General features: G+C 40.9%; 6 protein-coding genes and 2 long non-coding RNA genes across 13 annotated transcripts; 3 read left to right on the top strand and 5 right to left on the bottom strand.

Moving 5' to 3' along the window:
* The first annotated feature begins 33,187 nt into the window (after positions 1-33,187).
* On the top strand, positions 33,188-97,796 carry samd11 (sterile alpha motif domain containing 11). 3 transcript variants are annotated; one of them, XM_028039520.1, is made up of 13 exons: positions 34,548-35,001; positions 35,857-35,948; positions 50,938-51,113; positions 60,994-61,103; positions 71,080-71,172; positions 74,974-75,138; positions 82,280-82,433; positions 89,237-89,352; positions 90,560-90,638; positions 90,766-91,547; positions 93,782-93,915; positions 95,189-95,299; positions 95,536-97,796. In XM_028039520.1, exons 1-13 carry the CDS (start codon positions 34,548-34,550, stop codon positions 95,806-95,808), a joined length of 2,739 nt encoding a protein of 912 aa, XP_027895321.1. In that variant the 3' UTR covers positions 95,809-97,796. The 3 variants fall into 3 exon arrangements, with proteins under 3 accessions (XP_027895394.1, XP_027895321.1, XP_027895469.1); XM_028039668.1 differs by lacking the exon at positions 34,548-35,001 and adding an exon at positions 35,045-35,248; XM_028039593.1 differs by lacking the exon at positions 95,189-95,299 and having other exon boundaries at positions 33,188-35,001.
* An 833-nt stretch (positions 97,797-98,629) lies between these two features.
* noc2l (NOC2-like nucleolar associated transcriptional repressor) lies at positions 98,630-122,329 on the bottom strand. The gene is made up of 18 exons (XM_028039785.1): positions 122,310-122,329; positions 121,850-121,969; positions 120,900-121,089; positions 120,584-120,818; positions 119,738-119,828; positions 119,562-119,640; positions 119,355-119,465; positions 119,163-119,276; positions 118,842-119,030; positions 117,826-117,965; positions 116,086-116,197; positions 113,502-113,615; positions 111,512-111,613; positions 111,080-111,223; positions 104,989-105,102; positions 104,647-104,782; positions 103,072-103,155; positions 98,630-98,949 (listed from the first exon to the last, which is right to left on the bottom strand). The coding sequence occupies exons 1-18, from the start codon at positions 122,327-122,329 to the stop codon at positions 98,825-98,827; spliced, it is 2,220 nt and encodes a 739-aa protein (XP_027895586.1). The 3' UTR covers positions 98,630-98,824.
* Positions 122,330-123,010: 681 nt separating this feature from the next.
* On the top strand, positions 123,011-140,960 carry klhl17 (kelch-like family member 17). 2 transcript variants are annotated; one of them, XM_028039915.1, is made up of 12 exons: positions 123,011-123,353; positions 126,889-127,153; positions 128,679-128,800; positions 128,904-129,125; positions 133,177-133,293; positions 133,368-133,581; positions 133,689-133,833; positions 134,284-134,451; positions 135,129-135,217; positions 135,362-135,435; positions 135,575-135,756; positions 138,696-140,960. In XM_028039915.1, the coding sequence occupies exons 1-12, from the start codon at positions 123,279-123,281 to the stop codon at positions 138,922-138,924; spliced, it is 1,902 nt and encodes a 633-aa protein (XP_027895716.1). In that variant the 5' UTR covers positions 123,011-123,278; the 3' UTR covers positions 138,925-140,960. The 2 variants fall into 2 exon arrangements, with proteins under 2 accessions (XP_027895716.1, XP_027895801.1); XM_028040000.1 differs by lacking the exon at positions 123,011-123,353 and adding an exon at positions 123,728-124,119.
* LOC114158559 (uncharacterized) lies at positions 127,639-128,671 on the bottom strand. The gene is made up of 2 exons (XR_003598432.1): positions 128,539-128,671; positions 127,639-128,450 (listed from the first exon to the last, which is right to left on the bottom strand). It is a non-coding gene; the product is annotated as an uncharacterized LOC114158559 (long non-coding RNA).
* LOC114158516 (uncharacterized) lies at positions 134,315-146,866 on the bottom strand. Its single transcript, XR_003598421.1, has 3 exons — positions 146,344-146,866; positions 144,919-144,997; positions 134,315-134,443 (listed from the first exon to the last, which is right to left on the bottom strand). It is a non-coding gene; the product is annotated as an uncharacterized LOC114158516 (long non-coding RNA).
* A 3,127-nt stretch (positions 146,867-149,993) lies between these two features.
* plekhn1 (pleckstrin homology domain containing, family N member 1) lies at positions 149,994-165,647 on the top strand. 2 transcript variants are annotated; one of them, XM_028014576.1, is made up of 16 exons: positions 149,994-150,215; positions 152,032-152,122; positions 152,286-152,447; positions 153,154-153,234; positions 154,691-154,781; positions 156,306-156,439; positions 157,414-157,560; positions 159,162-159,242; positions 159,344-159,419; positions 159,640-159,785; positions 160,010-160,165; positions 161,376-161,618; positions 161,978-162,133; positions 162,391-162,627; positions 162,839-162,899; positions 164,862-165,647. In XM_028014576.1, exons 1-16 carry the CDS (start codon positions 150,142-150,144, stop codon positions 165,044-165,046), a joined length of 2,121 nt encoding a protein of 706 aa, XP_027870377.1. In that variant the 5' UTR covers positions 149,994-150,141; the 3' UTR covers positions 165,047-165,647. The 2 variants fall into 2 exon arrangements, with proteins under 2 accessions (XP_027870377.1, XP_027870367.1); XM_028014566.1 differs by having other exon boundaries at positions 162,388-162,627.
* Positions 165,648-166,758: 1,111 nt separating this feature from the next.
* On the bottom strand, positions 166,759-175,717 carry perm1a (PPARGC1 and ESRR induced regulator, muscle 1a). Its single transcript, XM_028014551.1, has 4 exons — positions 175,590-175,717; positions 170,542-174,083; positions 168,555-168,671; positions 166,759-168,287 (listed from the first exon to the last, which is right to left on the bottom strand). Exons 2-4 carry the CDS (start codon positions 174,059-174,061, stop codon positions 168,172-168,174), a joined length of 3,753 nt encoding a protein of 1,250 aa, XP_027870352.1. The 5' UTR covers positions 174,062-174,083; positions 175,590-175,717; the 3' UTR covers positions 166,759-168,171.
* A 60,669-nt stretch (positions 175,718-236,386) lies between these two features.
* her9 (hairy-related 9) lies at positions 236,387-238,330 on the bottom strand. 2 transcript variants are annotated; one of them, XM_028023657.1, is made up of 4 exons: positions 237,954-238,330; positions 237,748-237,843; positions 237,581-237,668; positions 236,387-237,454 (listed from the first exon to the last, which is right to left on the bottom strand). In XM_028023657.1, exons 1-4 carry the CDS (start codon positions 238,059-238,061, stop codon positions 236,880-236,882), a joined length of 867 nt encoding a protein of 288 aa, XP_027879458.1. In that variant the 5' UTR covers positions 238,062-238,330; the 3' UTR covers positions 236,387-236,879. The 2 variants fall into 2 exon arrangements, with proteins under 2 accessions (XP_027879458.1, XP_027879468.1); XM_028023667.1 differs by having other exon boundaries at positions 236,387-237,451; positions 237,954-238,329.
* Between the last annotated feature and the right edge of the window lie 18,900 nt (positions 238,331-257,230).

Genomic DNA, 257,230 nt, shown 5'->3' with positions numbered 1-257,230 from the left:
GCAAGCGGACTGGTTTCACAGATAGCTAGATAATCTCAACCCACATTGCCAAAATGTTTTTTTTTAAAAAAAGAAAAAGTAAAGTTACTTGTTCATATCTGGGCTTTTTAAAAACTGATTCAGAAATCTGTTGGACTGGAGTTAATTGGTTTGGTTGAATCCTTGAAACATTCATATTTTAACTTATTCAGAGAGAAAAAATATCCATAAATTCTGGGTGTTACTACTTATTTTTGCTGGCTAGTGTTAAGGATACCTGGGTGACATTTTGGGGGTGCAACAATAGATCTATCTATATCAATATTTCAATTAAACGATTAACAATCCAATTATATCAATGCAAAATGTAATTACCAATCCATATGGCCAAGCTTAAGATTTGTATTTATTTTAAATTTTTTATTTCAAAGCCTGATGTCTGTAAAAGCTTAGAAAGAAAATTTCAAGTCATATTTTGTTAGAGTTGTTTTTGTGAGTTGATCCAGACATAAATAATTGTCTTATCTAGCCATATGACATCCCATCATATTGGTCATATATTTGTGAACTGAATCAAAATTGTATTGTGACATACTTTGTGAAACTGGCAAACAAACAAGCAAATGGATGTATCATAGGATAAAGCAGGGGATTTACAGCCATAGTGGCATTAACGCAATATATTTTTAATTAACATTTTTAACCTCTTAACTGTCACCCTCAAAACTCTTACATATAAGTGAACATGTTCACGAGGACACAGGCTCCTTCATGAGAGTTAAGGGTTCAAACCTGTTTACGGTATTGAATGTTCTCAGCTCCAGGTTGAGTGGTTTTGGAGGATATTCTATTTATTTAGCAAGGACGATGAAGACAACCATAGCAACAGAGAAGCGTCTACATCTGATGTGTTTATAAATAAAGTAATTTAAATCACAACTCCAGTCCCTGGTTTTTCTTTCATACATACAAATATATTCACACAAAATATATGTATTTACATATATATTCATCCACTCCAACACACACATATCCAAAGCTACCTTTTAGTCACTCACACACCATCACTTCTCAGTAATACACTAAAAATAATGAATCGTATCTTCAATATCTGGTGTCCTGCAAGTTTTACATGTTTTCCTGGTCCAACTTGTCTGAATCTTCAGTCAAGTTTTCCAGAGTCCTGCTAATGATATGATTATTAGACTCAGGTGTGCTGAAGCAGAGACACATCTTAAAGTTGCAGGACACCTGGATTTGAGGACCCCTGTTGTACACAGTTATCCTGAGGGGGTTCCTAAAAAACTACACTAACAAAAGAATTGTTGCCTTCAGTCACCTAATATCAGAAAATAATATTGATCTTTAGAGTTATTCTATTGTTAAGGTGGAGTGTGTTCTCCTACCTCAGGTTACATCATACATCTCACTGTTTTGCTGCATCTCACCCAGTTAAAAATTAAGGCCCAGTTGAAAGTTCCAGGTGTTTTTGTTGCGGTTGTTTAGTTTTGCATGTTTGGCCTTGTGCATTATTTTTTTGTGTATGGGTGCATCCCATATGTTGCAGTTCATGCAGGACATGAACAAGTGCGTGCTTGTGTGTTGCTCGCGATGCTTACTTCCTGAGGCTAATCACCACCTTCTTCCCGGCGTCTTGTTTTTGCCCATCTCTCTGCGCCTGTGTGGAAGTTGTGTGGGCACCCTCTGGATTGCCTCACTGCCGAAGCATGCCGGACCCTGTTATCCAGCTATCCATCTGTGTTATTGATTTTTATTTTTTTCCCCCCCTCTTTGTAGAGTTTCATCTTTCCTTCACTTTTCCGTGGAGCGATGGAGAGAGTGAGGAGGGGCCGGCGAGGGGGCAGAGCAGAGATCTGAGAGCTTGTAGAAGAGACGGTGGGGGGTGGATGGAGGAACAGAGCAGCGGTGGGGCTTGTGAGTGAAGGGGGTGTGAGAGGTTGGGAGGGGGGCATTCTCAGTCCGGACTATGGATGAGCAGAAAGAGAGCCACACTTGAAGTGCTGCTTTTCTCTCTCGCTCTCTTTTCGTTTCTGTCCATTCTCATGGGAGCATCCTCCCTCCCTCCGCCCCCACCACACCCCCCCACCTACCCTCCTTCCTCCTCCATACTGCTCCAAAGCGCCTCTGGTACACACGCTCCACTTGCCTTTCCTCCTCCTCTTCCTCCCCCCTCCTGTCTCTCGCTCTGTCCGCCTGCCTGCCGTCTCTGCATCCCGGGGGGCCCGGCCAGTGCTGGCGGCGCAGCCGTGATTTGCAGGAGATTTGTCTAAGTGAGAAGCAATTAGTGAGCCTAAGCACCACTAATGTATGCATACTGGGGCCGCCGTCGCCTCTCCTGCTCTACAGTCCCGGGACCAGGTCGATCTCAGGCATCGTCCGCTTTCCCTGTCCAGGTTTCATCCACATCTGTCTCCTCTCTCCCAATGCCCTCGTGTGTCCCAGTCCTCTTTCGTCTATAGCCATTCCACTCACCTGACCAAGAGTTCTGAGGTTTGCATTAACATTTACTCCTTTCTTTTATTCCAAGTTCTGAAAAGTATTCACAAGCAAAGTTGTGATTCTTGTAAACTTGAGTGAGGCTCATTAAAGTGACTTCTGTCCCTCATATCCTCCCACCTGAGTTTCCGCAGCAGATCTGAAGGAGGCTTAAGTAAACCTGTAAATTTAGGTTTGTTAATGAGAGTGAGGAGGCAGTATGATTTATGTGCAGCAATTCCTCCACACACACCAGCGAACAGCCTCAAATGAACACCCGAACACATACGTACAGTGAAGTGGAACAGTTGTGGGTGGCAGGATTCCCTTGTTGTTTGCAAGCGAGCATGCATGAGGGATGTTCTGCTCAGCGCGGCTCCCCAACTACTTGAAGATGAACTTTGCCCTTTTCTACGCATTCACTCTCCCTCACCCAGACAAAAACAAGATTAAGTCTGCTCATCCTTGCGCTGCGCCGACTGCCTTCCAAGTGGGAGCCTACGCCGGCCGTGGGTGGTTTTGAAGCAGAGTGCTCGTTAATTAAAGATAGGCTAATTACTGGTGCTTCGCAGCCTGGCTTTTGCAGTGCTGATAAGAGGATAATCCTGGGGAGAGAGAGAGAAAAAAGCAGCGATCGAAGTGGTCCCGGGTAGACCAGGCCTCCTGCTTGACTGGGCCGGAAGAAAATACAGCACCCCCCCATCCTCGCTGCGCTCCTTTAAAGAGCGGGGCCTGCAATCAGGTTATAGAATATGCAGGCAAGCTGCGCTTCAGTTGGAGGAAACCTACATAAAAGGCTCAGAGATACCAGGCATCACTTGTTAGAGTCATGGTTTCTGTTTTTGTTCATTTTTATCCACTGCTTTGGCTGAAATTGGCTTTAAAAAGCTGATGTGCTATAGCACGACACTTCACTCTACTGACATTGCTTAGTAGCTTGCCTGTGTTTGAAAGTTTCATTAGTCATAGATGTTCATATCTCTGTCATGTGTGGTACACACACACGTGTAATTTCCTGGTGCTACGGTCTACAAAGAGTGTGAAGGCTGTAAATGTAAACCTCAGATTTCCATCACATAATGAAGTTCTTTTTATGACATGAGCGATGACATTTTTATGACATGAGCAAAGCTTTCCTGTCCATATGGAGATTTATCTATTGCTGCACACTGCTGGTCAGCTGGTTGAAAGAGTACTAACATGCTATTCCCTCAATCTACAAAAAAAAAAGCAAATGTATCTGTTTCAAAGAATCTTTGATCATGAAAAATAGGCGGTGGAAACTAAAAGATCTTCATGAATCAGTCTTGTTAAATTCCCTTCCACACTGTCCCACATATTTTTCTCAACCCTCTTCATGTAGATTTTTAAAAGCACTTTTCAATGTGGACATTTTTAAAAACCTCTTTTTGTAGCACATGGTTGTTGTTTTGATATCCAGAAATTATTAAAAACGACGAGTAGAAAGCAAACGTTGCACTCTGACACTATGTGTTGGAACCCACAGAAACACTGGATCAGTTTTTAATTAGCTAATTTTTTGCACATCTGTCTCACATTGTCCTGATTCTGTTTCCATTAAACTTCATATGTAACCTAAAGAAGTCAATGACTACGAAGGATGAATAGTGTAACAGAAAACCCAATTATAAGATGGTTTTAATTGCTGGCTCTGTATAGTTGCTACAGAGGTTTTGATTGGATAAAATAAACGGGTGGCTGTTTTGAGACTGCACTCTGTCAAGCTGTTAACCAGCAGATATCAACTCTTGTAATACTCTCTATAAAGCACAAACAATTTTTACCCCTAAGCACTTAAAAACTACAAAACTGAGGAGGTCTTTATTCAATATTTTTGCTTAAATCTAAGTATCAAAATCAACTCATTGGTATTTTGACTGAAGCAATATGCTAAATGCATTAGCAGTGGTGGTTTCTAATAAACATGCCACCCTGAGCATTAGGCATTAGTAGGAGGCTGTCTTTTGTTATCACACCGTTTCTCCCTGAATGAGCTTTTGTCTTATTTGCATGATTGATTGGGGTGGGGTCATTGCGGGGTACCGGTTCTTGCCCAGGGCGACATTCATGCCAGAACTACCACTGAGCATCAGTTAGGGTAATTCTTGATGTTGTAGATAAAAGCTGTTTGCTGTTTTAGATCATACCAGACTTTTTTAAAAAATTTTTGTCAACATTTCTACTCAACATTTTCGTCCATAGGCATCTCATACCGCCCCACGTCTGGGAGCAAAGGGAAAGTCTTAAGATTGCCTGTTTCTTGTCAAAAAGTACAATCTCTCTCTGCTCTATAGCCTTCGTATGAACAAGCACAGCCACAAACAAAAACAGACACGTTAATAATCACATTTACATTCCACCTCACACCCAAATGACTGGAAGGTTTCATGACCTAACTATCATTCATGCGTCTCTAACCCATATTTTGTCTCTGGGAGTTAGCCATTAGCACTTGCTGGGCTGTTCCCATATGCTGGGCCCTCTACAGATCTATAATTCAGAGGTGGCAGATGTCTCTATGCATAATTCATGAGTGCCGTTCCATGCCGGGCTAGGAAGCAAGCGAGCTAGCAGTAGAACCATCACAAGGTCCTCTCCTATAGAAGATCTGCTGCATGTTGACCTGTGGGTCTTGCTTCCCTGCAGCTGCTTCTAACAAGCGGGCTACAGCGAGCTGTTCAGATATGGATAAAGTATTCTTTGTTTAGACGAATAAACCTAAAAGCAAACTTATATTCACTGCTACACACACCTAAGTAGCACTACATGTTTGCTTGTTTGGGTTAAAAACTCCCTGTAATATGGTGTATTAATTTGAGGTTTGAAGCTGAGGTTTATGTCTTCAAGGGACTGTATTGGTAATCACACCTACACACCTGCAGAGACATTAGCAGTCTGTGCCGATACAAAGAGTGGGAGATAAAAACACACACCGGCACCCAAGATCACAAGCTGCCGCCAGCGCCAAGCCTGGCCGGCGCTGAACCGGCAACCCGATATGTCCTCCGGAGCCTGCGGAGGGGGAGGGAGGGTGTGGGAGAGAAGCTTCCACAAAGTCTGGTCGGGCCGTAACCTGAGATCCGGGCAGACAGCCGCGGTGCCTCGCAGTCAGGCACGGAAGAGAAGGCGTGTGTGTGCGTGTGTGTGTGTGTGTTTAATATGGGATTGGTGACATGCTGCCACATGTTGCTACCACACTTGGGACTACACATAACGATTAAAAACGCTCTCCAAGATCACCATCTTGAGTCTGTCCTCAACTCGTCCTGAAATCAGTTTTAATACCTTGCTTTGGTAAATTAAGTGGCACTTTCTCACTCTGAAATTAATAATTATGAGACGGAGTAACCTATGTCATTTAGTTACTGCGCTCTTCTCTCCTTAGGGCTTTATCTCTTCCCTCTTCATCATCATAAGCTTCCAGTGCGACCGTCATCCAAAACATCCGAGCAGAAAGCTGCTGTCAGCTGCCATATTGCTCTCTGCTCCTGCCAGAATGCTGCCCTTTGCAGATGTAATTTGCACTGTGTGTGGTTTGGAGCAAATTTTTTTTTTTTGGAGGAGAAGATGGCTTAGGGGTGACGTGCTTTTCTTTGGACTGGCGGAGGGACAGGAGCCTTTCGTGCGGCTGCAGTGGGCGAGGAGGTTAACTGAGCCACACCAGAGCCAAGATGCTGCCTGGGATATTGACAGGTTGGAACCTGAGGGCTCCTGCAGGATAGGAACACACTGCCAGAGGCTTGGTTACCACCACCGCCTGCCTGCCTCGGAGGGAGGGAGGGGTGCGAGCAGGAGAGAAGGATGAAGGGAGGGTGATTTGGAAACAGTGAGGAAAGGCTAGAATCTGGGATTTCTCAGACCAAAAAATGTTATATGAAGGGCATGGCTGTCAAAATCTGTTTCAGGGTTGAAAAAGGAACTTCTTACATTAATAAATAAGCAAATAAAAGTAGCATGTAAATGTACCCACCTTAAATGTGTGATAACAGGCATGCAGCTTGTTGTCTAAGACAATAATATAAATATAATGAACACATGACAGATGACTCTAATGCAGACTGCTCTGATTGTCAAAAACACATTGCTTAACATTTTATAAGAAGTAAAGAATGAATGAAGACTGACCCTGCTGTTTTTTTATTTTATTTACAGCTGACTTGAAATGTAAAGCAGAGGAGCAGAAGCCACAGCATACAGCAACTAAGAATAATTTCTGCACTTTTAAAAATATTATCAAACAAGGTTCAATTCCTTAAATTATTGCAGTGATGGAAACTATAAAAACAAGCTCTATAAATCTAAAACATACCATTTAAAGTTTAACAATTAGGCCAACATGTCAAATTAATTAATTTAATTAATAAATACTTTGGTTTGTAATGTGGGTTGGAACAGACCTTATTTATGTGAATGTTGAATTTAACTTTTGAATTTAAACACACTAAATCTTTAAGGTGAGACAAATGGAAGTCATTCTTCCACTGAAAAAAGAGAAAAAATCAGTCTGCTCAGTTAATTTTAGAGAATAACATTTTAGCTGTTTTAAAACATTCAGATGTAAAGATGCATGCCATCTTTACCTCAACACCTGCTCGCAGCCTATGTGGTTTTCTAAAAAGTAACAGCATCATCGACATATACTGACATATGTTAAGGTAGATAATCATTCATACTGAAGAAAACTGGACCCAGCACAGATCTGTGTGGAACACCAGCTGATTAATGTGGGGAATTGAATTTACAATTTCAGCTTGGGCAGAAGACAAAAGGAGAGATTTGGAAAATTGACAAACGATAAAAGAGTTAAAACCAGATCAATGGGATTAAATAGGTCAAGGAACACAGTCTAGATGACCCCAACTTTAACCTTTTAACCCTCAACCTGTTCCTAAGAAGTAACATATGCCTGTTCCTGCACTGGATGCAGAAATTGAATATGCTTTGAAATGACTGATGTTTTTCTAATTCTTTTGACATTATTTGCAAGACACTAATTAATTTGTTAGAAGTTAAACCTTCAACATCTTTTGATATGAAGGACACAACAAAATATTTTGGTGAATTAAGTTAATCCTTAGCACAGTTCAGTGTTATTAATGTATGTTAAAGCACAAATAAACATCTTTGGCCCTAGAAAGTTCAAGTAACGCAACAATTTCAGCCTCTTAAGCTTCATAGAAACAAAACTCTGCAACTTGTATCACTCATTTAAATGAGGTTTCACATATTATACCAATCAAAGCTACATGAATGTTTAATTACAGTGGGAAACATTACTACAAATCTTGTGAAACAAAACAGAAAAAACAAAATTTTTGCTAAAGCATAATTTCTGATTAGTCACCAAAACTGTATTGGAAAAAACAATGAAAACTGTGTGCGAAGCATTTTTCTGTAGTTCCAGCATCTTTGCAGAGCTGCTTTCACTCAGAAATGAGCTGAGTGTATGGTCTGCGCGGTTCAGGGTCATTCGCCATGGAAACGGTGGGGCAGGTCAGAAGGTGGTTGGATTAGCTGAGGAGGGCGCTGGCGGCTGTTTGTTGATTCTCTGATAGGGGTGACCTACCCCTAACCTCCACACAGATCAATACGGCCTCCTTAAACTTTCATTTGGCCTCGTTTTGCTCGCATTCACCTCCAATTGGATTCAATTAAAGGGCTACGTTTTCTTTTGAAGAAAACATGTTCAAATGTTATTTGGATGTAGTTGTTCCCTCTTGATTTACGGTGTCTCTTCTTAATGTCTTTGGTAAATAAAGAAAGAAATGAGTTTGACTGTTGTTTTTTTTTAAAGAGGGTAAAAGTGAGGTCAGCAAAATTCCAGTCTAGCTAAGATTTCAGAGAAATTGTTTACAGAGAATTTGTGCAGGTGCAGGGAGTCCCTCCAACGCAGGAAAGCCTTTGAGAAGCTCCTTCCTGTCTCTTTACCTCCCCCTCAATGCACTTTTGTTTCTTCCTCTCTCCCCCTCGTTCTCACTTTCACTACTCGTAATCCCCGATGTCGCATACAAGGTTACTATGTTCATATTGCAGGAAAGCATTTCTGAGTGGGCGCTTGTTTCTTTTTTTTTCTTTGCATCTCTGATATCTGTCTCTCCATTCTGGGGTCACCCTTTTCCACTCCCCCACACAAGGAATCACCTCACCAAGAGGCGTTTTGACTAAATCCGTGGTTGCATTGAAACATCCGACTTCCAAAGAATGGGTGACAAAAGAGGCCGCACCAAGAGTTCCCAAATACAACACTTTCAAAGTCTTAAAGATTTTCTGTCTCTGGAAGTTTTCACTTTTTGTTGCATTACCTTTAAACCAAAGCTAAAGCAGGGAAGTTCTAATCAGGTTAAGGTTATATGACATCATCAAAGTCTGAACACAAATTCTGACTTTTATTCCAAAATGATATTCAAACCCATCTAAAAATCTCAGTAAATTACATCTTATATAATGACAAAATGTGGGAAGTTTAGGGGTGTGATTGCTTGAGTGTGTCAGAATCTCTTTACTGTCTTATCACAGTAACTAACAGGCGGCTGCCTCATGTGGCTCGGGTAACAGATGTGAACAGCGCCGCATTATGTGCAGCTGTTACCTTTCATGGCAATGCAATTGCCTCCTATTACACTTAAAAGCCAATGAGAATCAGTCAATCTGCTGATTATCACTGCTTTTGTTGATGCGTGATGGCATCAGAGCAACACAGATCATTTAATGAAACTCTCACTTTCACTTTTACAAACTGAATTTCAGTGAAATGCCTTTCATCTGCACCTGACTGCGTTACAGGGCGAGGTACAGCCACAGCCCTGTTGTGTTTGTTTGAATACAAACAGTGGATGATTAACTGCGTATTCGGGTGTGTTAGGAGTTAAAGTATATCTTCTCGACGGAGCAGAGCTGTCATGGCCTTGGGAGGGCTGTGTCGCACCCGTGGCTGCGTGGAGCAGCAGCACAGGAAACGCGTCAAAGCGCAGAGAGCTAACTGGAACCAGATGTCTGAGGCTACCGGCCGGGGGATTCTCATTGTGGAACAAGAGCGTCAGCGGGGGAAGTTCACTTCCCCTGACTGTCTCTCTGTCTTGGCTTTGCATCTGTTTTTTTCTTCGTTGTTTTTTTCTCTCTCTTAGGCTTGGTTTCGTATATTTTGCTAGCAAACTACAATACTGTACAGCCAGAAAAGGGAAACCCTTGATACATACACAGACAAATTATAACCCCCTTACCCTAACCCTAATCCAAAGATTATTCATAACCTATGTTACATTTCCAATTAAAATCATGTTTTTCCAACCCAGAAGTTTGTTTTATATTTGATGAGAAACTCCAAGACTTTGAGTTTAGACAGGTTTAAGTCAGGACTTGGACTGGGCCACTCTAAAATGTTACTTCAAACCATAAGAAACGTGCTGAAAAACAAAAAATTACACCTAAATCTACCAGAAGTCTGAATATTTTTGAGCATAACTATACAATTATGTTCCTTGAACTTTTTCAACTACAAACTTTAGAGTGCATCATACTGGAATTTTATGATATAAGCCAGTAAAACATAGTGGATATCTGTGAGGTGTAAACAAAATGATGCAGTATTTTACAGTTTTTCACATATAAAATGTGGAAGTTGTGGATCACACTAGTATTCAACCCTCCTGTATCAATAATTTGTAGAAACACCTTTTGTTAGACCCCAGGAGGTGAAATGTGCTTTAAAAACCTGCTTGATTGATTGATAGAGATTAAAACTTTCAACCATTACTCTCCTAAGGTTTTCCTCCAAGGCTGCCTTTCCTTTAGCATTATTCTTCTCCATATTAACTCTGACCAGCTTCCCTTTCCCAGCATAATGCTGCCTCCAACATGCAGCACCATAGAGATGGTGTGTTCAGGGTGTAGTGTTTGTCATATATAGCTTTTTTCTTGAGTGCTAAAAACAACGGATAATTGGAGGTGAAAGGTGTCTGAAATCAGCTTTCCACTGGTAATCCCTTTTTTTCTTTCACTCTTTCATTAAACCTGCTGTTTTAGGTGGATGGAAACATCTTTACAGTCAGTTTTACATTCTCTTCCTATATAATATTTGCAGCTTAACAGTGAAATGTTCAAAGCTTGGTTTATTTTATAACCCAAGTCATCCTTAAATTCTTTCTCCCCGACCTGTCTGCTGTGTTCCTTGGTCTTCATGAAGCTGTTTGTTCTTTAATGTTCTCCAACAAACATCTGAGGCCTTCACGGAACAGCTAGATTTATACTGAGATTAAATTAAAAACAGTGTGACTGTTTAAGACTTAGGGGAAAGCAATTAGTTGAACTGGATTTTATTTCGGGATATCACATCTAAATAGGCTGTATATGCACACCACACTTTATTTAAAGATTCTTTTCTTGTTTGTTGAAATACATTTGAATACCGTAGAATCCTTTTCTTCCCACTTTACAATTATGTTCTGCTTTGTGTTGCTCCATCACAAAAAATCCCTGAAGTGGCAGAATTTGAAAAGGTTCAAGGGGTATAAAATGCTTTTTTAAGGCTTTGTAACAATTTTTTTTCTCCCAGATTGTGTTGGAGTTGTTGTTTTTGTGTTAATTGAACACACCAAGTACTGAAGCAGCTCTGCTTGGTTTCCTGTCTTCGTATACTGGCGTCTCTCCTCATACTGGGCGATGGAGTTGGCCTCCTTTTTCTGCCTGGAAGCATTGCATGCCCTCTTCCACCCCATCCTCGATTTTTCTCTCACATACTGTACAAATGTGCATTTAGTGTGTGTACACACAAACACACACACACCAAGTTGTTTCCGCATGCACGGCACATAAATATATATGATCACGCGTGCACTGCTGAGGCTGCACAGTCCAGCTGAGCCTCCAGTCTGCCCAGACTCGCAGAAGCTCTGCTTTGGCCGTAGCCCAGTCTTGTTGCCACTGGTGGATTGCTCAACGCAGTCCACACACTGACTGTCCTGCGGTGACAAGTGTCCCGGGATATCATTTTTCAATGATAAATATCAAGGTGCTGCACTCTGAAACCAGACAATCTCATAAACACAAACACTTGTGCGTCTGGATGCAAGTTTATGACTATCAGTATATAAATACTCCGTCAGCGTTTGGCCAGAGCTGTTTTCTTGGCCGCTTGGAGGTGAATTGTCAGAGCCCGCAGGTCCTGCATAGCCCTGGGTAAGAGCTGCTTTCAGCAGGCCGTTAGTCTTATCATCATATGTACACACATGCGCGCGCACGCATACTAGTGATGTCCCCTCTGACCCTGTCCGTTTCCTGCCCCTGGCTGATCTATTGGCTGATGCCTGCCCTGTGACTGTAGAGTGAGGGAGAGAAAAAGAGGAGGGGAAATAATAAAGAATGTGTGTGTGTGTGTGTTTGTGTGTGTGTGTGCGCAATGGCCTGTCCCAGCGAATCGATATCCGTCTCATATCCGAGAGCTGTGCCTGACCCCTGGCCGACCTTGCTCGGCGTTGGCAGTTAAGAGTTTGTTTTTCGTTGGGGTCTGAAAACGTGAGAGGAACAATGAGTTTTGCCCCATGACTAAAAAAGGACTGGGGTTACTGAGGAGCATGAACAGTCCTCACTTAAAAGTGACAGTCTGAGGAGGCGGCTGAAAATAACATGAAAAAATGTGTAGTTGGTGGGGATTTTGAATCATATTCACGTTTAGTTTTATATTAAACTGAATAATGACATTTTTAGCAAAGAGAACGTTATTTAAAAACAGCATTCCACAGTTCCTCGCAATCTGGAAAAGTTTAGCATTTTATTTAGGAATTTTCCAGATCTGGATAAATAATAGGGGACAAAATGTTATCTTAATTTTATAGTCTACTTATCCATCCATTCCATTACAACTGGTTACAAAGAAATTAAGAACTGTGGAAATTTTTGTTCCCAAAAATGTGGAATTTTCACATGGATGTGTGGGAACTCTGCCAGATGAGACGGGGTTAAAGCTTGCAGTAACGGCATGCTTTCCCTTGTTTTCCTGGTTTCAAAGTAAAACGTTTAGTTTTATTTGAGACCTTCCATGACTGACCAAATCGTGCTTATTGTTGAGACACTGAAAGCCCCTCGGTTTATGTGCACGTGTGCCTGCGCCTGCATTTCTGAATCCAACTTGCCTTGACGTCAGTTTGCTAGTTAGACTCAGCCTTGCGTGTTGCTGTGTGCTGATAGAGGCTCCAGCTCCCAGGCTCAGCAAGGCTACTGGTGCTGGCTGCCGCCGGCATTAATTGAACCCTGCCGCGAAGGTAAGGGAGCGGAGGAGGAGGAGAAGAGGGAAGAGGAGGAGGAGGAGGAGGCTGTCAGCAGGAGAAAGAAAAGGGGGAAAAAAATAACGCAGTGAGGGCGAAGTGCCCCTGGGGGGTTGGGTCCCTGCCTGCCTGCCTTTCGTTCTCCAGCTCCTTCCCCCCTCCCCGCCTAAATAGCCGCGCCGGCGCTTCAGGGCTTCCTGTGCCTTATCTGCTGATAATTGGGCACTGGAGCTCCACAGCTCACTTATGAAATATAGATTTCTGACGGAGGGGAAGGATGGCGGGGGGAGCAGAGTGTGTGCAGGCAGAGAAAAGCCCCTGGTCGTATCAGCTCTGCAGTGTTGCTCTGGCTCATTTAGCAAACACAACCCCGATAGTTATAGCGAAGGCCGCTGTGCTGAGCAGTGCACACTGTCTCACCCAATTGAAAGGCAATGCTCCTATTGTTTGTTGTACCTACAGGGTTCAAAGAACAATAAGATGTGGAGGTGATTGATGCGTAGTTTTTGTCAGAGGATGTAAAATCTTCAGCAGCTCAGACTGTTGCTGATAATCACCCCTTACAGTAGGCCATGCATTTATCAACACTCCCCAGATCCTGCTAATATTGTTTTCATTCTTGCTTTTAATTATCCAGTACAAAAGTCAAAAATAAATAACCCCTATTTGTTTAATCTAAGTATGATCTGATGATTGTGTGTTATGAAATACTGTATTTCTCTGTGCTTTTGTATGTTATTCTTCTGGAGCAAATTTGGGATGCTGTCTGCAGGCTCTTGGGGCCACAATATTGGATCCAAACAGAGAGAAAATCCCTAGGAGACCAGAGCATCGAATGCTCAGCTAGTTCACACACATTTTCTTGTCCAAAGTTACTGTTTCCTTTGCTTTCAGTCAAATAGGTTATCTTCACAAGTGATCTTGTTATAGAGAAAATATATAAACAAAATTGTGTACCAGCGTCTATATATTTTATATATATACACACAAATAGCTACCCTGAATTGTGGCAAAGCTTTTTGATCATTAAAAAATGTGTAGTTTTGCTGTTAGACATTAGCCAAACATTTATGTGGGTTTAGGTATATAATAGTCTGTATGAATAATTTTGATTCTTAGGATCTATGCATAATTAAAACTTATGAATGACTGAAGTGTTGTCTCCAGCAGTAAAATGAGATTAAACTACATCAGCTCAAACAATGGACAAAGTTTCCATTTAACTAAAAAAAGTATAACAGTAAAACCTTATAATTAGACTGAAAAACAATGAAATATCTGCAAGTCTAAGTGAAAAATCAGATGTTTGATTACCCACATTGGTAACACTATTTTTGACGGGGTGTGCATAAGACTGACATGACACTGTCATAAACATGAAGGAGTCTTTATGAATGACTGATAGTGTCATTTGGTAAATAATAACACTTTTAATGCAAAGTTGCTCTAAACGTTGCCTTGAAAGTCCATTAAAAGTGCCAACTGTGTATTAAAGTGTCATTATTTACCGAATGACTCTTTATGACAAGAGTCATTCATAAAGACTCCTTCATGTTTATGACAGTGTTATGTCAGTCCTTTGCACATTCCTTCAAATAAAGTGTTACCCAAATGGTTACACCACTGGTATGGTTTCTAAATGTCAAGAATATTGTCAAACTTTATTTGCAGAGTATGTAGTGATCCTTTTCTCTGCCAAGCTCCTTGTTTTGTTTCTCTTGGAAGTGGTTCTGTTGGTCAGTAGAAAACTCAACTCCTTGTGCTGTGGGTCAGACAAATTCATTTCAATCACAATTAGCATGGAGGCCTGGCGACTGATTTATAGCCTTGTTTTCCTTTCTTCGCTTCCCTCCCGCATTAATCTCCTTCTTGTCAGACTGGTTAAGCCTCCGTTCATCCACCTGCTATGTCAGTTGCCTCACCGTAGTGTCTCCTTCGTTCTCTTCTTGGTCTCCTGCTTTTCTTAGCTCTGATTGTGGAGAACTGGTTGGGTCCTTAGCAATGTTCTTGACATCTGTCAGTGTAGAAAGGACAAGTAATCTATAAGGCTTTGGGATTCTTCACAAATGGAGATTTAGTGGAACATTGAACATTGTTTCTCTTACCAAAATTACTACAAGTGTGAATCAATGACTCATCCAGGAGGTTACAAAAGGAACCAAAACAACACATAAAGCACTGCAGGCTTCACATGTCTCAGTTAAAGCTGCATTAGGTGACTTTTACAAAAAATGTTTTATACATATTTGTTAAAATTGTCTCTTTTGTAACTATAATATGAGATGGACAAGCTGTGAAAAGATTTAGCTCCTCAACCTCCTCCCTGTGGTCCTACTACTATCTACAGAAATGCTCCTGGTCAAAAACAACCAACCAGAGCAAGGAGGAGTGTTTTAGCACCGTCAGTCATGCTTGTGTATATGCTGCTAAAATTATCTGTCTCAAAACTGTCACCATATTTTTGTAGACGTTACCTCCTTCACCTTTAAGGCCAGTGTTAATGATTCAACATTAAGAAAGACAGACTGGACAAAAATATCACCCATGGAAAGGCATGGAAAGGCCTGTCTCACATTTGCGAAGAAGTACCTTGACGTTTTATAAAATATGCTGTAAATTGATGAGACAAAAGTGAAGCTCTCTGTGAGGTGTGTTTCCCGTTACGCCTGGCGTTAACAGAAAAATTTACATTGGACTGACAGTCAAATATGGTTGTGTTAGTGTGATGATCTGATACTACTTTGCTGCTTCAGGACTTGGACGATTTGTTCTAATTTATGGATCCATAAATTCTGCAGTCTGCCAAAAATACTGAAGGAGAATATCGGACATCTATTCTTGACTTTTAAGGGGGCAAATACTTTGCCACAGCCCTGTACATGCAGGAAATGCATGAAAAAAATCCCATCTAATCACCTGATAATATGTTAACAGCAGGATGAACATGTGTTTCACATTTTTGAACCTGCTTGACATGTGCTACAGGCCAAAATACAGGCCAGGTGTTGAAGCGCTCTGCCTTGACAGGGGAATTGGTATAAGTGATAAAACATGCTTATCCTTCACTTGAAATCTGGTTAGCATCAGTCTGGGATTAGCCTGTTTTGGATAGTCTGGAAATAGTCTCTTCAGTCCCATTGTGCGTCTGAGTCATCCAGAGCCAGATATTTCCACTGGGATAATGTCCCAGTTCCATGTGGCAATGTTCACCTTTGTTTACGCTGTGCCAGCCACAGCTCCATGGATGTGGCAACGGCTTGCTTCGTTCCACTGTTGTTCACCCTTTCACGTCGTACCTTTAAGGTCTGCTGGATGTTTGTGTGGAGCGCGTTGGGGGTGGTGGTAAAGTAAGGGTGTTACTTTAGTCTAGCCAGCGATGGTACCTCTTGAGTCGAGCCTTTGACTCATCGTGCCAATTTAAACAGAAGACGGAGTGCTATTTTGGACAGACAAAACATCTGTCCTCACAACTTACTGATTGGAGTTCCTAAGGTGGCTGAGTGGTTTACATTTAGAAGTATCTGGATAAAATAAAAGATCTGCAACTGTAGCATTAATTTCTAAAAACTGAAATGAAAGTTCAGGTAGTGACAAACAAATGCACAAGGTCTTATTTTCTTACACTTGAACCCTCAGCAAGTCCCCTCTGTAAGCTGAGTAAGTGACGTGGTAATAAATGGAAATAGAGTGACAATTAATCACTGCCACATTCTGAACTGGAGTCAGAATAGTTATGTAGATTTGTCTTATGGAGCTAAAATGATACTGCATCACTGATTTTGCAACTTGACACAGTTTTTAGCCTTTTTGTACCTGGTGTGTAGGGCTGGATGATATTCATTTCATATTGGTGAGTTGCAATAATTATTGATTATTTTTGTTTTAAATATCTAAAATACTGCTAAATTGGTGGTGTGACCTTTCCTTGATTATCTGGCCATCTTTCTTCTTCCTACATTCCCAAGAATGCTATGCGGTTCAGTGACGTAATCAATATCAATACATACTGATTACGTGTCTACCACAGTATATATTGTTATTGATTTAAATACAATAATTAAATATATTTCAATTTTAAATATGTAAATATAATATACAATGCTTTTCTAAATACTTTTCTAAATTAAATTTACATCTAAAGATGTAAAATTGTATTTCTTAGCGCTATGCTGACTGCTAACTTTGATCATAACCACATAAACTGTGTTTTGTGTTGGTGTTTGGCTTTTTTTTTTCTTTTCTAATTTTGCTTCCCATGTAATGAACAAATAATGACACAGTGGAAGAAATCTTGTTTTCCTCAGCTTTGACAGGGACAATGGTCATAGTTGATGGGGGAAATTAGATTACTCTAAATGCAAACCTACAAATAAAACCTGTTAAAAATTGAGAGTGATGATTCGCCTTCCAGTTGGACAGCGACCCTAAACACGCAGCTTCCTACCAAAACATTTTCATGTTAACTCTAGTCCTGAAGAGCCTGTGACCTGCATGGCTTAGACATGTATCTTCTGCAACACAGGTGATTCACATGGCTTAATTACACCCTCAGCATATCATCAGTTTCTGCAGATGGGTGCTAATGAACCTTTACTTTTAAAACAATTCAAACATGTAACCATAGACACAAAAGTACAACAAAGTTTTTACTGAGTCCTCACCACCAGACAGAGCGTGGTTATACCTGCCGGTATCTGAAACGTTCATTGTACTTGTTTGCGAGACAATGTACCTCAATGAGCTGACCACATCTTTGAAGGCTTCTGTTTAGTTCTGTTGCTCTGTTGTGGAAAATGAACTGCAGACACAGTTGAGCATCACCAAATGGTGATTACGGTTTAGATCTCTGAAACTAAGTTCCTTTGTCTCTTTCTTTGACCACATCGCCAGTTTTTCAGTATAAACATTAACCACCACTGTCTTTATACGTACAATAAAATGAGAAAATGCTCATTTTGCAATGGCAGAAACAAAATGTCCGTAGCCAGCTGGGGGCGGCGCATCAGTAAGTGGCATCCTCTTTCTGTTTAAAGTCAGCTTACACCAATAACTACCCAGTTGCATCAGTTTAAATTTGTCCCGTTATGCCCAACTCGTACTGTACAATTGAACACTTCTAGTGTTAAACCCACCTGGTGCGATGTCCCAGATGTCCACAGCTGTCTGCATCTGGTATGACTTTGTTGTGGGAAGTGATGCTTCTTACCTGACCTCTCTAAGACCTCAACAGCATCTTTTCTGTCAACACCTGGATGCTTGGGCTCATCTTCCACTCAGGAAGTGATGTTTCCTCGTCCACAAAGCAGAGCAGAGGGAATCTGTTGGACGAGCAGCTAAAACTCACAATACTTTAGCAACTCTGGAAGGTGATGGATAAGTTTAGGGCAGATTGTGAGAAACAAATATTGCCTCGCTTTGCTTTAAAGTATTTATGAGGATCTTCCACCAGGAGTGAACCTTTCTTGTACTGGCTTGAGAGCGCTCCTGCATAAAATAAATTTCACTCACTGGAGATTTAAGGTATTCATGGTTGGAACATTAAGTTTAGTGAGTTGACTTTTTTTTTTTTTATCAAAACAAGGAGATGTATGCTTGGACGGAAGAGTTATCTGATCCTGGCAGCATCACTTTAGTTATGTTTACATGTTTTATTCAGAGCCTATCTTCCCTAGCAACACCAGTCTAATCAAACAGCTTATATTTATCTGCAGTTTTTAGCAGCTGTATCGCAGCGCATGAATCCTTTCCTTCTCTGCCGCTCGCCCCCACACGTTCTCATTGACAAACGGATGAACATGAAGGCAGGCTTCACACATACAGAATAAGCTACCCGGAGAGGGAGTGCTGTATTGGGTTTTCTTTAGGAAGCGCAGCTCCTCCAAAGCTGTGGTCAGATGAAAGGCGAAGAGTTGTATCGATCGGCCCAGAGCGGGGGGGGGGGTTGGTGAAGCCTTATGTGTGTGTGTGTGTGTGTGTGTGGACTCTGATGCAGGGGGTTTGCAGCAGAGCCTGTGACTGTGCGTCTGTCTGATGCAGGGCTGCTAGCCAGGCGAAGAGCAAAAGGCCAGAGGGGTATGGGGGCTGCGAGGGGGAGGGCGGCGGGTTGTCGCAGTGGCCCCGTGGTTCCACCGTAACCCCCTGGCCTCTCGGTGGAGAATGTACAGCACACACACACACACTCACGCACACACACGCCTGCACACATTTCCAGCGCTAGTCTGTTGCTGTTGATGAGAACTGTCAGAGAATGAAACAACATGGCTGCAAGCAAGAGACATGGGGTTGACAAACACACAGAAACATCCAGTTATCTTGTCTCACACTTTGGACTGAGAGTTATTTAAACTTTTTTATCACTTCTTTCTTTAAGTAATTTGTTAGGATGTGTTACTAAGAGAAAATAGGAGGATATAATTCCATTTTAGATATTTAGAACAATTTTAATCAACTAAAAATCTGATTTAAAAACATCTGTGTATGTAGATGTATACTGTTTAATCTGTTTTAGTTTAAATTAGTTTTCCATTTGATTTCTGATATCTCAACAGCAAAGGTGTGCTCATTAATAGAACAAATCCCTTTCCTATTAACATGTTGCATTTTTATTATAGTTTTGCAATGTAAATGTAGTAGACATCTTAAAAGCTAATTTCTTTTAGTAATCCAATACAAATGTGAACATTTCTAAATAATCATTACTCAGATTTGTATATTTCAAGAGCTTATAGCTGATAGTTTTGATAATTATAGCTTATATGTCAGAAAATTTGAACATTACAGCAAAAAGAAAGAACCTTAAATACAGAATCGTGCCAACAATCATGACAAAGATTGTTGTTTTAGCAGACAATAGTGAGACACTCTGCAAGGAGGTTAAAGGACAAAAAGTAATTCCCAAAGAAGCTATCTATTTACTGCGTCTAGCATCCATTCATATTTATGGAAAGTTGAGTGGAAGGAGACAGTTTTGTTGAAAAAATGGCATAGACAGAGATAAAAGAAGCTTTGAGAGGACGATGAAGCAAACCCTATTAAAGACATACAGGGAAATTCACTGTTGGTCCACTGTGTTTTTATCAAACACAACATCAGAGCAACTGTCTGCCAGAACATTTAGAACACTTCATATTTCCTACTGCTGAAAAACTCTATGGAGACTCTGTTTATATTTTCCAGCAGGACATAATCCAAAAAAACGATTCAGTGGTGTTATTGCTCTTAGCAAACTATCCTGACCTGAACCCCATAGAAAATCTACGATCTGTTGTGAAGAGGAAGACTACAAACACCAGACGCAGCATTACAGATGACCTGCTGGCTGTCATCACACCTCAACAGAACCAAAGGCTGATCGCATCCGTGCCATGCTGCACAGATGCAGTAATTCATGCAAAAGCAGCCCAAACCAAGTATTGATCACATACAATGAAGTACATAGACATACTTTACAGTAGGCTAATAATCCCTTTCTGTTGGTCCTGTGAACAGGAGTAAACACCTGATATGTCTGTGTATTTCGAATCTTTTCATCAGTTATTATTTTCTAATTATTTAAGCCTGACCTTCTGATAATGCAGCAGTATTAAAGGGAAACAAAGAAAGTATTACACACTGATGCATCTGTTAAGCTAAAATTTGTTGGTTGAGCTTCTAGTGACTTCTGCTGCTGCCTTGAGTTGACCTCGGAGGTCAGAAGGTTTTGGATCTCACGTCCAGGATGAGAGCGCTTTGTTCACTGGAAAACCAGTTTGTGAACTGGGATTTTCCTTGTTTGTTGTGATGCTAATTACTGGTGGCAATACAAGCCAATGACAAAGTGTTCTTCTATAATTTATGCTTTCAAGCAGTAAAGGTTGCACTATTCTATGTGTGCATCTTGTTAGAGGCTAATCAAATGATCAAAAGCACTTATAAATAGTTTATATCTACAAACTTCACTGACGTGTATTTATGTGTCAGCTGTAATAAATACTGAAAAATTTTGACTTCTGTGTCATGGATCCAGACAGGAACTCACATTGTCTGACTTCTTAGCACAATTAGGATGTAGCAGCGCAAGAATTTTGCCACATTGTTTGGCCCTCATTCATTTTGCTGATTTAACCTGCCAACAAAAGAGTTCATCTTCTGCATTTTTGCATTCAGAAACAGCAACCGACGAGCCAGCTGCGGCATGTTTGAGTCCTCCCCTCGCTGCCTTATCAGATTCATTTGAGCCAATACAAGACCATATGTGGACTTGGGCTAGGTGTTGTCGACCCCGTGTGTGCTTTGTGCCCCGAGGGAGAGATCGGCCCGGGCGGCTTGCTAATTGAAATGTGTTGGCGACTCATTGACGTCTCGGCTCCAGTTTCAGGGCTATTTCGAACCGCAGTGCTGATTGCTGGTTTCACATCACACAGGGAGAGGGGAAAAAAAATCAATAGTAGCTGGAACAACTCGGGTTTATTCTTTGCAAGAAGACATTAATGCTTTTGGGAGAGTGTAATATTTATCATCTGTCATTTTGTCTCCGCGGATCAGCCAGAAGTGAAGATTACTTCCAAACTTTAATGACTGATTAGAAAGAGGTTCATAAAATGTTTTAAGTCAGGAAATCTGGTGTTGAGCACACTCACAACATTGAGTTGTTTCTTAACTTTCAGCTAAAACTTCTTGTTTCTTTTTTATATGGATTAAAAGTTTGTTTTTGACCCATCTGGTTTATGTGAAGTGACATAATAAAGCATTTAGCGTAATACAGATTTTCCGTGAAGGCCTTATTTGAAAATGGATGAAGTATAACAACTGCAAAGGTAGAAAAAAAGGTGACTGCCTGCCAAGCAGCCAAGAGGCCAATGGTAACAATGGAGGAGCTGCACCTGTCCGCAGCTCAGGTGGGAGAAAGTGTTGACGGGGCGACTATTGTTTGTGAACAAAATTGAGGCTTGAGTGGCTGGCCAGAAAAAAAGACATAGTTGAAAAGGTGCTTTGGTCAGATGAGGCCAAAATGTAGCTTCTTGGATTACACTTGTGGAGGAAAATTAATCACATCTTCCCCACATTTACACATTAATGGCACCGTAATGCTGTGGGATCCTTTAGCAGAGACAAGCACACCCTTAAAACCAACATCACCATCAAATATCTGTACACTTTATTTTCCTCAGCCTCGTTTAGCTTATTACTTCATTCTATTTTTGTCGTTCTGTATATTGAAAGTGCCCTATAATAAAAACTGACTGATTGAAGCTGGACAAAGTTGATAGGAAGATACATGAGACTAAATACAGGGAAATCCTGGAAGAAGATCTGATAGAAGCAGCGGAAGACTTGAGACTGTGGTGGAGGTTTCTGTTCCATCAGAACAATAAAACTGAATGGCCCAGTCAAAGTCCAGACATAAATATAATTGTGGTAAGATTTGAACATTGATGTTCCCAGATGCTCTCCATCCAATCTGAATACATTTCTTTGTTGTACAAAGAGGAATGGGCAGAAAATAGAAGTCTTTACACTGCAAAAATACAAAATCTTTCCAAGTGTTTTTTGTGTAGTTTCTAGTGCAAATATCTCAGTTCACTTGATGTAAGAAAAACAAACTTACTAGTAAATTTACATACATTCAGATAAAAACTAGACATTTTTCCCATGTTATAAGTGAAATAATCTGCCAATGGAACTAGCACTTTCTCATCAACATTAAGGAGTTATTTACTTAAACAAGCTCCTATATCTTGCTGAAAAGTTACTTCTTATTTCAAGTGTACTAAAATATTTGTGCTAGAAACTACACAGAAATTCTTGGTAAGATTTTGTGTTTTTGGAGTGTAGATGTCCACCACACTTTTCAGATTTTTGTTTTGAAACCAGAGCAATGCACTTATTTCTCCCCACTTCCGAATTTCTTTCGGTTCATGTTTGGATGAACACCATTTGTCTGTCTGTAGCCTTTGTAGAATCTGCACAGTCAAAGCTTTGAGACAATAATCCTAATTTGATTTTGCTCCCACCTGATATTCTACTTTTTTTTGCATTTGTTGTTATAGTTGTTGCTCATATTTTGGCGTTTTACCTTCTAGAGGCCTAATTATTTATTAAACTGTGGACCTAAATGGGCCTGCACATATCAATGAGTTCTGTGCATATAGCTTTGTTTGGAATCAGCAAGCCGGATCTCTTGGAGGCTAATGTAACCCGCTATCTGGGCTTTGGCTGCTGGCGCTGCTACCCTTCAAACACAGAGAGAGCCCTTTGAAAAATGGATTGCGGAAGAGATAAGAAATAATTTATGTTCCTATCACTGCCTCGCACAAATATGGTGGGGAATACTGTGCCAATAACTCCCACAAACTCAGAGAGGCACGCTATCTTTTACTGCACAAATTATTAACGGCGCTTGGGAGGAAGGGGAGACGCTGTGCATTTTTTTTTTCTCTCGATAGACTTGGCTCATTGCTTGTTGAAGCCTGAAGTTCGCCACGGAGCTTTACAACCAAAGATAAGGACTCCTGAACTGCACCGGGGGTTTAAATACAAAATGGAGTAAACAATGATGTTCAATTTTTAATCGAGTTATTTTAAACTGAGCTGTAATAAGTGAAAGTTTCATTTAGACAAGATGGGAAACTGTAAAAAATGTTTATTCTCAGTGTGTGCGTGCACAGGGAATAAAAGGAGGAGGGGAGGGAGTCCAAAGGGGAGTGTTGAGGGCGGATACTCGGGGTCGGGTGTCCGCTCGCCTCTGTCGGCTGGCGTTGACAGCTACAGACGCTGGTCTAAAATGAGAATCCTCCTGGGCCGCCTGCCTGCCCATCCAGCAAGAAAATAAATCCCATGTGGAAGAGCCGCTGTGTGGGATCAGAGACAGCCGCCTGACCCCCCAGATCCACTGGGGGAGGCCAAGGGCGCCGACACGACAGCATAACCCCCCCTCCCTCTCTCTCAGTCCTCCTCCTCCTCCCCTCTGGTTTAATGTTACGCTGCCTGCTTGCCAACTCTAAAATTCAGGAGATAGAGCACTGCTGGTCCCACTGTTTCACTTTTAAAAGGATTTTGAAGAAAATTTACCTGGAGTTCTTGGGTAAATTTCTAGAACAGAAGATAGTTTTACCTGTGCGTACAGGTTCAGATATGGTCAAAACAAATGTTTTAAAACCTCAGTCTCAGACTGTATTAAAAGATGGGCTGTTGTGGTTTCTTCATCCAAAAACACTGTCTGGTGAGCAATTAGTAAAACACACTTTGGATGAGTTTTATAGTGCGTTTTAGTATTACCACCAGATGGACGGTTGTGAAATGCCAAAATTCAAGCTTTTCCAAAAAGACTCTTGCCTAATTTTGAACAGTTTTATCCTTAAATTCCCCCCCTTTTCCACTTGTGATGTATCTCCATGTGCGCAGAAAAATATTAATCTCAAGGCCCAGAGTCTGCATCCCCTGAAACGTTTTCTGAAATTAAATTCCACAAATTCCGACTTCGGAGAGTCGAACTCCCTTCAGGACCCCAGAGAAGTTTCATGTCTCGATAAATAAAAATGAGAGTTGGCAGAAGTAGCCTCATTTTAACGATCCAGGCATATTAAAGGCTACTACACGAAAAGCTGATCTGAAGAAGCAGCTCTACGAAAAATAAAGCAGTTTAATTAAGCTGTGAATTTGAGCGTCATTAATCGGTTTTCTGTTCTCAATTCAATAATGTCGTATGCTTCTCAAATCTGTTATTACGTTTACATTTTATTTTGAACATCTTCACCATCTGACATGGGTGCAAGGTCACACTTTCTATGTTGTCACTCGATAATCCTCAGGTTTTCCATGATATTTTCACTTAGGAGGCCCAGCAGAGCCTGCAGGTGGTATATTCTGTCTTCACACATTAAGCATACAGGCAGGGTGCTGAACCTGTGGATCATCCTTGTATTTGAGGTCAACACAGACAAAATCAATACAGGGAGAAAGACAACATCTGTATTTTTGATTGATTTAGTGTGAATGGCTGCATCTTTTCCATCAGATGAATATAAAAATGTTGAAGAAATTCCCCTGACATGAATTAATCTGGACGGCAATGAGAATGAGTGTTAATTTTTTCATTATGGATAAAAAGTATTTTTACCAAGCATGAAGTAGTTTTGCTGCTCTGTTTAGAATATTTTTGAAACAGACTTTTCTTGCTTTGGTCCAACTAAGAGCCCAGGACTCATAAGTTAGTTTATTTTTTTTAACTAAATTTAAAGACAAAATTTGGCCTGGTTTATTTTTTCAGGCGTTCTCAGAACAACCTTTTTCTTTGCAGCTGGTTTGGGTTGGATGGACTCAACCACTCGGCTTCACCTAACCCATTTTCTAGCTGAAGTGTTCGTCTTTTAAATGCCCGAGCCACCTCAACTGGCTCCTCTCGATGTGAAGGAGCAGCGGCTCTACTCTGAGTCCCTCCCGGATGACTGAGCTTCTCACCCTATCTCTAAGGGAGAGCCCAGCCACCCTACGGAGAAAACCCATTTCGGCCGCTTGTATCCGCGATCTCGTTCTTTCGGTCATGACCCAAAGCTCATGACCATAGATGAGGGTGGGAACGTAGATCGACCGGTAAATCGAGAGCTTCGCTTTTTGGCTCAGCTCTCTCTTCACCACGACGGACCGGTACAGCGCCCGCTTGACGGCAGACGCTGCGCCAATCCGCCTGTCGATCTCCCACTCCCTTCTTCCCCCATTCGTGAACAAGATCCCGAGATACTTGAACTCCTCCACTTGGGGCAGGACACCCCCCCTGACCCGGAGAAGGCACTCCACCCTTTTCTGGCTCAAGACTACGGCCTCGGATTTGGAGGCACTGATCCCCATCCCGGCCGCTTCACACTCGGCTGCGAACCGCTCCAGCGAGAGCTGCAGATCACGACCCGATGAAGCCAAAAGGACCACATCATCTGCAGCTCAACTAGAATAAAACAATTAATTGTAAAATTTTTTGCTTGTATCAAATTGGTTGTTTGGTGGTTGGACTGAACAACAGAGATCGATGGTAGGCACCAAGGACAGAGGTGCTTTATTGGCTTTAGATGTTGTCAAGGATGAACATCAGAGAGTTATTTCACTTAACCTAAGTCAGATTAGGGGGAAAATAATATAATTCAAAGATGGTTGTACGGTTTTTCTAGCAGCTTTCTCAACAAACCTCAATACAGGATGTGGATTGTTTCAAATGGCAAGACTAACAGAAAACAATAATCATTTTATGTTGTTTTATTGTAACTAAAGTGTCATGGGAAAGCATTTGCCCTCAGATTTGTTCAGCCTTTATTGTCAGACTAGAATAACCTCAATATAGACAAAAAGCAATTTACAGTTACAAGTGATTATTTAATTTTGGGGGGGAAATTATCCAAACGAACCCAGACTTGATAATAAATATAGTTGCCCCCTTTGTAAAATCATGAAATAATTGTGATAAACCATAAAGTGGTATTGGATTTCAAGTTTGTACTTTCACCACCAGATGTATACATATTCAGTACAGTCAAGAAATATCTTGACTAGAACCTGTTTGACAACATGAAGTAGGACAGAAGATCTTAGAAAGCAACACAGTGTGACCTGATGTAAAGAAATTTAATAACATATAAGAAGCAGCATCACTGGATTTCAGATCCATACTGAGAGTCAAATGAGGGGGTGGCTGGGTGATGGTCTGGGTCTCCTTTCCTTCTTCAAGACCTGGAGGACTTGCTATAATTAATGGAAACATTTGTTTTCCTCTAATTGAAAATCCTGAAGGTGAATGTCCAGCCATCAGTACAGAAACTTTCGCTCAAAGACATTTGGACTATGCTGCACAACAATAAGGAGACAAGAAATAAACTAAAAAATACAGGTTTTGGAGAGGCCTGGTCAAAATCTGGAATTGGAGCCAAGATACTGTCATAAAAACATAAAATAACTGGTTGTATCAACCTTGGTGATAACATCTGCCTTTAAGCATTTGTGAAGACTGGGAATGTGCTCTTTATGTCACTTTCAGGGGTGTAGCAGTACCTAATGCTCACAACACGATAGGAGGCTCCATACTGAGTTCATAAGAACAGGAAGATCTTAATGTTGCGCTCAAGAAAACTTTAAAGATCAGATTTATGCTATGAAAAGGCCTTTATTCTGCATTTTTACTGATTTTGCCACAAATTCAACAAACCGGCGTCTCTTTCTGATTTCTTGAATCTCTCCAGACCTTCAGTTTTCAGTACAACATTTCCCACTGCCCATATGGTGCAGTGGGTTGGTGATGTAGCTCAATGTACCTCTTGATATCCAGCCATTGGTTGTTCTAGTGATGTTGTTCGCCTCTTACAGCTTCTGAGCAACTTGCAGACATATTGTTTGTCTCTTATCTTTCACTAAATAACCTTTAATAGCTTCTACTGGACACCCAAAATGCTGCCAAACACATTATATGACTATCATTTATCACAACTTCACCATTCAAAGCCATGGTTACTATAACTGACTATTGCTCACAAGATAGCCTCAACCAGAAAAATCCCAATAATGTTAATGTGTTATCGTGGGAACTTGTATGACAAAATATTGCTAACCCCCCTGCTCACTTTTGAAGGACTTTTAGGGTACGACTCTTCACAGAAATGTTTCAATTTACTAACCCTGAGTGTTGCAATAACGTTGTCACAGATCCACATTAACATGTAAATCTTTTCCTCTATAATAAATGACATAATTTTAAAACCTTTTTTGTATTCACTTTGTTACTTTTGTGAAAGATTAAGATTTGACAGAATGTGGTTTTAAAAAAAAAACAGCAGAAATTTGTATCTTAAGATTGAGTTTTATTATACTGTTAAATTATAAAAATCCGGTTGAATCCGACTTATGCAGCAGCCAGCTAGTTTGTGAGCCCGGTGTGTTTTTGATTCAAAGTTTTCAGTTTTTTGTTAAACTAATAAAAAAGTTTAACATTTTCCGCGCTTAGAGAAGTCCAGATAACTGTTTTTCCTTTAACCTCTCGTGTCGGTCATTTATTTTTCTGTGGGAAAGTTGGACTAGGCGTATTGTCTAACCTTTCAACAGAAATTCATCCCCTCCTTTAATAGTTAATTACTCTCGCCGTGTCTCCGGCGGCGTCTGGCTGTGGATGACGGGGGAAGAGACGGAGACGCTTCCGTCTGTCTTTCTTTCCTCTTTTCCAGCAGGGGCAGGCCTATATATTCTGCTCCTCATGTCTGAAAGGCTGGCTCCAAGCGCTAGGGGTGGGCTCTCGCTCTCTGATGGTTTTCCAGTGAGTATTTGTCAGGTCAGACTGTGCACCGCCCGGCGGTCTCCGCTCCTCTCCCCGGGTTATTTATTACCTCTCTCCCCCGCCGGCAGCGCTGCGGCTCCGGGGCCGCTGCCAACAACGGCGCAGAGGCGAGGGCCCCTGCAGGGGGGTTCCTGCTGGACGATGCCGAGAAGGAAAGGACAAAGCTGCACTGTGAGAGGGAAGGCAGTAGCCTGCACGTTGTTTTTTTTTCTAACATAGAGAGCTGTCCAGCTGGATATTTCCTGTGAAGCTTTTGTCAGGATTTGAAGTAAAAAAAAAAAAAAAAAAAGTGGTACAGGGATATTGGATTTAGCTATGAGTTATTTATTAATGGCTTTTTAAATTACAATTAGAACCACAAATTTAACTTTTTAAAATATCACTAAAGACATTTAACCTAAACTTTTAGGTTTACAGATAAACCTAAAGATGAAGTTTATCATAACATAGAAATTTGATCTACATAGATCTAAGTTAAATGTGTTTAGACATGAAGAACCATTAGCTATAAAGTCAAATGATCTTTTCTGTTGTAGTTGACCAGTTGTCCCTACAAACCACTTAGACTTCAACTCATGTTAAAGCACATGTGGACTTCTTTGCTTTTAACACATGACAATTTAATATTTTTCAAAACAAATATTCACCCCTTTTGATGTTTTAAATTTTTTGCAAATCACTCAACAGAGTTTGGCCTTTTGGACCCCAAAAAACTCTTATCTTCAAAAAATATTGACAATTGCATAAAAATACTTAACATGAAATAAGCGAATGCATAAATATTCACTCCCTTTATAGTGACTAACTTAATTTAGCAGGGGTCCAGCCAGTTGGTGCAATTGGTATAAGTCAGGGGATGGATACAAACAAATCCCTAAAGCCCTGAACATCCACTGGAGTTGACTTAAATCCATCACCATAAAATGAAAGTTATATGTCCGTATGTAAATCTGCACAGATCAGGTCATCCTCACAAACTGAGTGATCGTGCAAGAAGGAGACTGGTGAGATAGGACACCAGGTTACCATGACTACGCTGAAGGCGATACAAGCTTCAACTGTCGAGGCATACAACTGTTGTCCAGGTTCATCACCAGTTAAAGCTTTATGCAGTGAGGAAGACACAGTTGAAGAAAACTCAGATCAAATCTCTACTGCAGTTTGCCAAAAGGCCTGTGGGAGAGACTCCATGGTCAAGTGGAAGAAAGTTATTTGGTCTGATGAGAACCACAATTGAGCTGTTTGGCCACCAGACAAGACATTATGTTCTCAAGTTTTCAGGCCTAAAAATATGAATATTTGGTATCATCTGTATGAGACACGAACTTTGTCACATAAAACCCAGTAAGACGAGTTGGAGTTTATAGTTGTGAAGTGACATAATGGAGAAACGTGATGAAAGCTTTAGTGAGGCGCTGTACCGCAAAGTTATTCACCTAAATTCTCACGGAAAGACAGTCAGATCTTAAATGTAACACTTGAATCTCAACAGACCAGAGCTGTAGTTAAAGAAGGTTGGTAATAAAAGGTAGAATGATTAATTTCAAAGATAAAGAAGATTCTAAACCAATAATTTTTGTGAAATTATCAACACTGATAATGAGGCTGAGTTGTTGACAAATATATGTTGTCACACAAACAAAATGGAGGCAGTATGAGAACGGCGTACCTCTTTACTGTAATACGGTTGTATGCTAACTTTGGGTTTTCCTCATTCACCGTTAAACAGAAGATATCTACTATGTAGAGAAGTCAGTAACAAGTATGAAAGGTTAGAGAAGGTTTCCCCAGTATGAAAAGCTTTTTTTTTTCTTAAAGCCACACTGTGTGCTGATGGAAAAAATGTACTCATGTAACATGAACCCAATTTAATGCGATGTGAAAGCTTGAGTGTTGTCACTGTATAGGTTTGGGGAACCCCTCTGTGATTAGCCCCAGTTAGTGAGTCACTGATCAGGGATGGTAGTGGGCGTCGGCATGGGTGTCCCCTTTATGACTAGTTTCATCAGGGCTCTCCCGGCGTTGCAGCTCCAACGCCAACGCGTCGATCGGCGAGGTTTCCATTGAGACATTTCGATGTGGCGAGGGCTGGTTTGATGAACACAGAACCAGAGAGCTTTTCATCTGAAACGTAGCGTTCCACTTCCTTGAAACGGCTTTGTAAACATTCGCCCTAAATGTCAGCAGTTCAAGATTGATGTCAGCAGCGCTGCTCGGTGCACTCAACATGTGGCAGCTGACATTATTGTTAAGCTAAAAAATGTCATCTTTCAATGTCATTTTTCTCTCTGAGCTGTTTGGCTGTTTTATTTTTTTTTTTGAAGATGAGTGATGGCAGCTCATCTTTATTTTTACTTTTCTTCTGCTCAGTGTGTAAAATCTTCTCCGCTCTTTGCCTAATCCACAAAACCACTAATTCCATTACATTCCCCTCAGACATCACAGCCCCTTCAGTCCAAGTGGAAACATGTCCGTTTACAGTCCGCCGTCATAGTGGGGTAGCTGCTGGCGCGTGTTTCTGCTGGGTGTTTGCCTGCCTGCCGTTGGCTGCAGGCCTCACACCAGCTCCGGCCAGGCTCTGGACCCTGGCCGCCTCCTGCACCGCTTCCACCTGCGGTGTGTGGCGTGCCTCCTTCCTGTGTGTGTCAGAGGCAGTTTGGGCTGATTTATAAGCTCCTGACACACTGCGCTTTGGACCCCTCCTCTGCTGCTGGAATGGCTATTCCATGTGTCTGTGTGAGATCCACCTGGGTGGTTCTCCGCTGGATGGGGGTCAGATGTGGTTTTGCTTAGCAGCTCCAGGAGCTCAGGGGAACCTGCCCCGCAGACAGCGTGGAAGGGGGGAAAAAAAACGCTTTTAGAAAAATCTGGTTCCAGGCTTATTCTTCAGTTAAAGCCACAGGTGTTCACAGTTTACTTATATCTCTGCATGTAAACCTGGTTAAGTAAAATGAAAAGGGTAAATCTAGTGTACACTAGAAGGTATGTGGAATTTAAAACTCTTAAGCCGTAAAAATCTTTTCTGCAAGTGCTTTATAAGGCACTCTTAAAACGTAGGCCTACATGACCTATAGAGACACACGTCTACAGGCTTGATGTTTTTCTGCAGATCCTCTCTGAGTCAGTGCTGGTAGTGCATATTTGTGAGCTGTGAAAGTGAAAGGAAAGACAGTTTTCTAAAGATTTTACCAATAAAGCCATAAAGCCATGTGTTATTTGGGGTGTATTTACCAGCTTTGAACATCTGGAGACACATTTGTGCTCTTTCTGCTTTGCAAATTGACTCAAGCTTAAACAACACCTATGAGCATTAGTTTTCATTTTCAGATTCTTAATTGGAAAGGACTTTGACTGGGCCAAACTAGCTTGTACTTTGGTCTGTAGCTCTATGTTTAAGGTTGAAGTGCTGGAAGATGAATCTCTGCCCCAATCTAAAGTCATTTAAATGTGTCTTTCTATTATCTCCATCCAGCTTCTTTGTCCCTACAAAGAAAAGAAGACCCACAGCATGATGCGGCCGCCACCATGTTTTCACAAATGGTCCATTTCGGGTAATCTGTGGTGTTATTTGTGTATAGGTCAAAAAGTTCAACTTTGATCTCATCCTACCAGAGAGCCTTCTCCCCAAAGCTTTTAAATGTTAACTGTTTTCAGAACTATGTTTCCTTTTGCTTATCCTTTAGTTACGTACTGATTTGTGTTGGTTTTTCCACATAAAATCCCAATAAAATACATTGATTGTGTCTCTAACATCATAAAATTGGACTAGATTATCAATACTATACTGTATTTTGGGGATCCAGTACACAACAATCCACAGCCTGTTTTTTTTTTTAAGTAACTCATTATGCTGTATTTCATAGTGGAAGAATTTAAAAACAACTTCTTACTGAGTGAAATAACAGTGAGATCTCACAACATTTTCACATTTTGTGATGTTTACCCTGATGCCTAACAAGTTTAAGAGGTGTTTAGGTTTGACGTCTTTGACTGCAACAGTTGGGTGGTGCTGTGTGGTAACAGGAGACGAGGTGGAGTTATCGTAGGTGAAGTATAACAAATAGATGGTTGCATTCAGACAGGAGGCTGTACCCCACCCAGAGCGTTTGAGCTGCCAGTGTGGGCCTTTGTGGATACCTCAGGTGGCCTGTGGCATCTACTCAGGAGACCACTGCTCTGTTTCACCAGAACCAGTCAGAAATTTACATAAACTCATCATTGGCATGAATTTCAGGTTCTTTGACACTTTGGGATTTCTTTTAAGCTTTTTCATACATGCTGGGATGAATGTACAAAACTCAGCGATTTTTAAAACCAGAAAAATTGGTTGCCCAAATTTGAATTGATTGCGCTGGTCTAATTAAGCCATGGTTAAAATTATACTCAAAGGTTTAAATACATACACTCAGTGTTTTTTCATAATATTGAATGTCTCTAACCAAATTGCACCTTGACGCTACCTATGATTTGTCCAAGTTTGAGCTATCTGGACAAAGTCTTTTTTGTGCCAAATATATTAATGCTTGTCTCATCAAATCATAAAACCTTTCTCCAAAAGGCATCTGGTTTATCCTTGTGGGGAATTACACATTCCAGACTAACTTGAAGGCATCCAATTTGAAGAAAGGACTGTTTTTTGATTGACACCTTCTAAACTCATGTTCATTTTAAAGTAACTTTCCTTTGAACTATAAGATTGTAGCTTTCTGTTCAGGACTCTCCATCATCCATTGTGGAATCCAGTAACAACGACAGGGTGAAATCAACTTTGCTTGCTGATCAGTGCCTGTAAATGCTGTCCATTTGATTGTACCACTTCCATTTTGTTTTTTTGGTTTGAACCATTCGTTGTGGTCCTTGTTGGTCCGGTGATGGCGCTGCAGCTTTTTAAGCTTCTCATGACTTTGTTTTTGAGAAGCCATCAACAGAGTCCCTCTTGTGACACAACTATTGTCTCTACCTATGACTAATAGTCTTCTGATGTTGGGTTTTCAGCCTGACTCAACACGGTTCAAACCCCAGCAAAGTAGGTACAAAAAAGGGGAACCAGGTGATCAAAAACCTTTATAAGTGAGTTGAGCCATGTCAAGCTGCGCTTAGTAGGAGCTAGTGAAAAGAGCCGTTGGTAGATCCTAAACATATTTCCTTTCCCTTGAGGAGGAGAGTTTGGGTAAGATGATTGATACCTGAACATAGTTGGGTGTGCAATCTTTCCAGACACATGAAAACTGGTTTTGAAATGACGAAAGAAGGCTAAGCCAAAGCCCTGACTTGGACGATATTGAAAATCTGTGGACTGTGCCAGAAAAAGATGGCTAAAATTCACTGAAACTACAAAAAGCTTGTGGTTTCTTCAATTGTCTAATCATCCAAACATTACACGTTATGTATATTTTTCAGCTTTTATATATAATGACGTCCTATGTAGATAATCATACTTTTGCGCTCAGTTATGGCGTCTGCTGAATTATTAAGTGTCAAAGTCAATAAAAATCCCAATTTGAGCAGATGTCACTTACAGCTGCAACTTAAACGAAACGCTTTTTGACCAATTTTACAGAATATGTCTACAATCCCTGTTCATTGATGCTGAATAGTGGTTGTAGATGGAAACGAAACCGTTAGCTTCCTTCTTTTTAATCTGTTGAGTTCGTGGTAGGTTATACTTCCTCGTGCTCCCGGTTCGTGGTTCCTGGATGCTTCTTTCTTTCTTTTTTTTTTTTTTGTCGCTGAAGCGCCGTCCCTCGCAGGCCTCCCTCCCGCCCCCCTCTCCTTCCTTCCTGCGCCGCGCTCTCGCCAAGCCTCCGCTGTTTAAATGGGCCAAGTTGAGAAGCGGCGGAGAGTGCAAATCTTGTTTGGTCTGGGTCTGTGAACTTCAGCGTGACTTAAGCAACACCCAGCAGTCTGAATCTCAACAACTCTTTCTAAACTTTCAGAGGCATTAATGACGCGAAAATTCTCCGTTTGAGTTTGGTTTCTGATTAATAACGTGTGGCAATGTGGTTTATTTAATTTTTATTTATTTTTTAATTTTTATTTTTTAGATCAGCTGTGTAACTGAGTACTTGTCATGTATAATTCCCTATTCCCCTCGGAAGTAATTTGGTCTGGCTTTATTTAAATTTCGCCTCATTATAATCATAATAAAAAAATCTTTTAATTTTACCCAAATGTGATAGGACGAGTCACTCTGAGCAGTGGTGATCTAACCTAATGTAAGTGGCTCAGGGCTTCCCAGCATGACAGGTATTAACAGAGCGAGCGAGATTAAATGTGGGAGGTAGGAGAGCTGCGACGCTGCCGCTGCGAGCTGGAAACTACTGAATGGGAATCTATCCGGCAACTTCAGCAGACCGCTCTCTCACGGCGACACGGGGGCTCCTCTGCGTAAAACCGAGCGGCGCGTCTTCCAGTCTGGCTCAGCCCCGCTTGCACGCCAGGAGGACGCTCAAGTTGGATCGGGCGCGCAGTTTCTCACTCCTTCCCGGCGCTCGGCTCCCACTAACATGCCTGCCATCAAGAAGGAGCGGCTGGATGGAGACGACATGGCTCTGACCGCCTTCAACCAGTCCGAATACCTGGCCCCTTTAAATGCCACCGCCATCCCCGTGGTGACCCCGCACCCGCCGCCCTACGAGCACATTTTTGCCCATCACCGCGCGTACTTGGGGCTCCACGACTCGGCGCTGCATCACCAGCACCTCCACCACCACACGGACGACTTGATGCTGGAGAGGTTCTCCTCCATCCCGGACTTTCAGCCCTTCTTCGACAACGGGGAGCCGTGCATCGAGGTGGAGTGCGGCGAGAACAAGGCTTTGCTTTATATCAACAAACTGTGTCAGGGCAGTAAGGGACCCTCGATAAAATACAGGGGCGAGTGGCTCACCCCCAACGAGTTCCAGTTTGTTAGTGGACGGGAGACTGCCAAAGACTGGAAGCGGAGCATTAGACACAAAGGTAAGAGCAGCACTAACTTTCATTCATATTGTGGGGAGGAAAACATTTTTATCATCACTTTAAAGCTTCAGGGAGTCCACTTTGCGTGGAGCGAGCTGGGTTTTGGAGTGAAAGGGTTACAGCCGTCAGTACGTAAGGAGACAGATGGGGCGCATGGGTAGCCTCCACACTCCCTCCGAGGCTATGACACAGACTTTGGGCTGCGATCGCTCACCAGACCGGGGCATCTGGATGGGATGAGGTGGAAGTAAGACATAGATGCAAATTAAGAGACTATGCATTTTTTTATTTATTTAATGAATGTTTTTGGCGGGATGGATCGTGGAGTCCTGCATGGGAGTTGATGCTTTTACGCAGTATATGCTGGATTAAAGTAACTTTAGACACATTTACACGTGTTTCAAGCAGTTTTATAGCTGCTGTTGTGGATGAATTTAGCTGGAGTTTGGTACTTTAGCTCTTAAATAATCTGACCAGCTGTTATTCTGTTCTGTTATTATTATCTTGGCTTTTATTATTATATTTGCGTCCAGTTTTTGCACTCTTTCTTACACACGTAGAGGCAGGACGCATTAAGATGTGAGTGTGTGTGTGTGGTGGGGAGGGATGGCGCCCCCAGGTCCAAACTGCTAGCCTAATAGTTAGTTATATCAGTTCTTATGGACAGATGACAGTAGTCTCTTTAGCAGCCCACACTGGGCAGTGAGTACAATTAACGTGGAACTTACTTGAATATATGTTCAGTTCACCTACAGGAGATGTGAAAAGGCTGAACTGTCAATGTCATATGAGACAGAGGAGAAATATTGACTCCTTCCTAAATATCCACTGAAGTGCATCTCTCTTGGTTTTCAGGAAAAAGTCTCAAGACTCTCATGTCCAAAGGAATCTTACAGGTGCACCCTCCGATTTGTGACTGTCCTGGCTGCCGGATTTCATCTCCAGTGGTAAGAATGCTGCAGTGTTGTCTCAAATCTTTCCTTGTCCTCATGTTTAAAATAATAAGTAGAAGCATCTTCATAGTTGCTGCTTTTATTGAACTCAAATGCTACTTTTGTGTTTAGAGTAAAAACGGTTAAGGGATTGTTGAGTGAGGGTCATACAGCCTCCTGGGAAGGAAAATCAATACAAAACAGAACATTTATTGATACAACGCAGTTATTTAGGGTCAAAATACTTGTTTGTTTTAATTATTGTTTTACTTCACTGGAAGTAAAAAGAAATGTTTGTGTGTGGGATTGGTCCAGCTTCGTTAGATGGAGAACTCTACCAATTGGATTCTTTGTAATTGAATCTGAATGTGAATTTACGCTTTAGAGTGAATTAGATTCAATAAAGTTGCACATATGGATCTGTTTGCCTGTGAAGTCCATAGAAGAGGTCAAGATTTAGCAATATCTAAACAAATGGTTTTTCATTTCATATTGATTCACATCAATTCTTTTACTGCTAAAAATCAGAGATCCTCTCAATCTGTTTCGCACACTACTGACTAATGTTACGATTTAATATTGTTACAACTTTTTAAAAGACGTCTAGCTTGTTTAAAAGTTGGACCAGTCTTGGTAATATTTTTCAGAGTGATTTGTGTGTGAACATGTGGAAGCTGCATCTCCTCACCCCTCATGGTGAGGACCCCACAGGCTCACACACCAACTTTGATGGTAATTTTTCTCAGTGTAAACATCAGAACCACTCTCGGCTCTTCTGTATTGAAAAGCTCTTTAGTTGAAGGCACTGAGCTGCCAATTACGCTCCCTAGACGTTAGACATATTGTTGGTCAGACTCATTTCAGCCTGACTGAATCCGCTTCCTCCTCACCTGTCCGCCGTTGAACTCTTGTTTGCCTAGGCTCTTTCCTCGGGGGCTCGAACCAGGGCGCCGAGCCAAACCTTGAGGCCTTGCAGGTGTGTCACGATTATGGCATCACCGCGCTCAGTTTTTTTTTTTTTTTTTTCTCCCTTCTGTGTGTCTGTGTGTCAGCTTTGAGCAAGCACGCCGTCAAATCTGTTCACACAGGTGCAGCCGGCTGTGTGCGTGTGTGTGTGTGTGTGTTTTTATCACCACGGAGCGCATCTGTCGTCGCTCCCAAGCACTAATCTTGAGGGAAGGGTGTAAGAGGCTTAGCGAGCTACTGAGCATGGCTACCGCTGATTATTGTGTGCGAGGCACGCAAGGCGAAGGCGGTTGATAAGCCGGAGGTGTTTGAGTGATATAGGTAAAACTGGTGACATTTCTTTCAGCCAACAACGGAGACCTGCACCTTAACGGAAAGGCTTCAGCCAGAACAAATTGCGCAAGTTCGGCGGGGGTCTTATTATTTTGAGGTTCTGAGTGTGCTCGCTAATGTTTAGGCTCATTACAGATTTGAGAGTGATTGGTTTTTTTGGCCTGCCGTGGCTTGTGCAGTTCCACTTCAGTTGCAGTTGTGACGGAGAAAACTTTGTTACTTACGTAAGCAGAGATATGAGAGCCTTATGGTTGTTGTTGTTGTAGTCTTTTTCTACTGCTCTCTCTCTCCTTGTGTGGTGGTGAAGCCTAAAGCCTAACCCACCAAGTTAATATTACCCTGACACACGCACGCCCGCACCCGCACCCACACCCACACACACCCCCCCACACACTGACGCACATGTTGGCAGGTCCATGCGAGGCAGTGAGGGTTAGGCGGAGGAGGTAAGGCAGCGGGACTTGTATGGCCTGTACTGGCGTCTCTCCTCTCTCCCCACTGACTGACTCCCCTCAGGGCATGGCTGCAGCAGCAGCACTCCCTCGCTGATGAGCTCTCTCGCACACACACCCCAGCACACACACACACGGGCCTGCCTACTGACACAAATTACCTCATGCCGACATTTATTTTGAAAGTTTGACGGCTGAACTTTGAGTGATCTTGTTTCCCTTATAGGCATGAGGCAAGCGATCATAAAGTGCAGCAGCTGTTGGGAAGAGGTTTCACCTGCCTGCCCACAAGCTGCTCATCACGACACAAACTTGCCGAAGAGTTCAGAAATGCGGGGAACTCTGAATATTTGGATTCGACAAGGAAATCAGGCTAGAATAAATCAAAAAGTGTTTATTTATTTCAGTTATTTAGGTAAACAGTGGCGCTCCTTTATGTTATAACGTCATACAAAGAGAGTGATTCATTTCAGACATTTATTTGTGTTAATTTGGCTGATTATGGCTTACAGCTAATAAAACCTCAGACTAATAAAAGTTTAGTACACAAACAGTTAAAAGTATGTTCATGTACTGTACTCTGTATGGACTCACAGCTCCTTCTGCATGAATTACTGTATCAACACGGCGTGGCATGGAGGCGATCAGCCTGCGGCTCTGCTGAGGTGTAATGGAAGTCCAGGTTGCTATAATGGTGGCCTTCAGCTTGTGTTCGTTGCTTAGTGTGGTGTTCCTCCTTTTTCTGTTGACAATAGAGATTCTCTGTAGGGTTCTGGAAAGTTCGCTGGCAGGACAATCACTCTGCTACCTTGGTCATAGTAGCAGGTGTTAATACTTTTGGCTGTGTGGGCTGGAAATTCTGCTGGAAAATGAAATCAACATCTTTGTGACGTTTTTCAGCATAGTTGCACAATTTAACCTAAATTTATTGTTATTACTGTATGCAACTGCTTGTTGCGCAGTACAGGAGTGCGACAAAGTTACTGGATTGCAACAGCTATTGGTTAACTATTTAAGTATAAAACCTTCAGACTCTCTATGCCTCCCATATATTAGCTGACAGTTCTTGTTTATTGCAGCAGAAAAAGTTTTAAGAGGCGATCAGGTGGACAGTCTACTCCTCTGGCGTTTGTTTTTGCTGTAAATTGAAATTCAACCACTTTTTAAATATTTGTTGCTTAATGTGTTATTATGTGAATCACATTTCCTGGTATGCCTCTGCTCTGACTTTGGATTTGATAAAACATGGTGGATCAACATCAGAAGATGACATGGCACCCAAACCTCACTGACTGCAAAAACTTCACTCTGGATCTGAAGCACCTGAGATTCTGTTTTTCTCTTGCTCTAATCTCTGGAAGCTTTAAATCCATTAATATGACAAATTTACTTAGTAAAGAGGACTTTGTTTCTGACCATAAGCTTTACAAAAGGGATGCAACACGTCTTGAAGCTCTGACTCCAGCAGCATCTCCCTTCTTGTGGTTATCCTCAAAACACTTTAATGAATTTTCTTCTGTGCTTTTCCCTTCCACTCAACTTTCTGTTAGTATTCTGCTTGCTTGTACCATGTGGAAAAGCTGTATTTGTAGCATTTATCTTTTGTGCCTTATGCTCCACATGGAGACTTGTTTGTGAGGATGTTTTCCATTTTTATTGAACTTATGTTCTAATGTTCTGTGAACATGAATTTTAGGGTTTCTGTAGCTAGAAGCGGCAAAATCCCCATAAATAAACCTGTGAAATGTTATCACTTTCTGTGTGATGAATCTAAATGTTTCATTCATGGAATTTAATTATTGACATAAATTAACTTTTGATAGCATAATAATTCCAACGTATTACGGTGCAAATGTAGGTGACTCATCTTTACCTTTGGTTGACCTTTGAACATATTATTCTGTCAAGCTGTTGGTTTGTCTGAGTTTTTGTCTGTTGGTAGTTCTGGTTTGCCTTGTAGGTGTTTCTTTGTGTGTGATTGTGAGTCCAGTGCTGGCCGCCTTGTCGGGCTTGCGTGTGCATCAGTGTGTCCGTGCGTGTGTCTCGTCCCGGGGGAGCTGGGCTTCCTCTGCTCTGTTATTTCAGCGGAACTGGCGGAGGCCGGGAGGAAATTGCACTCCCCTCCTCCGGCTCGTAAAGACCTCCTTCAATCAAGGGCTCCTCTTGGCAAAGTGGAATTAAACTCACTGCAAACACACAATCATAACACGTCAGACACGTTTTTTTTTTCTTTCTTGCTCCTGAACTTTCAGTCTATCGCAACATATTTTTCGTCATGAGCGTTTGCTATAATCAGTGAAATTACAGATGATTGCTGATGTTTTAGAGTTTTGCAAAAAAAAAAAATAAATAAAAAATTATATCCGCTGATTATTTTTTCACATTTGGTCATGTTACAATCTCGGACTTCATGCTTCCTTTTATTGGTATTTGGGAGTTGGATGAATCTACAGAGAATCTGTTCACAGGACAGGTTTTCGGTGTGCATTCCACTAATTTGGGCTTTTAAGAAGAGTAGGAGGAAAGTAATTGATGAAAGGAAACCATGAAGATGCAACAAAGACTTAGAAGAAGGTGTTCAGATAAGACAAAAACGTAACCTTCTGGACCATATATGTTTAAAAGGCTGTGTGTGGTAGAAATCACCCTGAACAAGTGGTGAAACATGGTGGTGGCAGCATCATACTGTGGGGAGCTAGTGGGTGGTTGCTAATTTCAGAAAACCTGTTAAGAGGCAGAAGTTTCCCTTCCAGTATGGCAATGACCCTAAACCTACAGTCAAGTTTATAATAGAAAGGCTAAAGGAAATGGTCTAATTAAAGTCCATACTTTGTGAATTTACAATCTAAGGCAAGACTTGACGCAGATAGATCTGATATGAAAAAGTTTGAAAACTCTTTGCAAGGCACCCTGCGTGATGGAGTTAGCTATGGAGAGAGTCCATCTGTTTTGTGAATCTTTTGTTTTGTTTTTGTTGTTGATCCAGCGGTGCCATGGTAACAGCAGCACATTAGTATTTACTCACTGTTGAACCATAGTGTTACCAACTATAAATATATACGTTCGTGTGTGTCTCGATTGGACAAATCAGTCCTCTGCTTCACACAGTTTAGGTGCAACGTGTTTGAGACTTCCTGCGTATAAATTATTAACACACAATTGTAAAAAAAAAAAAAAAAGGGTTAGCCGTTAGCGTCATTATGCGTCCTTCTCCATGCTAGAAGATGCTGTCTCTATTTGCATGCTCTGTGTGACACCGTGCGAGTGCACTGATGTGATTGATGCAAGTGTGAGCGTTTGGGTGTGCACTCTGCTAAAATATGGCTCAAATATGCTAGAGCATCTGTCTATTAGCCTAATGTGGTTTATCGCGATGACGCCCATGGCGGTGTCTGTTGAAAAGCCGCCTCCCCAACATCTGTGTGTGGTGTGTGGAGAAATATGTGCTAGCCTCTTTCGGCATGTGATTTCCACTGATAGTTTTGGCTGCTTTCTGCCACCGCAGATGTACACCAGCAGGCCTGTTATGTCAATCTTCCACATTTCGCACATTAATCAGTACATTCAGAAACTCACTTAAGTATGGGAGGATAACAGGCTGCGACTAGATTGAGAATTTTCCATAATTTCAGTTACTTCATTTGGTGAAGTTTTGGTCTTCTTCCATAAAGCCGTAGCTAAGGTTATCTGCTGGTTCTCTGAAGATCAGACAGCGTATCTGTGTAATTATCTTGCCTTTATGAGCTAATTTCTAAATTGCTGAACTTTAATGAAGACCTTTCTACTTGACGAGATCAACTTGAACACTTTTCATCCTTTATCAAGCGGCGCCTCTCTTGGCTCGCCCTTCCCTGGTTAGCTAAGGGGGAAAGGAATGGTACAGTGGTTACCTGTCTGAAGCCTTCCTCTGGCAAACTCAGTGAGGCACACACACACACACACACACACACACCCACAAACACACCGATAGAATAAGGGAGGAAAGAAACAAGAGGGAAGGGGGAGAGCAAGAGGCGCGCTTGCACGCCTGACTGCACCGGCACTGACCTCCCAGCGCCGAGCCGCCAGCCTCGCATCCACCTCGCCGCCCCTCGCCCTCCCCTCCCTCGAACCAACCCCCCTCCTCCCCCCCCTCCCCCCCGCCTTGTGCCGCTCCACTGGGCTGCAACTGCCCGCTCGGCTCAGCGCGTGGGGGCTGAGTGTGCAGGAGAGCACGCATGTTTGTGTGTCTGCATGTGCATGTGCGCGCCCATCGTTGTGTGTGCGAGGCGTGGGTCTTGGTCGCATGCCTGCTTGCCCTACAGTGCTTTCTCACTTTTTTTTCCCCTTCTCACACATGGCCTTCACCAACCAAGTGTTGCCCATAGTCTGTTTGTTCATCACACACGCTGTTATCCATTTTTACCTAATGAAGCGTTGGTACGTAATCACATGGTTGACTAATTGTTGCGTTTATGAAGTAGCACCTTTTCTTTTTTTGCAGTATGAGAGACCAAAATGCATCACACACTTAGAATATCTATACTTTAAGCTTGAATTTCATACCACCACCTGTGTGTGTCTGCCTTTCATTTATGTGAGGTTTAAACATACACTGCCTTAGATAAAAAGCTGGCTAACATCACCTTTGTTGCGTTTCAGATTGGAGGGATCACATTACGTTACATTGTTCAAAAAGTCGATAGATATTTAGTTTTATTTCTTTGGAACAAACTGCAACAGGCTGATAGACAGACATTAAACCCATAAGTCAATGCTGAAGTGTCTCTGTAGGAAACAGCAGATGGTTGATGGATCATATTACAATAATAAAAGAAGTTTGAACTGATCAACAGTAGATATAAAATGCTGATTAGTGTAAGTTAAAAAGATGCGCTTTTGGGAAATTACGTAAAAGGGAAATGCCAATATAAAAACAATATTATTTCAAGTAAGCTTCCTTTGCTTTCGGTAAGTTTAAGTTTGAAAGTCTTTCACAAGCAACGCAGAGAGACACAGAACCAATAATAGTGCTTGCGCACACTCACACGTCAGGGTAATTAAGAGTGCACAATTAACCTAATACCCGGAAAGAACCCATGCATGCACTGGAAGAACATGCAAACTGTGATCAAAAAAACCCTGGCTGGGATTTACATCACAAGACCTTTTTTTACAAGGTAACATAGCTAACAACTGCACCCCGACCAGTTTCAGATCCAATTGATTGACATTTAAATCTATTAAAAACACAAAGAACGTGATTTGTTTCTCAGGTACAGAAGCAAACAGGACTTACTGGCCACCAGTAGCTCAGAACCATGAAGCTTCTGTTTGCATTTTTTCACCAGTTGTTTGTCAAGTATGTGTTATTCACATATGATTTGACTATAACCAAAGAGGCGGATTTAAAGCTTTTCTGTGGCCTGTATGTATAGTGTGCTGTTCTCTTTGTCTTCCATTGTCTCTGGCTGGTCACCAGAAGAGTTACCCAGTTCAGCTTAGTTCCTTGATGCTTCTCTTATTACTGTTATTCTGATTTTTCCTTTTTATTTTCTAATATTACTTATTTTCTCTGACATTATGCTCACCTTGAATAAAATAGATGTCTTGATTGAGTTACTGGGAAAATCTGTTTACTGTGAACCTTGTTAATACTCAAATCAAACCATTACTTCATCTGATTATTCACAGTAGCAAGGTTACAGCAGGTCATGTTTGCCTGCCGACTGCTCTCATGTTGTCCAAACGCTCACAAATATGAATCAAAATCCCGTTTTTCATACGTTAGCTCGTGAAAATGTCTTGTCCATACGTTTTATTTAGTGATAAAGACGTGGGGGGAATTTGGCCAAAGAAGAGTTGGAGTTTTAGATATTGGAGGATTTTTACTCACGGCAAAGTAATAGTTTGTTTTGGCCCTGTTTCAAAGCTCTTAGGTTATCGCTGTAATGACCGCCTCAACTCCCTCTCCCACCATCCTCACGCTCCCTCCCTTCCTCCCTCCCTCCATCTCCATCCCTCATTCACCCCCTCCCTTCCCCCCGACCCCCAGTGCTCGCGCCAAGTCGGCCCGCCATCCTGCCTCCACACACACACACACACACACACACACACACACACACACACACACACACACACACACACACACACACAGGCTGCGAGGTAACGGCAGACAGGCGCGTGACTCATTAGGCATTCGTCCCCCAGGGAGATTGCTGGGGGGGCGCGTGTGAGGCTGGGAGAGAGCGGCGCAGCTGCAGGAATGTCACGGGCAGCTACTGCTGAGTGCGTGTGTGTGTGTGTGTGTGTGTGCTTGCTCACGCTAGCTGGAGCCAGCGGCAGGCTACTGCACCTTTCAGGAAATAACGCAAGGGGAAAGAGAGGGAGAAAAAAAAAAGTAGCACACTCATTAGTTCACTTTTCCACCAAGAGCTCATTTAAAAGTCTGAAGAAAATTTTGAGAGAAAGCTTATGATGTCTCTCGTTGAACAGAAAAACGCCCTCGCTGGCCTGGCTTCTGTTGACGTCTTTCTCTATCTGAAAAGCATTTTTGTTGGAGTTAAAACGTACTCCTGCTGCAAAACCACGCGTTAGTAACATCGCCACGACAGAAATGTTGTGCATTTCTGCTTAGAGAATAATATTCCTGTAGGTATAGAATAACGAAGAACTTAAAAATTAAACCTTTTACCTTATTTTAATGTTCTGTGACCTTTTGTTCCACATCTTGACTAAACTCTACAATGAGTGATTTAAAAAAAAACACACACACACAACGTACTGCTTTGTAACAACCATCTTTCCTAGTTGTTACTTCAAAGTAGAGCCAAAAATGATTTCAAAACATTAATACACAAAATAATCCCCACCTGTTGTTGCAATATTTGGCATCTGAAATAAAGTTTATGTGCATCTGCATCAGCTAACTTCGTTATGTCTTAAAAAATAAGTTGATTTCATATTCCTACACAAACATTACCACTTCTGTCTTAAGTTTTCTATCTGTGCTGCAAGAGTAATAATTTTTATTGCTGAGTCTTTGTCCGTTAGTACTATTATACTCCTCCCACCCCCACAAAACTGAATCCGTACATTTACAAACATTTAAGCTGTGGTTGAACCTGCTTAGTTAGTAAAACTGATCATTGATATCAGGATGCTTAGTTATTAGAAATGCACTGATCGGATTTTGTGACCGGTTTCAGTCTCTGTTTTTGCTTTTTAAGCTCTTACTTGCACATATCTTCTTTTTTTAACAGATTACCATTTCCTATTGAGAACTAAAATATTGACCTGTATAAGAATAAGTGTCTATTAAAAATCCTTCCTGCTGCAAGCGGTCTACTCATTTAAGAGTCTGTTTCAGATTGACTGTGAGAGTTGCTGCCATAGCAGCGTTATTGTCTTCAGTAGCAACACCTACTGTGTGGGAGGAGAACTGCAGCAGCAGTGTGGCACATTATACCTCTATGTAGGTTGAATACAGTGATTTTTTTTCCATTTATAAATACATATTTTTAACACTGCACTGTGGCCAATTGTTTCAGTACTTGAGAGAATGTTGTTGTGGAATCCTACTATTCGCCGGGGCCATCTTACAGAAACAGATTTTCTTTGGTCAGTAATAATTCTCATTCAGAATAATAGAATAGTGTCTTCCATCCTCATCAATTTTATCGTATCCAGTTGCTTTCTGTTGAACCAAAATGTACTGAGTCATGGTTCAGGAGTGAATTGCAGCCCGTCTGTTGTTCGTTGCTCATGTTTGTTTCTGGGTGGGAATGCCACAGACCATTGAGCACCTTAAGAGAGAGCTGACAACAAAACAGGATTTGATACAATAAATTATTATTATTATGCACCTCGGCCTGTCACAATAAACAATAAATCAATTAACTGCATGAGAAATTGAAAGAAACTCAATCCTTTTTATTTGCTTGATTTATCATTTTCTCTTTTCTCTTTCTTTTTACCAAAACTGAATGGTAAAAGTCTTCAGTTTGGTACTTTGGTTTCAACTCTCCCTTTGTTTGAATGATAATTTTGTTTACAGAGACTTCATAAATGATTTTATTTGTTGTTTCTGTTGTTTTCTTTCTTTCTTTTTCGATATTTCAAATGTCTTCCAGTTCCAGTGTTTAAATGTTAATTAGAATTTAAAGTTTGATTCTTCAGAATGTGATCTTGGATTATTATCCCTTTATTACCACTACATTACTTGAAAATGGTCTCAAAACAACAATATTATCGTTTATCGCAATAAATTCTTGGACAATTCATCGTCCAGCAAAATTTGTTATCATGACCGGCCTATTTGTCTATTTGTGTGCTTTTAATTTGTCGGCTCACATCGCCCACATTTTCTGCAGGCATGCGTCATGAGGGAGAGATCGAAGCATTTAAACAACATAATCTTAATACTTTCTTTTTGCTAGTAAAACACAGTATCATCTTCAAATCTGCTAATTTAAATGTCAAAAGATCACATGTTCACATCACATTACAGAACTTATAAGAAAAATGAAATTTGTTTTCCTGTCATAATGATTTAACTTAGGGACTGACTCACTTGTAAGCAGCATATCGCTATAGCTAGCATGCTATCGCCTATTTGTGTTCAAGGTTTTCAGTGTGCAACGAAAGGCTCACATTTCAGAGTTAAAACATCAGACGCATGGATTCTTGTAAAAATCCTTTTGAATCTGTAAATTGTAAAGTAAGATGATTCATTCTGAAGTCATAAATTGTAAAGTAAGTAAGATGATTAATTCATATAGGAGATGACGCATTCAGACCATTCTTAAATGTAGAATGGTCTACATTTCAGGGTCATGTTAAAAATGCTTTTATTCATGTTTCTGGGATGCCATCGTGCTGCACTATGACATGTTTATTTAGGCCAATCTGAGAGTCCAGCACTTACATATTTAACCCTTTATGATCTAAATTTAAAATCTCCGCCTTGATATTTTTTGCTTATTTTAATTGTCTTTTTGTAACAACTGGAACTTTCAATTTCTAGCAAGTTATTTTTGCACTTTACCGTCTATTAGAAGTGCGCCCTTCAGATTAATTTCACTCCCTGCTACGGCAGGGGTGAAACTACCCTAATAACCCGATATTTGCTGGAAAGCGCCAGAAACAGTTGGAATTATTCAGATGACGCAAAGTGTGGCAGAATTACAGTACTGCATATTTTGCTGGATGTCCGACTATCTGTTTAGGACTTACAGGGTTAAGGAGCCGTGGTGGAGACAGTGAAAATTTACTTAAATGGTTAGATCTGGTGTGTTTGTGGTCACTTCATACACAGATTAGTACAGAATACTTATGAATTCTGAGCTAAAAATCAGATTGGCTGATTAATATAGAGTGGATATCTTCATATCTTCAGAGTAGGTTGTAAATTGTAACAAGCCCATGTGGCTAATTGTTTAAAATGCTTTAGTTGGTTTAAATATTGTTTTATAATTGTCCCGTATTGCATATTGTTTTCATTCTGCCCCGATGAGGCTGTTTGGATCCATGTTATCAGTGTGTCTACATGCATGTACCTCTGTATGGATGTTTTCTCTCTTTTTCTTTTTGGCATCTAAATGTGAAGCCCAGATATATTTCTTGGCTGCTTGACTGTGAGACTGAAAGCGTGGGAGGCGATATTCATAGAGGTGCTTTTAGTGGGACTTTTATGAGAGACTTTTTTCCATGGCTGAAAGGAGGTTGACCACACACACAGCAAGGTTGCTCGGGCTCAGCAAGCACCCCCGTGTGTTTGTGCGTGCACATGCTCGGCGCTCTTCCTTCAAGCACGCCTGCGTGGGCCGCCAGGGGTGTGTTCTGCTTCATGTTTTGTTTCGGAGAGCCCTCCTCCGTGCTACGGAAGTGTTGCCGGAAGCAGTGGGAGCTCACCCCCGGTTCTGCGTCAGTGCCACTAAAGAAAGGATTGGGGCTTTCCGGGAGGAGGGAGGAAGGGATGGGGGCTGTCAGCCTGGGTATGTCACGGCCATGTGGGTGGTTGTCTCTGCACGCACACACACACACACGCGCGCGCACACACACACACACACACACACTCAGGCGCAGTCACGACTACGCTTAGAATAGCTATTTTTGTATGCACTGCATCTCATGCTTGCTCCAAGTAAAGCCCCTCTGCTTTGGAGGGGAATTTGAAGGAACCTGAACAGCTGTGAGAAAGCGTTTACCCACTTTTACATCTGCGGATGTGGAGTTTAAAGTTCACATGTGTACTTGAGTGCTTTTTCCTGACAATGTGAAGAAATTTGGTCATGACCAGAGGTGCTCATTTGCTCGGAAGTGATGTTCTGTCCCTGTTTAACTCTTCTGTTGTCCTGTTTGGGCTCCCGGACTAAATTTCTATGCCCTGCCACTGCTAGGAAGGACCTGTGGTGTCAGAAAGTAAAACCAGTATCCTTAGACTCTGGAGTCTAACTTGTATAAACCCACCAGCAGTAATATACTGCAGTAAAATAAAAGAAAGGCAAAAAAAAATAAAAAAATCTCTTTCCTGGCAAGGCAGAAGAAGGAAAGCAATGTGCAGAACCCTGTGGCCTGCACATCCTAAGGGATGTTTTCATCTTTCTCTGCTCCCCCAACTTGTTTTAATGTCTGCCATTTGAGATACTCCAGAGGGGCTGCACCTGTTTGCCTTTTGGCTAGGAGCCCCCCCATATCCCTCCTCTTGCCCCCGCCTGCCACTCAAGCTACCGCTCCTCCTGGGATGGATGGATGGAGCGAGGAAGGAGTGGAGGAGTGTGGGGTTGCGTGTGGTGGAAGGGATAGCTGGAGGGCTTGAAGGCGTCCGGGAGCGAGAGCAGAGATGTAGGCACAGAGAGTGAAAGAGAATATAGTTTCCAATCCAAGTCCAGTCTCCCACACTGGACAAGGCGCTCCTACTTCGGAGTGCTCTCTCTTTAATGTTCGACCCTCCACATTCTCCTTTATTTCTGTACTTTTTCTCATCTGCTCTCTCCTCCTGTACAAACCCACATCTGCTCGCCTTCTCTCCTGTGTTAGCTTGTCCTTTCAGCCTATTGTTCCTTTGCTCTTCTCCAATTTCTGACTCATTCTTCTTTACTCCCAGCATCTCCCACTCCTCTCAGCTAAGTTTTTCTCTTTGCTCCCCTTCCTGTCCCTGTTCGCCTTTTCCTCCCCGATGGCACCGCGGTAATCTGCAGTGACCTCTTTAGGTCACATTAAAGGTCACCCAGCTTTACTCTCGTGCTCCCCTAGGGCCACACTCGACTAAATCTCTTTTCTCTAATTCTGGCAGCTATAATCAAAATGCTCTGTGTACAAAACCCTGACTATTTGATTTAAAGTGTAAAACTCTGCTGCCTTAATGTGAGCTGATTCAGAGAATGCACATGTTCTTTTGTTTTAAATAATGTCACTTACATACATCAGTGTTCACTTACAAATTCAGACAAGAGGAGAAGGAAGAAAATACTGACATATTACAATACAGGTAAATAAATACAAATAGTCTAATTTACCTATTTTTATTTATAGCTTTCTCAAATAATATTGTTCAATTCGAAGATTTCGTAGGATTTATTAAACCGAATGACACTGTACTTTTGTGATTCTGTGTAATACACAGATTTTTTTTGTGTGTGGGCAAAATGAAACTGTCTGCAATGGGACATTTTGTACTGACCATTTATCAACTGGTACGCGCCTGAAGTACGTTTCGTACCCACTTTGGCAACCGATAATTTAACGTAATTTTAAATGATCTACTCATGGTGGACTTTTAACACATGGTGTTCTGTTTGGAAATTAAGTTTGGTTGGTCCAGTAAATAAAAACCGAAGAGTTCTTTTGGTTTGATATGAGATTGTAATCTGTCATAGAAGAGCCGACTGACTCAAATGAAGATCTGAACCAAAAAAACAATAAAAATACGGTGCAATGTAAAATCCCAACAAACGAAGTTAGCATTAGATTAAATTATACTCAAAATATGAGGATTTTCAGTATTATATAGCTCCATGAAGCACCATAAATATGTAACTCCAAGAGAGAAATGAACTGATTACATTTAAAAACATCATACCACATTGCTGTACTAATTTAAAACAGCATAAATACAGACGGCTATCCGCGTTTAATATGTGCAGAACATATAAAACCAAAAAAATCTTTCTCAAATATTAATTTATACATTTCTTTTTTTTTTTCTCCGAAGAGTTTTTGCGGCGCTAGTGGCTCGTATTTTTTCGGGTGAGGAGAGGGGGGAAGACATGCAGTAAAGGTCGTCGGGACCGGGAGTCGAACCCGCGACGTCCGTGTCGAGGACTAAGGCCTCCAAACGTGGGGCGTGTTAACCCCCTGCGCCACCACAGCACACCCAATTTATATTATATATATTTCTTATAAGTTTCTTAGGTTTCATATATTGTAAAATGATCACTGTTTTTCAAATAATTGTCGTGAAATTTGTCAGTATTTTATTTTTTGTGGACAAAATGGAGCCATCTGCCATTGGCCATGGGAGCTTTTGTACCAACTGCGTGTCAATTGATAATGGCCTAAAGAACGTTTTGTACCCTCCATGACAGCCTGATCCAATCATCATCCGCTATTAGGAAATTAGGTTTGTTGAGCCAATAAATGAGATCTGCCAACAGGAGGATGCAGAGAGTTATTTTGGTTTGATCAGAAGACGTAAGCTGTCATTTTTTTTTAAATAAAAGTTGCCCTAACTGGGAATGGGGAAACGGGATGAAAAATAAAACCTTATATAACAGTTCGCAATTAGATTAAATTATACTTAAGATTGGAGCGTTCTTTCCTGTTATTAGTGTCCAGAACTTTGTAAACAAAAAGTAGCTCTAAGAGAAATAAGCTGATATGTAATGGGTAAAACTCATAAGTATCAGCTGGAGGAAGAAGAGTTGAAATGACAACATATTGATCCAGAGCCTCTAAGTTGACAAATATATTTACTGCTCATTTAATTACTGTTGAGCAGAATAACTATGTATGACTATTAATAAACATTTTAGATTTTTTTTCATTTTATATCGTATATAAAGTGAAGCTGATGAAAGAAGCTGTCCGCATTTTAAGAAAACCATTAATTATCATCACAATAAAATATTGGTGACCTAATTTTTGCTTGTGTATTTTAAAACAACACTCATTTGTAGTTTCTGTTTAATAAATATACATGAAACATGTTTCCTAAGTGTTTCTGAGTTGTCTGGATTTACTTGCTAAACTTTCTCCTGGTGTGTGATTTGCAGAACCGCGGGCGCTTGGCAGAGAAACGCACCATCCCTCTTCCACCCAACCGGGTGCCCAAGAAGGAACTGGCTTCAATTTTCAGCAGTGACGACAGCGAAGGCAGCGAGCGGGCCAGCGGGGATCATGCCCACATCAAGCAGGAGGAGGATTTGCATTACAGTATCATGAGAAAAAGGTAAGGCACCTCTAAGTTGTAACGACAATACCGTCTGTGAACAGGTTCTTCTTCTTGACATGAAAAAAAGCAGCTGTGCTTCTGAAAAGTCTTCAGTTTCTGGAGCTTTGGTTCTGTCCATCTTTGTTTGTTTATTTTATAAAATGAATATGAAGTAAATTCCATTCGTCACTTTCTAAAATGGTTTTGTTCTTTTTCCTGTGAGCAGAAATATTGTGTCTCATAGAGGAATGGCCCTGTTAGGATGTTTTTGTCCCCTACACTGATCTGAGTAATTTAGCAAATATTCAGTCTCTCTGTCTGATAAAACACACTATCAGTATTACATGATTTGTATTTGAAATATGTGGCTTTTAACACATTGAACACTGATGTTGTCAGCATAGCTGTTAGTTTTTCCTAAAAAATGAAAACTGTTTTGTTCTTATCATAGTATCTACAGGAAGCCCAGGATAGGTTGTACCAACATATCCAAAAACTACAAAGATTATTTTTTACAATGCCACATCTGGAACCTGCATAACTTAATCTTTTTTTTCTGTATCCGAATAGGTACAGCTACAATTTTCAATAAACTTCGTTATTATCCAAAGGGGTTTGTTAGACTGGATAACTTCAGTTAGCGTTTCTACTCTCTGTTTTGATATGAGTCAGCGATAATTTGTTGATAACATGTTTCAGTGCAGTTTCAGTTGGGGGTGTTGAGATAAAACTTTCACAAAGACAGCTCTGCTTCATAAACTCAACACTTTGCTTTGTACATCATAAAATGCATTGCTAGTGCCATGAGCTGCAGCAGCCAATACTATCACTCGGTGTCATTGAAAGGGGCAAAACAGTCTTGGATTGTTCAGGAAAACCCAAATTTGTTTTTATCAAACCTTGCCATTCGGTTTTGCAAGGTGTGCACACAAAGCTAGGCTGAGATTTTTAAAAACTACTCACAACGTGGTGGCTTGGCTTGCTAGACTGAGAGGGACTAATCTTTCAAACAATCCTTGATCAGCACCATTTGCTGAACACTTGGGTACAATTGGCACATCTTTCAGACAGAGAGGGAGCCATGCCTCAACAACACATGCTAAATTTGGGCTTGGACCAGCTAATGAAAGCTTGAAGCTGTTTATATGTTAATGCTGCTGCTTTTTTATATCTTGTATATTTCTTGGCTGAGTTTCTGTCTGCTTCATCTTAAGCTGCGTGTTGATGGGGAGCAACTTGATTGGAGGATGTTGATTAGAACGAAGCTCTTAGTATGGCTTACCTTTATGTTTGGTGTTGTACTATGATCTGTTTTACATGGCTTAATGACGGGTAATTTTAGTTTGATTTTGTAATTAATTCGTACCTGTGATAGAGTTCATCTCTACCCCCTGAAACTCTGCGCCACTCAGCAGAGGAAGTACAAAGACCTGAAATGATGTTCAAACTCACACAATCTTCCAAAACTCATGAGGTTGTAGATTTCTTTTTAATTTGTCTCGATTTCCGGTTTCATCATTACCATGTGGATTTTCTGCTCACATTGCATCCATGTAAGAGTTTTTTTGGTATGAGATGTATTTGGCCGATATGAAGCTGAATCCATTCATTGATGAACTCAGAAAATCCCCATCTGCATCACAAACAGCTCGTCTGCAACCTCGTTAAACGGGGGATGTTTTTTTTTGTCTTGAGGCTTGCGTGTGACGCAGCGGACAGCACAGCTACTGTGAAGCTTTAAATGGATCCACTAACCTCGTTTAAGAGGGCCTCCCCTCCCCCTGACACTTGTGCCGCTGGCGTGTTAAGATGATAATGAATTTAAAGAACACTTATGACTAATATATCAGGTTTTTACCCTTTTGAAAGGCGGCGGACACGCTGGAGCCGTAGCTCCGGTCTGTCGTTGGCATCTGTCTGGGCCAGGCTTTATCCCTCCGACGTGGGTCTGGACAAACAGGATAATGGGATGTCCAATCATGAAAATGTGATTTCCATTGACCGCAGCTTCGTAAGTGAGTCGTAGAAGGGTCTTAACAAATTGGATTTGGTCAATGGATGTGAAAAATACAGGGCCTCTGTGTACATGTGTCAGTGTATCTGTGCTGTCTCTCCCTCACATCATCGGGGCTGACGGGAGGTCTGTCACACCCACTCAGCTGTATCAACTTGTCTACTATTACTGTACTCTAATACATACATCAAATATGTCATGGCAATTTTCTGTTCCTGACTGAGAAACGGATCTTTTGTGCTGCTCCAGCGCTCTCCCTCTGCTCTTGTTTTTAATAAAGTTAGAGTGAGCGCTAACTTGCAGTTTTGACTTTTCTGGTTAATTAGCATAATGAGGCTTTTAGATCAGTCAGAAATGTGTTTTGAAAAAAGTTCTGTCATTCTGTTCTCCTTTCACAGATTATTTACAGGTTTAATCGATTTCCTATTTTTTATTTTTTAGATTTGGTTCACTTGTTCTTGAATAAATTTGTTTCATTTTCTTCAGCGATCTAAACCACCAGATAATTAAATCAAGAAATTTGGCAAGGTTATAAATTTTGTCAAATTGCAACCAGAAACTCTGGGAGTATTTTATTGGGATTTCATGTGAGAGACCAATATTTTCCGTCACAATAATGTCTCTCTATCATAGATCAGGGAATCTACCAACTACTTGTTGTGCTATTTACCAATCTGACTTTTATGGAAGGGTGGCAAGAAGAAAGCCATATGAAGTTTTGTTTCCAACTTGCCACAGTATGTGCCAGAAGAGACCAAAAACTAAGACAGAGATCCATGGTGGTAGCAGCATCATGCTTTTTTTTCTTCTTGTCAGAAACAGGAAATATGGTCAGAGTCTATTTGGAGATGATAAAAAACACTTTGAGGTTAAAAAACACTTCAGACTGGGATAGAGATTCACTTTCCACCAGAAAATAACCATAAGCATAGAACAGGAGCCTCAGTAAATGGTTTAGATCAAAGCATGCTCATTAATTGTGTGGTCCAGTCAAAGTCCAGATTTCCAACCAAAAATCTGACAAGATTCAAAAATTGATGTTCAGAGATGCTCTATGACTTGCAGCTCTTGTAGCTGTTTTATGTGAAACCAGGTCCATCAACCCTTTAGAGCTCAGTATAAATATATGGCATTCTTTTCAGATTTTTATTGAAAATAAAAAATTTAGACTGTGTGAGATTGTCCTTCAAGATTACATTCGCAATAAACTCAGTTGAGGTTGTAATGAGACGGGTTTGAAACGGGTCAGGTTGTATGAATACTTTTTCAAGGGTTTACAGACAGGACCTCCGCAAGGTAGAAGGAGGGAGGTGTCACTTCTGAGAACATCGTAGCTGAGGAGAACTTTCTTTGGTTTGGTTTCGGTGCTGAAGGCGGTTTTTGCATTTTTTCTTCATGGTATCACAAATTAATATCAACTATAAGATCTGGATCAGAAGGTTCTGGAGTGGAATGGCTGTAGTCAAACAATGCTTTGACCTTTTGGTTCACAGCATTAAAGTACGTTACAGTTTTTAGAGACACTTCACTTCTTCTTCCTCTTATCAAAATTACTATGGCAACTGTCACAATGAAACACGGTTGTGGGTTGAATATGATGGTTGTAGAGTGGACGGTCTGAAGTTCTTGGTCTCTTACTCTAGAGCCGAGGACAGCCATTTTTACAGTTTGTTTCAGTCTGGGTGATTATCTGGCAGCTGCTGATGATGCCTTCCTTCCAGGATCTAAAAACTAGATAAAAACCCTCCCAAACATCCTGGTATTTCTGATTGGTAGACATGAACATGTTGTTGTTTCAGTCTCCATCACAAACATTACATAAATTTTACATGGGAAGAGTTACCTTAATGATAATGCATAGGTTTGGAAGGTTTTATTGGTGTCACATGGCGACTAAATTCTTGCCTCATTCCTGTCGGAGAATATGACTATCTCAGCTTCTCTGCACAAAATCAGATCTTTTCCTGGAGAAGCATCGACTCCTACTCCTCTAAAAGAAAAGAAAATTAAGAGAAATAAACGGATAGCGTACTTTCTGTGCGTGACGGGTTTGACATTTTGTCCTCCGGATTTATCGAACAGCCGTGTCATTACCTTATGCCAGTCAGGGGTCACGAACAGCGTGATATTACTGGAAATGGCTCTTCCCCCGAAGCGCTAATTAGAGAGCTCGGAGGTTTTATAGCTTTTTAGCTGAGCTTTCCACTTTGAAACTTGTTGGCCTTGTTTGCATGCGTTTGCCATGGAAACACAGTCAATAGATCTTAGCTGCTTATCGGGTGTCGGCTAACAGCAAAACATTCATTATTTCGGCATGGAACTGTATAATTTTAGACATATTTGCTGAAAAATAATGTTTGCATTGTCACTGGAGCCTGAAACTGGGAGTTTATCTTCTTTAGCTGTGAAGTAAACAGAGGTTATCATTCAAAATGTCCTCTTCACATTATACTAAATCAGGTAAAGCTGGAGTTTTGTGGAAGCATGAAGGATCAAATGTTGCTTGAAACATGAATATCTCTCAATATTATTAAAAACATATTAAAAAGGCAGCTTGTAAAATGTATATCATTCCAGAAATCAGAGTGTGAGGAACTTCGGTGCAGCATTGCGATATATTCCGTTTCAATGTATTTTTATTTTTTTTTCTGCTCTTGGCTGCTTTATCGACCTCATGTCAGCCTGTACAGCAGAGGAACAACTGGGAGAAGTGTAGCTAGGCTACTCTTACTTATTTATGTATCTATTTCTGTATTTATTTATTACCGTGCCTGCTCACAGTTGAATCCCGCTTGATTCGATGGCGAGGAGCGTGACTTGTGTGAACAAATTAACCAACGGGAACCAGCCGAACTATCAAAAATAAATCAACAAATGAATGTAACTACCGAAAAGAAACAGAATGCGTCCCGCTTTAGACACTTTGTTGTGTTTCAGCTGAGAAGTTAGCCTCTCTGTGCTCTGCTTGGTGAATATTGCATCTCGACTGGCTGTATTCGAGTGTTGCTGCTGGGCCACCTGCACCGGTTGGAGCAGCCTGCACACTCCGGCTGTTGTCTCCGGCAAACCTGTAAGCACCAGATGTTATGCAGCACTCACAACCCCGCTCCTCTGTCTCCTTCGCTTCCCTTTCTCCTCGCACACCCTCACATCCCTGCTGTCTGACTGTCAGCGCCTTCCCGGCGTTGGTGTGAGACATGGCGTCAGGGTGCCGGGCTGCCAGCTTCTGCCAGCTCACACTGTGACCTCCAGCTCTGCTGCCTCAGCTTCATGTGCCAATGCCACAGTGGGGCACTACTGTGCATTTATACTGAGCTGACTCCCAATGTGAGTGGAAGAGGCTTTTTATGTTGCTTGGGCTGGTTTAAATTGCAGCATGTACTTTAGGGAAGTACACGCTGAGGAAAGCACATCCATTTATAAGGAAAGAAGGATTTGCTTTAACGTTGCCCTGTTTTCTCCCCAATTCTCTTTTGCAACGGCGTTCGCTCACTTTAAATGTCTTTAATGTCCATAAACCGACCAGTCTCACTTGTTATGAAAACGGAATGAATTTCAATTGTAACATCAAAGAGCTTTGTGAAAGTTAGATATGTTTTCTACAAAAGTCAAGTTGATTATTGACCAAAAAATGATCAAGTGTGAAAACAAAGATAAAGCAGACAAGAGAAGCAGGACGTAACATCAGCCAAAAATGTTGACGTGATCTGAAAGCAGGGAAATGACTGAGGAGTTGGTGAAGCAGAAAAATGGAGCCAAAGTTCTCATTACTTGTCGCTTAGAAAAATGATCCGAGCTCATCAAATATTCCAAGGGAGAGCTTTCGACGTGGATGTAGTACCAGTTTTGTTTTGATAAATTTGCTAAATTTGTCATCAATCCAAAATGAAACAGTATTTTTCCTCGCAGCATTTTCAAAGATATAATGATCATAAAGTGTATTGATGCTGGAATCAGCAATGTTGTCCCTATTGGACTTCCCAGAGGCAAAGATAAAGAGTTCATTTTTAAGAGTGTCCTTTCCATGTCCTCTAAAATGTCTGTCCAGATGTACTGACATTTTTTTCAGTTTCTACTGAGTTTGAAGACATTAAACTCCAAGAAAGTAGTTGTTGATTCATTTGATGCATATTAATGAGAAAGATTTGCAAACAATGCAGAAATTTATCAAAAGGTTTTTTGGGTTTTTTTTTGCGACATTTGTGTTGCATTATGTTCATTACATTGAAAGCTTAAAGAATATTAGCTTTTTTATTGCTCTTATGTGTAAATGTAGCACTTAATACATATTTTGACCATGAAGTTGGTGTTCAGACTTGTGATTTGACCTTTTATTAACTGGAGCTTGGTGTGGCATAGTGTTAGCACTGCTGTCCAAGGCCTGAGGTTTAGGTGGCCTTTGCCTGTTCTCCAAGTGCATGGTTGTTTTCTCTCTGGGTACTCCAGCTTCCTTCCGTAGTTCAAAACCAGGCAAGTTCAGCACCAAAGGGCTTTTAATTGCCCTTAGGGGTGAGTTTGTCTCTGTGTTGCCCTGTGTTATACTAGCAAACTATTCAAGATGAGCTCCACCCCCCGTGGAGTATCTATATAAGTCAAACTGTTATATACCAGCACAGATTTCAAAGGTTTTAGGATGACAGATCAAATCATCCTGGATTTTGCTATGATCAGTGATGTTGAACACCAGTTAAATCCAGAACAGATTTTTGAGTTCATCCCTCTGTCTCTGGGGTCAGCGGGTCTGCTCTGTGTGCGCCGATGAAGGGTCTGTATTGACCAGTTTAGGGATGAGGGGAGGATGAGATGATTGTCTACAGCATGCGCCCAGGTGATAAGGAGGCGGCTCATGTCCTACTTAGCCACCGGGTCCAATAGCCTCCACATAACCCCGTCTATCCTCTCCGCGGCCCCCGTCCTTCCCAGTTTACCGTGGCCTCAGAAGCTCCTTAGGGAGCGCTGACTCAGGTGGCTGGGTTTTAAACCGCATCCCCAGCCCCCTCTCCATCTTCCATGAGTTGAGTATGACCTTGTCACCACCCACAGGAATGGTGGAGGGAGAGCAGAGGTGGGTGGGGATAGGGCTAAGCCCTCATTAGCCCAAGCTGAGGCGGGACAGCTCAAGAGAAGTGCACTAATTACCTAACTAACAATGTCCTTGGCGTTCATGGCTTAGAGGAGCCACTTCGCCATGGGATAATAACCCCGTCACCTCTCTGAGAAGTTCAGGATGGCATTATCATGATCACTTTAAATGATGGACAGAGGGTGGTGTTATAAAGCAGCTAACTGACTGATTGACTTGGCTGCAGTTTCTTAGGCTGGTGCATCGTAGTGTTTGTGGAGGTTGTATTTTGTTGCTGGACTCCCTGGATAATACGTTATTGTACAACTTTTGACAAACCTTCTTTGTTTCTCGTTTTCTTTTGGAAGAAAATCACGGGGCTCTCAGACACAGACAGCTACCAATTTTAGCAAGCTACACCCTAAAAATGAAGTCTGTAATTAGTCGAAAAAGTCTGAAGTCAAAGTCCAATCAAGCGTCTTCCTGCCTAGCAACCAAAGGGGGCTGTTTTGTCTGGGGCTGTTTTCTGAGTCACTGGCTCTCTGTGACTGAGAGGTGACTGGTGAGGCCAGCGTGACGCCCTCAGTACTACCCTTCAGCTTTACTGTTAGTGTGTGGAAAACAGCCTGGCGACCAAAAGCCTGACATTACAGCGGGAGCCTGTAATCATGGGACTGTAAAAAAAACCAAATCCAGCAGCCGCAAACAGTGTGGCCTCGTCACGGTGGTGGCAGCTAAGAACCATTCACCGCTTCTTCCCCGTTAAACTGTTCTTACCAAAACCTACTTCAAAGAGGATTTCGATAGGGAGACCATTCAAGGATTTAAATGAGATTTTTGTTTTGAATCAATGGATGCTGCTGATATGTGAAGTTTAAATCCAGCACAACGTTTATTAACTGAAAAAACAAAATGTAACAATGCAGTCTAATATTTAGGAGCACATTGCTTTGCAAAAGCATTGATGCCCATTGAAATGTTCCTAAGTTGATTTTCTTTAAACCACGAATGTCAAGGTTTTGTCTGGATCTTTAGAGACAGATCAACACAGTAGTGCAGTTGTTAACTGGAAGGAAAATAATGTGTTGTTTTCAAATATTTTGTGTCCCCCAAAATCAGTACTTTGTAGCACCACCTTTCACAACAATTATGGCTTCAGGCACATCTCTGCCAGCTTTGTACATCTTAAGACTGTTTCTTTTCACCATTCCTCTTGACAGAAAAGCTCAACTTCAGGAACATTGCATGGAGATCACTTGAGAACGTTAGAGTTGCACAATATTTATTGAATCACGGTCATGATAAGTGTGCAAAACATTACCAATATATTGTAATTGACGTCTCAGATGGGATATTTGGTAGGATTGTTCAAATGTTATGTGTAAATAACATACTTTGCCCTTTGGATGGGCTCTAACTGCCACTAATGCTAACATTTGATTGTAGCACCATCTTTAGTAGCTGAGATGCTAAAACTCACAGATAAAGCTAGACAGTTTTCAGGAAACTGGGGATAATTGATATTTTCAATGCGGGTATGATTAATAGTATCAAAATGTAAACTCTTAGTTGAAATCATGGACCTCTGGTAAACATCAAGTTTCAAGTTTAGCCTCGTATTGCCAATTAAATTGCATTTATTATGGGATGAAAAAATTACACGCAGATGGTGACTTTTAAAAACATTTTGTTTTATTTTGGGTGTCAGAGTAAAAGAGGGTGAACACAAAAGGATAATGCATATTTAAAAATCTTGTGAAAACTTTACAAATCATTTCCTTTGACATCAATAAATTAGATTTAGAATTATGCAATATCGTGATGTTGGACTGTCACATAAAACCACATGGAACAAGTTGAAGTTTGTTGTTGCATCATAAAAAATGTGAAAAGGTTTGAAGGGTATGAACAGTTGTTAATGGCACTGACCATATCAGTAAATTATATTTAAACCTTAAACCAGGATTTATTCAGCTTCCATAGAGATTGTTTGCCACAACACTAACAACTCATATTCCGGCGCTGCCATACGCCCCTCAAGCGCTAAGCACCTATTTCCTATGATTATTCCATTTTAATGCAATCAGGATGGTAATCAGACTGCAAATGAAACACCTCCATGTCACAGTTGTGTGAGAAGGAGTTTAGAAAAACGGCAAATAGAAAATTTGGAAGGACAAAGCTCAATCAAATGGAGGTCTGACCTGCAAACTGTTCTACTAATCCTACTTCTGGTGTTGAAGGACACAACATGGTGCTTTTGGACTCCTTTGCTTATGAGGAACCTCATGTTAAGGTTGAAGTAAAACCTTAAGCTAAGATTGTGTTGTTTTTTGTGCTAAACATTACTTACTACTAAATATAACAGTAAAGGCTATGGGTTTGACACTGTCATTTGATGGAATATATAAATATTAAGACAACTTTTCACAGTATGTAGTTACCATATTTCTGAGAAGCGGCCATCAGTAACTACGGTTTAAAAAGAGCCCTGTTAAGGTTTTAAGCTGCTAAACTACTTATGAGTTGTGAATATGTTCATTAATACATCTTAGTGCGTAAGATGAGCAGGGATGAGAGCTGAAAGTGCTGGATACGGTAGTCTGTCAGAGTGTATTACAGACCTCAGAGCTAAGAGGCGGCCGACAGGACGGCCACCTGTAGCAGCTGAGTCTGTGTTTAGTTGAGCGCCGCTCTATCTGAGTCGAGGATTTCTCTGGTTAAATCTGGTCGAATGAACGTGTTTTTTTTTTTTGTTTGTTTTTCTAAGTTTGTAGCTTCTTTCTCAGTGCGCTGTCCCTTCCTGTGTGTGTTTGTTCCAGTCGGGACGGTGACCTCTCTACAATTATCTCCAACCTGCACCACACCAGACAGCACGGTATGCCCGAGGAGCAGTCAGCCTCTGACCACAGCACCAGTACTCGACACACAGGTAGGAAACCCACAATCTTCCTTCTCTCCTGTTTCTTTCCTCTTCTATAGTCACCTCTCTCCCTTTGCATTTAGCTTGATGATACATGCCACCTTTTATAACTCCTGTTGCACATGTACATGCTTCATTTTCTGTAATTAACGCTGATTTGTTCAGCTGAGGGAACTGACGATAATCTTATTACTCCTTCCTAAAGGTCGCTCTTAAGTTGATCGCCTAATGTTCTTCCCAGATTCTCTGCCGCACCCCAGGATTTCATGTTAAACCCCCTGTTTTAAATTACTTCAGAATAAATAGCTTTGTTTGATTTTAATCTGGTTTCATGTGAGCCCAGCTACCATGGTGTGCATGTATTAGGCTAATAGCCTTTCTTGCAGCTTACTCATAGGACACAGACTGCATTTAATTACAGCTATTTGTCAGGTGAACCGCTTGAGGTTATTCATTTGTCACTGTGTCTCGAACGGAGCTCACCACCGTGTCAGGTGTCACTGTCGCATTTTGACTAGTATTACAAAACTCAATGGTAAGGATTGTGTTTTGTATTTAGGGCTGAAACGATTAACCTGATCAATCGTGATGAATCGATTATTAAATCATTCCTCAACTAATTTAGTAATCGATTGATCGCTGACAGACTCAAAAAGAGGCAATCTGCTGAAAAAAAAAACATACTTGGAGCAGTTAAGAGAAAATTGTGTGTTTAATTTAAAAACATCTTTGTCTGTAGATGTGTTTTAGCCAAAACTCTTCAAGTGGTATAGATTTAGCTTCAGCTGGTTCAAATTTACTAATAATTTTTTTTCTTTTTAAAAAAAAAAGACATTTATCTGCATCTTTTAATGTATGTCTAATGTCATATAAAATTATTAAGTGGTTTAACAAAAAATCTGTAGAATGTGCCATGTTTTTTATCTGATTAATTGTCAGAATGATTAATGGAATAACCAATTACTAAAATAATTTTTACTAGTTGTATGTTTTAGTGTTTGAGCTCCAGTAAATATTGCTTCAAAGTTACATCTGTAAACATTTAATAAAACATATGCCCGATGTTTTTACAACACTATATATTTAAATATCAGAGAACAGAAATGTTATCCCAGCCAATCTGTCCCTGGGTGAAAAAGTAATAATTCCCGTTGGTAAACCATGAATTAATTCTGAAAACAATAGTTATTTTTTTAGAAAAACAGGATTCATTTCAGCGGTCACAACCTGGCCTGCTCCGTGTCCGACCCGTAGAGTCAATAAACCACTTAAATAGAACGAGTCTGACAACATAAAGTAGGGAAATGCATAAAAAAATACCAAAAAACATGTCATTATCTATTCCAACAAAGTTTAGATCAATCAATCAATTCTGGTGCCATTATGGAGCCAATACATTTCCTTTAAGTCTATCCGTAGTTCGACCCTCTCCATGGTGACCCCACTAGCTACAGGCTCAGTAAGTGGCGTAATCACCCCGACCTGACACCTCTCCCTGTGCGCTCTCCTCCTCTGTCTGCTGGATTAATTGACCATACGGTGCCTGTGATATCAGGTGGAGCTGTTAGAGGGAGGAGGCTATCAGACTGTGGCACAACCAGCTTATGCAGAGTCTTAGACCCCCGTTTGGGACAGATTTCTCCCCTCCTCCCAAAAATCTGTCTTAATCAGCTAATGGAGATTTTTAAACCCTGAAACAGATTTTTTGTTCTTTCTATTGAAGGAGGAAAAAAGTAGGTTGAGGTAAACCTGGGGTGATGATGGGGGGACGGTGTTAGCGCAGCACGCCCTATGACAAGACCCTAAAATCTGCCTGTTTGAGCATTAAAGGGAGATTTAACAGGCAGGCTAAGCAGCTCGATTTGTGTCTGTAAACAAGTCCAATCCGATCAGCCACTGGCTCTAATTCTGTCTGCCAGTAAAATTAGACGCAAATTTTTCTAAAACACGACCAACACGTAGCCATAAAGACATGCCTACGCACCGTCAACACAAGCTGCAGCCAAACACAGATGGCTGAGACGTGTATGAAGTACAAGCGAAAGATGAGACATTAAAACCAGCTTCCTGCTATCAAATTGTGTGCACCCAGTCCATCCCAGTGTTTGACATTCTCTACCTGAAGTGTTAGCAAGCGAACTGTGAAGGACAGGTCAAAAGTCCGCAGCAGTGAGAGAGGATACCGATGGAAGAAACGTTTGGAAATCAAGAGAAAAAGAAAGCTGATGAGTGAGGCGGTGGTTCATGAGGAGGGAGAGCTCTAACGATGGTGGAGAAAGGTTCAGTGTGTGTGTGTGTGTCAGAGGTCAGGAGCAAAGGGAAGCAGGCTTGCCGGGTTGTCTCTGAGCCGGAGTGGGTCATTAATTAAATCTGAGGGACAGACAGGAGGGCTGCCTCCCTCCTTCTCTTCCACGCTCCATCGTCCGCTCTCTCCCTCCACAGCCACTGGCTATTCAGACAGAAGTGGGAAAGAGGTGGAGGAGCGGAGGGAGGGAGGGGAGGCGGTGGAGGGAACAGGGCGCCGACGTTGAGAGTCTGGCTGCCTGTGGAGACTGTAAACTGTGGCTCTGCGGTCAGACCAGAGACTCAAACAGGCAGATAAGGTGTTTTCGGGCCGCCATTCGCTCTCTCTCCCTCGCTTGCACGCTCAGGCTCCCAGATGCAGTTACACCCTGTCGGCGTGTGCGTGTAGGGGTGTGCGTGTGTGTGTGTGTGTGTGTGGGGATGGGGATTGCAGCAGTTTGGGGCACATTTTTATGTGTGTGTTAGTGCATGCGTACCTTTCCCTGCACGGTTTTTAGGTGTTAGCTCGCGTGTGAATCTGCAGCTTGTCGTGTTCATCACAGACTTACTTAATTGTAAGTGGGGATTGCTTTTAAAGTTCTCCCAGTAAGTTATTGTTTGTACAGCATAGAAAGGAACTTTTTCATCAAAGCAGACATGCTAGGATCAGCGGTGATGTTTAACTTGCTCTTACTAAGACACACAGGAAACGGGTTTATAAAGATTAAACTGCTTAACAGAGGTGTTAGTGCACTTCTATATCAAAAAGCTCTTTACTGCAAAAAGGTAAAAACAGTTCTTAAAAACAGTTCTTACAGATAATTTATTTAAAGATGATATAAATACAAAGTTGTGAAATTAACTCTTCATTTAGAAGAGCTAAATAATTTCTGCCACATTCTTGGTTCAAGGTACTTTAAAAACTTCATGTCACTATAATGGCGAGTGAGTTTTATGAGTTTTATGTACGTATGTATGCAGCTTCCATGAACAAAAGGGACAGAAAAATGCTATTATGATTAAACTAAGAATGAAATCGATAAACTATTATCAGATATTCAGTTGTTTTTGTCGTTTAGCATGTTTTCAAGGCAAACACGTCTAAGTAATAATTCTTTATTTAATCAGGTAAACCCCGTTGAGATCTAGATCTCATTTTCAAGAGGGACCTGAAGTGATGCAAGTTTTTAAAAGTAGGCAGGTATATTTGTATAGGATGTTTTAACTGTTCCGATATAAACACATAAATTCACTTGAAAGCAATATATTGGTAATGCTTTCATAAAATATCTATTCCCTTATGCCTGAAAGCTTCTGTTTAATCAAAGAAAAACACCTGAGCTTAACGCAAAGCAAATAGAAATGTGTTTCAGTTGTTGGTACAAAATAAACCAGGGCATCCAAATGTAGCCGCCATATTGGTTTCATTAGTGCTATGTTGCATGTTTGATGTTCACCATGTGCAGATGAAGTTGAATGTGTGGCAATTAAAGACGCACCAATCAGATTTTTTTCTCACTTGCGCCCCGTTTAGTTTTTCTTAACAAACCCAGCCGCAAAACGCAATTTTGATCATGCAATTTTTTTCACTAAGGGTTGTAAAACGTAAAGAGAGAAATACCAGAGTGCCTCAAGTTATTTGACAGCGCTACTAGCTTTAAATACAGCAAAACATGCAAGAATCACAAAGACATCTCCGCTCATACATAAAATCTTTATTGCATTTTTACTACACTCTTAAAAAGAGCTGGAAAGTACATTCTGCTGATTGATGGACATGTTGAATTGAGTAACAAGTTTATTATCATACAGATCATACAGGAAGACTGACATTATTACCCAACAGACTGTAAAATAATTTAAGTGCATGCAAATAAGACTGTTTACATTGAGAACACCAGCTTAAAGACATACTAAAAATAATAAACAAAAACAAATAGGGCACAAACAGATTTATGGCAGCATAGCAACAGAAACCTATTAATGTGGTCTTAATGTGGTCTTCTCAAAAGTCATGAGTGATTTTAGTGACAAACAGCGCATGTGCTTCATTTTCAACCTAAGAAGAACTTAAAATTAAAAACTAATCTGAAAGCTTTAAAATGCATATTGATTTAGGATTGTGGGGAGATAAAGCACATTATTTGATCATGTGAATATTCAGAATCTCATGCTCTGCCAAATTAAATTAAAAACATGATTGAATCATGTTGTTTATTGTGACATTTAATATTGTTGTTCTGGTTGCTGAAAACCCCGGCTGCTCTTTTCCTGTCGTTTTTTCTATAGTTATGTTGTCTTCTCTGCTAATAAGCCCACAGCAGAACAGAGAGAAGCATTTGTATTCATTAACTCTAAAATCCAATAAAACACCTTAGACTGAAAGGACTTGTCTTCAGGGCAACGTCAAAGAACATGAAACAGCAGTCTCATATTCCCAAAGCTCTGGTCACACAGATCAGACGGACTTATATAATCTTCTTTATTTAAAAACAAAGTCGCTTATGCAAGAAATATGAAACAGTCTTTTGTTTGATTTGTTGTGAGTTACTCTAAATGTTCGTTACTTTCATTAGAGATGAAGCACAAAAATATTTTTTTGCTTCTGTGGCATTGTAAATCAGAGATTTTAAATAAATAAATAGATGTTGGGATATACTAGACAGCATAAAACATTAGAGAATCAGCCTGTTGACATTGTAAAGCTACTGTAGGTCTGCTAGCATGTCGGCCTTCTCAGGTTTCAGCAGGACATGCATCAGACTGCAAACTTTCCAGATCCAATCTGATGGTTTGGTACGCAGAGGGAAGCAGGTGACTGATTTCTGACTGATTTCTGAAATCAGAAGTCAGACTGATTCTAACAGAAATCAGTCCAAGCATAATGTGTTTTTCTGGTTTTAAATTGTGTATTCTTCACGTTTTGCTCATGTAAGAGGTTAGTTACATCATCACAAAGAGCTTTATGTTGCTTTATCAGGCTGTGAAGTGAAATTATAGTCAGAATTCAGTCACTTACTGGTCCTGATGCTGACTAAGCAAATGTTTGTCTATCCATCCATCTATCACTCACTCATTCACTCACTCACTCACTCTCTCTCTCTCGCTCCCTCTCGAAATTTGAGCCTGAAAAAAAGTGCCTTTTGCCATTTGATTTGCACATGTTGGTGGTAGTGCATCCTCCTCTCAGCATGATCAGAGGCGCCTCCATCGGCTAACCCCATCCCTCCCTGCCCAGCTCTCCCACCGCTCCCTCTCCCAGCTGCATCGGCCCGTAAGCCAATCAATGGCAGGGCTTTCAGGGCCGGCGGAGGCCCCGGCGCACGGAGGGGGATCAATAAGTTATTAGCACCATTCTGTCAGCTGTAATGTGGAGATTGATCGGGGGGCTGTGGCTGCGGCCCACCCTACGTCCCCACCTGTCACACCCCCGCCCCGCTGCTCCCCGGCTCCTCGCGGTCCACTCTTCTGCTCTCCCTCCTCCCCGGCCTGATAAAGATGACAGATTAACAGAGTAAGAGAGGAATTAAGGAGTCTGGCTGTCTGCACTGTCAACAAGCTCTATGGGATGGAGAGAAGGAAGGAGGGCGACTGACGTTTGAAGGAGAGGAGGAAACGGGGAAAAAAAGGAGGGGGATTTGCTCCTTTAGCCCTTAGATTTGCCCTGTCACATGAAAGTTAAAACGCCTTTTCCTCCTTTCCTGATCAAACTGTTCTTCACCAAGTGAATATAGAGGAACTCAAATACCCCACTGAAACAAAAGTTAAAGCATGCCTTGAAAAGTTACCATTTAGACTGTTATTACTAGTAAGATAATGGTCTTGGGCTAAATAATTTGCGGATTTCAATGGTGAAAATTACAGGTTTGAAGCTGAAACAGAGCTCCTCACTCTACAACCAGTAATTTCTCTGTAAAATTTAGGAAACGGGAAAAAGGCAGAGAGTTGGAAACTTAACTCTAAGCAGTGTCGTTGGGGGTAAAATGGTTTGTATAGTTGCTTGCAAAGCTCTCGGTTTGGCATTAAAAGGGAGCACCGGTGCTCTAAGAAGCCCCATTTAATTGGCTTTAAAAGCTTTCCGCCCTCAAATCTCTGGCCCTCGGGCGCTTCTCAGGAGACGCACCGTCTTGAGTGAGGTCGGCTCAAGAGACGCCTCGACTTTTGTGTGTTTGATCATGAGAGGCTCTGGGTGTGGATGTGAGTGTGTCTGTTTGGAAGAAGAGGTTTAACTAATGGAGACTCTCTGATACGATACATGGAGACCATCAGCGAATTTATATTTTTTTATTTATTTTTTTTCTCTGTTCGTGAATGGACCAGTGAACACAAAAGTGGTATATTGTTTGAAAATGTAAAAAAAAAGAAACTTGAGAGATCATAAAAGTAGATTACAGAGAAATAAAAGGGTTGTCACATGCATTAAGTGAGTGTATATATGGTTTTGTACATTAGAGCTCTTTAATATTTTTACCTGCATCTCTTTTGGATGTTATAAGGACTGAATCTCCTTAAGACCTGAGAAGAAACATCAAACAGTGGGTCATTAATGAACCACCTTTTTTCTCCTTTTCTTTCTGAATAATTTCCTTCGCCTTCCACAGTAACAAAATCCAAAGATTCCCAGCTTAGTCTTTTCCCCTTTTTTGTGTGTCTTTTTGCACTCATGATGTTTGAACGATCACTCTTTGTTGAGTGTTCAATGGGTGATGTCTCACCAAGTCAGCATTTTTATTAGTATTTTATTCTGAAAGAAAACAGAAAAGTACAATAAGACCACAAATACATTATGTTGTGTAGCTGTGAAGCAGCAGAAAATTACAAGTTGATATAAGCTCAGCAAAAGATGTCAAGGATTGTCATTTGAAAATGTGTTTTTCTGCAATGTGACTAGATAGAGCTGCGCTGCTGTTCTTGTGTTACTGATTTTAACATAATTTAACTAATATTTTATATCTTTATTGTGTATTTGACTTCTGTTTCAAAAGGGACTGTGACACGTAAATATTTATCTTTATTAAGTTTATTAAGTCCGTTCACTTTTTTGGCATGTCCAAATTTTCTGTGACGTTTCCAGCAGAACATAGAAATGCAATGAATATCTAACGTAGACGGCAGTGCAAAGTTGTTTGCGTAAGTGCTATGAAAATATATCGCACACTGCCTTATCAGTGTTAATTTCATGCTGCGCTAGACTGACACTCTGTCTGCAATGATGAAGATTTACTCATCTTCAAATCGGTGACATACCAGGGAATTTTCATCTATTTTCTTACAATGTTCATCTAATTTTGCTCCAGGGTATCCAGTCTGTGCATAAAGTGTTGAACTTTCCCTTTGGTCAAGTGACCACTGCACTTGACTACTGTCCTTACACAGTAGTGTTTTGTTAATGTTGCACCTTTTTTTATTCCAATATGCTTGTATGTTACAAAGCAGTGTTGCAACACAAACTTGATAAATGCAATAGGACTTGACGCATCACAAAATGGACTCTATTTTTTCACGCTTAAACCAACATTAAAAACATTTTGCATGCACCAACAGGATGAGAGACAGTTTATAGCAGCTTAAGTTCCCAATCAATATCATCCAGACAAACACATACGGCAATCAAAGACTTGGATATACCTCATTAAGCAGCTTTGATTTTTTTTTTTTTTTTAAAGTGAGATGTTACATACTTGCATATAAATAACTCTAATGATAAAATATAAAATGTGCTTTGGTAATTTCCTACATAGGTACAAAAAGTGTGAGAGAAAACTGCATGAAGACATTTCAGTGTTCAAAGCTCATACAAAAGTAGCGGCAGTCCAGAAATTACAGTATGTCTTTAGTGTTTATAATATGGATGGGAGTTTAGCTACATTGTTTATGAGGAAGTTTGATGCTTGTTATTTCTTTACATGTTTGTTTTCTGCACTGATGCATTTTGAAGAACATTAAATGAAAAACCAGTAAAGGAGCTTTAGATATTATGTGTATAACATTAAACATTAACCATCTTCTAAATCTGTGTGTAGGGTTAAAAAATATCAAAATGGTCCACCATTTTCACTAAAGGGAAAATATGTGTTGTTTACAACGTTTCTTAGGCCAGTTCAGAGAATTTGAAAACCGCAGGCACAATAAATCTTTCACGCCCCAGTTAGACTTTTTGATTTAAACCCAGGTGGATAAACTCAATCTTCATCAAGATATAAATTAACTTACTTTAAGATGGTTATATTTCAAAAGTCGCCACTGAGAGCAAAGTGGCACCAAACTAAAATTCCTTGATGCAAATTCAGCAAATAGAGTTGTTTGTGATTCTAATTCTGAATATTTAAATGCATAAGCACCACTTATTATGAATTAACTTGAAAATAAATGCTTCAACCTGTATTTAAAACAACAAATTTCAAGATGGCTACTAGACACGGCTAACGAAGTTCTTCTTACTCAAAGACAGACGACTCTGTCAGCCAACGTGGTCCGTAAATATCAAACTGAGCCGGCTTCGGCTTTGCGACAAAAATATGTTGTTTGTAATTTTTTTTTTCGTTTTTGTAACTCCGTTTTTTATTTTTATATTTGCATGCTGTTTGCACATGCTGTGCAAATGATGAAAAATTGCTTTGTAGAGAAGGAGCGAGCGAGAGGAATCATTCTCCTCGAGGGTGGAAAAACCACCCCCCACCTCCTCCGCCCCTCCATCCCTAAAAATATGCATCGAGAGGTGAGAAAGAGGAGAAGCAGTTGCTGTCGTGGCTTGGCTGCGTTTGTGCAGGAAGAAACAGAATAGTTGGGAGGGAAAAAAAGAAGAAGAAAAAAAAAACGAGAGGTGCACCAGAAATATAGAAGACCGAGGGAGCAGTGACAAACGGCTCTTTCCTTCCTGCCGGCGCTGAGCGCAGTGTGCTCTGCATCCCCTCCCTCCGCTGATTAGGCCCATATTGATTTGAGGCGTGTTTGCGGGGGGGAGATGAGGAGGATGGGGCGGGAAGGAAGAGAGGAAGATGAGAGAGGAGGAGACGGCGGTGGGGAGGCTCTGTAATTGTACACTAGATGCTCCTCTTTGGTGGCAGGGGGGGACAACAGAGAGGAAGAAGCGAGTGTTTAATGGGAGGAGAGACGAAGAGCTCCTGATGGGAGCAGGGCTCCGACACGTCCGGATGGGAGAAGAGGGAGACTGACGCAGACGGAGAAATGAGCATTCATCACGGGAGAGTAAGGGAGGCAGTGTAAAAATACATGATTTGGCCATAATGTCACCTGTCAAAAACTTCAGAGGGAGAAAAGAGAGACGATGCAGCACACTTTAGTTAGGCCAGAGACTTTTGCTCCAACATCTGGAGAGAGACGAGGAGGAGAGGGTAGCTCTGATAGCAGTTCAGTTTATAGATTTTGGGGGAAATCGCAGGAAAACGGAGCCCTTGCACCCGCCTCAAACAGAGCAGCACACATGTGAATTAGCTGGAGAGATCTGTCATCCCGAGCGGTGCAGGCTTCCTCCTCATCACTGACAGAACAGGCACTTCTCCAGCTGCCCGTGGCTTTGCTTCACCTCCTTCATTTCTCTTTCTTTCCAACCATCACTTTCTCCTTTGCATTTCCACAGCAGCAGCCATGTATGCAGGTACACAGCAGAGCACAGTCTCAGCATCGAGACCGCGCTTTTGTCTTTTTGTTTCTGACTTCTCCTCCTGTCTTTCATTCGCAGACGACCTCCTGGGCAAAAGGAGAAGCTTCTCTCCCAACAGCAGCAGCGATTGTCCCTCTGATAGCAAGAAGTCACGCAGTGTCTCTCCAAAAGGTAAGATTCATATGTCATAACAACAAAGGTAAATGGACCCCTTTTGGTGTAACATACAAGTTTAATGTCAGAACAAAATAGCAAAATGAAGGAAAAACAAAATTGAAAAGTGTCAAATATAAATAAATCTAGAAGAACTATCAAGACAAGAGTCATAAGTTACACAGAGGAAGTTTATTGTTTGATTTTTCTTCCTATTAAAAAAGGAAGGCCACTTTATATGAAAAGCAACATGTAAAACGTGATCAGTATTTCATCAACTCCACTAATCATAGATTTTGTAAAACTCTGACCCCTGACAATATAAGATCAGTGTAATTTTCATTAAAAAACTATTAATTACAGCTAAATACTTACTTTGTCTATTACTTATTTTTAAATGAAAGTAATAATATTATAGGATAGTAAATTTTCTTTCCTCAAAAACAGTTTAAAGTCAATAAGTTATTCATCTCCACGTCTAAATGTGGAACAGAAACATTTCTTACTGTATATTTTATTTACTCCTCTACAAGATAAATTAAAGTTTCCTTACTTTATACTTTTGTTAAGCATTATAACAAATGTGAAGACTTTTATTTCTTACATTTTGAAATAAAGAGCAGAGGTTTCCAACCAAATATTTTAGAGAAAAAGCTCTAATGTATGTTTTTATTGTTTATTCAGTGTAACTATTTAAGATACTTAAGAAGACTTTTGTCAATTACACTAGAAACAGAGGTGATGTCACACTGTGTGAGAGAGCAGTTACCACTCTGCAGTTAAACAGGATTTTACTATTATTTCAAAACAATATTATGATGGTTGACACTTTAATTTCTTTAGCACCTTATATCAGTCCACAGTAACAAATTACCAAACACTCCTCCCTGCTATAAATGGCTAAAACCACAGCTTTGCTCCAACAGATGAATCCTTCCTGCAATCTGCTGAAAGTAGTTCACTTTCTAACAGCTTTGTTCTCTTTTTGTTCTTCTTCTGGCCTCCACCTTATTGATACTGAGAACAACTAATTGAGTCTTTGTCTGATTCCAGCCACCCTCTTATTTCTTGGTCCTCTGTTTTTTTCCTTCTTAATCTTCTCCAAGTCAGTGAACGTTGATGTGAGGTTGCACTTGCAGTTTAATTTTCAGCATTTTGAATATTCTTAAAAAGATTTTTTTGCCTCTGAAGATTTCAATAAGTAACTTTTTTTTGGAGTGTTGAACCCCTGAAACTAATGTAACTTTTTAAAATACCACTCAGCCTGGAACTTCCCACCGAAGACAATCGAGCTGCTTTATGGTGCCATGTTTTGGTGCTGGTTTAAAATAGCTCAGCAGTAACAACCGTCTCACCTGGGTTAAACTACAGCCCGTCTGTAGGTCTGCAGTCCCACCGCTGCACTCTATTATTCATATTCCCTCCTGGTGTAGTGTGAAACTAGCCGCCCGGCGTGGGGCCATGGCAGCCGCTGAGCGCCGTCCCTGTTCACTTGAGGAAGAACTCTCAGTTGATGCATTATACAGCAGCTCGCCACACAGTCAGTCCTATCAGACAAGCACCCCACAAAACCCTCTCTGATGGTTTTTGTGCAAGATGAAATCTGCTGAAGGCACATGTAGGAGGACTTTGAGGTCCTATTGGGTCCTCCTTCTGACCTCTGCCCACTGGGTGACCTGTGACCGGCTGCAGTCCTGCCTGGAGCCTCTTCCACTTCCTCTGTAGGAAGAGGCTCTCATTCCTGGCCATTATAGTCTTACTCGGACACAAGGCAGCTTCTAAAAGATGCATAGGGTTAGTTATTGGCTGAGAGGCAGCCTGTTTGCATAGTGCTGTGTGTGTGGATTCAGTCCTAGCTTCCTGTTTTTAAGGCAAATAGGGCAGAATTTTATTTAGCATCTCAGAGTGTGTAAAATATCCTATATGTTCTCATTACATACAACATGGGGATAAAGTAGTACCTTTGCATGGTCAAGCTGCTGCGTCAAAGCCTTTAAAATACGATGCTGATGTTGTGTTTTAACCTTTAGCCCTGTTCACGCCCAAAGCCTGACGCTACACCTGTTTATGAGCTGGATTTGCCAGCTGCATGTACTGGCCCTGAAGTCTGGCGACAGACGCTATCTTTTGATGACTAATGCAGGTGAAGAAATAGACTAGAAGAGAGGGAAGGAAAGAGAGAGAGCAGCGTGTGGATGGAGCCACGCCGCTGTGTAAATGATGTCTGTTTTCCTTTCAGCTGCAAAGCCGGCACCCACCGCTGTGTTTAGAGAGAAGGAAAACTTTAGACAGGCTCAGACTAGTTTCACACACACACACATGCACGCAAACACATACACTTTAGGACCTTGGGTGGATTAGCGGGAGCTTGGCGGCGGAGACAGAGATGCTTGCGTGTTTTGCTTCCTCCCCTCAGCACCTCCACCTCCGCTCCTCAGCGCCACTCCTGCTCGCCTGCCCGGGGCCAGACTCAGGTTTCAATAAGGAGGAGGGTGGTAAAAATAACCCCAGCTTTCCCTCCGCTTCTCCCTCCTCCGCCTCATCTTCTGTCTCCTTCTTCTAACTCCTGAACCACCTCCCCTTGAGTCCCCCACCACCTTCGCCTTAGATCATGTTACTATTGACAGAAAGGGGGGAGGAGGGAGGTCAGAGAGTGAGAGATTAACCATGAGGGCTGACAGCTCTGTGGATATCATAGACAAAATCATTTACACTGCACCACTTTGATGCATTCACATACATTTTATTCTTATGTGTTTTATTTGTGCTTTCCTTATTTTGAATTGAAATCCTGGCATTGTGGATATGGAAAGTGCAGAGCTTACTGCAGAGAAACCGAGAGTTCACCATGGGGTCAGTCTCCGCTTATGACTCTGTGTATATAACTTAATATGAGGAGGTTTCCGGTCTGTCTTAGTGAACAATATATGGAGAAATTTCTTTCTTGTATCTGAAGAATGGTTCAATCTTAAAATAAATTCTAAAAGTACAAAGTTTCAGGCCTGTAAACATTTTTTTATGTATATAGTTTTGCTGTGTCTACTTTCAGACATTTAAGAACAGAACAAGTTTGACTTTGTCATTGAAATGCGTCTTTCTTTACAGCCAAAAATGGTGATACAATAGACACAGTCCAAGTTACAGGTGTCATGGTACTGCTAGGTTAGATAAAAATCCACAAATTATCCACTGTACGTTAAAAATGATGGAAAAAGTTCTGCAGCCTAGTTTTTAGCAACTTGTAGGGACTACATGCCCCTCCCTACATGTTGCTGTGCAATGCTGGTCACTTTAACCTTACAAGAAATAAGCAGAATGTTAACAAAACTATCAAGAAAATCTGCAAAGAATTGAGATGCACCAATCAAAGTTTTGAGATTTCTCTGTATCGTTCTAGTTTGGAATTATAAAATGAAAATTATGCTAGGATATGAGGACTTATCTCAATAAATTAAAAGGACAATACTACTTTAGTGAAAGCCTAAACCTGAAACATTGTAGGTTGCTAAGAAATGAAAGTTTTCCACTGAAGGGCATTTTCTTCCTTTCTTAAGATGAGTTCAGTGTGTTTTGAATTGTGCTCAGATGTTTTAATCACAATAAAAAAAGTTTATTTATCACCGGTTCATATTTAAAGCCATTTACTTGGATATAATTTCCATTTTATGACTCTCAGAATTATTATTTTTGGTTAAATAAATTTTAAAAAATGTACCGTACTAAGAACTAAACTCATTACAGTGTCTTGTCCTGGTTCTTTAATCCCACATGTACTTTCTGATGAAACTCAGTCGGTGAATACTCGCTCCTGTTTTTCAGAAAACTCCCAGAGTCCCATGGTGGAGGCAGGCGGCAGCCACGGCCACATGAGCACCGTGGAGCATTACAGGCGCATGATGTCAGCGCTCAGTGAGCAGGGATCCTTCGAGGAGCAGCAGCAACGCCTCTACCAGCTGGCGAGCAGCATGGGCCTTCCCGGCCACGGTCAGTCTTCGGGCCCAGGTTTTTGTGGTTGTCATCGTCCTCGCCATCACGTCCAACACCGCAGATACCGACATTTCCCAGAAACAGTATAGACTCACTTTTAGTCCTGCTTTCTTTACTTTGAAGTGAAACTCAAAACTTAATTGAGGTTCTACAGCAATTTCCAGTTCAGCTGCGACCAACCCGCTGAGGTGCAGTGCAGCTCTTTCACCTCTCTCTGCAGCGTTGCGTTCAGAGTCCTGCGGTACGCTCTGTTACTCTGCTGCCACGGTAAAACCCAGGCCCTCGGAGATGGCTGACATTTCTATTTGCGGTGCTTGCCCACCCAGCGTCAAAGTGTCACTCTGGGTGATTTCTGACCACCCTGGCTCTCTGCTGTTAACAACACCCACAAGCCCTCACATGCATCAGTGCCACGGCTGGTTCAGGGACTCTCATTGGCTGCCATCTGACTCCTCTTAAATCTCCCAACAACCAGAAAACCGCCAGCATTTCACAGATTTACTTGTGTCTACAGACAGAAAATATATTGGTTTAAGCCTGAAAATGGTGAAGTTGTTGGAGGAAAATAAACAGTTTTTTTTTTTACTTGTTTGGATTTTCACCTTCCCGTCATTACACGTCAACATTTTCCTTGAAATCCTCTAAACACCCAGCCGTCAGATTTAACAAGTTTTATAAAATGTTATCGCTCTGCATAAATTCAGTTGCTTTTTTCCCAAATTGTTGTCAATCTACTTTAATTTTTATTTAATTAGTACTGATTCTTAATTGCTGGCTGCAGATCTAGAGGGGAAGGCCTGTAAATGCTTTAATTGCCTTTTCCCTGTGTCGTAGAGGATTTACTGGGAAAATGCGTCACATTATGAGGGTTTTATGGCTTGGTCTAATCGCTGGCTTCCTTTCCCAGAAGCCTTGACAGTTTTCATCCAGGCCCTCTGGGGCTTCCCTGCGTTAGCTTCCATAGTGTACTGTAGAAGTACAGATAGTTTTTAAACATTATCTTTTGTCCTGCAAGCATTAATTTCTCTTTTAAAAAATAGGTTTTTCTTGAACTGTTGAAATTTTGTCACAATAAAACTACAGACTTCAGTCTGTTGGGGTTTTATGCGATCTACCACCACAAAGAAGTGCATAATTGTGAAGATAAATTAAAATAGTTTACAAGTAGAAATGCAAAATTTGTGGCTTTCATTCGTGTTGAGTCTTTACTTTAATACCCCCATATAAAACCCGTTGCAATCAGTTCAGAAGTCACTTGATTAGTAAATAAAGTTGACCTGAGTGTAATTTAATCTCGGTATAAATGCAACCGTTCCATAAAAACCTCAGAGGTTTGTTGGCGAACATTAGAAAAACGTAGCTCTACAACAGATCGACTCCAGAGGCTGAATACAAATGCCGTGAGTTTTTTTGTTTTTTCAGATTCTTATTTGTAAAAAAAAAAAGTTTCAAAACCATCAGTCATTTTCCTCCCACTTCACAGTCATGAAGTGGGAGGAAAGTGTTGCGTTTGCTGCTTAAAATTCCAATACAACACAATGACGTTTGTGGTTTTGACGTGACAAGAAGGGGAAAAGTTACAAAGTATCAATGCTTTCGATAGGAACTGTACGACTGCGAGTTTGAGGATACGTTCTCGGTAAAAACGTCTGCACAGTGAAACGCAGTCTGCGTCCTCACATCCTGTCACACCCTGGAGGAGCCCTAGGCGGCACACTGGGCGACTTCCTCAAGATACCTGAAGACGGTTTATTAGTTTATTTACGAGACACGTTATTAGACTTCCTCTTCTCTAATTAACAGGTGGAGCTTGATAAGGAACCGACACTGTTAGACAGACGATGGGACAGCCGGAGAGATGGATGTTTTGTCTCTCAAGAGGTTGACATGAATCGTCCCGCCGAGCCCTCCTTGACATTGACCTGGTCTCAAATAAGACCCCAGCGACCCCTTCCTCCCAACTCCCCCTGGGCCCCTCGTGTCTCCTATACATCTCCCTCTCCAGCACCCCTTCCCCTCCGCCTCTTCCACCTCCTCTTCCTTACTGCCAACTCTCCCTTTAGCCTTGGTCCCCGCAGAGCATCCTTTCATGTGTTTGAAGTGTAGGGCACAGAAAATGAAAGTGTGTGTGCGCGCGAAAGAGGCGGGGGTGAAGAGGATCTCTGTGTGTGCATGTGTCTGGTTGTGTATGTGTGTAGGTGCAAGGTGTTGTTTGAGAAGCTCTCTTTGGACCTGATGGGCAAAAGAAGAGAAGGAGGGAGGATTGGGGGGGTAGCCGGGTTGTAGAAATGGCCAGGAGGGCTTTCCCTCCCTCTTCACATGATGAAAGGAGGTTAAGGGAGAGGGAAAGTAAAATGAGAGGTGGGGGTAGAGATCCAGATGAAAGTGAGAGGAGGGGTTGGATGTTTTGTCTCCTGCTGTTCGGCCCGACTCAAAACGCGAAGCATCTTTAGCATTGTCCAAAAAATGTAGAGAAAACTCAAGCAGGCGATTGGTCAAAGGACAAAGACATGCGGCGTTGCGGATTCACCACGTCTTTACAGCAGCCCAGGCTTAGACGCCTGGCAGAATGCCCTCCTATGGAAAAGATACTTGAATTTTCTGGTGCATGCAGAGTTTTAGCGGATGGATTTTGGCTTTTGTCGACCTGCCAATCCACAAAATTCATCACCGATCCAGCCAAGCTGCATCGGCGAGGCATTAGTCTTTATTCTCGCGCTGAGGAAAACCCGGCTTAACTACGGGGATTTACAACTTCAGGGATGATTATGGCGAGAAAAATGGGATGGTACAAAAACTGGGACTGCTTTCTGAAGTAACTTAATGGAACGAAAGGGGCCAGTTAGTGTTTGTGTTTTGTCAATTAGGACTTTAATTTGTAATGAGAGGGACACTCGTGTGATCCAGCAGCTGCAACACGAGACCAGAGTTTTAGTAGGAAAATGAAGCATCTGAGTACCTTCTCTGTGGACACAAACACAGACAGACTCGCAGAAGGGCAGCGCCTTGGGTGACCCTGCTACTCTCTGCTCACATAAAAGAGAAATAAAGGGAGAGAGGGAGGGAAAAAATATGGACCTGTTGCTTTGGTGAGGTTTTACAAGGATACACAGGATAAATATAGATGTTAATAACAGCAGAATCCAAAGAAATAAAGACAGTCACCACTTCACAGTTAACAGTTTTTACATGTTTTAATTGTGTTGCTTAGTATTTTAGTGTTTTTGCCTCGTTTCTAGTGCAAATATTGTGGTATGCTTGAAATAAGGAAAAACTAACTTTTCTACAAGATATAAGAGTTTGTTTTAAGTCAATAATAAATGGACCTTGGTTAAAAGTGCTATTCCCTTCGGCAGATCTTTTCACTGGTACCATGGAAAAAAAGTTTTGTTTTCCATATTTTTGTATTTGTTTTGAGAAGAGAATCTTTTGCAGTGTAGATGTAAGTGATCACTTCTATCACCTTTTCCTGTTGAATTTAAATCATGCCTTTTGCATTAGCAGTGGCGGATCTTGCATAATAGGTTCCCTGAATAATTGCCGTCCATGTTTCTGCCTCCACACACCAAACACACTCCCACCCTGCCAACAAAGTCCAATCCAATGCTGTTCACTGTGTAACTTATTAGAAACATAAGAACATAACCAAAAATACTGATCTCACTATAACTGATTAGGAGTTATAATGAGTTATAAGTGGGGATTGATAAGTTGTATGCTGCTTTTCAAAGTTGGAACTGAAGTTTCATGAATCTCGAACTGTGTTTTTTAAATATTCTGTGTTCACTGATGAAGAGTTATCTAGTTGATGTCTGACCAGTTTAGACATGCAAAATATTGAAATAGAGGTAAACAAGAGCTAAGTTCTTAAAGAAACATTTAAATACTGATTTAATTTAGCACCAGAAAATAGCTATTAATAAGATTCACATTCTCTCTGATTAGACTTTAAATTAGGACTTACAAATAAGGAATAGTAATTACAGTAGACTGCCGATATTTGCACATACAAAGTCTGTGAACACATGTGATCCCGTCTAATAACACTTATAGTAGCCTAACTTAATTGTTCAACCACATACTTTACATTAATATGTATTAATAAGCACGGTGCAGTAGTGTGGTCTTAGCTCTACCGCAGTTATATTCTTCCTTTTCCTGTTTTTGGGGTCCAAAAAATAACTTCCAAGGAGAATGAATGACACTCCTGGATTGGCTGCTTTGCAAGTGTCAGCCATTAGGATGTCAAGTAGCATTGCGGCGAAGCATTTCAGCTTCCCAAGCTGTTTTTTCCTTTTTAATATTTTAGATATACCTTCTGAAAATAATCTGTGAATAATTTGGAGTCACGTTCCACAAAATAATCTGCAAGTTGGTGAATCTGTGAATAGGCGGCGGTCCACTGTAATGGTGTAATTATTTCTTTGTTTTACTTTGTACACATTTTCCAGACTTTGAACCTGAACAAGTCAGCATATTGTACTGGCTGTGCCTAAAGTGAGAGAGGTGGATGAGCAGAAAAGCTAAATAACTTTCATTCCTTTGAAGACCATCTACAGCAATAGAAAGCAAGTCTGAGATGCAGCATCTGAGTTGATGCATCATCCTGATTAGCTGCTGTAAAAAAAAAAAGAACAGTTCTCAGCAGATGGCTCCATGTTGCTGCTAAAATAACAATTAGGTCTGGCAAACAGCTAGGCTTGGTATTTTACATAGCGTATGAAAGGAGTCTAAAGATCCAAACCAAATTAAAATTAGCACAGGGCTTTCTTTTTTACATAGAGAAACAATGTATAGCACACAACCATATAGAAGTGGGGTTATCAAAACCAGGCCTCGAGGGCCGGTGTACTGCAACTTTTAGAGGAGGCAATTCAGCCATTTGACTCACTCAGGTGTGTTGAATAACAGATAAAACTTGGCCAACACTGGCCTTCTAGGTCTGGATTTGAGGACTCCTTGGACTCTATTTCATCAAAACTTACATTAATTGCACATGTTACCAATTCACATTTAAATCGTGGATGCTTCAATTATTTTTATGTACTACTGAATTTAAAGGAAAATAACACAGAAATCTGTTTTTGCTAAATACTGTATTTGCTAAAACGCATATTTTCAGTTTTACTCATATTTTCCTTTCATCCGTGAGTTTGGGGTTTCGAGCAGCAGCATCCAACACCTAAAGTTAGGTGACGGGATATGGTCGGGATGCCTTGGGGTCTGCAGCATTGATTCCTTTTAAAATCAGTTGCTTGGGAGGATGTAGTAAAGGTCCCATAATAAAAATTGCTAAAGCATCCCTTGAACAGAGCCAGCCATGCAAAGTAATTGGTGAGACGGGATTGTGACCACAGAGAACTCAGAGGTCACCTGTTCCTCTCTGTCACAAGCGCACAACAGCCCGACTGTGTGTTTTTGTGTGTGCGCTCTGGGGCTTCACTTCCCTCTCATCCTTCTCTTATCTTTCACAACCCACCTCTACCCCACCACTTCCCCACAGACACACACACGCACGCACACACACCCACACACTCTTGTCTGCCGCCAGCCGAGTCCCCTGTGGCCCGGCGCAGCAAACAGATCGATACACCGGAGCTAGGCCGCATTAATATCTGTCGCTTCACCCCCCTCCCACCACCGCCCCGGCGCCCACTCAGCTGCTTCAGTACACACACGCACACACAAAACACACAGTCGGGCACGCACTAGCAGGCACCTAAATCACGCAGACACACAAAAACACACATCACACCCGTACCGGCGGCGGAAATGGCCCCTAGCTCCCAAGGGATCCGTCTAATTAAAAAAGGGTGGTGGAGGGTCGGAGGGGTGTGCGTGCGTGGGTGTGTATGTGTGTGTGTTGGGGGGGAGGGAGGTGGATAGATTGAGGCAGGGAGTGAGAGGGAGGAGAGAAAGAGCCGGATGGATTTTTCTCTCATTAGAAGCCATGTCTCCTGGTGTGGCCTGGCCTGGCTGATAATGATGAGTCCTCTTCTCCTGCGAGGGAGAGAGGGAGAGAGAGAGAGCGAGGCCGAGGGAGCGAAGAGGTGGAATGAGGCGAGCGTTTGAGGGCAGGAGGTGGAGGTGGAGGGATGGAGGAAGGGGGGCATGATGATGGCGGCGGCGCCGGCAGGGGTGGGGAGGAATAAAAACATTGTGTGCTTTTTTTTTGTGTGTTATTTGTTCAAAACAGAATCTGGTCTCCGGTTTTCATAGTGTTGATCTGCTGATGCCAATTTTGAACATATTCTGATTTCACTTTAAGGACTATAATATGAGAAGATATAAAGCAGCATGTTAAATATTTTTAGAATCTTACTATTTTGAGGTTCATCAGTTATTTACCATAGGATCAGAAGCGAAGTCACACTGTGTGTGTTTGTAGGAAAGCAGTGGCTGTTAAATAGCATTTAGATCCATGTTTTGCTATTTTAAAACAGAGATGAAATGATTAGCTTCTTTTATTAGCGCCTAGCAGGGTTACTGCTGTTAACATTACTAAAACAGTCATTTCTGTGTGTTACCTGCTAGCGTCTCCACCATGTTTCATCGCTAATACTGATGACTCAAAAGCATAAAACAGAGAAACTTTGCTGAACTCCATTTAGCCTTCCTGTTACCTGATGAAAGTCTTGCTCTCTCTCAATCTCTTGTAATGAATCCAAGACATGTCTTAGCATGTTGTAGAAACCTTTACTTTAATGTAACACACTAATAGTTTAAAAAAAGAACATTACTTGTGGTTTATTTTTTTAATTGGCTAGCTTTGAGTTGTCTTTACTCAGTAAGAACTTTCACACCAAAAGCTGTTGTATGGTGTGTTTACTGACTGGAAAAAAATATGGTATTTTTGAGCCCAGTCACCAGTAAGGGATAATCAGTTCAGTAACCAGATGATTTTCTTTTTTCTCATCTATTCTTAGTATCATTTAAAAATATTTATGTTGAATTAGTAGTTTTTACAGGTAAAAAAGGCTTTCATTCATTGCCCTTTAGTCTCCCAGTAAACCAATATTCAGGCACAGCCAGTTAGTAGATGAGGAATTGGTCAGGTTTTAGCAGCCTAAAACTATAAATCCATCCCGATCGTTATCATGTCGACTCACTGATTTCTGTGCTTCTCCTGTTTCTGCAGACATTCTGCGGGCTCGTCAGGAGGCGCTGGCTGCGGCAGTCAGGAATCCGGCAGCCTTAGAGGCCCACCTGCCCTCAGCGGGTAGCTCTTCATCATCCAGCCAGAGACGTAAGCAGGGCCTGCCGCAGCACCGCGACGCGCATTACACCGACAGGTAAAAAACCCGCTACGTCACGAACAGCTGTAGCCCTTCCCTGCTTATAATACAAGAAATTATAAAAGAATAAATAAATAAATAAGCACCGCCTCATCCTCAGGTGGACAGTGCGGAAGAGCTGAAAGGGTTAAACACCTGTCAGTTTTCATCAACGCACTATTTGCAGTTTTTTCTTTTTATTCTGTCTTGCTTTTCGAGAAAGATTTAATCTTATGTTGGGCTTTTTCATTGCACACACACATATATATATATATATATATATATATATATATATATATATATATATATATATATATATATATATATATTCAGTAACATCTCAGCTATACCGCTGTGAAGTTGCACGCCTGCTCTTCCTCCCTCTTCCTCTCCCTCCCCCCCAGCGTTGGCCCCTACGCCTCCCAAACAAAGCCAGGGGCAGCGGGAGTGGGCGGGTAATTGCTTGTCGATTATTTATGTGGCACGGGAGAGGCGGGGGATCGATAATGGGCCGGCGGTGCGGCAGCAGGGGGTGTGTGTATCTTTATGTGTGCTTGCGTGTGTGTGTGAGAGAGCGAGGCAGAGAGAAAGATTGGTGAGGGGTAGGAGGGGGAAATGAGCAGGAAGCAGATCGGCCAGGCGCTGTGTGGTGCAGCTCTGGGAGACGGTGGGGGTGTATATATTTTTGTGTGCTAGAGTGAGGAGGGGGTAGCTTAGTGCTTGCGCATGTTTGTTTGTTCCATTTTTTGAGCCGGCGGTCTGATGCGCGCTCATCTATGCGTACTAAATCTGGGTTTGTTTGTGTGAATATGTCTACTAATTTGCGTGCGTGTGCGTGAGTGTGAGGCCAGTGGTGCAGTGTGAACGTAGTCGGTGAGCCGCGCCTGTTCTCTGACAGAACACTGAGTAATTAGCCACACAGGACTGGGGAGAGTTACCCAGGCCTCACCGTCCGTCCATCCATTACTGTCCAAACCCATCCTCACATCTCGCTGTGAGCTCTCTTTAACCCCATCCCTCTTAATACGTGCTTTGCAGTAAATTAAAAAAAGATTGATGAATGAGGAACATGCTGATGATCACTTCAGCTGGGTGTTCGGCATGTATGTAATCATCTGCTTACTGGCCGTGTGATGGCAGGACAAGGCGAGGCTAAACTGTCTTGACTCTTGACATTAGTTAGCCTCTTGGTTTATGCTTCAGCTTCTATTTGCTTGTGTTGGTATAGAAGTTATTCTTATAAAATCAAACTCTAGGTGTTGTAAAATCAGGTTGTGAAAACGTTTTAAATGAAGAAAAAGCAAGCTTCCACGCAAACACACCCCTGATGACATCACAAAAGGCAATTGAATATTTGAATTTTTGGGGGTGTTTTTCCATTTTATTTGCACTTTTTAAATCAAATTTGTCCTTCAAAGGTGTTCTATTTTATACAGGTACAACAAATATTTGTGCCGCGCTGGTGCTCGATTGTTGTGCCTTTTGTGATGTCATCGGCTTAATCGCACAAAAACCGAATTAGCAGTTGTTTTTTTTTTGATTTTGTAAAATCCCACAGTAGGAATCCATACTTTGTTACCAAGTTGTACTTTTATTGTACGTTTGCATTTATAAGTGAAAGGAAAAAAAAATCACCACAGGTTAGTTTCTTTACAGAAAGTAACTAATCTGATGGGAAATCTCAGATCTACTCCTCTTTGTTTTCTTATGTGCAGAAAACTTTTAGCTGCTAAACTTTCCTATTCGACTCTTACTAAAGGAAAGTGACTTCCACAGAACATTCTGTGCCAAGTATGTCAATTTATTCGCGTCCCACTTTGACAACCCAGGGGTTTAAAAGTAACTTTCTCTAATCAGTTCATAGTCTGTTGTAATATGACTCCACTAAAATGATTTAAGAGAAGAAGGGTACTCATTGCTGTTGTTGTGTTCCAAATGTCGAACAGAATCAACATAGAGAGAAACATTACAAAGTCTTCGAAAAATAACATATAACAGAATTATATGTGAGATTAAGTGTTTACCCCTATAATAAACTGTCTTTTATTCTAAAGTACAGTATTATGTTTTACTTTGTAAAGTAAAGAATAATAAACTACTAATAAACAGTAGTACAGTTTATTATAGTGTTTAATTCATGAAAATACTGCTAAGAATACAACCGATACAAATGGTTTAAGGTGGATCCTTCATCGAGCATCACTTTCTTTTGCTGCAAAAAGCCACCAGTTGATGTTTGCATTAGTCAAGTCAAGTTGAAGTAACAACCAAATGACTGAATTGGACCAATGCATTCCCATTGGGCCTGTTTTAGATTTGTTATGGAGAATATAATCCTTCGTTTTGCGAACACTTAGAGATTAGCATTGAAAATTACTTACTACAGGTGCATATAGTAATGGCATACATATTGCACGGCCAAAGGAAGTTCTCTATTATGCCGTTTTATTCTGGTGCTTGGAGGTGCTGCTTTTGAAAAATGTAAAGATTTTTTTTTTCCTATAGAAGAGTATTGAAATTCAACAACAATATGTGAAGATATTTTAATCTCTATTAAACAAGGGATAAATCTCCCTGAATACGCTAAGCAGGCTCCTCCGGTGGGTAAATACTCCAAAATACTTTGAGTCGGTGAAAAGTTTTGGACCGTGGCTTTTTCCTCCCCTTGAAGAGAATCCAAACGACACAGCATAACATTTTCTCTGAGCTGTAGTGAGCATTCACTGTTGCCATTGTAATGATAGTTTAGGGAAGCCCCCTCATATTTTTACATGACAATGCCCCTCTGTGGGGTCTATAAAGAAATGTTCTGAAGACCAGGTCCAAAATGTAGAGAAAAGCGTCTTCAGCCTGATTAACATTAGTGCCAGTATATTGGATGCATTAGGCAGCAGAACACTGGTGTAAAATCTGCACCTCCTTAAGAACCGGTGGAAAACGTGAGGGTTGCACGAGTTAAACGTGAAGAGAAACTTGTGAATGAATCTAATTGCTCAGTTAAAGTAAAACAAAAAACGGCAGCAAAATGAAAGCGAGCGAGCGAGAGATGGAAGCTTCCTCCTTTCTAACTCTCTCCGCAGCTCACCTTTCCATCGACCCCTCATCATTGATTATCTGGGGCCCATTAGGGCCCATTGTTAAAAACAAATAATTAGGGCTGCTCGATAGGCTTAGAGCCTGGCGCTCCATTTGTCTGGCCTTAAATGGCACTAGGCTCACCAAACATGCGCAAAGCAAATAGGGGAGGGATGGAGGGAAGCAAAGAGAGTAGAAAACACGGGAGCTAAGAACGGAGGTGAAGCAAAAGGAGACGGCGAGGTGACGGAGAGAGATGAACTAAAATAGAGAGTAAGGAAATCGAGAGAGTGCGAGATAAGGGGAGGAAGAGGGGCGGAGGGAGGGTGCAGGGAGAGACGGAGATAGAGGGAGGGAGAGAGAGCAAGCGTGGAGGGAGCCTCATCCATTTTAATGAGCTTCCTGTGTAAATGTGTTCCTGCGGAGAGGGAGCCGAAGGCGGCCGCGCGGCGCTCCTAATCCCCCCACGCTTCAGTCATTAAGGGCAGCCCTTCACACACACACACACACACGCACACACACACACACACACACACACACCCCTACACACACAGGGCCTGCGCTGTTGCAGGACGGGACCACTGTCGCCGTTCTGACAGGTCGCCACACACCAGTGAATCCCCCATGAGCCTGCGGCCCCTCTGCAGGGAGAGGTCCCACGCGATGATGAGTCCACCTTCCAGTTTGCATCTGTGCTTCTTTTTAGCCTTTTTGCAAAGAGTGGGGGTTTGGGGGGAAGAAAAAAAAAAAAGGTGAATGTTTTTTCTTCATCTTTTTATAGCATGTCAGTGGTTTGCCAACAAAATGCACAGAGAGTGCTAAAAGAAAACCACAGACTCAGAGAAATAAGTGCACACAAACATGTGTGCATCATGCATCCAATACACACACATTCGCCTAATGTCTGCCACTCCTTCCTCAAAATTGCCTCCTATAAAAGGAGGAAGAGAGGGAGAGACGGAGGAGAGGAGGGGAGTGTTGGGCGCACTCGTTCTCTCTGCTCCCTCTTTTTCCTCCCCGTGATTAGGCCTAATTATGGTGGCGCAGACGCCTGGCAGCCCCAGTCATGCAGCTTTAATTGACCGTTATTCATCTGCGGGCTAACGCTAGGCAAGGCGGCGCAAGGAGAGGAAAGAGAGAGGGAATATCAGAAAGAAAAGGAAGGAGGGAGCAAGGAGGTGGAGGGGGGGTTGTGATGAGAGTCTGGCATGCGGGAGCCACGGTGGGGGTGGATGGGAGTTTTGCGGACGCCGTGGCGTAGTCTGGTGGAAGTGCGCGTCGCGGGGCTAATTGCTGGCCCTGAGGGATTAGGCCAGGTGATTACACACTGGGCGGTGTAATTACATAAGCGGCGGCTAACGGGGTCCTGGCTAGCAGCTCTGGGGTCACGCACCACAGCCCTCACCCAAGATTAATTGGAGCTGCCACTGGAGTGCGAGGCACCGCCGGAGAGAACGGTTATACGATTAGTATTAACATTTCGGCGGCAATCGATGAATACACACACACACACACACACACACACGGCTAACCTTCTCCCCCCTCAATCTCATCTGCCGTCTCCTGTTCAGCATGTGTCCTTGCCATTTAGAGCGGAGGGAGACTGGCGGGCGCTGGCTAATTTCAACACGGTCTCAAAACAATATCTGCGGTTTCATGCATCCCAGCGTTTGGTTTTGACTTTGTAGTTCGGCTCAGCTCGTTTTCCGTGTATGCTTTTGTCGAACCGGCATTCACACACAGCCGAGCGTTGATTGTTGAGGTGGTGGCGGAAAGAGATTATACCGAGCTGAGAAATTGAGCCCCAAGGAAGGTCATGGAGACGGCTTCGCTATTCACCCTAAGGTCAAAGCTTCATCCACTTGACATCTGCCTTGAGTGATGCGGCTCACTCCTGCCACAGCTTCCTATGGTAGCTTGAATAAAAAGTCATGCTTCTTAACATAACACCAAACGTAAATGTGTATAGTGTTTGGATTTTATGTAATGGACAAAAAGTAGTGTTTAATTGCAAAATTAAAGGTAAATGTTGTACAAATAAACATCTGTTTTGCATGTTATGTTTAGCACCTGAGTCAGAACCTTTCTCTGCAGTTACAGCTCCTTTTCTTTTTAGGGTATTTGCACACCCACTACCCAATTCTGGCCCATTCTTTTTTGAAAAGTAACGTCAAGCTCAGTCGGATGCAGTTGAGTTTATTTTAAGGAATTAGGGTAGAGAAGGCTAGGTATGAAGTCACGCACCTTTGAGTTTTTGTTTTGTAAAAGAGTGTTAAAGAACTGGTACTATGCATTTTCTAGGCACTTAGTGCTATTTTGTAGTGCAATCAAGAAACTATGTTACTTTTAGTTGTTTTAAAATGTTGTATATATCAAACACGACATAAAACACATTTGGCTTCCCAATTTAACATCTTGAAATTGGCCCCCGTCTCTTTAAGAAGCTTGACATCACAACAGTGTTTGCTCTGTTTACAGCCTTTCTGAGGAGCTTTGGATTGAGACGTAGTTTCTATAACAAGCTCAGCAGATGCGAAGTTCCACCAGGTGTTTAATTGCTGCTGCCGCTAGTCTGGAGGAGCTGAGTGAGGAAGCTCAGCTGGAGATTGCAGCTCTGAGGAGGAGCTTTGTGGAAATAGGAGGTGCTCTGTGATTAGCAAGTGTTTATGCACTTCTGATGGTTGCTACGAGAGATTAAAGGATTTCTCAAACATGCAGGAAATAATCAAAGCAACACTCCAGGTATATTTTTAATGAGGAAACAAAATGATAACATGATGTAAAGCTCCAAAAGTCGATTTTACATAATACTATACGATGCCACTCTGCTCTGTAAAGGTCTTTCACGTAAAATACAAATTAAAATATATGAAGGTTTCTGGTTGTAACGAGCCGAAATGTGCAAAAGTTCAAGGGGTGTGGTTACATTGGCAAACATTGTCTGTGCTTCTTTAGCTGAAACGAAAAAAGTGAAAAAGGAAGGAAGAAAAAGTGAAATAAGCAGAATAAACAGACAGAATGAAGGGCTCGAGCAGGAAGACACTTAAAGGTGAAAGAATGGGGGATGGAGAAAAAAAAATCTGTGAACAAGACTACACGGAAGTGTAGAGATGGGAGTAAAGACCAGAAAAAAAAAAGATGGTTAAGACAGAAAGAGAGGGAGAAAGGTGAGAGGCACCTTTCCCCCTCGAGGAGAACAAAAGACGACCGCAATAATGGAGAGGCCTTTTCAGAATGAGAGGTTGCAGGATGCTCCATCTTTTCAATGCAGTGGAGAGAGCGGCGGGGAGGGAGGCTGAGTGAGGGCCGTTTAAAAAAAGGGAAGAGGAGGGATGAGTGTTAATTAGAAGGTCCTTCAGCCCCGTGGCCCTGGTCAAGACGCAGGGGCCGCCCCAGCTGTTGGAGCATGACACACTGGCATTGTGCATTCAGCCCTCATTATGTGTGTGTGTGTGTGTGCATGGAGAGGCTGCAGGGGGAAGGAAAGAGTTGCCGTCCAGGGCAGAGCAATGGCCTACGGCGAATGCTGCGGCGTGACAAGACTGATGAGGCGACACTGGGGCCTCTGGAGCGCCTCTGATAAAAATACTCTGCATACATTGCTTTGGAGGCGAACGCACACTTTTCCCTTCTCTGAAGCTCAGAGCAGGGAGAACCCTTTCTGTTTGGGAAGGTGTGCTTCGGCTAAACCCGCAGAGCAAAATCTATTTGTAAACTAATGTCTTGGCTTTCGTTTGTGTCCACAGAGAGCTGTCCCATCCTCCGCCCCTCCTGTCCCCTCCAACTGCTCCTCACGTCACCTTAGGGCCTCACCTGCGGCCCCCCTTCCTGGGCATGCCCTCCGCCCTCTGCCAGACTCCTGGTGAGTGATGAACAGCATACTCTATCTATATGACTTCAGCTGATTTAAATCAAATGTTTTTTTTTTTGTTTTTTTTTTACAATTTCCAAAATGACTTAAAACAGGTGGTCTGTGGGTTTCAGTCCCTTGATGTTTTTGTGTGGTTGAGATTTTCTCTAGCAGATGAAAATGGACCTAAAATGATAAATATTAGGTATGCGTCTTTTTAATTAACAAAGCATTTTTGTTTTAATTTCCTAGTAAATGGTGAAAATCGAAAGCAGACTTGTGCAATTTGGTAAAATCAGGTGCTTTTGAAGAAAGAGTGACCCACGTACTGTTTTTTGTTTTGCAGATAGACCAAAACAAATTTCTGAAAAGTAAATCGAAAAAAATCAAACCTCAAGAGGTTGCTTGCCTTTTGCTTAAGGAGGATGTTTTATATAAAATTCGCTTTTTGCACTTTATTCTTCCATTTCTGCTTCTGAAAACAGTCCATGTACTTAAAAAAATACCCATTTGTTTTCTGGCAATAAGTTAATGTTTTTTGGTATCTGGAAAACACACCGTTTCTTAAAGCTCACAATTATTAAGTTACCACTGGCAGGCAATGCAGTTACCTAGCAAAATCGACTAATCCCAGCCCGTCACCCAGCAACCCAAGCAAAACCTGAGCAAGACGAATATTTTGTTGCTGATTTATCATTCACAAACAGCTGCTGCATGTTTCATGGGTGCTGTTGGAGGCTCCACTCTTCTGCTTCTGGGTTTGACTCAGGGGTCAACAGTTTCACGCAAAGTGCGAGTGTAAACATTGAGTTGAGGGGCGTGGCCAGCTGCAGCTTTTGAGGATTTAAAGCAACAAGAGCTCCTGCAAAAAGCTCTTGTTTTTGTGCAAAAAATATAGCGGACATGTTTTGTGTCTGCCCTCAATGAGCTATCATAACATGTTCAAGGAAGCGCAATACGTCACCTTCAATGAGGGAAGGCAAAATTGAGGTTTCAGATCTACAATGATGTACAACACGTTTTTTAATGACAAAAAAAAAAAATCAAAAAGTTAAAATATTTAATGATGAGAACATTGATGTTTTTCATTTCACCTATTAGTGGTCATAATGTTATGCCTGATCTGTGTAAAAATAAGGGCAGATAATCCCATGCCCTTTCAGCACAGAGCTGTGAAATGATGTAAATTTGTGTCTCTGACGTTGTGCGTCTCTTCCAGGTTATGGGTTCCTGCAGCCGGCCCAAGCTGAGATCCTGGCTCGACAACAGGAGCTTTTAAGGAAGCAGAATCTGGCCAGGTTTGTTGCATTTTGTAAGATATATGTCGAATGTTTAATTGCTGCTGGATTTATTGCATAAAAACAAGAGGTGTGAGAGAAAAAAAAAATTCTGTTTGTTAAAGTCTCCGTGTGTTTTTCTTGTCAGACTCGAGATGTCAGCAGAGCTGCTGAGACATAAGGAGTTAGAGAACCTCCACCAGCACCAGCAGCAGCGACTGCTCGGGTCAGACCCTCTGGGAGCCCTTCCTCCCGGCCTGCCCCCCGACCACCCGGCCCTGCGCAGTCTCCACGACATCCCTGAGGGACACCCCCTACGCGAGGAGCTGCTCCGCCGTTCCAATGCGATGCTGGTGCTTCGCCACGGGGCTGCCACTCCCCTCCTCACTCTCAACCAGCAGCAGCAGCAACCGGGAGCGTCGTCCACGCCCAAGGACACGCAGGCGCAGAGCTCCATTGTCGGGCCGGGTGCCGAATCCAGAAAGGTCAATCGCAGGGAAGCTCAGAAGGAGCTCCGCGCCGGGGATCACAGAGGAGGAAGAGACGACGGGGGAAGGGAAGGAGACATGGAGGTGCATGACGAGGAGATGAAAGACTCAGACAGCGAGACGGAGATGAGTGAAGAGAGGCGAGAGGGGCTGGTTTCCAAGCCCGGCAGTAAACCCAGGGACAGAGATAGGAGCAGGGGCAAGGAGGCTGGCAGCAAGATGGGGTGTGAGAGCGCCAAGGAGACCGGAGGGCGCTCAGGGAGGCTGAGCGCCTCCAGCTCAGCAGATACCGAGTCACCTAGTCGCAACCTTTTCACCCCTGGACTTGGCAAGGCCGATCTCAAATATCACCTGCCACCGGGTTTCATACCGCCATTGCCTGCTCTTCACGCCCAGTCGCTGCCCTTTGGATTCCCCTACGCCAGCCCTTACTTTCCTGCGGGTGAGAGTCTCCAACAAACACACACACCCACACACACTCGAAGCTTAGAGGTGACATGTGAAACCCATTAGCATCACTCTATGTGTGGATGTCTCCAGTGTGGCGACCTCTACTTGTTAGGGGCCCTGCCTTTGACCCCAGAGTGACCCATGCACACACCCCCAGCAGCACAGCCACAAGAGCAAAGCAGGGGGAGGAGGAGCAGTTTGTTGTCTGTACACACACGGGCCGGACCACTTCTGGACCAACAGCAGCCGTTACACCATTTATTAGACCGTTCCCTGAAAATAAGAAATTCAGGATGAGCAGCTGAAGTAAGGCTGCTCATTGTGAGACTCACTGTATTTCAGCCTTTTGTTAAAATATACCATACCCAGAATATTTTACAAACGTATTTAAAAAAAAAAAGGTTTAACATGATCTCATTGCTTTAATTAAAAAAAACAAAAAGTGCTGCAAAAACTGTTTTATTTCACATTTTATCACCACAGCTGGGAAGGTGATAAAAGCTCCTGCTTTTAAAGCGCTGCAGTTCAAATTTTATAAGATGGATACATATTTTTTGTCTTTTCACATATTTGTTAAAACTGGCACTATGTTGTGATAGCACAGTGTGAGACAGATGATCTTAAATTTTTTTAGCTCCTCTGCCTCTTCCTTGTGGTCCAATCAGAGCCAGGAGGAAGGGCTTTGCAATGTCAATCATGTCCGTGTATGCAGTGCTCACACCCTCCATCTTGCTCTTTGCTAGGCTACAGTTAGTTCCCCACAGAGGAGCCAAATGGCCAAAGATGATGGCAGATGAACAGTTTTCCTGTAGCATTAGGTTGCTCCCTTTTTTTGCACAGGAAACCAGCAGTCTTGAGCAGCACATACACAAACATGATTAACAGGCGTAAAACCTTCCTCCTGACTTTGATTGGTTGCTTCTGACAGAGCGGTGCATTTCCGTAGGTGGCTGTAGGGCCACAGGGAAAAAGCAGAGGAGCTCACATTTTTTTAACAGATTATCTATATACTGGGATATAAATATTGTGACAGTTTTAAAAAATATATAAAATAAATAAAAAAGTAAAGTTTCCTACTGCGGCTTTAATGTTTAACCTGCTGATTTCAGTTTCAGATTATTTTCTTTATTGTAGGGACTGCGACACATTAGAGAAAAAACATGCTCTACAGGTTCTTTGACAGAGTTGGTAGCTTGGAACCCAACAGAAAATGAAAGTAATATTTATGTCAGAAACAAGTTGTAGATGACTGCAAATGAACATTTTAATAAATGCGTCCATATTAGGTCCTAAATTATATTTAGTTAGGTCTTGCATATTGATTAGTCAGTGCTTTTTCCCTGGGATTTTTAAATTTATTTTATTAATGACTTGTCAGCATTCACTGATTAAGTTTGTTTTTAGCATTAGCTGGAAAAGGTAATAGCAATTTAGGAAGGGCTTTGGTGGCAACGACTTTTAGTATTTAGCCAACTTCAGCCTCTTGATTATTTGTTATGCGGGTTTAGATAGCATTGTTTTTATTTTATATATAAATATAAGCAAAAAAAAAATCTACTTAGAAGTTTCTTTCTTATTTTTACAAATTTCATAGAATTTGTGGTTCTGCAGAGTTCATTTTGCTCTTCATTGAGTAAACTGTACAAGCTAATATTAGCTGGTTACTTATTTAATACTGATGTTTGGTACTCCTTTAGTTTCCACGCTATGCCTGTCTGTATTAACGTGAATTGAAATATTTCCGGAAACAAAAGTGGGGAAAAGTGCAGCAGCCTTTCTTCAGTCAGCTGGCCAGCAGTGCAAAGCAACATATGGTGTTTCTCTATGTAGCTGGCTACTTTAGCACTTTCTCTAACATTCAACTGTAGGAGCGGTTTTTAAAAGGTTTGGTGCCTTAGCAACAGTAACCAGGATGTCGAACTGCTGTTTATGCTTCTGCTTTTCCCTCACTGCTCTGCTGATTGGCATTTCCCCCTCATTACTCAAACAAGACCATCACTAAAGACACTCAGACACATCGATCCTTTCGATTCACACGTATCGATTGATCTGCTCCCTCCACATCGACCCCATCTGTTTATCTCATTATTAGGCTTTCTTCCTTAAACCCACCCGCAGCTTAAGAATGACCGCTTTTTTTGACATATGATGAAGCTGTGTGGCCTCTGCATATATTGACATCATTTTTACACCGTTGATTTTTTTTCCCCCCTCTCGTATCTCCAGGCTCTTTGGGGGGTCTTTTCATGGACGGGGAGGACTCAGCCACGTCAAACCCTGTGGAGGACGTCAGCAAGTGGAGCGTGGAGGATGTGTGCGGCTTCATAAGCAGCCTGGCTGGATGTGCTGAATACGCACAGGTGAGAGCAGAGAGGAGGAGACGGAGGCCAGGGGCAGGCTAAAACCACAGCATAGTAGTAATAACAGCAGATACTCTGAAGTGTATTTTAAGATGAACGTCCTTATGTTGAGGTGGTGACAGTAAAACAGTTTTCAGGTTTACTGAGAATGTGTGCAGACGCATGAATGCTCAAGCTTTCTTTTAGCAAAACCTGTGTGTGAATGAGAGAGATCAAGTGTGCATGTGAATCAAATGTATGTGTAAGCATCACCAGTCCAGCATTTGGGAACAAACATTTTAAATCTTAATGTTTGTAGAACCTGGTAGCACTTTAAGATGTGCTCAGTGGTGGAAAGAGAAGATCAGATCTTTGAGTTTCAAACCATCATTGATTTTCCAGATCCAACTTTCCAGAAATTCCACAAAAGGAAAGTAAAACAATAATAAAAAAAGATGTAACAATACAAAGGAGGAAGGAAAACTTGAGTTCCTCCCAGATGGCCGAGCTCCTCACCCCATCTCTAAGAGAGCCCAGACACCCTGTGGAGGAAACCCATTTCGGTTGCTTGTAGCCGCAATCTTGTTCTTTCAGTTGCTACCCAGAGGTTGTGATTATAGATGAGGGTAGGAACGTAAATCGAGAGCTTTGCCTTTTGACTCTGCTCTCTCTTCATCACAAAAACGGGTACAACGCCTGCATCGCTGCACCAATCCGCCTATCGATCGCCTGCTCCACTTTTTCCTCATTCCTTAACACCCAGAGACACTTAAAGCCCAACACTTGGGTTAGTTGTCCAACCCTGACCAGAAGACACTAGTCATTGGCTTAAAACCATGGTCCCCGTTGTTGGAGGTGCTAATCCAACTCCAACTGGAAAGATGATTTCTCATACTTATCTACTAGAAAACAGTAGAAAACAGTGAGATCAACCACCAGACTGGTAGATCTGAGCGATACCACATATTTTGGTATCTATCCAATACCTCATTTTGATTGTCTGACAAATATCAATAAACTAGTGACTAGGAGGCAATGAAGGTTTTTGCTGATTAAAAAAAAGTTATCCAAGCTGCCAAATTTGACACATCAGTTTTTACATAAGGAGGGATTTACCATCGAGAAATAACTCTCTATACATCAGTTCTCCCATTCTGCATCACCGGATCAGCCATTCTGTATAAACACTGACGGGTGTGCAAGGTTTCTGCAGTAGAGAGGGTGTTTTGTAGTGGGTGTGTGTGTGTGTGTGTGTTTGTCGGGGCTGTGGCTGAAGCGGCTGTGTCTCTGCCAGGTGTTTCGGGAGCACGCCATTGATGGGGAGACACTGCCGCTGCTCACTGAGGAGCACCTGCTCAACACTCTGGGACTAAAGCTGGGGCCTGCGCTCAAGATTCGCTCTCAGGTACACACGCACCACACACCTGCGAGTGTGTGTTTCGGTGTGTTGGCGTGGAGCTGAGTGTGTGCGTGCAAATGTGTCCTTAGGATAGCTGCTAGCATAGCGTAGCTGACCCCCCTTGAACTCGCCTGCCCCTCAAACTGCAGCCTCTCTTCTTGTCTCTCAAATAAAGTGAAAGTCAGCGGCGTGAAGCTAATCGAGCTGTTCTGACACTCGTGTTGGTCTGTTCAACTCCACAGGTGGCGCGTCGTGTCGGCAGGCTCTTCTATATGACAGGATTTCCTCTGGCGTTCCCGTTTCCACCTTCTGCCGTGCTGCGCCCCCCGGATCGGGACCCCCCACCCGTGGCGTCTGAACCCCCGCTGCCCATGTCAATGCCACATCGGCCCACCTCAACCAGCAGCAGCTCTTCTCCGTACAGCGGCCCTACGGCCGGATGCTCGTCCCCCAAACAGGAAAACGGCACCGGCTCGGCAGTGGTGGGGCGGTACGAGGCTAAAACGCCCTCGTAGGAGCAGACGTGCGGATGTGAGCAAACCAGACTCCCTGACGTTTCAGACATTTCAAATCGACGGTGAGACATTAGATTGGAATAAAAGACTAGTGGACAGAGTCTGCAGTGGCTTGGAGACGAGCAGAACCCAAAGAAACTGGGCTGGAAGGGAGAAATGCGAAGTGACAGAGGAGCAGAGGATGAGGGGGGGAAAAGGGAGACAGCTGGTCGCAGACGGGCTGCCAAGAAAAAGAAGCAGAGCCCTGCCACAGGACGCGACATTCTTGCAAATCAGACAGACACTAGCGGAAACTCTTCTCTCCTTCCTGGGCAGGAGGAAGCTCTCCTCACTCACTCTGTGTTTCTCTTGAATCCAGGAATTAAGAGCAATGCGTCTCCCTTCTTCTTCCTTCCCTGAGGCCAAGCAGCAGCGTCACCCTGTGCTGAAAAAGCACCAGCTCCCTCTTATATCACTGCAACTATGCATTCCACTGTCCTGATACCAAAGATGACCGGACGTGTGGAACATGAACTCACCATGTGTCTGCTTCTTTTTGCATTAATGGCCCCACAGGGAATTGCTGAGGTTGGGCCTCGTACAGCGGACTCTGAGGTAGACCCGTCATTCACTGACGCTTATCCCAAGCGGAGACGCCTCATGCAGCTGCATCTCAATAAATTCAAATATCATTGAAAAGTTTATTTATTTCAACAATTTGATTCAAAAACTGAAAATCGTATGGATTCAGTAGATCAGTACTTAAATAGTTTGTTGGTTTAGATCAGCGATGTCAAACTAAGTTTTATTTGGGGCGACATCAAGTTCATGAATGTACTGAAAGAGCCAGTTGTGGCAAAATATATTGATAAAACGACATTAAAGTGTTAAAATATGAATAAATTGGTGTCTGGATTCGATGACTTAATACGGAATATCTTTTCGCATTCATATAATTTGGCGAAATACAGAGAAACATTCTTTGACTTCATGAAACAATGTTTAGGCACAACTGTTTCTGTGAAGGCTCCATTTGTGTCTTTAGGGTTTAGAAGGCCACATAAAAAATTATGATGGGCCAGATTTGGCCCCCGGGCCTCGAGTTTGTTCAATCCAGAAATGTAAGGCTGGTGTTATAGTTGTTACCTTTTCTACCACACTTTTTCCCACCACTCAATTTTCAATTGATGCTTGGATACAAAACTCAGGACAACCAGTAAATTTTTTTCTTATTAAAAATTTTTTGCTGGCCTGAAAACTGAATTATGGATTTTCATTAGCTGTAAGCCAAGATAAAAGAACAACAAAAAAAACATTTTAAATACGTTTGTAATGAATCTATATGGAGTTCCTCTTGTTGAAATTATGGAAATAAAACTTTTTAATGATATTCTAGTTTATTTTGATGCACAATTTGAGGACAACTTATCAGAAATGGAGAAACCTCAGAGGGCGTCTACACTCTTGTACACTTGTGTTGACTACTATTAAAGTAGGACAAACATGCAAAATTGTACAGAATTGCGCTTAAGATGAAAATATTCTGGTGGTACTTTTTGTTTTAATGTAGTTGCACGAGTAAGAATTTCTTTACTGACAAATGTGACTTGCTGAACTTTGGTGGTACTTTTGTTCATTTTCTTAAAAAAAGAAAGAAAAAGTATTAAAAAAAAAGATGCTCAAATGCTAACCCAGCATATAAATATGAGGACAAAATATTTATAGCATTTTGATGTAGTAGATAAAAGCAGATTATGATATGTATTAAAAATCAGCCCTTAAGATGGATTCCAAAGATAACTTTTACTTTGTTTTCTCTTGGTTGCAGGGAAAAAAAAGGCACAAGAAGCTCTTAATGCAAGTGTTTTGAATTTCTTATGGAATTTTTTTTAACTATAAAAAGCAATGAATTAATAAAAAAAATGTTCTCTAGATCTCCCTTCAGAAGTTTTGTTTTCATCCTATTTTTCTATTCACCACACAGGTGAAATAAATCCTACAGAAAAATACTCTGCCGTCTCGTGTGTTTGTGGTGGTTCTGTAAAAAATGTGCAAAGCGGGAAGGGGGAGGGGGGGGGTACGTGGTCTCCTGAGGTGTGTGTGTGTGTGTGTGTAGAAGGGGGAGGTGACCCATGAGGGGCACAGTTCAGGTCAACACCAGCTGTTGAAGTGTGAGGTTCAGCCGCAGGCCAAGGCCTCCCTGCCTGTGAGGGAAAACCTGACCCTCTTCATACACACACACACCAGCCTCAGCGCCTCACTCACACTCACCTTCCTCCTTCAAAGCACCACGCTGCGTTAACTCTGATGGGACTTCCCTCCGCTTTAGGCGAGCTCCTGCGCCAGAAGCGTCTAAAATCTACTGCGGAGGAAACGTGACAGGCAGTTGTTTAATTAAATCTGTTATGTGGCCTTAAAACAAATCCACAGTGCAGTGCTAGATTCCTGCGGTATCACCTTCAGTTTAGCTATGAATCTGTAGAAAATGTGCAGAGAAGCCCAGATAGAAAAACCGGCAAAAAAATAAAAAATGGAAATGCTGCGTCTGAGCATAGAGACAGTGGACCGGTGGGGGGTTGGGGTGGGAGAGGCAGGAGTTGGCACACAAACAGAACAGCCTGTGTTGCAGCTTCACCACCTGGGCAGAGTCTTGGCACCGCATCAGACGGCGCCCTGCCGTCCTGGCAAAGCAGAGCCGCCGCGGGGCCCGACGCCCGCCTCTCCACGCCCTTCCTTTGGCCCGGCTCAAAGCTGCCACAAAATAGCTCCCTCTTTCAAAGCCTGAGGGGAACTGCAGGTGAGCACATGTGCAGAGGATTTACTTCCATCCATCACACACCACAACCGATTCAAACTTTTAATAATAAGAATGAAAAAAAGGACACAAGGCACCACAATCTGGGGGTTCCTGAACATTTTCTGGGTCAATAAACTTACATTATGATCTTATTTGTTCTGTACACATGAAGCGATACAAAATTCTGAAGTGGAAAGTCCAAAAACACGCAGTGAACCTCAACGTAACAAACTCGGAGGCTCAGTCTTCGTCAGACAGCTGCAGGTCTTCGACCACGTCTTCCTCTCCCTCCGCCAGTTTTATCAGAGCAGCAGAGGAGAGCGGCTGGGGAGCCATGGAGGCTTCTTCATCCTCATCATCATCGGCTGGAATATAAATTAAGACATGTCCTTTAAAATCTCAACCCTGATACACAAAACCATCAATAACAGAAGGTAGGAGCTACATGGTGTGAGTTTGTATTGTTCAGTATTGCATTAAGAGTCATCTTAAGTCCCTTTATAAACTGTATTTTATTATTTTAATGTAAGGGTGGCCCGATCATCATTTCTCATCTCTGACTTAATCTATGTAAGTTAATACTGTTATTTGTTTTTATTATTCTGTATTTTGATTTCATTAATCTGACTAACTAAAATTAAGACTTTTTTGATGTTTTCTCTTTTCCCAAATTCATGTTCTTCACTACTCTGACGATAATTTTGCACATTTTGAAGATCAGATGGAGATAACCTCAGTAAGGATTACTCAGGAAATAAACTAACCAACCAGCCTCCAGGATCCTCTATTAACCACATTGTGTTAGCAGAGTTTTGATGTTCTTGGTTCTTTTGTAACCTCCCCAATGAGAAACTAAGGGACTCTTGGAGTAATTTTGGTAGAGCAACACTCATCAGAGGCTCATTGTTTCATTATTTGTGGTTAGTGGCTTTCACTGTGGTTTCCTGGAGTTATAAAACCTCAAAAACAACCTTCCAAGCCTTTCAAACAGTTACTTTGTTTGCAACCTTTTTTGAATTTTCTATACATCAGAGCATGAGGCGTCACTTTTTGATGAGCTCCAGTCTGCTTCATGATGTCAGGCAGGTTTGTTTTTAAGTTGTTTCTATAGATTTAGCAGTAATTATCTTCAGGCTGTGGTGAGTGAAATTTAAAACTCACTGTCCAAAAATGGTGATTAGCAACTATATTTAACAACGGAAACATTTATATTTCCGCATATGTTCAAGTTGATTTGAACCGCGTTGTTCCGCTCAAACATCATCCTCATTTGGAAACCACAATTAGTGTTTTTTCAACTTTGTCTAATATTGAAAGTTGCTGATCAGGAAACATGCAAGTATGACAGATGAAAACTGAATAAATCTGTCCTTCACACTTATGTTTAACGCATAATGACATGAATAAAATCTTAAATTACACATAGAATTATTTTTGATTAAATGCAACAATGTCCATGAAAATACAACAACATTTTAGTAATGTGTTTTTTTTTTTAACAAAATAAGATTCCTAGTTTTTCTAAATAAAAGGATTCAGGGATCAGAAACTGATCAGATTAGAATAATCCAGCACAGATTTGTCACAATCTAAGGTGATCCTAGCTGCAGAAAAGCTGTGATGAGCGTCTTTATTAGTCGACTGTCATCCCTAATTGGTTAATGATACAACTTCCTGTCTTTCTTCAAAATAAAAGCATGTTTCAAAAACATTCACACCCTCCATGCTGCTGAAAAACAGCAGCTGACCCTTACTTACTTCACCTGACTGGCATTTTGGCAGCAGCTTATCAGATATTCAGGAGACAGATTTCATTTTGCGAAATTGTTTTTTTTTAAAATTGCATCTTTAGATGTTGTTGGACAACAAATGAAAACTGGCAAATAGCTCACAAAAACTATTATATTTGTAACAGCAGTAAATGAAACTGTCAGACAGTGCTGTGTCATTTCATTCCTGAGACTTTCCCCCACTGATGTATATCAAAGCTATGGTGCCTCAGAAATGCTTTGCTAACGCCTGCTAGTATTGACACACCAATTATCCACACGCTCATTCCCATTAATCTATTATTTTAGCAAGTTAGCATTTTCCTAGAACTCCAGCTCTAATTGGTTAGAGTGTAAATGAGGTTCACAGCAGCTCTTTACCCTGTAAAGTTTAAGTGTTAGAAACATTTTAAATAGCTTTAATAGCAATATAAAGCAGTGAAATAGATTTATTGTACTTGACTTTTTTCTTAAAATCTTATTCAGTTTTAATACTGAAAATGAAGCTCAGATTTGTTTCTCATTTTATATAATTTCTGTCTTTGATACATTTAAAAGACAGATTTTCCTGTAAACTGTAAGGCCTGTCTCACAAGGCCTGTATCTTAATCAGGATTTAAGATACAGGTTCCAAAAATGAATTAAAAGATTAAAAATCTCGCATTTTTGCTGGATTATTACTAGAGGTGTGCCGATCGATTGGCCACCAATCATGATCGGCCGATTTCCATGAAAAAGCGTATGATCGGTGATTGCCGGTCACGGTCTCTTGTTGCCGATCACCTGCATCTCATTCGCAGCTCTTCTCCTCTTTCCTTCACACTGCGCCACAGTAAGTCCTAAGCGATGTGGTGTGGAACTATAACGCTCTGAGAGCGAACGGGGTAGTTTGCATGTTGCGGTGGAAATTTACCTCGGGGGTGAAGCACGTCAAAATGCGTCAACACAACGTATCTAATGTGACATTTAAAAAAACAAGCAATTGACGGAGTTTGTCTACATCGAGGCTCAACGCAGGAAAAAAGGACTTCCGGACCAGAGCGGCCAGTGAAGCAGCGCACAACTACCAACACTCAGCCGAATTAGCATCATGTCTGGAAAGCTAAACAAACAACCTGAAAAATAATTTAAGTCTTTGAGCTGGTGGTGTAAGATGCTGGTTCTGCTCTCGTTGTTGAACTGCCGCTACTGGCAGTAATATTTCACAGACGTGGCGCCGTTTCTGCTCCACCTGCAGTGACCTCTCACACCGAACCTCTGCTTAAAGCTGCAGCACCCAACTTAAAAAAAGGAAAGATTTTAGATATATATTAAAACTTTCGCTGTCCTAACACAAGACAGATAATCTCTGAAAAAATAATAGGTCTCCTCTGCCTCCTGTGTTCTGCAGAATTACTCCTCTTGGTCAGAAACAACCAATCAGAACCAGCATTAATCAGCTAGCTAAGCTCTCAGGAGGGATTGTTTATTTTGATGCAGACTGCGTTTGACTTCGAATGAATGTTTCCTTTTTTACTTGACATTATTTGATATAGGCAGATTTATTTGACTCATGCATAATTTATGGTACTGAGAGCCTTACTATTAAATATTATGTAACTGATTGCAGGTTTTTCAGTCCTTTTGACTGAATAGCTGCTGTATTGTGCCTGCAAGTATTTTGCATGTTTTATGCCTAAATTAGGTGAATTTATTGCCAGATTTTTTTATTTTTATTTTGTCAGATCACATAGCAGCATTTATACCTAAAGCAAAAAATTAACAGTCAATCCAGGCGATCGGCAGAGATCGGCCTAATTGGTGTTCGGTATCGGCAGCAGAAAACTTGGTCGGAGCATCCCTAATTATTACATTAGTATTAATGTGTACTTTTTTTTTTTCTTTTTTTTTCTCCGAAGAGTTTTTGCGGCGCTAGTGGCTCGTATTTTCTCCACAGTGCTAACCCCCTGCGCCACCACAGCACGCCCAATTAATGTGTACTTAAGTAAATTTATTTTCATTGGTATTTAGTTCATTTCTAAAGATCAAACCCTCCTTTTGAAGAAGAATTGAAAAATAAACTCATGTTTCATTGCAGAGTAATCTCAAACCTAGAGAGTGGCCTTTAATTTAATTTCCATACGTTAGTTAAATTGGGAAAAGATGAACTTGCTAAGAAATCTTGTTTTGTAGGTGAAGATAATGTCAGAACTGTTTCTGTTCTACTGTCACAAATGTGAATATGGGTAGTTTGTTCAAGTGTACTGAGAATTAGAAAACAAAAAACACTCCATGTGGGGTTTGGGTAACGTCCCTCAGGTTCACTACAAGGCATGGTGGAGGATCACTGATGCTGTGGGCCCGTTTCTTCTCCAAATGCCCGGGAATTACCTTTAGAGATCCCAGTGGCACCATTGAGATTTTTAAATTACCAACCTAAATAAAGATCTGGTAGAGTCATCATGGAGTTTTCCAGTAAAATATTGATGCAAAATTGGCCAAATCAGCAGAGAAAAATCTCAGTTCTGGATCAAGTGTCATCTTGATGGATTAAATGGGGAGTAGTAGGAAATGGTACAGTCAAGCGGAGGACCAGTAACTGTGCATATTTGCCTAAAATGAACAAAAATCCTTTATTTTACACATTTATACTTGAAAGTTTAATCAAATTACTGAAATTACCATCAAATAACCAAAATAAAACCTTTATTTTTTTTCGACACCGATACTATAACTGACCTGAGTCTTCCTCCTGCGACCCTTCCTCGTCGCTCCCGTCTGACAGGTCCTCATCTTCGTCTGATTCTTGGTTGCTCTTCTTACCTGCAAGAAAATAAGAGGCAGAAAAAGAAAACATCAAAGTGCGCTGATTTTTGTCTCGCGTTTCTTCCCTCAGATGCTCCTAAAGCTTGCACCGCCGCATCGCTGACGTCTGAGGACTTTGGAGACGCGGATATGTGGGCCAGGTATCAGAGGCAGCTGGAAGTGTCTATTTCCTCCTGAGATGGAGCTGAGAGTCGATTACAGGCGCCGCTGCCGCTGCTGCACAAACACCCATGACAGTTTACTACCGGCAATTTCAGACATCTCCTGCTCACGGCCTAAATATAGCAAATGAAGATAGCAGACAGGTTCCAGAGCTACAATCAGGACGGCAGTGTGTGTGTGTGAAGTTTGGAGTTCTTCTGAACTTGTCCTCAGAGGAGATTGTGTGTGTAGGTGTGTGGGGGTGCACGTGTGTGTGTTGTCTTGCCAAAGGGACAGAGCGGGGTCCACTGGCTTTGAAGTTGGAGACGTGATGAGAGGCTGATGGCGTGATGGAGAGAGAAGCAGCGCTGCTTCCTCTGCGTGGAGCTCCACACACACACACACACGCAGAGAGATAAACAACGACTACTGAAGCATCAGGTAGTGCTCTGCTCCCGTCTGAATTAGAGACAACAAACGTGCGCTCACTCTTTGAGGCTCACACGCCGCACGCAGATTTCCGCAGCGCTGCCTCAGAGCTTTGCCCCCAGATGACCTGGATGACTTATAACCGCCACTGAATCATCAGTGCTCGCTCCTCTCCCTCCCCCCACCGCTTCTCGCCAGACCCGGCCTGGACGGCGGAGTGGCGGCCGTGCGTTCAGAGGGAGCCGCCACCTCTGGCTGTTCCAGCAGGCTGCTTTGAATTAGAACCCCCTCCCTGCTGGGATGCAAGCCTGTACATCCTGTTAGAGGGGAATTTCAGCTCATGCGTGTGCGTGTGCGTGAGCTCGCCAGCAGCGGCCCATCCGTTTGTGGGGGCTCTCCCTACAATGAAGTCCAGATGCATTTCAAAAAAAAAAAAAAAAGGAGAGAGAAAAAAAAAAGGAAAATTAAACCCTGCCACAACCTCCTCCTTTCCTCCAGAGGGATTTTTCTGGTTGGAGCACGTCCGAGCGCTATGCTAGGCTGTGGGAGAGAGGCTCCAGCTGCATGTGACCCGCCGACGACCCCGTGCGCTCAGATCGTACGGGGAGTTAAAAGGATGAGCCGGCTCCTGGTGGAGGGGCAGCGGACCAAAGCGTCTGATAAAGCAGAGGTTTTAATTTCCACAGGAACAGCCTGGGAGGACGTGCTTAGTAAACGGCGACACACGTGATCTGGACCATGGAACAAAATCTCAAGGCAGAGCAATCAGAGGCAGCCTCATCAACCTTTTAACTTTGCTTTCCAGCCTGGTGTGACAAAACACTGCCCCCTAGAGGCTGAGATCGGTACTCCCCCCGTCAGAGCAAGACGTGGTGAGGCTTGTTCTGCATCGAGTTTTCAAAGTGGGACTTTTCTTACTTTTGATTTTGAGTCCTGTGTCGCTGTCGTCTGAGTCGCTGTCGGACTGGAACAGACCCTTGAATTCCTTCTTGTCCTCCGCCTTCCTCTCTTGGATCTTCCTGCGTTTGATCTCTGGCAGGTCCAGATCCTCCATCTTTACAAGACAACACATAAAAAACGATGGTGTTAACAAGGATATTGCTTCCAGTAAAGGGGCTCTGCCATTCAGCGTGACTGGTTTATGATTAATGCACAAGAGCAATTGTTGTGGGTAACAGTGAGGTTGATAGCAGAGACGAGCCAGAAGCCATTCATGATGACTGAGGCTGATGTGGGTGGGGCTTTTAACGGGATAATTACCCTCTCTTTGCCAGAGATCTCCAGCTGGATCTCCTTCTCCCTCAGCTTCTTCCACTGGCTGTAGTACCTGGAGAGGGGAGTCCCCTCCTGCTGGGTCTGCTTCTCCCAGGCCGCCTGACACAGAGCACACACATGGCGGACATATTGAGGAGTGGACGGGCACCAACAGAGGAAAACTACACAGAGCCTCGCAGATACTTTCTAAAGCTGTCAGCAGGTTCACTTAAGCCCTAAAATCCTCTTAAAATACATCGCCTTGAACTTTTTTGCATTTTTTTTTATTCATTCCCGTTTGAGTTTGATTCTCTGTAGAACTACTTTTCTCTTAAGTTACAGCTAATTTATTCTTTTTTTTCTACCAAGAGTTGCTCTAATATCCTGCCCATATTACGCTGTCAAAATAAGAATTGTTCTTTTTCCGCCACATCTGATATTTTACACAGAGGCCGGAGTAGCTTACTTCTAGTTTCATCTGCATGTTCTTCTAGAATCTAGAAGTCTAGATCATGGATCTGAAGTCTTTAACATCCCAAAAGACATTTTCCCCCTCAGTCTGGTTGAATAAATCTTATTTAGAGCAGCAAATGGCACATGAAAAACACAAAAAAATCTTAGAATTTTTCATGGATATTTACTGTGAAGACATTTGTTATTTTTCAAAAACTACTGTTTTATTATTTCTGTTTTCAGGTTTTAAAATATTTAAGAGGAACTTTTTCATGGATTGCTGATTGGGTATATTATGTTTTAAAAAAGCACAATTTTAAACCTGAGGACAATAACAGCAGATCTAAAAAATATTACTGGTATTGTTTATTTAATAATGTCATTTTTATTATGAAAACATATTATTTTATTTAAAAAAACAAACAAAAAAAAATTGAAAATCTTAAAATCTGCATTTGTTATGCAGTTCAGTCATTTTTTTGATAATGGGACAAAACATATTAATGAACATAATCATGTAAATACATCAGATTATAGCCAAGTAGCTAATTTTAGACATATCTATTTTCAAAACATGAGTTGGTTCTTAGTTCATGGTTTGTGCAAAACAAAACACGTCATTTCGGGGCGTGCTGTGGTGGCGCAGGGGGTTAGCACGCCCCACGTTTGGAGGCCTTAGTCCTCGACGCGGACGTCGCGGGTTCGACTCCCGGTCCCGACGACCTTTGCCGCATGTCGTCCCCCTCTCCCTCACCCTCCTTCCTGTCTACCTACTGTAGAAAAAATACAAGCCACTAGCGCCACAAAAACTCTTCGGAGAAAAAAAAAAAACAAGTCATTTCACGGCACTGTCATATCACTCCTTTCTAAATCAATCCTACGTACTAATGAGACTTTCAAAGGCAGTTGGACAGCATCTATAGGTGCATGAGAGTAAAGGTGAGCGATATGGACTTTTATCGCAGCATTTTGTGGTACTATTGAGACAGTAGTAAAAGTGATAAGAACTTATTACTTATTTTTTTTAGGTAACTGCATGGCTGTGACTGCATGACAGTAATCATAGCCCCACAAATACTGCTACTAAAAAGCATACCAACTTGTAATATGCTTATTTTAGACACCAGTAATATAAGAGTGATTTTTATTACTACACTACATAGTAACTGCATTTAATCATATTTTAAAATGTATTGATACTCTCACTAAACAGTGGAGAACAGAGTAATAATAATTCAGACAGCGCAGAACAATTTGGGGGATATTAAAAATAATTAATTGGACTTTATTGTGACAAGAAACTTATCACAATAAATGACAAAGATACGGTAAATCCCAACCCATATGGGAGTAAAATAGAGCAAAAAATAAAAATGCATCCAGTTGTTTATATTTGTATAAAACCTGGAAAAACATTTTTCATTCCCTTTCCCCTCAACAATTACATAGTGCTTTGTGTTAATGGTGGTAAGTGGTGTGAATACATTTGCGAGGCACGGTCTGAGTTTTAAAAGCATCTTCACCCCCCAGAAGAAACAGAAGACCGACAGCAGAGGGATGAAAGGAGAGATCTTCTGCATCTCTTAAAGGTCTGCGTGGATGATATTGATTAGAACCAATCACATTATCCAACCGACAAACCCAATAGAGCGAGCAGACTGCAGTTTGGTTCAGCCTTAACACATTTATCACAATCCATGGCTATTAAACATGAGCGACACTGACATACATTGGGTTTTGATACACAAACTAAACTATTTTCACAAAGTCCAGCGAGAACCCTGGATGGAAGCAGGGCATAATTAATTAGGCTCGCTCTCAGTTTGGGTGACATGTTAGTAAGCAGGGGGCCTGGCGCCCAGAGGGGGGCCGTGGCCTTTTCCACGGCGGCAGCAGTGGGGCTGTCCCCTCTCCTCCGCCAGTAGTGACACCTCCACTGCTGCCATGATGCCGGGGAGTCCACGCCATCGCGACAGCCTCCGCTGAGCTGAGATCCGAGGCGACAGGCGCTGGCACGGACACACACACGCACACACACACTCTTCCCCACAGCTAGGAACATCCACTCTTTGTTGCAATTCTCCTAAATATCAATGTGGCATCAACTCGAAGCCAAGTCACGTAAAAACATTCATGTATGAATTGATTTGTAATATAAAGCCATAAAACGCATACAAACCAACTGATGCTCATTAATGCAGCCATGCTGCTACCTTAAAAGCCTTTAAGAGCTTTGAAATAACCGGAGGATGATTTCTCAGTTTAAAAAGCAAACTTTCCTGCATTAGCAGCCGCGATGCTCCTGCACCTCCTTCCTAAACTACAGCACCACCCAGAGGAAAAATCTAACTTAACCATCTGTCTAAACCAGTTTAGACAATTGTTATATTCTAGTTATACAAAACAAATTTAAATCTATCATTTTAGAGGACTTCAGTTTTATCAGTAACTACTACTACTAACAGATTTTGTTGCAAATTAAAGCCTTTTACAATTGTTAGTGATTTTATTTTTTTTTTTAAAAAAGCCAATTGTGGAAGTCTGTTGAAACATGAACACCTCTCAGGGCTATAAAAGTAAAACCACAGAGCTACTGATGCAGATCATGTATGGTCAACAGCTCAGAGCCTTAAAACAACAAACGTGGTACGGAGATAATGAGGGACAGTGATCAAACCATTAAATCAGCAGCAACATTTCAACATGCAGTAACGTAGGCTCTAATGTGAGTCAGTCTGTGCGCCGTTTGAACCTCAAAAGTAACATGCCATAGCCCAGCACTTAGTTCAAAGTCCGTTAAATGTGACAAATGGTTAAACCGAGGTGGCAAGCGGCTGATGAGAGATGAACTACTGAGGCACGCCGCAGCAGAATATGCTGAAATTACAAAGCATTATTTTTATCAGTAGATCAAACCAAAAATTGCAAAACTCATTACAGATGCAGATGGATAAAAACTTGAGCTGTAAAGTGACTAGCATCACTCTGCAGATGTACCCAACCAAGTTTTACAAGACATGAAACCTTTTTAGGAAAAAGACGTGAAGAACTGAGGCTTCGTCTGCACAAAACCAACGGCATTCAGTCATTTACACATCAGTCACTTTGGCTTAGACATTCCTCACACTTCAGACACAGCTGTAAGAGTGACACAATAACAGGACATTACAACAGTCACAGGTTTCTAGCAAGAAGTAACAATTAAAAGCCTTGAAGAAGGTCAAGAGTGAAAGAAGTACATGCCCTGGGATTCCTGGGGATTACCTGAACCATAGCAGCAGGTACAAGTTAATTTGAGAAAAATAACACTTGTATCACTGGCTGGCTGTGCATTTAAGAGTTCATTTAAGATTCTTTTATTTGTTTTTAAAGGTTTACATGAACTTGACCCATTTTACCTCTGAAATGCTTAACAAAAACTCTCCAGCTCAGGTCAGCTCTGTACAGCACTTTGTCACAGCTATTGTTGTTTTAAAGTGCTTTATAAGTGAAGAAGTAGTACTGTTTGAAGTAGCATTCATTTCAGAGGTCAACGTTTCCAACATCAAGTAATTCTTAGAATAATTCCTCATAAAAACATTGTGTAGCCTAACAGATACACTGTATTTAGCTAAGCCAGTGGAGGGACCCTCAGCTGCTTCCTCCTAATTTAACGGGTCACATTATGGAAGCTGGCTGGCCGTTACTGATGATTTTAGATCAAAACAATGCGGAAAACTGGAAAATGGAGGCAGGCTAATCAATCAGATGGCAAATAAGTTGTGTCAGTCTTATTGATTTCTTTATTATTATTGACTTTGGCTGAGCAAACACTGCCAATAACAAGGAGGTGTGTCTGAGCTCAGTTCAGACATAAAAGGGGCAGCCTATGTGACCTTACAGTCTCATTTCAATGCAACATCTATATGCAGGGCGTCCAGGCAGCGTCTGTGTACTGTTCGATTGGAAGTATGCAATCAATCAGGTGGAGTTTGGTGAGCAATGAGCTGCTTGGCAGGACGTCTCAGAGCAGAAATATCTGTGATCATGAAACGTCTCCACCACCTATAGAGTCATAGAAGGAAAAACGAGCTGCTCTGAAAATACCTTTTGACCCACAAAAAAACCCCCCAGAAAAATTCTGATTCAGAAAAAAAGCCAACAAGGGAAACAATCATATTGGAACGTCTGCCACCGACTGCCCTGATTTAGAAAAAATGTTAATTTTCATCAGCAACAGAAAACAAAACATGTTGCAAAATTTTTATTATTAAGAGGCATAATCTTTAAACAGATTAACAGACACCAAACTAACCTACTGCCAGGGCTGCCTGGTTATGGTAACATTTATTCTGATTAATATTGATTTAATTATTATTTAAAACTGATTAGTAAGAGAGATTGGAGAAAAAATTGTTTGCTCTCAGCAATATCTTTTTGTTGAACCTTCCCTTAAAATGATTGATATTTAAATGTATATGTATATCACAAACAAACAAAACAATCTTATGAAAATTAGGTGCAAACTTGAAAAGAAAGTTCACAAACTAAGTTTTATGTATATGCCAAAACAAGTAACTTAATGTTAACCACAACTAAACACATTTGTTTACATTTTAGTGCAGCTACTCAAAGATCCTATTTATGCATCTCCCTTCCAACTTATTTCACAAAATGCAACAATTTTATGCACAGAAGTTCACAATATGAAAGACGTAAAAGTCAGAAGACAGTTAAAAAATAAAAACATACTAGTAAAGTGGCATATTAGAAGCTAATGTTAGTCAGCGAGTGATGGGCTGTTTGTTAATTTTAGAACAAGAACTGCTATGGACACAAAAGCAGAACTAGTAATGCCTGTTGGGCACTAAAAGAATTTAAAAGATCACAATCAGATGCTCTGTCTGTGGAACTCAGTTTTAGTTTCTGTTACTTTTCTTTTTCCAACACGCCTTTCAAAAACTTCTTTTATTTCTGCTGCTATGTGGGCTGTTCTTTAACAGGTGTCTCTGTTTCAGTTCTGCTGGTTTTTTATTTTGCGTTCATCCTACGTGCTCCTATCATATGTTGCTTTTGTAAGAGTTTGGAGTCAAAATTGACTTTGGACAATGAATCAGAATCCTAAACGCCACGGTTGTTTGTGACCTTTAGAGGAAACAACAATGACATGATTTGCTGGTATTTTCATTAAATGTAATTTTTCCTACTTGAGCAGGATTTTTTGGTTTGATAGATGATGCTGACTTCACACATCCAAAAATATATTCTAAAGCACATTATGCTCAATTGAATGTGATATTTATAGATTATTGGGACTGAACTGGTCTAATTTCTTTCCTAAAATGCCTCACAACAAAAGCAGAGGGTGACTGAGACATCAAACAAATGTCTCATTGGATGAATGAGACATTCTTCTGAGTGCGATTTAACCTCAGATAACCTTTTATTTTCTACATGAATATGACAATTGATGTGACAGTTTTAACATCAACTTTCTAAAATGTATTGCACTAAAATGTTTTAGTATTTTCTATCTTACTTGTATACCTGAAGCTTGTCTACCTTAGTTTAAAATTTTAAGCTCTGCAAAACTTTAACTACTTCGGTACAAAATACAATTTTAGAAAATAAATCCTCTTCCTCCTACATCTCCTGCTGTACTCACCACGGCGGCAGAATCAGCCACTCCGAAGGCGGCCTTCTGTCTCCGTCCTGTGATATAGCTGCTGTTTTCCTGTATCTTCTCCAACAGCTGCCGCATCGGCTTGGAGTAATTGGCCACTTTGCATTCCTTCAGGAAAGCTTTCAGCTGCAGGGACATGGACGAGATGCATGAGGGAGGAAAAAAAAAAAGGAACCAGCAGAAGAGATGATCCCGTCTACTGATGAGCCGCATTCAGGCAGAGAGTTTGTGATTGTTTCCCCTGAGGGAAGCAGATTTAGCCTTCGTGAATCTTACATACAGAACATAAACCGCTGTTGCGTTCTGCATCACTGCTTCTATGCTAAACTGAATGTGTTTAATTGTTGCCCTGTGGATCAGTGAGGTATAGCTGTGCAGATAAATATCGATAAATGGGTTTCAGATCTTGATTACCTGAACAATGGTGGGCAGGGCGAGCTCAGGGAAGCCAATAGAGTAGGCCTGAGTGTGAAAGTACTCAAGCATCAAGTCATACAGCTGGTCAATCAGCCCATCCTGGAATTACAGAAGAAAAGATATTATATTTGTGCATAAAATCCAAAGCCTCAATGGCTTTCCAAGGGTTTTTTATAATTTACCTAGCAGCTTCTCTAATGCAAATGAACATAGCTGGCAGTCAATCAGTATTTTTATTTAATTTCAAGCCTTTACAAAACAAATTACAAAAGATAATATTTAGCAGTTCATAATATGCCATTATTGGCATACTGGTGTATAGATTATTAGCATTAGTGTCTATGCTAGTAAAAGCATATTGATAGTGAATGTTCACGATCCAACATTTGTATATTTACTGACATTAACTCTCAAGAGAATGTTAGTATTTTAGCCAATAACAGCTAACTGCTATTAGAGTAGTAAATAGATAATGCCAATCTTAATGTTAGCATTTAGATAAAAATAATCAATTTGAACATAGATAATATTTGCTATTGATAGCCATTGTGTTCATGTTAGAAGCTAAAGTAAAGGCAGACTGAACATGAACTGGTAAATGTGAACAGTTTGTGAAGCAGACTGACCATTAGCAGCATATAAGCTGCTGCTAACAGTTGTAGAAAAACTTAAAGTTATCCAATTACTCAGATGGTCTGTCTGCCGTTACTTTAGCTTCTGATGTTTAACTTGCTTGTACTCTATTTCTTAAACCCTTTTTTTCCCCTTTTTTCATCTTGATGCTATGTAAAGAAATCTTCAATAGGTGTGATTATTTAAGTTCTTCAGCAGTTTTCTGCAACATTTTTAGACTCTGCCACTCAATCTGCTTTAATTATACACCGACAGATTTCCGACAAGTTTTGCTCCTCTAACATTTCTACTACTTTTAACTTTTGAACAAATGTTTCTTCGTCATCTCAGCCCCTTCAGCACATCTGCTTACAATATTTAAGAACAACAGTAAATGTTCTACTTATTATGACCTACTTATAAAAGTCTGATGCATTTGAATTAGTATGACATGACATTAAGCTAGTGATACTAGGATTTTTAACTATACAATCCAATGTGACTGCTGCCCAGACATTTAATTTGTTTGAAGCCATAGATTGAGGCATTATAGTAATAAATTTGTTGATTGGTACTGAGAGCAAAAATCTACAAAATAAGCAAATGCTAACAACTAAACATAAATCAATTTTCTTTGAATGGATTTTTCACTAGGAATGTAATTTCAGTAGTTATGGCTTCTAGTCTCGCGTGTTATAGACGTCTGTTTTTGCTATTAAAAAGGTAAGCCACAGATTTTTCTACAAACCTCATACACAGAATACAGAAGAACAGGAAACAACCTGAATTAAAAGAAGGACATTCACTTTCAAAAGTAGCAACTATAAACTGATCCAACGCTGTAAATTAACATTACTTTATCATAGCATAAGGCTAAAAAGATTAACAAAAACATTAATGTATGAGATTATTTATTTTACTAATTTTGTACATTTTTGTTTATTATTATTTCCTCAAAACCCAAAGATTTTAGAAGGCCCGCATACAATGTGTAATACAAATAAATTATTATTATTAGTCTTGTCGTGGAAATACAATAAAAAACCCTTCAAGCCTGCATGATCTAATATGTTCTAAAGTTTTAGGCAGATCATTTCGGTTTGTTGTGAGTTTATGTGGCGGCAGTTAAGGTGACAGCAGTACAAACAGTCCTTGCGAGCGGAGAGCGTGGGGGATAATCTCAGAGAGCCGTGCCGCAATCCTCTTTGCTGCCGCGCTCAGCTTGGCAACCCGGGGACAGTTTTAGAGCCCTGACGAGGGGCTGTCAGCGCTGCCCTCAATCCCCTCCTGAACACACCCCGGGCTGTGCGAACTACTCCTCTGATCAGCTGTTTCTTCTCAGAAGCAACCAGAAATAAACACCCTCTCCTCTTACCTTGTAGGCCTTCTCCAATAGGTTGACCTTGTTCAGCTTAAGGATCACTGCAAAGTTGATCGGTTTCTTGCTCATTCGACCCGGTTTCTTGTTGAAATCAACTTGCTGGAAGATCTAAAAACAGGAGGCATGATTACAAAATACATCTGCAGAGAGAAGAATGATGCAAGCACCAAGAGCAAACATCAAATATGCTTCACAAGTTCATTTTATTTTTTAAATAGTTGTTTCAGACTATGAATGAGAAGATTAGAGACATGTTATAACTCATTACATTATCCAATCAAGAAACCCAGAGGAAGTTCACGCAAATTTCATCCAATGGTCTACAACTGTCTTAAATCTCAGCATTATACTGATAATCTACTTTACTATAATGTAATGCAGGGACAAAACAAAAGCTGTGTTAATTATTTAATTACTACATGACAAACTTTCCAATAGGTAGTTTTAACGTATTAAACAGAATACTGATAAAACCCTGTTCAGTCACCAACCATGCTTTAAGAAAGTCTGTGTTTTCTAAATGGATATGCAATTGTAAAGTACGGATATTTCCCAAGTTGTGGAGGCTTAAAATGAAGTTCAAGTATATTTTTGACTTTATACCTTATAGTACACTCTGTGCTCATACAACTACAAGAGTCTGAATGCAGAGTGAATTGTGTGTTTGGGTTGCAGTCTCAAATCAGGCTCTAGTGATTGCATGTTGATTTCATTGGAATTACTCTGTCTTAAAACAATTATGTGCAACTATGCAAAGTCAAACATCATTAAATTGTTTACATATCTATATTATTAATCTAGCTTTCAGTTATTTTATTCTTAAAAAAATAAAGGGTTAATTATAATTTATATACTTTCAGCAATAATATCGCAATTAAAATTCTCCCGAAGTTGTATGGTCCTATTACTGGCCTATGTCTTGATGCATAAATAGGGATAATCTCGTAATTCATTCACTTTTCTGTTGGATTTAAACCTACAGGGTTAGTCTAAGAACCTGCAACACGGTTTTCTCCTTAATGTGTTCTAGTCTTCAGAAAACATGAAGACTGTTATTTATTATTTGTCGCTTAAACCACAAAGAAAACTAGAAATCAGTGTCAACTTGGAAAAGACTGATTGGTGCATTTCGAATATTGTTGTATTGATATAAAATGTAAAGACAGAAAGTGTAATCTATACACTTTTTGAATCCATCAGAGTGTGCGACACACACCAAAGGCATTTTATTAGCTGTATGTGGACTGCTATAACAATAACCAGGCGACACGAGTTACTCAAAAGCGCCGGTGCTGTAGAGGCAATGCTTTTTTCTTAGTTTGCAAAAGTACATTGAAGCTAACGTGTGGGCTATTTGTCTACGAGCTTTAGTTTCCACATCTGCCCACAGTGTGCAAGTGAATTTCTGTTTTTTGAGAAACAAGCTATTTCTGACTCCCAGTGAGAGAGTGTATGTGTGTGTGTGGTCGTTAATACTCTCTGCGTGCGCAGCAGTGCAACGCTCCTGGCCGGTGCAGTCTGTACAAACATAGGATGTGGTGGCGGTCTGCGGGGGAGCCAGGGGGAAGTGGGAAGGCATGGGCCAACCCTGGTGCGATTCTACACACACACACACACACACACACACACACACACACACGCAGCTACAGAAGCAGGAAGCTCCAAATCATACACCCCCCTCGGAGATACGAGAACACACACAGGCACAGGGGCACGGGAGGAAAAGGGGGAGTGCTTGTGCTGCTCTAATTAAAACTGCAGCAGCACACCTCAGCCTGCCTTTAACAAGAAGGGAACAGTGAGGGAGGAAAAAGAAACAACAAAAAACAAAAAAAAGAGAAACACAGGAAGTGTTGTGCGTCACAAATAAACACAGCTTGCTGCGGGGGGTTGCGAGGGGCCTTTGAGGGTGCGTTGGAGGGGGGGAATTGGGCCATAGGCAGAGGATGTGGTCTGCACAGCGCGTTAGGACCAGAGTGTGAACCACAACCGTGCCTGTGTCGCTTCGGTCAAACTGCTGGATGCACACAAACACGCATACGTAGAGCCAGCAGTGACCACTCCCTGGTGGGCCGAGCCTGTTGTTGTCGCCAGCGTGCTGCTCCCATCCAGAAAAACCACAACAAAGACTCGCTATGTGTGCAAACACTTTGCAAACTTTCAGACACAAGGCGAACCAGCGCATGTGAGCACGTGATTAACACCTGACCCAGAGAAAAAGCTGTCGGTTGGTGACCCCTGATTGGTCTGATAACAAAAGGTGCCTCGAGCGCAGCTCTGCTCCTCGACATGTTTCCTCCTGAGCTCCTTCGGTTGTAGCCGTTGAGACCAAGATGCACTTCACATGTCACTGATGTTTTTCCACAGCCAACCACCGACGGAACATTTCATCACATTTACCTTTTCACTGTTTCCACTTGAGACAGAAACAAGCGACGCACTATTGTTGGTTCAAGATCATTTACACCCTCTGAGGTGCTCACACTGGGTTCTGATGGTGAAAACCTGATTTCACAGTGCTGGAAGCAGACTTTCACTCTGAGGTTTGGATGGTGATTCCTGGGTTTGGGGGGCTTACCTCGAGAAGAAAAGGCAGAACAGGCACAAAAGTGTTGGTGCTGCTAGAAAGCAAGGTGAGTGCTCTGCAGCAGTGCATCCTCAGAGGGTAATATCTGGACGTCGGCACCAGTCTGAAAGCAGAAAGAGCGGTCAGTGTCGCCACCTGCTGTTGGAAAAATGTGTAACAGGATGGATTCACCAGAATACTTAAATAATCAATAACTAATTTAGACATTTGGGTTGTAATCCCTGTATTTGGAGAGCTGAAACATAAAATAAACAACTTCAATCCGCATCATATCCATTTTTATCCAATTTCAAAGCTTAAAAGTCCCTCTGGGGAAGTCAAAGCTTTGATGTTACTACTTTGCTAGTGCTGATATTTTTCTTAAATCAGAAAAGTTTAAAAGTTAGAATATTTACGCAAGAACACGAGTTAATGCCACTGAGCATTTTGCATTCTAAATCAGATTTCTTCTTTATTCTCCTTTTTGGAAGTCTAAAATTTTTATTTACCATTTGTCAATGAATTTACCCTTCATCAGAAAAACTAAAACAAAGTAGAACAAAAGTGAATCTCAAGGTTTTTAAATCAGATCCAAGTTAAAGTAAGTACTACAATGTTAGCGGGTCTAGTTAGTTTATTTAAATGTTTACAGCACAATCCAAATGTGTGTTTTAAAAAAAACTATATCCAGCAATGCATGCAAGCAATGTATTTTATTGAATCATTTTAAGTCCTCTAATTTCTGATTTTTTATGTCTTTTGTCTGGGTATTGATGCTGTGCAACATTCATGCACAGATTCCACACAAATATGTTTATTGCCTTCTGCCAGAGACCACTACAGAAAATAAGCAGAAAGGATGCCACCTAAAGCTCTGCCCACCAAAGCAATGCATTCTAATGATGGACCAAGAAAAATGGAAATAACTTGGTGGCAAACGCTACCTAGTGTTGAAAAGTGAAATTTCAGATGAGGGAAGTTGTAAAATTGTATTAGATTGAAATTTTGTAAAAACTTACTTTTGTCTTGCATTTTATTTTTTAACTAAAGGATGTATAGCTTTTTAAAAAAACATCAATGCAGGAACCACTTTAATCCAGTGATTTCCATACTTACATAACCAGTGATGCATGCTTTAATTCACGCTGAATTTAAATCTTTTGAAATGTTTACAAGAAAACAAACTCTAATAAACCCTACTAACCAAGCACCAAGTATGGTTTATTTTCTGGTCCTCTGTAAAAACAATGTATTACATTGTCTTATCAAAAATTTAATATGGCAAAACCTGTAGAGAACCACAAACTCAGAATGTGTCAAAGTGCTTTGTGTGTATAACTAAGTTCTCTTAGTTTTGAACAATTTACCATTTTTTTCAAATTTTATGTCTAAAAAGATAAAATGTCTTCACAGAGTATTCTGAAGCTCTTTAGAATATTAATGATAAACTTATAAAATATTGATATTATGAGAGAGTATGATTAAAGAATTAACATTTTGTAGGCTAGCTTCGTAAAATATTTTAAGAAGCTAGCCTACGACAACAGGTTAAAAACTGAACATTACTCAGAAAATTACATTATTCTGAGTAATACTGAAAGTAAAATTATTCAAACAAAGTAACATAAGAGCAGGGACACAGCAGTTAACATTTCACTGTATAGTAAACATTACAATGAAATAAGATTTGAGTGATTCCTTTGATTATAACCTTTTGGATTATCCAACACATACTCAAAGCTGAATACTCACTTGATGGTGCCAAGTATGACTTGGCAGAGAGGGTAGATGAGTGGTTGGAGAACGTCACTGGGATACAAGGTGCTGAGGACCCGACACCACAGATACAGACAGTGAATAAACTGCCAGTTATACACCGCCTGGTGGGCCTCCTAAAATAAATAAATAAATAAGTAAATACAACCAATGCCATACTTGTACACAGAAAGGATTTGTGCAATTTTTTTACTGTATTTGCTGTGGTAAAAAAAAGGGCAGGCTGAAATGTTTTGTTTGTTTTTTACTTGCCTGTTAGAAACTAAAAATCAGATAATTTCCCAATCAATGAATGCAATACTTAAAGGCTACACTGACAATCTTCAGTGTGGAAGGTATTACTGAGTGCTGGAGAATTAAGTTTAGAAGATCAAAAGGTCTAACAAGCTATTTAAAAGAAAACTATTTTGTATGCAGGCATGTACTGTAGGTTGTTCATTCAGTCTACTACCTTAAAACAAGAAGATAAACAGGGCGAATGGATGATGGTAGGGGAAGCGCAGAGGAACATATTTAATAACAGTTTTGAGCTTTATTCGTTGTATGATCTGATCAATTCCTTTTTGCTCCCTTGCCAATATCTATAATATTGACAAGAGAATAATATTGATATTATTCTATTTATATTATTAGAATATAAATAATATATATGTTATTCTGAACTTTATAATATTTCAGATAAAACCTGTTTTAATATCACTTAAATGTTTTAAAACTATATTCTATCAACAAAACCTGGCCTGGTAGGAAAATATAACAGCCCCCCATGTCTTTTATAAGATATTTCACAAAATGCGGTTAGAAATGTATTGTATCTTATAATATTTGTAGAAACAAGCAAACAGATATAGCTGCACCTCTAAGATCGCAACAATTACAAAAACATAAATGGTGAAAATGATCAGGAACAGTTAAAAGTAACGTGATGTCTTTCACAAATGTTTAAAATAAATCTTTATTTCTTTGAGAAAGTGGGGCTTGCACCAACCAACCTTCTTCTTCATGGTCATGGCGTTTCTGAGGTGAATGGCCAGCTGTCGGATGTAGATGAAGGCCTGCTGATAGGCGGCATGAGTGTCCAAGGCGTACATCTCTGTCAGAGTTCTTTGCATGAAGTTAATCATGGGAAGTGCATTGGGAGATGTGAACTTGCAGTTTTGCACATAGGAAATGTACATTTGCTGCAAAGAGGAAGAAAACTAACATGAAAAGAAGAAGTTTCTGCAGAAAACGACCTAAAACTCAATCCTGGCAAGATGGGAAATGTGGATTTATTGGTATAACAAAAGCTTGAGTCAACTTCTGTTGCTTACCTTTAAAATTATATTCAGATACGCCTCCTGTTTGTGTCTGCAGATCTTGTTGAGGGCCAGAAAGGAAAGAACCCGACTCGTTTCCTCCCCTGTGCTCCACTGCTTTAGAAGTTGCTGTAGACCAAACACAACTGGTTAAGAAACTGACCATGAGCCACTCTTTACTGTAACGAATCCGAGTTAAAGCTCAACCTTCAACAGATGCCGACACTGTTTGGGCAGACACAGGTAATACGGTACAAGCTGGTTGACGTGCTTCAGGACAGCAGTGATGACGGTGGTTTCTGTCAGGCAGGATAACAACTGCAGTCGGAGGAATGGGAAAGAAAACCAACAATTAGCAGGATGATAGAAAACGTATTCTCTGTTTTACTCTGCATTCAACCATATCAACCAAACCTGAACTACTCCACCCAGATACATCTTGATGTCACTCAGATTCCGCTGCCATCTTGGACTAGATGAAGGAAGCACCAATCTGAAAACAAAACAGGAATCAATCCAGGAATTAGAGCAATCTTTGTAAAGCTAAACAATAAGTAGTGAGATCTGCAGATGTTTGGGTAACTTTATACTTCTTCTGATCTTTGTTGGGCTTCACGTTGAGCAGCTTCTGCAGCGCCAGGTGAAGCTCTCTGATACAGAGCAGGATCAACGCATTGAACACTGCAGGGATGAAAGAAGGAAATGTCAGATATTTGCATGGACTGCTTAGAATTATTTTAAGTCAGCAAAACGAAAAATAAATTGTCTAATTTCATAACACTTTCCTAGACAACCTAACCACTCAAAGTCCTTCGCACGAGAGCCACATTCACCCAATTCCACTTGCTAATTGGGTGCACATTCAGACACCGAGCCGCAGATCAGTAGGCAATTTGGGGCCAACATGTGACAGGGGAAAACTGGAATCGAACTCACAACAGTTCAACTGCAAGTCAAATCACAACCCTGTATGTTCCTTATTCCTATGTTTGTTATGCTAAAGGAAACTGCATCCATTAAAACCTGCATGCACAAACATGTAGTTTATCAGTATTAGTCCTAAAGATGGTGTTATAACCTGTGATCTGGCTCTGATCCATTCTTTTCTTGAATTTGCAAAGTGTAAGCAAATGTAAAGTCACTCCTGTTGAATTCTGGACATCTTCTTTCAGGAGTTTGATCATACCAAGAAAGTCATCATGAGCGATACTTTTTCCCTCAGAGCTGCATGGAAACTCAGTGGCACAAGCCGTCACCACTCTCTAGCAAAACAGCCATCTTTTAAAATGTTACTTTTCATAATTTTCTAATAAGAAGCTACAAAAGATTATGCAGAACAGAAATGCTGTGAACAGAAACCAACATGATTTAATATGTGGAGATAGAATCCCTCTGTTGTTACAAGCACAGGCTGCATTCGCTAGGTGAGAACCTACCTGAACTGTCAGCCACCTTGTAGCGACACTGCACCCCTCCTTCCCCCTTCGTCGTGGCAACGGCAGCCTTAAAGGCCTGTGTGACCTCTCTGAAGAGGCGAGGAGTGGGCTCTTTCCTCAAAGCAGCTCTCCACGCTTCAATCATTTTGTCTGTGACTTTGATGGACTCCGCTGCCTTTTTGGTCTTCTTCGAAGGTGTATCTTCTTCATCGTCATCCTCCTCAGAGGCAGCTTCCTACATGGAAAACATGAAAGTCTCAACATCTTTAATTTCACACGATTCTTACAGATACGCACAAACCACAGGCCGGCTAACCTCCAGTTCAGATGGTACTTTGTGGTACTTATTTCCATCCTCCTCCTCTTCGGAGCTGTCCGTGTCATCAAAATTGAGCAGCGATTGGTCGTTCTCCTCCAGAAACTTGTAGAACTCCGGGTCTTTGTTCTTTAACCGGGACAGCTGCTCCTTATGCTCGGAGGCTTTACCCTTCTTTTCATTTCTGCTCCTAACATGATACAGAAACAGATCTACATTGAAGAGGTTTGTTCACAGCAATGATGTGCAGCACCTTAAGAAAGTATTGATATCCCTTGGACCTTTTGACATTTTGTCATAATTCGTTATTGTGGTGTCATCTGACCAAAGCATCTTCTTCCACGTGTTTGCTGTGTTGTCTATGATTGCAGCCAGCTGCTAATGTAGCTTCTACAGGTTTTGTTTGAAAATGGCTTTCTTCCTGCCTTACTATTAGTTGGGACATTCTTACGGATCACATAAGTAACAGTTGTCCTATGAATAGATTCTTATTCCATTTATTAATTAATGAACTCCTGAAGACACCAGGATTAGATTTTATGTAGTAATATCAGAGTAAAGTGGGTTGTAAATGAAGTCTGCAAATGTAATTATAGAACGTTTTCAGACTACATTTGTAATCACTTTAAAACGCAGGGGTCAAACTCCAGTCCTGGAGAGCCACTGCCCTGCAACTTTTAGATGTGCCTCTGCTGCACCACACCTGAATAGAATAATTAGGTCATTAGCAGGACTCTGGAAAACTGATCTACACAAGAAGGAGGTAATTAGGTCATTTCATTCCAATGTTTTGTACCTGTGGCACATCTAAAAACTGCAGGACACCTACCCTATAGGACTGTAGTTTGACACCCCTGTTTTAAAACCATTATTACTTCTCCACGACAATATTGCACTGTCACATGGATACAATAAAACAGACTAATATTTGTGTTTACAACAATACTCACATCGGAGGCTCTGCTTTCTTCTTTTTCTTCTGTTTTGGAGTCTCTTCTTCAGATTCATCTTCCTCTGGAGAATCAAATGCTGAGACCAGGAATTCGTCCACACTGAGGTCTTCTAATTTCCTGGAGCAGATATAAGGTTAATAAACTTGAGTCAGAAACTCTCACACGTGCGTGAACAAGACATGCAGTGTAAAGCAACGAGAAATATGTTAGGAAGTTTGAATGTCTATTTGATAATTAGCCAAATGTATGTGCTAAAACTGTTGTAAATAACATCAGATATAAAGTGTGCTAGCATGTCCGCCCTAAGCTAACTGCGTGGATGGCTAAAATATAACCAAACTGAATTAAATTCGTTCTAATAAACTCCCCAGTGATTTAAAACTATTTAACCTTTAAATTACAACAGGAGCCGAAAGAATTTACTTTACGAGTCCCAATAAATAAACCTCTAACAAACCTTTTCTGTTTCGCTGCCATGCTGGATTAAAAAAACGTGACGCCGGTGTGACTCAGAACTGCAGTACCCATAATCCTCCGGTGCTCGGGGAATGGAAGCGCTCCCTAACATTGAGCCGCTGGGTGAATTGGATAGAAGTGGGGACGAAGCGGAGCTGAGTGACTTTTCCTCTTGAAATGATGTTGAAAGCATTTTCGGTGGTGAGAGGGGAATTATTCCGGCCTGGATGTGGTGCATACTGCAACCTTTACACTATTTGCCAAAACAAACAATGGGCTTTCCTATTTTTTATTGTATTGAAATCTATCTGATATTAGATAAATAAGTATTATTAGACTGATTGGGGGAGCTGTTAACAGGGGACATGCTATAAATGCAACTGCCTGAAATTAATTGGATTCTTTGTGAAAGTACCAACAAATGTATGGTGGTGGTTGACCCGCTGCCTTAATGGCTACGCTAATTACTTCACTTTGTTCAGGACTTAACACATATTTTCATATCTTGGCAACCAAACAACTCTGTTGTGAAATATCAAAGTAGTCAAGTGGGAGTCCTCCGATCTCCCCAAGCAGGATGTAAGCCTCGCGCCCCCCCCGCTTAACTCGCAGGTTGAAAAATGGTGCGCACCCACAGAATTGATTTTATGTTTCTCGTGTGCGGGTTTCATTACTTGTAATTCTAACTCACTTAATATAGTTATCCCCCAAAATTAAATGCTCTCAGTGTGACACTGGTAGGTACAGTGACTTGAAAAAAAAAACGAAAGAAAAAGTTCTTTCAAAAATGATGACTTAATTTGGAAAACAAAAACTAGTCCAAGTGTTGACGTCAACCTTGATATTCAACAGCCAGAGCTCCGCGTCCGCACACAAGAGTGTTTTGATGCTGCACGTGAGGTTTAAATGAAATAATCCCGAGCTGGGAGACTAGTTTTGCTTCTTACTTTCTATTTATCCGTTGCTTTACATGACCACAAACCTGGGCAAGCTTACGAACCGACAGAAATCAGCGCTGTCACATCGACACCGGAGGCGGCTGCGGGTGAGGGACTGCCTGCTTTATTTCTCGATCTGACCGTTGTCAAACTAAGGCAATGCTAGTTTAGCTAGCTAGCACACACTGTAACAATAGGTTTTGGATTAAATACTTCGTAAGTTGATGCTGATGTTTCAACTTAGAAAAAGAACGATATAATATATGTCTAACGCTTGTGCTAAAACAGCTTAACGTTACATATATAAATATTAAATCGCCTGAGCTAGTTGGTGGACGTTTGATTTTGGTCTGGGCCAACCGAAATGACCAACCTCTCAACAATAACACGGCTGTGGCAAACCCCGCCCTTTCGCGACAGCGTGGAAGTGTTTACCAAACGCACTTCCTGATCAGACCAAACAAAAGGTGGCTTTTAAGACTTGTCTGTTATGTTATCTTTTCACGACCACATTCTTTGTGTTGGGTTACGAGTTACTCGTATGATAGGACTTCATTAGGGTGTCTTTATTACTGCGGCTTTACACTTAGGCAGCCTGAGCAGTTTCGCCATTGGCACTCTGAGCTGAAGTGGCTCCACCTTAACATACGGATGTCTGCTTTCATGCAGTTCTTTTTTTGCATTGACGTCAGTGCATACAGCACAAAACAGAGGCTTTCTTCATATTTCCTATGCTGCTGTGGTCAGAATATGGACAGAACAGCCAGACGATGGTACCGATCTTAAGGCAGCCTGACTGCGACAGTTGGTGATTTCTCTCCCATCACTTCGAAGAGGACACAGTGTCCAAGGATACCCGCAACACGACCACCGGTAAAGAAATTGGACATCCATTCTTTCCTGCAGCTGCAGCTGATGGGTGCTCCTGTTCAAAATAGATGTAGTGGAGGTTGAGGGTTGCTCAGATTTCACTCAAGAAAAACTCTTCTGCTACAAGACATTTGTTTTCGACAGGGTCAAGCAGGATGTCAGCCAGAGACAGAAAGGAAGAAAGGTGATCAGCTCTTATAGTTTTAACTGTGATCCAGTGCTGTCACATCAGGCTCAGCCTCCTGTGTGTGCACGTCTCAGTTTGCAGCAGTATTCCCTCTGGAGCCTCAGAGGGAATTGTCTCCTGATTGTGGAATACAGTTGGTGTTTCTGTGGTCTATTGTGTCTTGGAAAAAATGGGATCAGGAGCTGGTCGCCAGGCAGCTGTGATGACATTTGAGATGTCGGTGGGACACTGGAGAGTGTGCAGTTGGGAGAGCTGGTGGATATTGTCAAGGTGCAGCAACAACTGTAGACTTGTGTTTACCTTGTATGTGAAACGTGGACTTCAGACTGGTCAATATTCCTTCAGGAGGAGATTGTGGGGGTTATGAATTTGCTCTGATATTCTTAGCGCGTTTCTTGAGCAAAAACCCCCTTTATATTCACTGACATGTCAACTGAAATCTATTTAAAAAGGGATCTTTCAAAACGGTTGTAATGCTTTATATATAAAGGCAAAGGAAAAAGCCTGAACAGACATTTAAAAAGAAACAAAATAAAAATACCCACACAATTCTTAAATATGTGTAAATGTGCAAAATCCTTGATCAGCTTCTTAGCTGATCAAGGATTTTAACTTGGAGCAAGTTATTTTAACTTGGAGCAAGAGACTATCCAACTGAAGTGAAATCTAAAAGGTACATAGATACCTCAGAGCTTGACCGTTTGCATGTCAGAAATAAAATCTTAAAGTTAATCCTGTGCAGACAGGAATGAGATTTTCCTGCTTTCTCATCCAAGTTAACAGTTTACCGATAAGATGGACCTACTGGAGCTTTGATAAGGATGGCTGGCTAATTCCAGTGTTCAAAGAACTGTACAAATCAAGTCTACAGGTAATAAAATCACAAATCACCATTTTGAGGTCACTAAATGACAAGAAGCGTTTTATCTGAGATAAAGGCCTTGGTTTACAGAAACTTTTTCTAAAGGTTAAAATCAAGTTTAGATGTTAGCAAGCAAACAAAACACAGTACAAGAGAAAGAGAACTGTTAGACTTGCATATTGATCTGAGGGTTGTGATGTTTCTTTAAGATGGAGCCAAAGGAGAGTTTGTGGAGTGTGAATGTTATGGGCCCAAGAAGAGGGCCTTGAGGCACTGTTGAAAAACGCAAAGAAGAGAGGACACACTCACCAAGCTCACAGATGGGAGTGCAACTATTTAGCTCTAGTATTGTGTCAAAAGTGGTTGTGAGGTATTAAAGCAGAAGAACAATAATACAACCAGAATCTAACATTCTGGTTATATGAACCAGAATGTTAGATTTGGACCTTTTAAAACGTCCTCTTCCTAAGTTGTGAAACTGAAACTCCCTCAAAGTGTTAGGCGCATTTAAAATAGACTGAAGTTAAATGAACCTCGTGTATCTTGATAAAGGATTTTACAAAACCCACCGCAGGGGTAATTGAAGTGGCAAGCCAAGTGTTCTGATATTATGTGTGCACAGCATTGTTTGGGCCATGAAGTAAATTTCCTGCCATTTGTTTTTTCTTTGTGTTTCTATCTATGCCTTATGACTAGTGGAAGAAGGTATGTGAGGGACATTAACATTTGGGACACGGCGAATAGACTCAGTGGCTTAGGAAGGAGGTCTTTCATTTGTTTTCTACCATTTGTTAGTTTTGGGCATGTTGGCCTCTAAAAAAAAAAACCAAACAAACACATGAATCGGTCTGTGCTCATTAACTTGTATTCTAAGGTTTGTTTTTTCTTTTCTTGCATCAGTTAATGTATTTGATTGAAGTTTGTGTCAGATTGTCATTTTTGAATGCAACAAAAAAAGAAGGAAGAATAAGATTGTCACTATCTATGCATCAAAGTATATGTCTTTAATATTTATCTTATTTATCTCTGATGCACTTAAAGAGTGCATCAGAGTTGGTTGGTACATTTATTGGAAAAAAATGATTGAGTATAAAATATTAAATTGGGAATAAAATTGTATTTTACTGTATTTCACCAGTCAATCACTGATAACACCCAAGGAAGTGAATGTTGATCGACTGGTGTATCTCTAATCAATTTTGAACACACTGATATTGCAATAGCAATGTATTGTGGAGCCTTACTGTGTTGTACCCGTTTTCTATGATTATGGCAGCTCCAATGCTTCCTGTGCGTTTCCTTAAGATTCAGCAAACACGTTTTCACATTTTCATACATTTTGCCTCGGAATCAATCAGAAGAAATTGTAAATAGTAAAAAAAAAAAAATTAAAAATCAAATAATTTCATTTAAGATTATTTAAGGTATAAAAACCTTTGACACTTCAGCTGTCAAAGTAGAATCTAATTAGACTTGACTCTGTCATAAAATCCCGTCAGCACTTTGCGTCCAGCTGCACTTTGTTGTCGTACTTTTGTTTCTGCCATGCTGGTCGGGCCTCCTGTCACCGCTGACAAGATGGCTTCCACCAACGTGACGATATTTATGATGAAGGCTTAGGACACCTGTCAAAGCACCTGCCTCCATGCAGACAAGCTAATCCCTCAAGACTCGAGGAATCAAACAAGTAAGGAACTAATTAGACTTTTTTTTTACGTTTCAGTTGCCCAGTGTGCGGCCCAAACACAAACCCACCACGGCAGCACCAGGCATCATGATGGAGGGGGGCATGCAGCTGCTCAACCGCGATGGGCACAGCATCTCGCACAACTCGAAGCGGCACTATCACGACTCGTTCGTCTCCATGAACAGGATGCGACAGCGCGGCCTGCTGTGCGACATCGTGCTTCATGTCTCCAACAAGGAAATCAAGGCGCACAAAGTGGTGCTGGCGTCCTGCAGCCCTTACTTCCATGCCATGTTTACCAGTGAGTTGACCAGATCATCTACTTTAATGCTCCACTTTAAAAAAGTATTTAAAACTCTTGAAACCATTTTCACCTTTTTTTGTACAAATTAAAATCTGAATTGCGCAGTGTGCTTTTGTATTTAGTCCCCTTTATTCTGACGTCCTTCAATAAAATCCAGGGCATTTAATCAGTGAATAGAGTCCCCAAGCGACTAAATGAATCGCAGTATAAATCCAGCTGTTTTGTGAACATTATTATGAAGCACAGCAGATTGGTCACGGAGAAAGTTGTGGAGAAATTTAAAGCAAAAAAACAAAACGTCAAGCTTTGAACAATCCTCATGGAGGATTGTTCAGCCCTTCATTGTAACATGAATACAACTCCTCAGCCATGCTCTGCTCTCGCCTCGGCAGACACAATTTGAGTTTTGATGCAAACAACAACAAGAAATGTTTCCATAGTCACACAGGTGAGAGGACAGTTGAACGCACGCAGCAACAAAGTCAAGAAGTTGTGTTTACTGACCTGTTGTCATAGTGGAAACACTGATACAAGTAAAGACAAATCTCATTTGCAATTTATTTTCTAGAAGTTCACATGCAGAGCCTGTTTGTGTGGAATTTGTTTTCGCACGTGACAATTTCACTCACAAGCTCAAATTGATTTTACGCCCATGTGACGATGTTGCCAGTAAATATTTAGCCGTGCAAGTTGAGATGTTTTGCTCTGCAACCTCTCGTATCGTGATGCACAGCTCTTCACATCCAAAATATAAGCACGGATATTTTGAAACATATCCATCTCCATATGGAAAAATGGGAAAAGATTGGATAGTTTATTGGCATGCAAAGCTTATACAAACAAACCACTAGTATCTACTATTGACTCAAAAGGGCTGATTGCTAATGCAATAAAAAAAATTATTTTTTTTAAGTAGGCTTAAAAATTTTTTATTCCTCTTCACAATTATGCACTATTGTGTGTTAGACCATTATATAAGATCCGAATAAAACACATTTAAGCTTATGGTCGTAACATCATAAAATATTGGAAAGTGTAAGGGATATAAATACTTTTGAGGCCCTGTTTTGTCTGAAATCTATCAAGGTCAGTCTTAGGAAGGCCGAGACAGCATACGCTCTGACTGCAAACGTCAAGCATTTCCTCTTGTTGTCGAGTTGAAGCCCCAACATCCTTTGCAGCTCATCGTTTCCTCAGCCCTGTTCCTGTCTGAGGTGCAGGTGGTCAGATGAGTTGCTCTTCAGACGTCAACTTCTACACCTCAAACTCCTTTGCTGGCTCCTGCGTATTTCTGCTGTTTATGTTGAACAAATTAGCAAAAAAAATAAGTCTCTTGTCATAACATCTTATTAAATAGATGGGAGGAAATGAACGGTGCTTACATTTAGCAGCAGGGTTGTGTACGTTAGCAGATGCCATGCTTCAACATGACTGAAGAGGGAAGGGATTTTTATCGGGAAGTTTGAGGAGTAATGACTTGCTGGCCGCCGCTTGGCTGATTTGGTTCTGTGTGGGCGTGCAGATGAGATGTCCGAGAGCCGGCAGACTCACGTGACCCTCCATGACATTGACCCTCAGGCTTTGGAGCAGCTTATCCAATACGCCTACACGGCGGAGATCGTAGTCGGGGAAGGTAATGTGCAGGTGAGGTTGAGATTTTCATAAATTTTGGGCCAAATCGAACATGCAAATATAAAACCAGATATTACTCCTTTTTTTTCCCACTTGTAAATTGCCTTGTTTCTAGACCTTGCTTCCAGCAGCGAGCCTGCTGCAGCTCAACGGAGTGAGGGACGCGTGCTGCAAGTTCCTCCTCAGTCAGCTGGACCCCTCCAACTGCCTGGGCATCCGAGGCTTCGCAGACACGCACTCCTGCAGCGACCTGCTCAAGTCGGCGCACAAGTACGTGCTGCAGCACTTTGTGGAAGTGTCCAAGACAGAGGAGTTCATGCTGCTGCCGCTGAAACAGGTGGGTGGGCTGCTGCCTGTCTCTGCCTCCCGCTGTGCGCTCTGCTGACTCATCCTGATGAATTTTAATAGCGGTTTTTCTCACTGTGGGGCCGTGAAGCTGCCTACCTTTCCTGTGTTTTTCTATGCGCCGGTAGTCGAATTGGAACATGTTATATAAAGTATTCCCATTTTTTTTATTCAACATTTTTAAAGAAACATTGAAACCAAAAACTTTATTGTATTTTATGTAATAGAACATAAAGAAACGCCCTGTGAAGTGCAGTTACAGCCATAGTGTAGAGCATCTGTCGATCAATTTTCAAGACTTGCTGCAGATTCTTAATCGAATTTAGATCAGAACTTTAACTGGGCCATTCTAACACTAAAATAAGTGTTAATCTATAGCATTTGATGGCAGCTTTAGTTGTATTTAGGTATGTTTTACTTCTAACAGGTTTTCTTCCATGATTGTCACATATTTAGCTCTATCCATGTTCCCACCAACTCTGAGCAGCTTTCCTGTCCCTGTTGAGATGTAGCATTTTCACAGCATGATGCGGCCACCACCATGCTTCCCTGTGGAGTTATGTTTTCAGTGATGGGGATAGCTGTGTGTCTCTGGTGGGACTAGCCTTGAATGAATGGCTGTGGGTGGGACATTCTGTAAAAAGCCTATTTCCTCCCTGTGTTTTCTGTTGACTCCTTTCCTCCTGTGGTATTATCATTCCTCAGGGCTTGTTGTCCAGTTTATCTGCTACATCAGCTCAGCTGAAGCACCACTTACTCCTGTTTGGGCTCAGCTGCAGCAGTGCTGCTGCTTCAGTCCTGGAAGTGGTAATTAGGTAAAGCCAGTGACATTTTCACAGCTGCTCTACTGTTTATAGAGCAAACAACCATGTTTACGCCTCTTGCATATCAATGAGGGTTTCTATTCTGGCTCCAGTATGTTATTGTCACCAGTTTAATCCAATTTTAAAAGAGATTTATCCACCAATTTATTAGCTGTACTTATAAGTCCTACAAGAACAGAGATAGATATGAAGGATATACAAGTTATCAACTTTGCAGCTAATCTGATTCTCAGATTAGCTGGTTAACTTGCAAAGCTGCAAATTGGTTTCATTTATCAGCCTGAGCTCCTCTGAAGCCTTTTCTTATTGGACAAACCAATACATTATTATTTATGCTGTTCCAGTGGTAAAATATACAAGGAGTCCTGCTTTAAATTAATATTTGGGTGTTAATAGGTAATAACACAATTAACACGTTAACTGACCAAAGCCAAAGAAGGTTTAGTGAATAGAAATAAATGCAGTGCAAGTTTCATTAATATGTGCGGTAAACGGCAGGATGATCTGACACAGTCCGCCTAAATATGAGAAACATTTTGGGCCAAGGGCCTTTGATGGACTGGTGACCTGTCCTGGTTTCTGATGGACTCCAGCTTCCACTGTGACCCAGAGGAGGATGAAACAAGTACAGAAAATAAATGAAGGGTTTTAAGAGAAAAGACCAGACTCCTCTTATTTACTGTGCTAATTGTTGTCATTTAAAGCACTGCATGGCTGTGGTATAATCACATTGGCCCTTATTTGTGTATACAGTAGCTGAAAAATACCTCAAGTGAGAATTATTTTTCCATACAGGTGCAAAATGATTAGGTTTCATTTCATAATGGCAAACATATGATTAATGATTTATCTTTATCATTGGACTTTGGAAGATCATCGGCCCCTCATTTAAGGAGGAAAACCTGGAAGCCATGACAATACAGCAACTTTCCACAACTTTTCAGATGCCATATTGGTGGAAGCGCATCTTCAAACTCAGCCCATTGTGGAAAACTAATTCAGGAGTGGTAAAGGGGCAATGGCTCTGCTTTGGATCAGGTGGGGTAATTCTGCTCTATGTACCAGAGAAAAATGTAGGATGTCCTTTGTAATCTGCAGGTATGCAGGATATTGTACTACATATGTCAGTTTTCAAACTTCAAAATTTTTACTATTAAATATGTGTATTTAATTATTGCAAGTACACTATTAAAGCAAGATCTTACTCATTTGCAAAGACGTTTTCTTTATTCATATGAGAACTGGCACTGTTCCTATTTTAAAGGTCATTTAAAATTTTTTGGACAAACTAAATAAAATGTGGCATGATGGGATTTGTCAGCTAACAGCATACTGTTTGAATTTAGCTGCTGTAACTGTTTAAAAGAAGCCTAAATAGACCAATTGTGATATAAGAGGAGTTTTTTTCTGCTTTAATCAGGATGGTCTTACAAAATGGGACTGTCCTTACTGCACCTTCCCTTCAGTTTAAAAGGTGCATCTTTACGTTGTAAACAAATTATTCCTTATCAGTTCTGCTTAAATCACTTGAATTAATTGTCTGGAGATTCTTATGATTTTGTCCGAACTGCTGATGATGCTAAACTCTATTCCACTGGATTTTATTTGTATGTTGTGTTTTCTATCTCCAATCTTTGTTGTTGTTTTTTTTCTGTAATATGTTGAGAGCAAAAGGCTCAGCACCAATGTAATTAGATTTAGAAGGATCTTCAAAAATGTTTGGTAAAATTTCAAATTTTTCTAAGGAGAAAAAAAAGTCAGATGACAGTGGCTTAAAAACACACAGCTGCAGATACCGTTCCCCATTATCTCCATGGTTTCTGCAGCAGTGAAGCGATGACGCTAAGCCTCACCATGTTTCAGCTCTTCAAAGGCCTCAAACTGAATCTGCTTTTACTGTGTGGGCGCACGCCTTTAAAGCACCAACAGTTAAACTACATTAAAGCAGATTAAAGATATACAGTTTTCTTCAGACCCTTTCTTCTCTTCCCTGTGGCTTTTTCCTTTATTCTGTCCACAGCTGGTCCAAATCTGCACCAGATCTGGATGTATATCCTCTCCGCTCTGAAAGACTCGAAGCTCACAGGGGTGTGAAATATGCCCCATATTTTTTTTATGTTGTGTGAGGGGGAAATCAAGAAGGCATGACAGGATTGTGACTAGTCAGCTTAGTTGATGGCTCACTGATTTAACATCACATGCATGACATTTTGAAGCGTGATGGCTGTGTCTTAATGTCTGCTGAAACTCATGTCGTTCATGCTTATTGCATTCCTTACCGCCAGTAAGAGGACGGTTACTGCTAATTATTTATTTGTAGAGTTTTTCTTCTTTAGTAAATTCATGTGATGCAGTATGTGCATGCAGAGGCAGTGGTGACTGCAGGGTGGGGCCTGGGCTGTCTCTCTCTCTAACTCTGTGGATTAGAAGAGGCTGTGTTCCTCAGCGGCAGCAAAGTGTCGCTGTGGCCAGGAAAGACGACGGCTGGCCGCTCCTTTCCCCTGCAGCCCGGCCAGCTTAGCGCTGACCTGGGAACAGTGCCAGCCAGCCACTCAGACTGCTGCGTTTGTTTTTATGTGCTTGAATAATGGCAGCTTTAAATATATCGCGGTGACGACACAGAGACCATGGCATAAAAACAGAACGGTTTATGTGTGTGCGAGTTTAAGTGGATTTAATCTGGACCGATTCTATTTTGGTGGCATTTTGAAATGAAGACGAGGGGGAAGGAAGAGACGATAAAAAAAATCCACCTGTTTAACATTTCAACAGCATTTATTAAAGGAAAGACAAAAGAAAATACTCAGTTGAGATCAATATGTAATCTTTGTCCTACTGCAAAAAACTAAACTAAGTTGAACACACCATCCACATGAGACATGTTGGTGGCAGTGTCATGCTGTGGGGATACTCTTCTTTGGCAGGGACAGGGAAGCTGGTTTGAGTTGGTGAGACAATGGACATCAAGTTAAAATATTCAGATCAGCTTTATATTAGTAAATTTATAACATAAATCACTGTTTTACAAACTAATAATAATATACAACTATTACCCAAAAAGTAAGAGGCTGAAGCAAACACCTCTACTTACCCAACCTATGCAATCGGGGCTTTAAGGGAATGAGGGCTATTTTTAATTTTATTGCTATTTTTTTTAACTAGAAAGAATGCCCCTTTGGGTTGTGGTGAAGCTGAATTTTACTTGTCATGTTTCTTCAGGTGCTTGACCTGATCTCCAGTGATAATCTGAATGTGCCGTCAGAGGAGGAGGTGTACCGCGCCGTGCTGACCTGGGTGAAACATGACATAGACGGACGCAGGCAGCATGTGCCTTGGGTAAGTCAGGATGAAAACGCATCCGATTTTTATTCCCGCCCCCCTCCTCAATCACCTCTGCTGTGTCTCACCAGCTGATGAAGTGCGTGCGGCTGCCTCTGCTGAGGCGAGACTTCCTGATGAGCAACGTCGATACGGAGCTGCTGGTACGTCACCACTCGGAGTGCAAAGATCTTCTGATCGAGGCTCTGAAGTACCACCTGATGCCCGAGCAGAGGGGGGTCCTGAGCAACAGCCGGACGCGCCCTCGGCGCTGTGAGGGGGCCAGCCCTGTGCTCTTTGCCGTCGGTCAGTGTGCCCCTGAAGGTACCCGTCAGGGTACATTTGGAAAATGCATCTGGATTTTTTTTTTCTTGCATATTTAATGCATTTACAAAAATGAACTTCTGTTGCAGGCGGAGGCAGCCTTTTCGCCATCCACGGAGACTGTGAGGCGTACGACACCAGGACAGACCGCTGGCACATGGTGGCATCCATGTCCACCAGGCGCGCACGAGTCGGTGTGGCAGCCATCGGGAACAGACTCTATGCTGTCGGAGGGTGAGTGATAACACCCACTGAGGTGACCTTTAATAAAACATGAACTGGTGCCAGGAAATAGAAGACTTGGGGACTAATCTTTAGTGCGCAGCTTAAGCGGAGGTCATTCCTAACCCTGACTGAAACACCTGTCTGTATGTTTTCTGGCTCTGCTGAACATGGGCGATCCCCGTCTTATCACAGATCCACAGATCAACACACTGTTATCTCAAGGTCTAAAAATGTCAGTCTTGTTTATTCAACGCTTTGACTTTTTACTCAGACTTGTGCTTAAATAAAAATAAAGACAGACGATGTCTTTATTTGTTTGTCCTGGAATCTGATTACAACCATCTAGTTTCCTTTACCTTTGAGGTCTGCCTCTTTGCAACCTGTAGGCAGTAAGCAAAATTTCCTCAGAGTGAATGCAGGAAACCACGCTGATATTCTGTGACAAACCTTTCTCTTAAGGTACGATGGCACCTCAGACCTCGCAACTGTGGAGTCCTATGATCCCATCACCAACTCCTGGCAGCCGGAGGTTTCCATGGGAACGAGGCGGAGTTGTCTGGGTGTAGCTGTTCTGCATGGCCTGCTGTATGCTGCTGGGGGTTATGATGGAGCCTCCTGTCTGAACAGGTAAAAACAAACTTAGATTTAGACAAACATAGCTCCTTGATATTTTAAATCCACAGTTTATGTCCCTTGAAGTTTTCTTACAACCACAAACTCCAAGGTATTAAAGTCGTATGTCTGTGGAAGAAAAAAAAAAGAGATGACTTTCAAAATTAGTTCTGTTTTGATACCCCCACATAGAATCTGTGAAACATGGTGGTGGTTACATCATGATGTGGCGAGGCTTTTCTTCTAGTCAGATGAGACCAAGCTTATGTTTTCTGGCATACAAACAAAAAGTTGGGTGTGGTGGAAAGTTTCCGTTTTCACATAACAACCCCAAGCATACAACCAGAGCTACAAGGCTGGCCTACTTTCAAATCGCTGTGTGGCCGACGTTCAACACAGGACATCACCTTGAAGGACGCCACCCTCAGAGTAAAATATGGTGCTGTCAGTGACATGCTGTGGTGATGCTACTTCAGAATATTTGCCCAATATGACTAAGCTTAAGCTATTTTGCAAAAAGGAATCGCCTCACTGGGAATCCTATAAAACAAAAATGTGAAAACTGCAAGGAGGTTGTCTGAATGGTTATGGCAGGACATTGTGAATTTAATCTTATGTGTTTCTTCTGTGTGGACCTGATGTTAGACTGCCAGACTAATTTTAGTAAACGCGGATCTTCTTCTCTCTTGTAGCGCGGAGCGTTACGACCCTCTGACCAGTACATGGACATCAATTGCAGCGATGAGTACCAGAAGGAGATACGTTCGAGTTGCAACTCTGGGTGGGAAGAGAGATTTAAACAACTGATCTATTGCATGTTTATATCCACTGATTTTATTTTGGTCAGAGATACAGAGGGAGTTGTTGCCTTGGTATTTCTCTGCAAATATTTACGTACCACGCTTACTCCCTGTTCTCCCTCCAGACAGCAGCTTGTATGCGGTGGGAGGCTACGACAGCTCCTCACATCTGGCAACGGTGGAGAAATACGACCCGCAGGTAAACTGCTCACAAATTTATCCTCAGAAATGTTGGCTGCTTTAGTTTCACTAAATCTTCCAGTCGAAAACATATCACGTCAGCTAGATCCGCAGTGCAGACCCGTCGGTAATTCTTAGCGTCTCATTTGGACACGCAGAGCAACACGTGGACCGCCATCGCCAACATGCTGAGCCGGCGCAGCAGCGCGGGAGTGGCTGTGCTGGACGGCATGCTGTACGTGGCCGGAGGCAACGACGGCACCAGCTGCCTGAACTCGGTGGAGCGCTTCAACCCGAAGACAAACACCTGGGAAGGAGTCGCCCCCATGAACATACGCAGGTCAGAAAGCAGCAGTGCAAACACTGCGGGTGATGTCACGTCTAAAAACTGGAAGAAACCCAAAATGTATACATCACGGACAAACAGTAGGAGCCACGGCACTTAAAATATCTGCAGCATTAGTTATTTTAAGCAATAACCATCAACTAAAATAAGTAGCATAAAAATAATAGACATTTATTTGGGATATTCTACAGATTAGGGCAAAATAGAATTAATCATTGAAACACAACATGGATATAAAATGTGAAATAAGTGCACAATGAGGAAGAAAGCAGTGAAGAACTCTGGACGGTTCTGCTTTGGATGACAATGACAACATTTTTCAGCCGGTTACAATGTACAACACTGAAACACTTCCTGCATCAGCTGGGACACTTCTTCATTTTTAGCTCCTTTCACAGTCTTGTGCAGGGCAGCTTTGTCAGCCATATTGCAGCAGGAAAACCACGCTGACCCACCGTCGTTGCTTTAAATATTACAAAGTCAGACATTTATAAAGCTAAATGCTGTGTTTTTTAGTTTCTCTTTCTCTAAGTTGTTTTTGGCTCTATACTGCGACGTTGAAAGAATGTGGGAGAGACGATGAATAACCTGGATTGCTTTCAGGAAAGCTAATTAAATGAGACACACCCTAACCGGCTGAACCATCAGGATGACCCAGTTCTGCCTCCTGCTTTAGCAGTAGGAGGCAACGACACCCTGAATGGGCATTAAAATTTTATCCTTCAAACAAAAAGCTGCAGAAAACTCTTCAGTCATTCTAATCCAATAAATATTTTAGTCTTCTGTAAATAACGATTTATCAGTAGTTTGGGGACAAAATTTTAAGGGAGTGTGTTGGAAATGTGTAGGGAATCAATTAGGAACAGAATAGAATAGCAAACCTCAAATAATTTATTCATGGATAAATTGAATGAGCAGTCATGAAGAAGTTCTATGAAATTCTAACAAGTTTATGAAATAAATAGATATTTTAGGTCTGCTGCCTCTCACAGAAAAGCTTGGGTTTGTTAAGGTTTACAGCTTCGATGAGTCTCTGTTTTCCTTTGATGGGAAATGGTAAAAACAGATTCAGTCTAAGATTAATGTCGTCTCAGAATGTAGTCATCTTTTTCAGAGTCAGCCAGTGTACAGTTCATGTCTTTTGAGAGAAGACGGCGGTATGTTAACACTTGCTGCATGTTTTTTCTGTTTGGTGAAGGGCAGCTAGAAAACTACACTGTTCAGTAGGTCACACCTCTCTCTATCACAGATCGGTAAACGTTTACCTGCAAGGGAGGTTAACTTCCTGAGGAAGTAATATATTTGTTGGGCTTGTTGCAACTGGTGAGTGGCTATGGTTCAGCAGAGATTACTGAAGTCAATGGCAGGGGTGTGCTTTCCTGTGTTAAACGTGTGGGGGTGTGAAGGCTTGAAGCTTACCATTATGTAATGGAGGAGTTCTTTTGTGATCATTTTTAAAAATCTAAAGGTTTTCTTGACAGGTAAACTGATTTATTCATCTGCTTTTTGTAGCGCGTCCAGCAGAAAATCCTGGAGTTTCCTCTATTCAAACCAAAGGATTTCAGTCTTTTCATGTCTTCTTTTCTCTTCTGTCCTCCTCCAGGCATAAACATCGAATGACATCCCTTTCAGAAAAAGTCAACCTTTTCTCATGTCTTTAAAAATTAACAGTGGCAGAACAGGCTCATGTGCACACGCTTACAGCAGCGTGTTGACTCCGATCTGCCTCGTGGTGGAACATTTAGACCCAGCAGCCCTTGTGGGCACAGCAGCAGATTCATTTGTTCCTACACAAACACAAAGGCTCACTCCTGGATGTGAGAGAACGAAAACCCGATAACAGCCCATGAATAACTCATGTTCGTCTCTGAGGGGTTTTTCTTATTTAGTTCCTGTCAGTCTCCATTTACGCTATAGAAAACATCCCACTGCATTGATATATCAATGTGTGTAAAAGACACAATGTTTAAAAAAATCATGTCCAAAATACACCTAATATGTATTTCACTGTGATTTTCAAGTGGTAAACCAACACATAATAGGAAACATTTAGGAGGTGGAAGGAAATTATATATCTCGGATTCAACACTTGAAAAGTGTTGTATTCATCTCCTCTGAGCCTGTTGGACCACTTCTTGCTATTATCATGGCTGCAAGTTTTTTGGGAGGTATATTCTTACCAGCTTTTGCATATTTAGAGACTGGTGACTATTCATTTTTGCAAAAATGGTTCAAGCTCAGTCAGACTGGATAAATTCTTCTGTGAACATAAATTTTCAACTCTTGCCAAAAACTGTCAGCTAGATTTAGGTTTAGGCTTTGACAAAAAATTAGTTCCACTCATATTCAGAATAGATCTGGAAAAATTTAAGAAAAACATGAATTATTTCCTTCCACCTCCTACTGTTGCATTGCTTTGTGTTTATCTAGAGAGCATGTGTCAAAGTCAATTCCCAGGGGCCAAAACCGGCCCGCCATACATTTTCATGTGGCCTCCAAGGTCACATAAATCTGACCTTCAAGATAATAGTTGTGTTCTAAAATATTTTATAGATCAAATCAAAGCAATTTTTTCTGTGTACTTCCAAATTACAGTTATGTGAAACATGCTTATTATTATTATTATTTAATTTGAAGAACTTATCACTGAACATAGAGAAAACTATTTATTAATATTTTAAGTTTAATAGGTAGTTCTGTCAATACATTCTACTGCAGCTGGCCCTTTAAGAATATTTGTGATCTTGATATGACCTGAAATGAAAATGAGTTTGACGCCCCTGATATATATCATTGGGAAGTGACAAGCTGTACTACAGTCTATGGGAGCATGCCACGATACGAAGACTGAGCAATATGGAGCTGTAATAAAGAATTCTTCCTGATGGAAGATCTACATATTGTAATATTTCTTAATATTCTAATTTTCTTAGGAGCACTCACGACCTAGTGTCTATGGATGGGTGGCTATACGCGGTGGGAGGCAACGACGGCAGCTCCAGCCTTAACTCAATCGAGAAGTACAACCCGCGGAGCAACAAGTGGGTTGCGGCCTCCTGCATGTTCACTCGGCGCAGCAGCGTCGGCGTGGCGGTACTCGAGCTCCTGAACTTCCCACCGCCTTCCTCGCCCACCCTCTCAGTGTCCTCCACCAGCCTTTGACACGGGGTCACCGTTTGGCTGACTTCGGCCGCCGCTGCTACAGCCCAGACTGGATCTGGGAAGAGACGCAACTGTTCAGTGTGAGATGAGGAGGGGGGACTACTGGGAGCGCCAGGGAGAGGGAGAACTGAAGGCACGCCGCGTGAATGAGGCCTCTTTATTTGGTACGGTACACTCCAGAATTATTAGCAAACTTGGTTAAAATGCTAACCAGACATGGTTTACATAGCAACTAAAGATAGTAAGTAATTATAAAAAATACTTTATTATATGATAATAAAAAATATTATATAATATATCTTATTAAATAATAAAGAACTTTTAGTATTATTAAATTATGATAATTTTAGTTTTGATTTTTTTTAGGGTTTTTTTTAAACTAATAATTACTCCCTATTATTCATTTTTCCTTTCCTTTTTATTCCCGCCATGTTGCTGTTGGCTCTGAACTGCACCGTATCTAGTCTGGATTCCTCTGAGTCTCTCCAGAATATCAAAACCATACCCTTCAAAACTTATTTCTTAAAAAAATATATTAAAATGTAATTTAAAAAAAAAGGTGTGCCCACCATGATAAGTGTTTGACACACATATCGTAAAACAAGGTAGGCACTTTATTCTGTAATGTGTGCTGTAAACTTTTGGTTTGATGTCGTAGTTCCCTGCAAAACTTTTTCTTTCATGTCAAGAGTTTTTCACAATGACATATATATATATATATATATATATGAACAAACTGAATGATTTTACTTTTGGAATGTAGCTTTTTTCAGTGGTCGTACCATGCATGACTACGTATCGACACAGAAACCCTTCCACCCCAAAAGATGAGAAATGTAGTTGTAGTTCTGCTGTGCCACGCTAGGTGGCAGTAACGGGCAATGTTTAAAAGCGCTGCAAGAAAGCATGGACATAAACAACAAGCTAGGCCCTCAGAACCGCGAATGGGTTTGGATCTTTATTTATATAAAAGAACGAATAATACAGAAGTAGATGTATTTATAAAATCTAATATATTCAGTTTTAAAGACGCTCAGAGAAAGAAACAGATCCAAGCGATGACTATTTAAGAGTGTTTTAAATATATTTATTTAACGTGTGACGTGCATGTCATGAATGGAAATGACAAAGAAGAATGTCTTAGTCTGAGAGAGGTTTGTCTGGGTTTAGACTATGAGAGGACTGCTTGCTGTGTTATGATGTGCGGCGATTAATTTGCATTTCTAAATGTTTATTCACTGCCACATGAACCTGGACCTCACTGTACATCTAATAGCAATTATTGTGTTTGCCTAAATTATTTTTCAAAAACACATTGAGGTGCATTATTTTCCCCTCAAGATGGATAGACTTGGCTGGTGGATGCCATCCTATTCCATTTATTTAAATTGAGCCCTATCTATTTTAACTGTGGTTAATATAAGTTGAGCTTTGTTTAAACAGTTAAAATAAAAAATGCATTACTATTGCATAAATATCCCAAGGAAAATCTACCTTGTCAAACTGATCTACTCACAATGAATCATTTTGGCCTTTTCATAAGTAATAGTTGAGTTCAGCTCATGTGTAGTGCAGTGATATCATTCCAGACTTCTAAGAAGTTGCCTTTTCTCCTTATTTTGAAGGATTTATTTATCCGTTTAGTTTTTTTCTCTCTCTTTCTAAAACTACCTTCAGTTTCATTAAAGTGTGCAAAGGTGTATGAGGTAGAAATTGAGCTCTGATGGCCTTATAAAAATGTGACTACTCTGTAAAGTGATAAGATGACAAGCTGCACAAATTCACATAAGACTAAAAACCTCCATTCTCTGGATTGAAATGTACATATATTGCTTAGTTTCTGAGTTCTGTTTGTGAAATGTCAATGTGACTGTAGCCTCTCCTTTTTTTTTTAAGTTTGTGGTTGGTGTTGTGATACGTGTTTATTTATATGTTTGTTATTTATGACAGACTTTAATATGTTGAATTTTGCACTATTGCGAAGTGGAGCAATACAATACACTCAAAAATGGAAATAAAGACGTTTTCAGATGTGGCAACCGTCCTGATGTGCTTCACTAAAACTGCAAATAAAGCAACAGGCTTCTGTGGAACCTGTTTGCAACTGTGGAAGAGCAGCTGGATTTCCTTGAAAATGTTCTTACACACACACACACAGTAAAGGTTGAGCTGCAGAGCGAGGTCGTTGCTAGGTTCACTGTACACGTTTCCTTGGTAGGTCTCCAACATACTCGTCTATCATAGTGATTTAAATAGACAGCTGAACACTCTCACTTTCCCCTTCCTGACCTCAGTCACATGGCATTCACACCTGTGGCTGCCCCTAGAAACTCTCGGCCGGATCGCCTGTAACGCCGCAAAACCCAAACATCCAGACGGCAAAAGTGTAAGACTGCAAGTTTTTCACTGGGAAAAGCTAATTTATTCATCTGTTCAGATTATTTACTAAAAAGAAAGCATGTTGATGCAACAAATGCATTCCAAATGACTGATCCCACCCCAGAGGTCTTTGAAGTAAACGTGAAGCTCAAGGTTTTTTTTTGTTTTGTTTTGTTTTTACTTTAAGTATGCCTTGGCTATTTGCCAAATAGCTAATCTTCTAAAACAAGAAATGTGGGTGAAAGTTAGATTCATGCATTCGAATATAAACAGACTTCTAAACAATACACTTCTTTGAATCAGCAAATGGTAAGGGAAAGAGTTTAGATGCCCATTCAATATGTATAATGGGCATCTGAACACTCAGATAATTTTTGTACAGAACAACTGTGGGGCATTATTTTTAGAAATTTTGGACAATTACATAAAAAAAAAGTCTATCAAGAAAGTAGGATTTTTTTTTTTACATGCATGTCAGAAACACAGAGTTAAACCTGTGTGCAAATCTACCACAAAAATAGTGAAGTCATATGAGATTTGTGAATAGGGCTGATAAATGTGGAATTTTTATTACGCCAATTCAGGAGAAGTTCATACATGTGGAGGAAGGTGGTCTGGTCAGATGAGACCAGGATTGAACTTTTTGCCCTACATGCAAAACATTGTTTGTGGACTAAATCTACCACTGTACCTTATCTTACACACACCCTCACCTTCTGTAAACACAGTGATGGCGGGATCATGCTGTGGGAAAGCAGTTTCTCAGGTCAGATGTGGCCAGAATTGTATTTTTCTTGCCTACATATAAAATGCGGTGTGGTGTTACATTCATCTTCCAATAGGATACTACCTTGAATCTCCACCCAGAGCTACAGGGGGAGGTTAAAGAATATCCTTGTTTTGGAATGGCCTAGTCAAAGTTCAGACCTACAACCAATTGAGAGTTTATGACAAAGTTTGAAAATTGATGTTCAAAGATGCTCTCTGTGCAGTTTGATTTAGTTTGAGGTATTTTTCAAAAAGAAAAGCAAAAAAAAAAAAAAAATATATATATATATATATATGTATATATATATATATATACATATATACACGTATATATATATATATATATATATATATATATAGTCTGTAGATCTGCAAAGCTGGTGGGGATAAATATAAAGAAACTTACATTTAACAGCAGAGAAAGGCAGTTTTTAAAAGTACCAAGTTAAAAAATATATTTTAAATGTCCCCCTTCTTCCACTTCTTTTTTATACACCATTTTGTGTGGCTTTTAACCCCTTTGTCGTCCTAGAAATATTTGTGGTTGTAACCTGGCAAAATGTGAAAAGGTTTAACGTTTGAATACTTTTGCAAAGGTCCGTCTTATATTTTTTGATATGAGAATTTCCTTTTCAGTGAAAATCAGTACAGGACTTTCTATATAAAATATAGTTTCCCACAAAATCAGCCTCACAGATGTGTCATACTGAAGCTTTAAAGACTTCTATTTCTCAATACAAGCCTGATTGATTTGATCACCGTAATGGATTTTATCAAAAGGTTTGCCAACATAAGACTGAAGCGCCCCTTCAATATGTGATCCACCGCATGTATCATAATTTAATCAGCTGCTGAGTGTCTCTACCAGTGGCTCATCTCCTCGGCTCTCTGGATGCTAATGAGGTTACAGCTTGTCTAGACCAATGTTCTCCCTCTGAAAGAGCTGCTGCAGCTTATCTGCCACAACCTCCTTTTTCTCACCTGGTGTCCCCGTCTGCAGGCCCTAATCAGGCTGTGAGGTTGGAGCTGTCTGCATGACAATGCCTTGTCACCATGACACTTTCTCAAGCACTGGATAGAAACTTTAGTAAGTTGCAGTTCAATAAAATCTACTTTCAATGCAAACCGAGGGCAATTTGCTGGCGAGCAGAGCTCAAATTCCTCAGCAGATGACGATTATGTTTTACGAGATGATTTAGAAAACATTCGAATAAAACTATTCATAGTCTAGTTTTCTTTTTTTTTTCGTTAGCCCTAACTATAAAGTCACCTGAAATGAATTCTTGTATCATAATCATTTTTTTAATTAGTGCTGAGCTTGTTTTTGGAAGGATTTCCTGCTTCTTCTTTCCAGTCTCTGTTTCCTCGTAGATCTAGTTTTTTCCACCTGACAGATCTGGCTTTATTCATCAAGATGTTTTTATAAGTGCCACACCTGCTTTAATCTTCTGATTACCCCCATCATTCTTCCATTACTCCAACTTCCTCCAGCAGTATTTCACTACCTGTCATTATTCTTGTCGTATGCACGGTTGCTCCCATGGTAGTGCTGCGGGTGGAGTTTCGTATCACACGTGCATTTTTACCATTTGGTTTGATGATATGCAGAGGTAGATAGTGTCTAAACCAAGACTGAAAGAACCAATTTAACTTTTTTCTATATAGTAAAAGCAAATTTTAAAGGCCTATAGTTTCAACTGCTTTCTTGCCTCACAGTATTTAAGAGGATGGTGAGGAAAGAAAAAGGCTTTAAAAGAATTTTATATCCTGAAGTATCACTTGTCCCATTCAATTTATTTCTCGGTATTATAAGGGGTGTTGGTAATTGTGATACAGCTGATTTTGTGAGAAATAATTACTTCTTAAAGTGAACCATCCAGAACCTTCACTGAATAAACTAAATACAGGAAAACGATCCGCAAAACGGATTTTAAGGCTTTTTGTACATCTTTGCCAAAGATATCAATAAGCATGACACTGCGTGTCGTTCCTCTTTAAATATTACTGATAATGATAAAGGAGATCACATGCTTATTTACTTTAGAATATATTTTAATGCTAATCAAAGGTGTTTGCTGAAAGATGTCTAAGCCAGTTAGTTTCAGTTGCACCTGTTGTATTTTCGTTTAGTTAATTTTCAAAAGACAATTGATTTTTGCACATTTCTATTTCTGACAAATCTATTGTTCTGTATAGATAATATTTACCAGCAATTAAAAGCGGCTTCATGCTTACTCATCCTTTTGTTTGTTTTGATCGTGTCCATGAGCAGAATGTGGCAAAGGATCAGAAACTGATACTGAATCAGACTAATCATCCCTTCAAAGCAAATCTGGGGTCTAATTACGCTTTTCTTTGTGGTTGTTTTCTGTGAGAACTTTAGCACCTGAGCCTCTCTGATGGACGCCTGATGTTTGGGTTCACATATCCAGACTCCCGTTTTAGTGGCCTGAGGTGTCACTTCAGCACTAATGCAGTTACCCGCTGAGTCTGGAAAAACACAGCCCAGTAATTTCTCAGGGAGAGACAAAGTTCAGCTCACCACACACGGAGAAGAGGATCCAATAGAATGAGAAATGTTTCACCATTAGCAAGTCTAAAGCTTTCAGTGAAATGTGGTGCACATTAAAAAAAAAAAAAAAATGAAGTAAATCCAAATTTACTTTATGGCATACAAACAAGATAAATAACTTTTTCAAATGGCTGTTGGTGCAAGCTTAGCATTTGGAAATTATTGTAGAGTTGTTGCTGTTTGCAAATGAGTCAAAGGTTTTCCTTCCCAGTGAAAAATGAGGGACAAATATTAAGATTGATCAGTGTAGTTGCTATCTGCAGTTAGTATCTTACCTTGTTGCCATCAGTGTCGCCTCAGTTTGGAGAAACAGATTGGTAGTCGTCGAGCTAGTAGCAGTCAGAAGGAGCACAGCTGAAAAGAAGATTGATGCAATCATGAATTCAATCTCAAAAGATGACTATCTGATGAAAAAGCAGGATAGTGTTCATTTGAAAAAAATGTTTTTTTTGTTTGTTTTTGTGTGAATTCTTAATGTTTTTATTCAACCTTTCTTAAAATTGAGACATTGGCATACAATTCTTGAGTATTTGGTAGAAAGTACCTATAAACCGTTTGACCTGGGTAAACTTTTGGATATCCTTCCATAAGCTCCTCGCATTAGTTTGCTGCAATTTTTGCCGATTGTTTCTGATCTGGTTTAACTGATTCAGGTTTGTTGACTGCATTGATCCCACAGGTTCTCCGATATGCCCACACATTTTCTATGGGACTGAAAACACATCTTACCAACAACAACAGTTCACCTCTGGGAGACAGAGCACAGATGAGGCTGCGTATAATATCCAGAGCAGACGAATGTGGCACCTGCAAGCATTTTGAAATGATCAGGGATAAACTAGGCTTGCAAAGTTTCACAATTTCTCTTCTGGATTTCTTTTGCTTTTCTCTTGATGTCACACAAGGAAGCAGTGTAGGTTAAAACATCCACAGATGAACCTCCATGTAATTAAAATGTTGTGAAATCACATGTTTACAGTGTACAGAGCTATGAAATCATCATCTGGGCTTTCCCAAACTATTTACAGGCTTGATGACCTAGTGTATGTAAAGTCTTTTTCCAAAAGCCTTTATGTAATTATTCAGGCATTTAGCAAATAGTACTGCCGTAATCTCTTTGAACTAAAACAAGATTCTGCTTGCTGACTACAAATTCATAGAATGTCACTTCAGAAATTGTAATTATGCTTTTAACTTAAAAAATCAAGCAGCTTGCATTACCTAACATAAGGTTGTAGGTACAATAGTTGCAACGTACCACAATTGTATTCAGTGCTATGCTAACAACACCTGAAAAGGCAGTAATAATGCTAAATTAAACATACTAATGTAGGGAAGTATTGTTACGTTCTCTCTGTATTCACAAGTTGGATTTTCCGGGGTAAGCAGTCAGAAAAATCCGCACCGGCGCCACCGGGCCCTATGACCAACTGGACTGGTATCCAATATGGCTGCATGTGGACAGAATGCATAGAACATTGCTTGTTATTAACTTTATTAAATGAATTAATGGCTTGTAACCAGTGACACACATAGTCAATACATAATCACTTCATATTTGAATGCAAAAAAATGGAAGAAATACATTGTTGTGATGTATTGATGAAAGTAGTTGGCAACAAAACAAATAGCGGATCCCACTGTTCCAATCTGCAAGTAGTACAACACGCTCAACGTCGGTCGGACATCTGCCTACCCACTTTTACTTCGAAGCACAGCCTCTGGATGTGATTCCTTGGAAAATAAATATTCCACGCAGCGGAAAGATTCAACTGAAACTGATTGGGTATCATCATTACCCCATACCGGGTGGTTTCTTTTTATATGATGAGCTCACGGAGACATGAGTCACTGTTTTCTCTTTTTTATGGTTTGGTGGGGAGATGTCTTGCTGTTTTTTTTTTTCTTCCTTCTTTTGAACAGGCGGAACAGAAACGTGTGTTAATGTCTGCTCAGCATGTCTGCTGAATTTCATCATTGGCTGAGTTTCGCTTACAGGTAATCTTCAAATTAGCCAATCAAATTAGAGGATTAAGTTCCAACAAGACTCAACGATCAGGGGCTTCAGTTGTGCTATTTTCAGCATGGTGTTTTTATGTCGGATTACTGTTGCCAATGTGTTTCTATAAACTATGAAAGTACATTTTCATTCCCTGTTTACATTTAAGAAAGAGGATATTTAAGAAATGTGTAAAATCACAGCAACATTTTAAGCTCAAAATGAAGGACAACACACATGAAAACTAAAAAAGAAATGTATCCAAAGTATTTTCTTTTCTTTCTTGTTTACTACAACTGCAGCTACCGCACAGGTCTGTTTTTGAACTGTGAGATTATAATAAGTGCAGATAATACACCTAATAATGCTACCATTGTAATGTTGCCAGAGCGTCGCATTGAGGTTTTTAAAAGCCTCAAACTGAAATGGAAAATATTCAGGTGGATACGTTGAAGACACATTTAGAGTTTTCTTTCTTTTCCCATGATAACGGGTTGCGGTTGGCAAGCGGGATTGGAAACATTTCTCATGAATCACAGCAATGCTTTGATGGCATTCCAAACACAATGCCTGTCGATGCTTTGTGTGACAAAATATTTAGGAATCAGTTTCTAATTAAAAGGTGCAACATTCAAAGTTACTTTTTTCCTCTTTTTTACCCCACACAAAAACTGACTGATCTTAATAACTCTGAAATCCATGGTCATCAAACTAATAACATAACACAAGTATAACCTGGGTAAATACAAAAAGCAATTTTCAACGTAATTTTTTTTATGAGAGAAGAAAACTTCTTGACACACCTGGCTTAATGAGAAAAAAAACTATTGGCTCCTAAACCCAACAACTGAATGTGCCAGCAGCAACTTTCATCAAACATTTGTAATTCATGGCAACAAGCCTTCTACATCACTGTGAAGAAATTTAACTTCACTCGTCTTTGCAGAATTGCTTTAAATCAGCCATATTGGAGGGTCTTTAAACAGCCTATTAAAGACCATGGTAGAGTATCTCATGAAGTCTAGACTTCGGATAGACCCCTACAACACAGTTTTGCTATTCAGAAGGGAATTGGCTGGTGTGCTTCAGACCCTTTCCCTTTTTCATAACCCAAACGTGCTTGATGGCAAAATCCTGTACTGACTGCTGGATGTTCTTAAGAATTTTCTTCTAGAAAGCAGAATTCATGGTTCCATCAATTACAGCAAATTGTCCAAGTCCTGAAGCAGCAAAGCATCTGAGGCCCATCATGCTACCACCGCTATGTTTGACTGCATGATGTCTTTTCCTAGAATGACTGTATGCTGATGAGGGAATTCAGCTAATTGATTTCAGGTGTGTTGAAGCAGAGATGCATCTTAAAGTTGCAGGAGAGCAACTCTCAAGGTCTGGACTTGGGCACTCATTGTCTACAAATGGTTTCTTTTTCCAGGCCTGTATTTATCTTTATTTATCAAAAGGTCATCAGTCAGAAAAAAAAAAAAAGAAAAATCAGGAAGTTAAAAGTAAAACTTATATACAGCTCAGATAACTTTTGACTAACAAATAGGATTTTTAAAAAAAGTGATCTGGACCTGACAAAGATGCTCCTGTCAACACCCTCCTTGTCTGTTGGAGCCTCAGGTGCATCAATTTTCAGCCGGCAACAGGTTGAACTGGTTGAAATTAACTGACAAACCGCAGCATGCATTGCTGCTGCCTGACAAAAATGCAGCAGCTCACCAAAGAACAGTGACCTAAACACTGAGCAAAGCAAACATGACCATGACCGTTTGACTGATGTGATCAGTGAAATTACTTTAACATTGTCCATTTAAGGAGGTAGCTCTCCAAAAAATAACATTTTCTGTTGTGAGTCATCAGTGAAGCAAACTGGAATCTATTAGTGGAGAAAATGAGGAAGTAAAAGAGCTAATCTGTTAAAATAGATTAATATTCCATAATGTTGTCTGTTTTCATCCAGTTCCATGAGTAGGAAATAATAGGCTGGACAAAAAAGCAGTTGATTTAGGAAATAGAGCTGATTGTTTTTCTTGTGTGTCAAATTTGTATTTCATTAAGTGAAAAGCTGCCCACATGCAAACAAACTGAATGTACTTTCATCTTGATGAAATTTCTGACCTTTTGAGTGTTTAAATCACACATTTCTCTCTCTCTGACTTTAAAACAAAAACATATTTCATATCTGCCAGTCTCACGAACAGTATTAGACTGAATATATTTAAAGTACTCATACTACCTGAACTGTACTATATTTTATCACATTCAAGCAACAAGTTTCAAAGTAACTCTTGGAGGGTTTATGTTACAGACAAACACAAAATGATGAAAAATTGACAATGATCTACATTTAATTTTTTTTTAAATAATCTGAAAAATGTGGAATATGTTTATTATCAACTCTCTTTACTCTGACGCTCCTGAATAAAATCCAGTGAAATTATTTGTATTAAGAAATCAACTAGATGGGTAAACAAACAGCTCCATGGAGACCAGACAGGTCCAGGAGAAAGTTGTACATACTTTTATGCAGAGTGAGATTATTAAACTGCTTAAGCATTTAGCATTTCAGGTTTAACACCTCTGAAAAAAAAATAAACCTGGGAACTTAGAACTATAACAATATCACTTCTTGTGAGACACCATTAACCTCAGAAGCAGCCAGGAAACCTGTGGTAACTTTAGATTAGCTGAAACTCAGGTGGGAAATTTTGTTGATAGGAAACCAAATAACTGCGCACTCCATAAACATGGCTATTATGAAAAGCTTAGAAGAATAAAGGCAATATCCTTGTATCCCTTTATTTCTATTTCACTGTTACATTCTGTCTTAAAACACACAGAAATTTGTGCTTGTAATGTGACAAAATATAAAGAAGATCGTGGAGTGCAACCATATTTACGAGGCACATCTTCAGGGGAAAACAAAATGCCCTGAAGTAGAATGAAACTCCCCAGATACTCAGTTCCAAAATGACACTTGTGTGATGAAGGTCGGTAATAAATAGAAAGCCCAAGTGTGTATGTGTTTTCATGTCTGGTCATGCCATTGGTAAGTCCCTCTATTCACCCCTTTGATTGACACACACCAACAAGTGAACTCCTGGTAGCACTGAGCGCCCGACAATAAGCTCCATTTGGCTCATGGAAGGTGTGAAATGGCTCACTTCTGCCCGAGTCCCCCTTGCCTTTGTTGTGGGGGCTGATTTTAGCAGACAGAGGCAGCTTCACAGGGAGTGAGAATCCTTCTGCTTATTCACCAGGCAGCCAGCCTGTGACACAGCCCTGAACTCCACCCCCTTTTACGCACAACACTCACACACTCTGACTTCATCAACACTCTCCCTGCCCAGCCCTCACACAGAACAAGTCTGACTTTTGCAGGGAGCACAAGGTTCTCTCTGGACGCCGCTCCTCCATCACAGACGGGACGGTACAATTTATTAAAAAAAACTTTTTTGCCTTCAGAGCAGCGCTAAGCCCCACAGGTCAGAGCAGCATGGGGAGCAGCATTTCATGTGTCCCCCAACATAACTTCAGGTACTCCAGCAAGAGTTTCATTCGCAGAAACAGGTAAGAAGAGCTCACCTCATCCAGGTTTTCCAAACTTGCGTTGCTGTATTCTCCCAGCACATGTCATGCTTTGTTATTTTAGACTCAGTATTTCAGCTGGGAGGAATTCTTGGTATCTGTCGAGAGTTTGAGCTGAAGGTTGTGAATGTTACCAGGCTTGGTTGTGGATCAGGTGGTGATACTGGATGGACACCAAGTCGTGCCCGTGCACAAGTGTCAATGATCCAGTTACCATTCTTTTTGCTTCTGAGGTAACCTCTCAGCTGTCAGTAAATCTAGTTTTCTTTGAGAGAACATAGAACTTGACCTTATTTATTAATAAAAAATTATAATAACGTAAAATTTAAGTTTTGTTGCGCCACTAACATATGATAACTCCTTGTGGGGAGTGACCTACTCTGATGACTTTAGACTTGGACACATAAGTGGATTATATTTTGTTTTCTATATAGTTTCCTGCACCCTCCTTGGAATAAATGCCTGGGCATGTCCCAACTCTGCAGTTGTCACATCTGATTGTGATTAGCTTATTGTGGATGCAGTTTTTAGTCCACTGAGTGACCTTAAAAGATCTGATTTACCCCATTTTAGATAAATACTAATAATTTAAAAAAGCAGAAAAGGTTGTAGCTCAACAAGTGAAACTGGAACAGCGAGCTTCTAAACGGGATTCATGTTTCCTGTAGCCTTCTCTCTCTTTGTGACATTGTATCAGGTGAGGCTCAGGTATTCCCCAAAGAAAATGAGGACGAGCTCTGCTGAATGCCACAGCAGTGACTTGGGGAATGTTGGGTGTGCAAAACGATTACCTGTCTATTATTTACAATGCATACCTCTTTCGCTTTACAACTGCAAAATTGCATGACAATGTGAGGCTTTCATACTTTCCTTTGTGTGCGAGTCAATTCAAAATAAAAAGAGATCTTCAAAAAAGGAACACTATCACTCTCTTGACACCCATGAATGATTAATTCTGGATGTGGACTTCCTGAATAGACAGACCTTGGTTCCCAACACGCAAACAAAAGGCTGCGTTGTTGCACGGCGAGGACACTGGCACACATGTGCACAGATAAGCAGATAAAGTACGAGCTGACACCGTAAACAAGTAGCACCAGTTCTATCTCTCTCTGCAGCGAGCGTGCTTCCTTATAAAAGTGTGACAGTAATGGTAACAGATGAACCGCATGCAAAACAAAGGGGGCACAGAGTGCTGATTTTCCTATGCATATGCTCACCATCAGAGGCACAAGACCTGATTGTCCTTTTAAATGGCTGTCGTTGATGGAGTAAATGCAATGGCAGTGACTTTGATCAACTTGTAAAAAAAAACCAACAAACAAAAAACACAATTAGCGATCATTAATCTGCAGCAAAGCTTTAACCGGATATAATCTGTTTTTTATTTACATGTATTGTCTTTATCTTTTGTTAAAACAACGTAGCTGTACTCTGTTCTGGCTTCCTGTTTTCTGCTGCTTGCTCTCTCTCACTTTCCTGCAGCTTGAGTTTTATTTGAAACGGCTTGTTCCATCTTCGTGCTTCCTCTTACATAATCTACAAGTACATATCAATACTGAAATTAGCTAACTTTATGAGTCTAATTACTCAGTAACCACACTCAAACCAGGAGTATTGTTACAGTGACTAGATATGCTGCTTTCACTGGTAGGAAAAAGATTTGATCTTCGAGAGTACAACACACCAGTCAATCTGAAGATCAACCAAGTGATCAGCCAATTTTTCTGTGAATCTCTAATCATGGTAAACATCTAATTGTGAGCATTAACAAATTACATTCTTGTCTCTCATGCAGCAGTCGTCTGTTTCGCAAGAAGAATCCCCAAGAGGGACAGGAGAAATCCAACAGCATCATAAATATCTTGTGCACGGTCACTCCAAGGAAGGTAAGAAACTCCTTCATCTCCCCTGACACAGCGATGATAAAGCAATAAATCATCCATTCGACATGAAAAAATGCTCTACATACAAACATTCCTCAGTGATCTTACCCCAACTTTTACTATTAAAACAGTTTCTGGATGTTTATGTTTCTGTGACTGGTTGCAGGAAATGTCTCCTAAAGATCTACAGACGATAGAGAATATAAAATGGGACCCTCCTTTCGCCTATGACCCGGCCAGTGGGTGGAAGAAGAGCAGCATCAATGTGAAGAATTTTGGACGGATGATTCACAGCTCCAAAGTTCGTTTCCGTTTCCTGCACTGCCAGGTGAGCGGAACAAAATCATTTAGCAATGACTGCATGATGAAATGTCAGAAAAGCAACAATAAAAGAAAAACAAACATCACCTCTAGCTCCTCAATGCGGTTTGTGACATTGGCCGAACCCAGAATGACACATCATCCCAGTCATCCGTTCGAAGCCTGGGAAATCCAGATCTGAACAAAACAGGGGGAAAGTAACAGGCTTGCTCTACAGTTTCTGAGACCACACTTTTTTTTTGACGTGGTGGCTGGCTGTGAATAATCCACTCGGTTTCAATCAAACAAGATTGCAAGCCTGTGTTTGGACATGCTCTCATCTGCCACAGTTGTGAAACCTCCTCAACACAGTTAGAACCTCAGGGTAGAGAGAGTTGTTCTGATCACAAGGGCTGATAGAGGACATGCCGGCTCCTTGCGGTGGGAAATGTGATTTTTCAGAGCTGTGTCACAACAACATTGTCAGAAGCGTAGGACCAAAGATTGATTAAAGGAATAGCGTCACAATGGCAAAAGAACACAATGTATTTTAACAAATCACACACATACAGAGAAATGTCCAACTTGAACATTTTGTGAGTCATCCAATGCTAAATGAACTAACTGTACCATTTTTTTGGTTTAATTTTTGTATATTATGATTCATTTAAAACATTTCTCTCTCATCCTACGTTTTAAATTGACCAATTAATGGCTTTCCAACTCCTCTGCAGGACATACACGACTGCTACCTGGATCTCTTTGAATCACATCTTCATTTTGTCTCCAACAACACAACTGGGCTAACCTATCAGGTGAGGACTTTTCAAATACACAGTGACACACTGTCTCAGCTATGTCTATCTTTTTAACTTTTACAAGTTTGATTTTATGAATTCATAAATTTTGATGCGTACACCATCTTGGCTACCAGCACGTTGTTAGTAAACAGAAAGTATGATTAAGTTACTTCAGCTGTCTCGTAAAGCGATTGCGGCCATTAATCATCCGTTTACTGTGCATGCTGGGAACTCAACCCCCTGCCAAAGAGAGACAGCTACGCACCTGCGTGCGGCGTTAGTCAGACTGCAGACAATCTCAGAAAGAAGACAAGCAGGGATTCATCACTGATTTACACAGGCTGACCTCAGTAACATGGTGATTTGTCCCTTAATGTTATAAAAATCGGACCTGAATGACATCATAAACAGAGCAGGGGAATGTGTCACACAGTGGCTTTCAAACTGTGGTACCAGAACCACTGCTGCTGCTTGGGCTACCCTTAGCTTTACTCAGTGGAAAATGTGTACTTAAGTGCAAGATAAACCCAAATCTATTAGCTGTTTTGAACTAGAAACAAGCTTTTGTCACTATTCACCTGGGTTACATTTACCTTTAAAGTTGGAACATGGATCTGGGAATAACCTCAAACACAATCATGTTTCAATTCCGAGTTAAAAAGCTGTTTAGTTTCTGAATGTTCGCCGACTTAGTTAACCACTGTTAGAATCAGAGGCTGAAACAATACATCTGTCTACATTTTATATATTGTATACTACTGTGCATGAACATTTTGTCAAAAGTTGAAATAAATTTTACTGCATCTATCACAAGGTTTGCACGCTGAATTTTGAAATTGGAAGAGGTGAAAATCTTTTCTGTGCCACATAACAGCTTCTAAAGACTTTTCAGATTTTTTCCCCCAACTTCAAACTTTGAAAATTAAACATCTAAATAAAACTGGAGCCCCTGGTTATGCTGTAGCCTTCCACCAATCCTGCATTGCCAGCTTCAAGTCCTCCTACTGTAGCTCCTACTGATATATTCTATGTGGTGGTAATTGGAAAACATTGTATTTACTGTGGTGGTTTTTCTAGAAAGTTTGAGAAGCACCCTGACAAAAGCAGAAACATCTTTGTCCATTTTTGTTTAACATCTATGATGATAATGAGGCTTTATTTTGAATATGTTAAAATTATTATCATTAGCAGTATTAGTATTGTTCTATTTGTAAGCCAAAATACACAAAGCATGCATGCACTCATGCATTTTCATCCATGGTATATAAATGGTGGTTTAGAACAGCCAATCAACGCCCTTCTTTCTCCCTGTACTTTTCAGAAAATTTTATTTTTTACCACTTGTTAACTGGGTCATGCTTCAGCATTGTTTCATTTTCACACAGTCACCCCACCTGCATAAATGCAGAATGCGTCTGGTAGCTGCTTGTTTGTGGCTTTGTTTCTAAGATATTCTCATTGCGTTGCACAGGGAACTCTACCATTGAAGGAGCTTTCTATCTGCAACCTGCAGCAGAACTGTAATCACAGCCAACCAGAGGAATATGCCTTCCAAATAAATGGTAAGTTTGTCTTTGTGAGAAACAATCCAGGCAGTTGTTGGCACAGAGCGCTGGTATGTTATAATCATCGGTTGTGTTTTATTGGTTATCACTCTCAATAAAAATACAGAGGGTTTAGAAGTTACAGTGAGATTTCAACATCTTTTTTTGTTTGTTTTTTGGTTTAAAACACACTATTTTCAGGTTTCAGCCTCTCCCGTTTTATCCTGTTTCAGTGATTCAAAGGTGCCGCGACCCTCCTCACCTCTCCACCTCCAGTCAAACTCCAGACTAACTAGAGCCAGGATCCCTTCACCCATCGGTCAGGCGAGGGCGGGGGGTAAACTGGTCTTAAAAGCCTTGCTTGTTAGACAACAGGTGCACCTCAGTCAGCCCAGCTGTCGTGCTGAAAAGCCCGGCTACCGCTCTTAACCTTGTCACTTCACATGATCTATGACACAGTCCAAAAACTGCAGATCAATATCTGCTGGAAATATAAATTTGCTGCTTTTCTTTTGAGAAAACGAGCAAACAAAAACCCCTTTGGGATAATCTTCCTCAGTCGTAAGGTTTCTGTTATTGTAGCTCCTCATCATTTCCATCTGTCTAAAGTCTTTGCTGTCAAAATATATAAACTCTTTGGTGTTCCTTTTATCGTAAATTAGCCCTGCAGTTTCTCAGATCAGACTTTCCACATTCCAGTGTTATGTTTCAGCACTCATATTCTTTGGTATGAACCCTTTTTCTTGCCATGTGGGAGGCCTCACTGACAGGAAACATGAAGAAGGAAGTAAGGATAAGTTCTGAGTCAAAGGAAAGATATGACGTAGAGTTGCTCCGCGAGATGAATGTTGGCTTGTTAGAAGGTGACGAAGCAAACGCAACTCTGGAGGATGTTGAAGAGTTCCCGGAAGACCCTGCATAGTTTAAATTAATGTGGCTGTGAAAGTCGGCTAATGACGGATAATTGCTTGTAACAACAGCTTGTAACTTCTGTAAACTAACCGATGGTTTAAATACACACATCTTGCTGGAATTTAGTATAAAAAAACCTTTAAGAGAGTGAAACAGTTCAAGTTTTGCCAGTAAAAGCCCTTAATTTAAAGCCAGTAAAAGAAAAACAACTCCCAGCCAAGCTACTGCTTATCTCGGAGCGGTCAACGTTCAGAGGTTCGGTTCCAGACTATTAAGAGTACAAAGCCACAGGCTGAAATGAAACAAAATATCTCTGGTGGTTATCTGTGGTATGTGCAGTTCTGATAGGTAGAGGGGGATTGCAGATTGGATCATCCTGGCCCTGTTTGCCCCCTCTGGGTAAGAGCAGTCTGTGGGAGGCAGCTCTTGCTCCAATCTTTAAAATACCAAACACAGCAGGTCAACGGGGCCTTCAGGAGGTTACATGTGGTCTGCATGTGTTAACTTTTCCTGTATTTGTTGCATAACCTGCAGTAAACAAAGTTGGAGAGTGATTTCCTTCTTGTTTATGCTAACGTGACTGAAAGACACACCTGAATGACTCGTTTTCTTTTCAATCCCGTCCCTCAGGTGTCAGCCTGAATCCCATCATCGTCTACTGCGCCAGTCAAGACGAAATGGACCTGTGGTTTGGCCTCCTCAAGGAGAGCATCGAGCAGAATGGAGGCACTGCCATCCAACCCGAAAATTACACCAGAGTGAGAGTAAGCCACAGAAGAAAAAAGTTACTTTTCCTTCTGGATATTATTTCCGAATTCAAAGGCATTGCTTGACTGTATATTTTAATCTACCTCAGCTTTTGTTTCCAGCCACTCCTGATGAAACAGGATGTGTGAGTGTGCAAATACAGTGAGTCACTTAAGGACGCTGCTGGATTTCCTTGAAGTCCTGCATAACAGGGAGAGGCTTGGACCGCATTACGACCTACTTTAAACTGAATGGGGTTGAAATGCTGACCCCAACCTCACAGGAGGTTGATGAAACATGCAAGCCTGGATGTGTCATAAGAGAACAAAACAACAAAAGTAAAGCACCATATAATATTATCAGCATCCTTGGTAAAGACATGTAAAAGGCTTAAAAAATAGTATTAAGTTGCAAAGAGCACATTAAGTGCAGTCGGCTCACAGGTAGCAGACCTTATTTTAGCCAGCTGACTGGTAGTGAGCAGCAACAGTTGTTAGAGGGGCACAACACAGCCTGAAAATACGTCTGTTACTCGTGCACTTTCACCAGCATCTCATTAAAAAACACTTAAAATCTTGGAATTAAAATTATGAAAAATTTGTGTTATTTCAAACTGCTGCATTTTACAAATTTGGTTTATCCTGATACGTGCAAATGGTCCATACCGAGCAACAACATAATTGCTACTCGTCTAAACTTGCCCATAAAAGCAATAACCAAAACATTTAAAAACTTGAAGTGTCACAAAGAACTTTGTTTTGCTGCAATGCACCATGGACAGAAAGGTTAGGGGGTTAAAAGAAACCCTCCCAAACTCACTCACTTAAAGTAAAGTGAGTTTATTTTAAAATTAATTTATTTTAAACACATCTCACCAGTGCAGTAGATGTTTAAAAAGGCTTTGAATTTAAGGCATTTTCTATTCCAAGAATAGAAATCAGATCATGATCATTCACGCTTGATAATCCCGCTTCAATTTCTGGTCCTGCAGCTAAACCAGAACAAATCTGAAGGAAGAGAGGAGCTGAGGAACTCCATCAACAGAGAGCCCATCTATGAGTGGGAGGGCTCTCAGAGGGACAGCCTGGGCCCCATCGCCTACGTCACCAAAGTCCGACTGCAGCACCTGCCCTGCCAGGTATGACTCTACCGGTCCTTATCAGGAGTGAATCACTCGCATGTTTCTGGAAACACACGGTGAAGTACAGCTGAGTGCAATTTGTGACACAAATACTGTATGTTTCCAAAGTGTGGGAATTTCTTCTCACGCTGAATAAAAGCAGGATAACATCAGCTCTGAAGACAGGTGACTCATAGTTTTCAAATTGCGCAACACTCTGCATTACCTCAACACAATCCAAAGGGTGAATTAAAAGGGAGTCTATATTTTTCCTTCAGCCTAAATATGCACCATGCAGTTCCTTAGAAGTGCACCTCAGAGTTGGCAGCATTTAACCAGATAGCAAGACCTATCGGTGAGGAGAATCAGATAAGAGCTCTATAAACATTGCTACAGCAGCTTCGCACAGCAGCTAATCAAAGCAGAAGTTCTGACACGTCTGGCATGAATATATCCGTTAATTCTTCATGGGAAGCAGCGGCAGCTCTATTGATGTGATTTAGGGCCTGGGCGTGAGATAGGCATTTGCTCGGCTCACAGAGCGACTCGACTCACCTCACAGCTGGAATGTCAGCTGTCTGTCCAGAGACACGCCCTCTCCAAGAGAGAGGAAACATAAACTCTGTCAGTCTGCCACACCTTTCAATGCCCCATGAACTGGTTCGACCTGAGATCTTACGGGGAACTTCTCAAACATAAAGCTTAATATATGTTTTTGTTTGCACCGGATCTCACTGTCTTTTCTTTTCTGGAGTTCTCAGGGTTTTGCCTTCTTGCTTTGAGAATAATTTAGATACCCGTTTATCTTTCAGAACCTTAAGGATGTGGTTTTAGACGTCTTTAAACAGAGTCCTGTTAAAATGTCATAGGCACCTAATGTTTTTTCTTGCAGAAGATAACTCTTTTGGCATCTTCATTTCGTAACAATCCTGGTTAGTTGTTCCCAGAAACTAAACGGTGGTCTGATAGGAGTCAAGTCCAAGATGGACTATCACTTTAAAACAAATCAAATATCCGAAATCCCCAGCAGCTTATGTCAACACTATCTTTTTTTATCCCTAGATGTTCTAGAGGTTCTGTCAAAAGAGTACAGGCATTTAATATCTTATGTGCAAAACAAAAAACATTTTTTTAGGATAAATCTGGATTAGTTGATCTTGATGTAAAGTTGATTTCTGCCATAAAACAACTACAAAATGTTGTTTTATGACACCAGTTTATATATTTTAATGAAGTTTTTTAAAATAAATATTAGAGGTTAGAGAGATTTCACACACTTCATATTTACATGCAGTAAATAACTCTTCTCACAAATAATGTGTCACAAATAATGGAGCCCTCATTTGGTATTAATCCAGATTAGCTGGTCCAAGCTAAAGCTGACAGCTAGTCTGAGACGCACCAAAACCAAAGTTTATTTCTACTGCTTTAGAATAGTGAGCTAGAATGTCATAGCCATTAGCCTTTGTGTGTAAGAGAACAACTGAACTGTCTACTGTGTTAATGGTTTAACCTTTAAACAGAACCTTGAAACTACTGAAAGTTGAAAGTTGACTACCTGAAAAAATCATTGCCAAGAGAAAAGGAAAAAGTGCTTCATTACTACCATATCTTTACAGGTACAAAGTGACAGATTGCTGGTGATGTACCCTTCCACCCTGATCATCTTATCAGAGGAGAGCAACGGGCTCTTCTATAAGGTAATGTTCACCTCCTTATACTCTTCTACTTAAAGATTGTGCTCCTATTAGTCGATGTGTTTGCACAAAGGAGTTGTTCTAAAGTGTCCTTCTGATTACAGGGCAAGCTTCCACTCAACATGATTACAGTAACCACTCCCTGTCAGGACGTTAAGCCCAACACCTTTATGATCGAAGGTAGGTGTGCTTAATCAGCAGCACTGGCACGTTGATAAGGGAACATTATATGTTTTATGCTAAGTGGCTAGCTGTTGAATTGTCTTGCGTCACAGAGCGTAACCCCTCAATGAATGAGAGGGGTTTTTTTACGCTTGGTGAATAATGTTCTTGCTGTAGCACATTCCAGTGAGCAAGCAGACCGAATGACGGTCTTTGTTTCTCTGTCCGCTCTTCACAGGGAAGCTGATCAACCCCATAGTGGTGTCCTGTCTGGACAGAACAGAGTTCTGTGACTGGATCCAGCAGTTCAAAGCCGTTGACGTCCCTGTTCTCAGCCCTCCACCCCCCGTGTATGACATCATATACACGCCAACAAACAAAGAGGTGAGGGCTGCTCCCTGTCACACTCAGACAGGGATAGGGCAACATAATGTTGCTGTCTACAGCTGACGGTGAATTTAAAGAGCAAATACATCTGCTAAACTGGTAGAGCAGGAATAGAGCCATGTGGTGGGGAAACCATGGGCCCTAAAAACTATTTAGGGAAAATAATTCCATGATTTTTTTGTATTACTAGGTAGTAATACCTTGCATTCTTTCATCTCCAGCAAGCAACAAAGTTCGATAGATGGAGTGGAAACAGCCAAGGAAGAGCGGAGTCGCTCAAATACAGCCAGCCGCCAAGCGGGCGTGGGTCCTTGAACCTTCAGGTACCAGTTCATGAGGAAAACCTGATGTCTCCAGGATACTCTGAGCCTCTCTGTGTAAGTCAACCTTGTCCTGCTCATTCAAACAATAGATCAGTAATTACTGAAGTGAGCTTCTCTCTTGGTATGTTTTGCAAAAGCCCAGATTAGCTAGTTTCTATGGGCTGAAGCAAACATTATAGTCCAAGAGTAGCCAAAACCAGAGCAAATTTCTGTTCTCTTAAAACAGCTGCAATCCTAAAAATGTCATGGCAATTTATGAAAAACTATTTCATTAACCGTCTTAGTACCATCAAGGTTGCCTTCAATAGTTATTGTAGGGAAGCTTATGTCTATTTGCAGGGGAAGTGGAGAATGGAGGTGGTGTTTCACCGACGATCTTCCTGTTTTATGTTACTCTGAACAGAAAAGCCTACCTCTATTTCCTGCCTTTAAAGGTGCTTCTGCTTCTAGATCTGCCCCGTGTATATATGAAAGCAGTTTTAGGGTTTATATAAAAGTGTCTAAATAAACCACAACAATACTTTTGATATTGTAGTTGTCTTAAGATGTTAGAGGTCCACTTTGGTCTTGGACCCTCTCAGGCTTTTTCTCAGCAAGCTCAACTAATCTGGATTCAATCTAAATGAAGAATCCAAGAGAGCCATCTGCTCCAGGTTAAATATTAATTGCTTGCTTGTAAAATCCTTAACTATCCCTTTTAAAGTTTTAAACTAATCAAACAAACAACAATTAATATGGTTGGAGTTAGCTGTCCTCGCGTTACCAGCACTCATTTCAGAGAACTGAGCGACACCTTTTATCAAATAAATGATTAAGCATGGGCTAAGCCCAAGGTACTCCCCTCACTACTGTTCAGGTGGTGAGACATAACACGGAAAACAAAACGACAAAATCACCTTCAGATGCACTTCTCAAAGTTCTGACTCAGCAGAAAAAGTTTGATTGTAAACTTCTGTGTTCTTTTGAAGTCCAGAGGCTTTCTGCATTATCAGGACCTCTGACCAAACTCCCCCAGACGTAGAGTTTGCATCCTCCCTGCCCGTCCAATTAGCTTAAAAAGAGGGCCGAGTGCCCAGAAGTAATGTTGCTGCTAAACTTTTGACCTTAACCACCACTCTTCCAATTAATTTGATGGAGATGTTTTTCTCTAACTCTCAAATGACTTTGTTAACTAAAAACAGACTATGACACCACAGAGTCAAGTATGTCAAAAAAACTTGCATGGCTGACTTTCCCTCCTGAATGTGACTCTTGCTCCCTACAGTACAGCTCCAGTCGCCCCTCCTCAATCGAGACGGCCCGACTGGGCAGCAGGACCAACAGCGTGTCCTCCCAGACCAGGCCGGACCGCGACCCGAGACCTTTGTCGCTGCGCTACTCCTCGCCGCAGCACGGCTCCTACCTGCAGCCTGCGGAGAGCGCCCCGCTGTCTCAGCTCTACAGCACTCCCTACTCCGCCCTGCACCGTGTCAGCCCTCAGCGGCTGGAGAAAGCCCCGCTGGTCAAGGTAAGTCGGTCTGGCGTCGAGCTCGATAACCAAATATTCCCTTTGAGACTGTGGGCTCACTTTACATGCCATGTGTGCAGAAACTGAAATAGAAACAGTCGGTTGCAAGATTGTGGGAGGGTTCATCTTCTGGGGTTAACAGATGGGAAAAATACAGACCGGGGTTGAAAGATCAATCGGTTTTATCATGCATATAATTTAACATCTATTATGATTCATAAACAAAGTGTTTTTACTACCCTTCTGCTTCAGATATTCGTCTGAGATTATCCAAAATGTTTATTTAAAAACATATTGCACCTGAGGAAATTGCATTCATTTTTACTTCCTTAGCTCACATTTGATTCTGTTTGGATCAGTCTAACAGCTGGAGCACACCACAGACATCCCTGAACTACTCTCTGAGTGCCAGCCAACGCCACTCTGACCTGTGCGCCCTGCGTCAGCCCTTGTCTCCCCTGTACGATGAGCCTTGCACCCCAGAGATCTTCAGCCTGGAGGAGCCCAGGCCAGTGGTAAGTGGGTCAATGACACTGGATCTTTAGTTTCAGTTTACACCTGAACAGACTATCTGACATCAAGCAGTGCACACCAACAAACTCAAGGACTTTGTTAGTGCTGGAACTGTTAACTCTGAAGGAAGTTTCACAAAAATAATGTAAAGCCAGATAAAATTGTTGGAAGCCTTGTTTCTAGAAGACAAGCCTTATTACAGGTACAGAAACGCATTTATTTCAAATATTTTGATTTTTCTCTCTCTCTCTTTCAGCAGAAGAGCTGGAACAAACCAATCCAACACAACCATCAGGATCCCAATCTCCTACCCTCATCTTTCCAGCTACGCACTCCCCCCATGGGCAGACGCACAGGGAGAAACCTGGCCCTGGCCAACACCCAGGCGCAGGTTTCAGGCCTACATGTGGAAATGCCTCAAAGCCAAGCAGAGCAGAGAGCAGAGGCCGTGTCGAGGCTGAAGCTCCTGCCGATGCCCGGTCACGTCCAAGAGCAGGTGAGGCAGGAAACAGGTCCACACTTCCCAGTTTGCTTCAGTTTCTGGAATGCTAGGCTTCAAAGAGAAATACCAGGGCACTATGAGGAAGTAGAGCTAGTTTATATACTTGTGCTGAAGGGGATATTTAAACAGATGCTGCAAGTGAAAGGCACACTTTGGAACATGGTGATTGTTTGTTGATTTTTTCTGTTTTCACATCTGCTGACAGATGCATCTCCCATCAAGCTCTGTGAGGAACGCTTCTCATGCGCCTTATGGCTACTCACTAGGTAAGAATTTATGAAAAAACTCCTTTGTACTCATTGGTTTGTGTTTTAACTCCAGGGTTCAGGTGTGCTCATACAAAAGTCTTAATATCTCTTGAACTTTTACCCATTTTGTACAGTTACACAGGCAAGCTTCAATTTATTGGGATTTTAAGTAACAGACAAACACAAAGTGAACCACAAATGCGAAGTGGGAGGAAAAGAGATGTGGATTTCTACATCACAAACAAATATAAGAAAAGTGTCCAATGTAATGTACTCAGTCCCCTTTTTTGTTCGATGCTCTTAATTAAAATCGAGGAAATCAACACACTTTCAAAAAGCACCTATTAAAGACATAATGTCTTTAATAGGTTTAATCTCAGTATAATTTCAGCAATTCTATGAAGGCCTCAGAGATACTTTGTAGTGGCATAATGATATCCGGAGAGAGGAGAAGACTCTGGGTAAACAGTATCCGATGGTGAAAGGCGAATGACTTAACACCGGTAAAGCCCTGCCGGTTCGGTACGCTCACGTATCGGGCGAATTCGGCGATATTTCCAACCCGGACACACGCAGAATGTTTATCTGCGGAGGAGCCAAGAGCAACATTTTGTAAAAAGCGACACCAACACAAAACAAGAGAGGACTCCCGGGTATTTTCTAATGTTGCTAAAGAAGCTACAACTGAGAAAGAAAAGTGGACCGTCACCGAACCACAACTTTCTGTCACCGTTTTCCCAGCAATAAGTTACGTAGCTGTTCTGCACTTTACTAAATTAGTCACCTAAAACAACGTCAAGCTGAATATTTATATTCCAGATTCTGGAGAAAAGTCCAAATAGATTATCTGTAGCATCAGTTGACGAGATCCAAGAGTTCTACATGCTGCGTTCAGGTGCAGCTGGGAAACTAGGTTATCAAAATAGCAAAACAACTCTAAATTGATTTGAAAATGTTTTATTCTAAAATATGGACACAATCTTATTTCAAAATGTCTAAACACTGACATTGACAGTGGTTATTTTGTTGTGTAATCTATCTACCTAAGCTTTGGTTACGCCTGCTTAAGCTTCTTTATGAAATGAAGAAAATCCAACCAAATCTCCATCACTTCTATGCACGCCACTTTTCAAGTTTTTGAACATATAATCTAATTTACTTTTGAAGTAATTTTTGTTGTTGTTTTTAGTTATTTAAAAAATCCTCATACACCCTGATGTTGTTCCGTGATTAAAGGATACTAAGCCATGACCTTAAAACCAGGATAACAACCTGGTTCAAGGCTGGTCTATCACGTAAAATATGTGGTAACAGCACAACAGGTGAAAAGGGTCAAGAGGTGTGAATACTTTTGCAAGGTACTACATGCATACAATAAGTGCCTCTAATTGTGACAAGGATGCTGCGTTTGAGGATTGGCTGGAAAAACAGGCACAATAATTGGCACCCTTTAAATCTAGACCTCTGACAAATGTGATTTATGGAACTTAGACGCAACTAAATGGCTAATTTAACACTGGATACACTCTGGTTGGATTGTTTGAGCTCTTGCTTCTGTCAGCAATATGACAAATGGTTGAAAGGTTGCAGAAGTGAAGGTGCATTGAGTGTGCAAAACGTGCCTCTGGAACGGGGCCTATTGGTGTGACGTCCCATGATTAAGAGGATCAACGTTCAGACAGGATATACATTTTCTTTGTGACTGACAGCACGCAACAGAACCGTCTGATAGGAATTTATTGCAAAGAGATTCTTTGGCAGGTTGTTGACATGTCATTTCATTTGTCAACTTGCATTTTTTTGTATTATTAGAAGAGTAACAATGAGTTTGTTGCAGCATGCTACTCCTCAGGATTTACGCTGCGGTTGTAGTGTGAAACAAGACAAGGACACACCTACTCTGGGACTTTGTCCAAGTTCGTACAATCATGAAAAAGTTTCTTTGAAACTAATCGCATGGGAATTTTCTCTCACCTACAGATCGCCATTCTTACCTCGAACCCATGGACCCAGATGACCAGGAAGTGGACTATGACAACATTTGGGAGTACGACGGTGAGACTGGGATGATTCAGCCGGTGTGTGGAATTTCAACACAGTGGACAGGATTAGACTTTGGGGCCCAGGGCCTTGGTCCCATGGCAACTCGGCAGAAATGGTGCTAAAACAAAACAAAAGGCCCGGCACTCGTCTGGACGTGCGCAAACATCAGATCACTATCACAGGGATAATAAAAGCCAACGGTTGTGGCCGGAGCATCTGCTGGTGTGTACAGTGTGGAGTAACAAATCTGAGGAAGTGCTTTGTCAGATGTCAGGAGAGTGGGAGAAAAAATAAGACACTGCAACAGACGCATTTCACTTGTCTGGTTCATATGTAGCATTTAAGATGGGCACATACAGTGCATTGTATGTAACTTTATTATAATAATTATTATCATTTTATGTATTATTTATCTCCATCGTTGCTATTTCATTTGCATTATCTTTATGATTCTTTCATGTACTGTTTCATTTTGTTTCTAAATTAAATCAGTAAAAGCATTCCACTACAGCTTGACTTGTTACAAAGTATGTGATTATTTTTGTTTGTAAATGTTGTAAATTTAATAAGCCGCATTGTTAATGGAAAAAGATGTGGCTTGAACCGATTGTCCTAAAGGTGCTAACATTGTAAAAACTCATGCAATGTAAATGTGTGACTTTTCTATTTTTGTTTGGTGTGCTTTTTATTATTAATATTTGAAAAATAAAAGAGTTGAAAATATACCCACAAGTTTGTCTCTTTATTTCGAACATTTTTGGTGTGGCAAAGTTGTAGGATGATCTTTGAAATTATTTAGAAACTTGTTTTTTTTTAAAACCGAGGTGAAAAATAAATGCTAAACATAAAACATAAAAAAATACTTGAAATGTAAACTTATAACAAAAAAGAGATTATATTTTATGAAAAAAATGCGTTCTTAATTATATTGTCAGATTCTAATATGTTCAGATTTCAGAGACAGATGTTCTTTAATAAGCATATTTGTTAACTTAGTTTTGGTTTTACATCTGGGATCATCCTTTGCATGTTATTATAGTGTATACCATTCCTCTCACACGGTGACTGCTGGTAAAGGCCGGTATAGAAAACAAAGGGCTTAGTGTACAAAGAATGTTTCCCCCTTTTCATTACACTGTTTGTTCATCATAACCTAAAGCACAGTCTTTAGTTAGAGTGTCATTTTCATTTCATTTTCATCATAAAAGTTCAGAGAAATTTCTAAAGAATGACAAGAAAATCAGCTTTTGTGAGCATTAAGTTGATATGTGAGGGATGCTACGACTTGCACTAAGGTTTTTAAAACTCTTGATTCTGTATAGCTTACATTTATAACTTTGAAATCCTTATCGTTCCTAAGAAAGGTGACTCACCCTGATACATTTCTGCATCAAATATTATTCGTTAAAATTGCAATAAGCCGTTCACATCTTTCCTCAGAATGATGGATTGCTACAGTCATTGACTTGATGTAGTCAGTTGTGGCTCCTCGATGAACTGATCTTGACTCAATTGTATTTTACTCAGGCAAGTCGAAATTGACTCAATTTCGACTTGCCTGTAGGATCATATTGGATTGATTTGATTATATTTCTTTTCAAAAAATAAATCAACTCTGGTAATTGAATTACCAGAACTTTTCGAAGTAAATTCACTCACTTGAAACTAAATAGGTCAAAGTTTGGGCGGAACAAGTTTGCCATCTACTGGAGAAAAATTGTTTTCCTGAATACTTAGTGTGTCTGTTGGACTGTGTAATTTAGTTAATTGAGTTAATTAGTATTTCAAACTCTAGAATTAGGTCTAAAAAATTTCCATTACAGATTTATTTTAGTTTTTTGTCAATAGTTTACATCGTCAGACAAATTTTAATCAGACAAAGATAACTTGTGACAATACAAAAAAAACTGTGTTTTAAATTACGATTTAAGAAAGGAACAAGGCATATCCAATCCAACCTGGCCCAGTGTGAAAACATTATTGCTTCTTAATAAATCATGCATGAATACCACTTGTAAAATCAAACAGTCACTTGACAAGAACCTTTTTGTCAACATGAAGCAGGGTAAAACATCTAAAAAAAAAAAAGAAGAAACGCATCATGCCCTGATCTAAAGAAATACAAGAACAGAAGGCAAAAAAAAAAAAAAAAAAAAAAGAAATCACTGATATTGGATAGTCTAGAAAGGGTTACAAGGCAATTTCTAAGGCTTTGTTACTAAGGTGAGCCACAGTGAGAATCATTTCATAGCTGACTTAAGTTTCTTCAGGAGTGCAACACTGTCCCATCCAGGTCACAGAAAAGCCCAGAATAACAGTCACAAGGGAGGAATTAGTTTTCCATGCAAGGCCAGGTTGAGTTGGAGGGCTTTTGTATAATTTGTTAGTTAAATTATAACTTAAAAACTGCTTTTTGTATTTACTAGTATTATTTTTTTTTCTAATATTTACGTTTGTTTCGCGATCTGAATTCATCAAAAGAAATGACTTGACAAGTGAGGATAGTCTTCTTAGAACAGGAGTCGCCCCCTAGTGTTTAAGTCGCGACAGGTCTGAGTATTTCTTGAACAAGAACCAGAACACATATCAGACATACTTTTTTTCTTCTTTTAAATAAACCAGCGGCTCAGTGTGACATACACAGCAACAAGGACTTTACAGATGATCTACCAGGAACAAAATGCCCTTCAAGTAATTTATTACATGATTGATACTGGCACAAAATGCTGTTCTTAAAATAAAACATTCTTTTCCTTTCGGTAAACTACCATGTTTAATATAACACTGAACCCTGTTTCTACAAACTCGACAAGTAATTGGTGATGAGAATATTTTACATACTGGAATAAAAGCATCTGATACATAAAATTCCCATTTAGGGTCAAAGACTTCCCCCTGAATTGTTAAAGTGCCTCAAATTCACATTTATTTATCACACATTCATCTGTCATGTCATCTCAAGTCTGTCCAGCTCAGAGAAAACCTGCTGCTCATCTCCCATCACTATTTACAAACTTCTCAAACCTTTTCTTTTTTTCTTACCTTTGGTCATTTTAAACCTCACGTGAATGCTCTCGGGTTTTAAGGGACGAAGAATTGAAAAAGTTTAACAAAAATGAAAACAATCTGAAGCTGAAAATGAATGTCTAGAGAGGTCAATGAAACTCTTGTTTCTACTAAGGACTGATGTCCTTTAGATGCTCAAAGAGACGTACAGAAAATAGAAAATAGTTTAGATTGAGAAAGATCAAGAATCTGTTAAGGCAGGATAGCGGGGCTTCGTCTCACTGGTTGCAGGCTCCACTTTGACGTACTTACGCAGGTATCTGATGGCAGACAGGGCACTCACATTTGCCAGGAGGACTAGAGAAAGGAGAAACCGAATGAGAGTCATGGCAATACTCACAGGAGATTGGAAATTTTCATCGTGGAGCTTGCTGTTGTGTATGTTTAAGAAATCACAACATAGCCTAAGAGTGATACTGAAAGTCCTTACAGTCTCTCCTAAGCTGTATATCTTTCCATTTAATGTCAGAATAAAAAAAAAACTTTAAGTTACAAAGCACTGTTTGCAAGCTCTCTCACTAAATTAAGGCTTATTGGTGCTTCACACAGTAGTAATACACCCACCGGCCTTCCAGGCATCACCAGCTTCAGGATTAGCAGTCTTCAGTACCCATGAAGCAAACGCAATACAAACCAAGCACAGATCCGACTGTTTCAGAGGCAGGAAGGGGGCATCTAACCCTGAAATAATAGGAATAATTTTAAATAAATGTACTATTTATGCACATGGGATTATAGAAAACTACTCATACAGCCAGGACAGGACATTGTTTTCAGCTGAGAAATTCATAAAACCTGCACTAATGTCACAAAGATGAAACTAAACTGTTCAGCCAAAGATATAATTTTTTCAAAACCATAAGAAAATGAATTAAAGGCAATTGCATTTTGAAAAAGTAGCTACCTACTCTAAGAGCAGGTACCTCAACTTCCCCTCTAAGCATAAATCTCTGCGCTCTTGGCAGCTTAGAGGAGACTCTCATTGAGTGAAGTCGAGTTATCACGTAGGACCATGCCTCTTGGCTCTAGCTTGGCGTTCTCTCAGTGTCATCTGACAGCTGGGGAAAGAGAATCTGACCTGGTCTCAAATGTTAGGGTAGAGCGGGTGACATTTCTACACCACAACCGCCAACATGTGAGACAAACAAAGAGAGACGGACTGAAAAGGTCAGATGAGTTACTATTGTGTTGTCCAGAAGACGGAACTAAATTTGATTCGGCTTAGGTTGCATGTACTCATAAACAGTTCTGGTGAGAAGTTTACAAACACTTCTCAGTGGCAATAATGGAGCATTAATTTCTTGCCCTTTGATGATATATTAAAACTGTTCTCTTTCCAGACCTGTTGACCTGTTGGAAAAACTCAACTGTGACCAGGTTGTAACCATACAATTATTATTTTTTGGGACCTAGATCAGGGCTTTGAGAAGGCCAGTCCAAACCGTTCACTCTGTTTCTGATGAGCCACTTTATAACTAATCTGGGTGTATGATTAGGGTCTTTCACCATTGGGATGACCCTGTTGACAAACTTCAATTTCCTGACTGATGTACTGAGATGCTGCTTCAAAGTTTCCACACATTATTCTTTCCTAAGGATCCCTTCTATTGCACGAAATGCACCTGTCCATCCTACAGCAAAACAGCCCTGTCTCATGACGCTGCCACCGCCTTACTTCACATTTGGGATGGTGTTCTCAAGTTACAAGCTTTTCTCTCCAAAAACTATGATTATTATGGCCAAAAACTTCAAATAAAAATGTCTCTCTGTTGTTATTTTGCCATATATCCAATAGGAATAAACAAAGTAATCCTAATTGAGCTAAAATGAGGAATATTTACTATATTTACCTCTTAACAAAAAATGTTAAGAGGTTTTAATTATTATTTTTTTGAACGTTAATATCAGGCTAAACTGTAAATTTAACTTCGTAGTCTTATTACTGGATTCAAAATCATCCCTAAGTGTATCTTTGTAATGGTACTAAGGAGTCCCTTCAGCCTAGAACAAATGTAAAAGGATATAATAAGCTTCCTCTTATATTAATTTTCTGTTACTGTTATTTCAATGTGTGTGTTTTGACCTGCTCAACAAATAAGCCATAATGTGCCCTAAAAACAATTTTTAATCATCCAATTTGTCCGTTAGGTTCGTTTGGTTACCTTGCTAAGCTTCGTTATCTATTAAACATATTGGTTTGAATAATCATGTTGTGCCCCCTAGGCTATACTTTTGACCCCATAACCCTTCTTATCAAAATAAAGGAGGACATTGGTGCTGTTGCTCCCTAACCTAGGGTGCAGCATTTAAGTCTTGAGGCTCCTGTTCTTTTTGTTTAATGTGTACCTTGGCAATTGAACTTCCTGTCACCTCAGGAAATATGTTTTTGAGGTCGAGGGTCCAACACACGTAGACGTTGTTTGCAATAAAGTCATTTATGAAGTACTATTATGCAATTACAACAAATGGGTTTGTGGCAACCCTAGCTATAAGAGCCTAATAAGTTTTTTTCCTTTTGTTTACTGTGTGCACTGTATATAATTTAGCTTACTTGGATCAGAAACAGTCACCTCCAACCCCTCGTATCGGCATGGCTGCAGTGCGAGCTGTCTGGAGATCCTTTCCTCCAGGTGGTACAGCAGTGGGTCGGGGAACATCACATCTGGGCTGCCCAGCGTGTTGACAGGAAAACCAATCTTCTGAAACTGATGACTGGAGCTCTGCCTCATGGGCACAAGCAAGTCTGTCCCCTCATCCTGGGCTGCAGGAGCTGTGAAGCTAACCTTCCTGAAGGAGAGTGAACTCAGAGAGAAGAGATTCTCTGTGATGTCGCTCTCTGTGAAGAAATTCTCATACACATCTGTGGTAATCTGCCTGGAATTGAGTTTACGGCTGAACCTGGTCACCACCTTCACTGGGCGGTAGCTTTCCTCTTCGTCAGATTCCCCAGATGAATCGTCAGATGAGGAGGATGCAAAGAAGTGTTCATAGGCCTCTGGGAACTGGAAGTTTCTGCAACTTGAGCGAGAGTACGAGAATATAGGAACTGGCTTGCCTTTGTTTTTCTCTGCTGCTGTTAAGAGAGGGGAGAAGAAGCTCTCGTTGTCAAACTCTGAAAAGAAATGATCATAAGTTTCAGGGACAGAATTTCCACTGGTGTAGTGTGTGGTTGTATCTTCTCTTGCTGGCTGGCTGGAAATTGACTGTTTTTCTCCAAAGAAGTACTGAAATATGTCTGTGAACGAGATCCTGTAGGTGTTTGTAGAGGACGAAGGTAACGTTCTGTCTTTCTTTGATGTGCCACTCTCAGCGAAAAAGGTCAGGTTTTCTGTTTTTTGTTCTTCTAAGACTTGTAATCCATCGGCTTTGCATGTGTGGCTATACAAATCTGATTCCAAGGCTGCCAAATTGTGCACACTGACTGTTTTCGATATCTTTTTAAGGCATTTCTGAGGCCTCTCAGTGAGCACGGGTTGGGAATCAGTCTCACATTCCAACATCATGCTCTCTGGACCTGAATCTGGATTTTGACTGACTAGCACAGGATCACTCTGCCAGGTAACAGATCGTGAAGATGAGGAAACAACCTCACGGACCTCTTTGGTGGCTTCTTCTGGATTGGGCTCATCCTCTTCAGTAAAAATGCCTGAATCAACCACTGTTTCCTCGCTTTCTGTTACAGCTGGAAGTAAATCGTGTAGAACAGGTTTATCTGCATTTCGTAAGCCCAATATGTCGTTTATCGTCAGGTTCTCCATCTCCCTCCAGAATGACGACATTGCAAACACAGAATTCGGCATCCTGCCAGGTTCATCCACATCTTTGGATGCAGGGACGACTTCCTTCTCTTTACACGCAAAGTCAGACTTTGATTCTTCTTGGCTTTTGGATCCATAAAATGTACAGTTTGCTTCCTGATCAGCCAAGAGGTTTGGCTGCTCTTTTTTTTCTTGAACAGATTCATGCTCATTAACAGCTGAACAAAAAACTGAAAACTTGTTTTCACTGGAAAGTGAAAGGGCTGGTTCAGAGTCCAGAGTGGGGCGACACGACAAGTGTGTGATATCAGGAGGAGTTGTTTGTAAGTTTTCATTTTGGGACGCTTCAGTATCTGTCTGAATGTCCCTCGTTGAGTTTGAAATTGGTGACATTTGTACATTTTTGTGTTTCTCTGAGAAAATATTTGATGTTAGAACCTCTAAAGAATCTATTTGTTGTTCTATAGCTAAACCAGAAACACTTCCAGATAAGTAGCTTTCGTTAGCTGACTTATTAATGTGCTCTGATGTTAGATAAGTACTGATTACTTCATCCAAAGACTCATCTTGGAATGCCCCTGGCTCAGAAGTGATCCCTCCAGTTGTGTGCACAGAAAAGGGAGTCTCTTCCAGTGTAGTGCCATTTTGATTTGTGTTCTGACCATCACTTTCCAGCTGTTCTTGACTTTCAAAGTCACTTTGACACACCGTGCGTTTCTCCAGACCAGAATTTCCAGCCTCCGCCGCCAGGGCAGACTTAGCAGTGGATAGGTTGCCGTTTTGGATGACTTCCATGGCAGGAGCACATGGCTCTGCACACGGTAAACGGCTGACCGATTTGACCTCTGCTGTTGAATGTTTTGCATGTTGTTCATTTCTACAGTCACTGGCTGACACATTTCTTTCATCAGATGGAGGAAGATTGGCAGATTTCACTTCCTGCCTCTGACCCTTTGACTTTTCTGTTTCCACTTTAGCAGCTGAAACTGGCAAGAAGGGATGATTTCCAATCAAACCGGGGGCTTCTGTAACCTGAAACTCACCATTTGGTTTTGAATTTGCTGCATCATTAGTAGTGTCATCACTTTGACTCAGAGGGGGTTTGGGTGTGTGGTTGGTTAAATAATTGCTGCCTGTGCATGCTTTCTGTTGGAGTGACTGGTACTGATTGTCACTTGGGGAAACAGAGAGGGAGAGCTCAATTTTTATCTCCTGAGCAGAGAAATTCTCTGGGAACTTGATGGTGGCGGGATTCGGAGTGAGAACATACGTGAGATTTTTATGTTCTTTTAAATCGAGTGTCTCCGTCGATAGAAACAGACGTCTTCCTTCTTTTACTGTCAAATGGTCCTCCTTTGAGTGCCTCTCACACGGATGTCCACCTTCACCTGCCTCCAGACTGAGTCGTCTCTTCCGTCTCCTCTTCCTCCTCAAGGAGACTAACTGGGACCCCTCAGGAGACGATATCTTGTCTTTTCTGTAGCTCCACTTTGTGCAGAAACTTTCCGGACTTGTCAACGTATCTTGCTTGACGTCGTCCATGCTTCTCCACATTTCCAATCTGCAGGGCTGAGCTCTTGAGTCTGAGCCAGCGACGCTCTCTGTTGAGTCATGGAGCGGATCGCGCCCCGCTACCTCATCGACCACACTGTCTGTGAAGTCGCCCTCTGTTATGTATAACTCTGTTTCAGGTGATTTGCAAAAGCTCGGTGGGGAGGTGCTGCAGGTTTCAGGTTCTGAGAAAAAGTTGGACTCGGCTGTATCTGTTTTCATTGTGTTGATGTTCCAGATGGGGTCAACAAGCCTCTGGCTCTCTTTGTCAAATGCTTTTTCCACTCCATCAGGCAGCGTGCTCCACTTAGTGCTGTCTTTTGGCAGAGCGCTTCCACTGACTTGGTGCTTCCCTTGATTTGCCTCTCTGTTGTTTCCAGCTCTCTCTTGGTCTGGCTCGGTCTCATTTAGACCTTTAAGCCTCTCAAGAAATATGTTGACAGACTGCAGGTGTATGTCCTCCTCACTGCCAGAGAGGACACTGTCAAATCCGCCGCTCTCTTTTGTCTCAAAGCGTCGCGCCACAGGAGGAGAGTCACCGCGCTTTAGGGGGCTGTCCACTGGGTGGCTGTTTACTGGGGAGCCCAGCGTTGGGTAAACTCGTCGAGCTCTCTGGGTGAGAAGAGTGTCATCAAAATCACTCATCCCCGAGTCATCCACATGTGCTATTGAAGGAGGAAGTAGGTCGCACTCCTCACACTCCGCAAAGAAGCACTCCCAGTCTCGGTCGCTGATCTCCAAGCTGTACTCAAAGTCATCCATCTGGCTCTGGGCTCAACAGAACCTGTGATGTAAAAGCATATTTGTTACTTTAAGATGATTTCGACATTTCTAGATGTACAATTGATACATATGTTTTAAAGCTGAAGTAGGTGACTTTTATTAAAAAATAGGTTTTTTTTACATATTTGTTAAAACTGTCACCTTGTTGTGACAGTAAAATATGATGCAGATAATTTCCTCCTTCTCCCTGTAGTCTTACTGCCACCTGCAGAAGCATACAGCCTGGTCAGAGACAGCCAATCAGATCCAGGAGGAGGGTCTTAGCGCTGTCAATCATGCTTGTGTATGCGATGTACACACCATCTTCCTTGTTCGTTGCTACGCTACAGCTCCTTCCGCACAACGGAGCCTGTCGTAAATGTGTAGGCTAATTGGCATGGCCAAAGATGACAGCAGACAAACACTTTTTTCTGTTTGCCATTAGCATATTTATTTGTAGGTACATGAGTGTGATTGACAGCCATAAAACCCTCCTCCTGGCTCTGATCAATTGTTTCTGACTGAACCATGTGTTTCTTCAGTTGACAGTAGGAACACAAGAGCAATTATCTGTTTCATGTTCTACTGTGACAACATAATGAAAGTTTTATGAAATGTGTCATAAACATATTTTTTATAAAAGCTACATACTGCAGTTGTAACAAACACACTGCAAGTTTTTAAGTTCCAGTGCAAAGAAAATACTTTCATATTTTCAGCCTGAAGACAGAACAAGAAATGATCTGGACCCTTTCCTGAAAAACATTTTCATATGTGACAGTAAACATCACTGACTTCAATTTATTAAAAATACAAAAGACTTTACAAACACTAAGTGTACTATACTTACTACAGACACAAGGAGGGCAAGTCAAAGGTGGGAACCATTGGAAGTCTGTCTTTCTACAGTTTGAAGATCTTTTTATGAGTGGAAAACATTTAAGAAAGAATCTAATAAGCAGTGATTGATGATTTGGACTTGTCTTAGATATGTGGGTTTATTTTTTTTAAAACAAATTATCTTTTAAAATGTAAAATGAATAAACCTACTAAAACAAAATAGATTTATTTTTTCAAAATATTTTAGCGTAGGGCTATGCTGCAGCAGTAACAGATGAAATCATTTTTACGTTTCTTTTACACATGTTTACAAAATGTGCTGATAAATATGCAGGTTAGTTCAGTTTCAATTAAGACATTTAGTAATATACATAGAATTTTTTATGGTAGTTTTTATTATCATTGTTATTATCATGTAGAAAGTAATTACTTTCTCTATTAGCGTTAAACTTGAATGTGACAAGGTTAACTAAACTGGTACACTAATACAGCCAGCAATAAAAAAAAAACCAATCATATTATTTTATCTGAGTAGAATTTTGAAGCTTTTGCTAATCATGCAAATAACATACTCAGAAATGTATCCTCTTTCAATGAGATTTATATAAATGAAAGTGTTATGAAAACAGGAAGTCCTTTTATACTTTTATTTTGGTTATTGAACACATACATTTCCACATGTTCCTACCTGTCCTGCTTCAGCTGTGACTTCAGTCCACACAGTTCAGAGGTGCAGGTAGACCCTGCAGAGCCAAGTCATTTTCTCTCTGGTGGGCGTCTCCTCAGCAGCAGCAAGCAGTGCAGCAAGCCCCATGATTTGTTAAAAATAGAGCGGTGCTTTAGATCACGTAATACACACAGTGTTCTTACAGGCAGCTGTGTCTGACAGAGGTATAACATTTCAGAACTTTAAATAGATTTTCCACTGGTAACGCATGTGGTTTTGAATGTAATTTTAGTGTGCTGACTTGTTGCTGACCTCCGAAATCCTATGCTAATTCATTTTGGGAGATTTTTTATTTTTTTTTATCACTTGCGCGCTATGATTCCTCATCGAAAGAGTTAAAATCCAGCAGAGGGAGCAATAGCCTGTCAGTAACTGTAGAGCTGCAGGATCATGTGAAAGTGTGTGTCAGTCAGCTGGTAACAACGTGACGTGATGGTTGCAGAGTCGATTCAAGCCTTTCCCTCCTAATGTTTCCAGATACAACCTGGGAATAAGAGAAAAGGAATGGCGGATTTGTTATAGCACAGGCAGAATGCACGTCAGAATTAAGGTTTACATTGTTTATTCATCTTATTAAATTGTCAAATTAAGGCTTTACTTCTGAATGATATATGGTGAGAGGTCAAATTCATCACTTAAAGGACAATGTTACATGTCATCACATTGTTAGGTGTAATGTAGTCGTGCAATGGTGTTTATATTCAAAGACATTTGCTTCAGTCTGGCCTCTTTCCAACATTTTTGTGTTTTCTTAATCGCATAATGTTGATTTTGTTGATTTATTTGTTCATCAGATTTGAAGAAAGTTTATATTTGCATAGCTCAAATGCATTTTTGTATTTAATTTTAACGGCTTTCTTAATATTTGTTGCTTTAAGGCAGTTTTTAATAATAACACAGACTTCATCATAAATAAGACATTATTTTACATGTGTTGTTTTTGGACTGTATGGTCGAACGGTTAACAGCATTGTTGCCTTACAAGAAAAATGCCCTTAATAATGACTCAGCCGTGTTTGTTCTGTGCGTATTAATTGTTAAAAGATTTTGAAAACCAGCACATCATGACTCAATTTGAAGAAATGTTTAGAACAGATGGAGAATAAATCAATTCTCCCCAGATAGGTGGTCCAAAATTCGTTGCCAGTTATCACAAACATTTGACAGCTAATGTTGCAAAAGGCGGTGCAATCAGCTTTTACTTTTGTACATGAGGTCGGACAGCTTTTTCCTTTAATTGATAAAACCATCACTGTGGGAAATGAGGGAGACTCTCAGTCTGATATGCTAACTTAGAAACTTCCTGATGACACATCAAAAACCCAAAAGGATAATAGAGAAAACAACTAAAATAAAGATTAAGAAACATTGTTTTTAATAAAGTTATGTCCTTGGTTGAGAGTATCTCCAGCTCATTATGTGAGTACATGAATCATGTTTATGAGATGTATGAATCGTTAGATTTAAGCTCATAAATAACTTAGTGAGTCGAGGCTGAAATGTCAGGGTTATTTCTCTGAGGAGGACGAGAGCCTTTGTTTACAGTCATCAGAGAGACACAAAGACGGCACTAATTCAGTTCTGATCTTATTGTGAGCTGTTAAGCTGCTGTTACCAGATGTATTATTCTCCTTAACTATTGTTAAACGTGTTGAATGATGCGAATGGATTACAGCTGATTATTTAAAAATTAACACATGACAGTTAATTCACTGTAACTTCACTCTTAGTTAAATCAGTCTTATTATTGCCACTCTGCTGCTGGTCAGGCTTCATGTTGAAGCGTTGAAATTATTTCTTTTTTTTTGTTTGTTTGCTTTTTAGGTTGAAACTACTACCCATTCTGGCTGATTTTATTCACTTTAGTTATTTACGAGGAAACAGGCCCTCTAATTAGTAGAGCCACTGCTGGGCTGCCTGCCCAGGAGGGTATTTCCATTTATCAACACTGATAAAAAGGGACAAGCCAGAGCCTGTGTGTGTGGCCACTGCACCTGGGGCGGTGGGCTGCCTTGACATGGGTGTGATTCTGTCTCCATCAACAGGATTAGACTCTTATGAGTGAGTAAAGATTAGGATCTGTTCTGGCTTTTTTACAACGCTGCTAATGTGACAGAATTTCAGCCCGATTGTTTACCATGTCAGGGACAGTAATTGAGCAGCAAACAAGAACCAGCAAACAGGGGGATTCAGCAGCGGCTCGCCGACGCAGTGTTTAAACAGAAAGGAGTTTGTACGGGGGTCCTGTTACCAAGCATCCTCTGTTGGTGGCATCTGCTGCATGAAACTGGCCAGCAAAGTCTTCATTAGAGAAAATAATCAAATTTCAAAGATTTGGGCTCTGAATCTTTGGTGGTAAAGATAAAAAACACAACAGAAATGCAGATGGAGACGACAGTTTCTAGACAAATTACTGATATATGAAGCTTTCATTGCAGTTGCTTAGTTTGGCAGAAAAAGCATAGAAAAAAACCTTGAAATACTCTGATTTATCAAAGGAGAAAAATCATGTTAAACGCACTTATTTGCATCTATGCTGAAAGGAATAGTCTTTTCCTTTCTCAAAGTTAGATCATACAGACAATCCACTTACATAATGTCTCAAGATTGTCCAGAATCTGGGGTTCTCTTTCCTGCTGTGTTCTGCCTACAGGTTTTCAATAGGATTTAGATCTGCAGACTGTTGACATGCTGCAAAAGCACAAAATATTACCAAGCATTTTTGTCTAGTTTCTAGTGTAAATATCTACCTACACTTGAAATAAGATCAGACTAGCTGGCACGGAAATGCTCTGCAAGATAAGTCAATAATTCTTGAATATTGATAAAATAATTACCTTTTCCACTGTCCAATCTTCTTTCATAACAAGACATTTTCCCCGTGTTATCAGTGAAAACATTTCAAGGGGGACTAGAACTTTTTAAAATCAATATTCAGGAGTTGTCGGCTCTAAACAAGTTTCCACATCTTGTAGAAAAGCTCTTAGTAAGCTAATTTTACCTTATTTCAAGTCTATGTAGAGATTTACACTAGAAACTAAAAATACTTGGTAAGATTTTGTGTTTTTGCAGTGAATTCAGTGATGGTAAATTATACCAGATTGCATTGAAAGCCTCTTAGTTTTCAGTATTTACATTTCTTTGCTAGGTATTTAGTTGATTTTAGTCATTTTATTTTACTCGAGCATGCAGGAAGGCAGTGTGTGGCAGGAACTGTTACCTAATAATGCTAATCCAGAAGCAAGTGTTTGTTGAGAGTTTTTTGATTAGCACTGCAGTACATAACACTCAGCACAAGATGGCGACACTCAACCACTAACTGAGAGGCTTACTACAGGTTAAATAGCGCCTATTAGCCACAGAACAATCCTTAATATGATTATTCAAACTTTGATTTTGTTGTATTTGTCCCAGCATCAAATTCATCGACTAACAGTGATATGCCATCAATGATGGACTTTATACCAACTATAATTCTAGGTTTTTAGCAAGTAGTACAAACATAAAACGCTTCATGTCAAACTGGAAATGAAATCGAGGATTATTAGTTGCACAATTTGCATAACTGTAACTCTTTGTGTTATTGCTGTAAACACAGAAACCTAGAGATGTATTTATGCAATGGAAAGTTCGAAATGAATGTGTGCAGCTTGACAATCACCGGGGGGATTTACTTGGAGGAGCTTGAGAAGCAGGAGTTTGACAAACACACAGCGGCTGTCACATGTTCACAACACATTGTTGTGGAAGTTTAATGTAAGGAAGTTTAGTCACTTCTAGAAACATGACAAACTGGCTGTGGGTATGCATGTTACAAGCAGAAAGGGCACAGAACCTCGTCAGCGGGCCATGCACCTATCAGGAATCGGGGTTAGTCATTTCTGTAGACCTCAGACAAGTCGAAGAAACTTCTATCTCACAACAGATGGAAAAGCATCCGCTGTTTTCTCCTCACCAGCTAAACTTCATCTGCTTTCATCTGGATGGGGGGCAAAAAGAGACGCATCGCTCACAATGTTTCATAAGTTACTTTATTAACTTGTAAGGTCTTACACTTACACAGCCACTACCTTGTTCATGTTTTGTCATTTAATTGATCAGAATTTCGTTTCCTTTTCTGGGGAAAACTATGTGAATAAAGTGCTTTAAACATACTTTTCATTAAGTTGACATTTGTGCATTGAAATGTTTTTATTGGTCTAATGTAATATAACAATTTTATTTACTTTGTTTTCATTAGTTGTAAGCAGAAAATCGTCATTGTTAGAAATAAAAGCGTGAAAACATCAGTCTGTGTGAATAATCTATAAAAAGAATTTCACAAAGTGAGCTGAATAACTGAAAAAATTGAAGTTTGTCAATTATATTCCAATTTGTTGATTATGTCTCTATCAGTGTCCGTCCACATACACTTATGTGCCACTTGCCTCAATAAAATGCATCAAAGTTTGTGGTTATAATGTGATAAATATAAAAAAGTTCAAAATGTATGAACACTTTTGCAAGGTGCTGTATTTGTGGATGAATTAGCAAATCTTAAGTTTTAAATAATAGCATAAGTATAACCACCTCAATAAAACAAATCATTTTTTACGTGGCACTATTTTTTTAAATGAAGCAGTTACTTCCTAGAGGCTTCAGGTGAGAATTAAAATCAAAGTAAATAGAATCAGCATTAAATTAGGACACCAATGTAAAAATATTTCATGTTTGTCCATCACTTTTCTGTTCACAGACAGACACCACTTCTTATTTCCCAGTTCTGTTTACGGTTTATATTTAACAATGAAATATTTTTTTTTTTACATTAAAAGACATTTGAATTAGCATACGCTTTTATTTCTGCACTCTTCCTGACACATCTGATACTTGGGGGTTTTTATTGAATTTCTTTTAATATAGTCCTTTTCATACTTGCTCAACTTTTTTGGCCAGTTGCAGCTCCTCTGTGTTTGATCAGATGTTTGTGGATTGGTGGGGTCTTCGCCAGGTCCTTTTCTTTTCAAAAACGTGTCCATGTTAACATGTTTGCCTGCTATCTGTTTAGCACTATTTTCACGAAGCTAATGTCGGCGCAAGGGTAGTCAGGTTTGTTTACCAGTGCGTCATGGTCATGGCTTTGCCAACCAATTAGAAAGAGATGCGTTATTTAAAAATATTATTTGTAAGCTTCATGTGAATGATTTTCATAATGCAGTTATACCCAGACAGGAATATTTTAATTATTTTGATTCAATAAAATTATTTCATGTATAACTTCTATTTTTTTTCTCCATCTTCCCGCGGCCCCCCTGGCGCCCCCTTGCGGCCCCACTTTGAAAACCACTGTGGTAGCGGGCTTCGTCTCCGTGAAACCGCGGCGGAAATCCCCTTCCGTGCACCGCCAACTTGCCTGGGCCCATAACCTGTTGGTTCTTCTGCAGCGGATCTCCTATTATTTCCACTGATGAAAGACACTTTGCGGACACATCTGCGCAGAATCGCGGTACCGCGGCTGCGCAAATGATCCATTTTCTGTGTTTTTAAGATCGTTAGTAAGTTCGGTTATTGAAGTAATCTGAAAACAACCCTGCCTGTTTTTACTGCTGCTGTGTGTCAGTCCTGTCTCAGTCGCGCTACAACATGAAGAGCGTTTAGTGACTGGAGGATTCCTTCTCAGCCTCAGAGCCTCTAAAACATGTAAACTTTCACTTTTCCTCCTTTAAATTAGACATTATTTCTCTGAGCTGCACACAGCTGTTGACATACCTAGCAACGGTTGCTAAGCTGACTCAACCTGCCTGGATGGAATCTGGTCTGTTATGACATCACAGAGATATATATGACATCACAGAGTTATATCACAGATTTCAGACAGCAACTCTTTACTTCTGCTACTTTCTTTAAGAGACACAGCTGGAGTTTGGTGAGAGATTGAGATAGTTTGCGATTTAAACAAAATAGTTATTTAATTGTCCTAGAGTTTGCTTTACATCGTAAATCCAAGAAGCCATGAGCCACACAAAGAATCCAAAGCCTCGTGCATTCCCGGTTTTTACCGGGGACACGATTGCGCCCATGATTGAAGAGTTTTTTTGGTCCATTTCATTGAAACAGACCCTGGATTTGGCCTTGGGGAAGCCTGATTGTGACACCAAGTACTGCTTGAAGAAGCTGCTTGTAAATCTGGTGGATGAATGCTGTACCTTCATTCTCTGCAATATCTCTAAGCAGGGTATTAGATCCCGAGAGGTGGACACGATCTTGGGCAATGTGGTGCTAACAACATTTGCAGACACCCTTGAGATTACAGGGCCAGTTCATTGCAAGAGCTTTGACTATTTCAATGAGTTATTCCTGAAATATGTCAAAGAATCATTGAAATCTGCCTGCTCCACTCATGATCCAGAAACGTCTGCGGTCCTACCCATTTGTTGGTCGGACGCAATGGATTCAATCCTTCCACATGCACTCCGGCTGGTAGAGGAACTGTTGGTATGTCGCTGTAAAGAACAGCGTCAGACAGAACGAAAAGCTGCTGAAGACCAGCAACAGAGAACAGAAAACCCAGGTGCTTGCTCTGATGTTTTAAATTTCCAAGCTGAAGAGAAAGATACCACCAAAACTCCACAGAATAGTGAAACCGAAAAAGCTAAGACGTGCCATACCGACTGCTATGGGAGCAAGCAGTTTAATGTAAATCTGATACCAGACATCCTTGAGGAATCAGACTCTGAGGTGACAACAGACGAGACATATGACAGCAATCCTGTTTCTGAAAACGAGGAATCAGACTTGAAGATGGTGGATGAATTTATTTTGGAGGATCTTTCAAATTCCACAAATGAAGAGGATTTGATCTCGAATGAAAGGGAATCAGCTATAAAGATGGTGGATGAATTTATTTTGGAGGATCTTTCAACTTCCACTAATGAAGAGGTTTTGATCTCTAATGAGAGGGAATCAGCTATAAAGATGGTGGATGAATTTATTTCAGAGGAGTTTTCAGATCCAACAAAGGCAACTCATCTTACGTTGAAGGAAAAGGAGTCAAGTCTGGAAATGATGGAAGATTTAATCTTTGAGGTGCTACCAAAGGATAGGGAAGTGAGAAAGTCGATCTCTGACCAACACCATTTAGAGATCCCAGGTAATTCATTGGATGACCTTCCACCAACTGAACACCAAGAGTCTAGTGATCAAGCTGCTCCTCTTCCCATTGCACAACAGAACAACAAAGCAGATGGAGTCAAAATGAAGGAGAACCTTCAAAATTACAGCAACGAACAAGGCAATAGGGATGTCCCGCCACCAGAGGATGAAGAAACCACAGTTCCATCAGTGGAAAACTCAATTTCACAGGAATCGACCCACTCAAAATGCAGGCAGTTAGTTGATGCAGAGCAAGAGTCAGTGGTTACCACAAAGGTTGCTGAACCGCTGCCAGTCGCAGAGAAAGAGGAGCCGAAGTCATCCATCATGCTGCTTGTCAATGCAGTACTTATCAAGGCCATAACAAAATCAAGGATAACATGCAAGTATAATCACCTCCAAGACATCGTAGAGAGGTTGTCTGAGAAAATCTGTGCTGAGGTCAAGGTGCAAGATCTAAAGGACATTCAAAGTAGTCTGAACAATCTCAGCAAGGACATACTGAGAGCAGTCACAAAAAAATTAGGCTGCTCAAAAAAAGATGTTCTTTTACTGTTAGGTTTAAACTGTTCAACGGTAGATGAGGACTTCATTTCCATTTGCAAAAAGAAAATAGTAAAACCAGCCAAAAAACCCAGCCTCATTCAACGTTTCTGGGCCTCTATAACCAAGACTTTTCCCAATACATTGTAGAGGAATATGATTATAATAATAGTTAAAAATGATGTTGTTTGGTTGGTTCGCACTAATATATGTTTAAACCTAATAGAAATGGACTGTGTCAAATGGACTTGGTTAATCTGACCTAAAAGTCAGGAAGGAATTCAGATTTGGAGAGACGTGGAATAAGAATCACTTAAGAGAGGAAAGATGTTAGTTTAAAGGTGTTGTGCAAGAAAGTTCTGGCGCCCAACCTTTCAACTGTTCACTTGCAAAGGAACCGGGCCGGAGCAAAAGACTGGAGAAAGAACCTCTGTTTGGAAAGACATGAAACAAACAATATGACTAATAGTTCGTCTGAAGTGGAACAGATGTTGAGGTCAAGGCGACAAGACGTGAGATTAGAGGTACGGCAAGAGGCCGTGAGCTTAGAAGTACGGCAAGTTTAGTAGTACGGCAAGAGGCCATGAGCTTAATAGTTTGGCAAGAGGACGTAAGCTTAGTAGTACGGCAAGAGGCCGTGAGTTTAGAAGTACGGCAAGAGGCCGTGAGTTTAGAAGTACGGCAAGAGGCCGTGAGTTTAGAAGTACGGCAAGAGGCCGTGAGTTTAGAAGTACGGCAAGAGGCCGTGAGTTTAGAGTATGCAGTGTCGTTCTCTGATGTATTTATAATCACTGTGAAGGACTGATGGGGATCGCTCCTTCCTGTTTTCCATTCGGCGTACGACCGCATCATCGCGCAGCAGCCAGACTTTGGAAACTTTTAAATCTGCAGACAGAAAACTGAATTCTTCTCTGGAACTTCAGGCAGTCAGTCCCACTTGTATGCACAACAGTTTGATCTGTTTCTTTTTTTGTTTTTATTTATTTGCTTTAAAGCAAAACAACAGAAATCATTGTAATGCCAGCCAGACTATGATGCTCTGTTCGTCAAGGCACATCTACGGCAGCAGACACATGACACTGACTGAGTGCCTGCGAGGTGTGAAGTGTGACCATGTTCCATCGCCTTAGTTTATGAAAATTAAACCGTTAAGTTAATTTTGTTTCGATGATACAAGCTAAATTGAAGCTTTATTTTATTTCTGCAAGTTTACATTCAATCTGCCTTCCTCGCAAAAGCCTCTTCCTCTCTGTAGCGCGGCGTCTGTTGAGCTGTTTACTCTTAGTTAACCATATGGAGAGCGGTGAGAGGGATCTTTCTTCTCTTGCAGGGCTCTGCTGGTTAATAAGTTACTGGAGGACAAAGAGCTGACATGCCCAGCGCCACAAGCCAAGCGGTGGCCTTCCTTCCTTCAGCTCGGGTCGTTGGGGTTATCAGTGACAGGGGGAACAATAGGAAGTGGTGAGACCAATCAAGGCGCAGCACATCACTCACCTCCCGCAAGCCTCCGTGTGAATGCTGCCGGGAAATAGAGCCGTCTGTCCACTGGCCTCGCTGATTGCACAAGCGCACGGATCTGTGGAGCTGTCAACACCACCACGAGCGAGTCACCTGTCATGAAGCGCTCTTTTGCCCTTCTCATTAGGTTGCTGGCAATCATCACCCGGTATCAACGTTTCCTCAGAAAGTCTCTACAGAAGCCCGCCGAGAAAAACCTAAACCACTGGGAGACGAAGGGTAGATGCCAGATTTTACTGTCAGGATAGAGAAATGACACAAAATCAACAATTCTACCACCTGCAGTGCCATGCAAAAATAATGATTACCTCTTAGACTTCTCATAAAGCACAGTGGTGACCAAACAACACCTGGCCGATCAGGTGTTAGATTGTTAATTGGACAGGAAAGGAGAGGGTATCAATTTAAAAAAGGTAAACCGTCAGATGTTTCAGTTGTTAAACTTTTAAAACTATGTGTTGTTTTTGTTTGTTCATGATCATTGTCTAAGAATGTGAATCAACTGAATATGGAGATTCATAATTTTTCTTGTGACTCGCCTGCATCAGTGTGAGAGGAGAGTGTGGTGCGTGGGTCTCTCTCATGCCTCAGTAAAAGGTGTTAGGTTTTCCTGAACTATCTCTGTAGTTATGCTGCAACAGCAAAGCTTTCCCTTCAGCAACTTTGGATGCTGAAGGGAAAGCTTATCACTGTTCCACTCTATGCAACTTTCTTCTTCTACTAATTTTATTATTTGCTGCTATTTTAAGTGTTAACTTTAGGTTTTCTCTCTCTTTTTTTTCCCCCATCTTAAATTGCGCTTGATATATTTTGTGTGAAAAAAGTGCAGATATCCTACTTCTTGATTATGTGGAGTTCTAGTTATCTACAAGTTGACATACTTCATTAGAATAACACAAACTGACCTGACTCTATGTGGTAAAAGTACTGTGAACAGTAGTTTGTTGGTGAGTTTCTCCAGACAGATCCAGAATAACACACACACACACGCGCACACACACACACACACACACACACACAAGATCTGCTGAATCAGGAAGTCCCTTGTCTAGAACCTGCCTGACAGCATGAAATATGTCAAGGAAAATCTCAAAACGTGTGAAGCATCTTCTCTTGATCTAAAGACGTTGAAGAACAGATGTGAAACAACATTATTTACTTCTATAAGTTTGGAAAGGATTACAGAGCAATTTCTAAGAGTGAACCACAGAGAGAGCCACAATTCACAAAGAGAGAAAAATCAGAAACAATGCCATCCATGCAGAGCTGAAAAGAGAAAACCACTGCTTAGCAAAAAAAAGAACATAATTTAAACATTTACCAAAACACATCTTGATAATTTTTTGTGAAAACATTCTGTGGACAGAACGTTTCAGACAAGCATCATACAATCAAACATGGTCTTGTGGCATGACAGCCTGCTTTTGCTGCTTCATGGCAACCAGGAGAACATACAGTGTCAGCTCACGAATTTATGCTATGATTATATTTAGAGGGAAATTACTTTTTTTTAATCAACAGACTAGTTTAGTTTTAGTAGCTTTTAACCATTTGAAAACAGCATTTTTTAAAATTTAGTTTATTTTTGCCTGATATTAACTGATCAGGTTAATATCGGTTAACCTAATTGGTTAACCGATATTACCAGAACTGTAATGATGATACAGTTCTGTATCATAATTTGATGAAATGATGATACATTTCATCATCTTTGATGATACAGAACTGTAAGGGAGCAAACTGCATTTCACTGCACTTTAAATAAAAACTGAATGAAAAAACCAAAAATAAACCAACAAATATCAGGCTAACAGGATAGAAACCAAGAATGCATTGCTTTGCTTTGCCAACACACGTTTGTGTCATTTATTGTTTTGCAGTGAAAGCAGAGGGACAATGAAAAGATAAACTGATTTTAAGCTGAACAGTCAACAAATTAGTTAAAGGGGTCTCATGTGGACACAAAATAACAGGACACAATACATCAAGAGCATTTTTTGATCCGTTCAGAAAAGCTTCCACAATTTACTTCATAACACAACAAAGTTTAATTTCTGTTTAGAGTTGAAAATGTGTATTTAGCTTTAAACTGTGAGGTATTCATTTGCCTAGTAAGTAGTTATATTTCCTAAATAAAGAAATAAAACAACAGTGGAAGGAAAAATTTACCAACAGTTCATGAATTGAAAGTCTTGTGCTGATTTTTATTTTGCACTTAGAGTGGAACAGACTGGCGATGGAAGAATTCAACTTACTGCATTTTTTTTTTAGAAATTCAGAAAGAAAAATTCCCTATCATCACTTTTACTTGGAAGTTAGAGTGATATGGAAATCCTGGAAAGCCCCAATCACATAACAAAGTTTAAAACCTAATTCTATTCTCTGATAGAGACAGACTTTGTATGAAATACAATAAATCTTGAAAGCAGAAAAGCAAATACAAAGCCAGTATTTAGTGTATTTACTCTGTAAGAAAAAGATGCAAATAGCTCCGTCGGTAGCTTGAAAATCACAACTGGACTGCAGCACCTCATGGTGCAATGCATCAACTGGAGTGAAACACTGTGTGTGTGTGCGCGAGGGTGTGAATGTGTGTGTTTGTTGTACCCTGGTTGCCCTCTGGATCTGACTCAGCCGCAGTGGGTGTTGACCTCCTGTGGGCATGGGCCATCCCCTATAAGCAACCTCTGTGCAAATCTCCATGTATCTTGGTTTCTGTGCAGAATGCCTGAGGGAACAATTTCTCCAACCATGAATGAAAAGCATGTCTCTGATGGCCCGAGTTGTTTGTCGCTTAACATTTAGTAATGACGCGTTGCTTCGACGCCGAATGTCCCATCTTGCGCTGACACTGGATGATATTAACTCCATTGCCACTGAGGTCTACAAGACTGTGGATAAAGTAGGACTCAAAAGATGGTTAAATTACCACAACCTGCCAGTCAGTGCTGGCCTTCACTACTTGAGAGTGTGTAAGGGTTTGCATTGAGGCCACAGCATTCATGCTACAATCCAGGAGGTCCCTGATAAGTGCTCTTGGGTCTGTTTGGGTCTCGGAGAATGCAGCTCTTTAAAAAAAAGACATCCTTCACTTATACAAGACCAGAGGCCAAACAGAGGGTCTGGGTAACAAGAGGCAAGTTGAAGCTATTTGCTTAGCTGTTGCCATAGCTGAAAGGGTAATAGGAAGCAATGGCCAATGTGCTCTTCATCTTAATAAGGTAGAATAAAGAAAGATGGTCGTAGGTGGGCATTTTCCATGGCTCGCTTCTAAAATGCAGTCATTAGGAGTTATAAAATGAAGAAAATGGGTTTTAGTGAATCTTTTTTTGATAAAGAAGATAAAGGTTAAAATTTGGTTCCACCATGGAGGTTGTTTTTTTTGTCAGATGAAGATAACAATAGCCTCTGATAACATATGGAGTACAGCGAATGACTTAGAGTGGAGAAGTGTTGGGATTCTCAACTTCTAAGGAGGAAGCCATATAACAAAACTTGCCTTAGTGGGGGCACTGATTTTAATTTAGATGCTGGTTGGGTGGGGAGGCTCACGGGACCACTTTTAGTTTCGCATACATTTGCTTTGGCATTATTTTGCAAAGCTCCATAGTGGTCGACCCATTGGAAAAAAGGCTGTGTCATGTTCCTTGCACTATTGTACAATGAACATGTACAATAAGACAAACAGATGTTGTTTTATCTCCAGATGCAGTGTGAAGATTGTGTGTGTGTTTTTTTTTATCTTGTGCTGCTGCTTGGTGTGACAGGTGCCGAGGACCTCAAGGTGCATGTCATCAGGAAGCAATCAGATGCCGAATAAAAGAGGAAGAGATCCACGTGACAGAAGCCAGACGGTAAACTCACATTGAGGGACAAACAGACCTCAGTGTTCTCTGAATGCCATCATTTTTTTCAAGTAAGACGTACCTCTGCCTATTTGACTATTATGTATTTAGACAGTTTAACAACAAAAAAAAGTTGATTTGGGCGGTAACTCATACTACTACCGATTTGCTGACTGAGTTGCTGAGTTTCCAAGTTTTATTTGATCTCTTATGAATAAAAGAATAATTTTTTTCATGTAAAAAAATGTCAACAGATATTCTGTTTCTTGGTATTTAGGATTAGTGAGTTGGTTACCTAATTTTGTCCTTTGATATGTTTGTAATTGACACATATTTTTGGTTTTGATCTTGATTTAGAAATGATTGTTAACAGTGCTATTAGAGTGCAATAACAAGTTAAGCTGCTGGACGGCTTCGTGATATTATTACTAAATGCTAGCCGCTGCCTTGAGGTTGCTGAGGTGAAATGCTCAGTTGCGACGGGAGGGGAGCCGGGTGAGGCTCGGGATCTCACAGTGGGCCCCGGTTGATTAAAAGTGTTTCGGCACAGCGGTGAGCACTGCTGCCCAACTGCTTGGCGTGGGGAAACTAACAGCATCATATATTAAAACGATAAGCTGGGGCTGCTGAATGTTCCCACAACAATCAAAGCATGGGAAGGTCAGCATGTGGAGAAAGAGACAGACATCAGGAGATTGTTTTCATTTTGGCTACCGGATTGATGGAGCTAGTTGGATTTATTGAGTTCATATTGGCTAACAGGTCCGTGAGTGTTTTACTGAACCATAACATAAAGATAACATAAAGGTTTTGACTTTTTCAAAACCTTTCTAATGTTCACAGACTGGTGATTATTTGTGCTTTTTCCCTCCCCCATTAATTTTAGCATCTAGTTTAGAATAACTTTTCAGTCAGTTTGTCAGGTATTTAGAGAAGCTAATTCATCTGTGCATCAAGTTGTGTATCCACATTTCATTCCAAAGCAAAACATGAAATAAAACTGGTGAAAGGGTTTTCACGTCACAGAAAGTGAGGAAAATGGAGCGATGGGATGCTCAAAAATGCCCAAGCTACAGAAGGATGTGTGTGACAGTACGTGATTATGAAAAGAGTGGAAATTTAGCAGCTAACTAGTCATTTTATAAAGATGAATTACCACATCCTAAAGCAAGCATCTTTACTGTTGTTTAAGAAGTTTCCAACAAAAGACTAAGGTCCAGAGACCGGGGTAGCTGTTAGTCCTGCTGGTCTGGAACCAACACTTGTCAGGTAATGTGCAGTGTAGACAAGACCAGAACGCAGACAGGAACTCAGGATGGCAATGGAAGGCATATTTAATGGACAAAAACAACCTGAAGATGTCAGGAAACGGAACATGCATTGAGAAAATGGAAGACCACTAATAATCCAAAAGAAGAAAAAAATAATTAACAAATATGGTTGATCTGAGTTCATTACATGTGAGGACATTGTTGTTTTGCACAGTTAGACTTAGACTTAGACTGACTTTATTGTCATTTTGCATGCACAGGGTGTATACAGAACGAAATTTCGTTGCATACGGCTCAGGACGATGTTTTGAGGTTCCAATGTTATGAGGTTACTCCAGAATAAAATAAAATACAATATAAAATATAAATATAAATATAAGTATAAAATATAAAGTGCAGGAATGACAGTAAAATAGAAGTTATTTAGCTATGTATATGTGCAAGGTATGAAGTGGAGACCAGTTTTTGAGTGCAGTCCAGTTAAGAGTTCAGCAGTCTGATGGCAAGTGGGAAAAAGCTGTTTCGGAACCTGGTGGACCTGCACCGGATGCTGCGGAACCTCTTTCCAGAGGGCAGCAGGGAGAACAGTCCATGGTGGGGGTGTGAGGGGTCACTGACGATGTTTCGGCCTCGGGACACGCAGCGCTGGGATGAAATGTCCTGAATGATGATCCTCTCTGCTGTCCGCACCACTCTTCTCACGTTCTTCCAGTCGGAGGCGCTGCAGCCTCCACACCACACAGGGAGGCAGCTGGTCAGAATGCTCTCTATGGTGCTTCTGTAGAACGTCTTGAGGATGGGCGGGGGCAGGTGTGCTCTTCTCATCCCCCGCAGGAAATACAAGCGTTTCTATGCCCTCTTGACCGGATAAAGTTGGATAAACCGTCCTAATGTCTTGTAATCAGCCAGGTGAAAATTCATGACAGTATTGCACTTTATCAGACAGAACTATGTTAAACTGCAGACTCCTTATTGCTGTGGAACAGTTGACCCCTGAGTTGTACTAAAATGGCTGCCCATGTTGGCCAGGTCCCAGTGTGCAGACTTTCACTTCTTCCTTTGTTTATTGTCTAAGCTTCCACTCAGTTTCATAAAATTCAGTTTGGTTGTTTCTGCAGCTCCACCGCCAGTGGAGTATGCAGGCCAAAGGTAACTGCAAACTAACATTTTCATGAAAATGTTAGTTTGGTTTCTGACTGACTTGTCAGTTTCGAGTTGAGGTTTACAGTGGAGTCCTGATGTGACAAAATGTTGTGCGAATTACCTTACATCAAAGGAAACAAAGCAGTTATTGAGCAATTAAAACATGTGAGTTGTGAAGAAGCAGAGTGTCAGAGTGCTAGAGAGCAGACGAGATCAAAGCATCAAATGATCCCACGCAGATAAACAAAATGAAGTTAACCACATGTGATTTACAAAGCCAACAGAAGTACATATTCCAATATTTTATCACAAATAATGCTCAATAAAAAAAATCTAGAGTAGATTTTAATGCACTTGAAATTCTGTCAAAGTGAGGTTTTCCATATAATCCTAAACGAATATAGCTGCAAAATTATTCAACAAAGAAAGTAAGCTTTTTAGATTCAGCCTTAAAAACCATGGTTTTCTTTCACTTTTGTTATGTTTCTGTGTCTCGGGGTATAAACCGCTGAGGACATGAGAATTTATAACTAATGTATATAGATAAAAATGCCAAAATACAACTGAATAAAAATCATAACTGTAAGATTGGAGTTAAAGTATTTTTAAAGTCTAAGTGTTTTAAGATATCAGAAACGTTAGAGCCGACCTCAGCTTGGTTCCAATCTCAAACATGTTTTGCTTCAGCTTTGCTGCCCGGCGTTTGGCTCCGTCCATCTTGCAATCAATACTTACCAGTTTTTCTCTGCCTGCTAAAGAACAGCATGTCCACAACATGATGCTGCCACCACCATGTTTCACCATTGAAATGGTGTTAGACATGATGTGTGGTGGTAGTTTTCCGCAGCTGATGGTGTTTTGCAAATTGATCTGAAAGTCATATTTTAGTTTCAAGAGACCAAAGCAACGTCTTCCAAATGCAAATGGGACTTCTTATGGGCCTTACTTTTTTTCAAAGGTCTCTCTTCCAAAAGAGAGGAGTGTATGACTAACAGCTTTCATTTCATCAGGTCCTCCTGCATAAGCTGTAGATCTCTGTAGCTACAATAGGTCTAATAGTTTCTTCTGTTATGATTCTCCCCTTGCTCTGCCTGGGCAGATATGTCTAATAATATTTGCAAAAGTGTCACAGTCCATTTTCCATTTTCAGCTGTTGATTGAGTGCAATTTTTAAAAAAACACTAACTCTGCTTTAAACTCTTCCACAGCTTCATCCCTAAAGACTGTTTTTGTTCTGTAATGTTCCCCATCAAACCTCGTAGACCTTCACAGAAGAGCCAGATTAATACTGAGATAAAAATGACGTGCATCTGAACTCCGTTTCCTCAATAGGTAACTTCTGGGTAAAGTTGCATCTTATTTTATCGGAGGATGTCACAGTAAAGAGGGCTGGATACAAATGTATGCCGCACTTTTAATTTTTTATGTCCGTCCTCAAAATTAGGCATTTCTTTGTGAAAAATACAATAGAATTTGTTAATATTGTGACAAAATGAAAAAAAATTTAAAAATCAATAAATAATTTGGAAGGCCCCGTCAAGTGTGAATAGTTAAGTATAATTTCCAGTGGCCAATCTATTTATATCTTCTCCGCTCATGTTTAGTTGTTGTGAGTTACATGTAGATGAGCAGCAGCTGGAGAACCTATTGGAGGACTTCACTTGTGCCCATAAATCGACTCCCTCCTGAGTTTCCCCCAGGCTGTCGTGCGTCTTTTCCTGCTGTTTCACCTTCCCTTATATGACCATCGCCTGCTCTCCTGCAGTGAACCAACCTGCCATATAAAAAAACCCCTTTGTATGGAGAAAAGTGTTCCACAGGTTAGAGCAGCCTGAGGACGAGCTCTCCTGCTGGGCGAAGACAAACACACTCACACACTTTGTCTTTTCTCTTGTGGAAGCGTAGGTCCTCCCGTTAAATTTAGCAAAAAACAAGATTAAAAGTTGTTGATGTGTTTTAAGGCTCTCTGTACACAAGGTGCAAACATTAATAGTACATTCAGTAGAAATGATATTGCTGCTTGCCTCCTTGTCTTTTGTCACCATAGGGCTGCAACCCAGTTGTGTCGAGCGAGGCGGCAGACATAGATGGCCACACTCTCAGGCACTTCCTGCTGCGTCTTGCTTTCAGTCTGGAGCTATTTCAGAGGTTATTGATGTGTCTGCCAACTGGGAGCTTTCTAAACAACCACCCTCCTGCAACAGGTTACAAGTCCAGCTTTCCGCTCATTAGGGTCTAATTGATTGTAATCTGGCCTTTGAGAAGTGCCGACCCACTATGGGGTTGTTCAGCACATGCGAGTGCCCCCACTGTCCCGTCTTCTTTTGCACCTCACTCACCAGCAGTTCCTGGAGCACAGACACAATTGGTCCCCTCACATGGAATCATTAAAGCGGGCGGGATAGCATGAGCTCTTTCATACATTGGGCCTCTGCAGACCAGCTTGAAACCAGGGACAGTATAGCCGCTCCACCTGCCCTGTGGGAGAGCCCCATCCTGGGCTGCCTATTGTTGGGCTCAGCCCTCGGCCGGCAGCCTGCGGCTCTGGCCGCATCGGCTTGATTTGTATGCCAGGGTTCTCCACTAAAGAGAGTCATGCAGGGGAGCCTGGTCAATATTGGTTTTGAGAGTTGGAGGAGAAATGTCAAAATGTTAAATTCTATTGACATCTCCCTACTGCTATTTGTTTCTATGGCAAAGAGCCTAGTGAGCCATTAGTGTAAACAGGGCTTTGTTTTAGAGATCAGCTTCCAGCAGGAGATTCGCTTCCAGCGAAACCTAGAGATAGTGGATCTGCTCTGGCTTGAAAGTGGCCGAGCTAAAGAGCTAAAGGATTGCATTTACAAAATAATGGCACAAATTTATTGGATTATTTTTAAGTTTAATAAAAATCCAGCATCAGCAAGCGTCTGCTGTTGGAACTGCTTCTTAGCATCTTATACATCTTATGATCCTTACAAATGCAGATTTTCCATGCATGTCATTGTTCAGAATGGTAAAAGTAAGGGACAGCTGTTTTACAGTTTCCTTCCTCTTCTCCTGAGCTCTGTTTGGTCTCCTTCAGAAAAAAGCGATTCTTTATTTTAATCAATGCCAAGCCATAAACTTCTTATTCTGTATTGTTTCCCTCCCTTTTCCCATCCCCTCCCCCCCACTACTTTTCTCTTGCCTTCTAAACCCTAACTTTAACTTTATAGGGCGGTAGACTTTTGCGTTGGTTCAACCAGTCACTTCCTCCTCGTGGAATCAGGGAGGGACAGGAGCAACAATGAAGAACATTAAAGGACGCCGCATTTTAGCTCGCAAGGTTTTCTTGCAGATATTTTCTTTTAACATAAAACAAATATAAAGTATATTTTAATATGAGTGGTGGTGATAAATACGTATAAGGAAAAGCAATATTGCTAGCTCAGCGAGATGTATGAAGGAGTTGTGATTCATTTCTTCATTTCCGTCAGCACAATTATGTAATTTCAGTTTGATTGTTCTTTGGTTTACTGAAATGTTTTGTGTCAGAGCATTTAGGATTAACAGAAATACACCTAAACTGATCAGTAACTATCACATCTGATGCCGAAGCAGCAACCCTTAGATTCAAATCCATGTCAGGCAAACAAACATGCTGCAACTCCCCTAATAGAGGAGCTAATCTGTCCTGTTACCCAATAAATGAATATCATGTAGGAAGGAACAGAGGGCAGAGGGACACAGATTGGCTTTGGCAGTAAAAAGATAATCTTCACTGTTACTCCATAAGTAACAATGAAGAACATTTTCCAACCTGTTGTTAGAGTTTTGATCAATAAGGATAGAGTTTCAAAATATGCTCTAAATGCCACCGCTGCTCCAGGTCACTCAACTTCGTTTGTTTACATTAGCATCTGGAACTAAATAATGAAGCCTGTAAACATAAATATATGACATGAAATGAATTGCCAAGTTTACGTGAAATGAACCCAAAAAAACTTCCTCACAGAGCAAAACGGCTGCTAATGATGACACATACCTGCTTCATCATTAGTCAGCTGCTCAGTCAAAGAGGTTTACACACATCTTCATGTGTGAAACGCCTTCTTAATCACTTCTGGACTGACTTTGTGCGACATCATATTTACACCCCAGAGAAACAGACGATCATGGATTACTCCGTCGAAATTGCTGTAAAAATGTAAGGTACGAATTTTAGAAATGCCCGAGTTGCATTTATTTTTAGAGAACCTGTTAGTGCTACAATAACTGTACCACTTTTAAATTCTGTTAAAAAATTCTCTAAATAAAGATGGGAGTTTTTTAGAAACTGTTTTTCTTCAGCGTGACGTCAAACTACTGAAAAAGCGCAAAGGTTGCAGTAGAGCCTTCCTCTCATATTGCATAGTGAAACTGCTACAAATTGTGAGAATTGAGTTTGACTCAAGTGTTGGTAGTAGCTCCTGTCAAAACCACATTGACTTCAGAGAAAGGCCTCTGCCACCACGGTGAGAGTGCACATGTCAAAGAAATTCAAAAGTCACGAAAGGTAGACGCATGCGGTCACGGCACGACCTCTAGATAATATTTGCTCATTGTGATTGCCTTTAACCGGCCCCCTTCTGGTGAGAGAATGGGCAAACATCTTCCTCTCCCATGTAGAGGTGCTGTAAAAAGGTGACGAACAAAAGAGGGGAAAAGAGCAGTCAAAAAAGTCAAAGAAAAGCAAGCTGAAAGCAACTTAAACAAGGGGGCGAGGGGTCCCACTGTTAGACTTCGCTGGTACTGATGCAAACCAGCAAAACAGGGGAATAGAGAAAATGACACCAATAGGAAATATTTTTTAAATAAACAAAATAAAGATGCCACTGAAATAAGAAAACAGTTTGGATTGCAAAGGATTAACACAAATCAGGCAGTTTTGGGATGAAGCTGTGATCCTGCGTCAGGACTCTGTGGGACAAAAACCCCGATCCTCACACCTCTCTGTGAATGATCCCCTGAACAGTGGACATCCTCCCCACTGTGGTCAAATGAACTCATTTGACGAAGCTTTCCCTTTTATCTTGGCTCTCGTGAAAACTGCATTCTTCTGGGGGTTTTTTTGTGTGTTTTTTTTTTTACCAAGTTTTGCTAGAAAACAAATTGGCCCTACTTCATTTAGTCCAGCTGAAAAGCTGTAAACTGAGACGACCTCAGTCATCTTGTAACTTTAGCTACTTTTACAAAGTGACATCATGAGAAAGCACCTGTTGCTGCTTGCCCAGGAAACAGCTGCCCGCCTATTGTTGTTGTAGTTTTGGTTTATGGTCAACATGAACCTCTCAACAATGCCCCAGTGGGTGACAATGGCAGAGGCAGGAGATGGTGTGAAGGCCACGGAGTTTTAAATGAAGTGCAACATCAGCTATTTACTTTTTTTTAAAATTAAGCTGTCAAATTGATGGTGAAGCAGTAAAGGAAGACGGAGGATTCGCCCACACCTTTTTGTCAGGCCCGTTACTAGCTACAGTTGTAGGATTGGGGAAGGATGTACAGTTGATTTAAGGACACACACAACAATACACACGTCTCTCTTCTGGCTAAACAATCTGGCAGAGTATTATTGTTCAAACTGTCAACGTTTCCACTCTTTAAGTTGATGATAATTTTCAACTAAGACATTTACATAAAACATTTGTTTCAGCATGACTAGCTAAAAACACTGAGCATAGTTTAAATGACTCAAGGAATTTATTGACACCTTGTGGCGAAGTTGTAGAATGCAGTCACCTGAAACGTATACACAATAAGTTGTACACAAAACCTGTGAAAAACTTAACATTCTGTAGAACCTATTTGTTTCTCTCCATGCTCCTGACATAAAGGGTCTTATTGCTTGTGTGATTGTGATTTTGTGTTGGTGTTGTCCCGCTATGTTGCCAAGACATACAAAACTCAGACATAAGGACACTTTAGCAAGGCCAGTTTAATCAAACCTGGATGTTTTCTGATTGTGGGAGGAAGTCGAAGTTCAAGGACAGAACCCACACTTACATGCAGAGGTAGAACATAATGAAGTCTGTCCAGAAAAATCCCTGCTGGGAGTTAATTCAATGACACTCCTGCCGCCCATGTTTCTTTATAGGCTGTTCAGCTGCTTCTAGAACATACACTGTCTCTGTTAAAAAACTAAGTTCACCAGTTAATTGTTCTGGTGTTTACCGGAACATAAATCTATCCTCAAATATATCAGACAATGTTATTATTTTTTGTTATATTATTTTGTTTTATGCTCTGTAATTGTGTGGGCTGCCTTTGTAATGTGTGCACACTGTGATTTTTTAGCATGTTGCACAGACATTTATAAAAAAATATGCGAGGATCCCAGCTATAGTGATCTCCCTATACAGAACAGACAAATGTAGCTAAGATTGTGAATGTACCAAAAATTCACAAGTGCCTTTTTGGCACCCATTCAGAATGCAGTGTGTGGTGGAAATCTAAGATTGCAAGTTACTTAGAACTCATTGTTCCACATGAGATAAAACATGTTATATAGCTGGGGGAGTTAGAGTCGAATGGTTCAGAAAATACATCACTTCAGCAAAACCCAAATTTTCAAAGTACCTCCAGACGTTTCATGACGTTCACTGCCATGAAATTCAGATTGTTCTGGGAGAACTATCTCCACTTGATTTTATAAAGATGAAGCAAAGATCTATTGATTGTTTTGGCTGCTCTTGCTAATTCAATCATATTTAACTCTAGCTCCAAATTTCTTTTGAATATTTCTAAAATTAGCTCGGGAACTATCAGATGTATTTAAATCACAGTTTGAGAAGCATGGGTCTAGATCACATCATGGTCACGTGTTAAAGTCAAAGTCCAGGTATAGATGCTCTTGTTCCAATTTGATTGATTTCAGGCTATGTGGTAAAGAAAAATAAGCACACACCTCTAGAGAAATACACCTAAACACTTGCAGTTTTAGATGCAGCTCAATAAAGTCAAACTATTCTTATAGTGTTGGACATGGTGTCGGGTTTTTTTTGACCAAGTGACCCATTTAAGGCATATTTTAAATCATATTGAGCTACCTTTAGATATCTGTCTCAGCTGCCTGCCCTGGCCTGAACACACACACTGGCTGCTGCTGACATACATTTCATGTAATAACCTGCGCAGACTAAAAGCCGGATGTTGTTTCGCCAAGGGCTTGCTCTTTTCCTTCCTAAAGGAGGCATTGTATGAGGTATTGGTAGCTGCAGCTAACAGACAAGATAATTTGTGAGGGAAAAATGTCCTTTAACGGACCATAAAGAGCAACCTGTGGCGGGACTGAGATCATTATGTGTTTAGTCATAATGCAATAAATTTTTTCAACAATGAACACACTGGGTGCCCATAAGCACTTCCTCGATTCATGCTTTGATGCTCCAGGTGAATCAGGAGCACAGTTTGCTTTAAAAATCTAAGCTTTGACAGCTGTTCAGCATGGGATTACATGTGTCTTCAGGCAGAAACCTGTGAGAAAAAAAAATATTCACAGTGCCTTTTTCTGCAAACAATGAAGGAGCCGACCCACTAATCCGGTACCACAGGTGCACAAATACCTGTGCAAGCAGAGTTAATGCTGATAAAAGCTCATGAGCGAGAGAGAAAAACAGAGCAGGCAAAAGTTCCCACACTTTGACTGTTTTGTTTCTCTGTGTCCTTTTTCTCCCTCCTGCCAAAATGCAAAGCAGCACGCCAGCCATGAATGAAAAACAAAGGCGGTGGGGCGGAGGGAGGTGAGGGGGCCTGAAAATGAATAGACAGGAGCAAAACCAACAAGGACTCGTGTAACTCACCTGTTGGTGAGAGTTCTTTTTTTTTTTGTTTGTTTGCCGTTCTTTCAGACAGCGGGCGGCCCCTCCCTGAGGCCGCCTCGGTTCCCAGGTAGAGAGAGGCAAGTGATGGGAGGAGAGTTCCCACCACGCTCCCTAACAGTTCTCATCGCAGCTCATTGGCGCAAAGTTGCCTCATCGCTGAAACATGACACTCCTGCGGCGGTGTAGGCAGGTGTACAGAGCTGCAGGGCAGAGGGAGCAAGTGTGTGCCAGACACGAGGACAAAGAGACGTTCAAAGAGGAGGAGGAATGAGAAAGTTTTGCTCAGCTTTATCATACCGTCAGACGCAATGAGTATCACACACGTAAGGTGTAGCTCAGCCTGTGTGTGTGTGTGTGTGTGTGTGTGTGTGTGTGTGTGTGTGTGTGTGTGTGTGTGTGTGTGTGTGTGTGTGTGTGTGTGTGTGTGTGGTTGCACCCAGTTTCTCTTTGTGTTCAGCAGCTGCTTCATCAGCCTGGAGTCAAGTGTACACAAACACAGGGTATTTTGCCAATACATAGGCAAATGAGCCTTTCTAATCAAATGATGGTGGTTTCCACAATCACATGGCTCAATGATATTTTTTCAGTTTTTTCGAGCTGATTTGTTTAGTGCATGTCATGCTTACAAGGAGTTGCTTTTTATTTTTATTATTATTATTATTTTTTTTTTTTTACCTCATTTCTTGTTTCCCCTATAAACAGAAAACAGTTGGAATTTCCTCCCAAAAACTCCTGAGCAATTTTCTGGACACGTCTTCATCATCTGTTTTCTGCAAGTTTTAGGCATTTTCTGATTGTCACCAACTGTAACAGCCTTAGGCTCGTTGTTTGATATACATCCTCTCAAACTAGAATGTAGAAACACGTGCATGTGTATTCAGTGTATGGGAACTAGAACAATATTGATTTTGTTTCTTTACATTTTCTGATCTCCTAAATAATCTCCTCTGTAGGAAGACAGGCAGTTTCTCTGAGTAGTTAAGGAGCAATCTGTTGATGTCGTTATTATTCAAAATCTATGATATTGAAAGCTGCTTTTAGCCCTTAGTACATTTAAAAAAACATTCATGCAGACATGGCCGTCCCCCTTAGCTGGCAGGATGAGCAGGGAGACCATTGTGAGGTTGCCAGGGTGAGACTGGAGGAACTGCAGGGATCCAGAGCTCAGGTGGGACAACCTGCTGACAGGACAATAAGCGTTGAACTCTGTGAACTCTTCATAAAAGAGTCAAATGCAAACTTTTCAGCTTCAAATGCAAAACTGGTGGAGAAATACAAAACTACTTGCAGCATACTTGCAAAAAAAGTGGAGTCTACAGTCCACTTTCCTGAATCCTGAGTAGAATTCAGGGGTTTTTTTGTGAAAAAGATTTTACAATCATGAATCATTCTCTTTCCACTTCACAGTTATGCACTACTTTGTGTTTTTCTGTCACATGAAACCCAAATAAAACACAAGAATTTTAGCTTAAAGATGACAATATGTAAAAAAAAAAAAAAAAAAAAAAAGAAAAAGAAAAACTAAATTTAACAAAAGTTGTTTTGTGTTGACTTATTTTGTAAAACTTTGCCCCAATATTAGGAACTTTCTGTTTGACAAGTTCCTCCTAACAAAAGAGTTGCGTGTGCTTATTTTTTTTTTAATCCATATTCTCAAATTTCCAAATACTTCTAGGAAATGTGCTTGAGGTTCAACAAGTCAGTTAAGCATTATCTCCGCCAAGGCTGGTGTTTGTATCTGAGTTTAGAGCAGATACGCCGAGATATCAGTGAACTCGCTCTGCACCCGGGCATGCCATGAACCTCTGGGTAGCTTCCTGAAATCAGCTCTTATCACAGGATATCACTTCGGCGGCACACTGTGACAGCTGACTTCCTGGTACGGCTTTCAAGAGGGAATGTTTCCCATGGTCAGCACAGGCACGTCCTCACCTGGAGTCGTTCTCGCCATCGCTTAAAACGTGCACAATGAAACGTTTACGTTGTGCTCCGCGTGTGCCAGCCAAGGAGGTACACTTATATATTCTGACTCAGAAGGTGTTTGCCCTTCATGCAATTTCACTCATGATAGATGCTGCAGCATCATCACTGGGTTCTGCTGCTTTGGAATATTTTTGTTTTGCGATCTGAACCAAAACCATTTTCTCTCTAAGGTGTAAACAGTCATGGATGTGAACGTGTGAGTGGGTGTGTACATGAAATATTTTGTGCAGGCATGTGTGTGTGTGTGGGTGGGTGGAAGAGAGAGAGTGTGTAGCTTTGGCTTCTGCCTCTGTCAGTTAATGTGTGTCAGTCTGCAAGCGAGGCAATGGGCCCGGCTGCGTGCCTGCTGGAACAGGACGCGTGTGTGTGTGTGTGTACGTGCATTGCTGCTGACGGTAGCTGTCACTATCAGGCCCACACATCTCTGGCACTGTCTGTGTTGACACTCTGCCTGAGGGGGAACGAGCCTGCAGAGGTTGAGGAGAGCAGCGGTTTCCCACGGCTGCTGCTCTCGCTCTCGGCCCTGCCTCTGCATTCCAGGGCTGCCAGCGCTCTGTAAATGTTTGGACAGCCTTGAACAAATAACACACCTTGAAAGGCACAAGCACAGAGGCCTCTCTGCTGCTCCCCTGCACACTCCTTTTCTTCATCCACTTCCTTAAGCTCACACTGCGAACTCCTCCTCCCCTCCGGCCCGAAAACCCACCCGGACCGCCGGTCGACCTGGACCCACCTGACCCGCTCCTGCCCTCCTCGGATTTATTCCCATCGCGCTCAAAGATACAAATAAACACGACCATGAGCTGTGTTGCTTCTGCAAAGGTGTGCACACAAATCTGCAGACACATTTGTGTATGTGTAAGCATGCGGACATGTCTGTTTTTTTCTTTGAAAGGGAGGATCTTTGAGAGATTATGTTCAGTAGCTAAAAGAAGTATTTGAGTATCTCGTGTGACACATCGCGGAAATTAAAAGTAGCTTCGTTTTTATACCTTTTGGAGTCTATTTTTAAAGTCAAACTAGCCATAACTTTATTTATGCATTGAACAGTCAAGGTAGTAGAAGGTATTATATGTATTTTTGTTTTGGTTAAATATGTAAAAGTAGAGGATGTAGAGCAGGGGTGTCATACTCCAGTCCTCGAGGGCCGATGTGTCTCTGCTGCACCACACCTGAATAGAATAATTAGGTCATTAAGGCTCTGGAGAACTGATCTACACAAGGAGGAGGTAATTAAACCATTTCATTCCAGCGTTTTGTACCTGTGGCCCATCTAAAAACTGCAGGACACAGACCCTTGAGGACTGGAGTTTGACACCTGTGATGTAGAGAAACATAAAAAAGTATAAACACCACTTGGATCTTTCTACAATTATAACCAAAACCTTTTACATGACAGAACAACACAAAGCAGCGCATTCCATTGTGAAATGGAAAGAAAGCGATTCATGATTAAAATTTTTTTTAACAATCAGAAACTAGAAATCACACAAAAAGATAGAAAAAGTAATACGAACAGCTAAATTCTGCTGAATTCTATACTTTTAGTGCCTCTTTTTACACCTGCAGGTCTTTTGAGGTTTGTCTCCACCAGCTTTACACGTCAAGAGGTTTTAACTTCTTTGGAGATTCTGACAAAAGAATAAGGTTTGCTCTACGTCTTTCCAATGCAGAGGGTTATGGTTGCTGTTTGCTGCCGTCAACAGGTTTTCTCCAGTCCTGTATGTACGGTTGTTTCGCCCATTTTCCCATCAGCTCTGAACTTCTTCACTGTCCTTCTTCAGGGAAGTGGAACCACAGCTGCCACCATAACGTTCCAACCTACCTGTTTTTATTTGACAATTATTTGCACTGGATTTTGTCTAAAGCATCCAAGTGACTGGGGATGATGACATATGCAAGCAACATTTGTGAGAAAACGTGAACTCCTGAATCACTGTCATTCTTTCTCACAATTTCTCACTAAGTTCTGTTGGTCTATTGCATAAGACTTGAATAAAACATGTAGATATTTGTAATTATAATGAGACAAAATGAGAAAAAATGTAAGAAGAAAGACACTATTTTCACATGTGAACGTGTCTCAATCCTTTATGCTCCTCCTAAAATTGATTTTTATTTCAATTTTACGTAAAATTGAAATAAAAACACTGATAAAGTAGGAATTGAATGATGACACTTTCATCTTTCTCTTGAGAAAAATAGGATGGCATGATGACTGATATGAATAAAGGCTATAGTTAAAATAACATTATTGATTTTATTGTTTTATTTTATCAAAATGAACCCAATGCACTTAAAAAAACAGCTGAGTATAATTTTGATAACTATGAAATGCCTATAAGTTGCAATAACTGCTTGTTAATTTTGCCAAACAATAATGTTTAAGTTGTTTTTACTAAGAGTGAGCTGGTTAGAACTGCAGGTGTTAGAGTCTTGTTTTAATATAAAGGTGTTTGGGGTCTACATGCACTCCAAACACCTCAAAGATTTTCAGCCAGAGTTGATTTGCGAACATGATTGTAGGTTCAACCACAAGGCGAAACGGCACTTGATAACTGCTGCTTTCATTAGTATGGAAACACTAGTGGTTAAGATGCGCTGGGAATCAAAGCACCCATGTTATTAGATAAGATAATTGCCTGCATAAATCGGCATGACCCTCCTTTATTCACAGTTGTGCGAACAGCCCTATTCATTGGGCACCGGGCCTGACGAACAACAGGAACATGACACAAGCAAGCCTGAAGCCATCTGATTTCCCACACTGCTCCCAGTGCTGCTCCCTGAAGTTTGCCAGCAGCTGTGGGTTGTGGGTTGTCTTCCTCAAAGTGAATCCCACAAAACATAAAGGAGAACAACTTCCACTTCTCTGCCTAACTCATGCAGCAGTCGCTCAAACGCGCCTCTGTTTTCATTGTCGGGAAGCCTCGGGGTGCATATTTCTGTAATTTGCCCTTTTTGTGCTCAGCAGTTTTGCAGCTGTGATGACATTTGGGTGTCGCCCCCCTGTTTCTCACGATCTTTCTGCCAACGCTGCTCTGGCCACTGGTCGTCAGCCAAGGCAGAGGTCTGCGTCTCGGCCCCCACTCCTTATGTACACATGCGTACTGAGAGACGGCCCTTTGGAACATATACACTGCAGGAAAAGCAGCTCAACCACCACTGGACTTTTACATACTTTGGGCCGGTTTTCTAAGCTCTAGGTTTGTGGACAAAGGGTTTTCTTGGACAAAAAAAAATTGTTGCAGTTTTTTTCTCTGTTGGAATGTGAATATTTACCCAGACGTGAACTTGCATTGCATTGTCACAACTTACTGTGGTTTCAAAGGCAAACTTTGTCCTGTACCCATGATGTCTCAGGAACACATCAGGTGTTAAAATTACTAATATTCTAATTACAATAATAATCAACACAACTAAACTTAGTATTTTGTAACAGTCAGTTCATTTTCTTGCAAATGGCTTTCAAAACTGTACTACAGCACTTACACATTGATTGAATTTTGGATTTGCTGTCACACAAATGTCACAACTTGACTGAAACTCCAGGTTCGTACTGTCGTGCAAAGCCTCATTTTTGCTATGTTTTGTGCATGATAAAAAAAACGAAACAAGAAAATGGTCTCGAAGCATGTCCATTTTCACACTGTAAGGAATGTTGCATGTTACACATGCTAAAAACCAGTTTAAAATGGTGAGTTTTCTGTGTGTTTATTTAGGTTTCTGTGTTCAGTTGAGTCTCTCTGTTGTCCGGTCTACCCGTTGATTGATCCCAGCTGTGTGCTGTTTCCTTGATTACTCCCTTGTGTATTTAATGCCACCCGTGTCTGTGTTTCCTCTTCTATTCTGTCCTGTCACATGTCATTGTCTTTGCCCTGTTTGCCAGTTGCTGAGCTCCTTGTATCTGGTCACATGTGCTGCTTGGATTTTTGTGTATTTCATCGTTAAACCATCATTTACCGTACTCTACTACCTGAGTCCACCGCGTCTATCCTCACCAACTACACCACAAATCATGACAAAAAGTCAATCTTATGGCTCTGGCTTTCCAGAGTTGTCTTCTACTAACAATTGTATCTGCTATGTTATCTAGTGTTGTAAGAAATACTGCAGTGATTCTTCAGCACTTCAAACTAATACTATTAAAGCAGCAATCCCCAACCCTGGTCATCAGGATCCACTCTCCTGCATGTTTTAAACATGTCCTTTCTCCAGCTCAGCTTATTTAAATGATTGCATTACCTCCAATTTGCGCAGAAGCCTGTTGATCACCCATTTATTTGCACCGCTGGTACATCATCCTTCTTTGTCTTGCAGCAGCAATTAGCAAACATGTCTGCTGAGCTTATGCTACAAACTACTTCTCAGTCCAATGCTCCTAAGAATGGCTGTAATGGCTTAATGGAGGAACGTTGCGAAAGGCGGAGTGTCAGAAAGAGCAGGAGTTTCTTTAAGAGACACCGGTCTAATTTCAAGGTGTTAAAATACAAAGTCAAATTTCTTTGTTTCACATATCCTGCATTTTTATAGTAACTAGTACTTGATTGTGCTGTAAAGTGGCACCACTGGAAAACGCATAATTCTGCCCCTTTAAATAACACTACTTGGTATTTTTGGGACCAGGAAGCCTGGAGATCCTAATAGAAAGATAAACTGTAAAATGTCAATTTATTCAATACAGCTACCTTTATATCTTGTTTTCATCTCTGTAAATACACTCGGGCAATCATTTCACTGTTTGGATGACTATTGAGTGTTACTATCAGCAGGATGACAGCAGCTCTGATGCTGCTCTCACTCCTCTTCGCTCTCAGCTGTCCTCCAGGAAACCTCGCTCCAGCTGCTAGCCGTTACAGTAGGAATGCATCCCTGGGTCAGATGCCAGGAGTGTGGCGGCACATTAATGACAAAGTGACCATGGGTGAGTTATTAACATGGCACACTTGAATCCTTCCCATGCCCCTCGTTTATCCTTCTCTGCACCACCCACTCCGACAGCAGCTGCCGGACTCTGGGTTTCCCAGAGTCAGGAAGCAGGGTGTGTGTGCTGGTGTGTGTGTGTGTGTGTGGGGGGGTGCTTGAATGCGTGTATGTCACAGGGAGGGGATTTCATGGGGTCACGGTGTCCGATTAATTGGTCGGATATGCATACCGATGGTTCCTGTTTGGTCTGCTCTGGTTTGGGGAGTCATCAAATCACTTGACACGGCAGGGGATTTCCCCGTCTGAGAAATACTGTAGATTCATCGACAGCGAACGACAAGCAGAAACGCACCAGGAAATCGGTTCATGCGCAATAAAACAAATAACTTTCATTTCAGAGAGACAGAAATTGTTTAATTTATCGGCTCTGGTTTGTGAGGGAGGCTGCACAAAAACCACGGCGTGTGATTCATTTCCTGGCTCCGCGGCATCAAAGGGGCCCAAAGCTCCCTAGTGCCTTTGAAAGCTTCAGAGGAACTCAAATAATTACTCTTCATGAACGGACTCTGTGTTGCGTCCCAGTTGCACGTAGAGTCCTCGTCCTCTCCCTACATAAAGCATATCGTTTATTGTTAAAGCTGGCTGGACCGGGACAATTTGAGGACTCCACTCTGGGCGTCCCCATATGAGACGGGAAGGGCTTGAGAGATTGTGGGCTGCAGTTTTTCCTCACAGGGTTCTCCCAACATATTCAGACAGGGAGCACCTGGGTGGAACATTTGGTCTTAATGATATGGCCAACAAAACAACCTAAATGATACTTGAAGGGTTTTTTTTCTTTTTTTTTTTTTTAAGAGATTGTCACTAATTACAACATAGGACAAAAAAATCAACCCGGCCCTCCCTTAATTGGCTCCTTTTCTTTCATGCACCTATACATGTCCATTCAGTCATGAGCTGGTTGCAAACAAAACCCGTGCTCTCCCCTTGACCCAAAACACATCCCTAATTGGCCCTGCACGGCCCGCTTCAGACGTTGCTAGATTAACCTATAGTTAAGCATCTCGACATGCCGCCACAACACTTTATGGCATACAACTCAGTACCAGACGTAACAACTTGGAAAATTGAAATTGCCTGATAATTTGGGTATTTTTCTTGCAAATATTTAAGTATATTGTGCAGTTTAACAAAGATCTCTTCCGCTATAAACTGATGTCTTACTCAGTTTTTACGTGATCAATCAACAAAATGCAACTCACAATTGTGAGGTTTAAAGGAAAAAGATGCAATGTCAGGGTATTAATTTGTACCCAGGGGCCTTTTCTCTTAAAATCCAGACAAACTGCATAAAGTCCTGTGTGTAAAATAATGTCAGTATGAATCCAGCTGTTCTGTGGATGCCTCAGAAGTCTATTGGAGAACATTGGTGAACAAACAGACCCGAGAAGACCAAAGAACTCACCAGACAGATGAGGTAGAAAGTTGTGAAGAAGTTTAAAACAAAGTAAGGTGATATGAGACTGCATCTCTAATGTGATATATGGTGGTGGCAGCATGATGCTGTGTTAAAGCCTTACTTCAGCAAGGACAAAGAAGCCAGTCAGAGTTGATGGGAAGATTGGGGGGAGCTAAATACAGTACAAATCCTGGAAGAGAACCACTTGAGACAGGGATGGATGACTAGTTTCTAGCTGGATGCTTAAAAGGCTCTGTCAAAGTCTGCACCTAAGTCCAATTGAAAATCTGCAGCAAAACCAAAACACTGATGTAGTGCTGTATGTCTGCAGATGGCAATGGGAGAAAGGAAAGGAGCTGGATTTTTTTTCCACAGGTTATCTGCCTCATGTTAAATTGTCACAACATGAACATACTGTTTTTAAAAGTTACATACTTCAGCTTTAAATAGATTGGATGAAGACAAGCTCGAAGATTTCCAACAATACTAATCAAGGTCCAATATTGAGTTGGAACATAACTATGATGCAAGGACAATTGTCTCTTTAGGGATACCTGCTTATCTGTCCATACTATTTTAACATGCTATTGTAAAATAAACAACAATTTGCGTATTTCGATAATTTTGTTTAAATTAAGTATAATGGAGGGCTTCATAGAGGCAACGTTGTTACCATGGTTGCCTTGCAGCAAAGTCCCACAGTTCCTCCCACAGTTCAAAAACATGCACTGTAATTGACAACTCTCAAATACCCTTAGTTGTGTGTCAATGTGTTGCTTGTCACCCACAAAGTGACTGATGAAGTTAGGCATTGATCCCCCTGGCAACGCTGCAGGGACCAGGAGGGTTTAGAAGATGGGTATAGTAAATGCAGGCATGTGTACATTAAACAGCAGCTTTTCACCTGATTTGGCTTGCAGGTGAAATGAAGCAATGCTTTGGTAAACTCTATATGTACCAGGAAATTGGTATGTTTCTGTAAATACCTACACAAACAGGAAGGTGGTTGGTGCTAAACCACTTCCCTTACTCTGTAAATTGCATTCAATTATATATATGTGTATATATATATATATGCGCTGTCGTTAAAGAGCAGAAATATACTCCTTCAAAGACAACAATCCAGTGCAAGTTGTCATAATGACACGGTTCTCACGCGTATCTTCGTACGATGGCAGCTCTAATGTTGATATTTTCCTCGGCTGCCTTTTCGTTTCCGTTTTGCTGTCAGAAACCTGCGGCTTCTCTGCGCGCAGCACAGCATTGTGGAGCTCTGCTTTCGAGGTCGTAACCCGACGAGTTCACACATGTGGCATCTGCACAGCGATCGCTTACCAAAGCGTTGCTCTTCCCACAAGGTGACCCACATGGGATCATATGAGGACACATGCATGTGTAGCGAGATCTTCACACCAAGCGGTTTTGCTTTCGGGGGAGATGGGCGGCTTTAGGTAAATGGCCCCAGGATAGTTTTCAGCAGTCTGTAATCACTGGATCAAAAGATGAGGAAAAATTTTTTTTTAGAAGAACGTGTGAATTTGCCGCAAGAGGTCATGCAGCACTCAGGGAGTCATTCAGCTCTGTTGAATATGATTCAGGCAGACAAGTGGACGAGCTGCTAGTGGTTATTTGTGTGTGTCTGAGTCGCACTGAGGCTGCAGTGTGGGACCCTCTTTTCATTCTCCTCCCCTCACACAGCTCCCCTCTAAGCTCTGACCCCCATCAATAAGACGCATTCAGACGCCATCAAACAGACAAGCTGATGCACCGGCGGCCGCGAACCGCTGGGGGGAGAACCATGGGAAACGCTCTCCTAATTGCCCCCCCCCCAAACCTTTTTAAAGAATATTAAGTTTCATTAGCTGACCATGCGTCTTTCTTCTTTGGGCCTTCTTTAAAAGAGGGGCCACAGAAGCCCACTCAGCCAACAGGCCATTAAACCTGACAGGTCTTTGGGAAGAACGGAAAGAGAGAGACAAACTCTGAGAAAAGTGTGGTTAGCTACCCCCTGATTAAATAGGAAGGAGACTAACAGGTTAGTTATCCTCACGTCTGGTTTCTATCAGGCTCTCTGTGCAGTCCGACTCGCTCAACCAGCTTCAGACCTATTAGGGCCGATTAGGAATCCCTGTTGAGTGAGTATTTGAAAGTCTGGCAGCGCAGGTCTGAACAGAAACTAAGTCAGAGGATCTTTTGCCTGTGACTATTTTATGAATACCTTAATAAATTATGCTTGGTATTATTTCATACAAGATATTTAATGGTTGTTGCAGGATGCCAACAACTCGAAAAAGGATTTCATCACGTCTGGGAGGAATTAAGATGAAATTGTAAGAACAATGATTGACAAATACTGAATTACGATTAAATACAATAGAGAATCTTCCCATCGGTGTCAAGATAGCTGCACCCTAAGAGGTTCAGATTCAGGAGATGCCTGCAGAAGCAATTAAAGGCTTTGCCTTAGTGTCTAAGATATTCCCTGATTTGTTTCAAATAAGCGGCATTATCAGAAGTCCCTGACTCAGTCTTTCCCCCTCAAGGGATGTTTACATTGTTGTTCACATTAGGCACTTTAAAAAGACTTTAGCCTAGAAGTAGTGAGTCATGGGTTAAGGCTGGTGTTTAGCTACGGTGCCCTCTTTTTGTGCTCAGGCCTGAACTCGCCTTTTGGCTCCGACTGACACCAGAGGATTTAGACGCAAAGGTTTGAGTCTTGCTCTAATTAGAGGGATCAAAATAAAAAAAAATCTTTGAACTATTTGCATCCTTAAAGGAACATTTGTACTACATGAAGGAACCAACTTAATGTGATTTTTTTTTTTTTAATACTTAAATATTTCCACTTTTTCCCGAGGCATGAATAACTTTTTCTCTTACTGGTAATTCACCTGAAATCAACCAGTGAAGGTGCTAATGCAGCGGTCTCCAACTCCAGCCCTCCAGGGTCGGTCTCCTGCACCATTTAGATGCATTTCTGCTTCAACACACCTGGCTCAAATATTAGCTCATTAGCAAGGCTCTGTATAGCTTGACTTTATGCTAATGAGGCAGTTTAGCCATTTAATTTAAGTGAGTGGGACAAGGGACAAATGTAAGAGTTTCAGACCACTCCTCTAATGCCTGTTGGTGCATATTTTACACAGATGAAGGATCAAATTGGAATCACTTTGCTGTCATCTCATGTTCATAGTTATGCCTGCATGTGCTGTGTTTAAATAAATCTCTGTTTAATGTAGAATCTGTTTGAGTTGTTGATTTTCTAAGTGTAACTAAATTCAAGCATTAAGAGGTTTTCTCACCAGATGTTTTCCTTTCTTTCTTTTTTTTTTTTTTTTTACCAAAGGAAAAGACTAACTTTGCCCATTCTGAGCATGAACTGCTCACTGTGACCTTGTGACATCATTATTCAAGAAACGAATGAATGCTGTCCTCTTTTTTTGGCTCCAGAGAATGACATATGTTTCCAGGAATGGGCTCTCTATTAATCAAATGCTATTAAGTGCTAAACAGGCAGATCCTTTAAGAGACGATCCTCCATCTCCCTTTTCTCCATCCCAAACCTTCCACTCTCTCACCCAGCTCACATCAGCTGGCACAAACGGGATTCATCACCTTGTCATGCTGAGATAATAAGAAGCTACGAGGAACCCACGGCCTGATGGGATCTGGATGAATGTGTGAACCTGCGATGCTGCGGGAGCGACTGCCGATGGTCAGCAATGGGCCGGGCCTTCTTGTTGCTGACACAAAGCCGTTGCCGTGCAATCAGCTCGGTGTAAAATCGACCCTCACAAAGGCGGACAAAGGCAGGGGGCTGGTGGCTGGGGCGGGAGCGCGGCAACACAGCTGTGAGCAGAGCCTACACGTCCCGACTCAATATGGGCTCTCCTCACATCTGTAGCCGCCTGGCCCCTGCTTCCGCCGGGTCCCAGGGACAATGGGGGCCCTCGGCCGACCCCTTTTGTTGAGAAGTTTTTCAGAGTTCCTATTTAGCCTAAATCTTAAATATTTCATTAGGCCTCCTTCGCCCCAAACTCCCTCTTTCACTGCCATTTGAAGAGCATCGCCAGGACCTCCAGTCTGCTGTAGTTACGCCCCGAAGACGACAAAAGGTTTCTTCTGAAACTTCTGGGGACCTGCTGTTGCACACAAACAATCACTGTTTAATGCCAAACAATGGAGCCGTCTTTCTTCCATCACGCTAAGCTTCTGATTTTGGAGCAGATATCAATAGGTGGTTCCAGGCATTAAGGACACATTAAAGTTGAATTAAACTGTTTCTGCATATTTTTATGACATTTTGCTGTTAAAATGCCCATTTTGGATAACACTGGTTGTATTTCAGATCTTGTTACAGAAGGTAATGTTCCAGAAGACGCTTTCTACGTGCTTTACATTTAAATATTAAAGTTTAGCAAACTTACAAAATGAGTCAATTTTTAATCACAATGTTTTTATATCATCCAATCTCGTATGTGAGGTACTTTGTACACCTAACTAAGATTAGCATCTCTGTTGAAATATGGCTAACATACTGTTGCCATATAGTCATAAAAAAAAACCTTTCCCACGCTGTCAGTTCAAGGATTATAAAGCAAAATTAATCTGTTCTTTTTCATGTTCTAATTTTGTTTACAAATCTGAACTCAAGTTCACTAAAACAATCACCATGAGTCAACATTGTAATTATAAATTTCTTAAAAACACAACCAAAAAGTTTGCAAAAAACTGATGCCCATCATCACCTTCGGAGATAATATTATAACAGCCCAGCGCAACTCTAAGTGCTCTAAATGTTTTCTTTCTGTCTTTTCTCCTTCTCAAATCAAAAATAACTGATGTGAAACCTTGGGAGTTCTTTATAAAAGCAACAAGTGGATTCAGCAGACAACAAGAAGGCTAAGTTGATTACCTAGAGTTTGTTTTGAGCTTTCAGGTTATATTTATCAACTAGGACTACGTCACAAGCTTAGAAGATGTTGGCAGCCCGTTGGAAGGCTTTGACAGGAATAGAAATAGAGAAAAAAAAAATGAACAGGCAGCTATCACAGTTAGCATGCTAATGGTTCTAATAGAGGCTAATAAAACTTGTTAAACACATTTTTACAAATGCCACTATTTTACTGTACTATGCTAAAATAGTAATGTACTATCAAGCTCATGTTCATACATAGAGTAAGGTAACTGCATGATTAATTGCTAACAGCTCACACAAATAGAATCCTTGAATTACACAGTTGTGGAGTAAGAGTGCTGGATGTAGGAGCCTTTCACATCACGTTTCCAGCAGTTTACATCCCTGTAATTCCATAGAATTGACAGCACACGTTTTTTAAAAAATTACTACTTATGTTTTGAAATCAGTTGTGACCTCTCTTCCTTCTTCTCTGTGGCAGTCTGTACAGTAGCCATAGCAGCTTTTCAGCACAATATGGACATGAAATGATCGTTCTGAGGCTTTTTCATAGGCTATATATCTGAAGGTATGTGTACAAAATGCTGCTGCATATTTAAACAATTTCATGAGATTAAACAACACCAGGACAAAAACATTGAATGTTGTAACGACGTCAACAGGTTGGATCCAAAAACCTGCTCCAACCTACAAAATATAGTACACTCCAAAAACCCAGATGTGTCTACAATTAGCATTGTTAGTAGAAATAAAACTGGACTTATTTCTGTTTTATCATGGCTGTAAAAATATAACCATGACTTCTTAAGAGTATTGATTGTGTTAAACATGTTTATTAAAGCTGAATCTTGATTGAATTTCAAACAAATAGTGACATGGTCAAATAGCAATGGAGAAAATTATAAAGTGCTAAATATACACGTAAGCCCACACATCAACACTACCATACAAGAGGTGACCAAACACTCCCATCCAAATATTAAACACTTGTTAATAGCTTTTCCAGCCCGGCAGCAGAACTTCTGTCACGACAGACAAAATGGACTGAAAAGGATTTGCTTTTATGTGAAGCCCTAAACTGGTGTGATTGGATGAAGGGACAAAAAGGAGCTTTTGTTACAAAAAAAAAAAAAAACTAGAAGAGGGGGGGCATGTTTTATCCAGCACTTTTAAAAAACCCTGATGAATAATTCAGTGTTATCATTCAACTTGATGCTCAATTATTATGTTTTTCTTCTGTCTTCAAATGCGAGGGACCCTGGCAGACGGGGGGTATCATAGAGGGGCAACTTGGGGGAAGTAATGCGCACACAAGGACAAAACAAGAAAGGCTACGGCGCAGTCACTCCGCTGTCAGCTTGATAAATATAATGTGTCACCAATTAAAAACTCATTGCCATTCTCTAATTCAGCCAAGGCCTTGTTAACCGCTCCCTGGCAGGGAGGCTGCAGCAGCCGCCTCCGCCTCACCAACCTGCTCTGCCATAATGGAGGGCCCCTGATTTCCCATCCCTTTAGAACGATGGCCGTTTCCTTTGGCATGTAAATAAGACATTCACTCGGCAGCACGTTACCAATAGAAAAAAATGACCATCTATGTCTTTGATTTTCATCTTTTTCATGGGAAAACAAAGAATTCTATAGTTTCAGATTTTATTCAAAAAACGCTCTTTTTGGTGGATTTCTTTGGGAGCTTTCTCATGGTAATTGTGTTGACTCAACTTGTGCAACGTAGCTATACAACGCATATGAACCCTAGCAGGAGTCCATTACAGAAATACCATTTAGCAAGCTGTTTCTGAGAAAGTCAAACGTTTAAGGGGCTTTTTTTTTTGTGCTGGTCAGGGACAAGGGTCCTGGAGGAGCAACAGGGGTCCAGGAGAGGCTTCAGTGAAAATAAAGGCCTCTCAGGTCTGAGATAGTTTCCCAGCTGACATCAAAAGTGTCAAAGTTGTAGAAAAGCAGGTTTTCTTAAGCAGCATCTGACTTTTTGTCAACCATGACTGCCATCCTATTTAGCAACTTTCTTGCCTGACACTGGATAAGTGGATGTCATTAAGCCTTTTACCCACACACATTCAGAAATCTAAAAAAAATCTCACTTTTTAAAACAAATGGAGCAAAACCAAACAGCAACAAAAGAAACATACAGAGGTACGTTTACTTTATTTTTTTTTTAAATCATTGTTTAGTTTTTGTCAGTCTTTAATCAAAAATATTACTTATTTCTGAAATTCTTTCATGAAACATTTAGACTGTTGATGCGGATGGTCATAACAACTTCACTTTTAACTTTACACTTGCTGCAGAAATGAACATTGCATAATTTTCATATGCATTAATTTTGGCACTGCTGTGGAGAAGAAAATAAGGAAAAACACAACCAAAATCAAATAACCACAGAGGCTGTGTGAAAATGCTAAATTATATAACTATAATGAGTCTAAGTCTCAGTGTAAGTCTGTAATCAGTTATTTTTATGCACAAACTGACGGTAACTAACGGAAAGACGCAAAAAATTGAGTTTAAAACAAAAATGAGTGACAACTTTCGAGTTTGACTTGCTTTTCTTATTAGGTATTTTGTTGACTATGTTACTACAATAAGGAACACAATAATTACTTGACACAGCAGAAATGCAAGCTAATGTCAGCACTGAAAGCATATATATCTGCTAAAGAAAGCTAGAAATGACCACTGCTTTAAAAGGTTTATTTAAAAAACCAAATAAAGTTAGAAAAAAAAGTTTATTTAAATGCAAATACGCACATTTTGTAAACTGTGACCCAATTATAGAGGAGAACCTAAATGAAATGAACCAGCACAAAATAAAATGTCCACTAGTTGGTTTAAGGTCCAAACATTAGCACTGCAGCACAGCTAGTTGCGGAAGGAATTTACAACAGTACCAACACTTCCATAAGCCAATCTTACAAAAGCCAGACTTTTTAAAAATTTATATATATATAATTCTTTTTTGTTCAATTGTGATGGAGTGGAACATAAAATCACAGCAGAGATACTATGTAAGCTAAAAAATATCCTAATACTTAGCTAGCTCTTAAAGTAAAAGAGTTTATATTTGAAAAAGAGAAGAAAATAAACCATTTGAAATAAAAACATCTTTTTAGCAGTTGCATTTTTGTGTAGTAAGACTGTTCATCTGAAAAATGGAAAAAAGAGAGCAAAAACAAAAGAAGTTGAGAGGGAGTAAAATACTTTTTCAAAGTACTGTGTCTAAAGTACAAAGCATTAATTTTCTGGAGAACTCTGCAGTCGCACATGATATTGGATACTGAGATTTTTCTCATGTTTTTTTGGTTTAGTTGAAGTTATAGTAGAAGCAAAATTGCTATTTTAAAAAGAGATGTAGCAGGTAAAAAGTAAAAGCATGGAGTATTTATAACAACTGATATAGTGCATGTGAAAAAAATATCAAATCAGTACTGGTGTGAGGCAAGAACAGTAAGCAAGACTGACGATGCGTTCCAGTGTTCCACTTGTTCCCTACATGTTGCACAATAAAGTATTTAGTGGAATACTTACTCTTTAAGCTTGTATTTACTTAATTTGTACATAATGAGCTGGTGAGTCAGGTCTTTAGGTTTATTTCTTTCAACTTCAACGTGACGCCTTATTCTCAGCAGCTGGGAAAGAATGCAGATTTGGAAACATTTCTAAGAGTTGAATTTCTGGAATTCAGGGGTCAAATTTATCGGAGTTCCCTTCCTCTTTGTTCCCGTCTCCTTAGCTATTTGCGCCGATGCTGGAATGCAACATATTCCATTCAGCAACAAATAAGCCAGGTCATCTGGAAAACTTGGAGTGTAGGAGCAGAAAACAAAAGGAATGAGGTGCAAACATCTGAAAGAGTCCAGAACTCCATCTTAAACCCGGACAAGCCCTCCTCCTCCTCCTCCTTTTCCTTCTCCTCCTCATCTCTGCCCGCTCATTATCCCCATCAACCAGGACCAGGCCCACTTGGCACAGCCCTGCGGACTTAATTGAATTAGACATAGCAGCTTGTGTAGGTATTGTGTGGTGGCATGAGAATCTCCCAGCCATCTCCATGAGGGCAAGAGAAAAAAGGAGGCTCAGTAACACTTGTCGGCAGATCTAAGAGTCTGAGATTCTCAGGAGTAGAAGGGTTTCTCACAGCCAGAGGACCCCCAGCCTCAAGCCTCAACCGTGCCAGATTTATCTTCATCTCTGAACTGGATATGGAAAAGGAAGTCAAACAAATCGGAAATGTTGGAACCTTTCCATCACACTGAACAAATTACCTGCGTCTTTCATTTTGTTTGGTCACATTTCTGCTATTATTTAAAAAAAAAAAAAAAAGTATAATTTTTTCAGTCACGTTTAGGGTTTGCAACTGTCAAAGATGAAGGGCATGTAGCAACTGTAGCTTTATGTAAATTGTATATTTTTGACAAGCAGAGCTGATGAACGTTGCCTGTCAGCAGAAAGCAAAAGGCAACAAACTAGATCTTAAACTAGAAATCAAATCTTTACCATTTGTAACTGCTTAGGATTATGTTAGGAGTGCAGCACAGCTAGCAAGTAAAGGTAGTCAGAAAAGAAGGTGTTTAACATTCCCAGCAAACTGTTTCTTCTCATTGTGTGAGACTTTAGGAATAAGTTTATACATTTAGGCCAGCGGTCTCCAGCTATGTTTAAGTCTTTCAACAAGTTGTCCAGGTGGCAAAGTCATGACTTGGCACTGCAACTGAATTTCAACAAAAAGGCTAAGCTGGATAGCTTTTTTCTACTAATTAATTACATCATTATTTGACAACTGCTTTTGTTATTGACTCAGGTAATCTTGTGTGACAAAAAAAGAGGAAAACAGCAGAAATTGAACAGGGAGAAAATATTGTTTCATATTACAGAGAGTATATTCAAGTTAGTATGTTTGTTTTGTTAAAATGATAAAGATCCCGTGATATCGCTGAATAGTAAAGTTTCTAACTGGAAACATAAAAATTAAGTTTAAACCAAAAATCTGGTTAATTTTTATTTTTTGGTCAAGGTTCTGCATCATAATAAGGTAAACATAACATGATATTTCCTCATTTTAATAACTCAACTTACATTTTTTTGCAACTTTTGCTCAATTATCTAGAAATCCTAAATCTTCTGATTAAATCTGAATTTGTAAAATAGTGGTGTTGCTTTGCTCCGGTGCTTGGAGGCAACTTCACACAGCTCTTCAGGAACCCAATGTGCCAACTTAACCCTCTGACTCGGAGCTAACGCTGATCTAGGAGCTGATTTTAAAGTCAAGAGTCACTCACTTTGTGTCTAGAGATTTCTTTTTCTCCCTCCATTTTCACTTTAAAATAGACAGAAACCTCTTCTAATGTGATTGCCCTTTCCCATTTCACAAGACCGGTTTTAAAAGGATATGCTGTGAGGGAAAGCCGCGCTGCTCCGACTACATAACGTCACCTCTCTAACCCTCCGGGTCAGAGCCAGATTGACACTATAACCCACATCCCTGATCCTCCTTCAGTCTTTTTAGAGGTGCACCGAGCCAGCAGTAATGCGGCCCGCGCTTTATTCATTTTGGGATCAGCCGAGCTGAAAAGATAAGCTCTGAATAATTGGAGTCCAAGAATCTGATGGGATACTCCGCTCTTTAACTTTTTTCCACCTCTCTTCTTTCTTCGCGCCCACATAACGGGGAGGACATCCCTTGTTAGATTCAAGCGGACAGATGTGGTGGGATAGAGAGAGGGGTGACGCCGGCTGCAGGGACCTGTCACTCATGTGCAGTGGGAGGACATGGAGCAATGGATCCTCCACAGTCACCAGTGGACAAGGCAGACTTGTGTGCGGACACCAGACGTCCAGACACTACGCCATCCTGCCTCCTTTTCAGTCTTTATCTTTGCTTCTGACTCTTTAACTCTTGCTGAAACAATATTTCCTGAATTGTTGCGGATTCATTGCAAGGCAGAGGAGGGGGAGTAAGTCAAAGGCAGCTGGTGTCAACGCAAAAAGTAGAGAATAAGTATCGAAACCTTAATCAACAGCAGAGAATCTTTTTGTAAATCTGTCTCAAGCCGTGTTTTGCTTTTCATGTGTCCGCTCAGCAGTTCATCCAATAATATATACTCCCATTTTGTATCTATGAATTCATAATTTGTTCCTTTTATTTTGTAAACAAACTGTTTTGTCCAGTTTTATCTAAACCACCGCATTTCAGCAAAGGCTTGTCCTCCTCTTTGAAGCAATATTTTATGAAATTACAGACATAAATATTTGTAGAACCACTCAAATATAAAAATTTTTTCATTGTACAAAATTTTGTTGAAACTTTTATTATGTTTATTTTGCTTCTGATCTCATGTTGTGCCAGTTAATGCTCAGGAGATATGGCAAACTCTGACCCCCGATCAAAATAACTATCAGAAACTTATTGGACCGAGACAATAGCATTTCTTAACAGTGGAATGCTTGTTAAGCATCCACTTATTACTTACTAAGCTTGATACGAGGTTAGTAAGTAATATCTTTACTTACTATCCTTAAGTTTAATTTTTAATTTATTTTTACCAAATTGACCCAAACTACTAACGTACTAAACGACTAAGAGAAGAAATAATTTGCACCTTTCAGGAAGCTTAGGTCCTGGTTATTACCATCTTTACCACCAAAGTTCACATGGGGCAATTTTTTGAAGAAGTTTAAAAAAATGTTTTGGACATTTTGGACTGGGAGTACTGTTAAAATGATCAAGTCATTACCATGTGTCAGACAAATATTAAAAAAGCAGCTATTAAATAAAGCACTGATATATAGTATGTGTATTATTTTGTTAGTGAATGTTGCTGAATGTCCCTTAGAGCCTTAGCAAACCAATCTATGCTAGACTGATTATATGGCAATAGAACAAGCAGCTTTAGTTATTTTTTAAAGGCGTTTCAGTCTGAATGATGGATATGACATTACAAACATGGTTGTGCATAAACTTTTAAATTTTGAACATGATAACGTAGTTTGACCTGGACAGAGATGGTTAGGATGACGGCTATGTTTACTAGCGTAGCTTTAGCTCCTTAATCAGCTCCGAGGTTCTTGTACTGTTATATGATTGGTCACGTTTTGTTGTCAAAATGATACAAACTCGTGTACCTGAGACTAGAAGTAGAGCCCAGCAGTCAGACCCATAACACCAAACATCACCATCTCTAGTGTTTGGTGAACATGAGGCTCAGTGTTTATGTTCTTCAGTCTGCAGCTTCTGGTGTTGTCACAGCAGAGCAAATTAACACTAATTTCTAATTAACGCATTTCCAGTTTCACAGATTTTCTTCCTTTCATGTGATGTGGCCTGATTACAGCTTAAAGTTGCAACAATAAAACACAATCTACTCACTGTCAGAGAAAATTCTACTATTGTCTGTCGAAGGATTTTCCCCCTTCCGCAATAATAAACGCTGACATTGTTGGCCTGAGAAATAAAGGCCTTCTAGAGACACATCCTCTTGCCACCGGTTGCCCGCACTTTAACAGAGGCCAGGCAACATTAAACACAATACCTCTGATTATTACAACAACAGCCGGCACCACATGTGCCATTGGACTGGGCCGCGTGGCATGATAAGCTCAGACAGACCTGTAGCCACCGAGTGAGGCAAAAATATTTTCTCTGCCCAAATCACATGGGCACATTGCTTCCTGTCCAGGAGACGTGACACCCACTGGCTCCTCGCTTTCCATTAGAACTTGTTTCCTGTGCTCCAGGACATTTTTATGGGGGGTAATAATAACAGTATGATCTCACATAATGCACTCACTGTTCACAACATCGAAATGGAAAGCATGAGAAGGCGAAGAACAGTGCGTCTTCAGATGAAAAATTAACTACGGGGATGGCGCACAGAAAACAAGCAAATCGGGATCTGCTGTTCAGAACAGATACGTTTGTTTGTAATAATTGTATTAAGATTGTATCTTGTTTATTTTATTGTCGTTGTCAGACATGGTTTCCTAGCTCCAAGATGATCAATTTCCAAGTTTAAGACAAAAAAAATAAATCCCTTGTGTCCTTTAACCACCTGACTCAAAGTGAGTAATGAAAAGGCGACGCGGTGGCGACTGGAGTGGCCAGAGATATAAATCAATGATGGTTTGTAATTCTCTTCATTTAAACAAAGGCCGAGCGAATAAAAACTCATTAAGCTGACATGTGAATTGGCAAACAAACTGTTTAATGTGTGTCTGCTGTGTGCAGTGGGTTTTGTTTCAGTGTGTGTGGGGGCAGCCCAAATTTACATCTGATTGGAGTTTAATGGCCCATGGCTGCTTTTACTGCATGACCACTATGGTAACCAAGCTTTTCTCAAGATTTTCAGCAGAGTAAAATGTCCCTTTTTTTTTTCTTTCGTCTATTTGAAATGTGTCACGCAAAGCCAAATGGGGCAGGGAGCTTGTATGTATCAATTTGTTTCTGTTGCGAGGCCCAAGCCAGGCCAGCAATGAATATATGGGCCATTGAGTCCCTGCGCACAATGGCCACAGCTGATGCGGTTGCCACAGAGACACGCCCTTACAAAGGGCCGGAATGGTGACATATGGTCCGAACCTGCCCAGTCGCTGGACCCCCAATAAGGTCGACTGCATTGACAGACAAAACCCTGCGTTAGCCATTTATCCGTGCTTACTCATTTCATGGTAAAATAAACTTTTTATAAAGTATCCGCAGCCCATGCAAGAGAAGTAAACGGATGGGGTGGAGGGGCTCCGTGTAAAATGGGGGAATTCATTATTAAGTGATTAACAAAGGCTTTTTTACCACCTGCTTCTACATTAATACGGACATTAAAGGCCACTCTTCTTTCACAAGAAAGAGAGATTAACTCAAAGGTGATTCACAATTTGAAATTACTAAGTGTCGGTAAATATTATCAACCTATCCTAAAGTAATTTTAACTCAAAAACAGAATGCATTATTTTTTGCACAACATATTTTCCAGCTACAAGACAACTCAAAGTGCTTTAGTTGATTAGAAAGAAAATAAAACGTCGCCTTTTCAGTGGCAAAGTGATGATAGGTGCAAAGACTGACTGCACTTTATGATGTCTAACTTGATAAATGCCGATATATATTTTTTTTAACTGTATCTTTATGTTAAAAAACAAATAAAAATGTTTAAATTGTCCTTGTGGACGGCGTGTCATGAGGTGAGTGGACGTGGCAGAACTCCAACAAAAAAATAAAAATAGGCTGACAGACTTGGGGTAAAATATACTTACTGATTGCTCTTTGAATGATAAAAGAAAACAGAGAGAATAAGATTAATCCTTGGCATAAAACAGTTTGTACATGGCACTGAACAACAAAAAATTAGGAGATTAAATCTTGAGGCAGGGTTGGAAAGTTAGGAAGGGACAAAATAAATCAGGCGAAATGTGGAGCAGCTGAGGCAAGCAGAGACAATCAGGTTAAGCACAGGTGGGATGAATAAATCTGATGAGCAAGGAAACTGTGGAAAAGTAAAATAAACACAGAAAAAAAAACTAAAACAAGACTCAAAAATCTAGAAACCCGAAAGGAAACTGCTTGACAGCAATCTAAGAAAAATGAATGCAAAAATACAAGAAACAAAGGACAGGATGAAGAAACTAGCACAAAGGAATGAAGTACTATGGCAACCTCAAAACAATAAACAGAAGAAATCTGGCAAGACCTGACAGAACATAAACAACCCACCAGATAGCAACTCAGGCAAAAACCCAAAAGGCTGCAACACAGAGTCATTTTTATTCATTTCTTAATCCTAAATGTTTTTTACATGCAACTGATTCGGCTTCATGTCACATTCAACTCAGATGAGTTATTATCTTGAGCTAACGTAGTGATGCATTTAGGTAAAAACAAAAAAAAAGTATGAATATTTTTGAGCTTTTTATTACTTGAAACAAAATATCACAGAACAGATGAAGAAAGGTCTACTAGCAAAACAGAAGCTGTGTGAGAAAGGGAATAAAGATTGACCTGTTTCATTACTCACCGCTAAATTATGTGATGATGTCATCACAGGCTTCACATGGTGGGACTTTTTCTTAAAGCGAAGTAGCTCTAATTATGCTAAAACATGCATGTGTTATTTCTTCAAATGATGTATTCGGTGAATCATTCGCATTAGTGAAGGTCTCTGGATATAGATCTTTCAGAAATTGCACAGATACCTTTTAAGATTCTAAAGATAAAATATACTAGTTAAAGGTTTATGAATTTAAATCTGAAATAAGATGAAAACACTCATTACTTAATCCTTTATCTTTCTGCTAAATTACAGCAACATTTACCAATAATTTTATCCGGTGCCTTGCAAACGTATTAAGTTTTTAACTTTATTTTACTAGGATTTGTTTGATATATAAACCTCAAAAGATTGCTTAATAGTGAAATTTAAAGAAAATGATCCATTGTTCCAAACAATTATATTTGAGAAGTTTTATGGCGGTTTGTGTTCAGCGTCCTGATTCAATGGTTGCAGAATAATGCTGCAACTATTGCAGCATTATTGCAATAGTTGCAATTGCAATAATGCTGCAATGGAACAGAATATGTTCCATGTTCTGTCAGAACATGGAACATATACTGGTCCATGTTCTAACACGGAACAATATATTAAAGATGATGTGCAGTGTTAGTTCTTCACCAGATGTTTTAATATTGGCTTAAAACCTTCAGATTTAGTCTGAAGACTAAAGTGCATAAAAGACGGATGTGTTCAAACGGTTTCTCTGGCTTGCTGAAAACACTCATTGCTTAGCCAACACAGCACAGTTGGGGCATTAAATAAAATGTAATTCAGTATTTGTTTAAGATAGCGCTAACTTTTTTCATAGTTTCACCTTTTTCCTTTTCTATATGCAGTATGAATAATACTCGAATGTCATTAAAAACTATGCCTAATGCTGATCAAAGTAGTGCTGTCATGTCAACATATACAAAATGACACAGTTATTATTATTCTTTGATTTCTCTGTTTGGTCAGAACTGTGCAAAATCTTTGAATCTATCGTCATTTTAGTTGGTATTTTATATTTAATTAACTGTATAAGAGTAAAAGGAGGGTGAAGGTTACATACACTCAACACTTCAGATTTTTATTTATGAAGCCTTTAAAAGCAGGTATCATGTTAGTTATATCTTACAGTTATTCTCTATCTTATGATGGTCTGTTACATAAAATCCCAATAAAATACACAATATTATGTTGCTGTGACTTTTCTTTTCTTTTCCTAAACTGTCAGATGGTAGTTTCTCCTGACAAAGGGTGTGACAGCACAGTGTACGTGATTCAAAAGGATGAATCAACAGATGTTCAGTCAAACACACACACACACACACACCCACACACACGCCCACGCACATGCACACAGACATACCCACCCCTTCACACAATGATTCTTACAGCCACATGTGTACTCTACAGGGAATAGGTCAGGCCAAAGTGTCAGGAGATGTCAGCTAGGTTGACAGAATGTGAGTGAGACCCGGAAGGAGATCCCACTCAGTTTAAATTCGGAGGTGACAGGTCCTTCTGGTCACCCCATTCACCCGCCTGCACAGAAGCCCCCATTGACCGATGTCAAAGAGGGGGACCTGAAGAAGAACATTACCCTGGGAGGTCAGAGACCCCCAGGTGACCCAGTGGAGCCCCCTTTAAGGCCAGATTCTCCGACTGAGTCCAATGTTGAGCTGTCAGATCTGAGGCAGAACTAATCGAAGACCGATGCACCATCCTTGTGCCTGGTGGTGCAATAGTTTTCTGGAGAAAACAGTACACTAGTTTCCAAAACACATTCACTCACACACCCTCGTTGCTATCACATGAGCAGATTCCCACACTTGAACAGAGGTACGGACCCCACCCTTGAACCCCACACTGCAGCCGCCTGCACAGCTTTCTTGAACTCACACACAGATCTAAAAATACAAACGAGGGAGGAAATCCCCACATTCCTGCTGCAATGGACCTGCACTACAAAGACGTCCAAACAATGAGTCTCTCTTGACTCGGAATCATCCCAGACAACATAGGAAGGCTGAGGCATCAGAGAGTTGTTTTTCCCGGACAGACTGTTGTGTCTAGGAGTGGAAACCTCTGACCGCTGCTGCTGACTCATGGCAAGGGGCCATATGCGAAAGAATAGCCTGCAGCATGGGACGAACACATGTGGGGAGAGCCGCTGGCATCCAGCATGGCATGTGTCCACAGACTGCCAAAAGATGCCCCGAGAGCAGACTGTATCTGGCAGGAAGCCGAAAGCCGCCAACAACAGACGATCATTTCAAGCAATAAAAGTCTGACTCAAATGTGAGGGGAGCTGCTTCTGCAGCTCGACGCCACTTGAAAACACACAAATTCATGATTGAGACAGGTGGAATAATATATGTCTACCAAACACATTAATTACAAACATCCACCAAGTGAGAGGCCTTGTGACTCATTTCTGTCATGTGAGTGCTTGAGGCGTAGCTCGGTGCTAACGTCAGTGGCTCAGAGCTTCAGATCAGATCTCTCCTGAAGCGTCTGGCTCGCATCATTCTCGTTGTCTGCGGTCACAGTGGGGCACACATCTCACTCTCAGACAAGAGATTTCTCACTTGGTCAAAGGTAGCTTAATGACTCGTGAGACTTTTATTTCCTGGCAGCGTGGTAGCTGCCTGGTGTCAAAACCAAAGGAGTGAGGTAATAATACAAGCTGTTATTGTGAAGTTAGCCTTGTTTAGAGCTTGTGTGTTTGTAAAGTTTATAGAGGCTCTCTGTTTAACAAGTGGGTATAAAACTGCATAATCAGCATTTAATTGCTTAAACTAAAATGTTCCACCACTGTTTATAAGTATAAAATGTACACTGTTTAATTAAAGAGGAGAAAACTAGTTAGTTAAATATAAACTTCTTGTAGTGTCGGGACAAACAATTTAGCATTTGGATGATTATATTAAGAAGATCACAAACACCTGTTTTGATAAAACACAGAGATTGCTGTAGCCATTTTGGATTTCACACCCAGACACTCTGGAGATGTCATTTGACAACAGATGTTTGTTTGCATTAAAAGTTAAATGACGTGAATAAGTAGATGTGGGTAAAATGCCCAAAAGTTATTGTCAAGTAAGTGTGAAACTACTTCAATATATCTTTCCTTAAGTAAAAGTAAGGAGCATTGATCAAAGAAATTACTCAAGAGTAAAGAAGTACTTCGACAAAAGGCTACATAAGTATTGAGTAATTGATCATAACACCTAATTTCATATTTTACAAGGATGCCATTGGAAACAGTGAGCAAAGTCTGGCAATTTTAATCATAAAATAACAAATTAAGGCGCAAGAAACACATTTCAATTTTTTTTTCCAGTATTAAACCTGTGAAACTAATGCTTACAGTAGACAATGTACATGTATGTAAGTACCTCCAGCAACAGTAAATAGTGATGGCTGTAATTTTTCCACTTACAAATGGCACAACAGCCTGTGCAGATGATCATCACTCACTGGATTATTCAAGTCCTTGTAAGTTCGTGTAATGAAGTGGTTTACATGTAAAGGTGATTTACCAAAGAAATCTGTAAATAAATCTGCAAAAGGAAAAAAAACCCAACAGAAATGCAAAATAAAGTCTTGAAACACTTAAAGTTTAGTTGAAAAACCTGAGATATTCTCAAACACTTCAATGTTGTTTTTATCCATGGGCTAATTAATTTCTTTCCCTTGAGTACCGAGTACAGCTTTACCTTTTCCTTGACTGACAGCTAAACAAAAGGAACGGGACAGAGTGATTTGTCAATGGGTAAAAATCAGCACAAAGAGCTATTGATTGGCAGGGAAGAAAGAGACGGGGGGGACAATGAGCGTGGCTGTGAGATCTCCCCTGAATGATCAATACTGGAGTTCTGGGTGAGGGAACCGTCCCACTTGTGTTTATACAGTCAGATACACAGCAAAGATCATCCATTGTAGAGCCAGACTGGTGCTGTCACTCAGCGCAGAGCGACGCTGCAGGGGGCGGCCAGGCATCTCTATCTCACACAAAGATGTCTGCTCTAATGCTCCGAGTCGGAGCAGTCTCCAGCGCTGCAGTGGGTATGGGCACAAGAAGCTCGCTGCTGGGGTCTTAATCAAGAATGAAGACAATTAGTTGTAATTTATTCCTGTGAATTGCATGCACAAGTTGTTCAGAAGTTTAGAAGATTTATTTTAGATGGTCAAAATGCATTTCCCTAGCAGCTGAATAAATAATTTTTCATTTTACATATTTCTTGCATGTATATTTTTTTAATCTACATGTGCACAGTTTTACTAAATTAACTTTTCAGCTTAATTTACACCACATGGAGAAAATCTTACAATTTTAGATGTTCGTGCATCTTTTCCCCCACTTGAAGGTTTATGGGGCTCCATGATGCCATACCGTACTTTTCGCTATTGCTTTGTTCGCCGAGCGTGTCCTCAAAACCGTAGTGGCAACTTTTACTGTTTTCTGAATGCAGATCTTTTTACTTTTTCACCTCAAGCAATGTCCCAAAAATGCTATCTAGTGTGAGAAAATAGTATAAAAAAAAAAGTCAGATACAAAAAATAGCTATATTTAGTTTATTGATATGTACATTTTTTCATCCTAGTAATAAACTTTATTAAAAGGGATAACTGGGACTGGATAAGAGAGAAACACTGCACTCTTCACCCACTTGGTAAGTCAGTATGTTCAGTTTCAGTTAACATAAGCAGCAGCTCAGCAAATCAAGTGGCAGCAACTCCTTGTTGGTGTCAAAACTCAAATGGACAGACAGAATTAGGATCATAAAAAGACAACATTGGTTCATATAAGTTGTACCCTTAAGCAGCTCACCTACAGAAGCAGAACACACCAGGAGCCACGACCATCAGCTAAAAATGGAAAAAGAAGAACCACAATTCTTACAGGATCGCAAAAATTTGAAATAGCAATTCGTGGTCCACTGTGACGGGGTCAGAATTTGGAATAAACGAGAGGAAAACAAGGATCTATCCCACCTTGCATTAATAGTTCAGGCTGCTGGTATAAAGGCATGGAAGACATTATCTTGCTACACTTATGGCTCTTTAGTATTAATTGAGCAACTTTAAAAAACTACAGTCTAGTTGCTGACCATGTCCATCACTTTGTGACCCCGTCGTCTGATGTCTACATCCAACAGGATGACGCACCATGTCACAGAGCTCGGATTCACTGTACTCCAAAGGTCTCAACGATCAATACATCCCCAATCCAACAGAGCTCCGCTGGGATCTGGTGAAACGGGGATTCACATCACTGAGGTGCAGCCGATGAACTTGCAGCAACGGTGTGATGCTATTGTGTTAAAACGGACCAAAATCAGTGAGGAATGTTTCCAACACCTTGTTGAATCTATGATAGAAAAACGTCAGGAAGTTCTGAGATCAAAAAGGAGGTCCAACCTTTTACTGCAACCCCAAAATGTTACAGATATACACCAGTGAACCCAGAAAGGTGTATCTAGATATTGTCGGTTTCTTGTTCACCTTAACGTCACGGCACACACAAAGACAAACACACACACTCACAGACTGAACAGAGGCACAATGGGCAGGCTTTGATTTGTGCTTTCGCCTCATGCTAATCTTATCACGGAAACATTTCTCAACTCTCTGGAGAGCTGCAGATGAGATGAGTGCTCATGCAGGACGGGTGATCCATCCTGGAGCGATCAGCGCCAACCATCACGGGGGGGTACAAGGCGGCTGCGGAGCCACTGTTTACCTTCTGAAGCCTTTTGTTAAGTGCCACTCAAAAACTGCTTGTTATATCAGCAGAGATAAGAGTCTGACAGCAAAGGAGACGGATGAGCGCCGGAGAAGAGGAAAGTGTTGAAAAAGAGTGTGCTTTCTGGAAAACAATGTATTTTAGGCACATGATTTGTAGAACAACTTCTGCTTTTGCAAACTTTAATTTGCAGTTTAAGTCTTGCTGCTTTAAGATGATTTATGTTGCATTCCTTATCATCCTCATAAGTAAAGATGAGTTTTCTGTGCAGAGATTGTCTTCGTCTAAGGGGTTTAAATGTGAAATAAATGAAAATGTTGGCTGGTTTTCATACTTGATCTCTTTTGTATCATGTTTGAATATTTCTTTAGAGGGTTGTGGCATTAAGGAGTAATTTGTATTAATTTGTGTGCGTGCGTAGGGGTGTGTTTGTATGTGTGTGTGCTCAGCTGCATTCTCAGCTCCCTCTGCCCATTCGAGCGCATTTATTTGCAGTGAGCCTATCCACTTATTGACACTAGTCCTGGTACCCCTAGCCCACTCATCCCCCCCGCACAGTCCAGGCAATAAATCCACAAGTGGAGCACACACTGTTCAACAGTTACCATAAGAAAAACAAGAGTGAAGAGGATGAGTGTTTGCCTTCCCATGGAATGAAAAGGGAATGGGGGGGGAGGAAGAGGAAAAGTAGACGAGGGCTTATCGCGTAACACTCACGCCGCTGCGACATTCAGCGCAAAAGCACAGCTACGCACATACACTCGTTTACAGTGTCTGCTCGCTGCTTTGCATCACAATCTGCTTTCGGGAAGCCTTTTTCATAAAGGAGTTAACAGATAAAAGGAAGGAAGGGTTAATATTGTAAAAAGCTGAAAGATGGTCACATCTGCAGCAGGGATTTGTCCCAGTCTCCACAGACACAAAGGACGGCCCAGATGAGATGGGACCAGACACCAGGACATCCTGTTTGCCAGTTTAGGGGACAATGCCCTCCCACCACCACCTCTCTGCAGTGCTAAAGTGATAATGGTCTTACAACAGTGCGGCTGTCAGCACCTAACTGGAGCAGGACCCAGATAGGACTGCAGGCCTCGGCACGGCGGGACGTCAGACCAGGAAAGGATGTCTTTCAACACATCCCAGAGCAAAATATCCTTTGGTCATACAGGCTCGTGTTTCGTTTGCTAGATTTATACCAGGGCATGAGACTTACCTTGATCTCATTGATCTTCACTAAATGTCTGCTGACACAAAAATGTAGAGAATGCTGACATTGCTTTACTTTAATGTAAAGAAGCAGGGTAGTTTCATTAAACAGTAAAATGCCTGTTTAAAGTGATGAAAAATAAATTGAATAATGTAGTTTTATAGTTTACCACATTTGCATTAGCAGAGATGCAAAAAAAATTTAAAAATTCAAGAAGAATGCAAATTTTTTGCCTTTAGTGTATTACTCTTTTGTGTGTTTTCCCATTGTTTTAGCATTTCGGCAGAATACTAAAGGCACTCAGGAATTTTTTGTTAATTTCTGCAAACACGTTTAGCTTTCTTAACTTTGTCTGACCTCTGTTTCCATTATGGCCACTGAAAAGGCATGTCCAGACAACGGCCTTAGCAAAAAATACCTCACATTGTATCTAAGTAATAAAGGTAATGCGCCAGAAATGTTGAAGGAGCCATCATGTCACTCCTTCGACATTTTGTAGTTCTGCAGTTTTGAAAGAAAGTTCTTAAATGTTATTTCACCAGATCTCAATAAAAGGAGGCAAGATGGATTTTTAAGGCAATATCTCAAACATACTCCTGCTCAAGGAAAAATTAAGATATCAAAAAGAGAACTGTGGTTCTCAACAAGTCTGGTTGCAAACAAAATTCTGACTGTGAAGTACGGTGTTGGCCATAGCATGTGCTGCAAGAGGGACCGGTGCGCTAAATAAAACAGGTGGCATCTGCTGATGCTGATTCCACATAAAGGAAAATTACTTTATGCAGAAATATTAAAAGGATTCAAAACGTTCCAGAAAGTTTAAGGTGAAATGTTAATGGGTCTTCTTAACAGCTAACCACCACATTTGTTAAAAAAATATTTTAGGACAACCTAGTTAATGATCTCCATCACAAAGCTCAGCTCTAGATGCCATAGAATAAAGCAGCTTTCTCTCAGTTCCACCAGTTCTGTCAGGAGAAGCTTGAAAAGCTTGAAAAAGTCTCTAAGAATATATATCTTAAAATCCTACCACTTAGCTAACATAAATAGTTTTGCAAAAAAATACAAAGGGAACAAATTATTCTGATTTAAAGTCAGAAGATGAGAAAGGAGCTTGCATGTTTTTTTTTTATCTTTAATATACTATATTTTCCAGACTGTAAATCGCACTTCTTTTCATAGCTTGGCTGGTCATGGGACCAACGCAACTTACGTTTTGTTTTTTTTCACTCTTCATGACGCATTTTCTGAATGATGAAATTTATATTCGGGACCAATTTATAGTCTGTAAAATAGCGCAATTCTCTGGTTTAAACGACGTATATGTGTCTGGGTTACATAACCAGCTGGAGACACATCTCATCAATTCTCTAGGATCAATTTAGGCGATGCGAGTTCCCTTCTCCAGGAAAAACATGTCGGTCCAACGTGGAGGTAAAAGAAATAAAAAATGTTGGTAACGTGTGAGCTGACTAAAACTCTGACTGAGATGTGAAAATGAAAGAAAAGGCATGGGACCACAGTGGCTGACTTCACTTCACCATGAAGATAAAACTGCATTTAAGACACTAATTGAAGTAATGCTATTAGTATTCCAGCTGTCAGGACATTAAAGAAATAAAGCAATGAGGTTAGACTCTTTTCTCTTTTAAACAAACTCAACAAATCTTGAGGCTTTAAATGAAGGCTAGAATTTGTATTAATCTTTAATTTTGTTTCCTAATAATCACAAAATTGGTAAAAAAAAAAACAAAAAACAACAACAACAAAAATCAACAACACACACAAAAAAAGCCTTTGTGGTGAAATGTCGTATTGCATTTGAGTCATTCAGTTCCTCAGTGAAATAGGCTAAAGACTGTTTCTCACAGTCATATAACCACACAATGAAGCCCACCACACAGACACACACACACAAAAGAGGAAGAGGAGTCGCCCACAAACAACAGACACAGATGGTGGCATCATGGGTAAGATCACGGTAAATGACCTTCTGAAGTGTCAAATTGGGCACAAGTCGAGACATGTTGTTAGACACGAGATGAGTCACACGCACCCACAGACACATGCGCACCCAGACACACACCATGTCATCTTAGCGGGGTGGGTTTCATGCACTAGGTGGAGATATTGAGTTGTCTCATTCACAAGTCATATCTGTTTATGTTTAGATGTTGATTTAGTGTTTTACAGCTAGACTTAAGCAGAATGTGTCTTCTGTTTGTGACATAAAACAAAAGAAACAGACGTTAGAATTTTGCAATATCTAAAACTACAACATGTCAAACAGACACCTGTCATGTTTCAGTATTGGAATTACAATATAATGAATTGATTGCTATTTTAACATTAGCAGTACTAACAAAAGAGACATTTTTGGCACATACACCAAGATGTTTCAATGTTTTGCTCTCCTGCATTAACAATTTAATTAAGATGTAATTAGGACACTTCATAGTGGTTAAACTACTAAAATTTTGGAACAACTGGCAAAGCTGAAGTAGTTGACCCAGCCTTGTAGAAAACCAAAAATCAAAAGCACCCAGAGGCTCCTCTGAGGCCACCTAGGAGCATGCTGGCTGACCTCTGGCCCTGTCAAGAGAACCCTTAACTTTCCCTCTTGGAATTTGCATGAGCGGCAAGGCTGTAAACCACAAGCCTGATGCCATGAAACTGAAGAAGCTGCTGAAAAGCCAAACCTGGCTTCAGACGTACGTCCTGCAGACAAGCGGCGGGGATCAACAGAGGCCACGCGGCACTCAAACCCTGTGATATTTGACCAGGCTCGACACATCTGCGTGCGCCGGTCCATCCTGCCTCGCCTGCTGCACACCTCGCACCCACGCCCCCGGGGCCGAGATAAGTGGTCCCTTGCTATAAATATAAAAAGTGCTGTGAAAGCCTGGATGGAGCCAAGAAAGACCAGACAGGGTGAGAAGGATGGCATAAAAACCATAAACACCTATTAAAAAGGCGTCACATGGGAGGTCACAGAAAAGAAAGGTTCAGCCTGGACCGCATGAAACATCCTAAATGCACACGTCCGAAGATCTTATTTGAGTTCCAGCACTTTAATTTTTTTTTTTTATCATGTCCCTGCCTTTCTATATCTGTCCATCTGTCTCCTCGTCCTTATCCGTCCCTCCCTGACACCCTCTCTGTTTCTCAAAGAAACAGGTGTGAGGACTGCCTTCACAAACACACACACACACACACACGCACACACACACACACACACACACGTATGTAAGCCATTCCCTCACCAGAACCTGTGGCCAAAGTATGCAGAACATTTCCTTCTGTCTTAGTGGCAGCAGCGTCCTCACATCAACGAGCAAAAATAGCGTGTGAAACTCCGAGGAGTGCAGCTCTCAACGATCCATCACCAGAGTGAACAATGCGGCCAGTATTCCCAGTTTCTGTACTGAATCCACGAGGAGGAACTTTAACCAAGAAAATCACCTGGTTGCGTTACTGATTCAGTGAAAAGATTACGGTCTTCGTTTGTTTTTTCTTTTCTTTCGTTTTTGGAAAATGGTTGCCAACAGGTTTAAACGTTGCACCGGGTGACCTTCCCCCCGATGGTTTGTTTAGACGAGGATGTCTTTCCATCATTGATTTTGTTATGTTAGGACCACAAGCGTCTGGCATGTGATTGGGATTTTGTATGATGGATCAACACAAATTAATGCATAACTTTGTAGTCAAAGGAAAGGAGTGCATGGCTTCCCAAATGCTCCACCAAATAAAAATCTGCATGTCTTACAAAGTACGTCCCTATCAGCTTCCAGAGAGGAAAATGTCTTGGTCTCAATTGGATTTAAGTCTGGACTTTGACTGGGCCATTCTAACACATAACTATCCTTTGATCTAAACCACTCTGTTGTATAGCAGGCAAGATGTTTAGGGTTATTGTCATGCTAGAAGAAGAATCTCTGCCCTAGGGTCAAGCTTTTAGCAGCTTTTAACAGTCTTTGTCTTTGTCTAATGTTCTCTGACAAAACTCTGAACGCCAAACAGAACAGCTGCATCTATAAAAAGATTAAATTACACAGTTTCACACTCATAATAATTAGGGGACTTCTGAAGGCAAATTGGTTGCACTAGATTTCATTTAGGCATATGAGCATGAAGAATGGTCTAAATATAAAATGCCACACCTCAGGATTTTGAAGGGAATAAAAACTAAACTTGTAGCATCAGATTGTAGCTATGTTAGCACAACAATTCATTAAGGTGTTTGTTGTACAAAGCAAACAATTCATATAAATATTAAATTTAAACTTCATACCATTTCATTTTTTTCTGAAACTGTCAAACAAGTTTTGTAATCCTCTCTTTTCAATAAACAACAATAAACCTTTTTGATGGTCTGTTAAATTTCAAGCACGGGAGTCCCCTGAGTGTTAAGGGCCCCATGAGCAGCAAAGCTTCCTTATGTTTTTTCGCTTCACAATTTGGTCATTCAAATAAAATCCATTGACGTCTGTGGATCTAATGTTACAAGACAGTGAGAGATTCAAAATACTTTTGCCGTGTGCTGTGGCACATAGACATAGATTTCCCCCTGTGAAAAAGGACCAGCAGTTCCTGTCTTCCCTGGAAACCAGAGTTACATCTGTGTATGTACATACAACTCACCTTAACTGTCTGGCACTCCAGGCATAAAAGTATCAAGTGTTACCTAAACAGCAGCAACGCCTAGCGACAATGGCGACAGTGGATTTGGAGGGAAAAGTGGCGTTAAAAGTTTGGCGGTCACGTTGCGCGCGCGCGCTCCCCCTTTCACTCGCTAATGAGAATGATAATTTGTGGCTCCTCTGATGACCCCGACCTCCCTTCCCCTTCAATAGTGACTTCTCCCAAGGGACGCGACTGCGCACATCCCCAAGGGACATCCAGCTTTCTGTTGGAATCCTTTTCATCGCTGGGGACGGATTCCCGCGTTTCGTTTTCTAGAACGCCTGAAAAAACCCGCATTTTCTGGCGGCTGAGTAGAACTTCTCAGGTTCTGGGTTCAAATGTGTAACATTTAGAGGTACAGAGCGCATTGAAGCGTCTTCTTTGTGGGTCACAATTGCGTTATGCAATCACTGCAAAAAAAAAAAAAAAAGACCCATATTTCAATTTATTTTCAAAACGGAACACAAGTTATTATGAAATAATATAACTTCCCCACAACCACTGGATCCAAACTTCACGTTTACGTCGAACCAGGCGCACTCGGCGTCCACGCGCGCGTGTGTTCGCCTCCTCACCTCCGCAGAGCAGCTACACGACCCAGCCAGTCAGCGGGGAATTACTGAATGGCACCGCGCCAGGCCGCAGGCAGACTAGTTCGCTCGGTTCTCACGACCTCAGCTCCATAAAGGCATCTCTGAACTGTTAACTCAGACGCGAAGGAGGAGGGACGACCGCAGAACCCACACATGCTGCCAACTGGTGTTTCAGTATGCCTCCGCGCAGGAGGAAGCTGCTGAAAGCGTCACTTGCTGCGGAGTTTCGGTATGCCAGTTACTGGCGGTGTCATCTGCAGGGCACCGGCTCGCTGGAGGGTGAAAGCCAGAAAGCAAGTACACGAATGAACAAGAGGAGTCCAGCTGCAAAGAAAGGCGTATTAAAACCAGGAGCTGTGAGAAATTGCCACCATAAGTTATTTCAGCACGTGAAACGCTCAAATATGTAAAGATTCCTGGACATACATTTGTGCTTAAAGTTTCGTCTAGAGAACTTCAACCTCAGTCTAAAATCGTTTGCCGCCTAACGGAGGTTTGTTCTAGGACTGTCCTGATTTTTTGTTTGTTTGTTTGTTTGTTGATTTCTGTCTCAGTACAGCCACCCAGTAACTCTGGACATGTCCCGCGCTCCTTTTAAAGCAAAGCCTCCCCATAGCATGACTCTGCCATCACCATGTTTCACAATGGAAACTGTGTTTTCAGAGCGGCATCTGTTTTCCAACACAAAATTTTGCCTGAAATGCCACGAGAGTTAATTTTAGCCTCATGTGATGAAGACTCAAGAGATGCACAGTAACAACAGTACTACTACTACTACTAATAATAATAATAATAATAATAATAAATGATTAGACAATATTGTCCATATAAGGACAAATGTGAGAAATTCATATACACATCATCCCAAAGTATAATGCTGTCGCCACTGTGGTGGCATAATATTAATAAGAATAAGAATAATTCAATCATATTCTGCTTATAAGCCATTCTATAAGATCTAAAGAAGACGAACATAAGAAATCCCAATATCAGAATATTTTTATTACAATTGTCTTTCAAGGTAAAAGCCTAAATATATATATTTTTTTGAAGTCTGAGAGTCACAGAGAGCTGCTGTGGCTCCAGGAATAGACTCTCTTTCTTCTGGTCTGCGTTGACCATGCGCGTCCAAGGCAATGCGCCGGTGCAGTATTAAATGTTGAGGGGTTTTGACCGGCGGTCACCGCGCTGTAACTTAATCCGAAGTTAAGGGGCACGCTGACCGCAGGTGGTTGACACACGGCCAGCCCAACGCCGCCTGAAACAGAAACACCTGCCCCTCAGTTCCGGACCCTTTGCTAACGGGGTAAATATTGCTTCGCGTAGGAATAAACACAGAGTCGGAAGAGAAGTGGGGACTTTTCAGTGCGCATTGAACATGGGACTGTGAGGAAGAAAGACTTCAATCATATTTCAAATCTTCCACATCCTGCAACAGGTTTATCTGTCCCGATATTCATGCTCAGTGGGGGGGGGGAAGTTCCCTCGTTCTCTCGTTTATCGAGACAGACACACAGGGAGCGGAATTGAACAATCGGTGCACAAGAGAAAGCGAGGATCCTTCCATATTCTTTCACTGAGGCAATCTGTTAGTGACATTAACCCCTGAGCGCATTTCCCAGGCTCATGAATGGGGTTTAAGACTTCTAAAACCTCCCGCTGCATACAGGATGAGACCCCCTTTCAAACTTTTAATTACCTATATAGCAATAGAAAAATGCGCCCTCCATTGTCCTCAGGGACCAGTCTCTTAAAGGGCCAGATGTAAGGAGGTCCCGCCAAACTGGTGACAAGGTGCCACTTGAGACTGTGGACCTTAAATCAGAAATATGATCCCTTTGACTTTTACGCACAAAATGTAACTTTTACGTACGACAAAAAAAGGCATGACAAAGGCAAACTGAAGACATTCTTCTTTTTTTTTTAAAGTCTCATTTATTTAAACCCTGGGTTACCACCCAACTTCAGTTTCTTTTCTTTTGAACACAAAACAGAATATAAAACAGCTTTGGTATAACAATCAATAACAGCTCTGTACAAAACTAAATCTTTTCATAAAAAGTACTTCATAACAAAGGCCTCCTATAAATCTTATGTCTGAACCTTTATCTCCGGCATCCAAATGTTGGAGTTAACAATAAATTAGAATTAAAAAAAAAAAAAAAAACAAGACATGCGCTGTTTTTTTTTTGTTTTTTTTGTCGTAGTTTTGTTTTTTCTTTTTCTTTTTCTTTTTTTTTTTAGCAACATTTGTTCCATAAAACGAAACATTGAGAACTAGTAGGGGGCATGAGTGGTTAAAGTTGCCACCCTGGAGAGGAAAAATCGCAGGCTGAACCCAGCAACAGTTGTGTAAAAGTTTCAGGTAAAACTTTCATCTGGGAAAGTTTGCGAGTGTCTCGTCCCCTTTCTGTTGGAGCTACCAAGGCCGCCACACCGCTTCACTGCTCTCCGCGCCGGCGTTCACCCCCACCGGGCTGACCACCTGGGACACCCCGGAGAAGGACGTCATCCCGTGCACTGGAGACGCTGCCATGGGCGCGGAGCTGCCGTGCACCGGACTGGCGTTCACCGCGATAGGCACCCCGGCGTTGGAGAAGAGGGGAATAACAGGAGAGGTGGTGGCGGCGGAGGCGAAGGGCGGGTTGGGGATCAGAAAGGCGAACTGTCCGTCTGTTGCGGGAACCAGCTGGAACCCGCCGAACACCTTGGGAGAGGCGGGCTCTGCGGGATTGAGCTTGGAGCTGATGGGCAGGGTGGGCGGGAGCTGCACATGGAGGGGCTGGGCCAGGTGCGCCGGCTGGGACGGAGCCTGCTGCGGGTACGTGACGGACATCATCTGGCCCATGCAGCTGGACAGATGGCCGAGGAGCCGCGACCTCACCTCGGCGTTCACCCCCTCTGAAGTGGACAGGAAGCGGGTCACCTCGTTCATGCACTCGTTGAATCCGGCTCTGTATTTGCTCATCACTGTCGCATCTGCTGAGAGCGCTGCTGGCAAAGACCAAGAAGAAGAAGAAGAAAAAGAAAAAAGTTTTAGTGGCGTGTTTGTGGCTCGCTCTGCTTAAAGTGGGGTTTAATCAGGCATCCCGACACAAGTGTAAGAATAAATGAACTTACCGCTCATCTGCATGCGCTGCAGGTTCCTCAAGTGCTTCACTGTCATCTCCAGGATGTCTGCCTTTTCCAGTTTGGAGTGCCTGGAGCTCTGCGTGAGGGAACAGAGAGCGTTTAGACTACATCTAAGCACATTCCTCATTGAAGAGAAGTGTTTCCGTTGAACTTACATCTTTCTTAAGTGCGTCCAGGATGAGGGTCTTTAGCTGCGAAAGGCTTTCGTTTATTCTCGCCCTCCGTCGTTTTTCCATAATGGGTTTAGATGACTGCAGAGAAACCGAGACGCTCTCGTAAATATTTCCGCACAGTTTCTATCAACGCGAGCTGTTACACAGGATGACAGCCGGACAAATCAAAACCGTGTTCCAAGTCTTACCTTTCTGTGCTCGCTGGCATTTTTTGGCTTGTCCGGTGTGTGTGATCCGTTGGCAGGAGCTCCGGCGATGGGAGACGCCGTCTGCTTTTCCATAGTGTCAGCTGGCATTATAGCTCACAGCAGGTTCAAAGTGATAATAAAAAAAAAAAAAAAAGCAACGTGAAGAAGTAAATCCTCTTAGAAATCGCAGCGAGGGATTAAAAAACAGAAGCAACAAAAACAAAAAAGTCACGCAACGCCACTGCAGAACATCAACGTTCCGCCTGAACTGATCCGCTCGTTATCGCCGAGCTGTCATCCAGAACCGGAGCGCGTTCGAACCGTACGTGGCGCCGCGCGCATCGACTTCTCTACGCCTTGTGCCGCCGACACGCGCTGCTGCGGTACTTATAGGCGGCTCGCGTGCTCCCAGTTCGTGTGAAACCCTCTCTACATTCTTTCCCACACTCGCCTCAGCCAATAGCAGAGAGGACTCACCCTTTGGGCGCGGGGCAGACCGCTGATTGGACAACACCCCCGCGGGCCGTCAGTCACGCGCTGCTCAATCAGCCCTGCGGGGACAAACAACAAAGCGAGAGCGGAGCCGGGTGGTGAAGTGATAAGGAGGGGGGAATTCGCTGGATGTTTGCCTCCAACTTTGCTCCTTACTCGTCAAAAATCTTAAAACTCCCCGAGATATGCATGTGTGAGTGTGTTTGTCTGGAGAGAATGCGGTTTGACTTTTACCAGTTTAAGTTTAGCGAAAAAAGTAAACAAAGTAAGAGCTAAACATATTTTGTATGAGGGGATATTAATATTCAACTTTCCCGTAAGAAATAATGCGCTTCACTAACTTCTTACATGTTACAATGTATATTATTTTTAATTGTTTATTTAAAAAGTCCATGTAACTAATAAATCCCTTTAAGCTTGAAAACCAATGCGCTGTCCATCTATTTTAGGAATCCTCATGCGCCTCCGAGGAGACGTCTGTAATGGCACGCGAGGCGGTCCGCAGCAGCACGCTCCAAGCCAATGGCGTGCAGCCACTTTACACAAATGAGGCAGCGCGCTCTCCGATTGGCTGCGCCACCACCTCTGTGTCAATCATCCTGGAGCGGGAGCAGCTCGCAGAGGTGGAGGAGGCGGAGAGCGAGAGGGCCACATCTGTCCGCGTGCCATTCGCGCACAGTTTCTTCTACGGTTTGCACCGAGCACGTGCCAAAACTCGCAGATTATAGAGCAATGACCTATAAAAAAAACAAGGATGGTAGTCTGGACACTTTGCAGTTATGGAAAATAGAATAGAATAGAGAGGCAGTAGTCTACCTTGCCATATTCTTATTAACGTGAGTTGACGCTCATCATTTACAAACTAAGCTTTAAAAAAAAATAAAATAAAATAACTGAAATGTCTCCTCAAGGCTTTCTTAACATTGTGTCTCTGTAGGTATATTTTTGAGTTAAGGTGAAGCAGGATATTAAATGCTTAGTATTGCCTTCAAAATACACAATTTACACACACGTTTCTTTCTCAGCATTCCATTTCAGCCTATTTATTTTTATATTGAGTAAAGAGAGAGGTCGCCATCTTGTGGCTTAAAGTAAAAATGCGAATGAGCTTTCATCTGTTCTTAAAACATAATCCGATTTTGAAAAAGAATTACGTTTAAAGTTGATTTCTTTATCAACTTTATGTTAATCCAATTTATATTTTATTATTTTACTGGTAATATTGTTGTAAATTGTTGTTGTTGTTGTGTGGGTGTGTGTTCCCTGAAAAAAATTTCAGATTTTTAACAAATTGTATTTTCTCAGTAGTGAAGCTCCAATTGATTTGGAAAATCTTGAATCTTTTCCCTTGGTGAGACGTTTCTTTATTCTGTCTCTGATTATCCAAATCGATAAGGATCTGTAAAAAAGATATCGAAAGAGCGTCTTCAAATTGCCACAAGGTGGCGCTCCCTTGACGTCCCTATTGAAAAATATGTAGTACTTAAAGGTGAAGAATTTTGGAAGATGTTTATGACTTGCAGTCATAGAGATCATTAATATATTTCCCTTATCTTTAAGATTCACTTTGTTTAAAATCTGCTCATTTGAATCTATAAAATTTGTTTTAAATATATTTCAGCTGCACTTTAATTATAGCTAAACACCACTTAAAGTGTAATTAATACATCTGTGTGCTAAAATGCAGCAAATATGTAGAACAAGTCAAAACATATCTCTAATAATTTATCTATTTTATCAATTTGATAAGTAGGTTATATTGCCCTACAAATGCACTTAAATGTACTGTAAGCATGTCACTAATATACAATACAAGAACACTTTTGGCAAAAAATGACTTGGGCCATTATTTTAGGAAGGTGACAATATGTAGCAGTGTCTAATGTTTAGTAGAGAAAAATCAAATCATGCATGTGGTTAATCTCTGCCAGTAACTGAACATCCTGTGGAGATCATAAATGTGAATGTAGTAAATCAGATGTGCTCATTATCCACAGTTTATGTATGATAATATGTGTAACATGACAGAGTGGGAGATCCTGCAAGATGTAAGCATACTATCTTTGTTTATAGCAAGAAATATCCAAGATGAACAATTAACAAATTAAGAAACAGTGAGGAAACACCAACTTAGAGTGAGAAATAACTAAAATGCTAATCATCTGAGTTTGTGAAAATGCTAATAGCTTTTGAAATGCTTGAGCTTAAACTAAGACTGAAATGTTTTGTTGAAAATCAGTATCGTGTCCTATGAGGACTGAAGAAGGTAATCACATGCATTTATCCTAACAGGAAACAAAATGTTCTCAAGCTAAGGGTTTTACCTAACAGGAAGTGATCATTTCTTTAAAGAGCATGAATTTTAACATGTTCAGACACACATCTAAATAAACAGTTTATCATAACAGCTTCAGAGTAATACACATGCAGACAATTTCAAACTGACCCACCGTTATTACAGACCTGTCACTCTACTGAAAACATTCAAAGATTTGGCATCTAGACGTGTTTAGTTTTCAGTCTCACATCAAGGAAGACCAAGATTTGTGCCCTAAATATTTATTGGGAATCACACAGCTTTGCTTTCAATATCAAGCTGAACAATTTTGCTAAGATTATTTGGTATATTTACACTATCTGACAATATTTTTGAAGCTATTCTATGCTACGTGGACACAAAATAAATGCAAACCGAAAGTGTCAATAATAAGTAAAATTTGAAACTGATCAAATTACCCGGAAAACAGATTCAACATCTGTCTCCTCAATCCTGCAGTCCCGACTGGAACTGGCAGCAGCGGATTTGCATGTTAAATCAACGGATCCCTTTTAATAATAGAACTGGTGATAATTTCAGGGAAGCAAATATGCCGGCCTTCAAACTGATCACGACGTCTTTAACCCTTTCTTGCAGTCGACTGCAACAAGCTGAATGTAATAAAACTTTCTTAAGCCACAGATCCGGCTGGGCTCTGGTGGAGGATAAGTCATTGTTCGGTGGCTCATGCCCCTCTGTGGGTGAGCTCTGCTGGGGCATGCTGGACACTTGTTTACCCAGGATCCAGAGTCTCAAGGGCCAGCTGTGTGGACTTCCCTTTATTTGCTTTCGGATCTGCCCAAATGAAGCAGAGCTAATTCTACAGAGTGCTACAGAGATTACACAACTGCTTCCTGCAGCAGAGGAGCTGGTAGGGTTTTAATTGATTCATTCTCAATATATTAAGTAGAGCTTGTTCATGTAGAGTGAAAGTCACAACATGTATAACAATGTTAGACATTGTCCTGCATTTCCAATAAACTCATTGAATGAGTCTCATACAGGAGCATCTATAAAGTTCAGATGCTGACTTTGCTGGACTGAGGAATGTAGAAAAGTAACTCTTCTGCTGATCTGCATTCACCAGTTGAGGGCCAGAAGTACTTGCTTTCGACTTGGCTTTACGAGGCACAAAGGTCTGCGGCAGGAGATGTCGGTGGAGATGAAAGTGGAGCCAAAAGGAGGGAGTAGCCATGTTTGCAGATTTAGCAGAGTTCAGCGGTCTGTTGTCCGGATTCGCAGAGGGCTCAGCAGCTCCCTTTGACTGTTGCCGGCTTAATTTGTTGTTCTACAATGAGTCTGTGCACTTCTCCAAATCCACGAGCAGAATGCAGACGGAGAGTCAATTATATCTGCATTACCCGGAGTTGGCCGGGCGATCCCTTCATACACACGCTCCCAAATCAAGTGCTGTAGGCGACGTGTTTACAGCGACGGAGCCTCAACACCAAGTCGCTACACTGCCTCTCTGGGTGGCTGTGGATTTGTTTCAGACAGAGCAGCCTCGTCACTCCAGAAATATGCAAAGCATCACAAAGGTATTCATGCCCCTTGAACCTTTTCACACTGCGGCACTTTGCAGCCACAAACCTCAATTTGAGTATTGAGAATTTAAGTGATAGACCAATACAAACACAGAGTAGTGCATAATTGTGAATTAGAAGTGAAACGATACTTGTCTTTCAAAACTTTACATTAGATAAAAATATGAACCTCCTTTATTGTGACGCCCCTTAAAATCCAGGGCAAATGACTGAACTTGGAGTTAATCCAGTTAGTTAATATATCTAACCTTTGGGTTTTTAATCTTAGAAAAAAGGGGAAGAATACAGCTGTGGTTTGCAAGAAAGTCATAAAACGTAAAAGCTGTGGTGTTCTGGTTAAATGAGACCTGAAATGAATTCATTAGACTAGCAATTTATTGACCAGACAGATACCCCTGAATACATCTTTCACTCATACCAAAGGAAGCAACGGATAAGTCAGAAATAAGGTTGTGGATAACTTTAATGCAGATTTAGGTTGTAAGTCAATGGATTTGAGCGTCAAATTGAGTACTGTTCAATCCGATATCCAAAAATAGAAACAGTAAGGCACCACAGCAATCCTACCAAGACTCTGATCTCCACCTCTGTTACCAGACTTGGAAAGGCGGGCATTGACTATCGTAACTCTGGAGGAGCTGCAGAGATCTGCATACCATCCCCCAAAACACACATAGCGGTCACACATCATATTTATCCGGGACAACTGAGCCAGACAGAGGGGATGGAAAGATGGGTAGAGTCCAGTCAAAGTGCAGATGTAAATCCAATCAAGAAACCATTGCATGACTTGAAAATGTACATTTCTTCTCCACCCAGTCAAACTGAACTTGAGGTATTTTCCAAAAAAAACGAATCAGCAAAAATGTTGAAGATTTTCAATTAAAAATATAAATGAAACATCAAAAGTCTATTTTTTTTATATATATCTAATTTTGCATTTTTAAACAAGCTCCCTGACAGCGACAGGCCTGATCTTCTGAATCAAAAGACTTCCAGCACTTCTGTGTCCACATTTTTGCCCAGATAACAGGGATTAACAAAAGTGTCTAAAACTCTGGCTAAAGAAATTCTAAGGCATAAAAAGTTTAACTTTTTCCTGTAGAATAATTCAATAATTTCTCCTTCCTGGGGTTTAGGAAACAATCAGAGCAGAGTGAAATATTTCACATGTATTGTTGAGGGAAATTTCACACATCTGGGGAGACGCCCGATGCATTATTTTATTAATTTGTTTTACAGCCGTCCACTGAGCTTTTATCAAAAAAAATGCAAAAAACCCCCAAAAAACAATTTTGTTGTTCGATAGTTCCCACTTTGATGTTTTACACAGACAGTGGGGTGCTCTGCTGAAATTCCCCCAATTTGAATAAATTAATATAAATTTGGGGATATTTCTCATGGCCTTGTGTGCATTCGCTGAAAGGCTTCAAAGCTGCATGTTTGCGCCACAAACGGGGGTGAAAGTGGTAGTTTTTCATTTTATTTTCCCTTAATCTCATTACTCCCCCAGCTGATTTCATACCTGCAGGGGAAAGAGAGAGAGAAAGAGAGGGGGAAAAAAAAGTCTGTGATCAATTATATTTGCCTCGCTTTTCAAGCAGCTTGTTGTCATTTTGCCATCTGCGGACCAGCATGTCCAGTACAATGTGGTGTTTTCACTGGTTTCACTGGCTCTCTGTGGCTTTCAGAGCAGTGGGGAGAGAGACCCTTTTCTCCTGCTCCTCGCCCCAATCCGGGGCTTTCTTCTTCCTTTTAAGTGGGCTGTTGATGAGGTTAGTCTAATCAGATTAAGTCAGCTCACATTGGCCTCTGCAGTTTGTTTTCTTCCCAAAGGCGTTCTGACATCTCCTATACTCTTCCTTTATCCGTCTCTTTGCACTTTTCATCCAGGCTTTCACCCCCCCCAAAAAAAGCCTTTCAGCAGAAATCCCAATGGACTCCTTTATAAACAGCAGTCCCCCCAATGATATAGGTTATTTAGAATGGGTCACTAGATTGCTATACATGGGAAAGGTCTTTAAAGCTGTGCAGTGACGCATTTGGACATTTCCACTGGTGTCTGTGTGAATGCCAGAGATTAGGTAAACACAAAGCACTAAATCGAATTCTGGAAATCGCTGGAACCTTTAATTTGATTCCTATATAAATGTTTGAGGGTTGTTTCGCAAACGACATGGCTAATGCAAGCTACGCTTTTATATAGTAGGCGATTAGAAGAGAGCGGGGTTTTCACGGCTCGCTTGTTAAATAGTTTTTACGTCAAATCACGAAGATTTAGAAGGGATATCTCACAAGATGAGACGGATGTTGGGAACGGGATGATAAACGTAAACCCTCAAGAAATCAGACTCGGCGATTCTGTAAAAAAATAAAAAAAAGTTTTAGAAAAGATTATGCATTTTAAATTTGTTTGAATTTGTAGAGGATAATTGAGGAGAAATAAGAGATGAAGTGAACCAAAGAATTCATCTGATTAATCGTGTTTCTACATATTTGTAAATACTATTGAATAATTCTTGCTAAATTAGATTTAACAGTTAAAAAAAAGCCTCTCCTTTCACAACCACAGTTGAATTTACAACGTTGTGCGTCCCTGGGCTGGAGTCTGCTTTTGGTGCCCCATCCACTGATGAAAATCAATTTTAATTATGCAAATTACAGTACATTAATAAAAAGTCCGGGTATAAACTGAACCATGGTAGATTTCATACATCTCCTGGCCAGTAACTCCATTTTGTTCCCCCCAAAAATGTCAAAACTTTATTATTTTGAAATACTTTGGGATTGCTTATATTCATAAAAATATTTATACAACTTATGTGATATGGGCTTATGAGTTTTATATAAAGGACAATGTTACAAAAAATCTGTGGGGCCCTGGGATACTGATCCTGTAAGGCCTATCTAAAGTCTGGCCTAGTTCACAACAAGGTCTTTTTTTTCCCCCTTAAAATTCATCTGAAGTGATTTGCAAGAACAAAACCTTCCTGCATTTGCCAAATAAATCTCTGCAGTCGCCCTCAGGAGGGCGCAGAAACCTGATTCACCAGCTAATAACATTCTTACAAAGACAATGGGCTCCATGAGTGCAACAGGAGGCCCTTTTCAGATGACTTCAGCGCCCTGCCTTTCCAAAACACACGGCAGCCCACCGACTGAATGAACGTGTCGGGGCTGCAGAGCCATTTGGAGCTAATGGGTCTGAGAGACTGTCCACTTAATTACATTACAGCCTTTCGGCAGGCCTTTGAGCTCTGCCATTGGCCGCACCGCGGCACCTCAGTCACGGCTACGAAGTGCAATGTGCTGTGACAGATCTGGCCCTTCTGGGAACTCTGAGAAAAAAAGGTTGGGCTTCATGAAACAGGTGATCCGCCCCCACTTTCCTCATCCTGTAGGCACACACACACAAAAAAAACCAGTCAGACACTGAAAGTAAAAACTATATTTTTGTATAGTCTATTTACTCTCAAGGAAATGCAGATGATTCAGTTTCCTTCGAATCAATTCTTGATTTATTAGTTCTCAATGTACAGCAGAATTTGTGGGAAAAACTTTGAAAGTGTTTCCTTTAAAAGGTGTGAAGTAGAAGAAAAGTAGTGCATGGTTTTCAATGTTTTTTCCACATTTAGATTTTGAAACCTACCACGCTGTGTTTTAATGTTGTTTGTAGTTTGTTCTCAATAAATCAATTAGAGGACACAGCAAATAAGGTCAAAATACACCAAAAATGTTTCTCCTTTACTGCATGCAAAATTCTATGTACACCAAAAGGTTAACACTGGCAATTACCCCAGTCACACCACCACCTCAGTGAAGCATTGTGATGGCAGCATCATGCTGTGGCAATGCTTTTCTTCAGTATAGACACTGAAGCTGATAGAAATTGATGGATGGAGCTCAATACAAGACAATGTAGAAAAAAGATCTGAAAGAGGCTGCAAAGATTGAAACTCACCTCGCTTGACATTCACTTGGATCAACATGGTCCCAGTTCGATCCAATGAGGCCATTTGGATCAAAGTGTACTGACGAGCTAGAATGGCCCGGTCAAATTCCCAACCTAAATACAACGAGGAATCTTCCTTTTGCAACAAAAAATTGGCAAAAATGACGGTGTTTTTGTATAGAAAGTTGGTAACGATTTATTCAAAGGACTTGCAGCTATAATTATCAATTTCTCAAAAGATCCCAATAGAGTACACCAACGTTTGGGTTTAAAATGTAACAAAGTGCGAATAAAAACCAGAGTGTGAAAATAAGATTAAGGAAAATAAGTTATTTCAGACTCTATTCAGCCAATAAGTGTCTTGTTATTGGTTAAATAATCATTGTTGATCAAAACTTTTCAAACTCTATGTAAAAGTCATGTGTGACTGTTTCACATACCAAAGCTCCTGTGTATCAAATGCAAGCACCAAACAAACACTGAGATAAAATGAAGCAGAAAATTGTCCTTTTTTAAAACTCTTTTGGCCCAAATTGAGCTTGTGTCTAATCCGTTCCACACACAAAACCTAACACAGCTAATGGAGAACAAGATTTTTCACAGGCTTTTGGTGAACTAGACTTAAAAAAGGGGAACATTTGTTGCTGCATTAACATACCAGCCCATCAGTTTGTCTGGATTTTATAAAGAGCCCTTCCAAATCTTCTCAGGCCAAATTATTTAAATGTAGACTGATATCTTGTCAGTTCATGGCCAAAGAGTGCCATTTCCAAACACAAAAGTCACAGTCCACCCATGCTTACGCAGATTAAGTGGAAAATCCCTCTGACTAGTAAATACAAAGCAGCAGTTTGGAGATTTCCCCTCTCGATTATATACCATGTTAAAGGTGCCATTGATCTTTTTGTCCAGTTTTGTTGGCGAAAGAAATGCGGGACTCTCTCACTCTTCTTCATAAAAATGACTCCCATTATGCTGGTGCAAAATCAATGCAAATGAATCCTTTATTCATTTCCCTGTGTGTGTGCACTTTTGTTTGGGCGCCGTGAGCTAAGCAAAATCATAAGAAAGTGGCGATGAATGTGAGCGTTTATTGGCCAGCGGAAAGAAGAGATGACCCCGCTTTACCGGGTGACAAAGACTCTATGGCTGTGGTATGAACCTGTGAAACTGGGGTATTCCACTGTGACTGACCAGCATGGCAGGGGGTCCAACATGTGTGAAGATGGTGCCCCAGTAAAACCAACTGCTCTGACACACAAAGGAGGATAGAGAGCAACCAAAAAAAAAAGATCACTGCTTATTCTCATGTGCAGAGTCTCAGAGATGTGGTGACCGAATGGTCAGCGGCTGGGCTACTCCTTTATTACAAGAGAAATATACTGGTTACGGAATATTACCATGAACGTAAATGCTCATGTGAATCTCTTCAATCCTGAGGCTGGTTCCTTTGACATTTTTGCTGGTTTAAGGAGCCTAATTATTGTTTTGATGGCACACGTTTTTGTTAGTCTAAACTGACTCGCGTCACGCTGACAAACAGTAAAGCATGGCGGTGGCAGCATTATGCTGTGGGAGTGCTCTTCAGGGGGATTATGGAAGAAGAAGACATGCAAGAGAAAGTAAAAGAGTTTAACTTCACCTGCTGTTGACTGTAAACATGTAATCAAGATATTTTCATCAACTTGGCCAAAGTTTAGCAAAATAGAAAATAAAATAAAAAATGTTCAGGCTGCCTCATATTTTACCGTGCGTTTATTCCGATGAGATAAACTCTAGTTGCATTTCTTGTGTATGAGCCCGACTACGCATTGTTCATTACTGCAGAACTCGATTACAGTGGTACAATACTGTAACTGTGCTTGGTTGTCTACATATGAAAGAAAATAAGAGTAAAAGTTATTTAAAAAAAAAAACTAAAAGTAGCATTTCTGCAATCCTAACCATAATCAATATGTTTGAATTCAAATTTCAGGGAAGGACATCGTCTAAAGGGCCTTAAGGCCATAAAATGCTCAATTCTGCTTGATTGTGAAATCTGTTTTGGATCTGGTGCCATCTCTGTGCGATAAAAACCCTCAAAGAGAGTTACTATCTCAAAGAGTTGAGATAATAACTCAACTCGTTATTAAGAGTTTCGAAACTGAATTCATTTGGACCTTGAACAATTCAACGTTTCATTGACTTTATAGATCTGCTGCAGTTAAATCAACAGTAATGGTACGTAAGATATCAAAATTAGATCTGTCCTGCTTGTCCTGATGTAAGATTATCAAATATTACACTGCTTTTATGAGTTTTTACGTTTCTACTTTTTCAATACGAGAGCAGTCGCCACCTGGAGCCAAACACGTTGACTTGTGGTCGTCCTTTATCATCGCCGTTTCCTCTCCAAGGTTGATTGGTATCAGTTAGTGTTTTCGTTCACGTCTCGATTTAAAAGTATTTTGTGATCATTGCTAAGTTCACCCAGAATCGCCCCATGGTCTGACTTCCTTGTAACTAGGCCTGTCACGAAGCCAAATTTTGCTGAATTGTCTCAAAAATTATTGCGATAAACGATAATATTGTTTGAAGACCTTTTTACACTGATTTAATGTAAATGACGTAATAATGCATGCGATTTCCAGCCAAAGATAGATACACTTTATTTTCAAAAGAACACTAAACACTGGAACTGATAAACAAAATAAACAAAACAACCAAAAACAAAAATAAAATGGATTCTCAGTCGCCATTAACAAAAAACACGCTTGAAAAAAAACTAAGCCCGGATTCTGAGGGGAAATTACAGAGGGGAATCCCAAACAGCTGACACTGCGCAACCTGAAGTCCAGCGGACATTGGAGACGATATGTGGAAACAACATTAATGTTTATTCAACATGCAAAGAACATAGAAATGACAAGGGGAGGAGTTGGAGCAAAATTGCTACCGCAGTTGATAAACCCGGTAACTTTTCAGCTGTTCTTCCTTAAGGTGACGTAAATAGGTTATAAAGGTCAGGACTTTACGCTGACACTAGCCACATGCATTGCAGGTAGATTGTAGTAAAGCATTAATTAATGCCTGGTTTTAAAATTAGTTCACTGGACTTGTAGCCATTATTTGGTGTCCATTGTTGGACACCACACAGCAGGAACGAACCCGATCGAACCGTTATACCTAGGATTTCTGTCGGCTAATGTGTGGTCTGTCAGGTTTTGAAAATGGGCCGACAATCGGCCGACAGCTCTAAGATCATGCAGGATAAGGTAGTGTGCGCTGGGCTTTACACTAAGGAAATGAGGAAGGGAGGGTCAGTGGAGAGCACCGGAGTTGAGCCTTTTTTCATTCAGTGTCATTAACAAAAAGAGAAAAGGCCGGAAGAGACGATAATACCGATAATTAACATGACGTCGATAATTTTAATTTATCATACGATTAATTGATTTATTGTTTATCGCGACAGGCCTACTTGTAACATATTTCTGTTTGTGGTCATTTCAAACTTCATCCCACCATCAAAGCCCTTTTCGTAGCACCCCTTCCTCTTCCCTGTGATGTGGAGATTTCACACAGATCACAGCTAAGCCCTCCTCCTTTTAACTTTTATTTTGGGCCAAACATTGCCCACAAGTCAAGTTGTGTCTTTGAAACCTCTTGTATTAATCACATCAAACAGCTGGGAAACAAAAGTGGAGGCTGGCAGCGTCGGACAAACACTGCCATTAGTCACTGCTCTCCTCTTGTGTCACGTCACGGATGAAGGAGGGCTTGTTTGCTCAGGAATATCTCCCACACTGTAAAGGCAAAAGGGAACCTACCGCCGGCGCATTCAGCAGGCATGCAAACAAGCGCGATGCTGTGTGGTCATTTACAATCAACACAGATCAAAGAGCACAAAGTGGACTTCTGTTTCAGAAAGCACCATGCGGCACAACCTTTTCTCCTCCTAAAGCTCTCACTCTCGATCTTCCCACACTCGTAGACAAAATCGCCATTAACGGGGTCTGAAAAGTGTGATTTTTAATTTTTTTTTTAGCTCTCACTCTTGTATACCTCAGCCTTGTCCAATCCCCCGGCCCCCTGCCTGGTACTGACCCAGCCAGCAGACCCCCTTCTGCCCCCTCTTTGGCCCCCGCCAACCCTGGGAAGAAGAGGCCCTCTCTGGAGTTAAAACTGGGGCTCATTAGCAGTGCCCACCTGGAGGCTGGATGGGGACAAACAGGGGGACGAAGGGGGCCGAGGCCTTTAATCTGCTGGCTGTGCGCAGCGTTGTGGCACACAGCGGGGACAAGGTTTCTGCAGGCTGGTGCGATGCAGCTCACAGCGCCATCGAACACACGTTGATCCTGACGCTTGAGTATAATCTATGTAATTGTCCCTCTGGGTAAAAAAAACAAACAAACAAAAAAACCCTTTCAACATCTTCCTCCAATAAAAGTCACTTTTATAACAGTTTCCCTTGATGGTATCACCGCAGTGCAAACAGCGCATTAAACAATTATGGAAACAAAACCCTTTGGTGTTCTTTGAAGTTCCAGGACCTTATGCAAATTTAACATCTCATCAGTGCCTCAATGCTGCCCTCCCATCATTATTCCAGCCAGTAAATCTCAGCCTTGTTCAAGGAACGCAGTATGCCGTGAATGACCTTCACTCCATCAGTTGTGGGTACGGAGGGCTGGCGTTGAGGTATGCTTGTGTGTCTGTGTGTGTACTTCAGTGGTCTGGAGCCCCTGCGGTTAGTCGTACCGTGTCCAAAGAGAAACAAAGGGATTCCAGTCAGGGAACAGAAAGGCTACTGAGTCATGTGGCTGCAGACTGCATCCATGGAGTCATGTTGGAGAACATACCATCCACAGGAATGCGGCATTACATCCAGGCCGTAATTTGGAATAATCTTGAAGCAATTTTTATTTATAAAGCCAGTTTTCGAACATGGATGTAAACCATAGTTTCTGTTGTTAATTCTGGATTTTTTTTTTAAAAAAAGTTGTTTTTCTGTGTTTTGTGAGTTAATGTTTCCATGTTTTTTTTATTGCGCTCGCTTTGTGTCACTGAGTCTGTCCCATTTGTTTCCCGTCAAGGTAGAAATATAGTGTCTACAAAAACCGTTCACCTCTTTGGATGTTTTAAGCTTACTTCTTTCACATAGAAATTATGATCAACGAAATGACAAAAACAAAACAAAAAAAATCACAAAAAATAGGAAAAAAGTGAAAATTGATTTCAACGAAATAATGACAATTAATAAAAATATAAAACATTAAATAAGTGACTGAATAAATATCCATTCTGTCAAGTCAGCATTTATCTGAGTTCAGTGAAAACCATCATCAGGAATTGAAAGGAACATGGCCAAGCTGTAAAACTGCCTTGATCAGACCGTCCTCACAAACCGAGTGAAAGTCGTGAGAAACACGAGGTTACCATGACTACACTGAAGGCGTTACAAGCTTCAGCAGCTGAGATAGGAGACACTGCTGTCCAGGTTCTTTACAGGTTTAAACTTTATGCCAAAGTAGCAATGAGAAAGACACAATTGAAGAAAACTCAGATCAAGACTTGACTAGCCAGAACCCGGACAGTCAGGTGACCTCAGGAGGAAAAAGTAGAAAAGATGGCCTCAAAACAAAATACATTTGAAAGACTTTAGCAAGTTTAAGTTGGCAAATACAGGGAAGTTGAGATGTGAAAGCTGGAAGAATTAAACCAAAGGAGACTGAATGCTGATAAATTGCTCCAGCTGGTCAGGTGTATTGTAGTGTTTTTCAAGGAGGGTCAGCACAGTTTGTAGTACTGTTGCCTTGCAGCAGGAAGTTCTGGGTTTGATCCCGGCCTGGGATCGTTCTGCATAGCGTTTGAATGTTCTCCCTGTATATGTTTGGATTCTCTCCTGGGTTTCCGTCTTCCTCCCACAGTACAAAAACATGACTGTTAGGTTAACTACATTCTTGATTAGACATTTGCTATTGTTTTTTATTAGAATCATAACAGATTAGTGCTGCATTTTACATGGGAAAGTTTTGAGGGTTACTCATTATTATAACAATGTTCACTAAAATCACTGGTTCGCCCAGGTGAGATGAAATACTTTACAGAATAAAAGAGACATTATATTAATACACAATTATTGTTTCACATTTTTCCACAATCTCAGTTTTACTAAAGCTGACTGAAACAAACCCTCTGAAATTTGTTTTTTAGATTCTCAGTCACAGGATAACAGTTCTTGACAGTCTTGAGCTACAGGTCTCAAAAGATTTCAGTCTTTGGAAGCATTTTGCTCTGAGAAACAAGAACAGACTGTTATGGTCCAAAATACTCTGTTGCAACTCGTTACTGAACACTTTAAAAAGAAACAACTTGTTTTATATGTTGGAAAGAAAAAATAAAGAGCAGATAATAAAAAGTGTCAAAAGTGTCTTCACTTCTTTCATTTCTATAATCCAAATTGTTTTGGAAGGACAGAACATTTAGAAACCCTGGATTCTTAATTGAATTGATCAAAGAGGACGAGTCAGCGTTGATTATTATGAACAGTGGATTGGTAAATCTCAGTCACGGGCCGCCAGATCAGCGACAATTAGCATCAGCTTGACTCTCCATTGTCACTCCTTAAGCAGGCTGAAAACAGCAGCCTGCTGACTAAGCACATTCCAGTTGCAGCCAGCTACTCAAAGGACTCCCAGGAGGATCGCCCTCCGTACCTCACTGCTCCTCTGCTGTCCTGCGGACCCCCTGCCTTGAGGCAAGGCTCTCCCTACTCCTCTCCACAGGTAATCCGGAGATGCATCAACAAAACACAACACAGAAACTAGCTGACCGCTACCTTCCAGTTAAGTGCCTCAGGTGGTGTTTGAAAGGCCTCGACTTCACAATCAACCACAACCCTGTATATGTCCTCCCCCCAACCCTCAGAGCCAGGGGCATGAGAGAGGCAACATATGGCCTGCTTGGATGAATTTCCCCACTGTTTCAGAAGACTCTGATGAGCCCCAGGGCGATCTGAACGTCACGCTCCGCTTTACTAGATTAAATCTAATCATCTCCCATTAACGAGGCTTTCAGTGCAGCGTGGTAAAACACCGGGCCTCAGAGTTCACCAACACTCACTGAAAACTGTTTTCTGCTGTTAACTCTGTGTTTTATGGCTGTGAGAGTCGTGGCCCTCATAGACTTTCCCTTCGCTTTGCTTCGTACCGAGTATCTGGATCCTCGGCTATGGGGAAACGGTTGCTTGCTCGACTCTGTTAAAGTTTTAAATGTCACCCAATGCAGTGTTTCCCAAAGATTTTCTGGGCCCCCCTATGGATTACAATAAAATCCCCCCCAATAAAAGAAAAAAAAAAAATCAACTGGGCGCACTCATCATTCAACCATAAGCCTATACACATATTTTGTTTTCAGACTCCCCTGAAGTTTATTTCACACTTCACGTTGCAACAAAACACACTACAAACCATCTTTACAGTGAAACACTTTCTCTTAACTGTTTCTTTTTTTTTTCATTCATCCATACCGCTTCCCCCGTGTTTTAGCATGAGGTACATTACTCTATCATTTAAACTGCGGGAATTTACCTGACAACAGTAATCTGTTGCTCTTAAAGGACTTGATTCAGAGGTGTTCACACAGCAGAGACAAAATAAATTTCCACATGTAGTTTATCTTCAATTTTAATTATCAGGCCAGGTCAAGTAAAAACGACGTAGCCCTCAGAAACCTGTTGAGGCTGTAATGAAGTAGGTCCTCCCACTGGCCTGGTAATTGGACAGATGCTTTCGCTGGGAGACAGGACTCAGTCTCAGGCTCGTCTCTTTCCCTGCAGGAGCTCAGTTCAATCATTCACCGTCCAGCACAGACACAGTCCAGGATGATGCACCCCACCTCTTCTCATTTAATTAGGACCGAAGCACCAGCAGCAGGAAGGAACCCCGGTGATGGAAGATATGAGACTCAGAGAGGCTGGTTTGGATGGGAACTCAGTTAAAAATTACAACTTTATCATGTCTCCTGGGGAACTATAGGTTCTGAATTAATTTAACTTGACCATCGCTGGTAAATTTCTGGCAGCCTTTGCAACAGAGATGTAAATTCTTTCAGAAGTTTAAAGAAGAGGTCACTCTTCTTTAAATTTATGGTTTAGATTTAAACCATAAATTTAAATCATACATTTATGGTTTAAATTCAACACTTTTATCTATTGTTGATAAAAGTGTTCATCAACGAAAAGTAAGCGGAAAGCTTTAGAAAATGTATGCTGTTGTGTTGTTGCTATTTTTTTTATGGGTCAAATGAATCAGAACTAACCAGACATTAACTCTGAACTGATGAGACTTTACATTTCCAGCTTGTTTATCAGTTGTAGTATCTCTCACATTATTGAATCCACAAGTCCTTCAATCAGAAATGCTGTTAGCGGTTAGTGTGGGTGACCTTCAGGAAAAACTGGTCTCAAAAGAAGCAAGAAAATGTAATGTATTAAATGTTTAACATAGACAGGGACAAATGGGGAATAAATTACTCAGGATTGCTCTTTCATACAATTTAATGTTAAAAATATTTAGACGCAATGCTGAATAAGAGGCGTCTTCATAAGTGTTTTACTGTTAATTTTCTGCAGAATTCAGTTTATCTCCGCAATTCTTGGCTCTTTTTATATTGACCTGCCCAATTTTAAAATTTATATACGTGTGTCGTCATACCAGATGCAAAGCTGCACTTTGTATCTGACATGCAAAGAAAAACTTGAAGCTATTTTCATTGTTTTGCATAACTGTTTTCCTCTAACGGCACAAACCCACATAAAATAGACCAGATAACCATAACATTTCTACAGTAGCAAACAATAAACGTAAGGAAAAAAACAAAGCATGTTTGAACTGGACAGTGTTTCCTGTCGTTTCTTTAGTGTTTTCTTCAGATTAGCTGCTTCCATTTAGCCAGAGTCTGCCCACAGCTGCTCTACATTCAGATAATTATCCTCAGCCTTATACCACTGATCACTTCCACCTTGTGTGTTTTTCTTTGGTTTTCAGTTGCTGTCGGAGCCTCCCTTTGCTACTGCCTCATGTCCTGCAGGTTCTTTCTTCTTTTCTACTCCTTTTGCCATCATATATTTCTGTAAATGTGTTTACCATCTTTTCACATTGTCTTGACTCACTCCTGTGTGGATCATATTCAGCAATTACTCAAAATAGCAGCTAAAAGTTAAACCTTGGGGATAAAATGTGTAAATTTAGCAAAAATATACAACAGTTCTTGATTGTCCGGGATGTTATTCCACATGAGAATTAATAAACATAGTTATTATTAAAAAAAGCAATATTTTAATTTTGTCGTTCATGCTTTTACCATATTTGGTATGCTTCAAAAGATCCTTGTAGTGTCTTGTTTATTCTGCTGGTCTATTCTCATCTCAGCAACGACAACTTACAGTGTTTTCAGTTATAAATTGCTTACATTTTCTGTTACTTTATTCATTTCTACTAATCATTTTGCAAAAAAATGTTACCCAGCAGTTTCATATCTGGACCCTACTTGTGTCTGTGGCAACACATTGAACACCACTGAATTAAAGGTTTTAACAGAAATGCTTTAGATTCGTCAGAATAACAGAAGGTTTTTTGGGGGCGGGAGGGTTTTAACAATAAATGTTGCTATTTAATTTGTTACTTAGATATGAATATTATTTTTAAATAGTTGATTTTTCAGCCTAAATTCCCATGGATCACATTGATAAAATGCAACAAAAAAAGAGTATAATTTCCCATTAGACTTTAAAGTCATATTTTCACTATAATCTAATTGTAAAAAAAATGACTGAAATGATAAAAATATCTTGATATACAAACACATTTTCTATTTGTTGAGGCTTTTGACTGGCACTTTGAGTAGTTTAGCATCAGTGTGCCTGCTGGAAGACCAGCTGCAGACAAAAGCATTCCAGTGTGGAGACAACCAGATCTTCCTCTCCATGAAAATGCGCCACAACACGGTCTCTCTGCTTGAAGGTGTCTCTTTCGACCTTATGACCGGACAGCCGACTGAAAATGCCAGGAATGCTAGACTGCTGCTCGATAGGAGACCATGTTTGACTTATTGGCTACCGGTGGGCAAAGCCAGGGGGGACAATGTCCAAGATGAGTTCCCACACAATAGGAACAAGACATTTATGACTTATCAGCAGGGACAAAAATGAGAAGTTCGGACTCGGGGCTGTTGTACTCCCCTGGACACATTAGGAGAGACGCTGCTCTCAGCTGAACGCTCTCACATTTTTGGGCTGTGTCTGGCATCCAGAAGAAAAGGTCTCATATGTGTCCAACCTGGCTGTCCCATTTGAGGTGATTTAAATGGGAGTGTAATTACATTTCTGAGCCATTGTCTCTTAAACTGGTATGCCAGCTTGACAATGTCTTTAATTATTTGCTGTGCCGGTGTTTATTACACAGGAGAAAGCAACGCTCTGACCCGATATTTTACTGGTGTGTAAAAATGGAAAATCAGAGCTACAGCGATGGCATTCGTCTCACCACTTTTCTACTAAACTAATGTTCTTTAACAAACCTTTCAAGAAGAGGTTCACAGATAAATGAGCCCCCATTATCTTAATTCAAAGCGACCAGCGATTGGCCAATACTGATCAAGATTGGTCAGACCAATCTCATCAAGGTCTGAAAATCAGATGCAACTGAAGGAAGAAAGTTGGTAAATTTTCAGTGGGTAAAACAAATGAGAATCCAGGCACCACCATTATTTATAATTGTTACGGTATTGAGTTAAAATATTAAGACAGCTTGACAAAATGCTAACGAGTCAGACTGCTGTGTTTAGTTTAAAATTATATGAAAAAAAAAAGAAATTTCCCCTACAAATCCACAGTCTGGCCACATTATATGCAGCTTACATCAACACAGTCAAAGTTATGCAAAAATGCAATTTCATAAAGACTTATAGAAATGTCATTGGACCATGGAGGGCT

The sequence above is a fragment of the Xiphophorus couchianus genome, chromosome 1 (genome assembly GCF_001444195.1).
Source record: "Xiphophorus couchianus chromosome 1, X_couchianus-1.0, whole genome shotgun sequence".
Lineage (NCBI taxonomy): Eukaryota > Metazoa > Chordata > Actinopteri > Cyprinodontiformes > Poeciliidae > Xiphophorus > Xiphophorus couchianus.
Note: the sequence above shows the minus strand (reverse complement) of the source record. Positions and strands in the feature narration are given on the sequence as shown.

Excerpts from the sequence above, each read along its gene's own strand:
- noc2l (XM_028039785.1), bottom strand. The coding sequence starts at position 122,329 with ATGGCAGCGAAACAGAAAAG. Across the intron at positions 119,466-119,561 it reads ATCTGGGTGGAGTAGTTCAG|TTGTTATCCTGCCTGACAGA; the intron begins GTTTGGTTGATA and ends CTCCGACTGCAG. Across the intron at positions 103,156-104,646 it reads CACAGGACTCAAAATCAAAA|GTAAGAAGAGCAACCAAGAA; the intron begins GTAAGAAAAGTC and ends ATTTTCTTGCAG.
- perm1a (XM_028014551.1), bottom strand. The coding sequence starts at position 174,061 with ATGGATGACTTTGAGTACAGCTTGGAGATCAGCGACCGAGACTGGGAG. Across the intron at positions 168,672-170,541 it reads GGTGACTGTTTCTGATCCAA|GGTTAGATGCCCCCTTCCTG; the intron begins GTAAGCTAAATT and ends CTATTATTTCAG. Across the intron at positions 168,288-168,554 it reads TGGTGATGCCTGGAAGGCCG|TCCTCCTGGCAAATGTGAGT; the intron begins GTGGGTGTATTA and ends TCCTTTCTCTAG.
- samd11 (XM_028039520.1), top strand. The coding sequence starts at position 34,548 with ATGCCTGCCATCAAGAAGGAGCGGCTGGATGGAGACGACATGGCTCTG. Across the intron at positions 35,949-50,937 it reads GCCGGATTTCATCTCCAGTG|AACCGCGGGCGCTTGGCAGA; the intron begins GTAAGAATGCTG and ends TGTGATTTGCAG. Across the intron at positions 89,353-90,559 it reads CGCCCTCTGCCAGACTCCTG|GTTATGGGTTCCTGCAGCCG; the intron begins GTGAGTGATGAA and ends CGTCTCTTCCAG.
- her9 (XM_028023657.1), bottom strand. The coding sequence starts at position 238,061 with ATGCCAGCTGACACTATGGAAAAGCAGACGGCGTCTCCCATCGCCGGA. Across the intron at positions 237,844-237,953 it reads ATGCCAGCGAGCACAGAAAG|TCATCTAAACCCATTATGGA; the intron begins GTAAGACTTGGA and ends GTTTCTCTGCAG. Across the intron at positions 237,455-237,580 it reads GCAGCGCATGCAGATGAGCG|CAGCGCTCTCAGCAGATGCG; the intron begins GTAAGTTCATTT and ends GGTCTTTGCCAG.
- plekhn1 (XM_028014566.1), top strand. The coding sequence starts at position 150,142 with ATGGGGAGCAGCATTTCATGTGTCCCCCAACATAACTTCAGGTACTCC. Across the intron at positions 152,448-153,153 it reads TCCGTTTCCTGCACTGCCAG|GACATACACGACTGCTACCT; the intron begins GTGAGCGGAACA and ends ACTCCTCTGCAG. Across the intron at positions 153,235-154,690 it reads CAACTGGGCTAACCTATCAG|GGAACTCTACCATTGAAGGA; the intron begins GTGAGGACTTTT and ends TGCGTTGCACAG.
- klhl17 (XM_028039915.1), top strand. The coding sequence starts at position 123,279 with ATGACCACAAACCTGGGCAAGCTTACGAACCGACAGAAATCAGCGCTG. Across the intron at positions 133,834-134,283 it reads AGACTCTATGCTGTCGGAGG|GTACGATGGCACCTCAGACC; the intron begins GTGAGTGATAAC and ends CTTTCTCTTAAG. Across the intron at positions 135,436-135,574 it reads TGGAGAAATACGACCCGCAG|AGCAACACGTGGACCGCCAT; the intron begins GTAAACTGCTCA and ends TTGGACACGCAG.